General features: G+C 44.8%; 1 protein-coding gene across 5 annotated transcripts; it reads right to left on the bottom strand.

The window, feature by feature from the left end:
• Positions 1–45,691: 45,691 nt before the first annotated feature.
• FIBP (FGF1 intracellular binding protein) lies at positions 45,692–202,512 on the bottom strand. 5 transcript variants are annotated; one of them, XM_069208022.1, is made up of 12 exons: positions 202,412–202,512; positions 183,834–183,897; positions 182,664–182,800; positions 167,543–167,741; positions 161,457–161,583; positions 147,054–147,154; positions 140,984–141,117; positions 140,575–140,683; positions 137,774–137,837; positions 135,176–135,262; positions 106,814–106,911; positions 45,692–49,676 (listed from the first exon to the last, which is right to left on the bottom strand). In XM_069208022.1, the coding sequence occupies exons 3-12, from the start codon at positions 182,746–182,748 to the stop codon at positions 49,607–49,609; spliced, it is 1,074 nt and encodes a 357-aa protein (XP_069064123.1). In that variant the 5' UTR covers positions 182,749–182,800; positions 183,834–183,897; positions 202,412–202,512; the 3' UTR covers positions 45,692–49,606. The 5 variants fall into 5 exon arrangements, with proteins under 5 accessions (XP_069064123.1, XP_069064125.1, XP_069064126.1 ...); XM_069208024.1 differs by lacking the exon at positions 202,412–202,512 and adding an exon at positions 201,907–201,925; XM_069208025.1 differs by lacking the exon at positions 106,814–106,911.
• Between the last annotated feature and the right edge of the window lie 85,846 nt (positions 202,513–288,358).

Genomic DNA, 288,358 nt, shown 5'->3' with positions numbered 1-288,358 from the left:
TGTGAGTTATGTGCATGGTACAAACCTAGCCTGGAGGCAGAGAACCACTGAAGTACACTGTTGTGAAACTGTGGAGTATTGGATTGCCAGCATCCAGATGCAAGTTTACAAGGGTTTGAACAGCAGTTCTGAAGTTGCTTTCTGGGAGAAGTTTCACTTTCTACAAAAGAGACTGCTGGTACCTGTTCGACTTGATTTTTGTTTCCAGTGTGTTCATTGAGCTTGAATTAAAGGTCCATGGTAAATCTGATATGGCATTAGTTGAAAATTGGGGATGGAATCAGCCCTGGTTCATGTAATTGAGCTAGGTTTGAAACGGCCATAGATTGTTGTTCATGGCACATAGTAGGAATTCCCTCTTGTTAGAGTTCAGCCTTCAAGTATGTGGAGGAAATGCAGGTCTTGCTGAGGTGCAGGCAGAATTTGAGGAATTGGATATCTAGAGCAGAAGAAACTTTCACGTAGAGTTGTGGCGTGTCAGCATACTGGTAAATTTTGATGCGGTCACTGGTGAGTAGAATACCCAGCAGAAACCGAAGATGAGGTAAGGCAAGATACACCCCTAAAGGACTTAGCAAGTGATATGTGTGATGGCCATTTGAATCAAATTGTGCCAATTCAATAGGTAGAAGTAGGATCAGTGAAGGATGTTGCCAGTGAATTCTACTTGAAACTTGCAGATTAAGGTCAGATGATATTAGATGCTGAGAGATCCAGCAGTATAAGAAGGTATGAATCACCTTTACCTGTGGTCAGTAGGGCATTAGCTTTGATCTGTAACGTTGCTGTTTTCATACTGCAGCAGTATATGCTACGAAGTTTGACTGTGTCAGAAGTCTATTGTTTCTCTCTTTAAAAGATGTTCAGTTCTCCATAAATATATTCCTTCACTTTGCTAAGTTTATCCCATGTTTAGACTTACATGTGTAGTATATAGATACTGTTAGCAATATGCATGTTGTCCTTGGTAAAGACATATTGCTTGCCATGATGGTGGCACCCTGAAAAAAGTAAGGCCATTATGGCAACCCTTTTCTTGGAGGAGCCCGTAGTGGCTTCTCCCATTCTGGATGAATTATACATATGGCCCAGAACCTGTTCTGAACACAAAACCCTGATTTAAACAGGTCTTCCTGCAGAAAGTTGAGCCTCACTCACTGTGTCTGAGGCCCATTCCACATACTGTTGCAACTGTGTCCTACCCTCCAGTTCTTTCAGAAAAAGTCTGCAAATCTGTGAAACAGCTCTGATAGTTTGCAATTCCTCCACAGGAATCTTCATTTCCTTTACCAGTTGGCTTCTACAAAACATGCCCAGTGATTTTTGAATCTGGCACTCCAACTTGATTGGCCCTGGATTCCTAATGGCGCCCTCATTTTAGATAAATATTGCCCCCTTGAGACAGTAGGTGGTATTTGTCTTGACATCCGGAAAATCTCTGCTGCAACAGAACATAGGGATGCTCTGGAGGAAGCCTGATGCAGTTATCTGTCCTGGAAGAAGGAAAAGTTGTCCTGTCTGATTTTGGGCAAAAGAGCTGAACCATTAACAAGATCCTAGAATAAGTGCACCCAGACTTCCATTGAAGTTATCTTGCAGAAGTTAGGCAGTCAGCCATGAGCTAAGAGGACTTTGGGACCAACCTGACAAGCAACCAAACTGAAGATATCTACTTTGCAAGCTCTGTGGGTGACATTCTGGCATAGCTATGACCTGCCTCACAACACTCCAAGTATGTGGGTTCTGTACCACCTTGTTTCCAGAGACAAAGAGGAACAGTAGTCTTTCCTCTCAAACCAGAGTTAGGGTAATGTCCTATTAGCCTAGACTGATCCCACAGATTCCTTAACAAGACAGCGCTCTAATCCTAAATTGCTGTTTCAACTTAGCAACTAAGAACCAGTGGGAGCAGCAGCAGGTGTGTTAGACCCCATGGATGCCGCAACAACCTGCAAATTGTGACTATGAGTTCATAAAGTTTGGTAAGCCAGAATCAATTGTGGTACTAGTGCATTTATAACAGTAGGAGTATCCCAGTTTCACCTTTCACTTTGGAGACCAGTTAGAGCAATTTGTCCACATCCTTCCTGTCACCAGACAAAATAGTCTAGTGGGACCCTTACCTTCATACTGTGATGCTGACTTTGAATTATGTACCCTAACTCAAGCAATTTGCTCAGGACTGGAATCCCACTTTACAGTTCAGTGGGGTATTTTGGTTTGTTTAAACCTGTTTGTACTTGGTGACACTGTAGGGGAATCTCATTTGCTGGGGCTCAAACCAAGATAGCTGACCGCCCTTGCACCCAGAGCTACTTAAAAGGTATGGTACAGGATAGAAGTAATATAGCAGAATTCATGTTTGTCACAATCTGTTTGAGACCCATTTCTTCCATTAACAGGGGTCTGTAAAAAACCTTTCTGCATCTGTCAGAGAGTTTCCTTGTTATGTTGCAGTCCAGCTACAGCAAGTCAGATACAGCAAGCCAGAAAGACCTGTTGAAGGCAAAGCTTGGAAGACTGTCATGGGTAACAAAGGCTACAAATGAAGATGGGTGGAGCACTTTGAAGATCTGCTGACCCAGCCCAGGCCACAGTCTCCACCAGACATACAGCCAGATGACAATCACTTGCCAGTCAACTGCAACAGACCAACCAAGGAACAAATATGGCAAGACATCAAACATCTGAAAAATGGGAAGGCAGCAGGACCTGACAACATTCCTGCAGAAGCACTGGTGACAGATATTGAAACATCAGTAGACATGCTCTACCCCATGTCTGGGAAGAGGAAAAGGTGCCATTAGGCTGGAAGGAGGGATATCTCACCAGGATCCCCAAGAAAGGTGACCTGAGTAAACTGCACAAACTACAGAGGGAAACACTTCTATCAACCACAGGCATTGTGTTCAACAGAGTCATCCTGAACATAATGTAGGAACAAGCTGTTTCTGCAAAGATAGATCCTGCACAGACCAGATTGCAACACTGTGCGTCCTCATTGAGCAGTCAATGGAATGGAGCTTCCCCTCTATGTCTATTTCATTGACTATGAGAAGGCATTCAACAGCATGGACAGAGAAACCCTTTGGAAACTCCTCTGCTACTATGGTGCGCCAGATAAACTTGTAAGAATCATTAAGAGCGTTTATCGGGGAATAACCTTCAAGATAGGCCATGGAGCACAACTCACAGAAGCCTTCCAGTTGAGGACCGGAGTCTGCCAGGGTTGTTTGCTTTCGCCCTTTCTCTTCCTGCTGACCTTAGACTGGATTATGAAGACATCCCTAGCAAGAAGAAGAAACGAGATTCAGTAGACAACTTGGATGCAGCTTGACGGCCTGGACTTTGCAGACGACCTGGCCCTGCTCTTTCATATCCATCTGCAGATTCAAGAGAAGACAATGTGGCAGCACATTATCACAACCGGGCCGCAACATCCAAAGGGGAAGAACCAAGATCCTGAAAGCTAACCCAGCTAGCACAGCAGCAGTCACTCGCGAATCACTAGAAGAGATTGAGGCTTTCTCCTAACTGGGCAGTGTCATAGACAAGTAGGGCGGCACAGATACAGACAGCAAAGCAAAGAATCTACAAAGCATGTGCTGCCTTCATTCAGCTAAAGAAGAACTGGAGCATTAAGGACCTAACGCTGAACTCCAAATTCAGGCTTTTTACTTTTAACCCCAAAAGTAAACTCGGTCCTTCTGTATGGAGCAGAAACTTGGAGGACCACAGTGATCACCACAAACAAAGTCCAGAGCTTCATAAATACCTGCCTGAGGAAAATCCTCAAAATCCACTGGCCAAATTCCATCAGCAACAACAACCTATGGCAGCAGACTTTCCAACTCCCTACTCATGAAGAAATCAGGAAATAACACTGGGACCAGATAGGTCACACCCGCTCTAATTTGGAACCCTCAATAGAAAAGGGAAGGAGGAAGGCCAGGAAACACCTTGTGCCAAGGCTGACTGCAAGGAAATGCGTTACACCTGAGGACTAACTTAAAGAAAAGCCCAGGACAGAGATGGCTGGAGAGTCCTGGCTGATGGCCTATATCACAGGAGGGGTAGTAGGCATAAGTAAGTAAGTAGACAAGCTTTGGCAAAGCCAATAGGTCTCAGTTATGCAAGAGCTATTGGCTTTACCAATATGTTTTAACCATCTTGTACACCAGTGTGACTGCTATCCATCATGGCTAAAAGTTAGTGGGGTGAAGGAGAGCAGAGTGTCAGAAAGTGGAGTGTTATGGAGTCGTGTAGAGATGAATGAAGTGGAGTGTCATGGAGTGGAGTGGTGTAGAGTGTTGTGGAGCGTCGTTGAGGGAGTAGAGTGTTATACAGTCGAAGGGCATAGAGTTCAGTGGCATAGACTGTCAGAGTGGGGTAAAGAGTTGTAGAGAAAAGCAGCATAGTGTCATGAAGTGGTGTAGAGCATAGGGGAGTGGTGTGGATGGTGTTGCATGGAGTGGAGAAGAGTGTTGTAGTTACGAAGAGCAGAGTAGATTGTTGTAAAGTGCCATGACAGAGTGGAGTAGTGTAGCCAAGTGGAATGACACAGAGTTTAGTAAAGTGTTGTAGAGTTGAGTGGTGTGGAGTGGTATCAGAGCAGTCAGTGTCAGAGTATAGTGATATAGAGTGGTTTGTAGAGCAGTGGTGTAGAGTGCAGTGGTGCAGAATAGATTAGAGTGGAATGATGCAGAGTAGGGCATAGAGTGCAGTAGAGTAGCACAGAGTTTAGTGGTGCAGAGTATAGTGCAGTGGCACATATTGCTGTTGCATAGAGTAGAGTGCATTGAGTAGAGTGGCGTAGGGTGCAGTTTTTCAGAGTACAGTATCAGTGCAGTGACAGCGTGCAGTGGCATAGAGTGCAGTGGTGCATAGTAGAGTGGGGCAGAGTGCACAGGCATAGAGTAGAGAGGTGGAGAGTAAAGTGGAGTGAGGTGCTGTGTCAGTGCAGTAGTGCACAGAAGATTAAAGTGGCATGAAGTGGATTGGTGTACAACAGACTGGAGTACAGTGTTTTGGTTTATAGTGGAGTAGAGTACACCGGTGTAGAGCTGAGTCGTACAGAGTAGAGTACAGTGGCATAGAGCTAAGTGGCAGAGAGGGCAGTGTTGCAGAGTAGAGTGTTGTAGAGTGCATTGTATAGAGCGCAGTAGTGTAGAATGGTACCACGGGTCCCAGATTCACAAAAGGCCACCAGATGCCATGGAAATGCAAGAGTCACCAGGAGGTGAAGACAGTGTGGCTGGCCTACCAATTGTGGTTCTATTAGTGAGGGTGACTAGGCTAAAACTATTATAGGTTTCAGCTCCAGTATTAGACATCATTCCCTGATCCTTTATTTGCTGGATGCTGCTGGCTCCAGGATCTTCGGGGATAAAGCTATTGCATGTCATTTTTATACGGCCCTGTACACTCTGCAAGCTGATGTACCTCACACACAGATTATGCGATTTGTGTTGGACCTGCCCCTCATAACCCTATCATTGTCTGATAGAGAAACGCTAACGAGGACCTAACTCCTGAGGAGCTAACAGGCGCTCACAATTGCAGTCTGGCAAGATGCCTGGCCCCAATGGATTCCCAAGCTAATTCTTTAAATTGTTAATGGCCAAACTTGGGGAGCCCCCATAGCTGCCCTCAATGAGGCAGCTGACACTGGCATACTTCCTCCTGACCTCCGCAGGGCAGAAATTGCGGGGATTCCCAAACCGGGGATACAACACGACTAGTGCTCCTCATATCATCGGATTTCTTTACTTAATACAGAGGCGAAGATCCTGGCCAGAGTTCTAGCCAACTACTTACTTGGGGCTATTACTTCTTTGGGCCACCAGGAACAGGAAGGCTTCATATCCAGGCGTGCCACCAGACACAACATTTGTAGAGTCTATAACGCGCTTCTCCCTAGCTGACCGGTTGGATGGCCAGGCGGCAAAACATATGGTGGGCAGGCATTTGACTCAGTTGTCTAAAGGTACTTGTTTTCTCTTCCCGTCAGCTACGCTTTGGCCCCAAGTTTCAGAAACATATTAACTCCTCTATATGGACCTCACTACTAATGTATGAGTGGATAATGCTTTCTCTCTAGGCCCTTCCCCATTGGACGAGGCACGCGTCAGCGGTGTCCATTGTCCCTGCTGCTCTTTGCGCTCGCCATAGAACTCCTGGGTGAGTGGCTTCATATAAATGTACAGGTCAAAGAGTTCGAGAGGGGGGTCCGGTAGATAGGGTTGCGCTCTATGCTGATACCGCCTTGATCTTCTTGACTCAGCCAGAGACCGCTGGCCCCCATGCACTCCAGATCCTCTGGCTCTTTGGTGAGACCTCTAGTCTCTCTGTGAATAGGACCAAACCTACCATCTTCCCAGCCACCCCCCCTCCAACTCTCAAGACTTGGGATGGGCCTCCAGCTTCCATATTGCCACCCACAGCTTCAAATATTTGAGTACATGCCACCCCTGCTCCTTTCCGTGTGTTGAAGATGAGTATGTGTCCACTTCTAGATGCACTGGACGCAGATAAAACCTGGTTGGCCCTTCCTTTGTCCCTCCTGGGCCGCAGTGCTATATTCTGGATGGTGTCAATCCCCTGGTTCCTTTATCACCTCCAAAGCACTCATTCCCCCTCCCGTACACCTTTTTCCAGACAGTACAGTGAATGTTGCAAAGTATTCTGTGCAATTCTGGCACATCCCCCACATTGCCCTCACTAAATGTTTCAAAGCCACATACGATAGGGGGGGATCACCACGGCCGACAATGAGTCTTTGGCATCTCATCTAACAATTGTCAACGAATGGCTGTATGTTACTCAAGATGACCTCGCTTTTTGTTAGAAGGGTGGGTGCTCCAGGGCACTCCAATCCTCCATTTATTATATAGGGGACGGACACGGCTTCTGTTCCCCCTGGCAACACGTGTGGTGCTGCAGAGTTGGGGAGGGACGTTGGCCAAGATGAGCTGGAAGCGGACGCTTATGGTGCAGACCCCATTGTGGGGAAAGTGGAAGCACTGGAGGGCTTCTCCAAAAGGGATATTATACGAATTTCAACTTTGGGTGATGTTATGGAGGGTTTCATGCTAAACTCATATACCACCCTTCAACATTAATTCTGTTTACATGGCAGTCAGTTCTACCACAACTTTCAACTGATCCATGAAGGTACAGCCCTGCACAGTGTGTTGGAATGTGCAAACAAACATACTGACTCAAATTTTAGACTGGGTTTAGAATGGGACATCCCATTCCTCAGGATCCTAAGTTGATCTTCCTCCACATATTGGCAGAAATTGAGAACAATCGATACACGACCACATTCCTCTGGCTCAGCCTTACTGTACCTTAAAGGGATAAAACTTGTCACTGGAAAGATGTCGCATCCCCCCAATTGTGAAATGAAAGCAGGGCCTGGATTGTTGTCTTGACAGGGAAAAGCAAGTGTACGAAGCCCGGGGTTGTCCCCAAAAGTATACAGAAATTTGGCAGCAGTGGGCTGACTATACAAGGTTCTACCCTGACCAGCCCAGGGCTCATAGAACCAGCCTGGATGCCGATATGCGAACATATGGTGGCTTAAGCCACTGACGCAGCCTTTGGTGCTCCTCTGGGAATTACCTTCCTCTCTGTTCAGGGGACCTTTGCATTAGTGGTGGGTGGGGATTACTGATAAAAATCGTGCCTGGGTTTCATATGCTTACCATGATATGTGGTGTTGTAACATTTCTTGGCTGTCAAAATCATATTAGAAAATTAATATAAATAATAAAAATTTATAAAATGTGTTTAAAACAAATATATAACACATTCCTACTCTTTCTATTTGAGGCAGCGCAACAAGTTGTCTTGCTGCATTGCGCTCTGTCAAATAATGATAAATCTGACCCTCATTTTTAGGGTCGAGTCTGTGTTGCATGCGCTCGCGCATGCGCATCGCAGCGAGACGCTTTAGTGTTTAGAAAAGGGCTCGGAGCCCTGTCGACGTCACGTCAGCGTTTTTCATTGGTGCGCGGGCCTGCCTAATAAAATCTCCTTGTTTTCATTAGTCGAAGGCCTGCATACATCATGCCTTTTCCGGTGGCTAGTCCTCCTCGAGCGCATCAACCAAGTACAGAAAACATGCGAGGCTCACTGTTTTCTGTCCGGCTCGTGGACTACTTTTTCTCTAATTTACTAGCGCGATTTCGCTTGGCAGAAGTCGAGCGCTTTACATAGTTAATTGCACTTTTTCGGGTTACGTACACAATTGCACTTTTGCCGATAGGTGAAAAGTCGGGTTAGGAGTTTACAACGCTATCAGCTCTAACATGAGCAAACGCGAGACCCGTTTCATTGTAAATGCTTATTTAAACCTCTGGTGTGAACTGGAGGTTGGGGTTATTGATCGTGATTACTGTGTCAGATTGTAGTTCCAAACCTACTACCAAATTCTGGAGTAAGAAAGACTGCTTGATATTGATAACGCAGGTATTGTGAGTGTACTAAGGAAAAAACTTGGTAAACTGACTAAAGTGTAATGGTACGTCTGTTCCTGGGACACCAGAGGTAAAGACAACACCCAACAAAAATAATACCCACTAACTGCCCGGGACAAAAAGCTTCACAACAGATTTTCCTGTCTTCTTGACTTTCCAAGACCACATCCATACCTGCTTGTGAGCTGCTGAAGAGGCTGTGTCAGTCAAAAATGCAACTTTCGGCTTCATCACAAAGAATATTATGTGGAAACATCTCCATTACTCGTTGGAGTCCTTGTATGAATGATAATGTAAGTAAAGAATGCACCTTGTAAGCTTCAGCGACACCTGATTTCATTTTAAAGTTCAGACAGGAAAATAATCTCTTTTTCTACAGAATCGGGGGAGTTGTGGGCACGAGAAATTTGGATACCCCAACTTTAGATTTTGAATACTCAGAATAGAAGTAATAACATATAATAATGCCCGGGCAACAAAAAAGAGAACAGTGGCCAATCCACTTATTTCCATTTGTTTAGAGAAAGGGTGGCTCAGGAACATGAATATAAAAGAAGGATCAGGAAGATTTCTTTGTACTTTAACATTAATATTATGTAGTGCATTACACTCGTGACAAGGCCACATTTCATTACTTTTCTTTTTAAGGTGCTGTAATACTACCATCACCACTTAATCAGCCATTGCTGAGGAGCACTGCTGTATGTACCAACGATATAAGCGTCACACCTGGATTGTACTGTATTGCAGGGCGACCCTGTTTTGAACTTACAGCTGAATCTACTGTATCAATAATTGACCATGGTCTGGAGGGACGTTCATTCTGGTCTGTATAACGCTCTGCTGAAACCTAGACCCTACAGCCTGTAGACGTTCCTTGTCGTACACAGCAAGATCCCTCAAGCTCTTGGCTTCAAATCAGCACCAACACAAGAAGGTCTCTCCACAATCTACGTAATAATTATATAATGAATATTCCATGGAGAGGAAAAACAAAATTCAGAAGGAAGATAATCGCAAGAAAAAAAGATAACATTTCTAGACAACACTAACAGGCATGTGCACACACACATGCACAAATAAATGTCATACAGAACACAGGTCCCCGGAAAGACAATACAAAACATCTTTTACTTTACCAGCAAACAAAACACAAAAAATGATGCCATTACTCATGGTGGAGTCTTGGTAAGTTGCTGCAAATTTCACTATTTTCCGCACGTAGGGCCAGATGTAGCAAAAATCCAAATTGCGACTTGCAATTTGCGAGTCCCTGCGACTCGCAAATTGCAAGTCGCAATTTGGTATGCAGAAAGGTGTCTCAGACAGCTTCTGCAACTCGCAATGGGGTCGCAAAGACCCACCTCATTAATATTAATGAGGTGGATCGCAGTTTGCGACCCCATTGCGAGTATGGGCACTCACGGGGATGGTGGCCTGCTGGAGACAGCAGACCACCATGTCCGTGACTGCTTTTTAATAAAGCAGTTTTTTTTTTTCTAAGTGCAGCCCGTTTTCCTTAAAGGAAAAGGAGCTGCACTTTGAGAAAAAAACCCGAAACCTTTAGTTTCGGATTTTTTCAGGGCAGGTAGTGGTCCATTGGACCACTGCCTGCTCTGAAAAAATATTTTTTTGTCCAGTCACAAAGGGGAAGGGGTCCCATGGGGACCCCTTCCCGTTTGCGACTGGGTTACCATCCACTTCAAGTGGATGGTAACTGCGATTCCATTTGCGACCGCTTTCGCGGTCGCAAATGGAATTGGATTGCATTGCGAGTCGCAAATAGGAAGGGAACACCCCTTCCTATTTGCGAGTCGGAAATGCATTTTGCGAGTCGGATCCGACTCGCAAAATGCATTTCTGCATACCGGAGAGGCTTTTGCACCTCGCAAACGGCGTTTTTCGCTGTTTGCGAGGCGCAAAACCCTTTCTACATCTGGCCCTTATTCTGTAGTGCTGTAGTCCTAATGTATAGCAACCAGGCCAAGAGGCATTGACACTCTGTACTGCTGCAAAAAACTTCCACTGGACATTCCACACCAACACATAACCTTACCAGTAGATCAAGGAATCTCAAATCACCCTCTTCTAGAACAAGACTCACCCAAGTCTCCGGTGGAACATAATGCTTAGACTTGGCAGCCCACCTAGCACTTCAGAATCTACGCTTTTCTGTAACTACACGGCCCCAGATTACTTTGGCAACTTTAATGTGCTGAGTCTATTTTGAATGTCCATTTACATGATGAACAGGAGATACAATCACCACCAAATCATGCACAACAATGTCTTGAGGCTTCACCTTCTTATCATCATGATAAACCTTTGGACACAATTGCTGGTCACACATCCTCTCTTGTAATTAGTACTCGGAAACACTTCTCTTTGTTCTCTGGCATCATTCTCCTCAGCCACCAAGACACATCTGCAACTGTATTACTTCAACCTCAATAACTGCGAAGGACTCCGCCCCACTGACAAGACAACTGGTAATATTAAAGGTTAAAATCCTGTCCAATAGCATCTGACCACCGCACTTCAACCTTGTAAAGTCATTTGAACACCCTTGTTTAAATGACAACTAAAGTTTTCCATCTGAACATTACACAGGGGATCATAGAAAAGTGAGGTAACATATTTTGTTGTTGTAACCAATACAAAACTCTCAATTGCAACACTAGCTTGAACCCATCAACTGCAAGAATAGTTTCCGGCAAGCCTTTGCTATTTCCCTGTTCAATTAAAATGCTACCACCACAGTTGTTGAGCCCTCCTCACAAATGTGAACGCTGGCTACTCAGAATAATAATCTACAATTACAGGAGCAAAACGAGAATTAGAAGGAAAAGAATTGAGGATCCCACTACAATATTACACAACCTCCTGCTATGGTCCAGTCATCACTGCACAGTCACTCAATGTACAGGTTCCATTCTTAACATTCTGACACTATACTTAGGCCTATCCCAATTGGGCAACAATTTTTCTGCCTCCTAATCCAGACCTAGACCCCGGTATATGGGTCTCATGAGGACTTTCATTGAGAAGAGCTCCAGTGACCTTGGTAGGAATTTTCCAAAACCTTACAATCTATACCTCTGATGGCATGTATTTGTGCACCCTAACCAACAAGTTTTCCTTAATCCAAGTTTGTCTGCAACATAAGGAAAAACACAGACCGTTTACAGATGGCCATCCTTCACACCAAATTAGACAAAAAAGTGATGGATAGAATGCTTGAATTGATTTCAGCCACATGTAATTACTCAGGGACGGATCCAAGTCTATTGTTATTTTGCACACCATGCACCCTCAGTTTAGACCCAGCCATATGCGAATCAGTCTTGACCCTGCTCCAATGAGACCTCAGCTTTGACCCAGCCATTTGCAAATCAGTCTTGACCATGCTCCGATGGAAACTGCCAGGCCTGGTCTTCCCTGAACACATGCAAACCAGTACCAGTTTCACCCTTCACACCAAAGCATTCCGGGCTTGGGGAATCAGAAAAATGTTACTGGACCTGCAGGTCTAGTGCCTTGGATAATCTACTCGACCTAACTTATGCACTTGACCCATAAACATGTCTCAAATTATGTGATCCTAGGCAAATATTTTTATTCACCCATGCACCTTTTTTCCTCATTATCACCTATGAGAGTATACAATCCAAAAAGGGAGCACCCTGTCTTACATTGCAGCTCAGGGGCTATTCAAGCTGAAATGTAAGACAGGGTGCTCCCTTTTTGGATTGTGTATTTAACGGCTCCCGTGAGCCTTTGAGCTGACGAGCTCTGGTGAGGCACCTGTGCGCCTACAGAGTGATACAAAAACCTGAGAATACGTTTAGGCGGCATTTCAAGCAACCCCGTCTACCACACTTTGCTCTCCGCTGATGAAGGCCGAAAGCCGCGTCCGGAGATACGGCATTCGCCCCACCAACTTATGGAGAAAAACTTTCTACAACGTTACAGCACTTGCTAAACCCATTTATGGTGAAAGACTTTTTGAAATATTATTCAAATTCATTCTAATGACTGCATTTATCATGATGCTTTGGGGCTATTCGAGCTGAAATGTAAGACAGGGTGCTCCCTTTTTGGATTGTGTATTTAACGGTTCCCATGAGCCTTTGAGCTGACAAGCTCTGGGGAAGCACCTGTGCGCTTACTGAGTGGTACAAAAACCTGAGAATACGTTTAAGCGGCATTTCAAGCAACCCTGTCTGCCACACTTTGCTCTCCGCTGATGACGGCTGAAAGCCAGAAACACGTGTCCGGAGATACAGCATTCGCCGCACCAACTTATGGTGAAAAACTTTTTACAACGTCACAGCACTTGCTGCATCCATTTATGGTGAAAGACGTTTTGAAATATTATTCGAATTAATTCTAATGACTGCATTTATCATGATGCTTTGGGGCTATTCGAGCTGAAAACTAAGACAGGGTGCTCCCTTTTTGGATTGTGTATTTAAAGGCTCCCGTGAGCCTTTGAGCTGACGAACTCTGGTGAAGCACCTGTGCGCCTACTGAGTGGTACAAAAACCTGAGAATACGTTTAGGTGGCATTTCAAGCAAGCCCGTCTGCCACACTTTGCTCTCCCCTGATGACGGCCGAAAGCCAGAAACACGTGTCCGGAAAGACGGCATTCGCCGCACCAACTTATGGTGAAAAACTTTCTACAACATCACAGCACTTGCTGCACCCATTTATGGTGAAAGACTTTTTGAAATATTATTCGAATTCATTCTAATGACTGCATTTATCATGATGCTTTGGGGCTATTCGATCTGAAATGTAAGACAGGGTGCTCCCTTTTTGGATTGTGTATTTAATGGCTCCTGTGAGCCTTTGAGCTGACGAGCTCTGGTGAAGCACCTGTGCGCCTACTAAGTGGTACAAAAACCTGAGAATACGTTTAGGGGGCATTTCAAGCAACCCCGTCTGCCACACTTTGCTCTCTGCTGATGATGGGCGAAAGCCAGAAACACGTGTCCCTGAGATACGGCATTCGCCGCACCAACTTATGGTGAAAAACTTTCTACAATGTCACAGCACTTGCTGCACCCATTTACGGTGAAAGACTTTTTGAAATATTATTCGAATTCATTCTAATGACTGCATTTATCATAATGCTCTGGCGCTATTCAAGCTGAAATGTAAGACAGGGTGCTCCCTTTTTGGATTGTGTATTTAACTGCTCCCGTGAGCCTTAGAGCTGACGAGCTCTGATGAAGCACCTGTGTGCCTACTGAGTGGTACAAAAACCTGAGAATACGTTTAGGCGGCATTTCAAGCAACCCCGTCTGCCACACTTTGCTCTCCGCTGATGACGGCCGAAAGCCAGAAACACATGTCCGGAGATACGGCATTCGCCGCACCAACTTATGGTGAACAACGTGCTACAACGTTACAGCACTTGCTGCACCCATTTATGGTGAAAGACCTTTTAAAATATTATTCAAATTCATTCTAATGACTGCATTTATCATGATGCTTTGGGACTATTCGAGCTGAAATGTAAGACAGGGTGCTCCCTTTTTGGATTACCTATGGGAGTATGTTTAACTATGTGAGTTCAGCATGCTGTATGAAATAACACTTGTTTGATTTAATAGACTCAACTTTTGCTCTATGTATAGTAAAAATCAAGTTCACATCCACTTCAATAATAGCGCTGTCATCAAAGCAGGGATAGGAATGTTTCTTAGTTCATATTTAAGAGCTCTCACTTTTAATAAATATATCACTAAAGCATGATGTGACAGCGCACTGCATATACAGACATTTTCCATTGAAATGGCCCAAAACTTTCCCACTGACATAGTTTTACTGATAAAACTATATAGCGTACGAACAATAATGAAGCAAATCGGCTTTCAGCAAAGATTTATGTGTACATCACCAAGTAGAGTATTCTGATTTGTTTTGATGCTATTAAAATCATTTCTATCTCACTTTAGAATTATCAAAAAGTGCTTTGCCAACTACTGGACTATATTTGGAAATATCTCTACAGTTCATTTACAAGCTTTTTAAATTTTGTGTGCCTAGCACGATTGTCAGAGAGTTCAGTTTACAAAATCCTCTACATTTGCAGTCAGAGAAAGAAATCTAAACACCATGAAAATAAGCTGCAATTTGGAAGAAGACAGAAACTGACATTTTACCTGCCTTTGAAAATACATCGTGTGATACGATAAAAACAAGACTTAAAGGCATCTTTATTGCTCATTCACTTTCTGCATGAACATAAAATCCCTAGCTCGAGCGGTCTTGGGCCAGTGGGCTCTAAAAGTAGCTCGCCCTGATAAAATCTGACTCACCATAGTGAGTAGATTTTGAGAGGCCTGCAATTGCACACTAAAAGTTTGTCTAATGCTTCCTCTCATTATTAAGGGGGTAAACTCCACCCCCCTACACCCAACAATATCTGCCATCACAATATCAAGATTATTAATCACTGCCTCAACTACAATGTAAGTTTCAGAGGCCAATCGTGCTAGGCAGTCAGTGCAACATTCTTCCTTTCAGTTTATATCACACTTGCATGAAACACTATTATAACTCGGCTGATGAATATGTGCAGTGAACAGCAACGTCCTCCCCAGGACAAAATTCTTGAATGTGCTTGAAGCAAAACACAACATCCACTCACCACCAAGCATCCATGATAATGACACAAACGTTACCAGCACAAAATTGTGTTTTCATGGCAGTGCCTAGTTTGCTTTAAAATATATATATATATATATATATATGTATATATATATATATATGTATATATATATATATATATGTATATATATATATATATGTATATATATAGAAAATGTCACTTACCCAGTGTACATCCATGGCATGTTCCGCTGCAGATTCACATGCTGTGCATTAACCTGCCATCTAGTGTTGGGCTTGGAGTGTTGTTTTTCTTCGAAGAAGTGTTTTTGAGTCACGGGATCGAGTGACTTCTCCTCTTCGGTTCCATTGTGCATGGGCATCGACTCCATTGTTAGATTGTTTTCCCGCAGAGGGTAAAGGAAGGAGTGATAGAGTATATAGGTACGAAGTAAGGGATGTCCATGCTAATGTAAATGTATACACATATGTACCAATGTTTGTAACTTAAACGACTACCGGCTTCCGGGGAGGAGGGAGGGTGCATGTGAATCTGCAGCGGAACATGCCACGAACAGATGTACACTGAGTAAGTGACATTTTCCGTTCAATCGCATATGTAGCTGCAGATACACATGCTGTGCATAGACTACAAAGCAGTTTGTCCTCCCATAAATAAGCGGTGGTTAGCCTGTAGGAGTTGAAGTTGTTTGAAATAATGTTCTTAGTACAGCTTGGCCTACTGTGGTTTGTTGTCATGATAATAAGTCTGCACAGTAGGGTTTAGTGAATGTATGTGGTGTTGACCAAGTGGCAGCTTTACATATTTCAGCCAGTGGAATATTCCCTAAAAAAGCCATTGTTGCACCTTTTTTCCTTGTAGAATGTGCTTTAGGAGTAACTAAAAGCTGTCTTTTTGCTTTAATATAGCATGTTTGGATGCATCTTACAATCCATCGTGCTAAACCTTGTTTTGATATGGGATTGCCTGTATGAGGTTTTTGGAAAGTGACAAATGGTTGTTCAATCTTTCTAAACGGTATAGTTCTATCTATATAATACATTAAGGGCCATATGTACGAACACTTTTACCCATAGACACAGAATGGACAAAAACCTTTGCTACATTTGGCCCTAAATCTCTTTTGATGTATAATGTATGTAGAGCTCTTTCTGCCACAGAATCTGGATGTGGGAAGAAGACTGGCAGTTCCACTGTTTGATTTATATGAAATGGTGATACAACTTTTGGGAGACATTTTTGGTTTGTTCTTAGTACAACTTTATGCTTGTGTACTTGGAAGAAAGGTTCTTCAAGAGTAAAGGCTTGGATTTCACTTACTCTTCTTAAAGAAGTAATTGCTACTAGGATGGCAACCTTCCATGTTAGAAATTGAATTTGGCACGAGTGCATAGGCACAAATGGTGGTCCCAGAAGTCGTGTAAGCACTATATTTAGATTCCAAGAAGGAACTGGTGGTGTTCTGGGTGGAATGATGCGTTTGAAACCTTCCATGAAAGCGTTAATGACAGGAACTCTAAATAAAGAGCTATGTTGTATATTTTGTAAATATGCTGAAATTGCAGTAAGATGAATATTGAAGAGAATGCTAAATTTGATTTTTGTAAATTAAGTAAATAACATAAAATATCTTGTATTGATGCTGTAAGAGGGTCTATATTTTTGGATTGACAGTAATATACACATCTTTTCCATTTGTTTGTGTAGCACTGTCTAGTAGTGGGTTTTCTTGCTTGCTTAATAACTTCCATACATTCTGATGGGAGTTGTAAATATCCAAACTCTAAGACGTCAGGAGCCAATTTGCTAGACTGAGTGTCTTGGGATTTGGATGCCTGATTTGACCTCTGTTTTGTGTCAACAGATCTGGTCTGGTTGGGAGTTTGGAGTGTAGTACTACCGACAGATCTAATAATGTTGTGTACTACGGTTGACATGCCCATGTTGGTGCTATGAGTATCATGTTGAGTGAAGTTTGTGGGAGGGGGGAAAAGCGTATACAAATATCCCTGACCAATTGATCTATAGAGCATTGCTCTTGGATAGGGGATGTGGGTGTCTGGAGGCAAAGTTTTGGCATTTTGTGTTTTTGCTTGTTGCGAACAGGTCTATGTTTGGTGTTTCCCACTTTTGAAAGTATTTTTGAAGTACTTGAGGAGGAATCTCCCATTCGTGAGTTTGTTGGTGATTTCTGCTGAGGATATCTGCCAATTAATTGTCTATCCCTGGAATGTATTGTGCTAATAGATGAATTTGGTTTTGGATTGCCCATTTCCAAATTTTCTGGGCTAGAAGGGACAGTTGGGATAAATGTGTCCCTCCCTGTTTGTTGAGATAATACATGGTTGTCATGTTGTCTGTTTTGATAATAACATTCTTCGGTTTGAGAAGAGGTTGAAAGGCTTTGAGTGCTAGAAAAACAGCTAATAACTCCAAGTGGTTTATGTGTAGCTGTTTGTGTTTGATATCCCATTGCCCATGAATGTTGTGATTGTTTAGGTGAGCTCCCCCAACCAATCATTGATGCATGTGTTGTGATTATGGCACAGGGTCTTGAAATGGCCGCCCTTTTTTTAGATTTGTGGAATTCCACCACTGAAGGGACATGTACGTTTGGCAGTCTATTAACACTAGATCTTGAAGTTGACCGTGTGCCCGTGACCATTGTTGTGCTAAGCAATGTTGTAATGGCTGCATGTTTAATCTGGCGTGTGGCACAATTGCAGTGCATGATGCAATCACTCCTAAAATCTTCATGACAAATCTGGCAGTGTATTGTTGATTTGTTTGTATTTGTGTGATTATATTTTGGAAAGCTTGTATCCTTTGTGTATTTGGATATGCTAGAGCTTGCTGAGTGTTTAGTATTACGCCCAAATATTGTTGTATTTGTGCTGGTTGAAGGTGTGATTTTTGGTAGTTTATTGAGAACCCTGGTGTGTGCAAGGTTTGTTTTACATAATGCGTATGATTTTGGCATTGCGTATGACTGTTTGATTTTATCAGCCAATCGTCTAGATATGGAAAGACATGTATATGTTGTCTTCTTAGGTAGGCTGCCACTACTGCTAAGCACTTTGTGAATACCCTTGGAGCTGTTGTTATTCCAAAGGGCAGCACTTTGAACTGGTAGTGTTGAATGACAAACCTGAGTATTTTCTGTGTGCAGGATGGATGGGTATATGAAAATACGCATCTTTGAGGTCTAAGGCTGTCATAAAATCTTGTTTTTGTAGTAGTGGGATGACATCCTGTAAAGTTGCCACGTGAAAATGTTCTGACACAATCTAAAGATTGAGGGGCCTGAGGTCTAATATTGGCCTGAGGGTGCCATCTTTTTTGGGAATTAGAAAATATAGTGAGTAAACTCCTGTCCCTATTTGAGACTGTGGCACCAATTCTATTGCTTGTTTGAGTAGTAGAGATTGGATCTCTTCTTGTAACAGAATGGTGTGTTCTGTAGATAGTTTGTGTGACCTTGGTGGGATATATGGAGGAGTGTGCATTAATTCTAGGCAACAGCCATTGCGGATAAATGATAGCACCCAATTGTCTGTGGTAATATTTTGCCAATTTGTGTGGAACTGTTGTAGTCTTCCCCCCACAGGAGAGGTGTGGAGTGAAAGGAAATGAGAGAAGTCACTGTTTCGGGTGCTGTGGAGGCTGCTTAGAGGCCTGAAATTTCCCTCTATTTCTGGAGTACTGTCCTCTATATGTGCCCCTAAAACTACCCTGTTAGTATTGCGGTTGGTAGCTTGGCTTTGCTTGTGAGGTGGATGCCTCAGTGGGCTGTGGTCTGAAACCACCTTGAGATTGAGGTTTTCCAAAGGACCCCCTGTATGATGCAGAGTAGAGTGCACCCAATGCGTTTGCTGTGTCAGAGTCCTTTCTCACTTTTTCTATGGCTGTGTCTACTTCTGGCCCAAAAAGATGTGTTTAATCGAACGGCATATTTAACACATCCTGCTGTATTTCTGGCTTGATTCAAGAAGATCTGAGCCATGCATGCCTGCATATAGTGACTGCAGTATTGACACTTCTAGCAGCGGTATCTGCTGCATCTAGGGCAGATCGTATTTGATTGTTAGTAATGGATTGCCCTTCCTCCACTACTTGTTGTGCCCTTTTCTAGTGTTCTTTGGGGAGATGCTGGATTATGTCTTGCATCTCGTCCCAATGGGCTCTGTCTTAGCGAGCTAATAGTACTTGCGAGTTGGCTATTCTCCACTGATTTGCTGCCTGGGACGCAACTCTTTTCCCTACAGCATCAAATTTCCTGCTCTCTTTATCAGGAGGGGGTGCATCTCCTGATGACTGACTATTTGCTCTCTTTCTGGCAGCGCTAACTACCACAGAATCAGGAGGTACCTGATGGGTAATATAATCAGGGTCAGAGGGTGCAGGTTTATATTTTTTCTCTGTCCTAGGTGTTATGATGCGTGCTTTAACAGGTTCACTAAATATCTGATCCACATGTTTTACCATGCCTGGGAGCATTGGGAGGCATTGATATCTAGAATGTGTTGAGGATAGAGTTTTAAATAATAAATCCTCTTCTAGGGGCTCTGTATGCATGTTGCATGATACGCTGCAGCCCTAGCTATAACTTGGTTATAGACAGTACCTATCCTCAGGTGGTGATGGTTTAGAGGGATAGCTGTCTGGATCATTACTTGGAATGGGATCTGGGTCATAAAGATCCCATGGATCCACATTGTCTTGTTGTGAATCATAAGAGTGAGTGGGTGACTGCACTGGTGTAGGGCTAGTAGGAGGAGAGGTAGGTAGGTGGGGAGAATGAGGAGGAGAAGATTGAGGAGGTGTTGGTTTCTCCTTCTGCTTTGGCACTTTTGCTGGAGGCTGCATAGTGCCCAATTCCTCCTGAAAAGCTAGCTTCCTTTTTGTTTTTAAAGGAGGTGCTGTCAGGATTCTCCCTGTTTCCTTATGGATGTGGATCCTGGATTGCCTTTCATCCATAACTTCTAGTATTGGTTGTACCTCTAACTCCTCTTCAGAGGTTTTGTGGCTTTCTTTAAGTCTCTTTGAAAGTCCATGCTCCTCTGCATAAGTTGGCCTTTTCGGCTCCAAAGCATGCTTTTTCGGGATCGAAAAAGATGAGGACGACGAAGGTTTCGGCTCTGAAACTGTTTTTTTAATTTTCAACTCCAAAAAATGGTGTCTAGTGGAGTCGGAAACTTAGCTTTTTGTTGTCTCTGATGTTTTTAGAGGAGTGGCCTTTTTCGGTGAAGAACTGGTAAGTTGGTCACAGCCAGTCTTTATTCGGGCCGAGCCATGGCCTTCCGGCAGTGGCGTCCCCAAGGCCTTGTGCTTTTTCTTTTGTGAGGGTACAGGGACAGACGTACTCACATGTTGTCCTGCTGTGACCGGTCTGTCTTCTTCTGATTCCTGCTCGGACTCGGAATCTCGAACTGAGACTGCGATGTGCATCAGTTCTTCTTCTTCTACGTCGAGATGTTCACCGCTTCTCAACGCCATTTCGAGTCTTCCTGCCCTTCCGTCTTGAAGAGTCTTTTTCGATTGGAAAGATCGACAGGCCTCACAGTTTTCTTCCTGATGGTCTGGGGAAAGGCAGAGGTTGCAAACCAGATGCTGGTCTGTGTACGGGTACTTCGCGTGGCACCGAGGACAGAATCGGAATGGATTCCGATCCATGAGGCTTTCATGCAGTTGTCCCGAATAGACCCGAGTTGGGCGCACGCACCCCGAAGAGCGAACAAAGTTGTTTTCCCGACGGTACCGCTGTGTCGATGGAAAGATATCAACCCGATCGATACAATACCGGCGAAAAGAGAGTTTTACAGAGTTTTCCGAATCGAAATCTCGGAGAGAGAGGAAACATGTCTGAACCCGACGACAGAAAGAAAACAATCTAACAATGGAGTCGATGCCCATGCGCAATGGAACCGAAGAGGAGGAGTCACTCGATCCCGTGACTCGAAAACACTTCTTCGAAGAAAAACAACTTGTAACACTCCGAGCCCAACACTAGATGGCAGGATAATGCACGGCATTTGTATCTGCAGCTACATATGCCATCTAACATATCTATATATATGAGTCAGGTCCCAAGGTGTTGCTAACAGTCCCTCAGTCGGTGCTACCGAATGGCAGGGGTGCCTAATACTACTTCAAATCATTAGATGCCCATTTATCTCACACTTCCTGCTTCTTCCTTTTCACAATCTTTCTGTCTTTCGTGTTCCCTTGTGAGTGTTTTTCTATTTCTAGCAGTGTGCTAAAGTCGAATGATAAAAATAAGTGCTGGTTCCCCCACCTACATCAAGTGGCTCAAATCAAGTGCATCTTCATGGGAGCAAGAATGACACAATTTGTCACTTTTCCATATACCATTTGTTGATAATGACCTCAGGTAAACTCCCTTCTTTTATAAAGCAACATCTGCATTGGCTTCATATACTCCTCAAATTCTCCACAAACTTGCTCTAATAATCACCCAGCCCTGCAAAAGATAATGATTAATGATTTATCTTTAGAATTTTGCACGTCCACACAGCATAGCTTCTACCATTCTTTTTCACACAATTCCCTTAGCAGAAATCCTGTGTCCCAAACAGCCCAATGAGTTCTAGAAAAGAACACAATGATCTGCTCTTAATTTATTTTGTAGTCTGACGTCCCCTAAAACTGTTTGTGTGTTTTCACATCCTTAGTAAACATTAAAGTATCCTCATGGAAACATTTATCAATTTTTCCGATATTTTTTAAAAGGAAGGTACTTGCATAATCATTTGAAACACATTGGCAAGCCTCAAAAGCTCTCACTTAAGACAAGCAGCTCATGTGCTGCGACAAAAGATGCCAGGGATCAGGATTCAGGTAATTACTCCATTGGATGTTAAGCGGATTTCAAGTCAATAATGGAAAAGATGGACACTCCCTCTAACATACACAAAACCTCATTGCTACTGGGCAATAAAATCACTTTAATCAACACACACACACACACACAACTTCTACATCTTTCTTAGCTAGAAGAGTGAGAGAAACCCATGAAAAGATTTGTGCATCATACAACTGCTAATTAACAATAACATTATGTTCTAACATCGATTTTCCAATCCTCAGGCAAATCTTCCGGGCAATTCCTTTTAATTTTCAAAATTGCATGAATTGTGCGGATATGAGCATATCTTTTTGTCACCCACCCTCTCACCACTCACCAATTATTGATAAATCTTTCAGTCACAAGAGCTTGTGCATTTGTGTCTTTCCAAATCTCCACCATCTCACTAATTAATTTCTTAAATCTTTAGTACTACAGAGAAAGAGAGTCAGACATATCATCTCCTTCACAATAACCTAAAACATGAAACATAAAAAGGATGGGGATCATTTTCCTCCAGAAATCTAAAATCCATTTCCTTAAATATTATTTCTTGTTCATCTCACTCAAGAAATATAGCTTTAATTCCTTCCTCACTCACTTAAGCAATCCTTGCTCAAACAATTTTCCCCAGCCACACCTTGGCAAAGTGTTCTCTGCGTTCACATATTTTAAACTGCCAAATGCTGGATAACCTATAAAAGATGGCACCTAGAATGCAGAATTCTCTTCTTCTCCATAACATCAAGATGAACAGATTTGCTCATCACAACTATCTTCAGGTTGCTTCACATTTACAATCTTCATCAAAACACAGATTGCTAAATAACTTTTGCAGCAGTAACAACATTGTCTGAAGTTGGATACTCATTATTCTTAGCTTTTAACACAGAAAACATATGAAAATTTTGAAAGGCCATCTACCAGATGGCGATCCTGATCAAAGACAGTCAGTGCTGACCTGACCTCAGCAGGGTTCTTTTAAACTGCTTGCCTCAAATGTCACATTCTGATTTAAGTGGTGACACAGTCAGTAAAGCTTGTTCATGTTCTTTGCTGGCAACATGGTCGCAAATCATCTGACAACATAAGAACACATAGCACGTTATTCTAGATTCCTCGCGTTCATGGTTTTTAGGTGCTATACAATTGTCACTTTTGACTTAAAGGCCAAAGTATCATTACCGTTATAGTATAAAATCTGTTTGAACTGTTTGAAGTGATCACTTGTAAGATCTAGGACAGTCATTTCCCATGAGCCATCAGTATCTTCTCAACTACCTATAACAAGGTAGGCATTTTCAAAGAGTGCTTGGTCTGGCGAAACACAAATTCAAGATTCAAAACATAACATATTGGTTACCGTTGACTTTAATAATAAGAATGTATTTCTAAGCAAACACAACTTTTAGATTAATCAAAACTGCCACTAGACAAAATTTCCATCTCTCTCCAACAGGTGCATTAATTAACAGCGTTATCTTGACACTTTTATTTTTGCCCGAAAACTGCTGAATATACAAGGAACTTTCAAGTGCTTTTAAAACTGCTGTACAAAAGAAGTAACAAATATTAAAACACTCACGTGTTTCTGTCGAGAAGCCCCGGCTGGAGAAGTGCCTTCCTAACGTCCAGGCCTTGAGCTACCAGCGTACCCCCTGGGAATGTGTCACAAACCCCGGGCGGTCTGTGGACCATAAGTTGGGAACCGCTGGTCTAGCCTACTAAATTAGAAGCTTTTGCTTGGTTGACTAAATATATGTATATCAACATTGTGTAATAGTACCTATTTATTCCAGAAAAAGTCTTGCCACTGTCCCATATGATGGACAGCTCTGATAAAAAGGAAGTGTCTCCCCTACACCTCCCAGGATGCTACAAGTGCAGCAGAAGGAAAAGTTTAAAGGGCAGAAATCACACTGAACTACATCTAAAGTATTACCAAAATACATTACTTTAAAAATTGAAGAGACATGTATAGTGTTTGCTTGTATAACAAACTATTCTGTTTATTCACAAGTGTCCATAATGAAAAAAAGCACTATTTGACAACAGCCACATTTGGCATGCACCCAATGATGCTGTGCTCCAAGGATACTGAACAAAAAAAACTTAGTTGGTCTTAACAGTTGTATTATCACTGTTTCTTGCATTCTTTGCTGGCAGTGGCCCTATCTGTGTCTGATCCTGCTCCAACCTCTGCTGTATCTCCTCTTATGTGCCAAACCATATGGACCTTTCACACTCACGCTACTTATGCTAGATGCCCCCTCACTCTCCATTGCATGGGTTCCTAGATCCCCAGAATGCATTGCGAGGGTCTACAGCACTTCTAGGGCAGTTGTTATCCGATCCAGGGGCTTCACATAAGCCACTGCAATTTCTTCAGCATAGTGGGGCATCCACCCAGTCCTCCAGGGGGCCACCATTTAGGGAAAGGTCAATTAATAGCTTTGAGAGACAGGAGATTCAGAGGACCGTTATCACGTCCATCATTTTGTAACACCACTGATCTGACCCAAGCACTTAGAAACATCGCAGCCACAATTTGCCACCTCACCCTAAATTTGTATTTCGCAACAAGAAAGGACACTGGTAGCTGTGGTCAATCTCTATAGATCTTCCACTCCCATGTCTACTGGCAAGGATGTGCCACTGCTGATGTTTGTATGTCATGCTTTCATCAAAAGACCATCATAGAGCAATTTCATGGCCTTCATAAGGGAGTCCATGGTAGTTGACAAAGTAGTTACTGATAGCTTCTACCTTACTCCCAAGTAACCGCATGGCTGCCGATTCTTGGTGCTGCACTCCTAACACCAATTATTGGTGTGAAACTCCTAACCCCAGTTGTTGGTGCTGAACTCTCAGCACAGATTTCTCTAATGCAAGAATATATATTTTATTGGGATACCTCACGGCATCCTGAAGGACACTAACCATTCTTCTGAGTGGAGTTGTGCCCTGCATTCGGAGTCCATTGAGGGTAGGGTGCAGCCTTGTAGCAGCCTGTCCATGGGCCCTTGTCTCTGGGTCAGTTGGCTGTTGCAGCTCTGTTGAGACACAGTACTACCAGTTTTAGAGGTTTGTGTCAAAGGGGGAGAGATTGATGTTTTTCCACTGTGAGGTGCAGTGTGCATTTCCTGCACCTCCAATTTTCACTGTCTGCAGTGGTACATCATCTGCGTGAGAAGGAAGGTGTTACTTTTACAAAAAGTGTGATTGCAAATATTGTTTTTAGGGAGCATCATAGCAGGACATGGATGTTACAGGTGTACAGCTCATCTCTGGATACTGGGTACCATGGACACATAAATCTTGCAAACAAGCCCGCCAGGGTTCACACAAGAGTGACAGCTTAACAGAATTCAGGAAGCTGCGGACACTCTGCCTGGAACTGGATAAAATGGTGAGCCTGTAGTGCTCTTAACCCGCCAATACCATCTTTAACCCCAGGGGAGCACGATTAGATGACGCCACAGAAAGAGACAGGATTTCCGATCTTCATTGCAGGTCAGTACCTCGAATACAAATGTTTGTATGCTGCTGGCTGAACGGTTCACCCTAATTCCAGAACAGCTCCTACAATCTACCACAAACCATCCCAGATCTGCACACATTTAAAGTGAATACTTAACGCTGACCCTAAATGCCAGTTCAGAGTTTTAAATGGTGAAAACAAGGGCGCAGTGTTAACCTTCTGTGCCTCAGAATATATCTTTAACAGATAACCTTGACCACCCAGGACCATTTTCAGACAAGGGTTTTTGACATTTACCCCAAAACCTCCTTGCTTGTTCCCTAAATCTAGCAGTAAAAAAGCAGAACTCCCCAAGGGGAACAAACTAATTACCACACAATCTCAAGTATTCAATCACTCCAATGATCAATCTCAAATAAAGGATTCTAATAATAATAATTTAATAATGCAATCCCAGACAACTAAAAAAAAAAACAATATGACAACAGTCCCAATACAAACCAAAATTTTCTTAAAATAAAAAATCACACATAAAAGAAAAAATCCATCATGGGGAAGACAAAAGAAGACATCTACTACGGTCTACTGTAGGTACACTGTCCCAATTCTGGTAAATATAGGCCATTCGATTTCTGTCACCAATCCTTGTTCGAATCAGGCCTGCTCCTCTGGGTCCAGTAATGTCAATAAGCGTTGACGTGTTTCGGTGGTCTATCAGATCCTTTCACCACCTTCTTCAGGACTAAAGAATGTACTCCCCACAATTTGTAACCAAATCTAAATGAACAAGCAGACAAAAGAACAAACTTAAAACTTCACCAAAACCTTTACATATCCTTCCCTAAATATAGCACCAAGTGCCTTTTATACCTGTCTTTCCCCAGTTAGAACACTAGATGGTCTCCCATACCAGTCACTATAGGGAATGTACTGGGCCCCTTCAAGATTACTGGATCCCTAGTAGCCTCATTAGTCAGTGCCAACACTATTTTTATTTCATCTTTAGTATCATGAACTAACTGTTGTGTCTTAGTTGAGACCCTATTGCACTATAGTTGGTATTGGTGTTTTTTCTATTGTCAGCCCTTTTTGTGCAAAGCACAGTCACACCTACCTTGCACCCAGGGCAAACAAGAAGGTTGTGCAGACATTTAAGCTTCCAAACTTCCTACATTGTCTGTCATCTCTACCTCATTGACTGGGTGGGCAGAAACAGAGAAAAGTAAACCTGAAGCTTACTTTACTCACATAGGATCTTTAAGTCACATATAATAATGGACAACAGGCCCATGATACCCAAATCTAGCATGTATATTACAGAATCACTTGGGGGCTGTATCACAATAAACACACACACAAAAAGTAGTAACACTTTCTTTTTTGTGTACAGCCTAATATAAACTGCCTTATGTTAGTTTTAGAAAATCAACACCTCTCCTTCACAAAAGGCATTCTCCTTGTGCTTAATTAGCTGTGTTGTGCTGTATTTGATGGTCTTGATGAGCTAAAACCATCTAATTTAAAAGAAGCACTTAGAAATCTCCAGGTAGGCTCCTGTGCCTAATACATTTGTTAACTCAATCTTCTATTCTTGTGTCCTAGTCTCCTGCCGGAGGCATCCTTCTAATTGACAGAAAACACTTTGTAGTCTTCAAGAAGGCTCCAAGTTAACTCTTGAGAGACAGGCTATAAATACTGCTTTCAAACTAAGTGCCCTGCTTGGCTTCGTCGAGTCGTCCTGAGAGAGCTGCCTCCCTTCAGCTCCATCCTGTGTTCCGAACCCCACTGCCTGCAACAAGAATAATCTGGACATCCTCACATGAAAGCTGGGGGCCAGGAACCCCTTTTGTTAACCTCTGTACCTTTGAGACATTTTTCAACAATCTTGAACCATGGTCGATCCTTCAACACCGCTGTTTCCCCACCACCTTGACTATGACTATCTTTTTGCTGTTTAATGTTCCAGCCATTCCAGCCCATTAAACGGATGTCAGGTTAGTGGACTAAACATGTGTTTCTAGCTGTGGTACCCCTTTTTTCTTCAAGGACACCACAGCAATTTTAGTTTGAATTAGAAAGTAATAGCTAAAGGAAAAATAATAGTTTTGTGAAGTTCAAAAACAGAGAAGGAGGATGCCTTGCTGGGTCTACCCTCCTTATGAAGCAAGTAACATTAGAACCAACAGAAGGGGAGTCCCCACAGGTTGGACAGTGAAAAGGGGATTTTACTTTAGAAAAACTCTCATTACCAGGGTCATCCCTTGGTGGCATGCTTCAACATTGGGTTCCTCCCGTTCCGCTCCAGAACTGGGCGTGCTACGACCTACGGAATATGTGGGATCACTGAAGTTGTCACGTCAATGTGATTTAGGTAAGGGATAGCAGTGGTGGGGTCTCGGAGAAGTTAAAAACACCTGCCCCCTGGCGGTTCCAATAATTTAATTCTCTCTAGTGGTGGTATGATTAAAAAGGGGGTTTGCAATGTACCTGTCTTCCTGGTCTACATGTTTCAGAGCCTTACCACTAGGCTCCTCTTCAGGACTATGGATCACTCCCTGGTTCCAATCCTTATTTAAATATCAATTGTGTGAGCATGTATTTTGAATGCTAAAGGCTAAGGTTCATTACACCTATCTCATGTAGTGTCATCAAAGTGATACCTGTAGAGACATAAAGGAATATAATTATCATAGCCCTGTAAAATATTGGCCGCAATACATATTTTAATGTTTGTGGGTGTAGTGCCAAAACTGAGCAAATGTCAACCAAAACACTCGTGGTTCTCAATGGTTGAGTGATGGGTGCTGATAATTCTTCATAACTGGACATTACAAGTCAATCTATACATAGAACACGTAAAGCACACAGAGTAACACACATGGTTCATGCGTGACATAGTCAGTAAAATGCTGGTTATGGTATTGCAGATCTGCTGGGAGGGGTGTGTTTTTGTAGTCACACTCTAAAGGTGCAATAAGGTATTAAAATACACTCTACTTCTCTCCTGGCCAGCGTCAGTGATGTGAAGAAGAGAAATCAAGGTTGCACTTACTTTATCAAAGGGACAGTCCCGCTCGTTACCTATTACTCGACTCCCTGGGGTCTGAATGTTATCGGCATCTGAGGGAGCAGGGCTGATAAGCTCCTGGATGCTGGCTCACATGTGTGCATAGCACAGTGCTGAAACATAGGAATACGTTGCAGCACTAGACTTCTAAATTCCTCAAGATGGCGGATTGCCCTTGCCATCTGGGAGGTTCGCAAGGACCCCATCGAATGATGTGTCCCAGAGATTGCCTCAGGGGAGACAGCTCTGCCAGGTGAGGATACCAACAGGGCTCAAGGGATGGAACAGTCTTGACATTGCAGATGGGAGGGAGGTAGAGGTTTAAAGTATAGATATATGGAAAATGTCTCTAACCCAGAGTACATCTGTTCGTGGCATTTTCCGCTGAAGATTCACATGCTATGCACAGGTCCTGCCATCTAGTGTTGGGCTCGGAGTGTTACGAGTTGTTTTTCTTCGAAGAAGTCTTTTCGAGTCATGGGATCGAGTGACTCCTCCTTTTCGGCTCCATTGCGCATGGGCATCGACTTCATCTTAGATTGTTTTCCCGCAGAGGGTAAGGTAGGAGTGATAGAGTGTAAAGAAAGAGACGTCCATGCAATGGAATAGAGATGTATATACATATGTACAAATTTTAAATGTAACTTAAACGGCTACAGGCTCCCGGGGAGGAGGGAGCGCTTGTGAATCTGCAGCGGAACATGCCACGAACAGATGTACACAGGGTAAGTGACATTTTCCGTTCAATGGCATGTGTAGCTGCAGATACACATGCTATGCATAGACTACAAAGCAGTTCTCCTCCTTTAAACGGTGGTCAGCCTGTAGGAGTTGAAGTTGTTTGAAATAGTGTTCTTAGTACAGCCTGTCCTACTGTGGCCTGTTGTGTTGCTAACACATCTACACAGTAATGCTTGGTAAATGTATGAGGTGTCGACCAAGTGGCTGCTTTACAGATTTCTGTCATTGGTATATTTCCTAGAAATGCCATTGTTGCTCCTTTTTTCCTAGTGGAATGTGCTTTTGGCGTAATTAACAGCTGTCTTTTAGCCTTTAGGTAACAAGTTTGGAGACATTTCACTATCCATCTGGCTATGCCTTGTTTTGATATAGGATTACCAGTATGTGTTTTTTTGGAATGCGATGAACAACTGTTTAGTTTTCCTAAAGGATTTTGTTCTGTCGATGTAATACATTAAAGCGGTGAGATGACTTTAGGTAGAAATGTAGGGTTTGTGTGAAGTACAACCTTATGTTTGTGTACTTGTATAAAGGGTTGTTCAATAGTGAATGCTTGTATTTCACTAACTCTTCGTAATGAAGTGATTGTCCCACTAGAAATGCTACTTTCCAAGTTAGGAAATGAATCTGACAGGAGTACATGGGTTCAAAGGGTGGACCTATGAGTCGTGTGAGTACAATGTTAAGATTCCATGAGGGTACTGGTGGCGTTCTTGGAGGTATGATTCGTTTTAGACCCTCCATGAAAGCTTTGATGACGGGCACTCTAAATAGAGATTTGGTTTGTTTATTTTGCAAATCTCATTGCTGTGAGATATATCTTAATGGATGAAAAAGCTAAATTTGCTTTTTGTAGGTGGATTAAATAACCTACAATGTCTTGTATGGTTGCGTCTAAGGGTGTTATGTGTTTTGCTTGACAGTAGAAAACAAATCTTTTCCATTTGTTAGCATAACACTGCCTGATGGTAGGTTTTCTTGCCTGTTTAATCACTTCCAATCATTCTGGTGGGAGATTTAGATATCCAAACTCCAAGATTTCAGGGGCCAGATTGAGCATTTTTGGTGTGTCTGATCTGTTGTCTGTTTTGTGTCAACAGGTCCGGTCTGTTTGGGAGTTTGATGTGTGGTACTACTGACAGGTCTAGCAATGTGGTGTACCATGGTTGACGTGCCCACCGTGGTCCATAAGTATAAGTTTGAGTTTGTTTTGGCGCAGTTTGTTGACCAGAAATGGAATGAGCGGGAGAGGGGGAAAAGCATAAGGAAATATCCCTGACCAGTTGATCCATAAAGCATTGCCCTTGGATTGAGGGTGTGGGTACCTGGACGCAAAGTTTCAGCATTTTGCGTTGTGGTTGGTGGCGAACAGATCTATGTCCCCCACTGACGAAAGTATTTGTGAAGTACTTGGGGGTGAATTTCCCACTCGTGGGTTTATTGGTGATCTCGACTGAGGTCGTCTGCTAATTGATTGTGAATTCCTGGAATGTATTGAGCTACCAGGTGTATGTTGTTGTGAATGGCCCAATGCCAATTTTTTGTGCTAAAAGGCAAAGTTGTGATGAGTGGGTTCCTCCCTGTTTGTTTAGGTAGTACATTGTTGTCATATTGTCTGTTCTGATAAGAATGTGTTTGTGAGCAAGAAGAGGTTGAAAGGCTCTTAGTGCTAGGGACACTGCTAGGCAGTTCTAAGTGATTTATGTGAAATTGTTTTAGTTTTTTATCCCATTGTCCCTGAATATTGTGATTGTTGAGGTATGCCCCCCATCCAATCATTGATGCATCTGTTGTAAGAATGGCGTGAGGCACAGGGTCTTCAAATGGCCGCCCTTTGTTTAAATTTGTGGGATTCCACCACTGAAGCGAAATGTGTGTTTGGCGGCCTATCAACACTTGATCTTGAAGATGACCATGTGCCTGCGACCATTGTTTTGCGAGGCACTGTTGTAAGGGCCGCATGTGTAATCTTGCGTTTGGGACAATGGCGATGCATGATGGCATGATGCCTAGGAGTCTCATCACAAATCTGACTGTGTACTGTTGAATTGGTTGTATTTTTGGTACCATGGTGTGGAATGACTATACCCTTTGTGGGCTTGGACTTGCAATCGCTTTTTGAGTGTCGAGTGTAGCTTCGAAGTATTGCTGAGTTTGGGATGGTTGCAAGTTTCCTGCGGTTTCCTGAATGTCCCTCTGTATTGGGACGAGTAGAGCGCTCCCATTGCTTTGGCTGTTTCAGTGTCCTTTTTCATTTTTTCGATGGCTGTGTCCACTTGTGTGCCAAACAGCTGTTGCTGATTGAATGGCATGCTGAGGACAGCCTGTTGAATCTCTGGTTTGAAACCTGAGGATCTCAGCCAAGCCTGGCATCTAATTGTCACTGCAGTATTCACTGTTCTTGCGGCAGTGTCGGCGGAATCTAATGCAGATCGTATTTGATTGTTAGATATTGCTTGTCCCTCCTCTACCACTTGCTGAGCTCTTTTCTGGTACTCCTTGGGGAGATGCTGGATAATATCGGTCATCTCATCCCAATGAGCTTGGTCATATCGTGCGAGGAGGGCTTGAGAGTTTGCAATGCGCCACTGATTGGCAGCCTGTGACGCTACCCTCTTTCCTGCTGCGTCGAACTTCTTACTCTCCTTATCTGGAGGTGGTGTATCTCCCGATGACTGCGAGTTGGATCTCTTCCTCGCTGCGCTGACCACTACCGAGTTTGGGGGCAGCTGCTGGGTGATAAATACTGGGTCTGACGGTGGTGGCTTGTATTTCTTTTCCACCCTTGGCGTTATGGGTCTTCCCTTCACGGGCTCCTGAAAAATTTGTTGGCCATGTTTAAGCATGCCTGGGAGCATGGGCAGACTTTGATAAGAAGCATGCATCGAGGACAAAGTATTAAAAAGAAAATAGTCCTCTAATGGCCCTGTGTGCATGCTCACACTGTGGAATGCAGCCGCCCTCGCCAAGACCTGAGTGTAGGAGGTGCAATCTTCGGGTGGAGAGGCTTTCGAAGGATAGCACTCCGGGCTATTGTCCGACACAGGGTCATCATAAAGGTTCCATGGGTCTGTATCCTGTTGCGAGTGCACAGTGTGTGTGGGTGACTGTGCAGTGGGTGTTGCAAGGGGAGAAATAGTTCTATGAGGAGAATGTGATGGAGAAAACTGGCGTGGCGGAGATTGTTCTCTAGGCACTTTAGCCTTTGCCTGCTCAGTGTCTGCACGTCCTTGGAAAGCCAGTTTCCTTTTGAATTTGAGAGGAGGTGCTGTTTGGATCTTCCCAGTATCCTTATGGATCTGTATCCTTGCCTGTGTTTCATCAAACTCCTCCATTTGGTGAAGTTCCTCCTCAAATCTGTGTCTCTCTTTCATTTGTTTTGAGAGTCCATGTTCCTCGGTGTACGAGGGTTTTTCGGTTCCCAAGCCGTTTTTTCCGGCACCGAAATGCCCATGCTGACAGTAGGCCTCGGCTCCGAAAGACTATTTCGAGGCTTCGACTCGACGAGTCTATGGCGAGATTTCTCGGACACGGTTTCTTGGCTCGAGTCCGAAGACATCGGCATGGATTTGGCCTTTTTCGGTGCTGACGGTGTTGCTTGGTCACCACTTGATTTCTTGTGGGTCGAGCCATGGTCTTCCGGCAGTGGCGTCCCGAGGCCTTCATTTTTGTTTTGGACTGACTCTAGACTTGGGTCGTGGCAGGCGTACTCACGTGCTGGCCTGCTGTGGGTGGTCGGTCTGCATCGGAGTCGTCCGAATCGTAACCTTGGATGGAAATGGCCATCTCCTCTTCCTCGACGTCGAGGTGCTCGGAACTCTTTGACGCCATTTGCAGTCGCCTCGCCCTTCGATCCCTCAAGGTCTTCTTCGAACGGAAGGACCTGCAGGCCTCACAAGTATCCTCTCGGTAGTCTGGTGACAAACACAGATTACAGACCCGGTGTTGGTCTATGTAGGGATACTAGGCGTGGCACTGTGGGCAGAATCGGAACGGGGTCCGGTCCATTAGGCTTCAACGTTTTCTGTGGTCGGGCCGACCAGGCCCTGGCTGGGCGCAGGAGCCCCGAAGGGCAACCGAAGGTGTGTTTCGCCAGTGTCGATGCAAGATGTTTCACGATCAAAAACAATACCGACGAATTTCGGAGAATTTAGTATTTTTCCGACTCGAATACCTGGAGCGAAGAGGAACCCGATGGCAGAAAGAAAACAATCTAAGATGGAGTCGATGCCCAAGCGCAATAGAGCCGAAAGGGAGGAGTCACTCAGTCCCGTGACTCGAAAAGACTTCTTCAAAGAAAAACAACTTGTAACACTCCGAGCCCAACACTAGATGGCAGGAACAGTACACAGCATGTGTATCTGCAGCTACACATGCCACTGAACATATATATATATATATATATATATGGGAAATGTCACTTACCCAGTCTACATCTAATAATGGAGTCGATGCCCATGTGCAATGGAACCGAAGAGGAGGAGTCACTCGATCTTGTGACTCCAAAACACTTCTTCGAAGAAAAACAACTTGTAACACTCCGAGCCCATTACTAAATGGCAGAAGTAATGCATGGCATGTGTATCTACAGCTACACATGCCACCGAACATATATGTATATATGTGACAGAGACTGCCTCCTCGGGTTGACAAACAACTTACAACAAACCCAGACTGTTTTATTAAAAATGTGTAAACCTATGAAAAAGCAACATCCTGGGAAATGTACAAATGCATAAGGGGAGATGCCATACAATCAAGACAACTGCACTCATGGTGTTACTACTTTGTCAGCTGGCTCCATGGGATGTGCTCATTCAATCCTTTCTGGTGTGTGCGTAATCTATAATATCCCATGTTGTATTGTCATTGAAAGCAACTGTTTTAGTGACTTTGGTCTGGTGGCATACACTACAACTACCACATGGACAGTGTCCTGTAGGTGGGGGTAAGTGATTTGTTCTGTGTGGTTTCTTGCATGTATGTCGTGGACAGGTGTGCACAAGCATATCTCTAAGGCTTTTTGCCCATTTATGTGAGAACATAGGTTTAGGAATATTCAATGAACCACTATTGAGGATACGTCAGTGTTCGTTAACAATCTCGCTCACTTGGTTGGAAGCTATATTGAATGTCATAATGCGTATCAGTCTCTCCTCCCTTTCTTTTTGAGGAAGGGTATCTAATAGAGCTTCTCTATTGTTATTGAAAGCCTGTTTCTTGGCTTGATTGATTATCCTGATTATTCCTTGCCTCCATCTTAGATGCTATCCATTGAGCTTGTTCCTTATAGTCATCTACCTCTGAACAGTTCCTTCTCAATCTTAAAAACTGTTCAAAGGGGAAGTTCTCCTTAGGTGATGGGGGTGGGCACTATGTTACAAGAGTGAGAAGTTCTTGGTTTTTCGTGAGTAGATGTCTTTAAGGTACCTTGGGTAGCTATTATATTCAAATCCACAAAGACCAGTTGTTCCTTGCTCACTGTGTGGGTGAATCTCAGGAACCTGTCCTGTATATTCAGCCATTCTAGGAAGGTCTCCAGCACTGCTGCTTCCTCTTTCCATGTGACCAGTAAATCATCAATGTACCTTTTCCACATTTTTATGTTCTCTCTGTACGGATTGACAGGACTCAGGATTCTCTGTTTCTCAAGATGGTGGACATTGGGCCAGCAAAGCTGGGAGCGAAGGTACTTCCCATGCTGGTCCCATGTTTCTGAAGGTCCAGGGTTCCTTCAAACTCCAAGAAATATTGCGTTAGAGCCCAACAGAAACATTCCACAACCACATTTCGTGGTGTTTGATACTCTCAGTCTACGTCAAAAATTACCTCCTCAATTATACGTAGTGTATCAGTGTGAGGGTGACTAGTGTATAAGCTCTTCACATCCAATCCTATTAGTATCTGTCTCTGGGTCAAAGGGTTTGTCTTTTATGAGACGTAGTACGTCTTACGTATCTTTGAGATAAGTGTCAGTGTTTTGGACTATGGATCTGCAAAACGGGACAGGGGTCATCACCCAACAGTCTCAGACATTCCTTGCCGTAGTATTCAGTAGCTTGGAACACAATGGCACCACCCTTATCTGCTGGTTTAATAACCATGCTAGTGTTGTTACCCAATTCCTGTAAGGCCTTTTTCTCATCACTATTAATGTTGTGGAAAACCCTCAGCATGCTTGGGTTGATCTCACTAATATCATAAAAAACTGCTTTCTCAAATGCCTGGACTGATGTGTTGGGGGAGTGAAGGAAGATTTGTTACGTAGGCATGTGTCTCCTGGGTCAAAACATCCATAGGCTGCCCTTCAAAACAAAGATCTTAACTTGATTTTTCTTATGAAATCATTCATCTCTAAGCACAGTCTAAACTTGTCCAGATGGGCCATTGGAACGAAACCTAAACCCTTTTCAAGGATACTTTTCGGTTAGTCAGACAGTCGTATTCCACTTAGAATACTATTAGGCAGTTTGACTTCTTGGGGCCGCTAGGTTATCGTGGCACTGTGTGTGCTCCATTGTCATGCTCCTCGTTGTCATTCTCTCCTGGTCTCTGTTGGACACCCATTGGACTTGGGGTTGTCTTTTCTGTCTTGCCCCTAGGGTGTTTCTGGCATGATCCTAAAAATGGGGGGCGGTATGGTGGAAAATTATCTGCCTGAGGTTCCCAGTGTTCGAACTGAGGAGGGCTATAGGGGGCCAAGTGGTAGAAGATAATATAGATAAGAGGTTGGATACATGGGATAAGGTCTCAATGCTCTACTTGGCCTAAAACCTGCTCTCCTATTGTTCCAACTTCCTTGATATTGCCTTTTTCGCGTTAGGGTCTGTGTTGTCTGAACCTGTGTCTGACGAGTCTGAGTCCGTATTATACCCCGGATTCCTCCCTGTGGGAACATAGTCATCTCTAGTATAGGGGTATACACGTTCATGCATAAACTTGCTTGTGTCTTTCTTGAGTTCAAGATATTTAGTCTGCTTACAGTAGACCTCATAGTCATTCATGGTTTGGTTTGGTTTGGTTCCTCAAGGCATTTTTTTAGGGCCCATGTGGATTGGTATGACTTAAAGCGAACTCTATGGTGAAAATCTCGCCCTTTAGTTCCTCTGATAGTCGTGTCGCGGTTTTGATGGAAAGGATCAACCAGTCCTGGGTGCAGTGCCAGGAAATAAGCGACTAATGTTTTTTTTAAAGTTTTATCATGTTGAAAAATAAAGGGTTAATTTCTTACTATGAGACCCTGTGGGGATGCATTTGCTCTGAGGATGGATCATGGTCTTGATCTGATTACCTTTTAGGGTGTTCAGTTCATCCCAGTCTTTACTATCCCCACCGTTTCTGCTGTTGGTGTATCTCCAAGGGGGATACTGAGGCTAAAATGATCTCTACTTCCTTGACCGAGAAAGTGAGTCCTGTGATTTCTGCCATGTGTGCTATGGAGGTCCTTCACGTGTGTGTGTATAGATTTAATGTATGGAAAACTGCTGCTTCTGCTGCGTGCTGCCTAAATGATCAAAAACAAAGAAGGTGGATGTCTTGCTGGTTCTACCCTCCTTATGAACAAAGTAACATTACATAAAGACCCATCAGGAGGGGAGTCCCCACAGGATGGACAAGGAAAAAAAGATGTTCCTTTAGAAAAACCACAACCACAAGCATTAAAATGCTTGTGGGTGTGGTCCAGAATGCTTCTGTGGCCCAGAATTTCACAGGGCTATAATAATCATAGCCCTTTATGTCTCTACAGGTATCACTTTGATGACAACACATAAGATAGGTGTAATGTACTTTACCCTTTAGCATGCAAAAAACTTGCTCACACAATTGATGTTTATATAAGGAGTGGAACCAGGGAGTCATTCTTGGTGTCGAAGAGGAGCCTAGGGGTAAGGCTCTGAAACATGTAGACCAGGAAGACAGGTACACTGCATACCCTACTTCCATATTTCCCCCTTTTTAATCATACCAGCACTAGGAGATCTATGTAATTATTGGAAACAATAGGAGGCAGGTATTTTTTTAATTTTTACGTGACCCTACCACTCCTATCCCTTACCTGAATCACATTGACGTGACATCAGTGCTCCCATGTATTCCGTAGGTCGCAGCACGCCCCGTTCCGTAACAGAACAGGAAGAACACAATGATGAAGCAAACCACCAAGGGGTAACCCTGGTGGGTAAAGGTTTTTCTAAAGGAAAATCCTTTTTTTCTTGTCCATCCTGTGGGGACTCCCCTCCTTGTGGTTCTTTATGTAATGTTACTTAGTTTTGTGAAGTAACACAAAATTAAGGACCGATAAAGATTTCAGAATTATCTGAGCAGAGGCTAAAGGGAATGTTCTCAGGATTCAGCAGGAATTAGTACTCAAGGGTCCTTCACATGGACCCAAATTTCTTACAGTGATTATTGTTTGGGATCTTTTGTTAAGAACTTGCACCTCAGGCGGATTTTAAAGCATTCATGTATGGTTGTCTGAAATGCTTGTTTTCTCGTTGCAGAGTACCTCTCTTGCCAGGGGTGCACATTGTCACTAGAACTTGAGGGATCCTACTCAGAAGGATTAACATCAACCATTCTTTTCACAGAACTATATATATATATATATATATATATATATATATATATATATATACATATATGGAAAATGTCACTTACCCAGTGTACATCTGTTCGTGGCATGAGACGCTGCAGATTCACATGCTGTGCACATCCCGCCATCTAGTGTTGGGCTCGGAGTGTTACAGGTTGTTTTTCTTCGAAGAAGTCTTTTCGAGTCACGAGATCGAGGGACTCCTCCCCTTTCGGCTCCATTGCGCATGGGCGTCGACTCCATCTTAGATTGTTTTCCCCGCAGAGGGTGAGGTAGGAGTTGTGTATATAGTAATAGTGCCCATGCAATGGAGTAAGTATGTATGTACATAATGTGACTAAAAGTGATATATTTTCAAATTTACAAATGTACAAGTTTAATTTTTTGTCAACTTAAAACGGCTACAGGCTCCCGGGGAGGTGGGAGGGCGCATGTGAATCTGCAGCGTTTCATGCCACGAACAGATGTACACTGGGTAAGTGACATTTTCCGTTCGATGGCATGTGTAGCTGCAGATACACATGCTGTGCATAGACTAGTAAGCAATTATCTCCCCAAAAGCGGTGGTTTAGCCTGTAAGAGTTGAAGTTGTCTGAAATAATGTCCTTAATACTGCTTGTCCTACTGTGGCTTGCTGTGTTGTTAACACATCCACACCTTTCTTTCTAGTGGAGTGTGCCTTTGGTGTAATAGGCAGTTCTCTTTTTGCTTTTATATAACAGGTTTGAATACATTTAACTATCCATTTGGCAATGCCTTGTTTGGATATTGGATTCCCTGTATGAGGTTTTTGGAAAGCAACAAACAATTGTTTTGTTTTGCGAATTTGTTTGGTTCTATCAATGTAGTACATTAGTGCCCTTTTGATGTCTAATGTATGTAATGCTCTCTCAGCTACAGAATCTGGTTCTGGGAAGAACACTGGGAGTTCCACTGTTTGATTTAAGTGGAACGGTGATATGACTTTAGGTAAGAATTTAGGATTTGTGCATAGAACTACTTTATGTTTGTGTATCTGTATAAAGGGTTCTTGTATGGTAAAGGCTTGTATTTCACTTACTCTTCTGAGAGATGTGATAACTATTAGAAAGGCTACTTTCCATGTTAAGTACTGTATTTCACATGAGTGCATGGGTTCAAATGGTGGACCCATGAGTTTTTGCAGATGCGTGTAATGGTTGGATTTCATTATTATGGCAGTAATAAACAAACCTTTTCCACTTAGTTGCGTAGCAATGTCTTGTGGTTGGATTCCTAGCCTGTTTTATGACCTCCATGCATTCTTGTGTAAGGTCTAGATTTCCGAATTCTAAGATTTCAGGAGCCAAATCGCTAGATTTAGTGATGCTGGATTCGGATGCCTGATCTGTTGTTTGTGTTGAGTTAACAGATCTGGTCTGTTTGGCAGTTTGATATGAGGCACTACTGATAGGTCTAGTAGTGTTGTGTACCAAGGTTGTCTTGCCCAAGTTGGTGCTATCAGTATTAGTCTGAGTTTGTTTTGACTCAATTTGTTTACTAGATACGGAAGGAGTGGGAGAGGGGGAAAAGCGTATGCAAATATCCCTGACCAACTCATCCATAATGCATTGCCTTGACAGTGAGGCTGTGGGTACCTGGATGCGAAGTTTTGGCATTTTGCGTTTTCTTTTGTTGCGAATAGGTCTATTTGCGGTGTTCCCCATCTTTGGAAGTAAGTTTGTAGTATCTGGGGATGAATTTCCCATTCGTGGATCTGTTGGTGATCCCGAGAGAGATTGTCGGCTAATGGTTTTGAATTCCTGGTATGAATTGTGCTAATAGGCGAATGTGGTTGTGAATCGCCCAAGGCCATATCTTTTGAGCTAAGAGACACAATTGTGTCGAGTGTGTCCCTCCCTGTTTGTTTAGATAATACATTGTTGTCATGTTGTCTGTTTTGGCAAGAATGTGTTTGTGGGTTTTTAGTGGTTGAAATGCTTTCAATGCTAGAAATATTTCTAGTAGTTCTAAGTGATTTATATGAAGTTGTTTCTGTTGAGTGTCCCATTGTCCCTGGATGCTGTGTTGGTTGGTGTGCGCTCCCCACCCTACCATGGAAGCATCTGTTGTGATCACGTATTGAGGCACTGGGTTTTGGAAAGGCCGCCCTTGGTTTAAATTTATAGTATTCCACCATTGAAGCGAGGTGTATGTTTGGCGGTCTATCAACACTAGATCTTGAAGTTGACCCTGTGCTTGTGACCATTGTGATGCTAGGCACTGTTGTAAGGGCCGCATGTGTAATCTTGCGTTTGGGACAATGGCTATGCATGAGGACATCATGCCTAGTAGTTTCATCACTAATTTTACCTGGAACCTTTGGTTTGGGTGCATGGCCTGTATTACGTTTTGGAATGCCTGTACCCTTTGTGGACTTGGAGTGGCAATCCATTTTTTTGTGTTGATTGTTGCTCCTAAGTACTGTTGTATTTGACACGGCTATAGGTGTGATTTTTGGTAGTTGAGTGAGAACCCTAGCTTGTGAAGGGTTTCTATAACGTATTTTGTGTGTTGAGAACACCGTTCTTGCGTCTTGGTTTTGATTAACCAATCGTCCAGATACGGGAACACATGTATTTGCTGTCTTCTGATATGGGCTGCCACTACGGCAAGGCATTTTGTAAAAACTCTTGGCGCTGTTGTTATCCTGAATGGCAACACTTTGGACTGGTAATGTACCCCTTGGATTACAAACCTTAAGTATTTTCTGTGGGAAGGATGTATGGGTATATGGAAATACGCATCCTTGAGGTCTAAAGTTGTCATGTAGTCTTGTTGTTTGAGCAAGGGGATTACGTCTTGAAGTGTCACCATGTGAAAGTGATCTGATTTGATGTAAAGATTTAGTGTTCTGAGATCTAAGATGGGTCTTAGAGTTTTGTCTTTTTTGGGTATGAGAAAGTACAGGGAGTAAACACCCGTTCCTTTCTGATGATTGGGTACTAGTTCTATTGCATCTTTTTGTAACAACGATTGGACCTCCAGCTGTAATAGATCCATGTGTTGTTTGGACATGTTGTGTGTTTTGGGTGGCACGCATGGTGGAAATTGTAGGAATTCTATACAATAACCATGTTGGATAATGGCTAGAACCCACGTGTCTGTTGTTATTTCCTCCCAGTTTTGGTAAAACTCTGTTAGTCTCCCCCCACTGGTGTCATGTGTTGGGGATTTGTGACACTGAAGTCACTGTTTATTTTGAGTGGTCTTGAGACTTTGGAACTTTCCCATAGTTTTAGGGAACTGTCCACCTCTGTATTGTCCCCGAAAACTTCCTCTCTGATACTGGCTCTGGTATGTGGGTCTGGTTTGTGAGGTTGAGGGTTCTGTGCTTTGTCCCCGGAACCCCCCTCTAAATGGTGATTTCCAAAATGTGCCTCTGCCCTGTGGGGAGTAGAGCGGGCCCATGGCTTTGGCTGTATCTGTGTCCTTTTTAAGTGTCTCGATAGCAGTGTCCACCTCCGGCCCAAACAACTGCTGTCCGTTAAAAGGCATATTAAGCACTGCCTGTTGAATTTCGGGCTGGAATCCTGAGGCGCGTAGCCATGCGTGTCTCCGTATGGTGAACGCTGTATTTACAGTCCTTGCAGCTGTGTCTGCTGCATCCATTGCCGACCGTATCTGGTTATTAGAGATACTTTGGTCCTCTTCCACCACCTGTTGTGCACGCTTTTGGAACTCCTTGGGTAGATGTTCTATGAAGTGTTGCATTTCGTCCCAATGAGCTCTATCATATCTCGATAGCAAGGCCTGCGAATTGGCAATGCGCCATTGGTTGGCTGCTTGTGCCGCAACTCTTTTCCCTGCTGCGTCGAACTTGCGACTTTCCTTGTCGGGTGGTGGTGCATCTCCCGAGGTGTGTGAGTTCGCCCTTTTGCGTGCTGCACCTACTACCACTGAGTCCGGTGTCAATTGCTGCGTGATGCACACACGGTCTGTTGGGGGAGGTTTGTACTTTTTCTCCACCCTAGGAGTGATGGCCCTGCCTTTCACAGGCTCTTGAAATACTTGCTTTGCGTGTTTCAACATTCCTGGTAACATAGGAAGACTCTGGTACTGACAATGTGTGGACGACAGAGTATTAAACAAAAAGTCATCTTCAATTGGTTCTGCGTGCAGGGCGACATTATGAAATGCGGCTGCTCTGGACACCACCTGTGCGTAAGCACTACTGTCTTCAGGTGGTGATGTCTTGCTGGATAACTGTTGGGACTGTTGTCTGATACAGGCACATCATAAAGATCCCATACATCAGGATCATCTTGGCTCATCCCTGTGTGCGTTGGTGACTGCATCATCGGTGGGGTAGCCATTGGTGATGGTTGTGGTGAGCGATGTGGTGATGGTGGCGGAGTTACTTGTTTTGCCACCTTTGCTTGTGGTTGTTTGTCTTTTTCTTGCAAAGCAAGTTTCCTTTTCATTCGGATTGGAGGGAGAGTTCTGATTTTCCCTGTCTCCTTTTGAATGTGGAGCCTTCTCTGTGTGTAATCTGTCTCCCCTGCTTCTAGCTCCTGTCCGAATTTGTGTCCTTGCATTTGTGAGGACAGGCCTTGTTCCTCAGTGTAGGAACTTGGTTTCGGCTCCGAAGCCGGATGTTTCGGTATCGAAACCTTCAACCGTCTTTTTCGGCTCCGAAGACACTTTTTTGGCTTTCGGTGTTCCGATATCTCGGTGCCGACTTATTTCGGTGCCGGTATCTCGACGTCGAGATTGCTCTGACCCGGTGTCTCGGTGTTGAGTCTGTTCTGTGCCGGTATCTCGACCTGAGTCGGATGACTTCGACACATGTGTGCCCTTTTTCGGTGCTGATGGACGGTCACCTAATTTTCGGGTTAAGCCATGGCCTGTCGGCGGTGGCGTCCCCTGGGCTTTAATGTATTTTCCGTGAGTCTTGGCCAGGGGTGTTTTACTTATGGTTTTCGGCGTCTGTTCGGTTTCGGCCTCGTCTGAGTCCGAGTCAGCAATGGAGAAGGTTTCTTCTTCTTCCAAGTTTTGGTGTCCTGACGGCGCCGACGCCATTTGAAGACTTCTTGCTCTCCGGTCCCTTAGCGTTTTCCTCGACCGAAACGCTCGACAGGCCTTGCAGGTATCCTCTTTGTGTTCGGGAGACAAACACAAATTACAGACCAAATGCTGATCTGTGTAAGGATACTTGTTGTGGCATTCGGGGCAGAAGCGGAATGGGGTCTGTTCCATTAGCCTTGAAGACGCACGTGGTCGGGCTGACCAGGCACCGCCGGGGAATCGAAACCCCGAAGGGCCACCGGAGCTTTTCAAAATTCGGTGTCGATCTGCGTTAACTAACCCGATACCGAACGCAAACAATACCGTCAAATTTTCCAAGATTTAATTAACTTTCAGAACCGAAACACGGAGCGAAGATGAACACGTCCGAACCCAATGGCGGAAAGAAAACAATCGAAGATGGAGTCGACGCCCATGCGCAATGGAGCCGAAAGGGGAGGAGTCCCTCTATCTCGTGACTCGAAAAGACTTCTTTGAAGAAAAACAACTTGTAACACTCCGAGCCCAATACTAGATGGCGGGATGTGCACAGCATGTGTATCTGCAGCTACACATGCCATCGAACATATATATATATCCCTCCCCCCACCCTATTTTCCCCAGGGCTATCATCTGTACCAATCATCTCTTCTGATACTAAGGATTAATCTCTACAGAAAGTGGAAAATCTTTGCTTCCGCAGACGTCCTGGGTATTCAGAAGAGTAGCCCTTGGTGTGACAAAGGGAATTATTTTACTTGAAGATGTGCTCCTTGTGAAAAAGCAGAATGTCACCACGCATAGTGAAGTTATTCCGTGACTGAAGTGGGCTATCGTACCGCTTCAAACTGTATGCTTCCCGTACAGTTCCCGGGAGAAAAATGTCAATGACACAACAGACCAATGGATGAAGATGGCATCTAAATGGCATTCAAAGAGGGTTACAAAAGTAAGACATCTAGGGTGGGGTGGAGTCAACAAAGTATGTAGCCCAAGTACACACAGAGTAGGTATCAGGGAATGCATAGCGATGTGAACTAGATGCTAGACTTTCTCTTGCTATGCCCTATGGGTGTGGTTGCAGTACTGTTAAGACAGGCTCCATCCAAGTTTTGCTTTAGAAAATAGGTTAAGACTTCGCACTTTAGGCAACACCACATTAAGGTGCAATTTCAGGGGTGTCACACTATCTTATAAACTGTCCCCCTCCACCACATCTCGTAAAAGAGATACCCTATCTTCGTATCACTCCCCCCCTTTTCCCCTCATCTCAGCCGCACCTGGCCATTTCCTGTTTCTTACTATTACAAAGCACTTCCATGTTTAGCATCTAGGTTCACATCATACAAAGCGAGTACATACAGGCATATATACACACAGGAGACAGCACCATGTTATATTCCTATATAGGGTTACAGCACACCACTTCTAAGTAAGCGTGTTCAGCTCTACGGTGTTTGCCGGAAGAAAGGGACAAGTATTAAGAACACTTTTTCCATGGTAAGAACGTTACTCAAGTTATCAAGACTCGATTAGCCCTGCTGTTGTGCAGAAACTGGAACCCTATTTTATTTAGAAATGCACCTGTTTGTATGCCTATTTACTGAACAAATATGGATAATACAATATATAGAACTTGTGTAATAAACACTCATTCACACATATATTCCTAGAGTGCAAAGGAGTTTTCTTCAATCCAGTCATGCTGATGAAGTTTGTTAAGCGATGGTGGGGTGGGGACCAGAAAGCAACTGCAAAGGAGCTGGCTCAGATGAGAACGAGCCAGGCAAAGGTAGGCAGCCATTTGTCCAAGCTCGGCATCACAGCCTTCCTTTCAGGGAAACGCTTCCATGCATTAGTACTGGCTGCACATTGAGCTTTACCATATTCCACACATCACAACCATGTGTGTAGTGAACTCCAGGAAGTATTAAAATGTATAACCAGGGCTGCTAGAATTTTGCGTCTGAGTAGACCAAATTATGGAGCTGGGTTACTAAATTATGCGGCAAGAAAAACAAAACTAAATTTGTGGCGTAAAGCAGCACATTTTATGATAGTATTACTTAATTATTTTGTCATTTGTGCATGTTAACACTGTCTGGGGGTAGGTTTCACCTCACTAGTACCAAGCACCCAAGAACAGCAAAAAGCAAATGAAAGGTGTCTAGCCAGCCTTTGCGAGCAGCTTGACACAGCGCGCCAACAATGCTGCGACTTTATCCATTTGAGACGGGCACAATTGTTTTTGTTAAAATCTGTAATTATGCAGCAGATGATGGTATGTGGCAAATTCATAATTACACAGAAAATGCTGCAAACCAGAATTGTATAATTCTAGTGTCAGCAACAACTGTTTTATAATTAGAAAAAAAAACCTGTGAAGAGGCAGGAGAGGTCAGCAGTCATCTGCTACTGCAGGGAACCTCCTCCTCAAAAGAGCAATGACACTTCTACTTCAGTTCAATTGTGCGCTGCTCCGGTATTGGGACCAGGATGAAAATATCAGATACCGTATCGAATGTCAAAACATCACAATATTGTTACGCATTCCAAATCCATGCTTCCAGCAATTCCTCGACAGAAGTCACTCAATTCAACCTGGATGTTTTTGTGCAGAAATCAACACACACCTACTGAAACGGGCGATAGAACTCCCCCCCTCCCCCCCTCTCCCCCTCCCTCCCAAAAACTCCAATTTTCTTTTACCCATTCAGCAAACAACGGTAAATTCAGGATGTTGGGTTTACACCAAATAAACAAACAATTGTAAATAGGACACTGCATGTGTAAAATGGGCCCTCAGTATGCTTTATTCTCACACAGAACACTAAATAGCAAAAAAGCATAGAAAATACTAGAGCTCTGCAGTGCTGAAGGAGTTTTATACATTTATCCCCCCGGTACTTTGGATTCTGTCACAGACCAGTGTCTGCTTTCTGACTGTATGTTTGGTAGTATTCTTATTGTAATGGTTAGTCGTATTAAGTTTATTTGTAGGCGTAGGTCTTTCCCAACGTAGGTACATTGTATTGGTGATTGCACTTCCTGACTTGAAGTATATACCCGAGTTAGTACAAAGTACTGCATTCTTAGGATCCACAGTATCTCTCTGAACAAGTCTAATTGCAGAGTATTGGGTGGGTGTTTAGTTTTCTGTAATATGTGTTGCCATGGAATTGTTCATTTTTATGAAGAGTGTGGCTAGCTCAGTGAGGTTCAAGAACACAGTATCTTTGAGATGTCTTCGATGTGTGTCGAGAAAGATGGGGATTTTGATGGTTTATTTATTTTTATGTTGGTGCTGATGTCAGCTTGGTGGCACCCACGATGTAGAATATCTAATCTATGTTGTCTGTGTGCTTAGTGCTTTGATGACTCAAGCTGTCAAATTGACTACCATTTTTAGGGGTGAGCGCAAAGCGCTCTGTCCCCTGTAGTAATCTCTCTTTGGGCTTCCAACCATGCCCATGTCATGTCAGTCACTTTCATTGGTTCACGGGCTTGCCTTTAAAAATCCAATTGCTTTATTTTGTGAAAGACATGCATACGTCATGCCTTTTCCGGTGTTTAGCCCACTACACAGCACTGGTAAACTACAGAAAACACACGAGGCTCGATGTTTTCAGCATGGATTTCAGACTACTTTATCTGTTTGTTTTCCACGCGCTGGGGTTTACATAGCACGATCGCGCTCGGTTTTTCCTTTTTCAATTTCAGCATGATTGCGCTGCATTTATCCTAGTGCGATTGCACTGCGAGTTTTTTCTTTTAATTTGAAAAGCCCGGTTAGGAGTTTACAACGCTAATAGCTCTAACTCGAGCAAATGCGAGACCTGTTGCATTGAAAATGCTTGTTTTAGTTACAAGAAGAAACAAAAGGAGTACAAAATCAAGAACCCTTTTTCTGGGGTCTCAGTCTCTTTGCAAGTGGCTCACTACAAGAAGTCTGTAGATTATCAAGCTTCACGAACGTAGCCCATACTTTTCAAGTACTCACATGCTTAGAATTTACGCATGTAGAATTACAATCAGGTGGCACTTATTGAAATGTAAAACACATGCATAAGCACATTCAACTTTAGTTTTTATTCTACCCCCCATTAATTTGCAGATATTTCAACTATGTTGCCAAACTGCCAATTCCTACTCTTACCCATGACTCTTAAAAATCTGCAAGCATTACCACAGTGGGAAATTACTTGTTAAAACTTGGTAAAAACCCACAAAACTCGGAGTTTAAGGATGTTCACCTAATGTTTAGGTTGGAGCTCCTTGGAACTCCAACAGACCTACTCTAAACCTTAAATTTATGAGGATAGACAACAATCAAAATGTATTCTGTTGTGCTGAATTGGGCATATGCCAGCACAATTAGCCTATTTATGCATCTCTGTTGAAATTGAGCAGGCAAAAAGTTTATGAAATGGACCTTCAATCCAAACATCAGAAAATCATTTGGGCCTTCATAAATAAATAATTATACTTACAGTTGTATGAATAGCAAACTCAGCCCAAGGACACTCTAGCGCTTTACATGAGCCCCTGTTACATTATACAAGGTTAGAGAAGCTTTTATTTTTTTAGGCATGGGGAAATTAAGGGCCACATGTACAAAGCATTTTTCTAGTCCCAAACCGGCCGATTTGCAGAATCGGCGCGTTTGCGACTAGAAAAATGCTTTTAGGAATGTAAAAAGCCCAAATTGTGATTCGGTAACTTGTTACTGAATCACAATTTGGGTTTTGCAATTCAGTATTAGGAAGGAGCGTGTTCAGGGCACCTCTTCCTAATACCATATGCGAATGGTATGTATGATTGTTTTGTGCCAGTGAATGCGGAGGCAAAACAATTGCAGTTAGCACCAATTTCAAATTAGTGCTAACCCATTTACAAAGGGGAAAAGTTCCCCAAGGGACATTCCCCTTTGTGAATGCATGCAAAAACGTTTTCTATGGACCACTGCATACTCTTAAAAAATCAAACTAAAAAGTTTCATTTTATTTCCTTTTAAATGCATCCGTTTTCCTTTAAAGGAAACGGGCTGTGTTTAAAAAAAAAAAAAAGATTGCTTTATTTAAAAGCAATCACAGGCATTGAGGTCTTCCTACCCCTGCAGGCCACAATACCTGTGATTTCTGCAATTTCCATTGGCTTGCACATTGTGACCTACCTCATTAATATTAATGAGGTAGGTCTGTTTGCAAACCACTGGAAATCGCAAAAGAAACTCAATGGAGTTTCTTACATTCAGAATTGCGATTTCCTAATTAGGATTCGCATGAAATCGCAAGTAGGAAATCGCAATTCCAAATGTTCGTACATGTGGCCATTACTGATGTTGTCAGAATCACAGGATGTTAAGCTGATGCGGAGCTCAAATCTGGTTCCCCAGTTCCAAAGTTGCCAGATCTCGCCTAATGTCACATTCCCTCCTCTGAATAATAATTAAAAAAAATACATATATATATAAACCATCATAAACCATCATAAACATTTGGCTACTATTCGAGAAGCTTGTGGTGTTATCTGTTATTCCAAAGTATGCCCTTAGTGCCACAGTAACAAGGGTGGTAGCCATACCATTTATATAGCTAATAACATTGTAGTGTTTTCCTATATCTAAACAGAACAAACGTTTTATGGTTCTCTTGCCCCATATGCCACTAGATGATTCAAATTTAATCTTCCAACCACCACAGGCCATATAGAGTGCAGTATTTCCTCTTATCATGGTTACCTACTTGCTTTTTCGCACAATGAAAATAATTTTCTCAGAACTCTTAACGCATCCCATGGCATTTTGACATTCCCCTTCTTGACTCCAGAAGGAGTTCTCTGAGCACCACACAGCTTCCAGGAAGAGGAATCTAGGCATTTTTAGGCAAACGCAAAGAAAACTCATTCCTCCAGGGCTAAGCAGGGTCGTTAGAGAGGACGATAGTGTCCCTCACATTTCTTGCTGTCTCTTCAGTGGTTCAACTATATGTTCTGGACAAGAAAGGTTTATATGAGATTACTCCAAAACGTATTAAATGACACCAAAACGTTTTAACAAAACACAAAAATTGCTTCAGCTTCATGTTTCTTTTAGTTGTGGTAGGGTTTTAACAAGTGGAATAGCCTGAACCAAATGTAGCCCTTGCAAAGGGTTGGAGTGTTCTTCTAGCCTCTATCTATCCACTTGATTTCCAATCATTTAATTATGGGGAATACGGGTATGGACCGCTTAGTCAGAAAAGTTCAATTCCAGTCTTCTGGGCATGAGAGCTTTGTAGATTAAATACAACTCAACAATGAGTCTCCTAAAATGGAGGAGATGGACTTCTTACTTCCTGATTTGGAATATACATAATGTAAACTTCACAATCTGCTTTATTTTAAAGAGAAGTCATGTCAAAAAGGTATCCTCTTTCAACAGATGTACAAGTAGACAGGTTGATTTCCATCAGCGCTCTTTGAACTGGCCAGTAAAAAACCTACAGTGAAGTAAATGTTGAATTTATTTAGCGAGGCAAGTTTGTTGTCGATAAATAGTAAGTCTTGTGGCTGGGAAGGAAGGAAGGAGAAAGCAGCTAGATCCTATCAAGTAATAAGAGTGCAAGGATTGCCACAGCATTTTGTCCTGTAATATGGGAAACAACAGTGCGTAGCCGCGGATGATGTCCAATGCTTCGTCAGGATGGATACATAGTCTTCTGCCAGCAGAGTCATTCATGGTACATCTTTAACAGGCAACTCTTGATGGTGCCCATGTATCGCTCCCACAATGTCTGGTGCCTGCAGGGAGAGAGAAACAAAAACAAACTCTTCAGGTAACTGAGGGTCAGTGACTGAGTCCATGTAAAGTCATCATGGTTTCCACAGGGCATCTAGCTAGGTCAATGTACCATTGGCATAAAACTTATGCATATGTATGTGCTTGGAAGCAAACCCTCTGTAATGTTTAAAGGGGAGTCGTTCAAAATGAGAGGAAAAGCACTAAACTGACATGGAAAAGGGACTTATTTAAAATGGATCCCGGCAGAGATAGGCTAAACAACGTATAGGCACACTGGTGTATGAGGCACTACCTTCTTGAAGAGAAGAGGGACAGCATAGAGACCTTAGTACCAACTCAACCAAAATTCATATTGGTATTAGTATCACAACCCGCATGACCCTCAAAGCGAGACAAATATAAATCCTTCTGAAAAACAGTGAGAAAATGCAAAAAAGCGATACAAAATCGAAATAGCATTCTAAGGTTCTTTACGGCAACAAGAAGGCACTACTGGGAAAATCCTTTGCAGACTGAGATCTATTAGCACTGACATGATGTATCTGATGAAGCTTTGACAGCTGAGATCCAACAGTGCTAAGAAGGAATCACTGGACGAATGTCCCACTGCAGGGTTTCTAAAGTACTAGGAATGCATGCCTACGGCATGTAGGGCTTGGGTCATAAAACAGAGGGAAATCATGGATGAAGTAGCTTTCACTGCTGATGCCCTTTAGGTCTGAGAAGGCAATGCTAGAGGAGGCAGACTCGGTCAAGCATTCTAAATCCCAGACAGATTATTACGAGAAGATGATCACACAGCTGGTTTCCTATAGCACTAAGAAGAAATAGCTGGAAGGCTAGGACTTCACAGCGCCACAATCCTCTATCACTAAGACAACACTGCCTGCTGATGGTGACACTATTTGGAAAACTTGATGGCGGAAAAAAGAGTGGTGGTAGAATGCGGCACTGCTGGTGCCCTCTAACTCTGAGGAGATACTGCTGCAGAAAGCTGGCATCATCAGGGTGCCCAAAGTACCAGGCAATGCTGGATGAAGATCCTCTAGCGCAGCGATGGCTGTGCAGGAACTCGCTGCTGTCGAGAAGGCTGAGCACTCTATCACAGAAAGGACACTGCTGAGACAGACACTAGCTGATATCCCAGGCACGCAAATTGCCCAGATGGAAAGCGCACTACCGTGGGAAGGACACAGTGAACACTAGCACTGTGAAGGTGCTGCTGGGATAATCTCACAAAGCTGGGGCACTCCCTCCGAAGAGGAGGCACTGGCAGAGCCCTCTATCACACAGTGAGTCCTGCTGAGACAAACTCCCACCAGATGAAATCCTAACGCTTTGAGAAATGCTGTGGGAATGTCTCAGTTGGTTTTATATAGTGCTGCCAAAGCACTGCCAGAAGGAAAACAGGCAGCGCATAATATATGCCTGGAATTCTTGCCCCAATGGTGGTGCCATGAAACGAGGAGGATTAAGTATGATGAGTGCTTCAGTGCATGCCGCAGAATGAGTAGAGTCTATCACTAGACACCTCAAGGACACTACTAATGAACAGCATTTGGCGGGCAGGTCACCTGCCATCACAGGCTTTATGTACCCCTCATTTCCTGCTACCTTTCCCGATTCCCCTGCCAGACAGTACCATAGCACTCCATCCTGCCTTATAAACTCTCCAAAACTACTGCATTTGTTTCAGGCAGAGGATACTGGTGCAAAGCAAAGGTGGCTTCTCACCTTTAAACAGCCTGTACTCAGAACTCTGCAACACTCGACCTCTAATGCTCTTTTCATTTCTCAAGGGGTGCACTTTTTGGACAAAGACCCAAATTATATCTACATATTTAAGTGGTTCCTTATTCCCTCATGGCTCAAATAGTTAACCGACACTTGCCTCTGCATTGATCTAAAGGCCACAAGGTCCTATCCTGGCATGGAAGGTTCAGCCTTTCATTCTTCAGAAGTAGGTAAAGTGATTAGCATTAAACTAAGCATTAGTAAAATGTGTTACTTACAGCATTCAAAAGTGACAGAAATGTGGTATGAATCATAATATTTGTATGTATCACTTCATACCACACTTCTACTACTAAGCACTGTAAATAACAGATATTTCTATTACCCTCTCATGGTAATCAATTTACTGACCTATGGTAAGGTGGAAGGCTGAGTCATCCTTGTTGTGTTTCAAGCTTGCGACCCATTGTTCAGCGTTTTGTTCAAGAAATAAATGTTCTGCTGATTAAGCTATCCCTTTGGCTCTATGCAACATTAAAATACATGCACTATCTAAAAAATATATTATTAGTAAAACTCAAAGCAATTACAAAACAATGCATTTTCAACATTTCTCCAAAGCGGTCTGGATATTACAAGAAGAAGTTATAGTTACCTACCATTGGTAATAATAGTTCTGGTGAATACATAATCTTCTTGCATATTCCTCAATTTATGAATATCCTAGTAGGTGTTAGATGGTCCAGAAATCTTCCTTCCCACAATAACTCTTTAGTGCCACCAGATGGAACCAAGCGGTCTGAGGTACGACTCTGGTCACCAGACATGACAACACTTGCATATACCAGATGGCAACTTTTGCTCTGAAGTCTGTTTTGACACTTTTTCTGTGTGCCATCCAGGGATTCAGAGAGGAACCGACAGAGACAATTAAGGCGCACAACACATCTGCATCACTTGGAATCTTATTATATAAGGCAATGAATCACCAAAAAGAAGGGAGAGCAGTGATGAATCTGCAAAATAAGTATGTATCCACCAGAAAGAAAATGACATTTACACTAAAAGTACTGGTCAGTAGAGTGTTGTGCTGTAGATTCACATGCTCAGCACACTCCTGCCATCTAGTGAGACCTGGGTGTTTGCAAATTCTCTTTCTTTGAAGAAAAGCATTAAAGATCTGGGATTTACAGAGAGTCAATCCTTAGTAGACAATGTGCATGAACAATGATTCCAACGTATATTGTTTTCCGCACAGTGAGTGAGATTATGTATGGGGAGGCAAGTGAACAGAGTATTGTGCACCATGCATGTTGTGGAAGTAAGTTAAATAATAAAAGCAAAGATCTGCAAGCAGAGCTGCATGCTTCCCCAAAGGTGGGTGGGCGCATGTGAATGCAGCACTGCATGCTATGAAGAGGTGCTTTCAGGGTAACATTTTCTGTTTGCAGCATCTTCTGCTGTAAATATACATGCTCTGCATACAATGTAAAGCAGTATCCTCTACAAGCCCTTGCTGGCATGTAGATGATGCCAATATCTGGAATAAAGTATTTAAAACTGTCTAGCCAACAACAGCCTGCTGTGTTAAGATGTGCACACAATAGTGCCTAGTGAAAGTGTCTGGGGTTGACCAAGTGGCTGTCTTACAAATGTTGGCTATCTGGCTATTAACAAGGAAGGCCATGGTTGATGCTTTCTTGCACGTAGAGTGCGCCCTGGGTATATAGCAGGGAGGGTTCAAGATAGCTTTGTGGTACCAAGTCTGGATGCACTTGTCTATCAGTTTGGTAATACTGGCCTTGTAAATAGGCTTACCTTTGTGAGGTTTAGCAAAGGCTACAAATAGCTGATCGAACCTGTGGAATGGCCTGGTCCCGCTAAAGTTATACATGGCCGCACATTTAACATCTAAGGTGTAAAGGACTGTCTCCACAACCGAGTCTGGTTGGGGAAAAAAGACTGCCATCGCTTTCGCTTGGTTGAGGCGGAACGGGGAAAATACTTTGGGGAGGAATGTCGCGTTGGTTCTGAGAACAACTCTGTCTTTGTGGACTTGAGTGAAAGGTTATGAGACGGTGGGAGCCTGCAACTTACTGATGCATTATAGAGACGTTATGGCCACAATGAAAGCTACTTTCCAGGAGAGGAACTGCAAGGGGCAAGAACGCAAAGGCTCAAAGGGAGGACCCATGAGTCTAAAGACCATGCTGAAGTTCCATACTTGTGCAGGGTGGACTCTAGGAGGGATGACTTTCCTGAGGCCCTACATAAACGTGTTGGTGACTATGATGCAAAAGATAAAGGAATGTTCCCTGTTTTGCATGTATGCTGTCATAGCTGCTGTATGCATCCATACTGAATTTTAGGCAAGGGCTGAATTTTTCAGATAAAAAAATAGCAGATGGTGTCCTGGACCTTGGGTTTATGTGGGGTCAGGTGATTGGTGATGCAATAATGAATGACCTTTTTTCATTTTGTGGTGTAGCAGGCCTCCATGGTAGGTTAACGAGATTCCCACAGTAGGCATATGTAGCTGAATTATAAGACCTCAGGTGCCAGATCGCAAGATTGAGCCGCCTGGGGACTAGATGTCTTATCTGGCCTTGGTTGCTTAGGAGAAGGTCTGGCTTGTTTGAGAGCTTCTTGTGGGGGCTGATGGATGTCTCAAGACATGTTAAGTCCAAGGGCTGTCTGGTCCACTTCGGGATAACCATGATAAGTGCTAGAGATGTTTGCCGCATCTTCATAACCACATAGGAAGAAGTAAGAGAAGTGGAAAAGGATAGGCAATAATCCAGCTCAACCATAGTGCATTGCTTAGTGACTGTGGATGTGAATATGTAAAGGTGAAGTTTGGACATTTTATATTTTTGGGTATGCAAATAAGTCGATATGTCGGGTGCTCCAGTGCAGGAAGTACTGGAGTAGGGGTTGCGATTGGAGTTCTCACTTGTGAACTTGTTCTTGTGTCTTGTTGAGCAGGTCTGCCAAGTTCCTGTACACTCCTGGAAAGTAGTTTGCCACAAGAAGTACATAGTGGCAGAAAGCCCAGTGTCCGGGTCTCTTGAGCTAGGGCTGAGAATGGGGAAATGTGGATGCCACCCTGCTTCTGAAGGTAGCACATGGCTGTCATGTTGCATGTTTGTTCAGTATTGCTTTGCCACAAATTACTTCAAAGAAGATCTTGAGCACAAGGCATATGGACAGTAGCTTGAGCTACTTGATGCGCCACCCAAACCTCTGTACTGATTATATGGTCAAGCACAGAGAGCGCTTGCGAGCGCTCTTGATCACCCAATTTTCGAGGTGGGGTAAAATGTGCATGCCTCCCCCACCCTCCTTAGATGGATGGCTCTCACTGCTAGGCACTTAGTGAAGACCCTCGAAGCTGTGATAGCCCCAAAGGGAAGCACTTTCAATTGTATTGGTGGCCACTTTCCACAAAGCAGAGGTAGCAACCGTGTGCTGGATGGACTGGGATGTGGAAGCAGACATTCTTTAGGTCAAGCGCCAATAACTAGTTGCCTTGTTGGTTCAGAGGGAATTGCGCCCTGCAAGATTGACGAGAGGAAGTGTTCCACCAGGATGTTTTGTTTGAAAGGCCTAAGGTCTAAGACTGGCCTGAAGGAGCCATCCTTCTTGGGGATGAGGAAGTAAAGAAATTATCCAGCCTTGCCCCTGAGGTGAGGGGCCACTTTTTCTATTGTTCTTTTCTGAAGCAGCGCCTTGGCCTCTTCCTCTTGAAGGTTGAGATGTTCACTTCTGAGGGTAGGTCGCAATCATACTTGTCTCAAGGTTAAGTGTGGGGTGTGGATCGAAAGGTGTGCCATAGCTTTTGTGCGGGCCGATAGGAGCTGCCCGAGTCATAGAAGGAGGTGGAAATTCCTCTGGTGGCTTTGGTGGAGGCACTGAAGGTAGCTACATGGTAGTGGTGGTGAAGGAGCATAAATGGGATCCGACGCCCCTTGTCGCTATTCTTCTTGCTTATGGAAGCATAGTGGGACTCTGATACAGGTTCCTCCTAAAATGCCAGTCTTTTCTTTCAGGGAGGCAAGGAGGGGTGGCCTCACCAAATTCTTTCCAGTAAGGGTATGGATAAAGAGGTGTTTCTGCCTGATGTTGAGCTCCTTCTGTAGTCTTGGAGGACTGGCTGTTACGGATATTCAGAGCTGGTCATTGAGGGTGATAAACGTTGATGATGGCTTCCAAGCTGATGGTGGCCGAGGTACTGGCGTAGAAGGGGCCTTCACTCCGAGTGGAGTCATGACTTGGTGGTGTTTTTGGGGATTGGTGGCTGAGAGTGATCAAAAGCTTTAGTTCAGTACTTTCTCAGATCTAAGACTTTTGTTGAGGGCAGACCAGAGCCTGAAGGCAGCAGTGTTCATGGAGGCTGTGGTGCTTTGTGCATTGGACTTAATGGCTAAATATCTTGGGAGTGGTACATTCCTTGGCCTGAAGCCTCTTGGGAGGCTTGGAGTGAGTGTCAGAGGTGACCCTACTTGCGACCTTGTTGGAGGACTTAATTTGAGGGCTGCAGGTCTTGGAGGTTGAGGGAGCATTCTCATCTTTCTCAATGTCAGAACTGCTGAAAAAAAGCTTCTGGGCTGGGAGGTGGGTAATGAGATACCTGAAGGACTAGTGTCTTCACCTTCTTTGGCACCGAAATGGGTCCTGTTTAAATGAAAATGTTGGTTGTATTGTAAATTATTTAGTATGACCTCCGGTACTGTAGAAGTTTCTTCGACCAGAAGCCAAGGCACGAATCACAGGAGGCATTATCACGGTCAGGGGAGAGGCAGAGGTTACAAACCTTGTGGTGGACAGGCCCATGGTACTTTGCATGGCACCAGAGGCAGTACTAAAAAGCATCCCTTACGTTACCCTAACTGCATTCCCCAGTGTGGAAGCTGTTGATGCAAAGGCACACACACCCCTGGGGAGGGCAGGAAGGCCCTGGCATTTGGGGACTGGATCAGTGGCATCATTCTCCAGATAGTGTTGTCAAGAAAAGAACGCCGAACAAAGGTTTTCTGCAGCTCTGGAAGTTGAAATTCACAAGGTCGGCACAAGGAAAAATTAAGAACACAGAGTTTTGGAGGCCTATCCGTACACATCTAAACACTATGCCCATGCACACAGCCTAATAAGGGTGCACACATGGTGCATCCCGTGACCTCAAAAACCTTTCTTTGAAGAAAAACACAACACAAACATCCCTGCTCAGCACTATATGGCAGGAATATGCACTGCATGTGCATGTGTATGTACATCAACAACATATTGCCGCTGAAGTTAAGTAACTTACTTTTGAGGATACACCTTCCTGCAGATTTCTCTCCTTAAATATAAGTCTCAAAGCAATGCCCTTCAGGAGGTGGAAATAAATAGTGCCAATCAACAATAGAGGTCATGCAGTACAGTCTTGAAAAAGTATCCATCACTGCATGCCTGGGAAGTGAGGCAGTAATATCTAGCCAACGTATGCAGAGTAGACAAGGTGGCTACCCAACAATTCTCATCCACAAAACGCTCCTACAAAGCCGTTTAAGCAGCCATGGCCTTAGCGGAGTGGACATGAAGGCCCACTATAGGGTCCTTCTTGGCTTAGGCGTGACTATCTTCATATATAAAATTAGCAATCACAAAATGGTTGCTTTTGGTCTTTTGATCTGGAAAAGACCACAAAGAGCTGGTCATCCATCATGTCCTGTTGAGTACATTCGATGCAGCAAGAGACAACACACCTGGAACCTAGTCTGTGCAATTGCTCCTCTTCCTGGGAGCGTTGAGGGACGAAGGATATAGGGGATTTAGACTGGGTCATATGAAATGCTGCTACTATGTTAGGCAAGAAGGCTGGTCAGGTACAGATGAAGAACTTGGCTGTTCCCATTATCAGGACTACTGTTTGGAAGATAAAAGGTCAAGAATGACAACTGTGCTCGGCAGCCCAAAATTCAGAGGGCCAATGAATAGACTGGGAGGAAACAGGGAAAACAAACCTTTCAGAAAATACACAAATAAATATGACTTCAGCAACAATGGCGGATCAGGAAGACACGTGAAAGCCGATAGGGCAGCCATTTAACCATCAACTTTAACCACTTCCAGTCCCTGCTGAGTAAGAGAAAGTGCAAAAATGCAGGATGTCTTTTGATTTAAAGAGATCCTGGCTAACACCACTATACAAATTTGTTGCACCGATCTGCAAAAATGTTTTTTGCTGCTAGGTTTCTGGCACCAAAATGGTGTCCGCAATTTCGAAAGGAAGGTAAAACGCCTGTAGCGCGTAATGCTCAATCTCCATGCATGCAGCATTTAGGTATTGTTTTGGAGGACCTGAACATCCTCCATCAACAGTAGGTCTACCCTGCAAAGGAGAGAAAGTGGTGGTCGAATAATGAGTGGCAAGAGATCGTAAAACAAATTTTTGTTGCCCCATCTGTGACCATCAGGATCACCTGTGCCTGAACCTCCTGCACGTTTCAAAGGACTTTCCTTGGGATCCGCAGGGAACACATACAACATACTCTGAGAGAAGCTGAACCTAAAGGCATTACCAGTAAAGCTGATGGTTCCTGCCGTGGGTTGGTGGGTATTTACCATGTGATTGCTTTAGCTTTTTTAAGTTTACAACTAAAAGTACTGAGTTAGACCTAAGACTGATTTATCCATGGCAACAAATGACCCACACAAATTGGAATATTGAATCTCTCTATGTACGTATGTATATATGTATATATATATATATATATATATATATATGGAAAATGTCACTTACCCAGTGTACATCTCTTTGTGGCATGTAGTGCTGCAGATTCACATGTTGTGCATATATAACCATCTAGTGTTGGGCTCCGAGTGTTACAAGTTTGTTTTTCTTCAAAGAAGCTTTTTTCGAGTCACAGGATCGAGTGACTCCTCCTCTCGGTGATAGTGTGCATGGGCATCGACTCCTTTGTTAGATTGTTTTCCCCCAGGAGGGTGAAGTAAGGAGTTAAGAATTGTGTATGCACAAATATATAAAGAAGTAAAGAAGATGTCCAAGCAATGTATATACATATTTATATAATAAAGTACTACAGGCTACAGGTTTCCTGGGAGGAAGGAGGGTGCATGTGAATCTGCAGCACTACATGCCACGAACAGATGTACACTGGTAAAGTGACATTTTCCGTTCAATGGCATGTGTAGCTGCAGATACACATGCTGTGCAAAGGCAGTCTCTCTCCCAAGTAAGCGGTGGTTAGCCTGTAGGAGTTGAAGTAGTTTGAAATAGTGTTTTAAGCACTGCTTGACCAACATTTGCTTGTTGTCGAGATAACACATCCACACAGCAGTGTTTAGTAAATGTGTGTGGTGTGGACCATGTGGCTGCTTTGCATATATTTGCCATTGGTATATTTCCTAAAAATGCCATTGACGCTCCTTTCTTTCTAGTTGAATGTGCTTTAGGAGTTACGAATAGTTCCCTTTTAGATTTAAGATAGCAAGTTTGAATGCACTTTACTATCCATCTAGCAATCCTTGTTTGAAATGGGATTACCCTTATGAGGTTGCTGGAGAGCAACAAAAAGTTGTTGAGATTTTCTAAAGTCTTTTGTTCTGTCTGTATAGTACATGAGAGCTCTTTTAAGATCAAGATTGTGTGGAGAGCTCGTCAGCAACTGAATCTGGCTGTGGAAAGAAGACTGGCAGTTCCACTGACTAATTAAAGTGAAATGGTGAAACGACTTTGGGTAATAAAATTGGATTTGTCCTAAGTACTATTTTGTGTTTGTGTACTTGGAAGGATTCTTCTAAAGTGAATGCTTGAATTTCACTTACTCTTCTTAAGAAAGTAATTGCTACTAGGAAAGCAACCTGCCATAAGAGAAAGTGAAGGGTGCAAGAATGCATAGGCTCAAAAGGTGGATCCATAAGTCTTGTGTGCACAATGTTAAGATTCAATGCAGGAGCTGGTGGAACTGTAGGTGGAATAACTCTTTTAAGACCTTCCATAAAAACTTTTATGACAGGAATTCTAAACAGAGAGGTATGTTGTCTGTTTTGCAGGTAGGCTGATTTGGCTTTTAAATGAATTTTAAAAGATGAATTTGACATATTTGCTTTCTGCGAGTGAAGCAAATAACATACAATATCCTGTACTGATGTTTTAAGTGGATCAATGTTTTTTGGTGGGCGGTAATATACAAAACGTTTCCATTTATTTGCGCAACACTGCCTGGTTGTAGGTTTCCGTGCTTGTTTTAGAATGTCCATACATTCTGGTGGAAGCTGTAGATATCCAAATTCTATGACCTCAGGAGCCAAATCGCCAGGTTGAGCTACTGGGATTGGAATGCATGATTTGACCCTTTTTCTGAGTCAATAGGTCTGGCCTGTTTGGGAGCTTGTGATGTGGTACTACCAACAGATCCAATAATGTTGATGTGCCCACGTGGGAGCTATGACTATTATAGTCAGTGAAGTGTGATGGATCTTGTTGATTAGAAACACAATTAACAGGAGAGGGGGAAAAGCGTAAGCAAATATCCCTGACCAATTGATCCATAGAGCATTGCCCTTTGATTAAGGGTATGGGTATCTGGACGCAAACTTTTGGCATTTTGTGTTTTCGCTTGTTGCTAAAAGGTCTATGTTTGGTGTTCCCCACACCTGAAAGTAACGCTGAATAACTTGTGGGTGAATCTCCCATTCGTGTATTTGTTGCTGCGTACTGCTTAGGAGGTCTGCTAACTAATTGTGTATCCCTGGGATGTACTCTGCTAGCAGGTGAATGTGATTGTGAATTGGCCATTTCCAAATTGTTTGTGCTAGGAGTGACAATTGGGTTCAGTACGTCCACCCCTCTTTTTGCCGATAATACATTTTTGTCATGTTGTCTGTCCTTATTAAGATTGTTTTGTGTACAATCTGTGGTTGAAATGCTTTTATGGCTAGGAACGCTGCCAGCAATTCCAAGTGGTTTATGTGGTAAGTTTGCTGAATTGAGTACCATTCTCCCTGTATTGTAAGATTGTTGAGATGGGCTCCCCAACCTGTCATTGATGCATCTGTGGTATTTATGCTCTGTGGCACAGAGTCCTGAAATGGCCGCCCTTTTGATAAGTTGGTTTGATTCCACCATTGCAGAGATTTGTAAGTTTGGCTGTCTAACAACACTAGGTCCTGTAATTGACCCTGTGCCTGAGACCATTTTTGCGAGGCACACTGTTGTAGTGGTCTCATGTTTAGACTGCATTGAGTACTACTGCTATGCATGACACCATCATTCCTAATAGTTTCATGACAAATCTTACTGTGTAGGTTTGATTGACTTGTAATTGGGAAATGAGATTGTGAAACGGTTGGATTTGTTTGGATTCAAGTAGGCTAATGCTGACTGAGTGTTCAGAATTGCTCCTAGATATGGTTGAATTTGTGCTGGCTGAAGGTGAGATTTATGGTAATTGATTGTGAACCTTAACCTGTGTAGGGTATCTATTGTGTACCATGTATGCTGTTGACAGTTTTGAATGGTGCTGGCTTTTATTAGCCAGTCGTCCAGATATGGGGAAGACATGGATGTGTTGTCTTCTGAGGTATGCCACAACTACTGCTAGACATTTTGTGAATAATCTTGGTGCTGTTGTTACTCCAAAGGGTAGTATTTTGAATTGGTAATGCTTGCCTGCCATTACAAATCTTAAGTACATGCGGTGTGCTGGATGTATAGGAATGTGAAAGTAAGCGTCTTTTAAACCTAATGCAGTCATATAGTCTTGTTTTTTGTAACAAGGGAATGACATCCTGTAGAGTGACTATGTGGAAATGTTCTGACAGGATATATTGATTTAGAGATCTGAGATCGAGAATTGGTCTGAGAGTGCCATCCTTTTCTGGTATGAAGAGGTATACAGAATATACCCCTGTACCTTGTTGACTGATGGTAACCATCTCTATTGCACCCATGAGTAGCAGAGATTCTACCTCTTGTTTCAACAGAGCAATGTGTTTGGGAGAAAGCCGGTGTGATCGGGGTGGAATGTTTGGTGGAGTGGAGATGAGTTCTAGGCAATAACCATTGTGGATAATTGACAGTACCCATTGATCTGTTGTAATTTGTTGCCAGTGAGGATGGAATATTGCAATCTTCCTCTCACAGGAGATGTATGCTGTTTGGGAATGCAGGGGAAGTCACTGCTTCAATGAGGTAGAAGCACCTCTTTCAGCACAGGATTTACCTCTGGATCTAAAGTTGTGTGCTCTAGAAGGGCCCCTGAAAGATCCCCTGGGATAATATTGTTGTCCCTGTTTTTGCTGGGACATAGAGACCTCTGAAACTCGTGGTTTAAAACCTCCTCTAAATTGAGGTTTACGAAATGAGCCCCAAAAAGGTGTTGTATAAAGGGCTCCCATGGCTTTTGCTGTTTCAGAGTCATTTTTTAATTTTTCAATGATTGTGTTCACTTCCGGTCCAAATAGTTGCTGCTTATTAAAAGGCATGTTAAGGACCGCTTGTTGTATTTCAGGCTTAAAGCCTGAGGACCTCAACAAAGCATGTCTACTAATTGTAATGCTAGTGCTTATGACTCTAGCTGCTGTATCAGTTGCGTCTAATGCTGACCTGATCGTGTTATTGGCAATGGCTTGTCCCTCTTCCCCTACCTGCTGTGCCCTTTTCTGGTGTTCCTTTGGGAGGTATTGTAGGAACTCCTGCATCTCATCCCAATGTGCCCGGGCATATCTAGCTAAAAGGGCTTGTGAATTAGCAATACGCCAGTGATTTGCAGCCTGGGTTGCCACCCTTTTGCCTGCTGCATCAAATTTGCGGCTTACTTTATCGGGGGAGGAGCGACCCCTGTGGACTGGCTGTTAAGAGAGTTTTCTGGCTGCACTGACTATGACTGAGTCTGGCGGTAACGGTTGGGAAATAAAAACTGGATCTGTTAGTGCCGGTTTATATTTTTTGTCTATTCTAGGTGTTGATACCCTGGCTTTGACTGGCTCTTTAAAAATTTCATCTGCATGTTTGAGCATGCCAGGCAGCATTGGCAAACATGAGTACTGTTTGTGCGTTGAGGAGTGTTAAAAAGAAAATCCTCTTTCAATCGCTCAGAGTGCATCTGCACACAATAATATGCGGCTGTCCTGGAAATGACCTGGTTATATGCTGTGGTGTCCTCAGGTGGAGATAGCCTTGTTGGATACAACTCAGGATCATTAGGTGGGATTGGATCAGAGACATACATGCCCCATGGATCCAGGTTGTAAATACTACCAACCATAAAGTCCCATGTGAGGAAGCATGAGATTGTGTGGGTGAAGTTGGTGGTGGTGGAGTAGGAGGTAGGGGAGAAGTGGAAAGATAAGGTGAATGAGGAGGAGAACGCTGAATAGTCTTTGGCTTTTCCTTATGCTTAAATATTTTTGCCGGTGTAGTTCCAGCATCCAAACTCTCCTGGAATGCTAATTTCCTATTTGTCATTGGAGGAGGAGAGGCAATAATCTTTCCAGTCTCTTTCTGAATGTGACTCCTTTGTTTCTGGTCCATGCCCTCAAGAATGGGTCTAATGTCTGACTCATACTCCCTCTTGTTCTGAAGATGAAGCATGTTTTCTGCCTTTTAGAGAATGTTCCGATCGTTTGGTGGTAGTATGCTTTGCACTGGCCGAAAAAGCAGTTTGAGTAGTTGGAAAAAGTATTTTTGGCTTCAAAGGAGGGCTTCGATGACTCGGCTTGGAAGAGGAGCGTGGATGTTTCAGTTCCGATATACTTGGAACTCGACTCGGTTCAGAAGTGGAAGTGTCCATCTTTCGACTAGATGCCGAAACGGGCGTGGCAGTCTGTTGCTGGGGTGAATTTTGGCCTAGTTCGATGCTGAACCCGAGGGTCGGTGGACAAGTTCTTGTTTTCAGGTGGAATCATGGCTAACAAGCAGTGGTGTCCCCAAAGCCTTGTGTGGTCTTTTAGTTTGTTGGGTAGGGGCCGGTGTACTCACGAACTGTGCCGCAGGGAGTGCCTGGCTGTCCTCCTCTGATCTCATAATGTCTTCTTTGATCAAAAAGACCGACACACCTCGCAGCTTTCTTCTCAGTGGTCTGAAGAAAGGCAGAGGTTATACACCAAATGCTAGTCAGTGTGGGAGGACTTGGCGTGGCACCAAGGCCAGAATCGGAACGGAGTCTGATCCATGAGCCTGTGAAGAAGTAGGTCTGAAGAGGCCAGAGAAGGGGTCGGGTGCCTGAAAGGGCATTTAATCGATCCCTATGCTTCAATCGAATCAAGTGTAGTGGGAAACCGCGATCAAAACTATACCGATGGTAAGATAAAAGATAGAGAAGTTCAGATTGTACCGAACCGAAAGTACCGGAGCGAGAGAGAACACGTCCGAACCCGACGGAGGGTCGACAAAGGAGTCGATGCCCATGCGCACTATCACCGAGAGGAGGAGTCACTCGATCCCGTGACTCGAAAAAGGCTTCTTTGAAGAAAAACAACTTGTAACACTGCAAGCCGAACACTAAATGACGATATATGCACAGCATGTGTATCTGCAGCTACACATGCCAATCAAACATAGACACTGAACTCGGCGTAGCTCATCTGATCCAAAACGTTGGTGGTGCCGATGTCAGACACGCGCCACCACGTCAAAAATCTCCACTTTTCCTTCAGTATTAAAGATAGGAATATGGCATAGTCAGGTTAGAAGAATATTGACTAAACACTGGCATGTATTGAAAATTGATCCTGTGATAGGGATGGAAATACCCAACAAACCTCAGAGAAGTAGATCCATGAGGGAGGGATACATTGGTTAAAAATGATATTAGGAAATATGATAAAGAAAGTAGGTGGCTGCAACTACAGGATGGATTCTATAAATGCTTTAAGTGTAAAGCTTGTAAGAATGGTGAGAGTATAAAATCTTTGATGGTGGGACAGAAAACGATACATAAAATCAGGGGACGATACACATGCAAGAGTGATTTTGTGATATATATTTTAAAGTGTAGTTGTCTCAAAATATATGTAGGGAGTACCAAATTACAAGTTCACGAACTGATTTTACAGCATTTAAGAGCTATACAAAATAAGGATGATACTTATCCTGTTGCACACCATATTCATGATATACACAATGGAAGGTTGGATCAAATCAAATATAGTGTGATTGATGGAATAACTAAGGATATCAGAGGCGGTAATAGAGAGTTGAAATTGAGAACATTAGAATCAAGGTATATAATCATGTTAGATACTAAAGAACCGATTGGATTGAATAGTAGCAAGGAAATGTTTATACATTTGCTGCAAATTCTATTGTTGAAAAAGTATGTAGATGATTGCATAGTGATCTTATGTTATTCCTGCAACTAATTATAGCAGGACACAATTGTAGATATTTTATAGTATTAGTGCTTAGAATCAAGTATTTGTTAGTAGATATCATAGGTGCAGATATGGAAAGTGTAAAATTTAGGGTAGGGATCACTCATACTACATTTTAATCGTGGGAATGCTAATGTTGGAATGTGCATTAATCGCATTGAAGTGCAATACGATTATTGTATAATTATTTATCTCGCTATGGTGTTATCATTTGGAGGGATTTGGCACGAAATCAGCGATATGTTTAAGCTTAATTGTACGGTTATCCACATTGTTATGTTTATTTTGGGGCGATTTACGAGTAGTATTACAGAGAAGTAAAATTAATAAAAAAAATTACAATATTATCATGTGAGATATAAATTGATACTGGCTATCAGGTTAAACAACTAAAACTGAATGAATTTCATGAAATGATGAGATATGTTTGGATTGGATTGTAGAAAAAGAGAATTCAAGATGGCGACTGCAAGGTTGACAAATGTGGAAACGTCGAAACGCGTTCCTTAGCGTGTCAATACAAATTATCTTTCAGCAGCTGTGGAGTGCCATATTCCTATCTTTAATATTGAAGGAAAAGTGTGTGTGTGTGTATATATATATATATATATATATGGAAAATGTCACTTACCCAGTGTACATCTGTTCGTGGCATTAGTCGCTGCAAATTCACATGCTGTGCACATCCCGCCATCTGGTGTTGGGCTCGGAGTGTTACAAGTTTTTTTTCTTCTAAGAAGTCTTTTTGAGTCACGAGATCGAGGGACTCCTCCCATTTCGGCTCCATTGCGCATGGGCGTCGACTCCATCTTAGATTGTTTTTTTTCCGCCATCGGGTTCGGACGTGTTCCTTTTCGCTCCGTGTTTCGGGTCGGAAAGTTAGTTAGAATCTCGGAAAAATCGTCGGTATTGTTTGCGTTCGGTATCGGGTTAGTTACAACAGATCAACACCGACTTGTGAAGAGCTCCGGTGGCCCTTCGGGGTTTTTTCGATTCCCTGTCGGGGCCTGGTCGGCCCGGCCACGTGTCTCTTCAAGGCTGATGGAATGGACCCCATTCCGCTTCTGCCCAAAATGTCATAACAAGTATCCGTATACAGATCAGCATCTGGTCTGTAACTTGTGCCTGTCTCCAGAGCACAAGGAGGATACCTGTGAAGCCTGTCGAGCGTTTCGGTCGAGGAAGACATTAAGAGACCGAAGAGCGAGAAGACTGCAGATGGCGTCGGCATCGGCGCCGACAGGACAAGGGCTTTTCGAGGAGGAAGAAGAAACCTTCTCCATCCAGGAATCAGACTCGGACGAGCTCGATCCCGAAGAAACGCCGAAAACCGTGAGTAAGACGTCGAAACATAAAACTCACGAGAAGACAACAAAAGCCCAGGGGACGCCACCGCCAACAGGCCATGGCTTAACCCGAAAAATAGGTGACCGATCATCGGCACCGAAAAAGGGCATGCTTGTGGCGAAGTCATCTGACTCCGGTCGAGATACCGCCACACAGCAATCTCGGGCCCGAGACAGCGGCTCCGAGCACATTCGGCACCGAAACAGTGCACCGAAATGGGTCGGCACCGAGACACTACGACGCCGAAAATAAAGAAGGTTTCCTCGGAGCCCAAAAAGGCGACCGAAAAGGTTTCAATTCCGAAACATCCAGCCTCGGAACCGAAAACAGGTTCCTACACAGAGGAACAGGGATTGTCCTCCCAGATGCAAGGACATAAGTTCGGAGAGGAACTTGAATCAGTAGAGCCAGACTACACTCAAAGAAGGCTCCACATTCAAAAAGACACAGGGAAGATAAACACTCTTCCCCCAATTAAGATGAAAAGAAGTCTTGCCTTTCAAGAAAAGGACAAGCAGCCACAAGCAAAGGTGGCAAGACAAACAACTCCACCACCATCTCCACCACCATCAATGCACACATCACCGGTAGCCACTCCACCACTGATGCAATCCCCGACTCATACTGCAATGAGTCAAGATGATCCCGACGCATGGGACCTTTATGATGCTCCTGTATCAGATAACAGCCTAGACTGTTACCCTGCGAGGCCGTCGCCACCTGAAGACAGTACATCCTACACGCAGGTGGTCTCAAGGGCAGCTGCTTTTCATAACGTCACCTTGCATTCAGAACCAATTGAGGATGACTTTTTGTTTAATACACTATCCTCCACTCATAGCCAATACCAAAGCTTACCTATGCTCCCGGGAATGCTAAAACATTCCAAACAAAATTTCAGGATCCTGTAAAAGGCAGAGCCATAACTCCAAGGGTGGAGAAGAAGTACAAGCCACCGCCAACAGACCCTGTTTATATTACGCAGCAATTAACACCAGACTCTGTGGTTGTCGGGGCAGCTCGCAAGAGAGCAAACTCCCATACCTCGGGAGACGCACCACCTCCAGACAAGGAGAGTTGCAAATTCGATGCTGCGGGTAAAAGGGTTGCAGCACAAGCAGCAAACCAATGGCGCATTGCCAACTCACAAGCACTTTAGGCAAGATACGATAGAGCTCATTGGGACGAAATGCAGCATTTCATAGAACACTTACCCAAAGAGTTCCAAAAAAGGGCACAACAAGTGGTGGAAGAAGGACAAAGCATCTCCAATAATCAGATACGGTCAGCAATGGATGCAGCAGATACGGCTGCAAGGACAGTAAATACTGCAATAACGATAAGGAGACACGCATGGTTGCGTACGTCAGGATTCAAGCCGGAAATACAAGCCGTGCTGAATATGCCCTTTAATGAACAGCAGTTGTTTGGGCCGGAAGTCGACACTGCTATTGAGAAACTCAAAAAAGATACTGATACGGCAAAAGCCATGGGCGCACTCTACTCCCCACAGAGCAGATGCACATTTCGCAAAACACAATTTAGGGGAGGATTTCGAGGTCAACCTACAGAGGCCACAACCTCACAAGCAAGGCCCACTTATCAAAGCCAATATCAGCGGGGAAGTTTTTGGGGGCAATATAGAGGGGGGCAATTCCAAAAGAATAGAGGGAAGTTCCAATGCCCCAAAACTCCTCAAAGCAAGCAGTGACTTCCAAGTCACACATCCCCAACACATAACACCTGTGGGGGGGAGACTAAGCAAATTTTACAAACATTGGGAGGAGATAACAACAGACACTTGGGTACTGGCAATTATCCAGCATGGTTATTGCATAGAATTTCTCAAATTCCCTACAAACGTCCCACCGAAAACACACAATATGTAAAAACAACATATAGATCTTCTAGGACTAGAAGTTCAGGCATTGCTACAGAAAGAAGCAATATAATTAGTACCAAACCAACAGAAAGGAACAGGAGTTTACTCTCTGTACTTTCTCATACCCAAAAAAGACAAGAGTCTGAGACCTATATTAGATCTCAGAACATTAAATACCTACATCAAATCAGATCACTTTCACATGGTGACATTACAGGACGTAATCCCACTGCTCAAACAACAAGACTACATGACAACACTAGACCTAAAGGATTCATATTTCCATATACCGATACATCCTTCACACAGAAAGTACTTAAGGTTTGTATTCCAAGGGGTACATTACCAATTTAAGGTGTTCCCATTCGGAATAACAACTGCGCCAAGAGTTTTTACAAAATGCCTGGCAGTCGTAGCTGCACATATCATAAGGCAGCAAATACATGTGTTCCCGTACCTAGACGATTGGTTAATCAAAACCAACACGCTAGAACGGTGTTCACAACACACAAAGTATGTCATAGAAACCCTCCACAAACTAGGTTTCTCAATCAACTACACAAAGTCACACCTTCTGCCGTGTCAAACACAGCAATACTTAGGGGCGACAATCAACACAGCAAAAGGGATTACCACTCCAAGTCCACAAAGGGTTCAGGCATTTCACAATGTAATACAGGCCATGTATCCAAAACAAAAAATACAAGTCAAAATGGTTATGAAACTCCTAGGCATGATGTCCTCATGCATAGCCATTGTCCCAAACGCAAGGTTGCACATGCGGCCCTTACAACAGTGCCTAGCATCACAATGGTCACAGGCACAGGGTCAACTTCTAGATCTGGTGTTGGTAGACCGCCAAACATACACCTCGCTTCAATGGTGGAACAGTATAAATTTAAACCAAGGGCGGCCTTTCCAAGACCCAGTGCCACAATATGTAATAACGACAGATGCCTCCATGATAGGCTGGGGAGCGCACCCCAATCAATACAGCATCCAAGGACAATGGGACACTCAGCAAAAACAGTTTCACATAAATCACTTAGAACTATTGGCAGTATTTCTAGCGCTGAAAGCATTTCAACCCATAATAAGCCACAAACACATTCTTGTCAAAACAGACAACATGACAACGATGTATTACCTAAACAAACAGGGAGGGACACACTCAACACAGTTGTGTCTCCTGGCACAGAGAATATGGCATTGGGCGATTCACAACCACATTCGCCTAATAGCACAATTTATTCCAGGAATTCAGAATCAGTTAGCAGACAATCTCTCTCGGGATCACCAACAGATCCACGAATGGGAGATTCACTCCCAAATACTGAACACTTACTTCCAGAGTTTGGGAACACCATAAATAGATCTATTTGCAACAAAGGAAAACGCAAAATGCCGAAACTTCGCATCCAGGTACCCACAAGATAAGTCTCAGGGCAATGCGTTATGGATGAGTTGGTCAGGGATATTTGCTTACGCTTTTCCCCCTCTCCCACTCCTTCCATATATGGTAAACAAGTTGAGTCAAAACAAACTCAGACTCATACTAATAGCGCCAACATGGGCAAGACAACCTTGGAACACAACACTACTAGACCTCTCAGTAGTGCCTCATGTCAAACTACCAAACAGACCAGATCTGTTAACGCAACACAAACAACAGATCAGACACCCAAATCTAGCAATTTGGCTCCTGAAGTCCTAGAGTTCGGACACTTAGACCTTACACAGGAATGTATGGAGGTCATAAAACAAGCTAGGAAACCTACCACTAGACATTGCTATGCAAATAAGTGGAAAAGATTTGTTTATTACTGCCATAATAATCAAATTCAACCCTTACACGCATCTGCCAAAGACATCGTAAGATACTTACTACATTTGCAGAAGTCAAAGCTAGCTTTTTCTTCCATTAAGATACATCTTACCGCAATTTCAGCTTACCTGCAAATTACGCACTCAACTTCACTATTTAGGATACCGGTCATAAAAGCGTTTATGGAAGGCCTAAAGAGAATTATACCACCAAGAACACCACCAGTTCCTTCATGGAACCTCAACATTGTCTTAACACGACTCATGGGTCCACCTTTTGAGCCCATGCACTCTTGTGAAATGCAATACTTAACATGGAAAGTTGCATTTTTAATTGCCATCACATCTCTAAGAAGAGTAAGTGAGATTCAAGCATTTACCATACAAGAACCATTTATTCAAATACACAAGCATAAAGTAGTTCTACGGACAAATCCTAAATTTTTACCAAAAGTCATATCACCGTTCCACTTGAATCAAACAGTAGAATTACCAGTGTTCTTCCCACAGCCAGATTCTGTAGCTGAAAGAGCACTACATGCATTAGACATCAAAAGAGCGTTAATGTATACATTGACAGAACAAAACTAATTCGAAAAACAAAACAATTATTTATTGCTTTCCAAAAACTTCATACAGGAAATCCAATTTTTAAATAAGGCATTGCTAGATGGATAGTTAAGTGCATTCAAACCTGTTATCTTAAAGCAAAAAGAGAACTGCCTATTACACCAAAGGCACACTCAACTAGAAAGAAAGGTGCTACCATGGCCTTTCTAGGAAATATTCCAATGACCGAAATATGTAAGGCAGCTACATGGTCTACGCCTCATACATTTACCAAACACTACTGTGTAGATGTGTTAACAGCACAACAAGCCACAGTAGGTCAAGCAGTACTACGAACATTGTTTCAAACAACTTCAACTCCTACAGGCTGAACCACCGCTTTTGGGGAGATAACTGCTTACTAGTCTATGCACAGCATGTGTATCTGCAGCTACACATGCCATCGAACGGAAAATGTCACTTACCCAGTGTACATCTGTTTGTGGCATTAGTCGCTGCAGATTCACATGCGCCCACCCACCTCCCCGAGAGCCTGTAGCCATTTAGAAGTTGATCTTGAACATTTGTAAATTTGTAAATATATTACTTTAAACTACATTATCAGGGATGTGGAATTCCTATCGCCCGACGCCCGGGACATCTTGTTTGGGGTCAAGGGCAACAAGTTTTTATGTTTACTTTGTCCTTGGGACAAGTAGGCCCAACCCTCTGCAGCAGAAACCCTTTGGCTGCCTGTTTACAGAGAGTGGAACTCTCTGCAGTTGAGGTAATGTGTTTCCAAAAGATAATGCTGTTCGAACTTGTATTTATGGTTCATTATTTGAAAACCTTCATTATTAGGGTGAGTGCTGTAAATAAATGTTTTAAGGTCACACTTCACTAATGACGTTGGTTACAGTACAAAAAAAAAAACGTGTATACACATGTTTGAAAAGTTTAGGCTATGAGGCCAATTATAATGCTCCCAGAAAGCTCTCTGATTAGATGCAAATGAAGTTACATTTAGTAAAATGTTTTGATGCATGTTAGTATTTCCCAAAAATATTTCTAATGGAAAATCAGTGTAACCATTTTCAACATGATTATGGGAAGCATGAAAATAAACAAACACTGACAAAGCCAACTGATCTGACATATTTTTATAAGTCTTTTAGTTTCATCAATGCGTGTCTTGTTTTGACATAGCTTTTGTAACACTTTATTGTTGTGGGAGCTACCAGGCCCTCAACATTGTAACAAACGCTGGCAAAAAAAAAACCAAAACGTTTTTGAACTCTAAAAGCACACGTTGCCACCAGTGGCATAACAAAGGCCCCGCAGCTGCCCTCCAGGGGGCCCCTTCAGCACAGCACCTGCCCTGAGTGAGTCTGGAGAGGTGGCTCCTCCATGTTCTTTGCAAAGGGGCACCCTCCAGTTTCGTTACGTCACTGATTGCCACTGTAGTTCCTGACACTGAGCAAAACTACTTTGTGTGCCAATATGCTCCTTGTGGAAGAGAAGAATGCGATCACTCACAGTAAAGCCAGCCGAAAGAGAGAGAAATAGAAGTTTAATAAAAACAAAATGTATTTGTTAACACCAGACCTAATTAGGGACCAAGACCCACATGTAGGTAGCTTTTTGCATGTCGCAAACAGTGACTTTTGCTGTTTGCGACGTTCAAAAAGCACATTGCGATGCACAAACCCAGTTTTGCGATTCGGTGACCTGGTTACCGAATCGCAAAATGGGTTTGTGACTCGCAATTAGGAAGGGGTGTTCCCTTCCTAATTGCGACTCGCAGTGCAATGTAGGATTGTTTTGCAAACGCGGGCGCAAACCAATCGCAGTTTGCACCCATTTCAAATGGGTGCTAACACTTTCACAAAAGGGACCCCTTCCCCATTGTGAATGTCACTGTAAACATTTTTTTAGAGCAGGCAGTGGTCGTGTGGACCACTGCCTGCTCTGAAAAAATTAAACGAAAACGTTTCATTTTTCGTTTTTGTAATGCATCTCGTTTTCCTTTAAGGAAAACGGTCTGCATTACAAAAAAAAAAAAAAAAAAATGCTTTATTGAAAAGCAGTCACAGACATGGTGGTCTGCTGTCTCCAGCAGGCCACCATCCCTATGAGGCCGCCATTCGCAAGGGGGGTTGCAAATTGCGACCCACCTCATGATTATTCATGAGGTGTGCATTTGCGAAGCCCTTGCGAATCACAGATGGTGTCAGGGACACCATCCTACATTCGGATCTGCGACTCGCAATTTGCGGGTCGCAAATCTGAACCTACCTACATGTGGCCCCAAATTCTTAAAGAAAGTCACAAAAGTGCACCCATGGTATATGTCGTACCCCTATAAAATATTTGTGAACTGTATTTTAGCATGGGTAAATACTCATGTGTAGATTTGCTCATGTGAAAATCTATTGAGCATTTGCAAGTTCATTTCCCCTCCAGCCACTTTCTTCCCAACCCTGGAAGAAGTTCTAATTCTGCCATTGTCAGGAGTAAATGTCCAACCTTTCTTATTATGGGAAAATATTAGAGAGAAGCTGGTGAAAATCTTTAAAACATGCAGGTTAGTAGGTTTGCAGACTCAAAGGCATTCCAGCCCTGGAACTATTGCTCACTGCTTCCTCCAGCCCCAGTATGCAGATCTGCAGAAAGGTGGAAAAATAAGGAAATTGCTACAGTAGGGATTGAAACTGCAAGTATTCAAGCCCTACTATGGTAGTAGCCCTGGCATAATCAGAGAGGCTATTATCAGAGCTCTTACATAATGAGATTGCTGCCATAATTTGGCGCCACACTACATGGCACCGAAGGGACAAGTAGATCTTTTTACAGGACAAGTAGATTTGAGAAGCAACCTGTCCCGTGGACAAGTAGATATTTTAATAAATTCCACACCCCTGATTATGTACATACGTATTCACTCCATTGCCTGGCCACTATTACTAGCATACACAACTCCTACCTCACCCTCTGCGGGGAAAACAATCTAAGATGGAGTCGACGCCCATGCGCAATGGAGCCGAAATGGGAGGAGTCCCTCGGTCTCAGACTCTTGTCTTTATTGGGTATCAGAAAGTACAGGGAGTAAACTCCTGTGTTTATTTGTTGTTTTGGTACTAACTCTATTGCTTCTTTTTGTAGCAATGCCTGAACTTCTAGTCCTAGAAGATCTATATGTTGTTTTGACATATTGTGTGTTTTCGGTGGGATGTTTGGAGGGAATTTGAGAAATTGTATGCAATAGCCATGCTGGATAATTGCTAACACCCAAGTGTCTGTTGTTATTTCCTCCCAATGTTTGTAAAACTTGGTTAGTCTACCCCCCACAGGTGTTATGTGTTGGGGATTTGTGACCTTGAAGTCACTGGTTGTTTGGAGAAGTTTTGGGACTTTGGAACTTTCCTCTATTCCTTTGAAATTGTCCCCCTCTATATTGTCCCCGAAAACCTCCCCGCTGATACTGGCTCTGGTAAGTGGGCTTTGTTTGTGAGGTTGTGGCTTCTGTGGTTTGCCCTCGAAACCCCCCTCGAAATTGTGTCTTTCGAAATGTGCCTCTGCTCTGTGGGGAGTAGAGTGCGCCCATGGCTTTGGCCGTGTCAGTGTCTTTCTTAAGTTTTTCGATCGCAGTGTCCACCTCCGGCCCAAACAACTGCTGTCCGTTGAATGGCATATTCAGCACAGCTTGCTGTATCTCTGGTTTAAATCCTGATGTACGCAGCCATGCATGTCTCCTTATTGTTACTGCTGTGTTGACAGTTCTAGCAGCTGTGTCTGCAGCATCCATTGCTGACCGTATCTGATTATTGGAGATACCCTGTCCTTCTTCTACTACTTGCTGCGCTCTTTTTTGGAACTCCTTGGGTAAATGTTCAATAAGGTGTTGCATCTCATCCCAATGGGCCCTATCATATCTGGCTAGCAAAGCTTGCGAATTTGCAATATGCCACTGGTTTGCTGCCTGTGCCGCCACCCTTTTGCCTGCAGCATCGAATTTTCGACTTTCTTTATCTGGAGGAGGTGCATCTCCTGAAGTATGAGAGTTGGCTCTTTTGCGCGCTGCTCCCACTACAACAGAGTCTGGTGTTAGCTGTTGTGTAATGTACACTGGGTCTGTTGGTGGCGGTTTATATTTTTTATCTACTCTTGGAGTAATGGCTCTCCCTTTAGCAGGCTCCTCAAACACTTGTTTGGAGTGTTTTAGCATTCCGGGTAGCATAGGAAGACTCTGATATTGGCTGTGTGTGGACGACAGTGTATTAAAAAGAAAGTCGTCTTCAATGGGCTCAGAATGAAGGCTGACATTATGAAATGCCGCTGCTCTTGACACCACCTGTGCGTAGCCTGTACTATCCTCTGGTGGCGATGGTTTAGCTGGATAGCATTCTGGACTATTATCTGACACTGGTGCGTCATAAAGGTCCCATGCGTCAGGGTCATCTTGACTCATTCCTGTATGAGTTGGGGATTGCATCATTGGTGGAGTGGCTACCGGTGATGGTTGCGGAGAGTGATGTGGGGATGGTGGCGGTGTTACTTGTTTAGCCATCTTTGCGTGTGGCTGTTTGTCTTTGTCTTGGAAGGCAAGCTTGCGTTTCATTTTGACTGGAGGAAGAGTGCTGATCTTTCCTGTATCTTTTTTAATAAAGAGCCGTCTTTGTGTGTGATCTGGCTCTATTGCCTGTAATTCCTATCCAAATCTATGTGTCTTCATTTGTGTGGACAGTCCTTGTTCCTCAGTGTAGGAACTTGTTTTCGGTTCCGAGGCCGGATATTTCGGTACCGAAACCTTTTCGGCTGCTTTTTTCGGCTCCGACAAAACCTTTTTTATTTTCGGCGTCGTGCTCTCTCGGTGCCGACCCGTTTCGGTGCCGAATCTTCTCTGAGCCACTATCTCGGGCCCGAGATTGCTGTGTGCCGGTATCTCGACCGGAGTCGGATGACTTTGACACCAGCTCGCCCTTTTTCGGTGCCGATGAACGGTCACCTACTTTTCGGGTTAAGCCATGGCCTGTTGGCGGTGGCGTCCCCTGGGCTTTAGCGCTTTTCTCATGAGTTCTTTGTTTCGACGTCTTACTCACGGTTTTCGGCGTTTCCTCGGGATCGATCTCCTCAGAGTCCGACTCCTGGGTGGAGAATGTTTCTTCCTCCTCCTCGAAACGCTCTTGTCCTGTCGGCGCCGACGCCATTTGCAGTCTTCTTGCTCTTCGGTCCCGGAGTGTTTTCCTGGACCGAAACGCTCGACAGGCCTCACAAGTATCCTCCTTGTGTTCTGGTGACAAACACAAGTTACAGACCAGATGTTGATCTGTATATGGATACTTGTTATGGCATTTTGGACAGAAGCTGAATGGGGTCCGTTCCATCAGCCTTGAAGAGACACGTGGCCGGGCCGACCAGGCCCCGACGGGGATGGAAGAAAACCCCGAAGGGCCACCGGAGCTCTTCTTAATTCGGTGTCGATCTGTTGTAACTAACCCGATACCGAACACAAACAAAAGCGACGATTTTTCCGAGATTGTAACTGACTTTCCGACCCGAAACACGGAGCGAAAAGGAACACGTCCGAACCCGATGGCGGAAAAAAAACAATCTAAGATGGAGTCGACACCCTCGGTCTCGTGACTTGAAAAAAGACTTCTTCGAAGAAAAACAACTTGTAACACTCCGAGCCCAACACCAGATGGCGGGATGTGCACAGCATGTGTATCTGCAGCTACACATGCCATCCGTAGCAATATAAAAACAGGAAGGCTGATCACCAAATTCATCACACATTACCGGCAAATGAAACATACAGAAGACACTTTATAATGGACAGCAAGGGAGTAGCCAAAAAAAAAAAAATACCCACCACTTTGAACTAAAGCTCTTATGACACCAAGCAAAAGAAGCAAGTTATCACAACCCTACCCAGAAGAGCTTTATTGTCTCTTCCATTCAGACATCTATCCATTCTCTCTTTTATCCTTCCATCCACCTACTGATATTCACCATGTCAGCTTTTTGCATTCTGACATGCATTCATGCTGTCATCCATCATTCAGTCTTTCACTATTCCGTCTGTTCATCCATATCTAAACCTATCTACCCATCTCCAAATCTATCCATGAAACCTATCCATCCGTCCATGTTAATGTTAATTTTTGTAATGCTCACTAATGCCATGAGGCATCCTGGCGCTGAGGAGTCATGGAGCCTACAATGCTACAGGAGAGAAGAAAAGAATAAAAAATAGTGCTGAGGGGGCGTGGCTTCGGGCGTCAAGATGGCGGTCGCACTCTGAGAGTGCTCTGGACCCCTCCGTCATCCGCCCGTAGTTAGAGTGGCCTGACCGAGCTGAAGACGTCGTCTTAACGGTCCTTGCGATCCCTGGACCCCTGGGAATCTCCGGCGGTGAGCACCTTCATGAAAGCGGCCCCATTCCCGAGCCGCGCCCGACCCATCCCTGAAAACAAAATGGCGGCCGGGGCTGACTCCCGCGGCTGAGACGGGGCCGGACCGACGGATCCCTCCCGGTGCGGCCGAACTGGAACAGAGGTGTGACGGGGTAAGGAAAGAACCCTAGAGGGGGCTGAGGCTGCGCTCCAAACGCGGTCCTCGCGGCATGCAGGAGCAGCGCTACTACATCCAGGGGGAGAGAGCGCTGTGTGGGTGACGCTGCGGCCGTGCGCCGGCTCGAGGACATCGGCCGGGGGGAGCTGAGAGGCTGCGCTGCACCCGGTGGAGACCCCGCTGGCCGGGGCTGGAGCGGCGGAGAGGCGGTTGCGGAGAGGGACTCCCTGGTGTCATGAGTGACGACAAAGGTATGCTGGGGGTCCACGGAGTGCGGCGGAGACACCGGGACGGGACGAGGCCGTTCTGAAGATACCGACACGACCGAATAACCAGCAATTAAACGGCGAGACTTGGGGCCACCCTCTCCGAGTCCCCGATCTGAACAGGCCCACCGCGGACCGCTGCTGCACCGGGAAACACACCGCGATCCGGCCTAACGGAGGGTGATGGCCTTGAGTGACCTCGTGGCGTCACTGATGCAGCGTAATCAACACTAAGGCCGGTCGAGGCCCTACTGAAGGTAACGGCACGAAGTGACAACAGGGTGGGGGAGGGGAGAGGAGTTAGGGAAAGAAGATGCCCTACCCCCCCCTTAACACTTAATACCTAATGGCAGTTAGCAGCTGGGCCGGGACGGAGCTGGACCCATCGTGGAGTCACCGGATCCCAAAGGTGGAGAAGACCACAACTTGGGCCTGAACGCCTCTTCCCACGCCCTCTTTATAACTGTGGTAACTACAAACGTGCAGGGGACCTTGGCTTGACTTGAAAGACTGCAAGAAGTGAGCTACCTGACTCCTGTTTCCGATATTGTGATGGGGAGAGACAAGGCGAACAAACAACCCCCACCCTCCCAGCAAAAGATTGAACAGTTCACGACGCCGGCGGGCCAGCGAGGAGAGGGGGACACAGCTAGCGGAGGCCCCGCACCAGACGGAGTGAGTGCCATCCTTCAAGCCATTCAATCATCACAGTCTGCGGTAGAGACTAAGATCGGGGAAGTACGAGAAGACGTGGGTCTTGTTCGACAGGACCTCAGAAATGAAGTGAACCGGATCACCGAGGTTGAAACTAGAGTATCCCAGACTGAAAACGACCTAGCTGACCTCAGAAGTAAAGTGGCCCAGCTGCAGACCCGAACCGGCGAGCTGCACCGTCGTGCGGAAGATGCAGAAAACCGGTCAAGACGCAATAACCTGCGTTTCATCAGATTTCCGGAGGGCATAGAAGATGGCGGGGCCTCTGAGTTCCTAGAGAAGTGGGTTAAAACCTGGATGCCGGAGCAGTCCCTTTCACCCTGGTTTGCGATCGAAAGAGCCCACAGGGCACTGGCTCCTCGCCCCCCACCAGGCGGTCCAAAACGCCCAATGATTGCGCGCTTCTTTAACTTCAAAGATAGAGACAATATCCTTAAAGAGGCTAGGAGGTTGGAAGATCTTCAATGGGAGAACCATAAAATCCTAATTTTCCCAGACTACACCGGTGAGGTCCAGACCCGCCGCCGGTCGTACGAACACGTTAAGCAGAAACTTAGAGCAATGCAACTTTCATACATGCTCCTCTTCCCCGCGCGCCTCAAGGTCTTCTTGGCCGGGCGAGCACACTTTTTTGAAACACCTGAAGAGGCTTGGGACTGGCTGACGGAGGAGGGCATCGGAGCCCGAGGGAGGCCCTCGGGACACTCGGAGAGGGCCCCTCGGGTCGGCCCCCTCACCCCGGGAGGCCCCCGGAGGAGCCGGAGGCACACCAGATCCCGGAGAGGGAGACCGAAAGACACAAACACCTTGGCAAATAATGAGGAAATCCGAGACTCTGGCTCACAAACAGAGAGGAAACCTGCAGACCCCTCGGGGCCTCAGACCTCAAGCCAAACAATAGATGACAACAACTTTAGCCAATCCCCGGCCCTCGGTTAATATGACGCATTTGACACCCGCTGATGGGAGTCCAAAAGACTTGGGATGTCAGACTTACCTATGCAGACCTTACAAGGGTCACTACAGAAGGCGTCAAGCCTCTCTACTATATGACACCCGAGACTTGGCAGGTTACCACTAATTGTAATTGATCCGACTATATGGAGGGGTCCACCACTCCACCCCAAGGACAGTCCTGCTGGATGTCTGGTTTTGGTTGGGTATTTGGGCGACAGATGCTTCCGGGGTGGGAGTATGGGGAGGGGGGTGGTTGGGTGGTTGGGTTTTTGAAGTTAGTTTAGACAGGAATAGGAATAAGTTGGTTAGGTTTCTTATTATTTCATTGTTATGTTTGGAATGGTCGCCCCTGGGTCCACAGCCTGACACTCAGCCCTATGTAACACCTACGCAACTCATGCCTGGCACTCATTAACTCAGGTCCTTTCCTGGAACGTAAATGGCCTGTTGGACAAGATTAAGAGGTCAGCAGTATTTAACACTCTCCGCAGGTACTCCCCCTTAGTGGTCCTCTTGCAGGAAACCCACCTCCTTGGGACTAAGTGCCCCATGCTCATACGGGGACGATATGACAGAGTATACCACGCGGGCTTCTCCAGGGGCTCTAGAGGGGTAGCCATTTTACTTCACCGCTCTCTGCCTGTGGTGATCACAGCCACGCAGGTCGACCCACAGGGCAGATTTGTAGTGGCCACGGGGACTCTTCATGGAACACCGATAAGGAAAATGTCACTTATCCAGTGTACATCTGTTCGTGGCATTAGTCGCTGCAGATTCACATGCTGTGCATAGTCCGCTGTCTGGTGTTGGGCTCGGAGTGTTACAAGTTGTTTTTCTTCGAAGAAGTCTTTTCGAGTCACGAGACCGAGGGACTCCTCCCACTTCGGTTCCATTGCGCATGGGCGTCGACTCCATCTTAGATTGTTTTGACGCCTTCTTGCACTCGCTTCGCCGAGTGGTTGTGGGACTGCCCCAGGGGACCACCCTGCTGGGAGGGGACTTCAACGCGGTTCTCAATCCCGATTTGGATGTATCCGGCGAGATCACGGCCAGTAGATTTGCCAGGGCTTCGGCTCTGACTGGTTGGACGGAGAGCCTTGGCCTTTGCGAGGTATGGAGAACCTGGCACCCTAGGGATCGTCGGTACACCCACACGTCGGCCGCCCACCGGACGCAATCCAGAATAGATCTGGTATTCATGTCGCACTCTGGACCTCTCGAGCGTCACAGGGACAGAGATACTCCCCCGGGGAGTCTCGGACCACGCACCAGTGCGGGTCCGCCTGGGTGGAGCAGATCCTTCCAGACGCCCGGTATGGCGCCTAAACGCATGGTACTTACAAGACAAAGACTACACCCAGGAGATCAGAAATCAACTAACCCAATATTTTGATCTGAATCTGGGGTCGGTCCGGTCCCCGGGAACATTATGGGCCGCCTGTAAGGCTATCCTCAGAGGGCATGCCAAGCACCTTCTCCGCTCCCGCGAGCGAGACAGGAACTCCCAGATCTCTGACCTGGAGGCTAGGGCCCTGAGACTGGAACGCCAACAAACGACCTCTTCGTCTGCCACTGCCCTGAGGCAGCTGACTATGGTTAGAGAAGAAATTAAACACATAATGCTAGACTCGGCTAGGTGCATTTGGAGAGCTTCGGTAGCCCGTATATATGGCTTGGGGGACAAAAATGGGAAGCTCCTGCACTGGCTGGCCGCTCGCTCTCTGGCCGGCAGGGTTATACCTGAGATTTTAGAGCCCTCGGGCTCCCTCTCCAGGACACCTGCTGAAATTGCACAAAGCTTTGCCTCTTACTATGCCCGCCTCTATGCAATGCACCCCGCCCTGTCATTGAGAAAGAGACTCCCCTCTTGAATGATGTCACTCTCCCCAGGATCTCCCTGGAGGCAAGAGATAGACTGGATGAAACTATTAGCCTTGCAGAGATCACCAGTGCAATTTCCAACCTGGCATCGGGCAAGACCCCAGGCCCTGACGGACTCCCGGCAGAGCTATATAGCAAATGCAGTGATATATTGGGTCCCCACTTACTCAATATGTATGGAGAAGCCGAGAAACTAGGCTGATTTCCCACCGAGATTGACCAAGCTACGATAGTTGTGATCCCAAAAACCCAACCCCCATCGCGGCATTGTTCGGCATACCGACCCATCTCACTTCTGAATATTGAGATCAAAGTGCTTTCCTCGACCCTGGCCTCTAGATTGAAAGAGATAATGCCCACACTAGTGCACCCTGATCAATGTGGCTTTATGCCCACTCGTAGCACCAGGCACTGCATTAGGCGGTTGCATCTGGCTCTGGCACATCGCAAGACTGTCACACACACCCTTGGCATTACTCTTACTGGACTTTGAAAAAGCCTTTGACACAGTGGATTGGTCCTACCTTGAACTGGTCCTGCAGAAAAATGGGCTCGGCCTTAAATTCCGAGGCCTAGTGAGACTCCTGTATTCCAAACCGACAGCTCGAGTCCGGGTGAATGGAGTGGTCTCCGACCCGTTCCCTATTGGCCGCGGAACCCGGCAGGGTTGCCCGCTATCCCCATTGCTCTTCGCATTAATGATAGAGCCTCTTGCGATTCTGCTGCGAGGAGATCCCCTGATCGAAGGCTGGTCCTGGCCCGCTTGCGCAGAGGACCGTGTGGCGCTATACGCAGATGATGTCCTTCTATATATCTCCAACCCGGCTAAAAGTGGCCCCCGCGTGCTAGAGATCCTGGGCCTTTTTGCAGAAGCCTCGGGGCTGATCCTGAATCCCGCCAAGTCCCTGTTGGTGCCCCTACACCGCTCCGGAGATTGTGTGGACTGGCAGCGGAATATTCCAGTATGAAGAAACAGCTTTAAATACCTGAGAATATTTATTTCACTTCTCCCCGAGTTGACATGGGAACTTAATGTTACACCGTTAACCAGAAAAATTAGAAGTGATCTCCTACACTGGAGGACACTCCCTCTTAACCTGCTTGGTAGAATAGCGCTCTACAAGATGATGATCCTTCCTAGGCTCCTCTATTTCCTACAAAATTTTCCCCATCCCATTCCTAGGAAATGGTTTGGGAAAATGGACTCATTGGCACGCCAATTTATATGGAGCGGAGCCCGCTCACAGTTAGCACTCAAAACTTGCCAGAGGGATGTATATGATGGAGGTTTGGGCATGTCCAATATCCATTACTACCGCCCTCGCGTCACAAGTACTTGTAATTAATGACTGGATGGGGGGTGGGTGGACAGATCCGGCATACCGACTGGAGCTCCAAACGATGGGGTACCCACGGATTTGGGACACCCTCTATGGAGGTCCGATCTCTCGAGACATCCCGGACGTGACCAGGGTGGTTCTGCAGGGATGGCAGACGGCTCAAAAATCGACGGGGTGGTGGGGACGACTTACCCAACAGACCCCACTGTGGCAGGGGAGGCAATTGGTGGAGGTGGCGGGCCTGGAGGGGTTTCAGAATTGGGATAACATTGGCATCTCCACACTAGGCGATGTCTGGAACGGGTCACACATACAATCCTTCGAAGATCTCCAGAAAAACTTTTCATTAAATAAGACACAGTTCCACAGATACCTCCAGCTCCGACATGCCTTATCAGTACATATCTGAGTGGGAGAAACCATACCCGAATGCAGCCCCATGGAGGCCAAGGCATTGATGGGGGACCTGGGCAGGGGAGGTGTTTCCCAGATATATCGCACCCTGGTCTCCGGCACCTCGGGTTCCCTGGGGGTGCTTCGCCAGAGATGGGAGGGGTGGGTGGGCCCCATGGAAGAGATGGAATGGGGTGAGGCGCTAATGGCCCCGCGTGCCTTGGCGATCGCTACCCGCGTTAGACTGATACAAACTTATTTTTTGCACACAGCATACCTCACACCCGACAAACTACACGCCCCACTGCGGAGTGCCCCCGCTGCAGAAATCCTACAGCCGACTTCTTCCACATGGTATGGACCTGCCCGGCCATGGTAGCCTATTGGGGAGCTGTCTTGGGGGAGGTTTCTGAGGTGTTGCAGGAGAATATAGAGAGAGAGCCTCTGCCCCTCCTCCTTGGGATCATGGGTGACACCGAGCTAAGGAGACCAGATCGAATCTTCCTCAGGGTGGCGTGCTTAGTGGCTAAGAGAGATATAGTGGCAAACTGGAAGGCCAAGAGTGCCCCATCATTGGCTAAATGGAGACGGGAGTGGATTGGTGCGCGCAGAGTGAAAAACTTGTATATGAGGCTAGAGGATGTCTGAATAAATACAATAGGATATGGGGGAAATGGGAGGCCGCAATAGGCTCCTGAATAACATGTCATCTCCAATATAAGTGCTGTCTGGGATCACAGGTTCGACCAATGTTGGGTGCCCGTTGGCATCGTGTTTTGACGTTTGTATTATGGTTTTTCTTTCTTTTGCAAAAATCAATAAAAATTCTTTATCAAAAAAAAAAAATATATAGTGCTGAGATTAGGTTGTAAAAAGCCAGGTCTGTAGGCCTTTCCTCATCTTTAGCAGGGTGGTCTGAGATTTTAAATGATGTGGGAGGCTGTTCCAAAGCTTAGCGGTACCGTCAATGTAACTCCTGCTTCCCCAGTTGCCCAGTTTAAAACTGGGAAGCCCTAGTAGCATCCGAGCAGCTGCATTCTGCCAAACCTGAAGCTTTCTTAATAGTTGTTGCATGTAATCATTTTTTTGACAGTACCAGGGCAGCGATCACTGTTTTCTGGAGTTCATAAGGAATAAGAGGGAGAAATTGTTTAATTATCCTTAAGGTGCTGTAAGAGGATGAGGTGAGCGCATTCACCTGTGCTCCAAACATCAGTTTCTCATCAAATAAGACACCCAGGTTTCTAACTTTCTTAATAGGGATGGGAAGTGTCCCCAGATTCTGAGGCCACCAAGTGGGGGACCAGAAGGAGGGGTCATTACTAAAAAGGAGAAACTCAGTCTTGCCGAGTTTAATTTCATACAGAGGAGTTTTGCTTCATCCATCTCCCCACTTCTTCTATGCAGTTGCGGAATCTAACAGCAGTTTCATGAAAATGACTGGAAATTGAAGCGATTATTTGTGTGTCATCAGCATATGTATGACACCAGGAAGAAGCAGAAGGATCTGATCACACTTGCAAGGGGTGTGATGTATATGTTAAAGAGTATCAGGTTTAGTGATGATCTCTGCTGGAATCCATTGAAGGATACAGATTGTTCTCTGCCTGAGAGGAATGATTTGAGTGTAGCTAATGCAGTATCCTTTATTCCTATGCTGTTTAGGCAGTTAATTAGGACCTTATGGTTGACTGTATCAAAATATGCTAATAAGTCAAGAAGGATCAGGGCTGCTCTCCCTCCCTGATCAATACTAGCTCTAATTTCTTCTGTGGCAACAATTAGGGCTGTTTCTGAACTATGCCCGCTTCTAAAACCAAATTGGGTATGGTCTAGAAAAAGGTTATTCTCCAGAAAAGAGGTGAGTTCCATGTTTATTGCTTTTTCCACCACTTTGGCTGGAAATGGGAGGAAAGAAATTTGGTGATAGCTGTTGGCTTCAAGGGTGAGTGTAGATTTTTTTTTATTTTTAAAATAGCTACAATAGCCACTATTGTCCAGGTTTTTGGAAAATATTCCACCTTGAACATCTTATTAATGATCTTCATGAGGTGAAGCACTGCAGTCTTTGAAGCCATCTGTAGTGTTGCTGGGGGACATGGATCAGATGGTGATCCAGATTTAACCAAGTCCAGTAACTAACCTGTTCTGATGTGAGAGGGGAAACATTGGTTAGTGTATTCATTTCTTAAGGTGCCGAAAAAACTTCAGGAGAACTTCGACAAACCTTCTCATTTGACGCAAACTCACTGTAAATTTTGATAAAATTCTGACAATTTATTACAAAAAGACTGATTGTCAATCGACAAATTGGTATTATTGAGATTAGTTAAGTAGTTAATTGTTTGGAAGAGAGTTCTAGCTGAATTTCTGGCAGATGTAATGTTGTCAGAAAAATAGGAGGATTTTTCTTCCAGGATCATATTTTTCTAGTCAGGATACATTGTTTTTTATTTTTGTCTTTCGTTAGGATCATACTTTTCATGCTATATACATTCTTGTTTGCGACCGAGCTGTTTTTGCACCCCAACTTTTTCTGAAAATGAAGGGGCTGACAGTTTGTTTCTGTGGCAGTTAAATTATTTTTGGGGTGCCAATTGGTCCGCTGGGGAGAGCAATCAATTGGTGTAGTTAGTGGTGGCGTTGTCTAAGTCCTCCAAGACCTCAGGCAGTCAGTCAGAAGAGACTTGGTTGGGCTGTAACAATTCCAGCTTGTGCCAAGCTTCGCTGGTGGGGATAGCATTTTATAGAGCCGTAGATTAAACATAACGGCCTTATGGTCAGACCAAGTCGGAGGTATTGTGGCAGTAACCGAGAGAGCAGGACTATTGGAGAAAATCTCATCCATGGTATAGGCAGATTTGTGTGTAGGTTATTGGACTAGTTGAGTTAGACTAATGCTGTCCATTGTGTCTTTTAAATGTTCTGTATCTTTATCATCAGAAACTTCCAAGTATACTTTAAAATCTCCTAGCCATAACTTGGAGGCAAGGTTCTAATAGTGTCAAATTGTTTGCAGAAATGTAGGTTTCTGGCCTGGTAGGTGGTAAGTATTACAGTGAAAGATTTTTTTTTTTTAATTGCAATTTTAAATGAAAATGAAAGTGCTTCATAATCTGGGGCAAGTATTGGTAAACAGAGGAACCTACTCCACTGTTGCAATGTAAAACCGCTAGCCCCTCCCTTCTGGTTTGTCGATCATGTCTAAGCAGGGAGTGTCCTGATGGTACCGTGGTGACCAGGTCTGGTCCAGATGTAGAATCTGGCCAAGTTTTGGTGACAATTTGGTGGGTCTATTCTATAATTCTCCAGAAATCTGGCAAATTCAACTTCATTTTTAATGAATGATTTTAGGAATGTATCCTCTTTCTTGGCATGGTTACCCCAATTTTCTGCCTGTTGTCAGTGTGTTTCACTGTGTTCCTGCTAACCAGGACCCCAGTGATTATGCTCTGTCCCTTCTAACTTGGTAACTTAGTTACTTTCACCCCACATTTGGCATACTGGTGCCCCCATATAAGTGCCTAGTATATGGTACCCAGGGCATTGGGGTACCAGGGGATCTCCATGGGCTGCAGCATGTATTATGACACCCTTTCTCTCAGTCATCCATACTTTCACTCTCTCATGCACCCATACTTTCTAGAATCATTCATCCACTCTACAATCCATCCATTCACCCTTACACCCATTCATCCATTCTTCCACTTATCCATCCTTACATCCACCCTTTCACTCCTCCATCCAGCCATCTACCCATCCACCCACCCTTTAACTCACACTCTCATCCACCCATCTATTCGCTCACTCAAAAATTAACACCTACCCACCCTTTCATGTTATTTATGAAACGTGGTCTACAGTCAGAAGAGGCGCCTGAAGAGTTTCAGCAACGCTGTAGCTGCTAAAGCGGGGCGTCCACAAGGCCCCTCATGGACAGCCTTTGAAATGGTCACCAAATGCAATTAATATACATTTAATAGATATAATCAGTGTTGGGTTTGACACTGACACAGACAGGACAGGACGTAATGACAATATTGAATGGAGCTAAATTTAAGATATCCACTGCTGCTCTCTGTTTGAAGGTACACATTGTCCCTGTTGACATCAGAAATTTAGATTGGATATAAATAATAAATGATAAACATTGCACCCTTATGCGATATACGAATTATCTTTCAATAAAATTGATTTGATCCATAAAAATGACCTCCATCAAGGATATACCGGTAATCACGATTATAGCAGCCTTCTACTAAAACAACCAGAGAACTAGAAACGTGATGTGGCTGCCAAGTTCTCTAAAAAGAGCTGCAATAAGTGGACGTGCACTGACACCATGATGCAGCAGGATGCTAACATCTACTGTCACCATTGTGGTGGATGGGATGCCCTCTATGTACCTACCACTACAAAAAAGCAACAACATTATATGGCAGGTATCTCCTGCGGATCGTCTCTCACAGCAATTGTAGCACCAGTAATAGAGATAGGTAAGAGTTTGCACTGATGTAGGAGCGTGAACCATCTTCAACACTAAAATAACGTTTGGGATGTGTTCTACTCTCCCCCCCACCCCCCCCCCCCCCAAAGTAAGGTACCCAAACTGACACCTTACAGAGCCAGGGGAGATGATAATATGCTACTTTTGGTGAGCTAGCCCCACCAAACCTTTGTGGATGGCTTTGTCTTCACATTGAGTGGGACAGCAGAGAGAAAGGACAGCAGAGAGAGAATATGTGTGAATGATCACGTTTTGCGTCAACTACATTATACATCTAGGGGATCTCCGATGAGCAGGGGCTCGATGATAAAGCATGCCACCTAAGCAGGTGAGGGCCTTTTTTTGTGAAACCCTTTGACCAGCAATCCCCGTGCCCTTCAATGAGAATTAGGCACTTATTTGTGCTTTAGCCACTCACTGGGAAACTTTCAGACTGAAACGTATGTGTGGTAATGAACCAGATGAATCACGAAGAGAATTCTGGTGATGAATATGTTGTCTTCTTTTTATTTACAAGTACTGTGGTGGTAGAAACTCCAGCCACATCTCCTGGCCGCTCCTCCTGCACCAACTGTCTCCGGAACACACGAGCATTCCAGATCTCCCAAGAGTTAGCACAGGAGAGCAGAACATACCATGAGCTATGTACGATACAAACAAATTTAGTTGAATATCAAATGTACACACCAATAAAATATGAACGAACCTAACATAGGAATCCTACAGTATGGCACAAAACTGAAGATACTTCTTATTCTGGGCTGTGGCACAGTGCTCCATGGATGGGCAATCCAATTTAGAGAATATCACCTCAGTCATTTCAGGGTTATCTTTTGTGGTCCTCCAACAAGAAGTGACTGAGAGCATCTACTCTCATGTAGAGGGAACAAGCCAAAAGAGTGGCTGCTTGGAAAATACCTTGTTGCTGCACCCACTTTCATGTGCAAATTGTCTCCAGACATAGGGGCCAAGACCCCACACACCACCCTAACTGTTGATGTAATTGACACTAGCACTTCTTGAGATGGCATGGAGAAATGCTTTCATGGCAAGGCGGAATGCTCACAGCACCGGTACATTTAGGTGCAGACACTGCTCTAACATGAGCGAAAGGTCCCACAGTCATGTCCCCCAGAACGGTACCAACGCCCAAACAGAAGGCATTTGTGACCACACTAGTGTACATTTACAAAGGGTTGAACAGGTACCCCACCTCCAGATTTAGGAGGTACAACCACCAAAGCTTGTCCAAATGGCCACCTGAAATATCTGCACTTGAGCCAAGAAGCTCCACTGGTGTTGGACTTACTGCCTCTGCAGGCACCACACCACAAGAGTACCCTCATCACCACCTGGAGTGAGTTACCAACCGGTTGCATGAGGCGATTCAGATGTAAGATCTGAAGGATGGGGAGAGGCATATGAGTCATAAATCTCAGAATCATCTTTTAATTATCCATGATCCTCTAAGTGAGAGGGCAGGCTTTCAAACAGCTTATGTCCTACACTGTACCTATGAAGATTAACCTCTGTGTTGGCAGTTGGGGGACCCCTTGGGTGCTGATGATAAAGTCCAGGTCACTGATAAGTCACTGTTTCCCACAGATGTTCCTTGACCAGAGCCGAGGACTGCATGTAAACTTGTCCTGCTGAATGAAGATTTGGATCCAGACTGGGTCCTGTAACTCTTTTTTCAGAGGTACCAACTCTAAGACCTTTTTGTTTAGAAGTGCCTCCACAATTAAAGTGTGTGTCAGAGAGCAAGCTCTGGTAAAAAGAGGGTGAGGAAGGGCAGGGCATAGTGGTTCAGGATCAACTGCATAACTCATTGATCCACCATGATTGTTTCCCAATTAAAGGGACAGTAGCAGAAATGATGATGGCGGTGTACTGATAAGGAGAGAGAGTCAAAGGAGGTTTGAGGCTGCAGAGTCGACAGAGGAGAAAAAAATCTGCTGTTGGTGATTCTTAGATGCACCTCAGCCAGGATAACATTGGCACTTTTTCGAGGGCGTCTGGACCAGCAGAGATGGTTGCCTATGCTACTGACATCTGGAATAGTCCTACGGAATATAAGCTGCTCGTCAGGATCTTCTATGATGCATTCAAGCCATCACAGAGCTGAAAATGTCTTCTTCATATGTTTCAATAAACCTATAGCTGGCAGGTTATCTAGGCATGGACACAGCGGGCTGGGGAGGCATGTGGCATCTTTGTACGGAGATGGATGCTTCCTGACCCAAAAAACCTTTTGTCCCTTTTCACCCAATGGCTTAGACTGCCTATCCAGAGGGGATGTAAGGAAGACACTGGGGTTCAGTTCAAAGAGAAGCCTGAACCATCAAGCTTTTGGTGACGAAAAGAATTTTGGGTAACCCACAGCTCCCCTTTTGTGTCTGACAATTTGTCTGTAGACTGCTAGGCACAATAAGGGTTTTTCCCAAGAGCCAAAACAGGTTGTGGTAGTGCGTTGTTAAATGGAAGGAAGGGCAAATGAAAAACTAGGTTGCAAGATTTCGATAAAAACTTTAGTGTTTGGTTCCTTAGAACCTGTAGCTTTGCACACCACTGTGGTAATGAAGGATGCTTTCTCTGTAGGGAGCCTAGAAAAACAGAGGATGTCCCTGTCTGGAGACATAGCTAGACCAGTGTCATTTTGCTGGTCAAGATAATGGCCAGTCTTGGCATAAGGAGGAGGAGTTTGTCAGTGTCATAATCACCATCTTCCATGCAATCATAATCTTTATCAAGCATGGTTATGGCATAAGAGTCTGAGCAAAATGCCTCCTCCAACCTGGCAACTATCTGAGCCCTGACATGAGGCTCCTCAAGGAAAGTTCTGACCTTCTCTTTTGCCATATTATCTCTGACGTAAACAGGGGTGCTGATAACAACTCAGTGTTTGGAGTAGTGCACAGCTTCAAGGGCTGTGGCATGGTTGGTGCCGGGTGGAGAAGGGATGACACCATGGTCTTTGGCTTTTTCCAGGCCCGGAGGTCAAGGTCTGTGGAGGCGTGGAGTCGCGAGGCAACGGAGTTAGAGCCAATAAGCTCGCCAATCCTGAAGGACCAGATGTCAGGATCCAGACCATTGTATCACATTGGCAATGCTGACCCGGTACACAGAGATGTTCTCAATTTGGGTGAGATGCTATGTAGTTGCTGTACTGGTTGTCTACCTATCTTCTAGTTAAAAGGGGGCTCATTTGGGGGATTCTGTTCCTCTGTGCCCAGATAGATGCCTCAACAGTATTTGTTCTGGCACATTTGCACCAGGTTTATTTGAATGCTAATATTTTTTGCCTCTATTGTCCTTGGCTAAATACTAGATTTGTCTGAATGCAGTCGCAATCAGGTAAGCATTTTGTTTGTCCTGATATAAGCACATGGTATGCAACATCTTAAAGTCTTAGATCGCACAAGTTTCCTAAGTCTTGGTGGCCATCTTGGGGCGGTTCTGTATAAAACACCACATTTTGCCCCAAAGTATTGGAAAAGAGTGTGGGCAAGCAAGGGAGCTGCGAAGAAATCTAAACAGCTTTCTATCTGATCTGAACAAGAAAGACAGTGTCCAGGAGCAGCAAGACAAAGTGTTCCATTTTACAGTAAGTGACAGAGAAATCTTGTAAGAAACAAAAGTTGTGATTTAACTACTAGATTACCTGAAATAACTCTGATAGAAAAACTCTTCTGATCTATAACTAAACTGAACAATAAAACAAACTTGACAGTTATTTCAGGTAGTCAACAGTAGGTCGTAGGCAAAGTGTGTTAACTTTAAATTCTAAGGCAGCACAATAGCGAAGGACAAATCATTCTAGCTTTTACATGTAGTGAGAACAACTTCCATGAAAGAAGTCAAGTTTCCAAGCCCCTTCCAGATACAAGTGTTGAAAGTGTGTGAAAACCACAAAACTAAACTATGTTTGCTTTTTTAATGTAAATATTAATAATTTCAGGAAATGTGAAACCTTGGTAAAGAGAAACCAATATCCTGACAGAGATTCGAACCTAGGAATTTTGCCAATCAAACAAAGGTGATCTATAGGTGGTCATAACCAGAAAAGGGGCTGGAAATGGTTTAACAGGATCTACAGACACGCACAACTAATGTGCCCCCTCGTTCTTTATATTTTTTTGACTTGAGTAAAATCTACAGAAATTCTGCTACCTTTCCAGGACTTCGCCAACCATATCATGACACCAACCCCCATTTCCCTTCTTGCTTCAAGGGATCATCTGTTGTTCCCTATCTTCAGAATTCCAAGATGTGAGAGTAGGGTACTGGGGATTTACATCGCTCCTGTGAGACAACTTTTCAATGTTATTGCCAGGTTACTTGCTATGCTATCCTGTACCCTGACAGCAGGTTTGTAATTGGGGAGTGGCCCAGAGGGTGTCAGAGCGATTTAATCTAAATGATTTCTCCTTCTAATGGTGTTTTTGTTGTTTCTTGTAAGAAGACCACTAGGTAGATTGTTCTCTAGCAGGGTACTTATCAGTAAGAGATGGGCTACATTTGTTCTTGCAGACTGTGGCCAAAAATAACTACCACTCAACTCCCAGATGGCCTTGGGAGTACCAGTTCATATGAGTATCATGCAATGGAGAGTCATGAGTAGAGCCACGACTCGGATGCTGAGGAAATTTTGTCTGTGAAACACCAAGACAGGGAGAGCTGGACCGCATTGATGAGGCGAGGAAAACAGAACTGAAGTCAGTGTGTAGGTTGGCATCTCTTATACGGCGGTGACGTCAAGTCTATCAGTCAGTCATATCCTCGAAGCTGCATGGTGGCACCTAGTGATGTCAGTGAGTTACTGCTGAGAAGAATGCTTTTCAGACCAACCTGAGGCCTGGGAGGATATTCTCAAGGTAAGGAATCTGCAGGAAGATGTATCCATCAGAAATATTAACCACCGGCAAGTTATTTCTAGTTTTTCTCCAGGTATCCATCCTATTTTGTAACTGGATGAAAAAGTTACTTAGCTTCTGTAACACTTTTTTTGGGTAGAGACTCTAACTAGCTGCGGATCCCTCACTTTTTGAATACTCCCCAGGTGTTGGACTGGATCCAGATACTTCTTCAGCAGTACCACTGAGCACCAGAAGGTGGCCTTTTGCGGCACCGCAATGACACCGTTCCGCTCTGGAAATTACGTGTAGGGCCTATATAGGCACCACTCCCGCAAGCTGTCAGTTGCTTTTGAGACTGTCCATGCCCCTTGATGCAGAGTCCCAAAAGCAAGCTCAAAACATTGTGCAGATTCCTAGACTGAGGACTCGATCCTTTAATAAGATCCAATCACAGAACAGAGCAGATGGGAGGGTCAGTGCGGACTCTTCAGCTTGGTAAGAGTCTCTAGCAGAAAGAGTTTTACTGAAAGTAAGTAACTTCTATTAAAGACTTCTAGCCGTCTATGCCTAACTTTCTGAATAGAAACCAAAGCAGTACCTATCGGAAACAGATCTGTGAATGGACTCAAACCAGCAAGTCTTGCAGGAGCGAGCAGGCAAAATGCCCCTCTCAGCGAACCTGACAGACCAGAAAAAAGTGTCTTGTGATCGTAAGGAGTGATGCCCATGTAGCTGCTTGGTAGATGTCTATGACAAGGACTACTCGTACTAACACAGTACTAGCTGCATTGGCCCTGGTAGAATAAGCACTAAGGGCTACATGTAGCAAAGTTTAGTTTTGCGACTCGCAAATTGCAAAATCTTATGTTGCACAGTGTCAATGACACTATTTGCAATTCGCAAGGGGGTCGCAAATGCCCACCTCATGAATATTCATGAGGTAGGTCGTAATTTGCCACTCTCTTGGGAATGGCTGCCCTCATAAGGATGGTATAAATAAAGGATGATTTAAATAAAGCAGTTTTTTTTTTTTTTTAATGCAGCCCGTTTTCCTTAAAGAAAAACGAGATGCATTTCAAAAACAAAAAATGAAACGTTCGGACCACTGCCTGCTCTGAAAAAATGTTTTTACTGCCATTCACAAAGGGGAAGGGGTCCCCTGTGGACCCCTTACCCTTTGAAAATCGGTTAGCAAACTGCGATTGTTTTGCGACCACATTCGTGGTCACAAAACAATCATACATGGGACTGGCAATTAGGAAGGAAACACCCCTTCCTAATTGCAACTCGCAATCCCTTTTTGCGATTTGGTAAATAGTTTACGGAATCGCAAAAATGGGTTTGTACATGCCAAAGTGCATTTCGCACATCGTAAACGGCCCGATTCGCAGTTTGCGAAGTGCAAAATGCTACGTACATGTAGCCCAAAGTCCTTCTGGAGGCTGCTTTTTAGCCAGTTCGTAGCAGATGTTTATGCAGAGCACATTCCAGCAGGTGACGGTTCTATTCTGCACTGCCTTGCCTTTGTTTGCTCCAAAAACCCCATAAATGGTGATTGTCCACCCAGTGGTATTTGGTAGGATCTATGTCGAAGCTCATCTCTTTCTTGGGGACCAAGCAATAGAGTCTCACCTCCTTAACGGGGTGAAGCAGAGCATAGAACACTGGCAGGGTGATGGTATGACCAACGTGGATATGCGTCACAACTTCCAGCCGGAAGGATGCCAGAGTCCACAGAACCAGTTGCCTGGAAGAAGGTAATTTATGGTGTACTGACACAAAGAGCTTGAGGCTCAATCACTCGCCGCGCTGAGGTCATGACGATGAGGAATCCAGTCTTAATGGTAAGGTGCCTTAAGGGACATCTGTGAAGTGACTTAAATGGAGAGCATTAGTAAAGTCAGGACCAGATTAAGATCCCATTAAGGCATAACAAAGGGTTAAGGGGAAAGCCACAAATTTGGCCCAATGACAAGCATATACATTGTTCATTGAGGTAAACCTAGCTGCCAAGATGACATCAACCACCTCCAGACGTTCAAAGGTGTTCAGCTGTCACTGCTCAATCGTCAAGCATGAAGGTGGAGAATGCAAAGACCTAGGTGCAGAAACCTGGCCTGTCGTTGCAAATGCAGATCCTCCCTGAGGAGCAGCCTGATCAGAAGACACGCGTTCAAGTCCAAGGGTTCTGGATAACATCTGCTCCATGCCCAATCCGGAGTCACTAGGATGACTTGGGCCCAGTCTGCCCTGATCCTATTAAGAACTCGGGACAGTTGTAGTGCGGAAAGTTATACAGGAGCCTTAAGTTCCACTCGAGGGAGAACGAGTCTCAGAGCGAAACTCTTTTAAAACGCCAACGAGCAGAATTTATGACATTTCTTGTTCTTGGTGATGGCAAACAGATTGAGCCAAGGTTCTCCCCATTCGCAAAAGCGACAAAGCGACAACTCCAGGTATAACTGCCATTTGTGATCTGCTAGGCAATGACGGATGAACGTGGTTGGAAAGGTCCCCTTGATGCTGGGCCCACTGGGACTTCAGATCCCACTGCGGAGCCTGCATATGACACCTGGCTTGCTTGACGAACAGTATGCAGGAGGCCTAAGGCACAGGACCCATAGAGTCTCACTCACTGAAATCCAGAACTGGGGCTGAAAGATCAGAATCATAGCCTGAATGTCCTGGACTCTCTTTCCTGTGAAAAAGACACAAAACCAAACTGTGTCCTGAATGGCTACAATGAAGGGGAGCATCTGAGAAAGAGTCAGATGTGACTTCAGCATGGTGATAGTGAACCCCAAAGATGACAGGAAGTTCTTTGTCTGGAGGTGCCTGGGACGAACCTGCCTCCAACAGCCAGTCTTTGTGGTAACGGAAGACTGGCACCCCAGACCCCTGAGGATGAGCTACAACACCACCATCTCTTTTGCCAACACTAGAGGGGTACTGGTGAGACCAAATGAGAGCATAGCAAACTGGAAAATATCCTTTCACACCACAAACTGCAGTTAGCATCGATGAGCCAGCAGGACAAGGATAAGGAAATAGGCATCCTGCATGGCCAACATCACCATCCAGTCTCCAGCGTCAAAGGCAGACCAAACCTAGGCTACGGTGAGCATCATGAATTTCTCCTTCCAGAGGAAGGCATTGAAGGGGCACAGGTCTAATATAGGCCAGCGGCCTCCATCCTTCCTGGGGACCAGAAAGTACCAGGAATAACAATCATCCCCTATTTCTGGCATTGACACCCTCTCAACAGCCTCTTTCGCCAAAAGGACTTGCACTTCCTGGAGCAAAATTGAGAGATGGTTCTCCATCAGTCACTGTGGGAGGGGGTTGCTGGAAGGCGCAGCAAGGAAGGGCCAGCAAACTATCTGCAGTAGCCTCCAGTCTAAAATGATCACCTTCCAACCCAAATGGAACTGCCAATTTTGCCTCCTAACTGGCTGCCATGCTGTCAAGAGCACGCTAAAGAGCTTTGGCAGGTGGGGCTTTCAGAGTAGGGGACTGGGTAGCATGCTGACCTTGGCCGTGTGGAAGGTGGGCACCTTGGCCGTAAACGTGAAATGGCTGGGTCCCAAACTGTGAAAGAAGTGTTAAACGGGTGCAGTTGGTGAGGAGCGGCAGAGAGGTCCAGAGAACAAACCGTAGTCCTACTCTCATTAAATCGCTTGAGAGTGGAATCAGCCTTGTTTGTAAAAGTGCACGGCCCGTCAAAGCACATGTGCATCAGGGAGGGCTGGACTTCACTGGACATCCTAGTGGACTGCAGTCTTGCATGACGGCAAATGGAAACATTGGTGCTAATAGCTCGTCAAATTAAACTGGTGGTGTCCAAGCCACAACGAATCGTGAACTTGCCGGCATCACAACCACCATGAATTGCTTGGGCCCGGACAGGGTGAAAGTTGTCGGGGACACCTGGGAGGACTTGGAAAAGACACTCTTTCCAAGTGTTTCTACAAGATTAGATTTCCTGTCAGGGGGAGTGAAAGGAACATGTTAGGATTACGACGACTCTTGGAGGCCTGAACCACCAGACTGTTGGGTGAAAGATACTGAGAGTGTAGAGCAGGGTATTCCAAAACAGTACGATGGTGCCTGGCAACTATTCAGCTGACAGGGGGCCAAAAGCAAGGTTTGGCCCACGCCCCAATTGAAGTGTCTGTCAAAGCGTCATTGAATGGGAAGAGAGGCTCAGCAGAAGTCTGTCTATGTTGCAGGACCTCAAGAAGCACCTTCGTTTTTACCTCCATGGTGGGGAGCTGGAAGTCAGGCTGCCCAGTGCATACCCATAGCGTTAGAAGCTGATTCCTCTGTGGCAGGACCAGGACAAGAAAAAAAGAGCTGTTTCTGGAGAAGTATTGAGGCCAGTAGTCTCCTTCCGGTCCTTATACGAATTGCCATCAGTTTAGGGCTGAGCAAACTCATCACCCTAGTCATGGTCATCAGAATTGGCACCAAAAAGAGAGTGCAAGGTGAGCTGACCACCTTGAGGGGCTGGTACATCCAACTGAGGAAGAGGGACCTCAGGCAATTTGGGCGCGACTTCGGTTAAGATCAGCTCGGCGCCAACTTGACTTCTGAGCGAACAATACGGTCTTCCTCCTCTGGTGTCGGGGAACTTGAAAGCAGGGTCAACAGTGGAGCCAAAGGCAAACACACCTCAGAGAGTCCAAGTGGTGAAGAGGACGAACTGGCTGTACTCCAGGTCAGGCTTGGACTGACCTTGCGGAGTTTCACTCCACAGAATTCTGCAAAGTTACATAAAACCTCTTCGAGATTCCACTGACTTCTTCAAGCGGGCGGGATTCAAGCTCCTTGCGCTACATGTGCTGATTTTTACACCAGGAGCTTATTCCGCACTGTAAAATCTGCACAAACAGCACCACCTGGTGGGCCAGAGGGTGCTACTCCTTTCTGCTGCTCAAGTAGATTTCTACTCGAGCAGCAGGATCTTTCTCAACGTGAAAAGTCGTGACCTGCCGCAAATACCCGCTTTGAGAAATCTCACGGGGAAGCATTCCAGTAGCTGAAAATTGCATTAGGGGATGCAAACCTCACTTGCCAATCTAACATTGGCGAGCCGCATGTGAGAAAAAACTGCCATGCTGCAGTTGGAAGGGTTTTGCAAGAACTCCGGGCTCAAAGTGGAACACGGATGGGCAACACTCAGTCAGCACAGCATAATATTTCACCCACCCCTACTCCAGATGAAGAGCCTTGCAGTTCCTTGAGGCACGAAGGCGCACCAGAGGGAGTCAGTAGGGATCTAAAGAGCTGGATCATGGCTGCACGGACCTCTTCAATCTGAAGCAGCATGGCATATGGTCCCAGAAACCTGGGTTGTGCCGGTAGGAGTTGTGGGATCAGCTCCAAAGTCAACTTGACTTCGGGACCGAGATCAAGAAAATTGGCACCGGTTCCTCCCATCTGCTCAGGCAAATGCAAGTGGCATGAGGGAATGGAATCCTGCTATGATTTCTTGTGTTTCTTTTTATAATTACTTGAAGTCTTTGATCGTGACACAGACCAGCTTCTCAGGCAGCTCCACCAACTCTGAGAACAAGATCGGGAAAAAACTTTGGACGAAGATTGCAACTTGGAGCAGTCCCAACGCAGAGTCTGCATATGCTTGGCAACTGTTCATCGTCCAGTTGCTTCAGGCCTCAGAGTCATGGCTCAACCCCAGGTGTCACAAGCAGAACCTTAAAGGCTTGAAACATATAGTTTTTGGGGTGGCATCCCTTGCACCCTGGAAAAAATGTGAGGTAGAATGTCTCTAGAGAGATGGTAGGGAGCGCTGGATCCACATTTGATGTTGTGGAAAGAAAACACCTTAAGTCGGTGCACGGGAGAGGCACCCAGATAAGCACGATACATCAATTCTGGAGCCGACTGGCATCAGTGCGGAGCAGCAAGGCGCCATCTTCAGGCACGCAAAAGTACTGCTGAAATAGTTTCTGGATCCAGTCTGTTGTCTAGGGCATATTCAAGGATGAGAAGTCTGAGGATAGAAGGCTGTATTAGAAAGTAAGCACTTCATTGTTACGTGTTAGATAAAAGAGAAATGTGAAAGTGCACAGGATTTTTAAACTGCAGTTTCTTTTTGCACTTGGGCCTCAGGGTGCGCCTCACAAAACTATCACAATATTTAGTGCACAAAGTCTATATACAATTTCTTTAATTTTGAAAAGTTGCTCGATTCAGATTAGTAGAACTGAGAGAAGAAAGGCAGAAATATAACAACTATGTAGTGTGTGATTCAATCAAGTGAAACTGACATTTCTGTTTATCATACAGTGAAAAACATGGTCATGCAATATCTATAAGATGATTACTTCACAACAACTGTGGGAGCTCTGGGAACTCTGACTGGTTAGCCATTCTTGCTGTCTGAAGCAGCCTATGCAGCTGTCACATACTGCTGTGGTTAAGTTATGTTATGTAATGCGCATTTGTACAGCACACTGCTCATTTGAGAGAGTATCCTGGCACTGAAGCACAAGTGGTATTGGATGAGCCAGGTCTTCAGTTGCTTGATATTTCCAAGTTTTATATGTTCTGAGGTCTTCTAGTCAGGTGAGCGTTGATTCAAGCATAGTGTGTGTTGCCATAGTTCAGCCTGCTAGTGGTGAAGGGAAGGGTGACAGTTCTGCAAGTGCTGGAATGGAGCCATTTGAAGATCTTCTTGAGCATCTTAAGTGTGCGGAAGCAGGAAGTGGAGACACATTCACTTGGCCGGTCATGGTGAGTTGGTTGTCGATTACTATTACGAGGTTCTTTGCTTGGATAGCAGGGAGGGGTGTGGATCAGAGTACAGCAGGCCACCAGGTTGAGTCTCAGAACAAGGTGTCTGCTGAAGATTACTATTTCCGTATTGTCTGGGATCAGCTTGAAGTAGCTGGTTTTCATCCATCTGGCATCTTTGTCATGCAGACGGAGAAATCCATCCAGGTGTTTGGCGTCTTATCAGAAAGTACGAGTTGTGTGTTGTCAGGAAATAATATGATGTTGATTATGTGGGCACAGATGATCCTGGCAAGAGCAGTTATGCAGGTGTTCAACATGGCGGGGATGAGTGTGAATCATTGTGGAACTCTGCAATTGAGGTTGACAGGGTCCAAAATGAATGGAGCCAGGCTGACGAACTGGGGGCGGCCTGTCAGGAGGGGGCAAATACAGCGAAGTACAGGTTTTTGAACCTGGCTTCATGCAGCTGTTGGATAAGGACTAGGTGGGAGATGGTGCTGAAAACTGCAGAAAGGTCCAGTAGGATGAGGCTGCAGTGTCACCTCAGTGCATGATCATCCAGATGTTGCAAGTGGGGGCGACGAGGGGAGTATCTCTACTGTGGTTGGGCCTGAATCCGGATTGAATGCTGTTGAGGAGGTGGATGTCATTGAGATGGGTGGTTGGGAGTTTATAATCTTTTCCATGATTTTGCTGGGTAGGGGACAAGGGAGATAGGCCACTGGTTGGCAGAGGTGATCACTGGCCATGAGATCATCTGAGAAAGTGCAGGCTGTCACACCCTCGGTGAATTGGCCCGGGCACAGATATTGTTTACACTGCCATGCAGTCAGAAAACTTAAAGGGAAAAAAACTGACTGGATGCTCGGTCCCTGCCCACTTTATCGCACCCATTCAAATGTGTGTGAGGGTATAAATTTTTTTTTTCCTATGGCTGGTTTTATGTATAATACTACTGCAAAGATGTTCTCATGATAAGAGGTGATACCTCATCTCAGACGAGAGGGCAAAGTTTAGGAACATGCATAAACTCTGTGCTGTACTTCTCTGTTACCCAGGCGTAATTTAGGAGCAATACTCTGTACAAACAAATTTTGTTGCTCCATTGGGCTTGTGAGTTAGCAAGCTGGTAGCTGCAAAATCACTCAAGAGAGATACTAGTAATCTGGGGTGGACAAATCCATTCAAAAAACTCCTTCTTCATTCCACTATCCAGTCTGGATGCCAACTCTCCCAGCCCCTCCTTTGAATCCCCATGGCCCTCCCTCCCATGCACCCCAACTACACTCCCTCTCCAAATGCCTTGTGATATCAGGGTGGTGTAAATCGCTGTACAATTTATAACATAACACGCAAAACATAGTTTGATTACTCTGGTACATTAGGTGTTCAAAAATCTTTCCATTTCCTTTCAGGCATTCGTCGAGCCACCTTTGCTTGCAGAAGGCCAATAATGACTATTTATTTTCCCTTCACCAACAGGCCTGCTTACAAGGAGTTGTGTCATTTCTGTAGATGGGGTTCTTGGATATCTGAATGACTTTTCAAGAATGCCTTTAAACGCGGGGTGTTCCTCTGTGTGCTACCATCAGTTTATGTACTAGATGGCCCCCTACCTCTTTGTCTCCTACTGCTGATTCTGAACATTTAAGAAAGATCATCCTCTAACATACTACACTTCAAAAACAGTGGTGATGCCACGCCCTTTTAGACTACTGTAAGGAGTGCTTGAGACCTTAAGTGCATAGCATTGTCCTTTTACGTGTATTAGGGTGTGTATAAACTGTGCTGGGCACGGTCAACGCACATCCGTTAGGAGAAGGTGGAAAAAGTGCGCAAAAATATCATGGCAAAAAGAATGTCACAGTTAGAATTTGGGTTTCTAGTTGACATAGGTATACACCCTTGTCGAAGTAGGGACCACAATCTGAGTGAGGTAAGTGATAACACAACCCAAATCATCCTGTGCTCACCCTCTGGTAGCTTGGCACAGGGCAGGGAGGCTTAACTTAGAAGGCAATGTGTAAAGTATTTGTGCAATAACTCATACAGTAACCCAGTGAGAACACCACAAAAATACACCACAAAGGCTTAGAAAAATAGATATTTATCTGAATAAAATAAGGTCAAAACAATGAAAATCCAATGTTCACAAGCAAAGTTATGAATATTTAAAGATTAAATCACACTAAAGCGCTTAGAAACGCAATAGCTCTAACTGGGGCTAACAGTCGTTCCCAATAATCTGACGCCACAGGCTCCAGTCAGGGAGTCGCACAGGCACCCAGGCAGAGTACCTTTGAAAAAGAAGAAATAAAGATGTTGCACATAGTCGTGGAGATGAAGCGTCGCTAAAGCCGGTGCGCGTCAGTCACTTACGCATCTGGGGAGATAAAGCGTTGGTTCCATACTGCGGGGGAGCTGGTGCGGCAAAGGTGGCGAGGCGTTCCTGGTGACCCAGCAGGGACAATGAATCCAGTCGGTCAAGACGTGATGAGTTGACTTCGTAGTGTGGCGATCATACTGAGTGACGTCAGACTTGCATTGCAGGTCATGGTTGTTGCGTGCAGCAATGACAATGCATCCGGAGCAGGCAGCGGTATGTCGTCGGGCAGCGGCATCTGTGCTGGGCTCACTGAAGTCGGTCCTGGCATTACCGAAGTCGGAAAACTAGCTAGGAGCTAGTAGGTGAAGTCTTTGTTGGCCTGAGACTTCAGAACAGGAAGCAGGCTATTCCAAGCCCTTGGAGAGCACTTTTGGGGAAGGCAGAGTCCTTCCAGCAAAGTCACAGGCCAACAGGCTAACAAGCAGGGCAGCAGTCCTTCTCAGCAAGGCAGTTAGAAGAGTCCTTTGGGCAGCCATGCAGTTCCTCTGACAGAGTGCAGGTGTAGATCCAGAATTGTCTGATTTGGTGGAGTCAGTGGTTTTGAGGTGCACAAGTTCCCCTATCAGCCCAGTCCTGTCTGCCAGGATCCCTGCGGGGGGGTTATCAGTCCTTTGTGTGAGGGCAGGCCCCTGGCCATTGAAGTGTAAGAGGAAGCTCTCCACCCTTGCTGCACAGGGAGACCCATTCAGTATGCAGATATGACTGAGTGTTTTGTGTTTATGGTTGTCTGAGTGGAATGCACAAGGGGAGCTGTCATCAAGGACAGACCAGATGTGGATTGGGGACAGGGCTGTTAAAACGCAGATGGCAGTAACTGCAGAGAAATGCCAACTTTTTAAAAGTGGAATTTCTAAAATAGTAATATTAAATCCAACTTCACCAGTAAGCAGGATTTTCTATTACCATTCTGGCCATAATAAACATAGTAGGCCTACTCTTTCCAGATCAGAATCTAATCTACCACTTAAAAGTACATGAGGGCAGTTCTAATGCTAGTCTTTAAGAGAAGCAGGCCTCACGGTAGTGGAAAACGAATTTGTGAGTTTTCCACTTCTAGGGCATGAAAAACACATAAATACATATCGTGCCTGTTACCTACATAGCACCTTGCCCTATGAGTTACCTAGGGCCTACATTAGGAGTCTTACATGTAGAGGATCACGGTCAGGAAAAAGAACTAGGGCACGGGTCTCGAGGGTAGGTTAATCAGCCGACTGTCAAGGAATGAAAAAATATTAGTTCCTTTTCCTGACCGTGATCCTTTTAAGCACTATCCTGAAATTGGGGATGGGCGACCTTTTGTGTACGAGTAGAACTAAGTAAGTCACTACTTATTCTTAGACATTGTTGAATATTAGTTATGACATTTTGGAGTAGATTTCCTTTTGGTCCCGAAGAAGCGTCATAGGATCCGGCTGGACCACTTCGACGCGAAACATGTAGACCTGTCATAGAGTGATACCGTATAGTGTTTATCCTCGTTTTTTGAGAGTGGGTGACCATTATTCATCACCCTGACTCTCTACCTTGTTTTTAATCTTGGTCTTCATCACATAAAACTGATTAAATTATGAGTGACAATTGTTGACGATGAACCAATTTTAATTCATTCTATTCACTCCACTTATTTTTAGGTTCTCCGAATTGGGCACCTTATCTAAACAAACTATTTTTGAATGTGCGATTTTTTGAGCACCCCGGGTAAGAGCTCCCCCATGGGGGGAGCCCGTTAGGCATTGCAGCACCAGCCTAACGAGGAGCTGTCCCAATGATGAAGCCAGTCATCCATTGTGATGCATGAGGGCTCTTGCTCCTGTATATGTATATATATGTAATTTTTCACCCTAATAAACTTTCTAGATAGGAACAGTGTACTCTTAATTTCATAATGTCAGGTCTAACAGTCACAAAGAAAAATAATCATTCCATGGAATCAGCATGGGAAAACAACCCAGAAAAGAGTCATCATGTATCACCTTAGGTATCACATGTAATTCACTTAACAAGGATCTGCAGGATATCTTATGCCAGTGAAGGATTTTGCATTCTTCTGTAGGGCACAACAAAGCTAGGCATTCTCACTATTGTGCCAGCAGCTAACGAGTCATTCTAGGTCATTCAATTTGTCTCTCTGTCAGACATGCTTGCCAGTCACCTAGGGTCATCTATCCACAATGCATAGGGAGATACTCATAAACTGGAGCAGATCACTCCATCCACAGGAAAAAATCTTCATTACACCCATCCAGACTAGACTATTTTCTCTACTGGTTCCTCTTTGTCATCTCTTCTGTTTCCTCTGAGGCTATCAGGTGATATAAGACGAATTATCAACACAACATTCACATTGATGTCACCGACAGTAGTGACTGATGGTCATGAAATTGAAAAAACTAAGCTCAAGAGTTATATCCATGCTTGGTGATAAAAAAAAAAAGTTTAATCTTTTTAGTTGTTGATCTGTATCGTAGCATTTTTTCTTTAAGTTATTAAAGCTTGAATAATTCCATATTGCCTGCGTGGACCCTGGAGCACTTTTCCATATGCCTATATTGTCCATGGTAATAAAAACATAGGGTGTCAATCTCGTATGTCCATCAGATGACATCACCCTTAAGGACCCATTAACAGGTTAATTTTTTTCCTGCATGTAGTCTTTTACTTTGAAAAAATATTAATTTCAAGACCGCACTGCAGCATCTTTGTGACAAACGGAATTGAAAGTGTCCAACCCAAAGGAAACAAAACAAATGTAGCCGGGCGGCGGTGAGCTTCAGATTTTTCTACAAGCAGACTGGCATGTAATGTTTAAGCACACAGTACGACTAGAAGGGCGCATTTCCTAAGGGGCAGTGGAAAGCTAGAGGAATGTGGATTGGTAGTGGTACTAAGTGCGGGACAACACAATATTTTGTAAAATTACAAATGTTTTTGACACATTTAACAACTCAGAGGGAGAGAGTATGCGCGCGTTTTTGTCTGAATGTATGTCAAAATTCCTTTGAAATCCGACAGACATCTCACCATACCCGACTGAAACAATCTGTATTCAAATATTTATCAGGAAATTAATTTATTACGGGGGTGTCGCATCCCACACACACCCTTCTAATGCTACGCCCCTGCGGGCATGTCACTTTCTTATTAGCGCAGCTATGCAGCTGAATGTGAGATTGAAGAAAAACAAAACTGCGCTTCCACTGCCACCTGTTGGTGATGGCTGGGAGTGCAGTGGAAGGTGCAGTGGTGAACAGAGGTGGGGGAGCCCATGAAGGTTCGAGCCAGACTCAAGCCGAATGACTGTCCCTGGCTCTGCTCGAGGTCCTCTTGGAACGTCATGCTCAAGACGAGTGAGCCTTCTAATGGCTTCTGCTTGCCCTGCCGCCCCCTCTCTTAGTTCAAACCTGCCTTCCCAGCTCACTTCCCCTTCCGTCTTGCTGCAGCGGGTCTTCCAGGGCAATTACAAATGCATAAAGCTTTCACAGCACAAGCACCGCCATTAAGGTCTAATGGCTGGATTGTGCACTGTGAATCCAGGAAACTTGCGCACAATCCCGGGTTCCTCAACTCAGGTGAACAAACTGTCATCCTGGGGTATTATTTTATTTTACTGTGCCTCCTTTCCCTTCATCAGCAGATTTGACAGTGCGCGGAATGAAATAAGTTCATGATTTGCGGTGTATAATATCTTCTTTTGTATGGGAGCAACATACAGCAGGCAGATGATACCTGACTTGCCACTTTGACCGCTACTGACATCGTGATCACGACGGTGCAGGTGTTGGCATGAATATTTCAAAGTTCATCTTAAGATCTATCACTTCTACCAAATGACTCGTGGTTCAGCGGTACAGTGTAATGTACTAACGAGAAACACTCCAGCGTCACAAGGAAAGCTTTTTTGAACAGTGAAACGTGTTTGTTCTGTGTTTACAAGACGTGTGTTGTATGATTTACTTGGCAAATATTTTGCAGGCTGGGCTTTGGCTCCTAGAACCCAAATTGACCCCAGACTCAGCTCTCCCTGTTAATATGCGGGTTCTCCCACCTCTAAGAGTGACATCAATTTAAGTGAATCAAGAAGGAGCCCCACCTCTAACAACAGTTTCCCCAAGGTGCTGTGCCCTACTTCCCACCAAAACAGTCCTGAGTCTCTAGATCGCAAGGGTGACATGTTGCCAGCTAAGGCCAGCAAGACTTCCTGGTGTAAAGGTCATTCCCAGATCTATGTTCTTGGAAGGGGCATTGCTATGGTACTGATTCAGAAATTGAGCAATCTGCAGTTAGAAGTACCTACGGGCAAAACAAATAAGTTACCTTCATTGACTCTTTTTCTAGTGGATACTCTAACCACAGATTATTTTCAGTGTGTGGTTCTCCCTGTTCTGTGGAGTGGACTTTCGGGATTTATTAAGTTTCCACACTAAATACGCACACGGTCAAGGTTTTTAATCTGTTAGTCATGCTCCACACATGAGGGGGTTGGAGAAGACCAATGAATAAACAAATCAGCGGGCAAGGGTGATGCCTTTATGGGGTCCTTCTTGACATGTCCACATGCAGGCCAGGAGAGTAAAGGCTGATGACGCAACCTGCCAGCAAGCAAAAGCTATTCCAAGTATTTCTGGATCCAGTCTGGTGCCTTTTCATATTCACATGGTGAGAAATCTGTTGTTAGAAGTATCCATTATAAACAGGTTAACAATGAAATTGTATGTGCTGCACTTCGGGCTGTTGGCCTGGCTGGACATCTGTTCACTCATGTTTCATCGCACCCCTAAAAGCTGCCAACGAGTCCTAAGCCTACCAGGACTTTATTTTCTTTACCTCTGGCAAGGTTATTCCTGTCTGCAGTGGTTTCTTGCAGTGGCAGGTGCCAATCAACAGGGTTGGCAGGGTGGGTTGGGTGGGGGAGAAAAAAAAACGGTTACCTGTGTGGGAGACGCGTTCGTCTCCCCTCCGTCCTCGTCATTGGTGCACACAGGCAATCACAATGCTGCTTTCACCAGCATGACAGCAGCATCATGATAGGTCTGAGTGGCGTGCTCCGCACTCAGACAGGTAGTGGGAGCCTGGGCATGTTCTCAACTCGCCTGTGCAATACAGCTGGGTAGAGGACATGCAAAGTGCGCAGGTCTGTCTGGCCCGCCCAACACGGCCGGCCAAACAGACATGTGCACTTTACAAGTGCACATAAAACACCTCAGGCCCCCTTCCTCCAGCCCAGCCACGCCCCTTCTCCCAGGAAAAATAAGATTATATTAACGTAACGTTATCATTTTATTTTTCCTTTCCCACAATCCAGTGGGGCCACGCTCCTCGGCCTTAGCAGAGGAGCCACCCCTGGTGTTTTGCAAAGGCTGCTGGTGGTATCCTGAGCAACCTTTACAGGTTTCTATTGCTTTCTCACACGGTATAATAAGGCTCCAGATTTCTGCTGAATGTGCGACCTGTTGCTGCCCTGCATCTCATGCTAAGTCCACCAACAGAGTATTTCTGATAAAGTAGCTCTTGTAGTCCTGGCTTTTACCTTTCACTCTGATACATGTAGAGCCTACCTCTCCCCAGTTTCAATTATAATTGTAGTTTCAATTAAAGAACTAAAAGTATGAGAATGCAAAGTAAAGGAATAGATGGATTAGCTAATCACACATAATGGGGGCAAATTGAGTGCTCTGTTAAGGGTCTTGCTGCAAATCCCAACTGTTCATCTTCTGCTCACTCCACAAGCCCCAGATATCCTACTTTTACCCATATGTCCACCCTCGTGGATGTGGCATTTACTTACTTGAAAGAGTCGATGGCACGGACAGAGGCAGTATACTGTGTCAGAAAGAGCTGCACGTCGTTCAGTGTCCAATTATACGATTTGCACGGCTCAATGAACTGTAGAAAGTAAGGGAACAATACAAAAAAAATCAAAGGTCAAACACCAGAACAGTGTTGAGTAGAGGAAGCTGAGGGTAGAGGCTGGAACCACTGAGGACAGAAGGGGTAAGAGTGTGCAGACAGGAGCGAGATGGACTGGAGAAAACAGGGACTTGAGAACTGGGGACCTTTCAGGGCAAGGGTGGATCAGGGCTGCCAAGTTTTTAGTGTGTTTATTTCCCGATCTTCTATGTGATACAAGGAGAGACACTTTATCAGAACTTAGGGCCCGATGTAGCAAGTTCCGATTCGCAAAATCCGATGCAGAACGGTGTCTCAGACACCGTCTGCGATTCGCTATGGGGTCGCGAAGACCCACCTCATTAATATTAATGAGGTGGGTCGCATTTTGCGACCCCATAGCGAGTCCCTGCACTCACAGGGATGGTGGCCTTCTGAAGACAGCAGACCTCCATGTCTGTGACTGCTTTTTAAATAAAGCAGTTTTTTATTTTATTTTGCAGCCCGTTTTCCTTAAAGGAAAACGAGTTGCAAAATAAGAAAAATAACGAAACCATTTGGTTTCATTTTTTCAGAGTAGGCAGTGGTCCATTGGACCACTGCCTGCTCTGAAAAAACCTTTTTGGCAACATTCACAAAGGGAAAGGGGTCCCATGGGGACCCCTTCTCTTTTGCAAATGGGTTACCACCAGTGTGACACTGGTGGTAACTGCGAATTGGTTTGCGACCGCGTTCGCCGTCACAAAGAAATTTGGCATCGCGATGCCAGTCGCAAATAGGAAGGGGACAACCCTTTCTATTTGAGAGTCGCATTCACATTTTGCGAGTCGGTACCGACTCGCAAACTGTGAATGTGCATCGCGATGAGCATTTTTCATGGCGCAAACTGCGATTTTCACAGTTTGCACCATGCAAAATGCTTGCTACATCTGGCCCTAAATTGTTATTCGCAACCAATAAGTGGTGAACTTTCATGTGGCATAAATGACCACCAATGCCATACTTACTGATCCACAAGCACAGGGAATTGATCAGAGTAGTAACTATTAGAGCCTTGTAAAAAGAATTGCTCCAAAAGGAAATAGAATAACTGCCACCAGTCCTCATACCCCAGCATGTTAAGCTTCACCCAAAGCTATGGCTACCCTGACATCACTAATAACCAGGTCTTCTGCTAATATAGATTTCCTCTAACTTACGTGGCTCCAGCACTAACTACCTCAGGTCCACTGGAAGTACCGTCTCCTTCCAGGGCCCCTGTAAACCATGACTCCCTCCAGGGCCAAACGGTCACATGCAGCTAACTTCACCCACCAGGTGCCCTGCAAGCAGACTCTCTAGAGAAGTACTCCTAACAATGGCTCTCCTGTGAAGCTCTCCTAACATCGGCTCAATCGAGGTCCTTCGTGATGTTCTCCTAACATCACCTCCATTGAGGTCTCTCTTGCAAGCAAAGACTCCCACTAGGTTTCCTACAAGCACAGTTTTCTTCCAGGTACCATGCAAGCACCGACCTACTCCTGGCCCCTTACAAGCCGTATCTACCTACTAAAAACATGAACATGACCTCCAATCTAAGGAGCTACATGAACAGAAAGCCCATTGCTTTGGGCCCACTGGCTGTCTCTTTCATTATTTTGTAGAAACCAATTCAAGCAATAGTGTAAAGACAGCTTTAAGAACTGCCCATAATAAAAAAACTATTTACTTAACAGATGGCACTGAGGAGCACACATACACCAAGTTGCCCTAGATCATGTGTGGGTACCTTATGGAGGCCAGAGCCTCGTGTTGCGTGCTTGTAGCTGTAGGCCTAAACATACATACATATCACTATGCACTGAAAAAACGCAGGACTGTAGAAATTATACAAGGTTGACATGGGGAAATCCTGTGGACGTTGACTTACAGTACTTAGTAGTGTGGGTACAAAAACACTACATTTGCTGGTGCTTTAAGTATAAAACAGGAACACTTTGATGAGTCAAGACTATCTATCTGTACACACTGAAAGAAAACAAAGGTTACAAGGACGGTATAGTTAGAAATAGATTTAAAAAAACAGAAATCCACTTAAAAAACTAAAGGTTACTGGGACGTTATAATTAGGTTGACATTTTGAATGTACAAATCCATAGAAATTCACCTCTTATAGTTAGAGTTATCTCAAGTAACTACAGATTGTGCTCTAAAATAACTATAACTCACGCACCCCTCAACATGCACAGTTTATTTGTCAAAAAATGTACTGCAAATATTACATTGATATTATCAGTGATGTTATCAAAGGTGTCATGAGTGCCATAATTTGTGGGGTAATTAGCAGTGCATGGCGAGAGAGCGAGTTATAGTTACCTTAGAGCATGATTTATAGTTACTTGAGATAACTCTAACATGTGAATTTCTATGGTTTCGTAGGTTTAAAATGTGAGCCTAACTATAATGTCCCTGTAACCTTTGTTTTTTTAAGTACATTTGTGTTATTCAAATTCTATTTCCTAACAATAACGTCCCTGTAACCTTTGTTTTTTTCCAGTGAATTTCTAAGGTTTTTCTAATGTAAGGATTATGCTACTTACCCTGTAAGCAACTGTTCGTGGCATATAGTGATGAAGATTCACATGTTGTGCATACTTCTGCCATCGAGTGTTGGGTCTGGATGTATACAAGTTGTTTTTCTTCGAAGTCGTCAGAGTCACGAAGTAAAGTGACCCCTTCTTTCGGTGATACTGCACATAGTCATAGACTCCATTGTAAGATTGTTTTCCGGAACTCCAGTGAGAATGGAGTGTAAATATAGTGTGAGTAAGAGATGTCCATGCATGTGAAGTGTAATAAAAAATACTGCAAAAGCAACAGGCGTCAGGGGAGGTGGGTGGGCGCATGTGAATCTATACCACTACATGCCACAAACGGATGCTTACAGGGTAAGTTACATAATCTATTCAATGGCATATGTAGCTGTAGATACACATGCTGTGCATTGACTGTAAAGCAGTGCCGTCCCCAAAAGCAGTGGCTAACCCGTGGGTGTTGCAGTTGTTTGAAAAAGAGTACAGAGCACACTTGTCCAACATTTGCTTGTTGCTGTGCAGACATCCACACAATAAGTTTGGTAAATGTGTGTGGATTTGAACATGTGGCTGCTTTGCAGATCTCACTAACTGGTATGTTTCACAAGAAAGCGATAGATGCACCTATTTTACGAGTTGAGTGTGCTCTAGGAGGTATGGGTAAATTTAATTTAGCTTTAATATAGCATGTTTTGATACATTTGATTATCCATTTTGCTACACCTGCTTTATATATAGCGTTACCTTTATGTGGAGGTAAAAAAGCCACAAAAAATGTTTAGTATTATGAAAATCTTTAGTTCTATTGATATAGTATAATAATGCTCTTTTGACATCTAAAGTATGTAGAGCTCTTTCAGCAACTGAATCAGGTTGGGGAAAAAATACTGGTAACTCAACCGAATGGTTTAAGTGGAAATCACTTTTGGAAGAAATGTGGGGTTACTACGAAGTACTATCCAATCTTTATGTATCTAGAAGAAAGGTTCTTCTAAGGTTAGTGCCTGGATTTCACTCACATTTCTTGGTGAAGTGACTGCCACCAAAAAAGCTACTTTCCAAGAAAGAAACTGAATTGGACATTTATGTAAACGTCCCATAAGTCTGGTAAGAACAACATTAAGACTTGATGTTGGTGGCACTGTGGGTGGAATCACTCTTTTAAGACCTTCCATAAATGATTTAATGACTGGAATTTTAAATAGCGTTAAATACTGCCTATTTTGTAAGTAAGCTGCTATTGCTGTCAAATGCAGCCGTATTGAAGAATATGCTAGACCACAAGTTTGTAAGTATAACAAACAGCAAACAATATCTTGATTAGGTACATTAAATCGGTAAATTTTTTGTTTTGACAATAAATGAAAACCTTTTCCATTTAGCGGCGTAGCATGCTGTGGTTGTGGGCTTGCATGCTTCCTTAAGAATGGTCATGCATTCAGGAGGTAAATGCAAATATCCAAACTCTATGACCTCAGTAGCTAAATTGCAAGGTTGAGTTCCTTGGGATTTGGGTGTCTGATGTCTCTATGGTTCTAAGTGAGAAGGTCTGGGCGTAGGGGAAGCTTCTTATGTGGAACTACTGAGAGTTCGAGTAGTGTTGTGAACCATGGTTATGTGCCCACGTGCGAACCACAAGAATGCGGTTGAGAGAGGATTGTATGAGATTTCTCACAACAAAGGGAAGAAGAGGGAGAGGTGGAAAAGCGTAAGCAAATATCCCGGACCAAATGATCTATACAGCATTGCCCTTGGATAGTGGGTTTGGAAGTTTGGAGGCGAAGCTTTGACAGTTTGTGTTGCTTGCTCCTGTGAACAGATCTATGTGTGGAAATCCCCACTCATGGAAGAACTTTTGTAGTATTTGAGGGTGGAGTTCCCATTCGTGGGCCTGTTGCCTCTTCCTGCTAAGCAGGTTGGCAAGATTGTTGTCCATCCCTGGGAGGTGTTCTGCTAACAGATGAATCCAGTGTCGGATTGAAAAATGCCAGATTGTCTGAACTAGTCGAGACAACTGCAGAGAGTGTCCCCCCTCCACCCCATTTTAGTAAATAGAATATGGCTGTTGTATTGTCCGTTGGGACTAGAACAGTCTTGTCTTAGAGGTGAATCAGGAATGCTTTGAGTGCTAGGTGAATTGCCTGAAGCTCTAAGTAATGTATGTGTAGAGATTGATGTTTATTGTTCCATGTGCCTTGTGTTGAGAGGTTGAGGAGAGGGACTCTCCAACCTGTAAGGGAGGCACCCTCTGCGAGAGCAAGATGGGGAACAGGTCCAGAAAAGGCCACCCTTTTGTTAGATTTTGTGTGTACCACCATTGCAGAGAAGAGTAGATGCGCTGTCTATCAACGCTAGATTTTGTAATTGACCCTGTGACCCCTTGAGACCATTGACTCGCCAGACACTGCTGCTGTGGGCGCATGTGTAATCATGCATGTGGCACGATTTCAATACAAGATGCCATCATTCCCAGAATTATCTATACTGTTCGTACTATAATACGTTGATTGGGGAGTATTTGATTCAACAGAGTTCTTATATTCTGAATCCTGATTACATTGGGGTAGGCTAATCTTAAATGAGTGTTTAGAACAGCTCCTAGATAGAGCTGTACTTGAGATGGTTGCAGGTATGGTTTTTGTATGTTGATGGTGAACCCTAACTGGTGTAGGAGATAGACAGTTGTCTGTGTGTGCTGCACACATTGTTGAAGGGATCTGGATTTGATTAGCCAATCATCCAGATATGGGAAGACATGAATGCTTTGTCTGCGAAGATGTGCTGTGATGACTGCAAGGCATTTTGTGAAAACACAAGGTGTACTTGGTACTCAGAATGGGAGAACTTTGAACTGGTAAAGTCTGCCCTGTATGACAAATCTGAGATATTTTCTGTGTGCTAAGTGTATTGGGGAGTGGAAATAAGCATCCTTTAGATCTGAGTCACACATGAAGTCCGCTTGCTGTAATAGTGGTGTTACATGTTATAGAGTGACCATATGAAAATGCTCTGATAGAATGTACTTTTTGAGTGGTCTGAGATCTAAGATTGGACGAAGGGATCTATATTTTTTGGGAATGCGGAAATATAGAGAATAAACTCCTTTCCCCTTCTGATGATTAGGAACCAACTCTATTGCTCCTTTTTGAAGGAAAGCCTGTACCTCTTGATTTAACAATTGTAAATGTTCCAGAGAAACATTTGTGCTTTCTTGGTGGTATATTTGGAGGTGTGGCTATGAGCTCCAGGCAATAACCATGTTAGATAATGTCCAACACCCACTGGTCTGTTATATTTTGCCAGCTGGGGAAAAATTGTTGCAGACGTCTCCCGACAGATGTCGTGGGATTGGGGGGGAGAGGGGAATGATAAGGGAGTCACTGTTTTGAGGTAGAAGGGGTGGCACGAGTGGAGACACCTCTCCCTCTAGCGTTGTTTCCTCTAGCTGATACCCTATAAAAACCTTTTGAAGAGGATGGTGAGTGTTGCTGTCTCAAAGAGGTAGAAGACTCTGATGCTGCTTGTCTGTTACTTTGCTTCAAAGTTGATTTACGAAAGGAACCTCTATTTCCAGGAGTTTGTAGAGCTCCTAAGACTTTGCAGCATCAGCATCTTTTTTCATCTTCTCGAGAGTTTGGTATACTTGTGGACCAAAAAGATGTTTTTGATCGAAGAGGAATTTAAAAGTATCTGTTGTACTTCTGTTTTAACTCCTGAGAAACACAGTCATGCACAAAGTCTTACCAGTACACTTGTGTTTATTACCCTGACAGCTATCTGCTGCATCAAGCGCAGATTTGATAGAGTTGTTAGTGTAGGAAGATGGCCTGGTGTGTGGTGAGTACCTATGGTATTATCACCCTATACCAGGTCCAGGTAACCCTATCATTGAAGTGTAGTCAGTCTAGGAAGCCAGGCTCTCTAGAGATAGCTGTGGATGAGCAGTCAATGCTTACCTATGAGACATGCAAAGCTCATGCAATACCACTTATAGTCACACAGCACTTACACACATGAAAGAACCACACAGTTACTTTATTTTAGTGACACAAATACTAAAATACTATGTAAGCAATACTCTACTAGCAGGTGAGTAAACACACTATTATGTACCCCTTAGCTGTCAGGAATGAGCTAGAAAGTAATAGAAAACAGTGCAATAACAATATACAATAGTGACCCTAGGGCGAGCCCACACCATATACTAAAAAAATGGAATGCAAATGAGGGACCCCCACCCAGGTAAGTGGGATCTGTAGAGGGGAGCTGGAGGAAGTAGGAACCCAAAAGGTAAGTACCAGAGTGCTCCCCAGCGACCAGGAGAGAAGAGGCAAGTACCTTGTTTTTCCCAAACCCACAGAGAAACTTTGTGGAAGGACTGTGCAAGACCCAAGCAGGACTTCAAGAAACAGAAGATGGATCCAGACAGAAGAGGACCTGCAAATGAAGGGGACCAAGTTAATTTCCAGTTGCAGTGTCCAGTTAGGGTAGGGGCCTCTACCCACCCTTCTGGAGTTGCAGGACCAGGTCGACGGTGAAGACTAGGAGTCGACTATGCAGCACAGGAGCAGAGAAAGAGTTCAAGGAGTGATGCAGTCGATGTCCCACATCCGAAGAAAAGTTGCAGTCCGGCAGTGGAGTGGAAAAACCACCAACAAGTCTTTGCCAAGGCAAGAGTTGCAAAAGAGAAGTTGCAGAGCTGCTGGGGACCAGGAAGGTCCGAGGGGACTCAACCCAAGGAGAGGAATCCCGGGCGACCCCAGCAGTCAGGAGAGCAAGAAGTCGTGGATGCAGCCCCCACAAGCAACGCACAGGCAGCAGGCACAGGAGTCGCAGGGAGGCCCGCTCACCACACCTGCAAAGGAGTCCCACATCGCTGAAGCAGCAGACAGGAGACCACACGTTGTGGGGAAGAGTGCTGGAGGCCGGGGCTACACAAAGCCTAAAGATCCCTCGGAAGAAGAGCCAACAAGCCTTGGTAGCTGCAAGAGTTGCAGTGCACAGGGGTATTGTCCTGCAAGGACAGGCAAAGACTCACTACCTCCAAAGCTGGACACCTGGTACAGAGGTCGAAGGGGATCGCTCAGGACCACCACCTGTGTTGCGGGATCCACGCAGAGTCGCAGGAGAGAGGACCCACGCAGCCAGTCATTGTTGCAGTTGGTGCCTGCGGATGCAGGGGAGTGACTCCTTCACTCCAAGGGAGATTCCTTCTAGCTTCTTGGTGCAGACTGAAGAACTGATGCCCTCAGAAGATGGGCATCTGGGGAAATGTTGCAGTTGCTGGAAGGAGCCGGAGAAACAATGTTGCACAGCGAAGTTGTCGCTGGAGCTGCAGATTGTAGGTTCCTGTGAAGTCCAGTTGCGGTTCCAATGGCCAGAAGTCAAATTAAATGTTGCAGAGGAGTCCTGCTGGAATCTTGCTAGTCGAATCTGAGGACCCACCCAGGAGGGACACCCTATATAGCCCTAAAAGGTGACTGGTCACCTAGCAGGGCGACCACCCATCAGGAGGGGGCTGTTATGTCACCTGCCTGACCTAGCCACTCAGATGCTCCCAGAAACCTCTGCCCACTTTGAATTCAAGATGGCAGAATCAAGTGGCCACCTGGAGGAGCTTTGGGCACCGCCCATGGGGTGGTGATGGACAGGGAAGTGGTAACTCCCCTTTCCATTGTCTAGTTTTGTGCCAGGGAAGGGATTGGAGGTCACTGAACCGATTCAGACTGGTTTATGCAAGGAGGATACCAAATATGCCCTTCAAAGCATACCAGTGGCTTGGGGAGGGTACCCGTCCCAAGGCATGTAACTCCTATTTCCAAAGGGAGAGGGTGTTCCCTCCCTTCGCCAAAGGAAATCCTTTGTTCTGCCTTCCTGGGCTTCAGTTGCTCAAGCAGTAGGAGGGCAGAACCCCATCTGTAGGGTGGCAGCAGCGTGGGCTGCCTGGGAAAACCCTGCAAACTGGTAGGAGCAAAGTTGGAGGTCCTCTAAAGAGCCCCCAGAGTGCATCGAATCATACAACCAATACCGACAATAGTATTGCAGTATGATTCAGACATGTTTGATACCAAACATGCCTAGGTTCGGAGTTACCATTATGTAGCTGGTCATAGGTAGTGACCTATGTCCTGTACACGGCTAAAATGGCTTTCCCGGACTCAAAAGTCCAGGAAAATGGAGCTGGAGTTCGTGGAGGCACCTCTGCTCATGTAAGGGTGTCCTCACACACAGGTACTTGCACCCTGCCCTATGGGCTAGGAAGACCTTCCATAGGGGTGACTTACCTGGGTTGACCTGGTCTAGTGACCTGTAGTGAAAAGGGTGCATGCATCCTTTCATGCAGGCTGCAATGGCAGGCCTGCAGACACTTTGCATGGGCTCCCAGGGGTGGCATAATACATGCTGCAGCCCATGATGAACCCCTGGTGCCCCAATGCCCTGGGTACCTAGGTACCATATACTAGGGGCTTACATGGGGGCACCAGAATGCCAACTGTGGGTAAAAAAGTTAGGGACAACCAAATCCAGAGTGAGAGAGCATAGTTACTGGGGTCCAGGTAAGCAGGATCCCAGTAAACACAGCCAAAACACACTGACATCAAGCAAAAAGTGGGGGTAACCATGCCAAAAAGAGAGCACTTTCCTACTTAGAGATTAACTTGCCCTCCTGTACAGGTTGTTGTCCCTTCTTTTTAAATTCTTCTGGAAGATGTTGGATAAGATCTTCCATCTCGTCCCAGTGTGGCCTGTCATATCTTGCTAAGAGAGCTTGTGTGTTGGCAATTCTCCTGTGGTTTGCTTCTTGAACCCCCACCCTTTTTTCCTGAAGCATCAACTAGCTTTGACTCTTTATCTGGAGGAGGTGCGTCCTCAGCAGATTGAGAGTTACTTCTTTTGCGAGCATAGGATGACCACTAAGGAATCTGGTGAAATCTGTCTTTTATTATAAGCAGGTTCTGATGGGGCTGGTTTATATTTTTTATCAACCCTAGGCGTAATGATTCGGGTGAAAAGGAGGGAGTCGCCAAGATGGCGAACGTAGCGGACACTCATTGAATAGCTCCGCTCCCGGCCCAGAAATAATCCTGATTGACAACTTCTCCGGGCCTCTCCAAACGCCGGAATCGTGAGCCCCTTGACCCTGGGCGAGGGGGGTCAACTCGTTTGTGTCCGCCAGTGAGAACTGGTGCGCCAGAGAGCTGGGAGGCCAGTATGGCCTACCCGGGGCGAGAGTTGGGAGCCCTGCCGCGTCCTGCTTAGCTGCCGTATGGACAGAGGAGGTGCGGTGTGCTGCGGCCCCGAATGTCGGCGCGCCTATTGTAACGTCCGACTCCCTGCGACGGAGAGATTGGTGAGCGGACTGTGTGGCAGAGGTGGAGTACGGCATTGCCTCTGGGGCACGAGAGGCACGGAGACGTCGTGCAGTGAAGACGAGCCTGTGGGGAGGCGAGCAGGACGCACAGGGGCCCAGGACTCAGTTGAGAGCGTGCCATAAGCAACAGCCCTGTCTGGCATCCTTTGTGGCCCCCTGGCAGAAATATTATCACCCATAGTGAGAACCTCCCATTGGGGGACAGGGTGAGGTGAGGTCCAACATCGGAATACTTTGACACAGCTGGTACGGGAACCACATGGGAAGCTCCAGTCCCTTTTGGAGGCACTAGTGGCAGTAATCACATCGACATAACTGTTTGAGAAACAAAGACTCATGAATGGGACCAGCTGCCTGGAGACCTAATTGATAGCCTGTGTAGAACAAATACGACCCAGAGGATCAGGACTTTTTGATCAGCTCTGGAACACCAGGAGTGTTTATTCTAGAGTGACCCCATTTGATCACGCTGTGAGGTGTGTGAAACGCCATAACAAGGAGGGGGCAGCAGCCCTCAGTACGTGGAATACCACTAGTCTTTGGCTTGGTTCATTGGTAGCTGGAAACACTAAGTAGGGGAGTAGCACACAAGTAAGTGAGCTTCCCCACCTGGTAGCACTCATGGTTAAACCAAAAGCAGCACGATTACTGCCACTTGCAGAGGAAGCAATATCACTGCTGTCCACCATTGCTAAAGACAATGCAACAACCCTTCACCAGATGAACAAGACTCTACAGGCTCATTCCGCGCAATTCAATAAGCTTTTACAAGCAGTGCTGGGCACAACGACTTTAGAAGTAAAAATAGACTCTGTGGCGCAGGAGGTCAATTTGCTTAGAGTTGACCTCTGTAAACTAACCAGAAGGGTGTCTGGGAACGAGGCCTCATTAGCAGTGGTACAACCGGAGATTGAAGACCTTCAGAGCCAGGTAACACAGCTGACAGCGGAAGTCTCTTCTCTACAACGCAGGGCAGAAGATGCGGAAGGATGCTCACGTAGAAATAATATTTTTTTGGGGGGATTTCCAGAGCGTGTGGAGGCGTCTAATGCTGAATCATTCCTTGAAACACGGTTGAAGATCACAGTGCTTGCAGTGTATCCCCTTTCTTCTCCATTGAAAGAGCGCACCGGATTCCTGGTAGGCTGCCAAGACCTGGAGCACCACCAAGACCGCTAATGGCCCGTCTACTCCATTTCCGGGGCTGTGTTTGGATTCTTCAATGCTTCCGCGCGCAGGATCCCTGGAGATTTGACAACGCTGGTATTACGGCCTACCCAGACAATACCATGGAGGTGCAATGCAAGCGAACTTCATACATAAAGGTCAAACAATTACTTCGTGAGTGCAACATCACTTACTCCCTGCTCGGCTCCGGATGGTGGATGAAGGAAAGACTCACATTTTTCCATCACCTAAGGATGCATTGATGTGGGTGTTTGCCAAAGGATTGGTCAAATCCCACCGTGAGGAATCCCTGGAGGGATCCTGGCTGACACCCCAACCCCGACGCAAAAAGAGATCTGGCATCGAGATGCGCCACTCAAGGGCGCAGGCGGCTGAGGGCCAAGCACAGACACTACTAGAAGCCACCCAAATCGCATCCAATCCATATACTGCCCACCGCGATGATAAAGCAACGGACTCTGACTCATCGTTGGGCCGCTCCAGTGGAGCTACAGTTCTCTTGTTGTTGGGCCCGGATGTGACTCCACGCATGGCTGACCTTTAATATTCTGCTTTAATTTTGGATGATAATATACAGTTCACTCATTATGGCTTTTGGTAGCATGGAACGCCGGGCATCAGGTCCAAGATAAACTGTGCATTCAGAGTGGCTCCACGGCTCGGCCCGCACTTATACCTGCCCGGTTGAATAATGTCAACTTGTATGGGCTGATGACCTGGGGGTGCATGCTTTCAGTCGGTGAAAGGAGGGGTCCAGGTGGGTGAAGTGATCAAGGCACTTAAAAAGGGCTGGCGGAGACATAAAGAAAACTTCTTACGCTAACGCCCCCTCCACTTTGATCGGATTCCCGAATGGACACTGTTCAAGCCATGACTACTAACTGCACTGGTTGTGCTAACATGTTATTGGGCGATCTAGGCCCTGTTGGCCGGGACCCAGGAGAATTGAACACTGTTTATCGTTTTACTGATAATATGTGGGTTTTCGACACTGATGTTGAGTGCTGGAGGGGTGGAGTGCAGTGGGTGGGAGATGGTGGCCCACTGGTTTCAGAGTCCTTTGATGCAGACATACACAGTGATTACAGGACAGAGGTCCACGTCCAATACCACGCACTTACACAAACATGAAGATTGACAGCTGCACAGTGGTAACATGAAACGTGCATGGAATGGCCAATCCAGTTAAACGTCATAGGATTCATGCGTACTTAAAACAGATCAGGGTCCACATAGCAATTCTGCAAAAAACACATCTTACAGAAATAGACTTGCATAGCATCAAAACTAAATGGCGTGGGCAGGGACATGGTACAGTGCCGGGCATTTGCTAGAGGTGTGTTAATATGGATAGCTCTGGAGGTTCCCTACGTAGTTGAGCGCTCTGTGGTGGTCAAGGAAGACAGATATGTGCTGTTGGAGGGCTCCCTAGATGGCAATTCCCTATCTATAGCTGGATGACATGCCCCTAACTCAAAGCAAGGGGATTTCCCGAAGTCGATCACACCCACACTTTTCCAGGACCCTACGGCCAATTGCATATGGAGTGGTGATTTCAACTGCATACCCAATGTAGATTTAGATAGATCTCATCCACCCTTGATGGGAGCTCCCAGTAGGAAGATGGCGGATGAACTGAGTCAATGGATGTCCGAAAGAGAGCTCCATGACATATGGCGCCTTTTACACCCTCAGGACCGTGAATATTTTGCTTCTATTCCCCAGTGCATGGGCTACACACCTATATAGACTTGCTGTTGAGCCCGGCTGGTCTGGCCCATGACACTACAGAGGCGGACTACTTAGCTAAGACATTGTCAGATCATTGCCCCCACGGGTCAACCTGCTTTGGGGCAGACAACACACCTCTGTACCCACATGGCGTCTACAGCCTGACATGTTGGCAGATCTGCCTTTCCGGCAGGAGGTGGGGGCTTGCATTTCCCAATAATTTTGAATTAAACAGAAATACAGCCTCAACACGAACAGCGGAGTGGGACGCTCATAAAGTGGTCATAAGAGGCCATCCAGATCTATTACACTAACGCAGATTTGCTGGAGGGCAACTTAGGATGTGCGATGCGCGCGATTAAGGGATCCCTACATTTCTGGGGGTCTCTACCACTATCGCCCTTGGGATGAGTGGCTACTGCAAAGATGATCATACCTCCCAGGCTGCTATATTTCTTTACTGCATTACCATTAGTAGTACCCTGATCCTTTTTCAGAACCCTGAACGGTCTGATGTTAGAACTAATATGGGGTACCGGTCGGAGGCGTGTTGCACTTGCTGCAACACGCCACCTGTTCATGGAAGGTGGCCTAGGCATGCCAAATTATGAGCTGTACTATGCAGCAGCGCAGCTGCAGTGTGGCCACTCCAATGGCTACAGAACTCTCCCAATGAGGAGTCAACGTTAATGCGTGAAAGTCTGGGAGGAGTGTGTGCTAGCATGGTTACAGGACCACACAATCCTTCCTCTGCGAGGAAATTACCTGATGGAAGAGGCCCGCGTGTGTTGGGGCCATTACATAAGTGGAAAGACCACAACTCTGCCTTACTCACTTAAGATTCCACTGCTAGATTTTCCGGGCGCAAAGAAGCTACACATACAGCACTCCCTAGATCCATGATTAGAGCTGGGAATACACACTATCAGTGACTTATTTAAGGAAGGCTTTCTTATGACATACACAGAACTAGATGACACCTACGGCATAGGGCTTCTACGTAATGTATGGCGAGGCGGAGACTCTGAACATCAGGTTTCGGCTTCATTACATGTGATACTGTCCGGCATAGGGCCTACTCACATTACATCTCAGTTGTATAGCTCTCTCCTGGGACTTCCTGATACAGATCAGGCAGGAGCACGTGCGAGATGAACTACTGGCACAGTCTACATGGGCCTCAGCGATTCGAATGGTAAAGGAAGTGTCACGTAACCCCAGATTCCGCTACACCCAATTTAATTACTTTCACCAAACCTACCTATCCCCTCACCGGCTTCATCGCATGTTCCCTCAGACTAATCATGGTTACCTGCGCTGTGGAGAGCCAGGTGCTACGTTCTGTCACATGACGTGGGCCTGCCCACCTGCACAGCGGGCTTGGCGCGACATCACTTCCTTAACATGAGAACTAGTCTGTCACACATTGCTCCCTACACCGGAATCATGCCTGTCAGGCATTCGCACCAGGTCTTGACGAGATTGAAGAGATGGCCAAACCCACAGATGTATTGATCTGGCATTTGTGTTATTCAAACACCTTATAGCAATGGAATGGAAAGCGCCAGGGGTGCCAAACACGCGCCAACGGCTGGGAGATTTGCTAAAGTGGGCGAAGGTGGAAGCACACACACTTCATTCTCTTAATGACAGGGGAGTATTAATAATTGGACTGGATACCTGGGACACCTTCATAGTCAAGACTGAGGTTAAAAATGACACTTGTCCCCCCTGAGCCAATGGTTCTGGTTTGGCATGCATTAGGAAATATAATTGAGTACTATCACCATAGTCACACCCACAGTCAGAAGAGGGCGCATGGCATTCATGCTATGAGTAAGTACACCGGGCACTATAGGCCCCCACGAACATTGGACACCACATGCCTGACAGGGTTTATACATCATCCATATGTATCATTAATCAATACAGCTCTAGGACAGTGATGTCCGCACAGCGCAAGACACTGACACCGCGACGGCTACCACACAATTGGGGCACACCACAGAGGCATTACAAGGATATCAGCATTTCCCATTGTGGACCTACGTGGGAAACAAGAAGGTGTAGTTGCTAACCGTCCTCTTGTATCACTTTGATGAATGGGTGTTACACACAAAATAAAGTTAACTATAGTTGGGGCAGCTGGTCCTGCCGCTGATGGTCCCTCTTCCCTCCTCCTTGTGTTGTACTACAGTTAAATGATGAAGGTTATGATTATGATGACTCAAGTCAGATGTCGTCTATGAGTATTATATAACAACAAATAAAGAGATTAAAAAAAAATATATATTCGGGTGCAAACAGGATCTTAAAAAAATTCCTCTACATGCCTAGTCATCCCTTTTAACATAGGGAGATAGTGAGATGCCCTATTTGTGGAAGAAAGAGTGTTAAATAAAAAAATCATCTTCTATGGGGTCTTTATGTAATGGAACCTGATGGTATGCAGCTGCTCTAACTAATAGCTCATTTAAAGATGTAGTAACATCAGGTGGAGATGGTTTTGCTGGATACAAATCAGGATCTGTGTCCCCTGGTGGGTCAGATCATATGTGTCCCAGAGTTCTAATGGTGGCTGTTGTGTATCATCAAATCCCTTGATCTTCTATATAGGAGTGTGGTGACCCTACTGAAGTGTGATGTATTAAATCCTCCGCCTCGAAGTGTGAGGACTGTGGTGAAGGGGGTGGAGGTGGAAGAGATGGTGGTAAAGGTGGAGGTATTAGACTGGTAGCAATGTCCTTCTTCCTTTTCTTCTATGGAGGTGGTTGTACATTAGTAGCCTCCTCAACTGAAGTCTGTGTCTTAGGATGGGCAAATTTAGCAACAATCCGACCAGTATATGGCTGAATGTGAATAGTATTTTGTTTCGGATCAAGCTTTTCAGCCATAGTCTGTAAAATATGCTCTGGCACCGAAACAGATGATTTTGATCCAAATGTGAACGCTTTTGGTACCGAAGAATGATTTTGCTTTGATGTTGAATAAAACTCAGTTTCGATGCTGTCGGAACTGAAGACAGCCTAGTTTGGGTCTAAGCCGAAACCTTGGAGGCTGTTTTGTGTGAGGAGTCTTTAAGCTTGGCCTTCGGTGATGAGCCGGAAGGCCAGGCATCCTTGGCAACTGTTCGGAGCAGACCATGGCCTGCTGGCAGTGGTGGCCCAATAGCATTAATCTCTGTTTAAGCAGCATGCTTCTTTAGAATATGGGGCTTTGTACTCACTGCGTGCTGCGCTGATGGTACCTGTTGTGACTGCATGCCATCTTCATCTTCCTATTTGGATCCCAATTCTGCAATTGATAAGGCCTCCTCTTCCACTGCAGTAGCCTCTTGGAACTCTTCCTACGGCTCGATGTCTTGGATACAGAAGATATACGGTGTGTCTTCTATGCCCTTTCGCTGCATTTCTTTTTGACGTGCCTGATGATCTCGTAGTGTCTTCTTCTACCAAAACAATCGGCAGGCCTCACAGTCCTCTTCATTTTGGTCCAGTGATAAAGACTGCACACCGAGTGGAGGTCTGTGTGGGGGTACTTGGCGTGACACCTGGGGCAAAAACGAAAAGCTCTCCGTTCCAACAGCAGTGCATTTCAAATTGATACCGAAGTGTTGAAAATATAGATACCCAATCAGGCATGGCCTGAAGGCCATAGGCCAGTGGTATTCAAACTTTTTAATGCAGCCCCTCCAAGTTGAAAAGTAAAAATCACTGGCCTCCCCTTTGAATTTTTCGCATTTTTTTAATAATGATGGTAATGTTTAAAATGTCTAGACTTATTTAAACATTGCAGTTAAGTACTGTTACCTTTTTTAAAAGGCAATAACGTGTTTCTGCTTAATACAAAGCACTGGTATCTGTACAATGTTTGTTTTGGCCAGAGCCTGCCCCCCCAACCTCCATGGGATTACTTGAGGCCACCCTAGGGGGGCCGCCCCCCAGTTTGAAGACCCCTGCCGTAGACGAACTAAGTCGATCCGACGAGCTGTGTTTTTCTTCCAGAGTTGTCAGTATGTGAGTATAACGAGATCGAAAACAATACACACAAATATAACTTTTATAACTATTCCAAAGGGGGCCTGAGGCGATCTCGATCTGGAACACCGACGAACATGTCCGAACTCAATGGCGGAAACAAAACAATCTAACAATGGAGTTGATGACCATGCGCAGCATCACTAAAAAGAGGGGTCACTTTACCTTGTGACACTGATGACTTCTTTGAAGAAAAACAACTTGTATACATCCAGACCTAACACTAGATGGCAGAAGTATGCACAGCATGTGTATCTACAGCCACACATGCCATTGAACAGTCATTTTCTTTACTTTACGTTAATAAAGCCACCATTGCACACGGCCAGCAGTTGGAAGCAGGGCCTGGCCTGCGGCTAGACCCTGCAAGCAACCCTCTTAACCGCCCAACCCCAAGCTGCATACAGCTCTCTGGCCGTGCACGGCAGTAGTTGGCCTCGGCCTGGCTCTCTGGATGTGAGAATACATGTTAAAGGATGTATCTGGGGGTGAGAGTGTCTGCCCGAGTGTGAGAGTAGGTGCATCAGTGTCTTAGTGGATGTATCAGTGTCTGTGTGGGTCTATGACTGGGTGTGTGAGGGTTTCAGTGGGTCTGTGAGTAGGTGCATGAGTGTGAGTGGGTCTATGAGTTGGTATGTGAGGGTCTAAGTGGGGCTATGAGTGGGTATGTGAGTGAGTGGGTCTGTGAGTGGGTGCATAAGGGTCTGAGTGGGTGTGTGAGTGAGAGAAAGAGGTTAAAAAAGAAATTGAGAGAGAGAGTTTTTTGCCCTTTGATAAATTATATACTTAGGATGAAATATTCCTGGACAAATTTAAAGGAAAAATGTATTTGTCAATTAAAAAGAGTGAGCTAACCTTTCATTATGACCCTTAAACCTTTAAAGCTTAAAAGAAATTAAAGTAGGGGAAATGACCATAGACAAACCAAGACTAGAACCCTCAACTTTCAGTGTAAGAATCTGAGACCCTAACCATTATGCCACATGTGACTGCTTAGAGAGACCACTGCAATAACTCTCTCTCTCTCTTCCATCCCACCATGAGATGGAATAGAAAGAGATAGTGACAGGACCCTGCATGAGCCTCAAGGTCCCAACAGTCCTAGCCCGCTCCCCACGTCCTGTGGGAGCCGGCATTGCTCCCACAAGCAGGGAGCATGCACAGTTTCCTTGTCAATTGTCTTGCAAATGTTGCAGTATGATATCAAATATACCATACAGGATCTCAATGAAATAATATGTGGAGTAGTTAGCTCTGCATGGCGATGGCGCGCTCTATAGTTACCTTAGGGCGTGAGTAATAGTTACTTAAAAAGAACCCTAACTATAACTGCTGAATTTCTACGGTTTTGTACGAGTAAATTCAGAACCTGACTATAACGTCCCTGTAACCTTTGTTTTTTTCAGTGAATTTGAATAGTTTTTTTTTTTTTAACATAAAGCAATTTTTATTACCAACATTATTCCAACCCCCCCATGCATGGCCCAAAGGTTGGTCGCAAGACCTGGCCTACAGCAAGGTCTTTCAGCAAAGCCCTTATAACCACCCAACTCCATGCCACGCAAGTCCTTTGGCTGCAGGCAGCTCAGGCTGGCCACATGGCCTGTCTCTGTCAGTGGATCTTTGAGTGGGTGTGTGAGTCTGAGTCGTGTGAGGAGGTGCATGAGTGTCTGAGTGGGTGTGTCTGGATGCATTATTCTCCAAGTGCATGTATGAGTGAATGAATTAGTGTATGAATGAGTAGGTGTTTTTTCTTTCACATATTTCCATATTCACAAATTTTCACAAATATCGAGCATGGTGATGCAAAATTAATTTAAACCCATTATTTGCAGTTAAAACACACCTATAACCCACCCCTGGGGTCAGGGTATCTTCACCCTGACCCCTTATGCCACTTTCAATTCCAGTGAAGTAAACTGGTGGCCACAACTTTGTAGTCAGGATCCAGTCAGCCAATTGGAACGCTTCTTTTTGGAGGCGTATTCGTGAAAAATTTGCAAATTTCACTCATTATTCGTGAAATATTTGCGACCAGCAGTATGGAAAATGTCACCTACCCAGTGTACATCTGTTCGTGGCATTAGTCGCTGCAGATTCACAACTAACTTTCCGACCCGAAACACGGAGCGAAAAGGAACACGTCCGAACCCGATGGCGGAAAAAAAACAATCTAAGATGGAGTCGACGCCCATGCGCAATGGAGTCGAAATGGGAGGAGTCCCTCGGTCTCGTGACTCGAAAAGACTTCTTCGAAGAAAAACAACTTGTATCACTCCGAGCCCAACACCAGATGGCGGGATGTGCACAGCATGTGTATCTGCAGCTACACATGCCATCGAACACAAATTTATCCCTTTAACATCTCAAAAACTACTGAACAGATTCACACCAAATAAGTGAAAGCGTAATCTGTGCACCAACAGCAAGCTTTCTTCCAAATTTGGTGTAAATCTGTCCAGTGGTTCTGCCTATAGTCGTTTCTAAAGAATCTTATGGGAATTAACATGGAAATGCAACGTTTTTTAACTCCCTTTTTCTCATCCCCCGCTTGACAGATCACCCCGAAACTTACCATTTGCAACAAGAATCACCGCAACACTTTTTTTTTTTTTGTTGAAAAATTCGTCAAACAGTGCCAAAGATACAGGCAAGTCAAAAAACGCTTTTTCAATGGAAACATGGTCCTAACTATAACTACCTAGTGGCCACTAGGTACGATTAATGTATGTGTGTGTGTACATATATATATACAGAGACTTTATAGTTAGGCTCACATTTTAAACATACAAAACCATAGAAATTCATCAGGTATAGTTAGAGTTACCTCAACTAACTAAACTATAACTTGTGCTCTAAGTTAACTATAATTTGCGCTTTTTCCATCAAAATTTTTACTGCAAATATTACATTGATATTATCAATGATGTTAACAAACATGCCATGAGTGCCATATTTTGTGGGTTAATTAGCAGTGCATTGCGAGGGCGCTAGTTATAGATACCTTAGGGCACGAGTTATACTGCAAAAGTCAAAATACCTTTTTCTATCCCCCCAGATCCCACTCTACTCGTAAAAAAGTGGCTTTCCTAAGAACATTCCCATGGCTGACATCTGTAAAGCAACCACCTGGTGTACACCACACACCTTCACAAAACACTATTGTGTGGATATATTGGCATGGCATGCCAAAAAAACTAATGTTGGCCAGGCTACTCAAAGCACACTTTTTAAGACCTCTGCAACATCATCAGGCAAACCACAACTTAGGGAAGGACTGCTTTACAGTCTATGGACAACTTGTGTATCTACAGCCACACATGCCTCAAACAGAAATATTACTTACCCTGTATGCATCTGTTCGTGCCATGTAGTACTCTTGTTTCATTCACATGCCACCACCCTGCTCCAAGGAAGCCATTTGTTGTTGCAAATGTCCTTTATTCTTTACTTTTTATGCATGGTCATCTCTCTTTTCTATATCACTGCCCTACATTTTCATCCTCACTTGCTGTGCGGAAAGCAATCTAACAATGGAGCTGATGTCCATGGGCATGACCGTAATATGGGGAGTCACTGCACCTAGAGAAGAGAAGACTTTTCCGAAGAAAAAACTTACACACATCTGGGCCAAACACTAAATTACATGAGTATGCACAGCATCTGCATTTATGGCCACACGTGCCTCAAACATATATATGGAAAATGTCACTTACCCAGTGTACATCTGTTCGTGGCATGAGACGCTGCAGATTCACATGCTGTGCATTATCCTGCCATCTAGTGTTGGGCTCGGAGTGTTACAAGTTGTTTTTCTTCGAAGAAGTCTTTTCGAGTCACGAGACCGAGGGACTCCTCCCATTTCGGCTCCATTGCGCATGGGCGTCGACTCCATCTTAGATTGTTTTTCCCGCAGAGGGTGAGGTAGGAGTTGTGTATATAGTAATAGTGCCCATGCAATGCAGTAAGTATGTATGTACATAATGTGTCTAAAAGTGATATATATTTACAAATTTACAAATGTACAAGTTTTATTAACATTTAATATATAATTTTGATCAACTTTTAACGGCTACAGGCTCCCGGGGAGGCGGGAGGGCGCATGTGAATCTGCAGCGTCTCATGCCACGAACAGATGTACACTGGGTAAGTGACATTTTCAGTTCGATGGCATGTGTAGCTGCAGATACACATGCTGTGCATAGACTAGTAAGCAGTTATCTCCCCAAAAGCGGTGGTTTAGCCTATAGGAGTTGAAGTTGTTTGAAATAATGTTCGTAATACTGACTGTCCTACTGTGGCTTGTTGTGTTGTTAACACATCCACACAGTAATGTTTTGTGAATGTATGAGGCGTAGACCATGTGGCTGCCTTACAAATTTCTGTCATAGGTATATTTCCTAGAAAGGCCATTGTGGCGTCTTTCTTCCTAGTGGAGTGTGCCTTTGGAGTAATAGGCAGTTCTCTCTTTGCTTTAACATAGCAAGTTTGAATACCTTAACTATCCATTTGGCAATGCCTTGTTTGGATTTCCTGCATGAGGTTTTTGAAAGGCTACAAACAATTGTTTTGTTTTGCGAAACTGTTTTGTTCTATCAATGTAATACATTAGTGCCCTTTTGATGTCTAATGTATGTAATGCCCTTTTGGCTACTGAGTCTGGTTGTGGAAAAAAGACTTGGAGTTCCACAGTTTGATTTAGGTGGAACGGTGATATAACTTTTGGTAAAAATGTTGGATTTGTGCGTAGAACCACTTTATGTTTGTGTATTTGTATAAAGGGTTCTTGTATGGTAAATGCTTGTATTTCACTTACTCTTCTAAGAGATGTGATAGCTATTAGGAAGGCTACTTTCCAGGTTAAGTATTGCATCTCACAAGAGTGCATGGGTTCAAATGGTGGACCCATGAGTCGTGTTAATACAATATTGAGGTTCCATGAGGGAACTGGTGGTGTTCTTGGGGGTATGATTCTCTTTAGACCCTCCATAAATGCTTTTATGACTGGGATTCTAAAAAGTGATGTTGAATGTGTAATCTGCAGATAGGCAGATATTGCTGTGAGATGTATTTTAATAGACGAAAAAGCTAGCTTTGATTTTTGTAAGTGTAATAAGTAGCTTACAATGTTTTTTGTGGACGCATGTAGTGGTTGAATTTGATTATTATGGCAGTAATAAACAAATCTTTTCCATTTATTTGCGTAACAATGTCTTGTAGTAGGTTTCCTAGCTTGTTTAATGACCGCCATACATTCTTGTGTAAGGTCTAAATGTCCAAATTCTAAGATTTCAGGAGCCAGATTGCTAGATTGAGCGATGCTGGGTTCGGGTGTCTGATCTGCTGTTTGTGTTGAGTTAACAGATCTGGTCTGTTTGGTAGTTTTATATGAGGTACTACTGACAGATCTAGTAGTGTCGTGTACCATGGCTGGCGTGCCCAAGTTGGTGCTATTAGTATTAGTTTGAGTTTGTTTTGACTCAATTTGTTTACTAGATACGGAAGGAGTGGGAGAGGGGGAAAAGCGTAAGCAAATATCCCTGACCAACTCATCCATAACGCATTGCCCTTGGAGCGAGGGTGTTGGTACCTGGACGCGAAGTTTCGGCATTTTGCGTTTTCTTTTGTTGCGAATAGGTCTATTAGTGGTGTTCCCCAGTTTTGAAAGTAAGTTTGTAGTATCTGGGGATGAATTTCCCATTCGTGGATTTGTTGGTGATCTCAACTGAGTTTGTCGGCTAACTGGTTTTGAATTCCTGGGATGTACTGTGCTATTAGGCGAATGTGATTGTAATCGCCCAATGCCAAATCTTTTGTGCTAAGAGACACAGCTGTGATGAGTGTGTCCCTCCCTGTTTGTTTAGGTAATACATTGTTGTCATGTTGTCTGTTTTGACAAGAATGTGTTTGTTTGCTATTAACGGTTGAAATGCTTTCAATGCTAGAAACACTGCTAGTAGTTCTAGATGATTTATATGAAGCTGGCTTTGTTGAGCGTCCCATTGTCCATGCATGCTGTGCTGGTTGAGGTGTGCTCCCCACCCTATCATGGAAGCATCTGTTGTGATCACGTATTGAGGCGCAGGGTCTTGGAATGGCCACACTTGGTTTAAATTTATAGGATTCCACCATTGAAGCGAGGAGTATGTTTGGCGGTCTATCAACACTAGATCTTGAAGATGACCCTGTGCTTGTGTCCATTGTGTTGCTAGGCACTGCTGTAAGGGCCGCATGTGTAGTCTTACGTTTGGGACACTGGCTTTGCATGAAGACATCATGCCCAGAAGTTTCATCACAAACCTTACTTGATAGTGTTGGTTTGGGTGCATGTTTAGTATTACGTTTTGGAATGCTTGTACCCTTTGTGGACTTGGAGTGGCAATCCTTTTTTGTGTGTTGATTGTTGCTCCTAAGTATTGTTGTATTTGACACGGTTGTAAATGTGATTTTTGGTAGTTTATTGAGAACCCTAACTTGTGAAGGGTTTCTATGACGTAGTTTGTGTGTTGAAGACACTGTTGCTGAGTGCTGGTTTTTATTAACCAATCGTCTAGGTAAGGGAATACGTGTATGTGCTGTCTCCTGATATGTGCAGCTACTACCGCAAGGCATTTCGTGATTACTCTTGGTGCTGTTGTTATTCCGAACTGTAACACTTTGAATTGGTAATGTACTCCTTGGATTACAAATCTTAAGTATTTCCTGTGGGAAGGATGTATGGGTATGTGGAAGTAAGCATCCTTGAGATCTAATGTTGACATGTAGTCCTGTTGTTTGAGCAAGGGAATCACGTCTTGAAGTGTCACCATGTGAAAGTGATCTGATTTGATGTAAAGATTTAGTGTTCTGAGATCTAAGATGGGTCTCAGTGTTTTGTCCTTTTTTGGTATTAGGAAATACATGGAGTAAACACCTATTCCTTTCTGATGGTTGGGTACTAGTTCTATTGCATCTTTTTGTAACAACGCTTGGACTTCTAGTTGTAATAGATCCAAGTGCTGTTTGGACATGTTGTGCGCTTTTGGAGGCACATTTGGTGGTGATTGTAGGAATTCTATACAATAACCATGTTGGATAATGGCTAGGACCCACAAGTCCGTAGTTATGTGTTTCCAATTTAGGTAATAATCTGTGAGTCTCCCCCCCACTGGTGTTATGTGTTGGGGATTTGTGACATTGGAGTCACTGTTTAGTTTGTGGGGTTTTTGGGCTTTGGAATTTCCCTCTTGTTTTAGGGAACTGTCCACCCATATATTGTCCCCGAAAGCCTCCTCTTTGGTATTGGCCCTGGTATGTGGGTCTAGCCTGTGAGGTAGAAGGCTCTGTGCTTTGGGCCCGAAACCCCTCTCTAAAGTGTGGCTTCCTAAAGGTGCCTCTGCTTTGTGGAGAGTAGAGCGCGCCCATGGCTTTGGCTGTATCAGTGTCTTTCTTTAGCTTTTCTATAGCTGTGTCCACCTCCGGCCCAAACAATTGTGGTCCATTAAAAGGCATATTTAGAACAGCCTGCTGGATCTCTGGCTTAAATCCGAAGGTGCATAGCCATGCGTGTCTCCGAATGGTGACTGCTGTGTTTACTGTTCTGGTGGCTGTGTCTGCTGAGTCCATAGCAGATCTTATTTGGTTGTTGGAGATACTTTGGCCTTCCTCCACAACCTGTTGGGCACGCTTCTGAAACTCTTTGGGAAGGTGTTCAATGAAATGTTGCATTTCGTCCCAATGTGCCCTGTCATATCTTGCCAATAAAGCTTGCGAATTGGCAATTCGCCATTGATTGGCTGCCTGTGCTCCCACCCTTTTCCCTGCTGCATCGAACTTCCGACTTTCCTTGTCGGGTGGTGGTGCATCCCCCGAAATCTGTGAGTTTGCCCTTTTCCGGGCTGCTCCTACTACCATTGAGTCAGGAGTTAGCTGTTGCGTTATGTACACAGGGTCCGTAGGGAGAGGTTTGTACTTCTTCTCCACCCTAGGTGTGATGGCTCTGCCTTTGACTGGGTCTTGAAACACCTGTTTAGCGTGTTTTAACATGCCTGGTAACATAGGCAAACTTTGGTATTGGCTATGTGTTGATGACAGGGTATTGAATAAAAAGTCATCCTCTATAGGTTCGGAATGCAGTGCTACGTTATGAAAAGTAGCTGCCCTGGAGGCCACCTGCATGTAAACAGTACTGTCTTCTGGTGGTGATGGTCTTGCCGGGTATCAATCCGGACTATTATCAGATACTGGTGCATCGTACAGATCCCATGCATCTGGGTCATCTTGGCTCATCCCTGTGTGCGTTGGTGATTGCATCATTGGGGGTGTTGCAATTGGGGACAGTTGTGGTGAGTGCGGTGGCGATGGCTGTGGTGAAAAACGTGGTGGTGTTTTTTATTTAGCCACCTTTGCTTTTGGCTGCTTTTCTGTTTCATGGAAAGCTAGTTTCCGCTTCATTTTAATTGGGAGAAGAGTTCTTATTTTCCCTGTGTCCTTCTGTATATGGAGCCTCCTCTGTGTATAGTCTGGCTCTCCCATCTCTAGTTCTTATCCAAATTTATGGCCTTGTAATTGTGAGGAAAGGACTTGTTCGTCGGTATAGGAGCTTTGTTTTGTCTCCGAGGCTGGATGTTTCGGCATCGAAACCTTTTCAGCAGTCTTTTTCGGCTCCGAAGCAACTTTTTTAGGTTTCGGGGTGCCGATCTCTCGGTGCCGAGTTTGGTCGGAGACGGTATCTCGGTGTCGAGTATACTCTGTGCCGGTATCTCGACCGGAGTCGGATGTCTTCGGCTGGTGTGTGCCCTTTTTCAGTGCCGATGCTTGGTCACCATGCTTACGGGTAAAGCCATGGCCTGATGGCGGTGGCGTCCCCTGGGCTTTCATAATTTCTGAGTGAGTTTTGGCCGGGGCTGTTTTACTCACGGTTTGTTGCCTCGCCGGCTGCTCATTCTTGGGCTCGTCCGAGTCCGAATCAGGAATGGAGAATGTCTCCTCTTCTTCGACGTCGGGCTGTCCAGCCGGCGTCGACGCCATTTGAAGCCTTCAAGCTCTCCGGTCCTGTAGCGTCTTTTTCGACCGAAATGCCCGACAGGCCTCGCAGGTATCCTCGTTGTGTTCGGGGGACAAACACAAATTACAGACCAAATGCTGGTCTGTATAAGGATACTTAGCGTGGCATTCGGGGCAGAAGCGGAATGGGGTCCGTTCCATGAGCCTTGAAGACGCACGCGGTCGGGCCGACGAGGCACCGCCGGGGAGTGGAAGCCCCGAAGGGCTGCCGGAGCTCTTCTTTTCTTCGGTGTCGATGTGCTATTGCTAACCCGATACCGAGCGCAAACAATACCGTCGAATTTTCCGATTGTTAACTAACTTTTCCGAACCGAAACACGGAGCGAAGAGGAACACGTCCGAACACGATGGCGGAAAGAAAACAATCTAAGATGGAGTCGACGACTATGCGCAATGGAGCCGAAATGGGAGGAGTCCCTCGGTCTCGTGACTCGAAAAGACTTCTTCGAAGAAAAACAACTTGTAACACTCAGAGCCCAACACTAGATGGCATGATAATGCACAGCATGTGTATCTGCAGCTACACATGCCATCGAACATATATATATATTTATTTTCTTGGACATTTTACCTTGATCTGCTGCCTCTAATTGTCCCAACTCTCATCTTGCAACAATCAGAACAAACCAACCTGAACAATTCCACAAAATTTGCATCACCATATGATATTGAAAACCATCCTCCAGTCCTGTGCTTTCTTTTAACAACAGAATGCATGTTGTCAATAGCAGTCATGGTATTTTCAATTAAACGATCTGGACCAGATATTAGAGTTCATCAAAAAACTTAAAGCCCAAGGGTTGTATTTGTTATTGCTCGTAACATGAGGTCGCTGCTAACAGTAACCCTAAATGTCTACCCTTATGATGTTTTATATAGAAGTCCAGGGCCATCAGACAAAGAGCGAGGAGCGCTCCAGTCATTTTTGATTTAAGACCCATTCAAGAGAGTGTAGATATATTTCTACACATTCTACAAATTATGGCAAGTCTCAACTGCACACTGCATGGAATTTTCAAATGTTTTGCAACCTGCTACACAACGACTCTGAAGACAGCATAACAGACCCATGGTTAGAGTTTCATGACCTGATCCAAGGGAGAGAATTAAGGCTTTCATGTTCCACACTATACCTACATCAAACAGGATTTCAGAATGTTGGGTGAGGAGCTGAGGACATAAAGCTCTACTCAGCATACCTTTGCGGTGTTGTCCCTGGTGATTTGGTCTGTGAAACACCATCCCTGGCATTATAATTATCATCTCCTGCCCTCTAAAAAATAACTTGCTGGAGGACTCTGTATTACGCTGCCTCTGGAAATTTCAGCGAAGACTGCAGGGAATCGATAGCAGAGGTATAACGGTAGTAGAGGCAGTTAAGAGCCAGAGGTATAATGATGCATGCAGCTCTGAGCTGCTATCTAAGGCAAAGAGGCTCCTCTGGATCCAGAGAAGTGCTCAACTGTGCATGGAGTGGTCTCAGGTGACCTAGAGAACTCACTATGCTAGCACTAGATCTGTGTCCAGATTCTGTGTGAACTTTGAGAGAGTAAGCACCCCGAGACTAGACTTGCTTATGCTCTACAGACAGGTCAGTCTCACATTACCTGGCCAGGGAGCACAGCATGACTTCTCTGGGAGCTGTGTTCACCTTTCGGCACCAGGGACAGAAGAAGGTAGGTAGCACCATCTGTGTTACCCATCCCAGCAAGCTTAGACTGGCGACTTTATGATCATGGATGGCTCCTGATTTGCATGCAATTTTAAGACACAGACTCAAAGTCTAGAGACTGAACAGAAATAGGAAATGCTGTCAGTGGATAACGTGTTAATATCACACAAGATGTGTGACACTTGGCAGGCATGGGCAATAGAGTAGTAGTCATAAGGTTTGATGAGACAGGGACAGCTGAGAAGAGGTGGTGGACAGTGTGGACAAAGCAAATGCTGAGAAGAGCGAGAGGGTGAACTGGGTGGGAAGGGGCTGGGGTGGCAAGAACTACTGAGGAGGGGTGATGCATTACTGAGGAGACAAGACAGACTAGGGAGCCAGACTGAGTGAAGAGAGGTAGTAGACAGAGACTGCCTAATAGAGGAGGTGGGTGTACTGGAAAGCAGCCGAATGAGGAAAGAATTGATGAGGAGAAATGAAGTAGACAAAAGAAAGAGTAATGCTGAGGGCAGAGTAGGTACACAGGTACAATGAAACTGCTAAGGGAAATGAGAAGAAATCTGGAAGACAGAAAATGCTGATGAGAGATATTGCAAAGAAGAACGTCTATAGGGAATATGAGGCATTACAAATATAAACATACCTTTTCCACAAGATCTATGAAGAAGTCCCTCACATCTTTGGTGTGTGTCAGGTTTGCTGCAATATTGATTAACCCTCTGGAGAGCGTCTGCAGAATATGAATGATAATATGAACATTCCGAATTCTTTCAAATTATTTATTATAAACTGTCAGAGGTTGTCATCCAATAAGCCCAACTTTCTCTATAACAAGTCACTCAATTACACCAATTCAACCCAATGTTACGCTGAGCACTCTTAGGTAATCTTTTATCACACTATAGAGAAATGTTATCGTTTGGACCTAATACAGAGAAACAAAAGCCCCCCAAAAAGCAAAACAGACACACAGACATGCACTTGTGTAAGTTCACTTTCCTTAAATGGGATAGTGAAAACTTGAACCGGCATAATTTGTCACTGGAACTAGCAGGCCAAGGAGGTCCTACTCTGAACTAGGTTAGAGTTACCCACATATGGCTTTTACAGCATTGCCTGCTTGCCTGACAGGTGCTGGCACTGAAATTGTAGTAAGTGACACAGTAATAGTCGTGGCAATAACCCTAGCGGAATGAGAAGGAATTAAATACTACTTTTACAATTCTACCTGCTGGGTTGTGCAGGGAGTAATGCTGAAGTATTGGACCCTGGGAGGGAGAGGCAAGTACTCCAGATAAACATACGGAACTCAGGTCTGCCAACTTTAGCAATTTAATCAAATGCTATGGGATGTGTTTTGTTTCTTAAGCTACACGTGATAAGTCAATCTCCATGTTTGAAGTTTTGTAAGGAAAGGCACACCAGGGACAATATAAAGGGACAGGGATTAACATGAGCAGGCTTAAGGCACTCCTTATTTGCTTTCCTTTTGTTCACAGGAAGCAGATGGAAACACTGAGGTTATAAGAATTATTTTGACTGTCACAGTGTTTGAATGTCCACTTAGGAAATAATCAGATTTTTGGGGGATTTGTTTTCCTGTTCAAGGGCAGGAAGGCAAAACAGCATACCTACTTCCCTCCTTTAGTAGGGCACGGCCCACCCAACATTTTCAAAAGCCAATTTCCCTCTCCGTCATACACTCTAATCAGGTATTCTTCATACAGTGCACAATGAGCAGCAGAATATGTCTTGCGAAGCATAGTCTTAAGCAATATGACAGGAAGACATAGAATAGTGATTTCCAGTCAATGTTCACCAGCAACCTATTTAATGCTCCGCATTTTAAAATTGTGAAAAGTGTGGTTCAAGATCAGAGAAAGGAAATGGGAATTGTAAATATTTAGATGGCTCTTTCCATTAAAGTTTTCTTTGGGTACTATTACTGGTACCATGTGATATACAAAGTAGGTAAAATGTTCTACTGGCATGTCTGTAACAAACAAACCACGTAACAATGTATTTTTCTATTGTTGTTGCCAAGTATTGACTGAAATCAATGGCAAAAAGAAGGGAGATAAATGAGATGGACTTTTAATTTTCCTTAAAACTGAAACAAATATATATATACACATAAAAGTTTACAGGGATGTTGTAGTTAGGTTTACACTTTACCCATACGAAGCTATAGAAATTCAGCAGCTATAGTTATACTTATGTTAAGAAACTATAACTTGTTGCTTAAGTTACTTTCTGGCACAAGTTGTAGCTTCTTCAGAAAAAATATAACTATAAGTATAACTATAACTGTTAAACGTCCATGTTTTGTATGGGTAAAACGTCAACCTAACAATAATGTCCCTGTAACCTTTTGTTTTTTTTCTGTGAATTTCGATGTTTTTTTAATGTAAAGAAATATCTAATTACCGCACGTTAATGCAATCAATGATATGCATGGCCTTTGGCTGTGGGTTTTGGTGTGTTAGTGGGTGCTTTTATTCTTTTTCTTTTCTTTTTTTTTTTTTTTAGGTCTGCATATCTGGCCCCAAAAAAACATTTTTTGTCCATCTCTCCTATGGGGGCCAGGGTACCTGTAAGTGGACCCCTTATGTTTTCCTACCCCCAGGCCTGACATGAGAAAGAAAATGGTGGCCACAACTCCCCCTCCACTTGTCTCAACCCCCACTTAACGAATCACCCTCAAACGTTTCTGACAGCAGCTGAAGTGATTTGCTTACTAGTTTTGAAAGGTTTGTGAAGATTCATCAAGCTGCACAAAAGTTATTGGGGGAAACAAAAAAACGCTTTTTTTCTATGGGAATTACATCCTAACTATAACTATCTACTTGCTATAGGTAGGTTATATCTCTATACAGATAGATAGATAGATAATTTCAAATTGTCACCCAATAAAACATTTCGATGTGAAAATGCTTTCTGCTACTTTTCTACTTTAAAAATTTGTAAAAGAGAAAAGCTGACTATCCAAAGGAACCCAATGACATTGCCATTTATCCTTTGAACATCCTAGTGCTTCACTTATGATTTTTTGAACTCTCCATATGGTTATACCGGACACTTTTAATGTTCATAGATGTCTTCTAAATTCTTAGAATGAAATATCTATATGAGGTTAATAATAAAGCGACAAATGCTCTACACAGAAATATGATGCAAATAGCCAGCTTGCTCTTGTATGAGAAATCTAATTTTAAGTCATCCTACCGCACATCACACCTACCTTGAAGTTAGTCTCCATTTCATGGAAGATGCTGATCTTCCCACGTAGGGACGTGCAAACAAGGCTGGTAAAAGAAATGTGTAATAATAGAAAGAGACATAAGTGGCAGGATAATGGTGGAAATGTCTAAGAAATTCACTTCAATGTCATTTACTTTTTCCACCAAACTTCAAGTGAGTGGAACCATACAGCACTGTGTCCACATTACATCGACAGCACACAGACAACAAAAATGTATATATCCTCTGCCACCCTATCAAGATGACAGACTTTATAGTCCACTGAGTCATTACTGAAACCAGGGAGCACAGCCTATACATGGTTGACGCTATAAACTGCAACATAATACACAAAAAATACAGATACAAGCATTCCATCAAACAAATAAACAAATGATAACACATTTTATTTATTTTCAAACAAATGTAAATAAAAAAAATGTTTGCTTTATCTCTCTAGCTGCTGGGCCTACCCCCCTCCACGACCCACAACCCCACCCCTGTGCTGCTTTTTTTTTTGGCTATTTGGGGTAGTTTGTGCTTAGGCCTTCATAACTTTTTGTCCACATAAGCTATCCACGACAAATTGGCGTCCTTTCTTTCCAACATCCTAGGGATTCTGAAGGTACCCAGAGTTTTTGGGTTCTCCTGGAGGAGACCAAGAAATTAGCCAAAATACAGATACAATTTTGTTTTTTTCAGAAAAATGGGAAAAAAGGGCTGCAGAAGAAAGCATGTGTTTTTTTTCCCTGTAAATGGCATCAACAAAGGGTTTGCGGTGCTAAAATCACCATCTTCCCAGCTTTCAGGAACAGGCAGACTTGAATCAGGAAACCACATTTTCAACACAATTTTGGCATTTTACTGGGACATACCCTATTTTTACTATTTTTTGTGCTTTCAGCTTCCTTCACGTTAGTGACAGTAATGGGTGCGAAAACAATGCTGGATCTCGGACAGCTAAACATTTATGAAAAGTAGAAAACATTCTGAATTCAACAAGGGGTCATTTGTGTAGATCTTTCAAGGTTTTCCTACAGAAAGTCACAGCTAAAATAAAAAATATTGAAATTGAGGTGAAAAAAAGAGCCATTTTTGTCCACGTTTTCTTCTATAACTCTTTCCATCTATGGCAGATTTTTGAAAGCAATATATCCTTAAGTATTCTGGACTCTTCTGGTTGCAGGGATATATAGGGCTTGTAGGTTCATCAAAAACCCTAGGTACCGACAGCCAATAAATGAGCTGCACCTTGCAATGGGTTTTTATTGTATACCGGGTATACAGCAATTCTTTTGGTGAAATATAAAGAGTGAAAAACAGGTATCAAGGAAACCTTTGTATTTCCAAAATGGGCACAAGATAAGGTGTTGAGAAGTAGTGGTTATTTGCACATCTCTAAATTCCGGGGTCCCCATACCAGCATGTGAATTACAGGGCATTTCTCAAATAGACCTCTTTTTTACACACTGCCTTACATTTGGAAGGAAAAAATTTAGAGAAAGACAAGGGTCAATAACACTTGTTTTGCTATTCTGTGTTCCCCCAAGTCTCCCAATAAAAAAGGTACCTCACTGACCTTGGTAGGCCTACTGCCCGTCACAGGAAAGGCAACATGGACACATCACATTTTTACATTGAAATCTGACTTGTTTTTTGGAAAGTGCCTAGCTGTGGATTTTGGCCTTTAGCTCAGTCAGCAGCTAGGAAAACCTACCAAACCTGTGCATTTTTCAAAACTTTCATCTAGGGGAATCCAGGATGGGATGACTTGTGTGGCGCTCACCAGGTTCTGTTACCCAGAATCCTTTACAAACCTCAAAAATTGGCAAAAAACACTTTTCCCTCAGATTTTGGTGCTGCAAAGTTCTGGAATCTGAGAGAAACCACAAACTTCCTTCCACCCAGCATTCCCCCATGTCTCCCGATAAAAATGGTACCTCACTTGTGTTGGTAGGCCTACTGCCCGCAACAGGCAACGCCCCAAAAAGCAACATGGGCACATCACATTTTTACATTGAAAACCAACATGTTTTTGGGAAAGTGCCTAGCTGTGGATTTTGGTCTCTAGCTCAGCCGGTAGCTAGGAAAACCTACCAAACCTGTGCTTTTTTTAAACTAGACATATAGGGGAACCCAGGATGGGGTAACTTGTGGCGTTCTCACCAGGTTCTGTTACCCAGAATCCTTGGCAAACCTCGAACATTTGGCAATAATGAAAAAACACTTTTTCCTCACATTTCGGTGATAGAAAGTTCTGGAATCTGAAAGGAGCCACAAATTTCCTTCCACCCAGCATTTCAATTACTGCAAGATTCACATGTTTTTGTTTAATAATTTAATACAAATTTAATTTGGAAACCACACAAAGGTGTTGTCGTCCTTGGGATTGCAGCTGAAAAAATCATCAGAAAGCTGTAGTTTTTCTATGGTGCCAATGACTAGAGGAGTTTAGAATCAACTAATAACACACTACAATACAAATACTACGGCTGAAAATAAATACACTTAATGAGCCTACGCACCTGAATATAAATACCTGTAGCTGTAAGGTACAAAAGCTCTTACCAGAGCTGAATGCCTATACAATCTGTTAAAGAGCCACTAGCAACAATCTCTTCTGTGCATGTTACAAGAAGGGAGTGCCCATGGCTTAGATGAATACCTGCAATGCACGACTACTGACTGGAAGTTAATGTTGAGGGGACAAAGTGGACTGCACTCATTACACTAGTGAGCACAGCGCTCTTGCTACCTTCATGGTTTTAGTGATTGTCTCCTTCTTAAACAGGCTCTTCGTACCTTTTGTGTTGATCAAGCAGGTCCTTGTCTGTAATGAGTATTTTCAGGTCCTTTAAATCCTGCAGAAATTCTTTGTCCAAATCCACATCCATGTCATTCACAAGGTTATCTAACGGAGAAGACCGAGAAGAATAATTGGAAACCTGTGCTCAGATTAAGTTAGAGGACAACACGATAAAATGTGGGTGTCACCAATACAGATCCATCCACCACATGGTTGTTTCTACACAATATCACAGGACACGTTCTGCAGAAATTGGAACAGAAAAAAAGGGAGCCAGCGAACAAACAAACAGATAAGCAGGTTTCATGAAAACGGAAGGAGAAAGTAATACAAGAAACAGGGAAGAGATAAGCACTGAAACAGTGAAGGAAGAAATAGTCACAGAAGGCTGGAGCTCTCACTCACCCACAGCCCCAAGTGTCCAGTTCTTGATCAGTTGCTCAGCACAGTAGGCAAAGTCTTCAAATGTCAGGGACTGGAGCTTCTTCTTGCCAGTTTCAAAGCGACAGTTTGCGAAAAATACGATGGCTGCATAGTCCCTGGAAATGGCATTAGGCACAGATGACAAAGTCAGAGCTGGAGCCTTACTGTCTATAACGAAGTTAAAGCTGAAACTAAACTTGGGAGATTGTTTCCAACCCATAGTTCTTTTGACCACCCATGCCATGTCAGATTACACCCAGCCATATACAAATCAGACTTGACCCTGCATCAACAGGAACAGCTAAGTCTAACTGCCAAGCCAGGTCCTCTCTGAACCGGAATACAAGCAACTCAAGACTAGTTTAGCCTTTCTTTGAGCACTTCCCTTTTGTGTTGCTTGGTTCTAGTGGACCCATGTATGGGCATACACTTGACCACAAACATCAAACACACAAAATGTGATGGAAGGATGCTTGAAGGAAGTGCTTCAAATGATAGGACCTAGTGAAGAGGGAAGAGTATGGAGCCCTAAGGTACAAAGACACAGATGAAAAGTCTAGACTTCTGAATTTCTGAACAAGAAGCCATACAGTGGAGGAGGTGAGCCCAACTGCAGTAGTGTGCACGAGGCCACTGCTGATGAGGATGAGTCTGGGACCTGAGGCTGGGTTGGATTTGGTCTTTAGTGGTGGGCTTGTACGAAGGCATTGGGTCAATTTTTCCCTCCATGTCCTTAGAGTTGCTTGGGCCCACACTGAATGGGTGAGACCACAGAGCAGAGATTAGGATGACATTTTGTTTCTCCTGCACCACTTTATAACGGAAATACCAGGTGATGCCCTTACCCTTCTCATGACAACAAGACTGTAAACCCTCAGTAACGAAAAGGTTTCTTACTTGTACGTGAAGGTTTTGCAGTTTGAATAATTTTCTGGATTCACATGCTGTGCATTATTCTGCCATTTAGTGGTTAGGACCGGAATTCTCTAAAGTAGTAGTAATCCTTTATAATTTTCTCTCTCTCAACCTCCATCATTTGGTGCCTGGATCCTCCTCTTGTAAAATCACGTGCGCTCCACTGAAGCCTTTCCGTTGGTTGCCATCTTCAGATTCTTTTTTTTTTTTTCCTTTTTTTGCCTTCTTCTGAGGAAGTGGATGGGTCGCTTGTGAATCCAGAAAATTCTTCAAGCTGCAAAACTACACCTAGAGGTAAGAATTTTTTTAGTTTGCAGCAGGGATCTTTTTTGGATTCACATACTGTGCATTGATTTTGTAGCAGTATTTTGCTTATGAGATGACTGGGATGAAGATTAACTTAAATTGGTAAATAAATGTTTCAATACTCTTTGTCCAACTTTAGCTTCCTTGTGTTTTTGAATGTCTCAGCAATAATGCTTTGTGAAAGTATGAACCTGTGACTAGGTCGCTGCCATACTAATATCCTGCAGCAGTATGTTTGCTAGAAAGGCTGTTGTGCTTCTTTTCGTATGCTGAATGCGCTCTTGGATTATAACTTAATGGTGCTCCTGCACTTGTGTGACACAATTTAATAGTTTCTTTGCAATAGTTTCTTTGGTGACTAGATTTCCTTTATTAGTTTCTACAAAGGATACAAAAAAGTGTTTTTTTCCCTGATTATTTTTGTTCTTTTTAAATAGTACATGATTGTTCTCTTAGCATCCAACGTGTGTTACACTCTTTCTGTGTGGTTTTTAGGTTCTTGGAAAAAACTTGGGATTTGTACTGAATGATTAATGTGAAAATCTGAGACTATTTATGTTAGAAAATATGGGTCTGTCCTCATGACCACCCTGTCTTTGTGAATTTGCAAATAAGGTGCTTGAATAGTGAGGGCTTGTAACTCACTCTACGCAGGGATGTCATTGCTACAAGAAAGGCTGCTTTTAGCCTTAGTATTTTTAAAGATGCCTTGAGAAAAGGTTCAAAGGGTTTCCCCATCAGTTGCGTTAAAACCAAATTTAAGTTCCATGATGGAGGAGGTACCTTTCTGGGTGGTGCTATTCTTTTTGCTCCCTCTAAAATAAATTTTATTACAGGAGAGGTAGAGACTTCTTCCTATGTGTTCTCTTGTTTAAACCATGATGGCTGCTAGATGTACTTTTTAAAAAAGCATATGTTAACTTGCAGTGTAGTAGATGCATGAGATACATTAGTATTGTAACATCTTTTGTGTTCTGTTCTAGAAGACCCCACTTTTTTTTTTTTTACACCAGTGACTATACCTTTCCCATTTTGCGATGAACATTTTCTTGTAGTTGGCCTTCTAGCTTCTATGCCATTGTTTTTTCTGGTAGATGCAGGTGAGCAAATTCTAAATCTTTAGAAGCCATGTTGCTTGACTTAATGTTTCTTGCTCTATATAAAAAACTTGGCTCTTGTTTACTGACAGTAAGTCATGTCAATTTGGCAATTTCTGAATGTTTCCTTTTGCTATTTCTAACAGTTTTGAGTACCAAGTCTGTCTTGCCCACTGTGGGCCAGTAAGGATTCGGGTAATTTTGTCCTGTTTGCACTTGTTGATTACCCTGTGTATCACAGGTATCGGAGGAAACAAATATGCAAAAATCCCTGACCAATTTATCGACAGTGCGTTCCCTAATAATTGGTGGTGTGGATGTCTGGATGAAAAGTTTTCCCTATTTGTGTTTTCTGGTGGTGCGAGTATATCTATTTTTGGTGTGCCCCAATACTTGAATATTTGTTTTAGCACTTACTGATTGATTTCCCACTCGTGAGCAGTTGATGATTGCCTACTTAGTTTGCCTGCTTGTACATTGTCCTTTCCTGGAAGAAGAATTGGTGACAGATACATCTGTCTCTGAAGAGCCCATTTCCAAATTTCTTGGTCTAGCTTTGATAGGACAAATGATTAGTTCCCCCTTCTTTGTTGATATAAAACGATGTTATAGTATTGTCTTTCTGTTTTAATATTGATTTCCCCCATAGCACTTTCTGAAAAGCTTCTAAGGCTAGGAACACTGTTTTTTTTATTCCAGTACACTGGTGTGTTGGACTGATTCCTAATACATCCATACACGCTCTTTCATTGAGTGATCCTATATGAGCTCCCCAACCCATATGTGAGGGATCGGTAGTAATGGTCACTGTAAGAGTTGGTTGTGTAAAAGGTCTTCTCACAGTTAAATGAGTTCTTGTTCATCATGCCATCTCTTCCTGTATTTTTGTGTGACAACCACTAGATCTTCCCAACTCTGAGTCACTTGTGGCCATTCTTAAATTGGTCTCATATAAAGCCTTGCATATGGAATGAGCAGCATGCATGAGACCATCTTCCCTAAGATTTTTTCCACAGTCCTCACTGCCAGAGGCTGTCCTAACTGCTAAATGATAGTTTTTTTTGAAGTACTGACGCTACCCTCTTTTCAACGGGATACGTTTTCTTCTATTGTGTTTAATTTTGCTCCTAGAAAAATGTTTTTTTTTTTTGCTCTGTCTTTGTTGATGATTTTTCTGAATTTATTGAAAATCCTAAATTAAATAGTCTTGCTATGACTGTTTGAATATCTTTTTTGCATTTGTTTAAAGAACTTGCTCTTACCAACCAATCTTCTGGGTAAGGGTAGACATGAATTCCTTGCCTTCTTAAGTGCGCTGCTAAGCATATTGTAAATATTCTTGGTGCTCACTTTATTACGAAAGCTTGCACCTTGAATTGGTTATGTTGTTTGTTGAAGACAAACCTCAAATACTTGTTGTGTCTGTGATTCATTTGGGATGTGTAAGTAAGCATCCTTGAGGTCTATGGTTGCCCTATAATCTTCTTTTTGTATCACTGGAATAATGTCCTGCAGAGTAGTCATTTTGAATGATTGTGTGTTTATGAACTTGTTCATAAATCTTAAGTCTAGAATTGGACACCAGGTTCCATCTAGTTTTGGTATTAATACTTATGTTGAGTAGTTTCCCTGTTTTATTTCCTTCTTGGGCACTATTTCTGTTGCTTTTCCCCCAGCAACTCTTACACTTCCTTGATAAGTTGTGATGTTTCTTCCTTTGGGAGGACCTTTTTCCTTTGGTCTTTTTGCTGGTGGTGTTTTGATTAGTTCTATGCAATATCCATATTTTATGATGTTTATGATTTAATTATCTGAAGTTATCTTCCTCCACTCCTGAAGGAAGTTTTTTTATTGTTCCTCCCACAGGTGTTGTATGTGAGAGTTGTTTTTGTTGCCCCTCAGAGTCACTTCGTGGTTGTGTTTGTACTTCCTCTTTAAGGTTGTGCTCATCCCCTTGCATGTCCCTGAAAGGACTGTCGCCCTTGCAACTGAAATTGCCAACTTTGTGGTGTTGTTTGTGTCTGACTTGATCCTTGAAACCTTGATGTGAGGATGCGCTGGAGAAACTTCCTCTTCCTGTTCTTAAGTTCGCAGTTTGGAGAGCCTTTGGCGATGCTTCCAATCCCAATGGTGGAAATAAAGTATCTGAAAATGGCGACCAATAGGAAGGCTTTACAGGAGGGTACATGACATCACAACAGGAGGATCCAGGTACCAAAAGGTGGAGGTTGTCGACGCACAACAACAAAGAGAAAAAGAAAAAGTACTACTACTACTTTGGAGAAATCCAGTCCCAAACACTAGATGGCAGAATATTGCACAACATGAGAATCCAGAAAAGATTCACGCTGTAGCACCATCTCTACCTACTTGTGTACTCTTTTGGCAGCCATGCTGGAAAAAAATGAATGCTACCTTTTTACCTTTTGAGTCTTTAACTTGCTTTGCCACCCCTTAAATTATGAAATCGAATGTAATGTTCTATGGTAATAAGATCTTGTGTAAGACATGTTATCTAATATAACTGTAACTTTGTTTTTGTGATTTAACCTATGTAACTGTTCTCGTGTATCTGCAGTATGCAATAGTAACTGTTCTCATATAAAGGGTTCAGACAAACCTTTTGGGTCATAGCCTACGGCCTGTCACTAGTCTCCTGGCTCTACTCGAGTTGAAGGAAGTGGATGCAAAACTCACGTAGCTCTCTTAACAAAGAGCTACAATAACGAAGACCAGAGCTGAGATGCTCAGATAAAGTTTTGAAATGATACGTGCGGGAGGAAGAAGGAGATTTTATTTGCTCAACGCCTTAGGGTGGCTAAATAGAAGACAGGCACAGGAAGATGTTGGGTTCTGAGATATTTCTAATCAGGAAAGTCCCAAACTGGACTTACTTCCATGGGACATTGCTTGGGCTGTAGCATAATGTTTTAGAAGGGACATGTTGTAAAAGTGATTACTTTAACACAGGGCAAACTGGAGTCAAGAAGGTATGTAGTGTCAAAGGAAGGTTCTCAAGTAAATTACATCTAGAACAGACAGCCTTGCAAAGAAATACAACAAAATCCTAGCAGGGTAAGGTTCATATAACGAATTATTTCTAAAACTTGCAGGGCCAAAGCAATTATCTTTGCAGCTTCAAGCAAAGTGTAATTTCCCTGCCCCTCGCACTTTAAAAAGTAGAAGCATGTAGGGGTAATCTAACAAAGACTGGTGTTGATGCATCATCCAATCACCTATTATAGCCCTGACATTGAATTGTCTCCTCAAGCCTAGAATGTGCTGTTGATAAGACTGAAAGATAATCGAGTGTAATACTTCCTACTGATATCAGCTGTAATCCTTAGGTAAAGGGTTTGAATCTCGGGGAAGCTGCCTCAGCCTGCCACCATTCTGAGGTCAGTAAAGGCACAATATAACACTGGGTAACTGTGACACCTATTATTGAGAACACCAGGAAATGGCAGCAGGGTGATATGAAGCACCTTACAAAAAAGTTTTAATTATATGGTTACTACGGAGCTTTTTTGCAAAGTCAAGTTCTACGATGTTGTGCTCACTTAAGATAAAACACGCAAGCATTTATACGGAGCTTACGACCAACCAAATGGCTGGTAATGTGTGATTATATATATATATATATATATCTATATATATGTAGACATATATATAGATATATATATATAGATAGATAGATATATTATTATTATTATTATTTTTTTTTATTTTTTTACCTGGATAGACGGTCGGAGAGCAGGAAGTTATGTTGGATGTTCTCCACAAGAGACCCTTTCATCTCTTCCACCACCTTAAACACACGCTTAAAGTTATCAAACTGGAAGTAAAAGAAAGGGGAAGAGAGAAACAAACCTTCAACAAAAGCGTTACGTAGGGCCTGCATTTAAAAAAAGGCTTTATGGAAATACTAACCCTATGCTGGAATGAAACTTAAAAAAGTGAACTAACTTGCAAAGCGCATACCATCACATAATTCACTGCTTCAATGGGCTACAGTAACAGTGTGTTATATTAACAAATAGGTGACGGTGCCAGCGACAGCCAGTTTTTGGTCACCTGAGATAGAGAATTTTCATGGCACACATTATTAATTGGCAACTTCATTACACTATATTAAAAGGAGGAAAATAATAAAACATCACATTCCAAAGAAGGAGCAAAACAGTGGTGTAATGCAAGATGAGGACGTCCACAGTAGAAGGTTGGAAGGTGTCTCTAAAGCGTGCCCCTGCCCCCCTCTTCCCCACGCACCGCAGGGACCCTGTGTTGCACCCCTTGAGCCAAACTATTTTTTGTTCTAGCATTATTAATGGGATAGGAATTGTAGTCAGAACTCTCTGACAGAAGACATCTGTTGAGCAGCAGCATGCAGGCCTACCACATAGGGAATGGTGTGTTGATATATAGCAGGCACACACCACAGGCTGTCAACAATTAGTCCGGAAGAGTGATGCGCAATTAAGTGAGCGAGAGACTGCACGGGTACCAGATGACAAGCATCCTCACTGGACACCCACTGCATGAGCAACTTTTAATGAATCATCCCCCAAACCCATCTTAGCATAAAAAAGAAGAGGGTTTCTCTAGACCCTGAATCTGACTTTGACCCCTGGGAAGTCAACTACTCCTCTCAATACTCAGCTTCTCTCAATGCCCCTAGAGACGTTCTCCAGAGAAAAGCCTAGTTGCTGCCCTGGTTACCCAAAGACTATGGCTCAGTGTTGTGTTCACATTCGAACGCGTTCCACTGCGGCTCGCGCCCCGTGGAACGCGTCGGGGAGAAAGTAAACGGGAGAGCGGTTGGAGAACAGGCTTGTCCCGTAGGCTCCGGGCAATAAAGTGTTTTTCACTTAAATTGTTGTGACGTGTTCACTACAGTTTGGCGACGAGCGTCTGGAGCCAAGGACTTCGCGTGCTGTGCGGACTGGTCTGGTGCTGCGAAACACTCCTCCTGTGCCGATACTTACTGGCATGGTTAAAGCAGCTGGGAGGATCGATCGATTCGGACGGTGTGCTCAGCAGCTGTGCTGTTTAGTAACAGGATTCACAGAGGACGTCAATTTGGGCTCTGGTCAACAGTAATTTGACGCATCGTGTGTGCGCCAAGTTGCCATAACAACGAGAATTCCGGTTGGTTGTGTATGCCGGCGGCCATTTTGATGGATTCAGTGGCTTCATGTTGTTGCTGGGCAACGATGATTAATTGCCTGTGAGCTCAAACTTGTGGAAGATACTGAAGCTTCGTGTTGTTGCTGGGCGTATCGTGGAGATACTGAAGATCGTGCTGACTTTATTGTACTGCAATACGCGCTAGTTTTCAACAATTGTTTTTCATTTGGAAACAACATTTCTGGCTACTGGACTAAATCGAATTCTTTGGAATTAACCAATGTGTTTAGCGGACATCTTTATTCTTTAGGATATTCCACATGGAAAACATAGTTAACTAGTTGCATTGTTTTTTTTCCTTATCCCTGTGTTACATATAAGTTAGGAGTAGTTATTTTAGAATGGCAACACAGAATTTCAGCATTTCACCACCACATGCATTTTGGGCAACAGGTTCTGAACCATCGATTAAATGGTTAGAGTGGAAGGAGTACTTTATAAATTACATTGATGCAGTAGGTGATTCAAGTAACATGTCAGCAGAAAAAAAAAACATATCTTGCTACATTCCTTAGGTCCTTATGGGTTAAGAGTGTATAACCAAATGTTAAAGGCTCCGGTTGCAGGAGATCAGAATGTTTTTGAGGCGGCATTGAAAGATCTTGACACTTATTTTGCACCAAAGGTTTGCATAGGTATTACTAGGTATACATTTTTTCAACGTAAGCAATATGAGAACGAATCTGTGCATGATTACGTTGTTGAACTTAAAAAATTAGCAATTGATTGCAAGTTTGGAGCATTACAAACTGAGTTAATTAGGGATCAATTGGTTATGCATATTCATAATCAAGGCATTCAAGAACGTTTATGGGTGAATGGGGATTCATCACTTGAGGAGGTTATGAACATTGTGCGTAAAGCTGAGATGTCTGGTAGATGTGCCAAGGAGTTACTGTCAAAAGTTAAAGAGTCTGAGGTAGTTTGTAAAATAAACGTCAAACCTGCAAGTAAATCTTACAATACCCTCCAGCCTGCCAGTAAGTCTTTCAATGCCCAATCAAAATCGTTTTCTAAAGAAAAAAATAGGTGCTACAGGTGTGGTAGTAAGGATCACTTGGCGTATAGCAAGACTTGTCCAGCTATCCAAAGAAAGTGTGGAAATTGTGGTTTGATTGGTCATTTTGTGAAGGTTTGCAGGAAGAAAGATAGTAACGTGAAGTGTGTGTTCGAAAATTGAGAACGGGAAGATGAAGAGGATGGAGGGAGTCATGTGTTTAGAAGTGATAGTGTTGTATGCTCTACAACAAATTTGATTTTGAATGTTAATGGGGAGCCAGGGAAAAACAAGCCAGAGTGTCAAATAAGTATTGGAGGAGTTATCATGAACATTTTTGCCTATTCTGGTTCACCATATACCATTGTGAATGAAGAGGTGTGGAGAGATAAACTCATAGGGAAGATTGGTATGGAGTTATGTGAACCTGACATACAACCGCAAGGTTATAGTGGTAATAAAATCGATATGTTAGGTTATAGTTGGTTAACCTTTAGATTTAAAAACAGATCCACTCGAGCTAAGTTGTACATAACTAAGAAAGGACCACCAGTTCTTGGCTGGATTGATCAGGGCAAATTGCATATTGTCCTGGATCCAAACAGTGAAGAACAGGTGAAGGTGGTGGATGAAGAGTTGGACGTCGCAAAGGATCTGTTACGTAAATTTCCTTCAGTTTTTGACACAAGCTTGGGAAATTTAAAGGGTTTTGAACATCGGATAATTTTGAAGGCCAATGCAGTTCCGAAGGTACACAAGGTTAGAAATGTTCCTATTTTGATTAGAGACGAAGTTTCAAAGGAGCTGGAGAGATTGGTGGCATTAGGAGTAATTCAACCCATTGGAGCGTCAGAATGGATTTCTCCATTGGTGGTTGCCAGACGCAGCAATGGGAAAATTCGTCTATGTGTGGACCTACGTCATTTGAATGATAATATCGTTATTGATCGTTTTCCTTTACCTAGGATTAATGAAATGGTTCTCTCCTTAAAGGATTAAAAAATATTCTCCAACATAGATTTATCTGCTGCGTATCATCAGATTTCCCTGACTACTGACTCCAAAATGTACACAGCGTTTATTACACCTTTCGGGTGTTTCCAATTTAACAGGATGCCTTTTGGATTAGCATCTGCTGCTGCGGTGTTCCAAAGACTTATGTCACAGTTATTTGGGAATATTTCTGGTGTAAAAAATTTCCAGGATGACATTCTTATCTATGGGAAGAACAATGTCGAACATGATTCAAGACTGAAAGAGGTGATGAACATATTGGAGAAAAGTGGTTTAACTGTAGAACTGTCAAAATGCAAATTTGCAAGGAACAGCATCACATATCTGGGTCATGACATTGGAGCCCAAGGTGTCAGACCTAAAGAGTCTCTGGTGAATGCTATAAAAGATGCTGCGCTTCCAAGTTCTAAAGATGATGTCAGATCTTTTTTATGATTAGTGGAATACTGTACAAAATTAATTCCACGATTTGCTGACAAAAGTTTCCATCTGAGACAGCTATTGAAAAACAAAATCAAATTTGAATGTTCTAAGGAGTGCCAGGAAGAATTCAATCGCATCACTTCAGAAATTAATAAAGTTCAAAGCTTGCACTGTTTTGATCCTAACCTGGATAACTGTATTAGGTGCGGTATTAAGCCAGAATGATAAGGATGGGAAGGAATTTGTAATTTCCTTTGCTTCTAGTGCTTTATCGCCAACTGAGGAAAGGTATCCCACAATTGAGAGGGAAGCATTGGCATGTGTGTGGGCTCTGGATCACTTTAGAGTTTTTGTGTGGGGAAAACCAGTAACGATTTTATGTGATCACAAGCCTTTGGTGAAATTATTGACAACGGAGGGAACTGTTAAAGCTTCTGTGAGGATTGCAAGATTGACAATAAGAATGCAGGATTATGTGTATAAACTGATATATTTACCTGGCAAGGACAATCTTGTAGCGGATTTCCTATCTAGAATGCCTACTAAATTTGAAGAGTGTATGGATGAGAGTTGGAATAATTTTCAAGTAGCCTTTGTACATGCAGATGGTAGTCATGCTGTGTGCAGGGAAGAATGGATATCGGAATATGATAAAGGTACAGTACTGATTGATGTTAAGAAATGTTTGCAAGGAAATTGGCCTGATAAAGGCAAGTTGGTGGAAGAGGTTAAACCTTTTTGGGAAGTGAGATCACAGTTGTCTGTGGAGAATGGTACGATAATGAGAGGTGAGCGAATTATTCCTCCCAAGAACTTGAGGGAAGTAATTGTGGATCTATGTCATGAAGGACATTTTGGAATTGTAAAAACAAAGGGAGTGATAAGAAGGTCATTTTGGTGGCCTAATGTGGATATTGAGGTCGAAAGGTTTGTAAGGAATTGTTCCAAGTGTTCGAATGCTGACAAGACGTTGCAAACATTCAGACTGCCAATGAATGAACATTTCTTGCCCAAACAACCATGGGAATATGTGGCAATTGACTTTGCAGGACCGTTAGGTGATGAACAAAAATACGTAATAGTGTTGATGGATCTGTTTTCAAAGTGGCCTGTTGTAGAAATTGTGGAGAGAGTAGACACGAAATGCGTTTTGTAATTTCTAGATAAGGTTTTTGTGTCTGAAGGTTTACCTAAAATGGTACTAAGTGACAATGGTGTTCAGTTCTTGTCCAAGGCATTGAAAGGTTACTTCAAAAGAATTGGTGTTCAACATAAAACTACTTCCCTTTATAATCCTAGTTGCAATGGCATGGTGGAAAGGTTCAACAGGGTGATTAAGGGAGTTATTCAATCAGCTGGTGTTAGTGGTGAGGATTGGGAAGTACAGTTACACAAGGCTGTGTGGGCATACAGAGTAATGAAGAATGAGGTAACAGAATTGTCTCCTTTTGTAATAATGAGAGGGGGGGGGGCCTTGGACCAAGTACAGTTTAAACTGGTTGCATCCCCGTAACGTGGTGCAATGGTCTTTAGAATCAGTTCAGAATAAGATGAGGGAAAAACATGATGTTATGAAAAAACATTATGATGAGCAGCATGGTGCTAAACCAGTTGACATTGTGGTTGGTGATTGGGTTCGAGTCAAGAAACCGGGTACGGTTATAAAAGGACATAGTCAATTTCATGAACCAGAAGATGCTGTAGAGGTTTTGAACAATGCAGTCAGGTTGAGCAATGGAAAAGTATGGAATCTTAAACGGGTGGCCAAGGAGTGTAGGGAAGTTAGGAAACATAATCCCCTCTACGTCTGAGTTTGGATGGTTGGAAGGGGAAGAAGGTGATACTGTAAGTAGTGAAGGACTTTTTATGGAGAGTGGCGGAAGTGAGAACGAGGAGATTGGTGGAAATGAGAATAACGCTGAAGTGAACAAGGAGGGTGAAAGTGATGTAAGTGAGGTTTTGAATGAAGGGAGAGTGGGGAAACCACCTGGTTGGCTTAAGGATTTTGTGTGTGGGGAGAAGGTTTTCTTGAGTTAGGTATTAATGTACATAATATATGTAAAGTACAGCTATTAGTACTACTGTGAAATTTCAATGTTTTGTTATTTCCTGAGTTAATTATTATGGTTATAGACGTATGTACATACTAGGTTTTTAAGTACAACTGTTAGTACTACTGTTAAATTCAATGTATTGTTATCTTATTTTATTTATATTTTCTTTTTATTATCTGTGTATTTGAAAGGAAGGGGATGTGTTGTGTTTGCATTCTAACGCGTTCCACAGCGGCTCGCGCCGGGGAGAAAGGAAACAGGAGAGCGGTTGGAGAAGAGGCTTGTCCCGTAGGCTCCAGGCAATAAAGGGGGTCATTTTGACCTTGGCGGAGGCCGTCCGCCAAGGTACCGCCGCTGAATGACCGCACCGCGGTCAAAAGACCGCGGCGGCCATTCAGACATTTCCTCTGGGCCGGCGGGCGTTCTCCAAAAGAGCGCCCGCCGGCCCAGAGGAAATGCCCCTGCAACGAGGACGCCGGCTCAGTTGCAGGGGTGCGACGGGTGCAGTTGCACCCGTCGCGTATTTCAGTGTCTGCTTAGCAGACACTGAAATACTTTGCGGGGCCCTCTTACGGGGGCCCCTGCAGACCCGCCAGGAACAGGATGGCGGTAGGGGGTGTCAGAATCCCCATGGCTGCGGAGCACGCTCCGCAGCCATGGAGGATTCACAAGGGCAGTGGTAAACCGGCGGGAGACCGCCGGTTTACCCTTTCTGGCCGCGGCTGAACCGCCGCGGTCAGAATGCCCTCGGGAGCACCGCCAGCCTGTTGGCGGTGCTCCCGTGGTCGGTGACCCTGGCGGTCACCGGCCGCCAGGGTCAGAATGACCCCCAAAGTGTTTTTCACTTTTATTGTTGTGAAGTCTTCACTACACTCAGATTCACAAAGCCTTTCCCTAAAGGCATAGCTGGGTTCTGTGGATCTGAAGCAAAGAAAGTAGTCCCTCTACACCCACTGTTGAGTTGTAAAGTCCACCATTTTTGCATTAAGCTTCCCAGGTCACCATCATAACCATGGGCCCCAGTGAAACTGCACCTGTGACCTGACCTTTGCCATAGTTTATGAACAAAAAGCAGAAATGTCTTTATTTTAAAGGTGTTAACAAAGAGACCATTGATTGTACATAGTAATCTATGCAGGTAATAGATTTACATACACACTCCTGTTTCTTTCTGCACAATCCTGCGGATTTGAAGCATAGTGTACAATCCGTAGGAGTAGAACTGGCAGAAACATGTATCTGCATGCTCTGTGTCCCCTTTTCTCCACGGAAGCACCTCTCAATACACAGCCTCCATGGAAGAGGGGGGAGTTCACTTCCCTTTTCTTCCATGGAAAGCCATTTACTCCGGTGTCATTTCATGTGCAGTTTCATGGTGGGCAGGTAACTAAAAACGTAAGTGTTTGTGGGTGTTCAATGCATTTACCATGACGGTCCTGCAAGCTGTCATTCCAAAACTGTCTTCCCAGAATGGCCCAACTCTTCCCCTGTCATAAAATTAGTGAATAAAAATCCACCAAAACTGATGATTTTCCACAGTCTTAAGTGCACCTTGTGACACGCAAAATCGTATGATCCTGATATATAGTATCGGAATATATGGACACACCATTTAAAATGACAAATAGCATATGAACTTGAATTATGCGCCCAATAACCTTGGTGAATTAGATCCATTGTTGTTACTGATGTGTACAATGAACTGCTTCGTCCTTCGTTAGTGTACACCTGGGCCTGCCTCAAGCTATTTCGGAGGCTTGCTATATTCACCTTCCATTTCTTTGCGTTTGATGTGGCAATGCTTTGCTATGAAAATATTTATTTTATGTTTGGTTTGAGTGTCCACTCCTTTTGTGCTTGGTGAAGCTCTGCTCAGCTGTAAGCCAGCACACTCCTAGAGTCTGCTCAATTCTATAGGGTAATGTTGTGCATTCAGTTATGCTGTTGAGTTGCCTCAGATATTAAAGTGACTTTGGGCCTCATTTAGAGTTTGGCGGACGTGTTACTCCCTCACAACCGAGAAGGATATGCCGCCCGTCGTATTACTATCTCCATAGGCTATAATAGGATCGTAATACGTCAGATGGGAAATCCGTGATGTTTGTGATGGAATAAATCCCTCCGCCAAACTCTAAATCAGGCCCTTTGTTTAATTCTGGGCTTTTCTGGGTTACTGTTTTGGATAATCTCAATTTTACATAAATTAGGGTAGCTACAGCACTATGAATCTAATAGAGTTAGTCAGCACTCCAGAGCTCCTGTCCCCAAGGTTCTGTGTGCTTTGTGTTTTATTGGTGATTCATAATATTTTCTGAGCCAGGTTTCTGGTTGTCTTGTTGATAACCTTTTGAGGCATTTAAAGTTGTCAGCAACAGAACCAAGCCACAACCACGTTAAATATTTTAATAGTTTCCAGTTGTCTTGTTCCAGTGCTAGCAACCTACAGAGATATCTGCCTTGCCTTTTTGTTTCATGAATGAATGTTGGTTGATTATTGTGAATCTGGTAGATGTGGAACCACTACCAAAAAGCAGTGGATGTTCCACCCCGCCCGATTAAGAGTGCATGGCAGTCCTAGCCACAACCACCAAACTCTAAATAAGGCCTTCCATCTTCTAACAATCGACCTCCGTGATGAACAAATCACTTAACTTAGGTAACACTCTTTCTGATAGAGAACTGATCTAATCTAACTGCAGATTATTCCTCAGGCAGCAGACTAGATTTGGAAACGTTTGAGTTGTAGTCCTGTGCAGCTCTGCAATTATGCCTTTGTGCTGCAGAAATGATGTGCGGGCCTATGTAGGTGCTAGCCCCCTGCACTGACATCATTGGTTTTTGATGCTGTCCGCATCCCCACACACACACACACACACACAGCCCCACAGCAAATTGGCTATGACCTGTGTACAGATTCCTAGACTTAGGATCTCATTAGTGGATAGAGCCCAATTCATAGAACAAGGAGGATTGAAAGCTTGATGAGGAATCTGCGGTTACACAGAGTCTCAACCAGAAAAAGCATTACCAAAGGTAAGTGACTTATTCTTTTGATAGAGACTTTTAACTGCAGTTTCCTGACTTTTTGGGTAGACACCAGAGCAGTATCTTTTGGGAGGTGTGTCTATGAACTGGCCCAAACTAAGAAGTCCTGTGTTGGTGAAGCAGGCTGTCCAGATAGTAGTGCTCAATCAATGTAGGAAGTGGCTCCCAAGTAGGACTCCCCATGCTAACGCAGTGATAGAAGCTCGGGCCCAGGTGGAATACACTCATAGAGCTTCTGGAGGTTACTTTTTGAGCAATGTGTAGCAGCTTTTGATGCAGAGTACAACGGGTGAAGGCCCTTTTCTGAATGGCCTTGCCTTTTTTCGAAGTGGCAAGGGACACTGTCTTGAGGGTAAGAAGATGCCAAGGGTAGCTGTGAAGCAGCTCAAAGGGAGTGCACATCAAATATGTGAGGACCAAGCTGAGTTCTCAAAGAAGCATAATGAAAGGAGAGAGGGAAACAAGTACTAGAGACATTTCAAAAAATGTATCACAATCAATAACTTAGTAAGGACTGGTCCGTCAACCATAATAAAAAAGCTGAAAGGTACTGCTAACTGCTGTGCCCAAAGCAAGGCCTTGCCGGGCAAGAGACAAACAACAGAACATCAAATAATTTGTCCGGGAGGTTTTCAATCTGGCAACTGCCGCACCAAACGACAAACTTATCTCAACAACAGGTAAAAAAGTTTTTGTCAAGGGGTGCCTGGCTGCCAGGATGACATCAATCAGCTGCGGAGCCTTCATCTCTCAGCTGTTGCCGCACTAACTCCATGCATGAAGGTGGAGATTATAAAGGTTCGGGTGCAGTACACTGCTGAATTTTTGCAAGAGCCAGAATGGAAGGCACATTAACAAGCCCAGGCATTCTGGATACAATACACTGTGCCCAATTCGGGGCCACTTGGATGTCTTGGGCCCAGTCGTCCCTGATCTTCAGAACTCAGTGTATGAGAAGGCATACAGAAGTCCAGAGGTCCAGCATAGGAGGAATGTGTCCCCTAGGGAGAGGTGCCCTGGAAACTTCAACAAACGCAACTAATGACATTGCAAATTCTCTGCTGTACGAACAGGTGCAGCCCATTCGCAGCCAAGACCTTGCACCACCTCTGTGTGTAACTGTCACTTGTGCTCCGCTAGGTGTCGACGGATTAGCTTGTGTTGGCATTCAAAGATCCTGGTAGGTGGTTCACCACGAAGAAGATCTCTTGATGGTCTAGCAATTTCCAGTAGCCTAGTGCCTCCTGTCACAGGGTCTAGAACCCCACTCCTCTGCTAGTTGCAATACCAAATGGTAATGGTATTATCCATAATCAACTGCACTAGCCTCCCTTTGATGGACGGAAGGAAGGCTTTCAGCGTCAAGCGGATGGCGCTTAGCTCCAGGAATTTGATATGGAGCCAAGCCTCCGCCAGACACCAGAGGCCTCTGCTCGCCACATCTCCCAGATAGCTGCCCCAGCCCAGAAGGGAGGCATCCGTCACCATCATCAACTCTGCGCGGTGTAAGGAGGGGGGTCTGCCACTGAACCAATTGCAGTCCAGCAACCATCATTTTTCGCAATCTCCTCTGAACGCTTCATGTGTTCAGAGAGATTCCCTTGATGTTTTGCCCAGTGAGACTTCAGATCTAACTGCATTGCCTACATATGCTGCCTGACATGCTTGACCAGCAGGCAGCAGGAGACCATCAGCCCTAGAGTAGCCTCAGATTTGACCCTACTGAAATCCAGGACAGAGGCTAAAAGATCGGGATCATAGCCTGAATGTCCTAAACTCTTGAAAGGCACGAAATTGAAGTGGGTCCAGAATCGCTCTGATGTAGGGGAGCGTCTGAGAGAGACTCAGGTGTGACTTCCACATGTTGTAAGCCCGAAAGATGAGGTCTGCATTTGACTTGAGATGGTTGATGACTGTGTGGGGCTAATCCAACTTCAACAGCCAGTCATTGAGGTAGGGAGAGATTGGAACCCATGGCCTCTGAAGGTGTGCTTGTGTCACCAACATTACTTTCGTGAACACCCGTGCTGGTGAAACCAAAGAAGAGCACAATGGAATGAAAATGCTCCTGCCCCACCACAAACCACAGGTAGCGCTGGTGGGCCTGCTTGACAAGTATATAGAAATAAGCATCCTGCAGCTCTAAGGTAACAATGCAATCTCCAGGATCAAGAGCAGCCAAGACCGCGGCAAGTTTGCGCTTTAATTTTTCATTCCAAAGGAACAAGTGGACAGTGTGCCAATCTAAAATAGGACAAATGTCTCTGTTCTTCTTCAGAATCAGAAAGTAGTGGGAACAACAACCACAGCCTACTTCTGGCACTAGCACACTCTCAATCGCCCCTTTGGCCAAAAGGGCCTGCACTTCCTGCCATAAGACGTACAGACGGTCCTCAGTCAGTAGCTCTGGGAGGAAGAAAGATGTGATGGAGTGTCAGTGAAAGTTAAAGTGTACCCTTTCCAGATGATCTGCAGGATCCACCTTTCTGACTTGATGGTCTCCCAACCTGGCAAGAACAGTCAGATCTTTCCTCCAATCGGGTGGCTGTGTGCCACTAATGGCATGTTAAAAAAAGGGTTTGCCATGTGGGGCTGTGGGGTGGTGGAGTGGACTGAGCGGCTCGCTGACCCTAACCATGCAGGGGTGGTGTGCACTGCGATCACAAATCTGCTTTGCTTCCCACTGAGGCTAAACTGGCTCACGGTATGGGGTGCGTCTGTTGAAGCCGTGAAAGGAATGGTAGGACTGATGCAGCTGGCCCTGCTCTCTTTGGACCACTCTAGAGGAGAATCAGCTTTGTCCCCAAACAAGCAAGGCCTAGAAGGGATGGCTGGATGTTGCCTTAGAAACTGTTTGAACGGTGCCAGATGTGGCGCCAATTGTTTGCCCGAAGGAAGCTGTGGTGTCCAAAAACAACCAGTTGTGAACTTGGTTGCATCGGTACCATCCTGTATGGCCTGGGTGAGGAAAGGCCATTAGTCTTCTGGGAAACCATGAGCCACCGAATCCCAAAGAGTGTGGGACTAAGGTCCCAGGAGGCAGCTGGCATTCACAGATCTGAGGGCCAAGCTAGTGGATGAAAATACCCTCACACCCTCTTCCAAACGTCTCTATTTGTTTAGACTTCCTATCAGAGATAGTAATCAAAAAGGTATTCATGTTCATCAGCTTGTGGATGCCTGCACAACCAAGCTTTTAAAGGAGGATGCAGAGATAAAAATACAGGGCTGCCCAGGGCAAGGTAGGAGAGTCTCACGATATTGCAATTGACTGAGGGGCCAGAGCAAGGTTTGGCCCAAGCCCCTAAAAGGATATATGTAAGGGCCTCGTTGAAGGACAAGAGGGTCTGTGTAGATGTTTGCCCCGGCTAGAGCACTTTCATTAAGACATTGGTTTTGACCTCCAAGATGAGGAGCTGGGAGTCTAGAACTTCAGCTGTCCTACCAATGACCATGGCAGAACCAGGGAGTGAGAAGAGGCCTAACTCAGGGCCACTGGCTTCTTGAAGGTTATCATACCAATTTTCCTTGTTGTATGGTTGCCCCACCTCATCACCAAAGTAATGCTATACATCTGGCCAAAACAAGCAATGCAACATATGTGTCTTTCCTTTTGTGAATAGTAAGCTGAGTGGTGCAAGAGGCATATCAATGAAAGCCGTATGCAGCCTTTGTCGAGCCATAATGGTGCTGACTCCTAGTCAGAGAGCACAATGGATAACTGGTCCAATGGTGTTAATAGAGCCGGTGTCTGCACTGATCCTCCAGGAACTAGCATGGAGGCAGAATGGGAGACAGAGGAAGCCTAGTAGTGGATAAGAAGGGTCCACCTGTCTCTGAGGGCGAACTCACAGGCAGTACCACAGATGGAGGGCCTCTAGGCTCCTTGGGGTCCAAAGCAATGCCAGAGGGAGTCAGTAAGGATCCAAACAGAGGGAGATGACCTGGCAAAACTCGTCAATTTGCCATGGAGTTGCAGACGACCCCAGAAACTCAGGCTGTGCTGGGACAGGTTTCAGAATAGGCTCTGACACTGATCTACTTTGGTAGTGTGATTGAGGGGCTTGGTAACAACCTTGCACCTTTTCACCAGTGGGCGAGTGGCCGGAAGGGTGGTAAGTCCCACTTATTTTTTTTGTGTGTTTTATCTCTAACTCACCCAAAGACTTGGAGTGCGATTGTAACTACCTTGAGAACGACTTCTGGACTGGGACTGGGACCGGACCGACCCTTCAGCTCGGACCGGCCTTGTCCCAGAGTCTTCTGGTGCTTGCTGGCAAAGTTTTGCCTTGGGGTCTTGTATAGCCTTCAGCTCCATAGACACAGTCAGCGCAGGTGTTAAAGGCATTGTTTGACCCCACGCATCTCAGGCAAAACCAAGAAGGATTTGTCACAGACAACTGTATGGAACATTCCTTACAGGGTTTAAAACCTGTTGTTTTGGGTGGTGACATTTCCTTTGCACACTGGATTTTCAAGTTTTTATGAGGTAAATAGGTATCTGAGAAACGAGCGGTAGCTCAGGATCCGCCTCAAGTGGCACAGAAAGGAAACAACTGATGTCAGTGTGTTGTGGCTATATAGGCCCTGCATGTCATTTTTGGAGTGGAATGACGCTTGTACAGAGCCGCACAGTGCTACCAACAGTGTGCAGAGGTACTGCTCAAAAAGTTTCCGGTAACAGTCTGATGTCTGGAGAATATTTTAAAGGTGAGAAATCTGTGGTTAGAAGTCTCTATCAGAACCCCATGTGTGTGATTAAAGTCCAGAGCGCAAACCATACTAACCGGTCATTCCACTTTCTCAGGTGTGATGCTATTCTGTTCAGTGATTTCTGGTTTGTTTCTGTCTTGCCTGTGACAACGCTTACTTTTTTCAAAAGTCTTCCCTACTATGAACACCACCTCGTGCTATCTGGGGAACTAAAATCCTTTCAGGCTATACAATCACTGTTCAAGACCAAGTCCTTTCAAACATGACACAATATGTATTCCCGCATAAACTGGTGTGCAGTGAATGCATCAACAAATAGTATCTCCAATAACTATGCAATCACATAATTACTTCACCTCATCAGGTACCAGTTAGTGAAATGCAGATTAGGAAAGGATTATTTACATCACAGCAGACCGTACGAGTTGATGATCTCGGGGGTGAATGTCTCTCTGTATGGGACAGTATTTATGCTATTAATGGGGTACTTGCTTCGACAGGTTGGGTGTTTGTATAGGTATATGTAGCAGTATTTATTCTATGTATCTGCACATAAGTATTTTTTCTTTGTGTGTTGTGTGTGGGTGGAAGGAAATGCATATTGTTCGATATAAGTGCAGGTGGGGGAGTTTGTTCTGCACATGCATAGACACTGGCATGTTTAAATTCGTGTGCTAGGCCTTATACTGTTCGAGGTGCCTCACCTGCCTCCGGCAGCTCTTCAAAGTGATGTTGGTTTTGGCGCTCACATCGTCAAGGTCCTTCTTCGTGCCTTTGGAGAGTTTCTTCCCCAGGACCTCCCGCACGAATGCTTCATCAAAGGTGTAATACCTGATCAGCCCAGAAGAAACGGATGAGAAAACAAAGGCACCAGATGAGCCGCGAGGAACAAACCCAAATTATTTTTTGTTGAGAAAGCTACAGGATTATAACATGAAAAACTCGAAATGTGGCTGGTCAGTTTCTTGCGTTAAATGTTCACTATAGTGTACATCTAACATAAACAGCCAGGCAAGATGCTCACAGTAGATCAGTTTGAGCAGCAATACCTTTCGACTAAACATACTCTGTTCCAACCAGTCTCCTGCGAGCAAATAATGGAACAGAGCTGCATAATGAGATACTATCAATTTTGCGAATTTCACAAATGTAATTAGAATGTCTTGTAGGCCTAACTGCAGACAGCAATGTAGTATTCTAATGCATGCTGTGTGTTAGTTTGTACACTGGTGAGACTCCGTTCCTCTCGATAGCTACTCGAAATGACCTTCTAATGATCCAACCCCTGATAATGGACCATCAGGTCTTCCTTCAAATTGTTGTCATTCCAAAACATTTAATTTCGGCTTCCTTGACAATTCATTTTTAATCCACACACATCCACAAAAGTTAACTACGCTCAATGCATTTCCTACTTTTGCACTTCAGCGGAAGGACACTGTTATTTCTGAAAAGGGAAGAAAATCATTTGTGTACACAACATCCCCATCGAATTAGAGAGCCTTTTGCAGAAATAACTTAGTACATTCCTGACACAGGGCCTACACACAAAATTAATTTATCAAATTAAAATCTGATAGTGGATGGTTAAAAAAATATAAATGGATTTACGGAAACTGAAATTAGATATTTCGAGATAAAAATTAATTGAAAGAAGAGCTCGAGCTGCATTACGGATAGGGTGCACTGTCCTACTTTCCACAGTGGTGCATCCTTAACTGAATGTGCGGGAGCAGACTCCAACAGGGCAGTTTATCACAATGAATGCTTTCAGAGTGCACTTGCAACCTTGCACCTGCTCAGGGGATAGTGCATTAGTGAAAGGCAGATCAGCTGTGTCAAGCACCTGGTCTGCATTTCACCGGAGGCAGCATCTAGCAGGCATTTCAAAGGTGGCGGGGATCATCTCTCCTCCCCCTTTAATGTAGTTACAATTAGCGGCTGCATCATCCAGCAAGGAGGTGCCTTGGGAGGTCCCCGAGTCCATTATTTACACCTCTCGTGGTGCACTCTGATGGCTGTAGAGACTGTGCGTCATCTCAATGTGGCCCACTATCAGTGTGCTCCTCGAAGGCCTCTTTACTTTTGTATTAAGGTTTGTAGTAAGGTGCCAATGCAACGGCAAAGTATTGCCTAATTGCTTGGGACTACGCCACCTGCAAATGATTGCACGCAAATTTAGGATCACTACGTGGAAATATAGCGCTGGTGCGATCCTTTTACAGAAGGAGCCCCGCAAGCATTTGTGGCCCCTTCTACAATATCAAATGTCCTGGGTGCACACATCTGCTGCCCCCCTGAGGCACCTTGTATAGCTGTGCCCCTGAAGTCCAGTCTGCGATGGGGGGTCGTTAGCGGGTTGACATTGACAGCTGTCGCAGACATGAACGGGGACACGGGTCCCACACACAAGATAAAGCAACACTGTGAAGTGGGACTGGGTGGGCCACGAGATCCGCTTCCTCGGGTAAGACTCAGTCCTGGATATGTAGTCCCAACAGCTCAGACACAGGCTGGTTCCACTGTACCCCCGTCCAAGTCACGCGCATGCTCCACTATGTGAGCTGCACGTGGGGCACCGAGTGCGGGCCGCGATTTAATGAAAGTATTGGTGCACGGTGAAGAAATGCCACACGCAGTGCTGCTGGATTGCAATGCAACTGTGGAACCCGGGCCTGTTTCAGTCCTTGAGACGTGTGAGTTCAGTTGTTTTCTTTATGGGGCGCCCCCCCTCCCCCGTGCTGCACGTGGTGTGCTGTTCTGTTACTGCGGCCTCTGCCATCGATCTTCCCACTCTGTGCTGATCCCGTCCCCGCGCCCCTTGTCGTGGGCCTGCCGTACTGACGCCGTTACTTGTCCGAGGCTCTGCTGTCCTCCCCTTTTCTTCAGAACTAACCCATTCTGTTAAAACAAACCCTGTGGTCCCGCTCACTTCCTCTGCCAGAGCCGCTCCACGCCATTAGCTAACAGTGACATCTCCCTGTCCAAACAAAAATGCGTTATTCTCCGTTTTCACTTTCAGCATAACAACTGGGCAATTTCACAAGAGCTGGTGCAAAATGGGGCAGAGGCAGCACTAAAGCGGTCAGTATAAGGAGCTTCTAAAAGCGATATCCTACTCACTCGAAATGTGAGGTGTTGAAGCCCGCAAGTGCAAAGAAAACCGAGCTGAGCCATCAAAGCATTCGGCATGTAAATAATACAGTAAATACGATTTAAAAATAGGCGAGTCCGACTGGCATTCAAGTGCTTCTCATGTTTATTACTACTGGCTCGCCTGACCGGACTTCACATAAATGACAATTAAATAATTGACAAAAGAAAGAGGTCTTGGAGCCGGCGCAGACTGTTCTTCCAGTTAAAGTGAGAGGCGAGCACAGCGCAGATTGGCTTCAGACAGGCATCGTATCTCACTGGATGATCGTCAGTTTCTGGGACAATATTCAAAACAGGAAACGCGCAGGTGAATTTTACGACTACGCTTAGCTTGCGGAACTGCATCCGGGGGAGTGAGAGAGGCAGTGCCTAGGATTCTTGACTCAGCTCTTCTTCGGGCTCGCCAATCTCCATGGAGCAAGGGCAGAGCAAGACCTCTGGCTGAAGCCAGGCTCCGACTTTGCTGGACTCTCCCACCTCTATTCGAAATATTATACGAATATTATAGGAATAAGGAAGTACTAGAAGTATGCGATTCTGCTGCCAAGGCATTTTCCACGATTTTGTGGATTTGTCACACTAGCAACATAACCCATCATCCTCCACATAATTTTAAGTTTTAACAAAACAAATTGTTCCTAGCTCAAACGGATCAAAAGTTACAAAACATCTGCTACACACGTTGCCACACAGTATCAAACCCTTTGTCGTGCAGTGGCAGGTCACCTTTCTGTTGATGACTGCTATTTGTAAATGTTAAACTGATACTTCTGTTTTGACACATATTCCCATACAAGGTTACCATGAGTAAAACTGTCAAAATAGTTAAATAATACTGCCATATATTGTGCCGCATTACGCCACATAATTTGGCTTTTTTTTAGCACAATTTGGTCCTCCCCTGCCACATAATTCCAGTGGCTCAGGTTAAGGTGGGGTTTGCGCCACGATGCATAGGAGAGGTTTGCATGACAGCTTGCACATGGTGCGATCTTTTCCACCATCTCTGTCCAAGCTTACGGTGGGACACTGTAGTAGACTGGCAATCTTTTACTTCGCGATCTAACTCAAAGAAAGCTTCATAATGTTGCTTAAAATGGATGTTAACGAGACTCAGTCCTGCAATTTGCTTGTCACCCCCAGAAAATGGATAATTAATGGCAGGATATTAGTGCAAGTGAACTGATATCAATCATTTAGTATTTTGTTTGATAACAAAAGGACCTGGGCACCATTATTTGAAGCCAAAAACAGCCCTTTGGCTAGTTTAACTAAAGTCATACAATACTTCAATTACAGACTTACAGGATGCTCTATACAACCGCCGGTCAGCAATCATGAGAAGGCTTCGCTCATCCTCACATAAACTGTACAACCAAGAGAGCCGTCCAAAATCCCTCCAGGGCTTTAGGTACTGATGTATTTAACCAAAGGTGCTGCTAGAGGGGACTCACTTAATCATCTGTTAGGACTAGTACAATATTTAGACAGGCCCTTACGTGTCAAACTCAGGTAGTTGTGAGTAGGTATACAGTCAATGAAAAAGAAAGTCGGAATTGGTGGTAATATAATTAAATATGATATTGTTGGCGTTGGGCTGGAGATCGGCCTCCTGTCTAGCTCTAGAGCGCAAGCAAAACCCTGCCTAGAATCCATGATAACAAGCTCGTAGTTTGACCCCTGCCTCACACATACTGACGCATGTGCGTCAGAGGTAGTTTTTGTGACAGAGACTGAGACCACAACCCACTGGAGCTCCACTCCCCTCCACATCTAAGACTCTGCTCGTAGGACCAAGGACCGACGCACATTACTGCCAAGACCGTCCCACAGATTACTGTGGATACTGTTTCCCATTAGTACCCCTTATGAATGATCCTGAATGAGTATGTAGAGTGATTACTTTTGCGTTAGTGATAAAGTACTTTATTTTTTTTTATTAGCTAAAGTACTGGCTGGGGAGTGATTTATCACCTGCTGTTGGATATTCTATTAAGGTCGGAGCCTGCAACCACTAACCACCTCCCTAAGTAAAGCTTGGACGTACCGACTTCGCGGGACACTACTCTACCCCGATGCTCAAGTGCTAAAAGGGTATACTTTGTACTTCGTTTTGGGTCCAACGTAGAGGGTAAGCCCGAGGACACAAGTGCTAAACACCTCTGAATGATCCAATAAAACATCAGTGTCAAGTGCTCTGTGTAAATGAAAAGAGTCGATTAATGCATCACTATAAATACTAAGTAGGATAGAAATGTTTAACACGTACTGCGAAATATTGAGTATGACATTTCTGGTAGAAATATTCAGCTGCCCATGTAAACAATAAATACAAATAAACAATGCAAGTGTTTTGAGGTTCGCATCGATTTGTTGGTGCACGTGCTTCTTAAACTGTGGAGTCGTCAACTCTTTCCTTAAGTGATGGACGATAATGGCAGGGACGATAGTAATGGGTTGTTGTACAACAGCTTTGTGGTGATGCAATGGAACGTGCATTGTGCTCCGAGGAGTCGCGCTGCAGCGCAACTGGTCAGTACGATGAGGGATACTGAAGATGGGTGCTGCCATTATGCGGATTTGACAAGGTCAGGGCAGGATCAGTAGCTCAAATGTTCATGTCAGAGACGTGTGCACCTTGAAGGACAGTTGGCAATCAACATTTAAGAGGGAGCACTTGGCACAGTGTCAACTGTGGAGTGGAAGCTTAGAGGTCTATCGGTGAGAGACATGATCGCATGTATGAGGTGGAGGACGGACGGGGAATTATTAGAGAGGAACAACAATTGTTTCCACAAGTTTCAGGTAGGAGCTAGACATCCAGGAATGGACGAGAGTGACGCATCCATAGGAGGCAGTGGATGTTGTCGATCACCAGCATGCTTCTGAATATGGATTCTGTGTAAGCAAGAAGATCCCCCAAGAATTCCATGAACCCCAAGAACTCCATGGAAGACTACAACTCAGAATCATAGGTATCACCAAAAGGGATTGGCAGCAGTGGGGTCACAGAGAGATCTATTACTAAAAGGAGATATGGAGCAACACAACAAGGGATGCCTCGGGAATCACCTGTACTTATGAGTGACTGTCTCAGACAGGTATAAAGTCCGACTGGAAGAACTGAAGGACGTCTTGTTTGTCTTTATGAGCCAACAGAGCACGGTTACTGCCTTTGGGAGTCTTCCCAAGGACGGGGATGACATCTCATGAGGCTGTAATTTAGATACTGTTCAATGATGCAGGAAAAGAGGCGTTGCCAGAGGGTTATGGCTGCCTCTGTTCGACTCCTTTTCTTTTGTCAAGGGAGCTTTTGGTAAATCCCTATTTTTCGACATCTGGAGATTCTGCAGGTTTTGAAAAATCACAAACAGGAACACAAGCCAGGAGCAGAAAATTACTCCACCAAGGTGTGAGTTTAAACCATTTAACTCCGCGGCAACTAGAATGCCAAGAGGGGTATACTATCTTCATGGAAAATATGATTATCTGAAAACTCAAGGATTAACAGGTGACTAAGCCTACATACACTGGTGTTCTCTTAGTAGGCTTATTGACTATTTCTGCTACAGACTCCTTCTGCTGAGAAAATATTAGGTTCTAGTGCATGCTTTGTAGGACCATCCCCACTCACCTCTCAATGAGCATGGCCTGTCGGTATGGGGGGATCTGGTAGAGCAGCTGATTGATGAGCTTAGGGGGAGAGTGAAGGAGCCGCTCCAGCATCTGGAAGGTGCGGTAGTGATCCATGGTGTCGCTCTGCAGCACGTCCACCGTAGCCCCGGTCTGCTCCAGAATTCCACTCTTGGTCCTGATGGTGACAGCATCACTGACTGCAAAAAGGAAATGAAGGAGAAGACGATAAAGAAAATTGATTACACGATGAACTTCTTTGAAAATAACAAATTTCCAATAACTCCAAATCTAAATGTGTGCCAACTGTTTCCCAATGGTAACCTACTTAAAATGAATTCCCACTGAGGCCATTGAGAAGAAGCACACACATTCCTTAATGAGGGGGTTAAAGGGGCGGCAGTCCTCTCTTTGGAGACCTTGTAGACGTAACAGCACATAACTTTGTTGTATCTAAAATCTGTTTGTCAGAGTATTCCACAATACTTCAGATAAGAAAACAACTTCATCCTACCTTGAGAAGCGCAATACTTTGGGGAAAGAAATCATGGATTTTGGGAAGAGGAAAAGCAAAATGATAAGCAGATGGATATGATGCAATGGTAGCATGAGCCTTGGACCACATAAACAAACTGTTTCATTAGAAAAGCTAAATTACTTTTAAAAAGGGTGAACATGAAAGGACAATAATTGTCCTTATAAAGGAGAGAATGGCAGGCAGGCAGAGAGCTATGAATTAAACTGCCCTGCGATTTATCTTTGAAGGTGCACCAACGGGGTTTAACAACTTTCCAATCTTGGGGCAACTGCCCGCTAACATTTTTGCAACTGGCTGCCATCCTTCCAATTCTCAGTGCTCATGGATAAGGTGGATAAGGGATCTGACCACCCTAAAATATTTTCCAGATGGTTCCCACTGCTATAGACATGGAGAACCTATGTACCCTGCAGTTACAAAGGGAAACACAAGCTGTAGAATAGACATGTAGCAGTGTTGAAGGCTTCTTGAACATGAAATCGAGAACTGTAGGAAAATGAAATGTTGTTGCTGTTGCCCCACCTACTTTTTGCCCCCATTTAGAACTACTAGATGCTGGTTTTCGACTCTGACAGTGCAAGGAGGCTTGTTAATCAGAGCTCGGTGCGTGTGCTTTCCCCTAAAACAAGTAAAGTTTAATTGTATCCCAACTGGCATGGAATTTTGCACCCCTGTAAGTCCCTAGTAAATGGTACCTCTGCGACCTAGGGCATGGGTACTAAAAGAGGGTCCCTAAGGGCTGCAGCATATCCTCTGCAACCCTAGGGGGCCCCACACAAATTACGCACAGACTGCCATTGCAGGATGTGTGACATGGTGAAAACCATGTTTGAAAACGTGACATGGCACACTTCTGTGTGCCATGCCAAAGACACTGCATGAGCTATATGCAAGTCACCCCTACATCAGGTCTTGAAGCCCTAAGGCAGGGTGCACTGAAGCACATGTGAGGACATATCCGCATGAGGAGAAATGTTCCTGTAATGTCTAGCACCATTGCTAGCTATTACAAGTGAGCAGTTAAGTCATCTTAAGGTATGTACTGGGCACTAGTCAAAATGAGATACCTACGGACATAATGGCTTCACTGAAGCCTATGGTGTTTGGTATCAAACACCCCGTCTTAATAAATCCATACTAATGCCATTATTGGCTTTATTATGACATGCACCTAGGTGACACCTTAGAGGTGCTCGCTGAAACCTTACTAGTCCCTTGTGTGGTGGCTGGCTTGTTTCATCCAGCCTGCCACCACAGACACATTTCTGACCACCTTCAGGTGAAAGCCCACGCTTTCAGGAGCTGTGGTGCAACAAAACTTGAAGGGGGTGGGAGGCTGCACAGTACAGGGAGCCCACCATCTGGACTAATGCAGGAGCTCTCAGACAAGAGTACTGTGCTGAGGGGTCCCCTGGACCTTGGACCTTTGTTACGCCACTGCTCAGGAGGTTAGGAACAATGCCTACTCTAGCAGAAGGTGTTATCACCCCCTCCAGCAGGAAGGCTTGTAAATCAGCATATCAAGGCTAGGGAGTACAAAAAATGTGCTGCCTTTGGTATACAACCCCAGCTTCCCCAGACCTGGAGAAAGGCACCCTCTGCCCTGAGGCCCATCTGACACCAGCCAGGACAGGTGGAAAATTAGGTATGATGGGAAGTGTCCTGCAATACCAGCCCAGTCACACCCCTAAGGTGAGCTGTCTGATATGACCCACGAAAGAAGGATTTGATCATCTTGATTTTGGTGGAATTAGGAATTCTAGGACAGGTTTATGCCCACTCTTCAAATGAAGTGGTCATATAGGGGGTGTAGTGACCCCAAGGGTAAGTAGCCCACTGGCTACTACCCTTCACTTCCCACAACACCCCTAAATTTATTATCTAGGTGGTCCCCTGAAACCAGGAAAACAGACCAAGTCAAGACTTCAACGACTGGGAACCTAGGAAGTAAGAAGAAGGACCAAGAGAGCGAGAATGAAAATGTCACTTACCCAGTGTACATCTGTTCGTGGCATTAGTCGCTGCAGATTCACATGTTGTGCATAGCCCGCCATCTGGTGTTGGGTCGGAGTGTTACAAGTTGTTTTTCTTCGAAGAAGTCTTTCGAGTCACGAGACCGAGGGACTCCTCCTCCTTTGCTTCCATTGCGCATGGGCGTCGACTCCATCTTCGATTGTTTTCCCCGCAGAGGGTGAGGTAGGAGTTGTGTGTGTTAGTAATAGTGCCCATGCAATGGAGTGAATAAGTATGTACCAGTTAAGGTTTAAGTAATATATTTACAAAATGTACAAAGTTGAAGATAACTTCCAAACGGCTACAGGCTCCCGGGGAGGCGGGTGGGCACATGTGAATCTGCAGCGACTAATGCCACAAACAGATGTACACTGGGTAAGTGACATTTTCAGTTCGATGGCATGTGTAGCTGCAGATACACATGTTGTGCATAGACTAGTAAGCAGTTATCTCCCCAAAAGCGGTGGCTCAGCCTGTAGGAGTGGAAGTAGTCTGAAATAGAGTTCTTAGTACGGCTTGACCTACTGTGGCTTGTTGTGCAGATAGCACGTCTACACAGTAGTGCTTAGTAAATGTGTGAGGCGTAGACCATGTGGCTGCCTTACATATCTCGTGCATTGGAATATTCCCTAGGAAGGCCATGCTAGCGCCTTTCTTTCGGGTTGAGTGTGCCCTTGGTGTAATGGGCAGCTCCCTTTTGGCTTTAAGGTAGCAGATTTGGATGCATTTAACTATCCATCTGGCTATACCCTGTTTTGATATTGGGTTCCCTGTATGAGGTTTTTGGAATGCAATAAACAGTTGTTTTGTTTTTCTGATTTGTTTTGTTCTGTCAATGTAGTACATTAGTGCTCTTCTGATGTCTAATGTATGTAGTGCCCTTTCAGCTACCGAGTCTGGCTGTGGGAAGAACACTGGTAGTTCTACCGTTTGATTTAAGTGGAACAGTGAAATAACCTTTGGTAGAAATTTTGGATTGGTTCTTAGGACTACCTTATTTTTGTGTATTTGGATATAAGGTTCTTGTATTGTAAACACCTGAATTTCACTTACTCTTCTTAGAGATGTGATGGCGATGAGAAATGCAACTTTCCAGGTTAGGAATTGTATTTCGCAAGAATGCATGGGTTCAAAAGGTGGACCCATGAGTCTCGTTAAGACGATGTTGAGGTTCCATGAAGGAACGGGTGGTGTCCTTGGTGGTATAATTCTTTTGAGGCCTTCCATAAACGCTTTAATGACAGGTATCCTAAATAGTGAAGTTGAATGGGTAATCTGCAGGTATGCAGATATTGCTGCGAGGTGTATTTTAATGGACGAGAAGGCCAGGTTTGATTTTTGTAAGTGTAGTAAGTAACCCACTACATCCTTTGGAGATGCGTGTAATGGTTGAATTTGATTATTATGGCAGTAGCAAACAAACCTTTTCCATTTGCTTGCATAGCAGTGTCTAGTGGATGGTCTTCTAGCTTGCTTTATGACTTCCATACATTCTTGGGTGAGGTTTAAGTGTCCGAATTCTAGGATTTCAGGAGCCAGATTGCTAGATTCAGCGATGCTGGGTTTGGATGCCTGATCTGTTGTTTGTGTTGTGTTAGCAGATCTGGCCTGTTGGGTAACTTGACGTGGGGTACTACTGATAGGTCTAGCAGTGTTGTGTACCATGGTTGCCTCGCCCATGTTGGTGCTATCAGTATGAGTTTGAGTTTGTTTTGACTCAATTTGTTTACTAGATATGGAAGGAGAGGGAGAGGGGGAAAAGCGTACGCAAATATCCCTGACCAGTTCATCCATAGGGCATTGCCTTGGGACTGCCTGTGTGGGTATCTGGATGCAAAGTTTTGGCATTTTGCGTTCTCCTTTGTTGCAAATAAGTCTATTTGAGGTGTTCCCCAAATTTTGAAGTAAGTGTTTAGAATTTGGGGGTGAATTTCCCATTCGTGGACCTGTTGGTGATCTCGAGAGAGATTGTCTGCAAGTTGATTCTGGATCCCTGGAATAAACTGTGCTATTAGGCGAATGTGGTTGTGAATTGCCCATTGCCATATTTTTTGTGCCAGGAGGCACAGCTGTGTCGAGTGTGTCCCCCCCTGTTTGTTTAGATAATACATTGTTGTCATGTTGTCTGTTTTGACAAGAATGTACTTGTGGGTTATGATGGGTTGGAATGCTTTTAACGCTAGGAAAACTGCTAGCAGTTCGAGGTGATTTATATGCAGCTTTGTTTGATGTACGTCCCATTGTCCTTGGATGCTGTGTTGATTGAGGTGTGCTCCCCACCCTGTCATGGAAGCATCTGTTGTTATCACGTATTGTGGCACTGGGTCTTGGAAAGGCCGCCCTTTGTTTAAATTTATACTGTTCCACCATAGAAGCAAGATGTATGTTTGGCGGTCTATCAACACCAGATCTAGAAGGTGACCCTGTGCTTGTGACCATTGTGATGCTAGGCACTGTTGTAAGGGCCTCATGTGCAGTCTTGCATTCGGGACAATGGCTATGCATGAGGACATCATGCCTAGGAGTTGTAATACCGTCTTTGCCTGTATTTTTTGTGTTGGATACATGGTTTGTATAACTTTTTGGAAATTTTGAACCCTTTGTGGACTTGGAGTGGCTATTCCCCTTGTTGTGTCTATTGTTGCTCCTAGGTATTGCTGTACTTTGCACGGCAGAATGCGTGATTTCGCATAGTTGACGTAGAAACCGAGTTTGTAGAGGGTTTGTATGACCTGATCTGTGTGGTGTGAACACTTTGTCAGTGAGTTGGTCTTGATTAGCCAATCGTCTAGATACGGGAATACGTGTATTTGCTGCCTTCTGATGTGTGCAGCTACTACTGCTAGGCATTTTGTAAAGACTCTTGGTGCGGTTGTTATACCGAACGGCAATACTTTGAATTGGTAATGTATTCCTTTGAATACGAACCTTAGGTATTTCCTGTGCGAGGGATGTACCGGTATGTGGAAATATGCGTCTTTGAGATCTAAGGTTGTCATGTAGTCTTGTTGCTTTAGCAATGGTAACACTTCTTGTAGCGTGACCATGTGAAAGTGTTCTGATTTGATGTAGGTGTTTAGTGTTCTGAGATCTAGGATTGGTCTCAGTGTTTTGTCCTTTTTTGGTATTAGAAAGTACAGTGAGTAAACTCCTGTGTTTATTTGTGTACCTGGTACCAGTTCTATTGCGTTCTTTTGCAGTAATGCTTGAACTTCTATTTCCAGAAGGTCTGAATGCTGTTTTGATATATTCTGTGTTTTTGGTGGTATATTTGGAGGGATTTGGAGAAATTCTATGCAATAACCATGTTGGATAATTGCTAAGACCCAAGTGTCTATTGTTATTTCCTCCCAAGATTGGTAATACTGACTTATTCTTCCCCCCACTGGTGTTGTGTGGAGGGGATGAGTGACCTGTGAGTCACTGTTTGGTTGCAGGTGTTTTTGGGCTTTGAAATTTTCCCCTGTTTCTAGGGAATTGTCCTCCTCTGTACTGGCCCCGAAAGCCTCCCCTTTGGTACTGTCCCTGGTAGGTAGACGGTGTTGAATGTGAGGTACTGGCTTGTGTGGCCTGACCCCGAAACCCCCCTCTGAAGGTTGTTTTGCGGAAGGTGCCGAAAGTGCCTCTGCCCTGCGGGGAATAGAGTGCGCCCATGGCCTTGGCAGTGTCAGGGTCCTTTTTTAGCTTCTCAATTGCCGTGTCCACTTCAGGTCCGAACAATTGTTGCTCATTGAATGGCATATTGAGCACCGCTTGCTGTATCTCCGGTTTAAAGCCAGATGTTTGTAACCACGCGTGCCTTCTTATGGTTACTGCTGTGTTAATTGTTCTTGCAGCTGTGTCAGCTGCATCCATAGAGGAGCGTATTTGGTTATTGGAGAGGTTTTGTCCCTCCTCAACCACCTGTTTCGCCCTTTTTTGTAAATCCTTGGGTAGATGCTCGATGAGGTCCTGCATCTCGTCCCAATGGGCTCTATCATATCGCGCTAGGAGCGCTTGAGAGTTAGCGATGCGCCACTGGTTTGCAGCTTGTACTGCGACCCTTTTTCCGGCTGCGTCGAACTTGCGGCTTTCTTTATCCGGAGGTGGTGCATCGTCTGACGTGTGAGAGTTGGCTCTCTTGCGAGCTGCCCCTACTACAACCGAATCTGGTGGGAGTTGTGAGGTGATGAAAGCAGGGTCTGTGGGCGGTGCTTTGTATTTCTTTTCCACCCTTGGTGTTATTGCTCTACTCTTGACAGGCTCTTTGAAGATTTGCTTTGCGTGCCTTAGCATTCCTGGGAGCATAGGCAGGCTCTGGTAGGTGCTATGGGTGGAGGAGAGTGTGTTGAAAAGGAAGTCATCCTCGACAGGTTCCGAGTGTAGCGACACGTTATGGAACTCTGCTGCCCTAGCTACCACCTGTGAATATGCTGTGCTGTCCTCTGGTGGTGAGGGCTTGGTAGGATACGCCTCCGGACTGTTGTCTGACACTGGGGCGTCGTATAGGTCCCAAGCGTCCTGGTCATCTTGGCTCTTGGTGGTGTGAGCCGGTGAGTGTGACGGAGTCTGTGCCGGTGATATGTAAGTTACAGGTGGAGGAGAGGGTGGCGGAGTTACCTTCTTCACCACTTTTGTTTGTGGTGCTTGTTCCTGTATTTGGAACTCAAGTCTCCTTTTTCTCCTAATAGGGGGAAGGGTGCTGATCTTCCCTGTTCCACTCTGTATAAAGATCCGCTTTTGAGTGTGGTCTACTTCAGTGGACTGTAACTCTTCCTCGAATCTATGTTTGCGCAATTGAGAGGACAGTGATTGCTCCTCTGAATATGAGCTGGTTGTTGGCTCGGTTGCCGGTCGTTTCGGCACCGAAACCATGTCCTTACACGTTTTCGGCTCCGAGGCGACTTTTCTCTTTTTTGGAGTCGAAACTTCTCGGCGTCGATCCTCCTCGGTGCCGCTGTCTCTGCGTCGAGCAGCTTCGGCTCCGATGTCTCGGCATCGATCTTTGTCGGCAGCACTTTCTCGGTCCCGAGATTGCTGCGTGCCTGTGTCTCGACCCGAGTCGGACGATCTCTGCACTAGTTCGGCCTTTTTCGGTGCCGATGGGCGGTCACCGACTTTATGGGTTGAGCCATGGCCTGTTGGCAGTGGCGTCCCCTGGGCCTTGTCTGTTTTCTTGTGTGCTGGCTTCGACGTCTTACTCACTGTTTCGTGGACGTCGAATTCCTCCGAGTCCGATTCATGGATAGAGAAGGCTTCCTCTTCTTCTCCTTGTTCCTCGAACTCTCGGTGTCCTGTCGGCGTGGACGCCATCTGTAATCTTCTGGCTCGCCGGTCACGGAGCGTTTTTCGGGATCGAAACGCACGACAGGCCTCACAAGTTTCTTCCTTGTGCTCGGGCGGCAGGCACAGGTTACAGACCAAATGTTGGTCTGTATATGGGTATTTGTTGTGTCATTTAGGGCAGAATCGGAACGGGGTCCGTTCCATCAGCCTCGATTTTACACGCGGTCGGGCCGACCAGGCCCCGACGGGGGATCGAAATTACCCCGAAGGGCTACCGGAGCTCTTCACGATTCGATTCGGTGTCGATCCTATCTAATCCGATCCCGAACGCAACAATACCGACGTAATTTTCCGAATTTCTAACTATCTTTCCGTTCCGAACCCGGACCGAAAAGGAACACGTCCGAACCCGATGGCGGAAAGAAAACAATCGAAGATGGAGTCGACGCCCATGCGCAATGGAAGCAAAGGAGGAGGAGTCCCTCGGTCTCGTGACTCGAAAGACTTCTTCGAAGAAAAACAACTTGTAACACTCCGACCCAACACCAGATGGCGGGCTATGCACAACATGTGTATCTGCAGCTACACATGCCATCGAACCTAAAGATATGCACTAAAGATTGACGCTAAACCCTGCCGGGCTGCTTGCACTTCGACAATCGCTGGGACCAACTTCACAAAGAGCTGGACAACCTCCCCAGACCCTTGGAGGGCAGCCCAGCACCTCAACAACCGGGAAAGGTCTCCCTTGGTGCAGAGGGTCTGCTTTCCTAAATCTGCAGGCATTGCTCACAAAGTCTGGTACTCTGTCCTGTTGGCCATCAGGCCCACCAAGGGAACAACGAGTCAAGAGAAGATTGCTTGATGTTCAGGAGGACATCCCCGCCACTTCACCAAAGTCCTGAGACACTGACCCTTCCTGCAGCCTCTTTGCACCTATACCCAGGGTATCGGACCCCTTGCAGCAACCAAGGCTTGCTGGCAGTCAAATCGGGACTCCAATAGCACTAAGACAGATCTACTGATCAGGGACGTCAGGATCCAGAAGACCAGCATCAAGAATGGACTACCAAGACATCGTTGATGGAGTTGTTGCAAACAGTCTGACGCCACTTGCAAGGGAGTTTGGCGCCGGTCACGGAGTAACACGGACCCCAGGTACAGTACCTTGGAAAATGAAAACAAAAATGTGGCACGAAGTAGGGGAGGCGAGACGTCGCTGGAGCCGGTGCAGCGTCAGTTCCTTCCTGCTACTGGGAAGGTGAGACGTGTGTTCCTTATTGCGAGGCGTCAGTTCCTCACGGTTGCACGGGAGGTGATGTGGCATCATGGCGAGGTGTTAGTTCCTTATGACCCGGCTGTGTCGATGAATCTGGCGGGTCAATACACAATGGTTTGACCACTTGGGGTCGGGTTATACCACGGTGCCACAGGCGCCACGGCAGAGTCAAGTGTCACGGATGTCACTGGCACGGCAATCAGAACTCACGATGTCACAGGTCTTCAGATGCAGGTAGCGATGCGGAGTCGAGCAGAAGTGCCAGTTCTGGAGTCGTCTGTACCTGGTTCTTCTTGTTTTTCCCCAGAACTCACTTCCAAGTGCCCAGGAACTGGGTTTGGCACCACTTGGAAAATCAGGACTCTCTGCAAGAAAACCCAGGTGTTGGCAGAAGTCCCTGAGACTTTTAACAGGAGGCACGCTCAGTTCAAGCCATTGGAGAGCCATGGAAGGCAGGATGTAGAAAGCAAAGTCCAGTCCTTTCACTCCTAGGGCAGAAGTAGGAGCAGCAGGCCAGCACAGCAAAGCAACAGGCAGAGTGTCAGGTCCTCCTCAAGCATCCAGCTCATCTGCCTGGCAGAATGTAATCAGTCCAGAAGTGTTCTAAAGTTGTGGGGTTAACACTCTAATACTTATACTCATTTCTGCCTTTGAAGTAGGCAAACGTCAATGGAAAGTCTTTGTAGTGCACAAGGCCGTCTTTCCCTGTCCTGGCCCCAGACACACTCTATGGGGTTGGAGACTGTAGTGTGTGAGGACAAGCACAGCCCTATTCAGGTGCAGGTGTCAGCTCCTCCCACCACTCTAGCCCAGGAAGACCCATCAGGATATGCAGACCACACCTCAGTTCCCTTTGTGTGACTGTCTAGAGTGAATTCACAAACAGACTAACTGTCAGTCTGACCCAGACGTGTATTACAAGCACAGAATGGTTAAGCAAGTAAATGCCCACTTTATAAATGTGGCATTTTCAAACTTACAATTAAAAAACACAACTTCACCAAAAGATGTACTTTTAAATTGTGAGTTCAGAGACCCCAGACTTCAAATCTCTATCTGCTCCCAATGGCAAATTACACGTAAAGGAAATTTTTAGGCACGCCCCATGTTATCCTATAGGAGAGGTAGGCCTTGCAATAGTGCAAAATGAATTTAGCAGTATTTCACTATCAGGATATGTAAAACACACTAGAACATTTCCTACCTTTCAGTGGCAGGTCTGAGACGCGTTTACAGGGCTACTTATGTGGGTGGCACAATTAGTGCTGCAGGCCCTCTAGTAACATTTGATTTACAGGCCCTAGGCACCACTAGTGCACCTTACTAGCAGTGTGGACTTCTCCGCTGTGGGGGAGGAGCGTCGCCCCGTCAGCAGCAACTGCAAACCTTTAAAAATAAAACAATAATAAAAAATAATTGTTTCATTTTTAATGGTGCGGGCCATGGCGGTATGACAGCCATGGAGTGTACTTGTATGTTTGGCCGGCCAAACACACATGCGCACAGGGCTCTCTCCAACCTGACATTGTGTTGTCAGGTGGAGAGAGCAGGCAGAGCCTCCCAGTCTACCTTGGAGCTCCCAACCAGGGTTCTGCAGCCAATCGTAACGCTGCTCTAGGCAGTGTAAGGATTGGCAGCAGGGCAGGCTGGGAGCCTGTGCTTGCAGTGCAGTGGCGGTCACGGTAAGTATTTTTTTAAACAGATTTTTTTTACTTTTGTTTTGTTCCCCCCACCCCACTACTGCGCCCCGTTGCTAGCCGCAACTGCTTACTTGGGATATTCTAGCAAATCAAATATGCCAATCATGAAGAAATCAACCACCATTACAATTTAGACAGAGCACTTGCACTTGAGCCCTAGTAAGCAGTGGTTAAAGTGCCCAGAGTCCTAAGACCAACAGAAACAGGTCCGAAAAATTAGGAGGAAGGAGGCACAAAGTTTGGGAGTGGCCCTACAAAAAGCTCCAGGTCCAACAATTGTTGAAAAAGGAGTTAAAAAGCGCAACTGGTCAGTAGGAGTAATAGGGAAAAATGAGAAGAGTGAATGCAGAGATGGGGACAACAAAGGAAACAAGTTGTTCTGGCAAAGTGGTAACACCAAAGTTGGACTAAAAGGGGTGTATTTTAGATGTGGCAATTATAGACACATGACAAATTACAAAGAATTTCCAGTGTGTACGTAAGTGACACTTAGCTAAGTGGCACATGAATTTGATAAAGTGTGTGATGGCTTAGGAAGGGAATAAAGAGAAGATTGTGAATGTAATTGTAATAGTATTTATATAGCGCTTACTACCCCTGATGAGGCGTCGAAACGCTTTTTGGCGAGTAGCACGCTACTCCGGAACCCAACAAGAATTAGTGATGGATTAGTATCGGAAAATATGAGTACAGTTTTAGTATTATTATGAGCTAATCTGAGCCGTGGATATGGGAGTTTGTTAGTTAGACTGACAGGAGTAATGAAGGGGTGTAGGAGGAAAGAAATCCAGAAGTGTTAATTGGGAGTATATCCTTGATTTACTCATCCCAGGGGCTTGGGATGAGTAAAGGGGGGTGGAGGAGGGAAGAGTCTGTGGAAGGGTTAGGGAGATCATGGTAGCAGGGTGAGATAAATGAGGGCGAATTTAGTAGGGTTCTTTCACTGTATCGTTAGAAGGAGATTACAATGGGATGAGTATCAAAGACATGGCTGATTCTAGTTCTCCTTATACTATTTTGGATCTGAAAGTATATACTAACATAGAGAACTGAAATTCGTCAGAGTTGAAACCTTCTGAAATACACACTGAGGGATGCAGATTTGTACTCATTCACATTTGGGGAATATAAAGAAGGAAGGGTCAAATTAAAATACTGTGAGATAACTGGAAACATTAGGTTGGGAATAAAGGGAGTACACTGTTAGAGTAGAGCCACCAAGCAAAATTAGTAATAGTTTTAAAACCAGGTGGTGTGGAGCCAGTGATTTTAGAGGATATATCAGCAAAATTAATGGTTGAATTGTATGCTGTGGTTGCAATGAGAACTAGGGGAAATTATGGCAAAATCCTTTGATAACTATGGAACAGTAATAAAGAAAAAGGAGAAAACAAATGTGATCGATTGTTGGATGGGGTGTAACAGAGTGGTTACATAGTATTGTCACTGCACATATCGTGGAAAAGTCTGAAAAAGTGTGAAGCTTAAGGGATGTAAACCCCACCACATGGGTAAACACGACATCCAGGCGTCGATACAGGAGAGAAGTTGAGGCTTTGGGAGAAGTTACACTGGTTTAGCTCCACTTGAGTGGTCATCAGCATATCACCAGATTGAGTAAGAAGATTCTGACATCCTGGTCTCTCAATGCATCTGTCGGTAGGTGGAATCTTAGGTATATAAGTTTAAAATGCGTTCAATGTTCAACTTCTGAGCAGTTGCTAAAGAGGCTGCTTGAAGTCCAATGTATGGTGCTTGCCTCAGCAAATATTCAGGCATTCCAATCTTGTTTACACATGGCGACTGTGTGGTCAGGAGACTGGGGTCCAAAAATAAAAGCTTTCATGTGTACTTCACTCACTCAAACTGAACTTCAGAAAGCTCTTTCTAAACTGTGCAGTAAGGCACAGGATGTGAGCCAAAAGAACACCCTCCTAAAGGCTTGCACTCAAAAGCTGAGCAGAACTCATCACGCATATGCAACTTTTCTGGCATCTGCTTACAACAAGGACTTGACCCGACCATCAAGCGCTTCAAAGCGCAGAATGAATCTTTACATCAAAAAACAACAAGGAGTGAAGACGTGGCAGTTACTTCACAATTAGGCATTCCAGTGGTTTCCCAAATTCTGAAAATCAGTACCTGTTAGTGTTTTCACATTTTCATGCCTCAAAAATGTCCCTGAGACTGTTTTTCCAGTTTTTACAAAATACATCTACAGTTCACATTTGTATTGCTGCAAGACCATTTATGACGTGTGGTGTTGTAGTTTTCAAATGCCTATTTGTCTGATAAGTAAAATCTCTGCAGTTGTATTTTGTGTAGAATAACTTAGTCGGCCAATGCTTTCTTCTGCTGCCTCTGCTGTGTGTCACACGCAGCTCAGACAGAAACTGGGTGAGCTCCATTCCCGTCACAGGAAAAAGACAACAAATGTGAACAAGTTCAGGGCTGCTTGACTGAAGGTGTTCATGTTCCTCCTTGGTGTCGTTCTAGCATTTGTAATTGCACAAGTGTGTGCAGAGCTTCATTTAGAAGCACATTATTTGTCTTAGCGAGGAAAGAACGGCACGCCCCTCACTAAAATGGGCATCATCCAATCTTTCAACTTCCTATGTCATATTCCTGTTCTTGGGATTTACAAACGTCGGCGTGCATGCAAACAGTGTATTTAAATTCATCAAGGCAACGGAGTAATGGAGAGATGAGGCTGCTTTTCAATATCCCACGAGTTAACAGAGCGCCATTCCCAGCTAGCCGGCGCGTGAAGTCACGCACGCATTCAAACCGGTGACGATTGCACGTCCCTACTTGGTAACTTCCCCCTCTTCTCTGGGCATGGCGTGAAGACCCCGATGTGCCGCCCTACTCTCCCACCTCCCAAAGGACTGCCATTTAATACTGTTTACCTGAACTACCTGAGCTGACACGGCAAACGTTTCAAGAATTCTAGGGGAATGCTGTCATGTAACAGGGAAATTGCGAATAAGATACGGTTGTGAATATAATAAGATATAACAATTGTGAATATACTAAGGTAAGATCACATGATAAGATTTCAGTCTGGTGGCTTATTGCCATTTCAAATTGCTGGAAACCGAAATCCAGAATTCTTATTCCTACTCCCTTGGAAAAAAAAATAACTACACATTCAGTCGTGGAAAAATCATTTTGAAAAAAAGGTTGCTACGAGTTTGTAACCAAGCAGTGCATTTTTACCTTCATCGAACTAAAATCTTCACTCATTTCCACACTCAGCAGGGAGCCCAACCTCCACCTGGGGACAAGGCACACTCTACAGGGCGAAGACAGCATCTTTGTTACTCTCCACCAATGGGCTTCTCAGAGACATATATGCTAGGAGACTAGGCACACAAACCCATACACATTTTGCCAATACTGTGCCTTCTAAGCTTCCTTCCAGAGCGTAGCAAAGGTCTGCCAGTAGATTCAACACATCCTTCTGGCCTATGGTGTTTGATGTTACCTTCCTTTTGTTCCTCTCTCTTTATTTCAGCTGCTGAAATATGTAATACAATCAAGTTGATAGGAGGAGAGAGCTAGAAAATGTGTAAGCCTATCTGATGCTGTTGTGTGACAATGGACAACATGAAAGCATGGCAGTTACCTGTCGGGATCATCTACGAAAGAAGGACGGACTTAGAGCACATGTCAAGGTCACTTTCGAAAGGCCAGCCAAGATAGAATCCGCCATATATCAGTCTTGCATCTGAAAGGGTGATAGTCATATCCGAAGCACCTACATATACATCTGGCAAACTTTGCCCCAGCTCTACTGCATCACATGATGAAAAATAAGTTTGCTATTATTTTCACAAATGAAAAAGAGAGTACCTGAAATGTATATTTACTTATAATTCTAAACGAGGTTGAGCAAGTTAGTACCTTCATCTGTTACTTGGCCTGTAGGTCTAGTGGCAACTTGTTTATTATTCATGCCATGTAAAATTGCACTTTTTGGTTGCCTTATTAAAAAATACGTGGAGTACTCAGAAAACAGTTACCCCCAGATCTGAGTTCTATATAAACTAGGACAATTAACATTTATACTCATTGTAATTTGAAAAGGACTACAACAGATGTGAACTAGAATCCAAATCTCTCTGTGAACTGGCCTTTTATGACCAGGGTACCGTTCAATGGAGAATTAAAGCAAAGACTCAATGAAAACGTGCCATCTTTGCTTTGAAAAGTAACCGTAGCCTTTGAGACTTTAGCCTCAGAATTGTTCATCATTGGTCATGGACATTTGTTTTCGGACCTGCATGCCGTTCTGTCCCTCCAACCCTGTAAGCCATGTAAGTACCTGAATACCCATCCAGCCACAGCTTATAGACCTCCTCGTCGATTAGTGTGGTGTTCCCCACAAACACATCCAGCTCGCTGCTCATGATTCCGGCACATCAGGAGACTCTGCAGATGGTATCGCGGTCACGGGTCTTCCTAAAGGGAGAAAACAGAACACTGTGAAAGTATGTTACAATGGCTTGAGAGGAAAACAGTTGCCGATTGTTAAATTTAGCACAATGTGACGTAAATCTGTTAGTATAACTGGCAAGCCTTTAGCACACATGCTTCAGTTTCACTGCCCAAAATGCTGGTAATCCAGCATCTTTTGAATATTGCATGCTGCACAATGTATTTTTAGAATGGACAACAGAATGAGTATGCTCTGAATAAAAGCAGCATGTTTGGAATCGGCTCCATGACAGGCGTTTGCTGTATAACTACCTATAACCAAGAATTGTGGTGAGCCACTGTCTCCATTTCAGAAGTGTCCTCTAATTCCGCACGTCCAAGGCAGGTGTACAATGTCTTGCAAGGGCAGGAGATTGCTGTACAAATGGCATCCTCTGTGACTAATACTAAAAAACTAATCATGTACTACCTCCACAGCCACTGATGTACTTGGACACCTACTCCAACGAATAACGGACTATGTATGTACTAGTGAAGTACTGCTACATCATCAGTAACGGACCAGCCTGCCTTGTCAACAATATAAGAGACTCCTATGAGGAATAGACCACTCACTGACCAGGAATGGATCAGCCAGAAAGCACCATTAAGGACCAGTCACTTTACTGATACTAGACCTATCATCCCTACCAATAACGAACCAGGGTTCAATACAAAAATTATCAGCATCCTCTACCAATCCAGCCACCAAAATAGTGGGCCTCCGAGCTCAGTCATTAAATGAAGGGGTGTGAGTATGCTTCTCTCCATCAATCACTTATGCACCCAACTAAAAATATGGTGCATCCAGAGTGCAGATTCATTAACAGTAAAGAAGTCTCAGACGTAGATTAAATGGATGTGTTAGTGCACAGGGAGGGCGGAAAATGTTTGTATATGTAAATATTACTTAAGCCCTTGATATCTATCCAACCAATTAAGTCTTTTTTAATTGTATACAAAGACCTTATGAGAAGGCTCTTAGGGGGTTAAGCAAATGCTACAGAAACTATGTTACCTGCAGGTTATAAACTCCAATCACGGTTGTTCCAGCCGATGAAATTCCTACACATCACAGGTTCCTTGCCAAAGCATGGAAGTGGTGAGAGAGAAGAGAGAGAGAGAGACTGTGTATGAGTGTGGGCTATTTATACGACCACAGATCTAACTCAGAGAACACCAGGTTCGTTTACCAAGAAAACTAAAATACCATAAAGAGTGTCTCAAACTTGAGATGCTGTACGTAGAAGAAAACTATGTTCTTGATGTTTAGATGACATCACATTTTCAAAACTAGAATGTGGTGAGGTGATGGGTAACAGCATGATCATGTAACATTATCAGACACCAACTTGTGAGAGATGGCAACATGGTCTTGCGCCATTACCAATGTCCAAATCGTTTTTACTTTACATACATTTAGAGTTCGAGTACAGTGAGCCCACAATGACAGGATTTTGGGCATATGATGAAACGAATGAGAACTCGGATGTGCAGGTTCTAATGTCTGAAACGAAAGGTAGGGCAAAATAATCTGCACATTATCTGCTCCACAGACCCACTTTCCTGCAATTGAAAAAGATGCCATCCAGCATAATGAACTTATATTTAAAAAAGGTAACACAGGTACACTATTACCAAATATAGGTGACAACGACAGGACTGGTATGTGAAAGAGAGAGAGACGGCCCGAAATAAAAACCCAATATACGGGTGTCTCAAAGCAGATTCCCTAGTTTCCCTTATAAACACATACAAAGGGGCTCTATTTAAGTCCATCTGTCATTCCCACCCACTCAAAACAAGACTAGTAGGCCTCAATACGAGTGCCTTGGATTTCGGTTTGGAAAATCCGTACCCATCAATTGCGACATTCCCTCTGAAATTTGTAGTTTTTGATTATCGAGGTTTACGGAATTTCCTCCTACTCATAACTTCCACTGAGTTGCTACCGATTGGGAATTAAAACGGACTCAAAATGATGTCGTGTATTTGTGAGCCTCCCTCCGACGATCAAAGAATACTTATGTGAACTCAATTCTCGGTAGTTAATTTAATAGATGCACACCTTTAAGACGTGAAATGTTACTGAGCATAATTATCAAAGCATCATTTCTCAACCCCATTCCCTTTGGTTGAGAGGAGGAGGGTTGGGTCCAAATGAGCATTTAAAAGTACAGAGGTACAATCGTCTTTGGAGCTGAGTGATGCTAATCCGGAGGGAAACCCAATGCAGGCACTGTCTCGGCCGAGTGAGACGCAACCCTCCTACCGCTGGAATTATACAGAAGGGAAGGATCAAAAAATGCGGCAGGCTTAACTAAATTATGTAAAGCAAAATACAAATGATGGACGGAATGCGGAACCAATCAAACATTCACCCCCAGTCACAGATCTGGGTTTAATACATTGTTCTTTTGCTCACCATGCCACCCCAGTTTAGACCCAGTCATATGCAAATCAGTCTTGACCCTGTTCCTCATGGGAACAGTCCAGCCCGAACTGCCAGGCCAGGTACTTCCTGGACCGGAAACAAGCATCCTGGGACCGGTTTCAGGGTTTCACCCTCCATCAGCCAGGCTAGCTTGAATCCAGTGGCATAGTCTGTCCACATGCAGAAGTGACCCTTTTCACCCCACCAATGTAGTGACATCCCTAAAAGGGCTGGAACACGGATGAGCAGATCATAATTCTTGGAATTTAGATCCCAGCAAGCCAGGACATCCTGAACCAGAGAATTCAGATGGCACATGGCCAAAGCCACGTCAAAGACAACTGCTGTCATGTCTGCTTGGAAACGCAGCCAGAGAAGATCAAGAAGAGGCTTTCCACTTTCCAGCAGGAGAAAGAACTTAAAAACGCCCAGAAATGTTGACCAGCACCCAATTCGCTCTCTCTGTTGACAAGGGACAAGATTGGACTTCTTTTGTTTCAGAATACAGCCAAAGCCTTGCAGCATGGAACAAACAAATGAAGTGTGAGCCTGGACCCTGAGAAAAGTCAAACCATGTATGAATTGTTAATGTACTGAGTTACTGTATTCCCACTCCAATGTAGGTGTCCCACCAGTGGGGCAGCCATGTTCATCAACACTCTCAAGGCAGACCTGAAGTCCAATGGCAGGACACAGAAGTGAAAATGTCAGAAAGGAACGACAAAAAATATGCAACGGTGAGGGTACACAAGAAAATCTAAGTACACATCCTCTAGATCAACGGAAAACATGTTCTCCGGGCCCAATACATACATTATCTCCAGCAATGGTGTCATTCAGAAACAAATTATTCTTGCTGAACAGATTTACTCTCCTCAGACTGACAGTGGGGCGAGAGGCACCTCCTAGATTTTAAATCAAGAAGAGGCAGGAGTACACCCCTAATTCACACTCCTCCATCATGAGCTGTAATAATAACTCCCTTGGTCAAGAGCTTGTTGGCGCCCTGCTTAAGAGCACATGTCTTGAGCAGATCAGCAGACCAGGATGTGGGGCACTCCCAACCCTCACCCAAACCAGGAGGTACTTCAGAGATGTCCGCATACCCTCTCAAACCAGTCCAACCACTAAAGCATCGAAAACATGAGCTGTCCAATCTTTGAAGACTGAAAGAAGAATGATCACCCCTCCCCGCCAACAGTCCCCTGTAGAAGAGACCAAGAGTCAGGCTGAGGGAAAACCATACAGTCATGATTGCCAGTTACCAAGAGCTGAAGCGTCAGAGGTATAAACCAGCTCCACAACTGCTTGTATACGTTTAAAACATCAGCCAATATCTCCCTTAGATGTATTTTCCAGATGAATTAACAGAAGCATCCTCTTTCCTGTCATCCTCCTGAGCTACTGTGAGAGGTTCCACTCAAGCTTCCAGACTTTAGGTGTAAGAAGAGGAGACAGACATTTATCAAGAATAGAGTGGGCAGTAGCCTCAATTAAATTTCAACTACTCTGCCGTCATTGGTGCTAGAGGTTATCCAGCACAAAGGCAGGTGTCAAAGGGAGAGAACCATCATCAGCAGGTTCCATTTGCAGCACTAACAGATAATTGGAAGGAGGTGAACAAGAGTGCTTCTTACACTTCATAGCATAGTTTTTCCTAGAAGAATGGCTCCCCACTTTCCCAAGAGATCTGGAAAAAACTCACCCCCATCCAGGCCCTAGTGGGAGGAGAGAGATAATGGAAAGAGACAAGTGGATCAAGAGCAGTAGCTCTCTACGCAGATGTTCACCAGTTAAAATGTAATTCTGGCCACTACTTCTGCAGGTGACCTGCCTAATATTCCCAGCACTAAGAGAGCAGGCAGCCATCGGCTCCTGGAGTGGGGAGTTGTGAAGTGTCCACTGGTCAGTATCATCGGCATCAGTGCTGGAAGAGACTGGTGGCTCACCAGTGCTGATGTGTGGAGCAGTTACAGCCCTTAAGCTCCAAATGAGCCCCAGACAGGTTGCATCATTACCACCAATCTATTACGCCATCCACCTTCGGCCGGCTCCTGATGCAGTCAATCTCCACTTCTTTGCATGCTCCATTAGGTGAAGCCTTCTAGACATTTAGGATAAGGCTACACAAAGTTCACCTTTCATGTATTATTACCTCTAAGCTCCCGCTTACAGAGGGGCCCCTTATGAGTTTGACGAAATCAGATGCAGGAGGGCTGCAGAGTGCTAGGTTACCCGCTTGTGCCCTGCCTGGCCTGAGCTCCTCCTGCTCTCCCAGCCTGGTCCATGATCGCCAGTACACAGGGACTGTGTACAACACACCAAAGACAGAGGTCTGCTGATTTACTGTAATCTAGTGTTGTGCCGCAGTCAGTGCCTGTGCTTCTGCTGCTCTTCTTGCCTGCGCTGCAATCAGAGGCATATAGTGCAGGCCGGATCATCATGCTCATTAGCTTTCTCTGTGGCACTGTACTTATTAAATTAAAATATTGAATAAATAAGACTTTGCAGAGTAAAATGTGCTGTTGAGGGTTCTTAACAGAATCCTCTGACATTTGGCAGACTCCTTATTTCAGGCAACGTTTTCAGAACTGCAAAGTTTTATGGAGAGCGTATTCCATAAGTTATTAACACTGGTGTTTCACATATATTTACAAACAATTAAGCCCTCATGAAGGAGGAACTCTTGATTACTGAATACACTTTACACCGTTTTAATTGCTTGGGCGTCTCAATGTCCAAACAGGGCAGGAGTCTCCACATGGCAGCTTCATCCAACTTCAGATAGTTTAGACATGCTAGAATTCAAAATCAATGTGTCTTTCCATTCCAATTTCATCTTCCCCCTTTGAAGATTTTGTAAACCTTTTTTCAGGCCTTGCCTTCTAGACAGCTATTAGTTTAATCTGAAGGCGAAAGTCTCTTATGCAGGCTTGGAGCTTGACCGCTGCTTACCAAGGATTGGCTTTAATTTCACTCTCATTTGCTTGTGTCTTATTTGATGCATTGCCTTCCTTTCTGTGTTTATTCTTTCCATGAAGCATAGCCTCTTTACAATTCTTATGATTGGATGACGTGTATTCTGCCACTGCTCAACATCAGGGAACTATTTTTTTAATTTTCTTTCAGCCTCCAGGAAAGTGCAGGTCGTCTAGCTCTCGCCCTTGTTTGTGCTGCTTCTTCTTCCGAACAGTCACTCTGAGCACACTCCGTGTTCCTTCCGCATCCCCCATACACCTCGGTTCATCTATTGCTTTGCTAATCTCCTAAATGGCTTTTTTTCAATAATTTTTGTTATTTTCCTACACCTAGCCTCAAGTGCCTCTGTTAATACCTCGCACACTGACTGTTGCTCCTTCTTCCCTGCTCCTTTAATACCCGCTTACACCAGTTGTACTTCAATTTTAAAAACAATTCTGAGAGCAAGACTGCTACCCTTTGATTAGAAAAAGTGTAATGTCTAAGTCACATTTCATTTTTAGGTCGAGTCTGCAGGCAGCGTGCATGGGCTGCTAATTTGAGTAAATCTCTTATATCTTTAAAAAAAACTCTAAAAATTGGCTTTTAGCAACCACCCCCCCCCCATTACTCACCACTGGTTGGCATCATGTTCACTCTCGGTCCTTGCTTTTCATTCGTCAAAGCCTAGTGTGTTCTCTTCCTGCTCAAGTACTGATTAATTAGTTTGCTGAAGTCCGTCCACTGCTCGTGCTAGGACTGAGGTACTTATTTTCTTGCCCCGTTATAACTTGCCTCATTTTAATTGCCCTCCCATGCCTATCAATGCTGCAGATTGCTTCGTTGTTATAGTTTTCCCCCTTTCACCATTGTTATAGCTAGTATTTTTTGGGTGCTTTTGCCATCTTGTTTACATACCCTTCTCTCTCTTGTGTCGTTCCTTGCCCATTGCTGCTTCCTCTTGCCCAGCCCTCTCACCTCTTGTTGCTTATCCTGTTCTCATAGCCCCCCTTTTTGCTTGCTTCCTCTAGGATTGCAGTCGACCTCGTAGCAATTAATGAAAGGAGCAATGTATTTTGAACTACGCTGCTTGCTTCCCATTTGATAGCTTGATGCTGCTGTGTCATGCATATCCAAACCATGCTAAATAAATCCCACATTTACATCAACTACAAACGCTTTCCGCTCATCAGTTTTTCACGAAACACTTCTTTCCACAGTGAAAAATAGAAAGACGCAAACTCAATCAGCAGATGGACCAATCAGCAAATGGGCACAGTGCATTAATTGGTAATTAGCAGTGTTTTCCTGGTTCGACCTTGCTGCAAAAACAGTTTCTCAGGAAAAAAACAGTGCCTATTCGACTTACTGTATGTGACACACTTTCTGTAATTTGGGAACTGGAAAGGTTTTACCTCCGGCTTCCAAAAGCTTTGCCAATGCTTATAAGCGTGGGGTACGGTTCCCGTAGTCGCAATTTGGAAAAAAATATTTTCCTTATTTCATATACACCGATTTAACCTATTGTACAAGATAACACTTGTTTAGCCCACACCTCACACAACCATGTCTTCAGGCAAATGAACTTTTAATGTATGTATGTCTTTATTGTTTAGTTAATTAAAAAACATTACAAAAGGAATAAATGAAATCTGAAATTAAAATGCAATCACATTAAAATAACATTTTATCAATAAAGAGCTAGAGGAAGTAACATTCAACTGCAAATTAGTCAATTACTCAGAATTCATTTAATGTTGCTTAGACTTCTGTTGAGCCTTTATGCACTGTGCTGGCCGCCCCCACTAACTGGGATAGCAACCGCCCGAGTCTTGTAACATATTTTGCACATCTAGCCAAGGCCCAGGCCGCCGAGAGTGAGAAACAGATGTTAGATGTATCGATGTAAGTGCGCTCCCCCAAGGCCAAAGCAACTGGTTTAATTAATTGTCTTCTATAAACGGCTAAAGAGGGGCACCAACAAAGGAGGTGTAGCCAACTTTTGTGTTGAAAGGGGCAGAGTCTACAGGCTCCTTTATCCCTGTGTGCAGGCCAAGAGGAGTTAAAGTCCTTGATTGGTAAGGCTAGCATTCGCATATAAAGGATCTGACGTCGAGTTCCCGCATTTATTGATTCCAAAAGGTATGGCTTGAGGAGCACCAATCAAGTAGGAGTCATTTAAGACTGGCACTGATAATGGCGAGTTAAATGACAGTAAATCTTGCTCCCTTGAGATTTTCTTAGATCTTCTGTTGATTATTTGTTTCCAAGAGCTAAATGTCATGTTGTCTGCCAGCTGGATGGAGTCGCCCATTTCGAAGGTCTTCAGAGCTTTGCTTAGCTGCGTGTGCCAGGGATTACCAGGAGTTTCAAAGATGATTCTCAAGTAATGTTTTACTGAATACAAGTTTGCCTTCCTAAGCCTAACACAGTATTTAATGATGGCTCCTTGGCAGTCTAGCTACTGCGACACCAGGCCCAGTTCCAATCTGAGCCTTGAGTGCCGGATATATTTTGGTTGTTGAACATTTTTTAGATACGCCCTGCAGGGGACTTGTTCTAGGGTGGCTTCTAGGAAACCAAGATATGCCAGGATACCATACTACAGGGCGGGGAGTAAAGTCACCTTGGTAACCCTCAGTATTGGGGCGGCCGACGCACTTCTTAGTCGATTGTTCCGTAGGGAGATCCCATGTCATTACAGCAGCTTTGTTCCTGATAGCACCTTTTTGTCTCGCAGCCAAACTATTTTCGGTGAACCACACGCCAAGGTAATTGTATTGCCTGGCTGTGCGGATGGTCCGACTTCCAAGCTGCCAGGTAGTGATCTTTTTGTTTTTATATTTTCCAAATATAAGGACTTTTGTTTTATCCTGGTTTACTTGAAGGTGGTTGGCTATGTTGAATGTAATCCGTGCATTTAAAGCCCGCTGTAAACCGGATTTTGTGCAATCCATTATCACAATACTATCAACATATTGAATGGTTTGAAGTTTTGTGGAGCTGATCTTTGGTGGAACCAAACTGCTGGTCTGCAGGTGTGACCCTAAGTCTGCGGTGTACAAGTTAAACATCAGTGGGGACAGGACGCAACCCTGCTTTAGGCTTCTGTTAGTTGCTATTTTCCGAGACATTGTGACTGGGCCAGTTGTAACTCAAGAGCACCACAAAGTTGTCCACTGTTGAGGCCCCAGGTCTGAAGCCAGATTGAAAAAAAACGGCAAGATTTGACACTTCTGGACCCAGTCTTCCAGTTGGTCCAGTATTATTTGGGCATAGACTTTCGCCTCCACGTCCAGGAGAGCTATTAGACGATGATTTGATGAAACTGTGCAATCTTCCTTTTTATAGATTGGGCAGAGTATTGACCCTCTCCAGGAGACTGGAACTGTAGCCTGTGGAAATGCACTTTTGAAGAGCTGGGACAGCCTCTCTGCCCAGCCCAACGGAGAGCATTTGAACAGGAAAGCTGGTGAACCATTTGGCCCTGGGGCACCGTCCTTCCTTGTGCTCTTTATAGCATTTTCTATTGTGCTGACGGAAAAATAAACCAGTATTGCACCTGTTGCCCTGTCAGGGGCAACTGACTGATCAGCATTGATATCTGGGCTTTCTTCTGCTGTCAAGAAGAGCGCTTTGCAATGGGGGAAGGGTATGATCTGGGACTTCCTATTGCTAGCCAGACAAGACTCCAGTCGAGTGACCGTGTATAAGTTTGTGACATGAGTAACCCATGCGGCCTTTGCAACACCATTCTCCCTCTTTAACTTATGTATTGCTCCCAGAAGCCGGCGTGATTTGAGAGCTTTAGTAACTGAAATAGGGTTTCCCATTTTTTTGGCCTTTTACCATCTTAAATTCCCATATTTGTTTTTTGAGAATTCTTCTGCTATGAGCTATCTGAGCCGCTGTGTCATTTGTGGGCTTTTGTTCGTGTTTGCGCAGAGCTCTGCGGAGCACCCATCTTAGCTTGAGCACTGCTTTATCTAGTTGTAGTGCCGCCCTTCTCAAGGCAGGACTAGATGGGTGAGTGCTTCGAGGTTTACACTGCAGCAAGGAGATGAGATCAACCACTGGCTTCTCCTACCATTCAAAGATCAACTGGGGCTCCAGAGGCTACGTTTTTAACCATGAGGCTATGCTGATTGAATGCGCTGGTCTCGATTTGATTTTTCTTACCAAGTGCCCCTCCTCTATGTCCATTCATGCCCCTACCACAGTGCACGTTTCTACTGCCTGGACTTCCAGGTCTATGACACAACACACTTTAGCGGATTATGATGGCTCTCTGCCCTATCAGTGACTTCTAAATGGGTGAGGCTCTGAGTGAGTTTTCTGAGAGAAACACAGTCAATCGTTGAGCCACCTTTAAAAGTGGGAGGAAGGGCATAGACCTTCAGTTTTGTCACGCTCTCCTGACGTTTAGATGATAATTTAAAGCTTGCCAGGAAGTTTTGAATTAATTGGCGGTCTCTAGCTGGTCACCTAACCCAGTTACGTTGCAGTCTCCCAACATGACTATTTCATGACCAGGGTGGCTGAAGATGGCGGATTCCAGAATCCCCAGATTTCAAGGATTAAAGCGGACTTCAGATTTTTTTAGGCATTTATATAGCAGTTGATCAATATCAAGCCACATTTATCCCAGTCGATGTTCATGCCACTAATGGAAATTACTTGAGCCATTTTGCTGTTGATTGGAAGTTCAGTGGCCGCCAGCAGATCGTATGCTTGATGAAGGTGGATAAGCCTCCGGAGGGGCATCCAAAGACACTTGGTTGAGTAGCTGGCAGGAAGATCTCATAGTAGCCAGGATGAAGCACATTCCCAGGTTTCTTGCATGCAGATAATGTTGTTGGAATTTAAATATGACCATGCTTCCCTGGATCTCCAGATGCTCCTGAGACCTGCCACGTTCTATGACAAAACTGACAGCAAATTAAGGGATCACAGAGGGAAATGCTCTACACCCCCCTTAGTACTAGGGCCAATGCCTCAGACCATCTACTTCCCTCCACATGCTCTGTGAAAGTGAATGCGAGGCCTAGAGCACCTCAGTTCTGTTTTCCAAGACGACTATTGTAAGAGCCTGCGAGGCCTCAATAGTGGGGGCCAACGATTCACCCCCCCCCCTCTTGAGCATCTTAAACAATTTTCGACATTTCCCTAGGGCGGGTGTTTAATAAAACAAAAGATTATTTGACAGGAGGGGCAATGTATAGGTGAATGCCCCATTCTTTAAAGGCTTCTCTTACCGCGCATTATGCAGATCTCTGAGATGCACTTTTCCAAGTTGTTATTGTGACTTCACTGGTTGCATTTGGAAAGGATGGTTCAAACCTGACCCAATCGAGGTCCTCCAAGGTGATGTGCTTGAGTGCTGGCACTTGGGTAAAGAACAGTATTAGGTAACTCCTATTTAGGATGTCTATGGGACCTTTTGAAGTATGTAAAGGTTAGTTCGAGAGAGGACTGTTCTGCTCATTCGGATGTAACGTGTCTGACAGGCAGCGGGGCCTGTCGAGCGCCCAGCAAAGTGCTGGGAACACTATGCTGTGAGGAGGCAATTGCACCGGAAAGGATGGGACGTGATGAGTTGAGTATCCCACTAGACTGTGGGTTGACTCACAGCCGTTCATGTTGGTGGATGATCCTATAGCTCGCTTCTTGGGGCTGCTTGCAGGGTGCTATGTGGGCACGAGTACTCCCCTAAGTCCACCTTGCTAAGAGGAGCTTTTGTCATCCTTACTGGTTTTGCTTTGGGGCATGCCCCTTTGCCTCGGGTGTCCCAATCCAGAAACGTTTTCTGGTCACCCAGGCTCCCTAGTGTGTCTGCTGCTCCTCTGAAGGCAATTTCAGGAGTGAGAGTAAACCCAGTTGGTTCCGCTGCCTCTGGCCTCCTGATGGGGGCACACAGTGTCGCAGCTGAATGTTTTTGAGATTAACCCAAATGAGTTGACCTGACTATGTCTGATGGTGGTGTTTGCTTGATGAGTGTGGATTCCCCCTCTCTCCTCTGGGAAACTGGCAGCGCATCTGCCGCTTGTTCTTTGAGATGACCTCTTAATGTTGTTTGTGGCAGAAAGAATGAGAATAGCTTTGCTGACCCGCCGCCTTTATGAGCTTCGAACGCTGTATTTATTTTAGGTCTTTTCGGCCATTCTGCTTTGGGTTCTTTGTTTCGGGCTTGCTTTTTTAGCCTTTTCTTTGCTCTCCTTGAAAGGCCAATAGTCGAAACTTGAGGGGGCTTAGTGGGGAAGTTACAGGTTTTTGTTGTCTCTCTTTGATAATCGAGAAATGGTTCAATGCCTGATTCCAACTTATCACTCTTAAGAGCATCTGTTTCCTTGCTTTGTATATTTACCGGGGAAGCTCTAACACATTCCCCAACTCGTGATTGCCCGTGTCCAGCCTCGGTTTTTTGTGGCAAATAGACCATGATAGAGAGAATTTCTGAAGTAAGGCACTTGGCCATAGGACACTTCTGAGGAGGGTTTCCTGGTGCTGGTGCTGCGGTGTCTAAGCCTTGATTTGCATGGCTCATTTGGAAGCAGGGAGTCATTACTGAGGTCTTGTTGCATCTTGCCTTAACTTTGCTGATTAGATCACACAGAAGCTTATGTAGTGAGCCTATCTTGTCTATAATTGGGGAGCAAGGGCATTGGGAGCCCTTTTTATCACAGTGAAGTGTTTCTCCAGAAGTGTTACCTTTGCTCCAGTATCGAGTAGGTGTGTTGCCAGGGGCTGAACCAGGTTACGTTGCAACTCCATCTTGTTTGACTGCCAGAGAAGGGCCCTTGTCATTGTATCCCATGAGGCTCTGATTGCCACCACCTCTTGAGTTTCTGTGGAACACCTAGATGTTAATCCACCCCGTCCCCTCCCGGGGGCCTCATCGCTGTTGAGGTGAGGCCAAATGTTTTCTCTATCTGCTCCTTAATGTTGTTGGAGAAGTGTTCAGACAGCACCTCAATTTCCTGGTCAGTGAAACTAGCCCTTCCCAGGTAGATAGGCACGGATTTTGATTCTTCCTCAAGGATTTGAGATAACTAAGTAATTAGTTGCTGTTACTGGATGCAGATATTCATGAGTCTGCTCAAACTCACGAACGACTTGGGTGATAGTTGTCGTCTAGTGCATTCGATTTCCAGCCCTGAGAATGGGGGAGCTGTTCACTAGTGGGTTTCATAACTGGTCAGCTTTGTCTCCCATGATGCTAGTCACACTATTCTGAAGTAGTGATGTTGTGGACCATGCTTGGAATGTGGATTTGCTGGTGATGTAGCGGGTCAATATGGGCTGTTGTAAATGCGGGCATCAGTGATTTTTTTGCTTTAGCACACCTCTGCCAGAACAATGCCTCTAGCAGAATTAAACAGCGGGTTTTTGGTTTGATTGTCTCAATTAGCTTAAATCCCTGGTGCATGTAGCCCTTCATGGGCACGTTCTGATCCCTCCACTAGTTGTTTGCAGAGGAATCGGATTATAGAGCCCTTTCCATCAGGGCAATCCTGCAAGGCTGGACGGCCTAGGTGATCTCCCCTGTTGCCTTTAAGCGCCCCAGCTGAAGAGGGCAATGGGGCGCTTGCCCCCTTCTGCGTGGATTGTGGGGCTGAGCAGTCTCCATTCCTTGCCGGCACGTATTATAGTTCCTTTTTGGCATTGTTGGCGAAGATACTACAAAGGGGCTAGAATCCTCACTAGACTCTGGCCATAGCGTCTTGGTTACGTCACTCCCAGCTGCTCCCGTCAAATCTGTAGTGATGTGCCCTATGGTCATAGAGCCCAGACCTGGTGGTCAGCTGCACCGCCATGCCTCCAAGGCTGCAAGCCTACATCACATACAACAGGGAAGAATGGAGGGGCACGAGCATGCAGCCAGGAGTGTGATTGTAACTGAAGGTCTAGAAAACTGGAAGATCAGATCACATCCTTGGGCTCCTCTGGCATAGTATAAGCATAGTTTAAGTGTGGTTTTGAGCGTGATGTGCAGTCTGGAACTGCACTGCCTCACCTCCCTCATTGTCCCCATTGCCAATGGTCGGGAAGTGGAGGGGCAGGGGCAGATGTGTAGGGCTCAGGGCTTGGAGGCTGCGGGTCACAACCCAAGTAGACCAGGAAGGCCAGGAAGACCAACAGAGTCGGAGTCTAAGACAGAGGGTCCAGGTGGGCACGGTAGGTGGATAGATGGGTGAGTAAATGAGCAGGGTACACCACAGACCGCCTCAGAACCACTGAAGCTCACTATGACCACTTCAGTCCCCCTGTGCCCCTCAGTTCCTCTGTGACTCTTTGAATGGACTTTTTATTATCTAACTTAATGGTGGTAATTGTATCGACCTTAGAAAGTTTAATTGCTGAGTTGGGTTTTTTGGGAATTCAAACTAATGACGGTTGGCCTCTGTGCATGCAGTTGTTAAAGATACTTTTCATTTACTTGAATACACACAAAATATTTTGTAGCCTCCAAGCTCACTTTTTCATGTCACAGGACACTCTTGCACGCTGCATTCCTATAATGTGAAAATTGAAACTCAACTCAGAAAGTAAAGCGCCAGTGGCTAAAAAGCCAATACTTCTTTAATGTTTCACATGGGACAAGAGTCCACAGACAGCAGTCTTACTCCATTTTCCAGGGCTGTATGAAATCACGTTTGCTTCCAATCATTTTGCACCCTCCCTAAAACACGTCATGTGTAAAAGTGACATAGGGCAGAAATAAAGCACTAGACAGCGCTAGATGGCATATCGTGATGGCGGTTTTGAGATGCTGTAATGATATTGGGCAGAAAGAATAGTGTTTCCTGGTGTGGCTACAAAGGAGTGAGAGATGATAAACTGGGGATGTGGAAAACAAGATTGCAAAATTATCACTCCAGTCGCCTGCAGCACACAGTCAATAACTTAATTATTTTGTTTATCCATTTAAATTCAAACCTTGGAAAACGCTTAGCAAAAATGGGGTTATTGTGGGTGGCTAATTACTTGTCCTCCTTCGTTTAATTACAGTCGAATGTACCTCGGGGGAACTGTAATGCACTGAGGTTTGAGTGCAACTTGAGGCAAGAATGAATAATAACAACACTGAAGAACTGGCAGTGGTACAAATTAAATGAGGGAGTCCCTCACACCATGAGTTTGCATGGGACAGGTTCCTGACCACCTAATCTAGCTGCAACTCGAGAAGAGCCTCAGTAAAAAAAATGTATCCTACGTCTGTAGTAGTAACATCACTGTTGCCCAGGTTCAGACGGGGCTATAGAGCAATCAGGCAGTGTCCAGCGAGCTGGTCTAATAGGACAGCCTATGGCCTGGTTTATTTAGCTGTTTATGGGCCTGTTTTATGGTCTGCTGGGCTAGTTTTTACTGCCGATTTCCCGGATATTAAAAGTAACACTGCCTGCAGTAAGCTCACATCCATACAGCCTTCTGTATCTTGCAAAACACTTGTATAGTGTGTCAAGTTTAAAACTGCCCCAATTTGCAAACATAAGACTCTTTCTAGGTCTCACCTAAGAAAGCATAAGCAGAAAGAAGCAAAGGGGGGGTGGGGGGGTCCCACAATTCATAATACACGCAGCGGATGGACACTAATAAGGACTAATCAATCAGTCTGTGCTTGATCCATGCTCCATGGAAGAAACAGGAAGTGAGGTCTGGAAGGCACCAGTGAATTAGTGGGGCAGCAAAGAAGAGCACCAATAACGCCAACGAATGGTAAGTGATGGGCTGGCTCCAAGCCCTTTTTTGTAAACAATCGTATCTCGCTAGCAAATGGGTCATACAGGCTCAATCCTAAAAATGGGCTCCGCATCATTTCATAGGCACACACATGCATTGTGGTTCATGTACACACCTATGAAATTGTGCCTGTTTTATTATTATTATTTTTTATTTGGTAATATTGGCAAATCCAATAAGTCCAAAAGGCGAGACCTATTGGCTTTGCCAATGCTGCTTTTAATTTTTCTTACTGCTCAACAATAATATAATATCTTTCACCATCCATCTTTTGTTTATTATTGTACCACCTAGCCATCATTATGTTTTGAATACATCGGTCTTGACCAACCATTGGGTACTTAATGAATATTGCTCTTTTGTATATATCAGTCTCCTACATCTTCTTTCTCCACAGCTGAAAACTCAAAACTGGTCTGATAAAGGATACACCACAAAAAACAAGTTATATATTCTAAGAGAGATCAATACCTAATTCTCAATGTTCGGTGGTCTGGATTATGATAACTTTACACTCAGATTAACGCTTTGTATAATACAGTTCAACTATACCTAATAGCTATTGAAATCATTACACAACTTTCTAGACTCGATGGGATTATATTCCCTTGGCCGGTCGTGTTGGAACAATGTATAATAATGTGGCCTGGAGGTTCTCTATACATGTTAATTTTGTTGTTATTTCTGTTATTCAACAGTATTAGCATTCCTAATGGCTGAAATAAATAAAGTAGGATGGCAAAGGTCACCGGATTGTGCTCAAACCGCCAGCAGCAGCAATACCTCAGTGAAGACGCCTCAGATCATAACTGCCTCTGCGCCAATCAAAAAAACAAATTGATCAAGCCATGTTTTTGTAATCTTTCATGCAAAGAACTACAGGAGACAATCTACTCCTAAATTACAGGTTTATTCGTGAATCTAAGGATACAAATGGTGAGCACGGCTGCTTTCACCAGTGAGAAATTAGGGCTAAAGCCCAGCATCTGTTCTGCATTTCTTCACATCACACACTCCATATTCTTCCCATCATGCATTCTAACACAACATGCATGTGTATATACCTACCTCACTCAAAACGCTTGCAACAGTCCAACCTCTATAGAAATCCAATCCACTGTATAATCTCTGTAGCTAACAGGAGAGACACTCAGTTGAACCTCTATGGCGTCCCATGCCATCTCCTCCACCACATACTGCCTAACTACTACTTTCTCTTGTTTCACATCTTCTACAAACACCTACCACGGTTAGCACGTGCTCCTACATCACACGTTATCATCCCTTAAGTAACACTACCTCCCTTGTTCTGACACAAGAAAAAAAGTTTGATTGGCATTTCAGAGCGTTAGTTTACACTCTCATTCTTTGTGAATTTCTTTGTGACCTGACCAATGTGCCGCACGCTTGCAACTATCAACTTTTTTGTTTTTTATCCTGGTCCACTCTCCTACTTTAATGCCCGCCTGTCTATATTTCCTTTTCATTTTCCTTCTATCAACGCAACTCTCGATTTTTTACGGCTATTTCCTCATTTTCATAGCCACTTAAAAGGTAATTTCCCTGTCACAGGACTGTGAATATTAGAGAACAACTAGCCTGGAGAGATTTCTTCCAACATATCCTCAACTTCCATTGAATGGACAGTTGTATAGAACATTTCAACGCAATTAAACGTCTCAGCTTAACCACTTACTTCTGGGTGGTCTAACGCAATTCATGTATCCTTATTTCTATTTTTACTTAAAAGTTCTTGTTTTTTCAGATGTAATTTTCACCACATTGTGAAAGCTCTCTTTTCCGACATACTCTCTCTACCAAAACCTTCTTCTAAAAATCCTATGGCAACATTCATTATCAGAAAGCCTACCATCCTAACCTCAGCTACCTTCTGGGAAATTACCAACTCTATGCGTGCTGCACAATTCCTTCTGAGGCACCACTAAAAATGGCCCATAAAAACAACAGCGACGTCCTCCTCGGGCTCAAAAGCTAACTCTACCGATCTTGCTAAATTATTTCTGATGTATCCCTTCTGTTACATACAGAACACTTACAGAAATCTGTCACTAACAGTGTCAATTCCTGCCATCAGATATACTCTTGCCTTCCCTTTTGTACTACAACTGCCCCGATGCAGTTCGTAATAAAGTGGTGTTATCCATTTCCTTAACCCACATGTGAAGGGGGAGTGGGCAAATTATCCCCTTCAACAACCACATCTTAATCATCCATCAATTCTTCTCGAATGTTGCCTATAGATTGGAAATCACCATTAAGATACATTCTCTCCTTTGATCTGCACAGCAGCACTCAAGTTTGCTAACTGCTGTTCTCAAAATCTCTTCCAACATCTCACTGACAGACTTCCGTTAAACAACCTCCAGCACTTCTTCAAAATGAAAAGCCACCTAACATTCTTTCTGTTTTCCTCCAGAAACCCCTTATTAAGCTTTAAAGGTAATATTGATAGCAGTCTGCATGACCTGTTCCCTTAGCTAGCAGAAACTCTCTGGACTAACAACATGACTAATTTGGCTTCCAATGTTGCTAACCATGGAATCATTGCTATTCACCCGAATCCAACAGCGCATTAAGGGCTTGTGATTCACATGATCACAAACCTGGTTCTACATGAAAAACATACAATAACGTTCTGTTTAAATTCTATAATAGAATGAATCTTCCCAAGGCAGTCCAAAGGCCGGGGAAGCACAAGAAAAAAGCATTCGGCTTAAATAACAAATTGAACAGGTGGACACTGAGCCTGGGATCGAACGTCACCCATTGAATGTTTAAACGTTTTTCAAAGAAGCTGGCACATGTATGTGTGAGCCTGACTTCATGCTTAGTTACTTAGGAGGTGGCTGTTTTTTTGTCTTAAAATATTGATCTACTTATGTTACAGATACTTCTCAGTAGGCGGATAATCAAACACAACACACCAGTTTGAAAGCCCCCCAAATTTCTATTTTTATTCTTTTTCACAACTAAACATCCATATTTCAGTTGGAAATCGTCATTGCTTTTAAAGTTTAATTAAAGATACATTTAGCATTTGCACTAGAGACTGAGAGCATCAGAAGAAAAAAACATTCTGGCTGTGCCTGTGTACGTGAAAGCAAAAATACTTCACGCTAGAGAGAAGCAACTGAATGAAAGAGAGCTACTTGAATAAGAGTGTGCAAACTGTAAGGGGATTAAAGTGTGCAAGAAAGGAGAGAGCATAGGGAAGGGCAAGTAAGGGTTTGCGAGTGAAAAGAGATTTTGAGAGAAGAGAGTTTGAGGTCTAGAGACTATGTGAGACTGGGATGGTAAGAGGAGTGTGTGGGTCAGTGAGAAAAATTTCAGAAGGCAAGGCCAGAAAAGTTATAAAATAAATTAGTGATAAAGATATGAAAACTATAGTGATATGACGGCAACAGTGCGTGCCTGTGCGTGTGACAGAGAGAGAGAGAGAGAGGTGACCTAGAGGAGAGCAGCATAGAAGTGATTTTTATGGTTGTGATATTTTGTCTTTACAGACCTACAGGTTCCCAAGGTTATCAACGTCTAAATGCCAAATCTTACTGCCCCAAAACATAAAATATGATGCCCCAAAAAAGCATAATTTGATTATTTTTAGCTAAAATAATGAGTTGGTTTGTTCGCTGTTTCTACTTACTCATCTAGAGCTGGACACATCTTGATAAACAACTCGGAGGAAGTGAGTCTTGAATCACGTATAAATAAGTATAAATAAGTAAATAAATAGACGCAGTTTTGTTTGCCTCCTCAGCTATGAATCAATGTTTTCTGGCTGGGAGAGAAACATTTCCACAAACGTACACAAACCATAAGTCAGAGTGCCGGAGCTTCAGCCGGCAGGCGCACATATGTGTCAACATTGTGGAGTGGGCCGGAACGGGGGGATTACCTTTAATCTCTCAAAATAATTTCTCTAGCCTGACCAACTGACCAGCAGCTGTTCTGTTGGAACTCTCTGCACTTTCCTCCGGTTACCGATCCATGCCTTTTCCCACCTTTTTACTGAATACACTTGGCTTGATGAATGATGTACTCTAAGAAAGGGGTACACAAGACACTTGTTTGGAAAGTGGATGCTAGAGACAACAGTTTCAGCTTTGGGTAAAGGATGAGAAAAGGCTGGCCTCAATGGTAAAGTCAAAGACGCCATTAGTGCAGCATGTTTAGTGGCACATTAATCAGGGGGTCTAAAATGATCACTGCTCTATACTAAGGATCGTTTTTAATACCAAGCCGGAGCAGGAGGGCGGAATTTTCCTCCCATGCATTATGAGAACGAGACCATTGCTTAGCCGCTGCTCCAACCATAATGCAGGTGACCCCAAACTGACCAACCCGTGCCCCGTCAAAACAGAGGGACTACTTCCCGGACATCCGGGAACAATTACGTTGGATACTTAGAAGAAAAAAACAGGAAACATTAATTTGCTCATTACCTATCGCATCACCTGCGTTGACTTTATCTTCGGGTGACCTGTCGACCAGGAAGTGTATTCGGCAATCCGTTGACTTCCGTTCCCTGAACACAGTTCCAAAAAACAACTAGAGCGCTAACGAGTAGCGACCTCCATGCCGCAGGACTAAAGCGCTTTCCAATTCATCCTTTTCCGGGCAGTGGAGGAGGCTGTTTTTTCGTTAAAAATCGTTCATGTCACTGCTCCTGTCAGAAGTAGAAGCTTGCGCAGACCATAAACAGTTTTGTGTATTATCCTCCATGCGTCTTACATTTTTAAATGGGAAAAAGGGCTACAGAAGAAGGCTTGCGTTTTTTTCCCCTGAAAATAGCATCAACAAAGGGTTTGCGGTGCTAGAATCACCATCTTCCCAGCTTTCAGTAACAGGCAGATTTGAATCAGAAAATCCAATTTTTCAACACAATTGTGGCATTTTACTGGGACATACTCCATTTTTACTATTATTTGCGCTTTCAGCCTCCTTCCAGTTAATGACAGAAATACAAGGGGCAATAACACTTGTTGTGCTATTCTGTGTTCCCCCAAGTCTCCCGATAATGTTCGCGACAGGAAATGCAACATGCACACATCACATTTTTACATTGAAATCTGACGTGTTTTTTGCAAAGTCCCTAGCTGTAGATTTTGGCCTCTAGCTCAGCCGGCACCTAGGGATACCTACCAAACCTGTGCATTTTTGAAAACTAGACACCTAGGGGAATCCAAGATGGGGTGACTTGTGTGGCTCTCAACAGGTTCTGTTACCCAGAATCCTTTGTAAACCTCAAAATGTGTCAAAAATCACTTTTTCCTCACATTTTGGTGACAGAACGTCCTGGAATATGAGAGGAGCCACAAATTTCCTTCCATCCAATGTTCCCCAAATCTCCTGATAAAAATGGTACCTCACTTGTGTGGGTAGGCCTAGCGCCTGCAACAAGAAATGCCCCAAAACACAATGTGGACACATCACAGTTTCCCAAAGAAAACAGAGCTGTTTTTTGGAAAGTGCCTAGCTGTGGATTTTGGCCTCCAGGTCAGCTGGCACCTAGGGAAACCTACCAAACCTGCGCATTTTTTAAAAACTAGACACCTAGGGGAATCCAAGATGGGGTGACTTGTGTGGCTCTCACCAGGGTCTGTTACCCAGAATCCTTTGCAAACCTCAAAATTTGGCCGAAAAAACACTTTTTCCTCACATTTCAGTGACCGAAAGTTCTGGAATGTGAGAGAAGCCGCAAATTTCCTTCCACCCAGTGTTACCCCAAGTCTCCTGATAAAAATGGTACCTCACTTGTGTGGGTAGACCTAGTGCCCGCAAAAGGAAATGCCCCAAAACACTATGTGGACACATCAAAATTATCAAATACAAAAGTACCTGTTTTTGCAGGGGGGGGGGGCACCTGCGTTTTTGGTCCTGGGCTCAGCCGCCATCTAGGGAAACCTACCAAACCCAGACATTTCTGAAAACTAGACACACGAGGGAGTCCAGGGAGGTGTGACTTGCGTGGAATCCCCAATGTTTTCTTACCCAGAATACTCAGCAAACCTCAAATTTAGTTTTAAAAAAATCAAATTTTTCCCACATTTCTGTGTGGGATCACCGCACCGGGAAACATTTCCTACTACCCAACATTCCCCTCAGCCTCCCGGTAAAAATGATACCTCACTTGTATAGGTGGGCCAAGTGCCTGTGACAGGGAAGAGCCAAAAACATGTCAAAAATGAGGGGGAACCAAAGCGGGCCCAAAAGGGCAGTTTGAAGAAAAACATTTTTAGGTTGACAAGTGTAGCAGAATTTTTATCGGTATAGATGAGACAATGCTGGGTGGTAGGAATTTTGTGGGAAATTTTGAAGACAAGCCCTGCTCTCCTCCCATAAGGACTTTGCACCAGATAGATGAAAGCAATGCTATAACCAGGCGCAGCAAGCAAGACGGGACACCCAGCTCGTGCAGTTTCCTCAACAGGATCTTCATATTCACCCTATCAAACGCAGTAGAGTAATCTATGAACGCAGCCTAGACTGCTCCACCATGATCTGAACATATTTTTCAATTATTGTTTGCAATATTAAGATGTTATCTAGAGTGTTATGAGACTTTCTAAAGCCTGCCTGTTTCACTGAGTATAGCATTTATAGCATCCTATATTCCTAACACACATCCACTCAGCCCTAGACACTGTATTGTCCTCCTGGACTCACAGGTGACCTTCCGCTTGTGCTCATTTACCAGCCACTCCCCGGAACTGGCCTTTAGACCCACCGCACACTCATCCAACACAGGGGTCACCGGTCAGGTGACCCTGCCAATAAAAAAGCCCAAGTGCACATGCTCATGGCCAGTTCAGTAACATACAAAGCAGTCTCTGTGTCATCACTCATCCTGTATGTGGGACTAGGACCCAGGACATTGCAATGGTGATGAGGGGTTTGACCCCACATGCTGTGCCACCTCACACCTCAACTGCCATGAAGGAGGAGGATACATCTCCATAGGCACTGCACACTACTGCCTGAAGGTGGTGACATCACCCCTAGAAGAGGGTGACCCTGTCTCCGTGTGAGAACGAGGAAACAGAGATAATCCAACACCTCACTGCACATGCTGCCAACCGTCTGCTGTGAGACTCTGTGAGTCGGGCAGCCCAGTGAAGTGCAAGCAGCGATACACCCTGGCCCCTCAAGGTAAGAGAGCCACCAGGAAAGCCGTGGTAAGCGAGTGCAGTGCGCAATCAATGTAAGAGAGGCCTGGACTGCACCCACCGTGCCGCTGCAGCTTCTGCAAGTCGGAGGTTGTGTTGTGCCTTGCCGCTGCCTGCTGCGGTGGCTGTTTGCTGCCTAGGTCTGCCATCCCTTTGTCCCAGCAAAAAGAAGAGGGAGGAGCCCACTCCTAATGAGTCAAACTGTGACCTGCTGCAGTAAGCCGGGAGGAAAAGAGACTTCCTGTCTAGAGAGCCCAGCAGCACTAGCCAGCAAGCAACGAGCGTACCCAAGCATAGCGCAGAGGGGCCACACCTGCCCTGATTCACCATTGTCCCTATGACGGCACAAACACAAGAAAACATAAGGCGCCCTGCCACACCAACACTGAATGACCCTCCGCACCTGCAGCGCACACATGGGCAAAAAGACTGCACCTAGCTTCATAACAGCCCAGGTACCCTGCTGCGACACAGTGTAACCACGCGCAGACCCAGTGGTGTTGACTGCAACCACCTACCAGGCTGTGCACCACTGCTTGGTTGACAAGGCCATCGCCAAGACAGTATCAACCGCAACATGCGGGGCTGGCATAAGGGGCTATGGGCACAACAAAAGTTTGCAGACTCAAGAGAATAAATTCCTGCAAAGGGTGATAGAGGTCTGATGAAGCAGAAAATGAAGGTTTTGATTTATTAACGCGTAAACGTAGTGTGAAATAATCATGTGTGACTTTAACCGAACTAATAAAGATTGTACGGGGACAAAATGTACCCTTAGAGTAGTTTGCCAACATTTATAAGCGCGCTTTATATAACGTGGTGTATTAGAATTGCACTAATCCGACATAATCATAAACGTGTGCTACGATTTGCTTGTTTGAAATGCTTTAGCTTAGCATTACTTTAATGGAGGCTTTGGCCTAGTTGCCTGGTCTCACGGTTTAGATGCTCGTATTTTTCCAATGTGCTATTAAACGTGTATTTTTCCTTGAAGCTGTACTTTTCCACTGAGACCGTTCACATGCTTATCTTAAAGTTTCGTGCCAGCCTGGCATATTTTCTCTTTACTCCAAGGTCGATTTGCAGGTGCGGACAATGGAGGCTCTGAAAGTGAACTAATTGGTATACAATGTTGCAACGTGCGTACCCATCTCCAAGGATAATGTATGCTTAAGTAAAAGCTTGAGAACTGTCGTTTTTGATTGGACAATTTGAAGCTAACCTATGAACCCTCCAATGGAAGACCCTACTGGATTCGAACTGTTGTCTATAAAAAACCAGGTGCACGAGAGGAAAGTAGCCATTACAGCCATTACCAGCTATTGCCCGACATTGCGTCATTTCGTAGCTATTATGGCCCATCTTGCTGCGACGCCATTTTGAGAGATACTTTGATGCTTTCTCTAATCGAGAGAAAGAGACTTTAAAATGATTCTTGCCCTAGAGACTTTAACTTTGAAATGCCCTTTGCATGAAGTAGTAGTTTTATTGCCGCCGTGAGGCAATTGCCCCGTCCACCCCTGCCCCTTTGCCCCGTCCCATGCTGGTCGAGAAACGGTACCTGTGAGACGAAGACTTCCTTGTATGCTGATCGTAATTGGTAAATATGAAAGGAAAATTGTAAAATTGCATTGTGTTTCTTTTAGGTAACCAACTGCTGATTTTGATAAGAGCCCTAGCTAGGAGTTTTCTAAATTTATGTTGCTAAATTGTTTTTGCATGAAGTCCCACATGCCGATGCTAATTTGAGGTTAGACGAGGATTCCATATGTCGCACGATGCAATTTGAGATCTTGTTATGCTGAGTAAATGTACGCAATTAGCTCATTACAGATTATCGTATTAGTGATTTGCATTGCCATTATCGAATGCCTTGTGATTCAAATGCTACATAGATTACACTTGTTTCGCCGTTATGGACAGCTATTAATGTTCATTTATGTTTATCATTTGGTGTTGAGACACATATATATTGTGCTAGCTTTGTTAATATAGGGAAATAAATTAACTAACTTTGCAATAAACTGGTGTGGTTATTCCTGACTGAAAGGTCAGGGTTCGCCGAAATGTATTCTGGATTAATTGTTAAGTGTTATGTAGATCAAGGTATTGCTTATGTTCGTTATTGATTATTGATTTGATGCGACTGATCGATATAAGAGTACGGAGAGTTCCCACTTAGTCAAAAGATTCATCGGCCTAAAGAGCGTCCGAACACAGGTAAATTATTACTACGGTTCGCTCTATCAGTAGATGGTAGCAGAGGACGGTTACGTCTTTTGGGACCCTGTACTCTTAAAGTACATGGTGTTGAATTAACGGTTACGCATTTTGAGACCCCATTCGAGAAGTTGAATTAGATTTTTCTTGGATAAAACTGATTGACAGAATGATGATGGGCTAGGTCCACCGCGACTTTCCCGGGATCTCGGAGCCTGCGAATGGAGAGAACGGAGGTGTGGAAACAGCGTTGGCGGTACTAGTGATGGTATGAGTGAAGTTAGGGTTTTGCGCTTGCACAGCTTATTGCCGCAGGGTGTATGAAAAGGTTGCGAGGAATCTTTTTTTTTTTTTTTTAGAGGATAGCGGAGGTGCGACTCCGAGTGTAGAAGTAGTGAAGTCGTCGAACTTCATAGAAATAGCGGAGGTGCGGCTCAGAGTGTGAGAGTAGGGAAGTCGTCGAACTTCATGTGCGTGTGGCGCTTTGTGCATAAAAAGGTCCACGTGGTTGTTGTTGTTGAGACGGGCCCTGCGAGGTCAAGAGACTCCGGAGTATGTTGATCCATGTTGTGGTCTGGGCGGTTTAGTAGGTTGATCGGGCGTGGTCAACGAGTCGGTACGGGTGTTAGGGAGTGAAAGGAACTTCGACTTCGGGCTTTGACAAGATTCTAAGTGCACTAGAATAGATCATTGACAAGTTGAGAGCAGTCTGCGGGTCAGATTTGCTTGCGAACGTGGGGACCGAGAAAGACGGAATAGCGGCCGAGGCTAGTGAAAGGTCCCTAAGGTCCTGAAGCGACTGTGTTACCCTTCCTGTAGTAAACCGACAGATCTGTTTTATTTTTTGGTAGCTCGCAATATATGCAAGAAGTTGTTACGAAAAGAGGTGAGTGAAGGAAGACTAGCTGCGAGGCTTTGTCAGCCGCAGTGTGTGAGTGTGACGTCACTAGGAGCCGCGCTGGGATAGGGTGGTTGGAGAGAAGGGTCGCGCACGGATTGGACGCTGTCCGTGGGGCTCGATTGGAAGGGGAAAGGCAAGCGAAGAGTATTCCGGGAATCAAAGTCACCTATTGATTACAAACTTTGTGAAATAAAAGACGAGAAAATGAAATTCCTTAAAGCATTTAGGAGTGCGATGAAGGGGGAGTCTTACATTAAAGCGAGCGTAGGAGAGGAGACGCCGCCCGAAGGTACACCAGCTTACATTGTAATGGAAGAGAAGGGGGTAGCTCCGTGTCTTTGGCTAAAGCAATGGCACAAACTGACAGAGAAACATGGGAGCGTAGCGTTCCCGATACATGGGACATTCAATATAAGGATCCTAGAGAATTTGAGATTCACGATGTACGACATGAAGGTACCTCCAAGGCCAGCACAGTTTGAGGCTCTAGCGATTTGGGAACTAATGGCCAGACAGCAACAGCAGAAGAAGTTTGAGACCAGGATGAGAAAGGTAGAAAAGACACTAGCGGATGCTAGGTGGGATAATGCACAGAAGGTGTGGAGGTCAGATGTACTGCAGGGAATAAAACTGTTTCCCGCAATTACTAAGGAAGAAGAAGAGACAGGCAAGAAAGCTACCTGTAAGACAGACAGGAAGTGTTCCAAGGATAGAGAGGACGAGGAAAAGTTGAGAAGAGAAGAGGAGTTAGAGGATGAGGAGTTAATAATGCAATTGCTGAACGACCGTCCACCACCTTATGCGGAGAATGGACAAGGTCCAAGTACCAGTTCTGCCCCTCCGGCACCGGTACGGAACAGTGAAACCCAGAGTTCAGGAGCATCATCGGGATCTAAAGACCCGAGTTTACTGTTCACCCCGCAGATACCGCAGGTTAGGAGAATATACCCAGATGTGCCCATACTGAAACCAGCAGAAAATTATCAGCCGCAAATGCCAGGGTACTACAGCAGTGACAACGGTGCAGGAATGATTCTAGATCCAACCGTAAGGGGAGTACAGAATGGTCACAATCCAACAATGACACAAGCTGAATCAACTCAGTTTTTGATGCCTCAGAAGCAGATGCAGGGGGGAAACGCACATGCTCAAATGACGGGGAGTCAGATGGGCATGCCGGCAATGATGACCCATGGTGTGGGAATGAGCATGCCTCAGAACATGGGAAATGGACAGAACCCAGATGCGATATCCCTACCCATTACTGTAGGTCCACCGGTACCTTTGTATAGTCAGCCTAACTTAGGTATGAGCAGTCAGGGATCAATGCTGCAGAATGGGACAGAGAGGAGGTGCATAGAAAACACTCCAGGGATAACTCCTATAGCGGCTCAGCCAAATGGATCTGGGTCCTTGATGGAGTTTAGTCCCATATGTGCTCAGTCAACACTGGTGAGGTCGAGCCCCCCACTGATAATACCTCTAACATCGAATACTGAAAAGTTGCCGCAACCATCAATGGCAGTCGATGTGAATGCTACACTGATGCGGGTAAATGCGCAACAGCTGACACAGTGGTTCAACAGTTTGAATTCCACACAAAGTTCAGACAGTGGGAAAGGAGAAGATTACCTGAATAGGATGAGGCTGAACATGGAAGCACAAGAATTGGTGGAAGGGACTATGGGTGTGAATAGGTTAGAGTCCTACACGGAAGTAGAGTTGAGATACCTATGTCCAAAGATTACGAAAGAAGTGAACAAGGTACATAAAAGTTTGCAGGAAGTAGCGGACAGAAACGGGATTGACATAGACAAGATGAAACACTTGAGCAGAAGCTATAGGTTGGATTTTGGGGCCACAGATTTTGAACACATGAGGTCAGCAGGCATGAAGGCGCACCTTAGAGAATTGCTGCAGAGTGCACAAGTGTGGAGGTGCTTAGACAAGTGGGAAAGCAGATGGGTAAAGAGGAAGGAAAAGAGGAGGGACAGTGCTACAGAGCATAATGAGAAAAGACCACAAAGCAGCGAGACAGTAACCATGTTACCAATGAGGGAGACAGCAGGGGGAAAATTAATACATGTACCATGGCACAGAAGCGATATTCAGTCTTTTACGGATGATTTTCCCAAACTGAGAGAGAAACCGATTGAATGGTATCAACAGACCGATAGGTTTGTGAAGCTTGCAAAATGTCTCTGGGAAGACCTGAACACTCTCTTCGAGATTGTAGTTCCAGCAGATTTGTGGGAGGATTGCAAAAGAGCTGTAGGTTGGCCGACAAGTGAACCAGAAAGAGACAGGGAGACGGGTGCACCATCACCTATGGTGATGAGCTTGTACTACAAGGTGGTTGAGCATTTGAAGACGAAGGTTGCCGCGAAAAATGTGGATTGGCAGAAGATCGATCGAACGGCCCAAGAGGCTAAAGAGTCGATTCATAGTTACTAGGGGAGATTGTTGAAGGCGTTCAAGAACTACAGTGGCACGGAAACAATAGAGGCGAAGGACATGCTTCATTTTGTGTTTAGATTTGTGGAAGGGCTGAGACCAGAGATAAGTCAGATGATAAAGTCGCATTTGATTTGCTGGCAGTCGAAACCGATTAATGAGGTGTTGAATTATGCGAAATACTGTAGCGATGAAATTGAAGTGAAACAGAAAAAGTTGAAAGAGAAGGTGATGATGATGCAGCTTAAGGCAGCTCAGACAGGTTTGCAAGGTCTGCAAGGGTTGCAACGGTTCCAACAGCAGGTACCGCAACCGCAGCCGCAGTTGCAGGGAAATATGGCGTTTCAGCCACAGGCCAGAGGCAGAGGCAGAGGAGGTTTTGTGAATAATGGTCCGGATTTGAACACTGTTGTGACTGGTGTGCAGGCAATGAAGAAGGTGATGCCGTGTCACGTGTGCGGAATTGTCGGTCATTGGAAACGCGAGTGCCCGATGGTGGTGCAGGAAGGTGCAGGTGCAGGTGTAGGTGTTGGTCAGCAAAACAATGATGTCAATGCATTTCAGACAATGAGGGGACCGAAAATGAGAGGTCCAAACCCAAATTTTCAGACCATAAATCAGTTGCAGGGATTACAACCTATGCAGCCGCAGCAGATGCAGATGCCCCGTATGCAGATGACGCAAATGCAGCCAATGCAACAGCAGTTACCTATGGTACCTAATCAGCAAATGCAAATACCTTTGGCACCAATGAGTCAGCAGCAAGTGATGGTTCCTCCACAGGTCTCGGGTCAGGTAATGAGTACAAATGGCACCGTACAACAGTTCCCATTACACAGTGAGAGTGGAATAAACAATGTATGGGAGAGTGAAAGCTCAGAAGAAGAAGGAGATTGTGTGCTTGCAGCATCCTTGGAAGTTTATCAAAAGGGTCCGTACGTAGAGGGAAGAGTAATGGGTCATCGTGTCTCGTTCTTGGTTGACACAGGAGCCACGCGTTCAACTGTTAAGAGCAGTGAAGTACCAAATTTGCCACTCTCAGGGAGGACAGTCCAAGTGGTGGGAGTAGAAAACAGGCACCTGACGAACCCAATAACAGATCCGGTACCAGTCAGCATCGGTAACTATCAAGGGGTACATCAGTTTGTGATATGTGACTCAAGCCCAATAGCACTGTTAGGGAGAGACCTATTGTGCAAATTGGGATGTTCGATCATGTGTTCGAACGAAGGAATAACAATCCAGACGAGCAGTGATGGGGAAGAAGAGGACAGTGTAGAGGGGGATGAGATGGAAACGGTAGATGAAGAGTATCCTCTGATTTGTCTTTTCCCGATGATAACTGAAGAAGATATTCCAGCTGAATTACGGGAAACAGTCGGAAAGGAAGTGTGGGACATGACAGGGAAAGAGGTGGGATTGATGAAAGGAGTGGAACCAGTGAAAGTGACTGTAAAGCCCAATGCAATCTTTCCCCAGACCCCACAATACCACATGGCACAAGACACCCTCATGAAAGTTGCCCAACTTATTGACGAATTTGTAAAGCAGGGGGTACTGAAAGAAGTGTTAAGCAGTCCATGTAATTCACCAATAATGGGACTAATAAAGCCGAGTGGAAAGGTCCGACTTGTGCAGGACTTGAGGAAAATAAATGACATCATAGTCAAATGTTGCCCAGTAGTACCGAATCCAGCTGTGATAATGTTTCAAGTCCCTTGCGATGCTGAATGGTTCTCAGTCATCGATTTGTCACAAGCATTCTTTTCTGTGCCTCTTCATGAGGACAGCCAATTCCTCTTTTGTTTCAAGTTCCTAGACAGAGTGTACAGTTGGTGTCGAATTCCTCAAGGGTTTTCTGAGTCACCATCAATCTTCAATCAGATTCTAAAGAAAGACTTGGAAGAGTTAGAATTGCCATTCGAGTCAACCCTAGTACAATACATTGACGACTTACTGGTTGCATCAAAGACAGAAAGTGGCTGCACAGCCGATACCATTGCTCTGTTGAACCATTTGGGAAGGAATGGACACAAGGTGTCTCCTGCCAAATTGCAGTTCTGTCAGGAGAAAGTGAAATACTTGGGTCACCAGATAGAGAAGGGGTCACGGAGAATAATGAAGGAAAGAATAACAAGTGTACTTCAAATGAGTCCGCCCAAGACGAGAAAGGAGGTGAGGAAGTTTTTGGGAATGGTGGGCTACTGTCGCCAGTGGATTCCCAACTTCTCGACCCTAGCAAAGCCTTTACTGAAACTGACCCAGAAGGATGCCTTGGATCAAATTGAGCTGAAAGGAGATGAGATGGATGCTTTTGTTGAACTGAAAGAATGCATGTGCAGGGCTCCAGCTTTAGGTATGCCTGATTACACAAAGCCTTTCACATTGTTTTGCCATGAACGTGATGCATGTTCTTTGTCTGTCTTGACTCAAGCCCATGGTGGCGTAAACAGACCAGTAGCGTATTTTTCAGCTACTTTGGATCCGGTCGCAGCAGCACTTCCAGGGTGTTTGCGCGCCGTAGCAGCAGTTGGTATCAGCCTCACTCAGAGTGAAGGAATAGTGATGGGACACCCAGTAACAGTCATGGTCCCTCACTCAGTTGAGATACTTTTGACCCGCTCCCGAACGCAACACATGACTGGAGCAAGACTCACAAGGTATGAAACGATTATTCTGGGCTCACCGAATGTGCAGCTGAAAAGGTGCACTACGTTGAATCCAGCAACCTTGCTTCCTGGAGAAAATGCTGAAATTGAGAACGCTGAAGACGTCGAGCATGACTGCCTTCAGGTGACTGAATTTTGCACAAAACCCCGACCAGACATTAAGGATACTAAGCTTGATGAAAATGACCAAATTTTATTTGTTGATGGTTCATGTCTAAGAGACGGGATGGGGATTTTGAAAGCAGGATACGCTGTATGTACTGTAACAGGTGTCTTGGAAGCGGGATGGCTCCAAGGAGTCTATTCTGCACAAGTAGCAGAACTTGTAGCCCTTACCAGAGCATGTCAACTGTCTGCATTGATGAAAGTCACCATTTACACTGATAGTCAATACGGGTTTGGGATTGTGCATGACTTTGGACAACTATGGTCACAGAGAGGTTTCCTGACTTCTTCAGGATCCCCAGTGAAGAATGGGGAAAGGATAAGGGAATTGTTACACGCCATTCAAGTGCCAGCTGAAGTTGCAGTGGTAAAGTGCAGTGCTCACACGAAAGGACAGGACTATGTTTCTCTGGGAAATGCATATGCGGATCAAGTCGCAAGATTTTGTGCCTTGAACTGTATATTACTCAGAGATGAATGGAATTCAATAAGTGAGCCAGAACTAGAACCAGCTGAAGCATTTGCCTTGAAGGTCGTAGATACGATAGATGAATTAAAAGCATTGCAGAATAACGTCAGGGAGGATGAAAGAGATTCCTGGATTAAATCACAGTGTATAAAGAGACCAGACGAGTTATGGGTTTCAAATGAGGGAAAATTTGTTTTGCCAAACAGTCTCTTATCACAGCTTGCGCGGTTCTGTCATGGGCAAGCTCACCTAGGGAGAGATGCCATGATAAGATTGTTCAAAACTGATTGGTTTAACCCCAGATTTCGTCAAGCTGCAGAAGCAGTTTGCCATCGATGTGTCACTTGCCAGCAGATGAACCCAGGAAAGGGAACAGTTGTGAACGCGAGCCACATTGGTAGGGCAAGCGGGCCTTTTAGTCGTATGCAGATGGACTTCATTGAGATGCCTGTGCATGGAGGTCTAAAGTATGTGTTGGTGATTGTGTGCATTTTTAGTCACTGGATTGAGGCATACCCCACACGTAGAAATGACAGCCTTACAGTTGCAAAGTTATTGTTGAGAGAGTTAATACCACGTTTCGGATTCCCGATCTCTTTAGAATCAAATAGGGGAAGTCACTTCAATAACGAGGTGATAAAGTTACTCTGCGAAGCGCTGAACATTGAGCAGAAACTGCATTGTAGCTATCGCCCTGAAGCATCAGGATTGGTGGAGCAGATGAATGGTACACTGAAATCAAGAATGGCGAAAATATGTGCATAGACAAATTTGAAATGGCCTGACGCATTGCCCTTAGTGCTAATGTCAATGAGAAACACCCCTGATAGAAAAACTGGATTGTCTCCGCATGAAATTCTCATGGGCAGGGCTATGAGACTTCCTGCAGTTCCCGCAAACGCGCTTTTGAATATTACAGATGATATGGTGTTAGACTACTGCAAAGGACTGGCTGACGTGGTTCTCTCTTTCTCTCACCAGGTGGAAGCGACCACCTTGCCACCGATCCAAGGCCCAGGACACGCACTGAAAGCAGGTGACTGGGTCGTGATAAAGAAGCACGTGAGAAAGTCGTGTCTGGAACCCCGTTGGAAAGGCCCTTTCCAAGTGATCCTGACGACAACTACCGCTGTGAAGTGTGCGGGGGTTCCCAACTGGATTCACGCCAGTCACACAAAGAAGGTGTTGTGTCCCACAGATGAGGAAGTTGAAGCGCTGAAACTGCCAGTGCCTGATAAAACAGTGCCGAGTGCTGAGACAGAACAAAACCGAACTGAAAGCGAACAGGCAGGAACGGAGGACAGAGAGATCTTCTCTGAGGACGAAGAGACCGACTCACTTGGGGAAGACCAAGGAGAAAGTTCAGACAGCGACGAAGAAGCTGAAGGTTACAAAGAACCTGAAGCAGCTGAGGGTAGCAAAAAGCCTGAAGCAGCTGAAGGTGACAAAGAACCTGAAGCAGCTGAAAGTGATACAGAGCCTGACGAAAGTAACGGTGAAGAAGGGCTCGAAAAAGGTGAAAAAGCAGGAGAGCCTGATCAGAGGAGGGCTTTCCCAGAAACAGACGATACAGAAAAAGAAAAAGAGAACGTGATCGATTCCCCAGAGGGAGGGGACAAGGCAGAACAGAGCGAAAAGGTTCAAACTTCTACAGAAGAGGTCGCAGGTCCATCGAATGGACACGGTGCAAAGAGGAGACTAAGTATATCACCAGTAAAACAAAGGACTGGAGAAGGTTTGAACGACGGAGAAAGGCCAAAAGTGAAAGAGAAAAGAAAGGAAGTGTCTGTCGTGGTACCAACCTCGAGTGAAGAAAAAGACTTGACAAAAGAGGAAAGTACCAGCGAGGCAGAATCGAAAAGAGAAGCAAAATTGAAAAGGAAAAGGATACCGAACAGAAGGTATTCCGGTCCTGAATGGGCATATGCAGTCAATGACGATTGGACTGACGAGTTTGTATCTCTAAGCATCGAGAACGAAGAAGAGGAAGAGATACCAATAGAAAAGAAAAGTTTTATGGACAGTGTTGATTGAAAGGGTGATAAATGATACTGCTTGCTACAATCTAAAGTGAAACAAACAACCAGCTGAGACTTTGCTAAACAGATAAAGACTGAGTTATTGCCGAATTGAGACAAATGCTGCTAACCGATAAGTGACTGGCCTCCTGAAGAAAACTGTGTGAACATTGCGCTCGTTCAGCTTTGTAACTGAATTGCTAAATAGTTTCATTTATAGGTGCTTCTAGCTCTCTGATTCTATACAGATCATGACGCAAAACAATAGAAAGAAATATTGTAAATATGTGTGTATAGGCTTGGTAATTGCATGTGTACTAATAATAATGGCAATTGTGCTTGGAATGCATGGAAAGGGTGAGAATGAGAAAATTGATGCTTCTACTTTTGCTCCTGTTACTGTCACTGAACTAACCGCATTGAAGAGGCTAGCATTGGATGAGAGACTCTTGCACGATAAGAAAGAGCTTTCGTATAATGTTTTCTATCGCTTGCTAACAGAATATGTTGAGACAATGGATGCGAAAGATTGTTATGTGTGTACACAGATACCGACATCAGTGAAGGAAGGGGTGACATATCACCACATGCCTCTTACATACGGGATTACATGTAGTATAGTAATGTCTAGGTTTTATGGTCAAACTAACATACAGTATTTTTACTCAAATTATTATGTTACCTTTGCTTATGTTCCTATAATAGCGCAGCTAAGCCAGATTGCTAAAGATTGGGATGCTAAGATAATGAGGGAATTTTTCGAGCCAATGCTACCTTTTGAAACGGCTCACGCTCATAGGGAAAATCTTACCTGCTCGCTCTCTGCAGTAGAGATAATCTTTTTAGATCGCACAGATGATAGAAGGGCACAAATGAAGGCGAAATTAGAAAAGGAGTTACATAAGAGGACTTCAGTAGATAATTATGATTTTGCTGCAATAAAGACACAAGGGAAAATTGCTTTAGATGCTTGGCATGTAGGGAAGTTTTGTATATATCGAGGTGAATCTTATTATGACAACATTTTTGTAGGAGCGAGTGAGTGTAAACACACGTTTATCTTTAAGGCCAAATGGACATTCATGATGGATGGACTTGACCCTGTCATTCCAGGTGTATATTACATTTGTGGGTATAATGCCTATTATCGTCTTCCAAAGGGATGGTGGGGGAGATGTTATTTGGGTATAGTGTTCCCAAAGGTTTATCAACTGGATGACCTATCGATGATTCAAAAGACATCTGGATCCCATCGTATCCAGAAAAGAGAGACCGCAGCTGCTGTGGTAGGAGATATATTTGGAGCCATGATTCCTTCATTGGGAGTTGTGCTGAATTCCATCAAGATAAGAAAGTTGTCTACTATAGTGGATAACATGTTGACAAAGTTTTCAGGTGCTATAATCCTGATAGATGCTGAACTTGCAGCGGAAAGAGCTATGACTCTTCAAAACAGGCTTGCTTTAGACATTCTTTTAGCAAAGGATGGTGGCGTTTGCAAAATGCTTGGTGCACGACACTGTTGTACATATATCCCTGACAATAGTGTGAAAATTAAAACTATGCTTGCTAATCTAACAAAAGAAAGTGCAGATTTGAAGGAACTGAAAGAACCAGGAGTGTGGGAGAAGGTTGGAAAAGGACTTGCTTCAGTGGGACATTGGATTGGGGGAATTTGGAATGGAATATTGTTAAAAATAATAGAGGGAATTTTAATAGTGATAATTTGTGTATTTGGAATTTGGGGAATAAAAAGGGGAATAATAATGATTATGGAAAGAATTAAAAGAAGAAAGGAGGAGAAAATTATGAAAAGAATGGCAGAAGAATACAAAGCGAAAACTAGGGGAACTAAAAGGAAAAGAGAACTGACAGAATTTTAATGGAATAAAATTTGTGGGCTTAATTTGTGTGATGACCAGTAGTCATCAGAGGAGGGATTGATGAAGCAGAAAATGAAGGTTTTGATTTATTAACGCGTAAACGTAGTGTGAAATAATCATGTGTGACTTTAACCGAACTAATAAAGATTGTACGGGGACAAAATGTACCCTTAGAGTAGTTTGCCAACATTTATAAGCGCGCTTTATATAACGTGGTGTATTAGAATTGCACTAATCCGACATAATCATAAACGTGTGCTACGATTTGCTTGTTTGAAATGCTTTAGCTTAGCATTACTTTAATGGAGGCTTTGGCCTAGTTGCCTGGTCTCACGGTTTAGATGCTCGTATTTTTCCAATGTGCTATTAAACGTGTATTTTTGCTTGAAGCTGTACTTTTCCACTGAGACCGTTCACATGCTTATCTTAAAGTTTTGTGCCAGCCTGGCATATTTTCTCTTTACTCCAAGGTCGATTTGCAGGTGCGGACAATGGAGGCTCTGAAAGTGAACTAATTGGTATACAATGTTGCAACGTGCGTACCCATCTCCAAGGATAATGTATGCTTAAGTAAAAGCTTGAGAACTGTCGTTTTTGATTGGACAATTTGAAGCTAACCTATGAACCCTCCAATGGAAGACCCTACTGGATTCGAACTGTTGTCTATAAAAAACCAGGTGCACGAGAGGAAAGTAGCCATTACAGCCATTACCAGCTATTGCCCGACATTGCGTCATTTCGTAGCTATTATGGCCCATCTTGCTGCGACGCCATTTTGAGAGATACTTTGATGCTTTCTCTAATCGAGAGAAAGAGACTTTAAAATGATTCTTGCCCTAGAGACTTTAACTTTGAAATGCCCTTTGCATGAAGTAGTAGTTTTATTGCCGCCGTGAGGCAATTGCCCCGTCCACCCCTGCCCCTTTGCCCCGTCCCATGCTGGTCGAGAAACGGTACCTGTGAGACGAAGACTTCCTTGTATGCTGATCGTAATTGGTAAATATGAAAGGAAAATTGTAAAATTGCATTGTGTTTCTTTTAGGTAACCAACTGCTGATTTTGATAAGAGCCCTAGCTAGGAGTTTTCTAAATTTATGTTGCTAAATTGTTTTTGCATGAAGTCCCACATGCCAATGCTAATTTGAGGTTAGACGAGGATTCCATATGTCGCACGATGCAATTTGAGATCTTGTTATGCTGACTAAATGTACGCAATTAGCTCATTACAGATTATCGTATTAGTGATTTGCATTGCCATTATCGAATGCCTTGTGATTCAAATGCTACATAGATTACACTTGTTTCGCCGTTATGGACAGCTATTAATGTTCATTTATGTTTATCATTTGGTGTTGAGACACATATACAGTATATTGTGCTAGCTTTGTTAATATAGGGAAATAAATTCACTAACTTTGCAATAAACTGGTGTGGTTATTCCTGACTGAAAGGTCAGGGTTCGCCGAAATGTATTCTGGATTAATTGTTAAGTGTTATGTAGATCAAGGTATTGCTTATGTTCGTTATTGATTATTGATTTGATGCGACTGATCGATATAAGAGTACGGAGAGTTCCCACTTAGTCAAAAGATTCATCGGCCTAAAGAGCGTCCGAACACAGGTAAATTATTACTACGGTTCGCTCTATCAGGTCCCAAAATCCACTGCAAGCACCATTATATATCTTGGATTAGGTTTATGGCCCTTAGTTAAGATCTTAGAAGCAAGACCTTTATTAGTCTGGCACTCTATGTGGTCAGAAATTAAGCTAAATTAACCCAGGAGATAATCAGGGATTGCATGTCGCTGGACCTCGTGTTTAATATTTTATGGCTATCTAAAATCAGGAAGTCACTGCCAATTCTCGGAGATAACGACATGCACCTTTGGGAGTCCACGGAGGACATAGCACCATTTCCCCAAAAAGTATTGAAGCAATTGGTCGAGGAACAATATGGGCAAGAAGTAAATAAGCAAGGTACTGCTGTGGGTGATCAGGACCAGTCTAAATAAATAGCAACCCAAAATGGTCTAAAACAGGGGTGTCTTTTAGCCCCATTACTCTTACCTTTGAACATTTCGGATCTCCTGCCCTATTAATTCAGAGTAAGGCTACATAGCTCCCACAATTAGTGGAGGAGCAATAGCCTGTTTACTAAATGCGGACAACATAATAATTTTGGGCCCTACACCAAAGGTCTAAACAGTCGCCTGGAGGCATTGCAACAATCCACCAACACTCATCACTTAATGATAAACACCTCTAAAAGTAAAATAATGTGTTTTCATAGCAAGATGAAACCTCAATACACTAGCTTCTCTTGGTCCCTGGTTTCCCAAAGGTTAGAAATAGTAAAATCCTAAACCTTTTTGGAGAAGATAATGTGTAGGTAGTAACCTTATTGATAAGGCCTGTATTGAGAATAACAGGAGTAAAGCAGAGTCCCTGGCCAAATGACTGGGTGCCCTCTATAGGGCAACTGATAGGTGAGATTTCTCCCTCCTCCTGTACGTTTACAGAGCAAAAATCCACCCCTCGCTACTTCACGCATTGGAGCCGATTGGCATGCTAAGTGGGGATTCCTAAATGTAATGGAAGGGCGAATTTTAAGAAACATCACCTCTGTTACTTCCACTATTTCGGTGGCAGCTCTAAGGCTAGTGATGGGATTAAGAAGTGCCTTCGTCCAGGGCCTGGCAGGCCTGGTCCGCTAGGTTGCCTGACCAGAGAGGAGTGAAGAAGACACACTAGGGTCTCTCATGAGGAAATAAATTCAGGTAGATAAAAAATGAAAAGTAATTCGTCTACAGAAACTTCTCTGACGCTTTCAAGCAACTTCAATTAGACCCTGAACTGGTTCTGACATTACCAGTGTCTCAATTAAAGGCCAGTCTAAAACAGGCTCGTAGGCGCTAAGATTTCGACTGGATAGGGAAACATGCCTAAAAAAAAGGGTGTTTCAAAATATTATAGATTCCATTTAAGCAAATAGAGCCCAGCGTTATATAAGCTGGAATCTGCCCCACGGGGTGAGGCATTACTGGATCTTACTGAGGTTGGGTATGCCCCTTTTAAACTGTCTTACGGCTGAATGGTATGGACGCTCAGTTGAATGTAATCTATTCGAAAATGGATTTCAAGATCTGAACCACGTCCTTTTTGTCTCCCCAGCGCCGATAAGAAACTGTAAAGATGGTTGAGGCCCATTTGTTTGCAGTAATCTATACAATATGCCTCAGAAGAACTGCAGTCACTTTGTGATCCCCCCAATGAAATGTTCTGCTATAGAATTTGTAGTGTTTTTACGTTTTTAAAACTATATTGATTTCACTGTGTTTGTAAAGATTGCTGTATTAATGCTGCATTGTTTTATAATGAAGTTTTGAGGAACTTAATTGTAGAGTTTTTGTATTTCGTCTGGCTACTTGCAAAATTATGTTTGTTAAGTGGATCTCTTTTGAGTTCCGTAACATAAATAAAATAAACTTGAAGAAGTAAATAATGGGGAGGAGATACGACTAACAGTTGCACTTTATTAATCCTATTCTTCCCACCAGGGCTTCCAAGGCCATCTCGGATGTGTCCATAATCCTTATCATAAATTACTTTTAACCAGATTCTGCTTTTCCATTTTCCATCACCTGGCTGCTTTTCTAACAGGTTCTAAGTGGGCACATAAAGATATTAAATGCCCTAGTGACAATGGAAATCCTCAAGCTACATTACATGTCACCATGTTATGTAAGTTTTATTTAGAATGTAGAAAAAATCACCTAAGACCTCTCTTTCTAAGCGAAGGCCTGTCTACAAATAAAGCAGCTTACAACTTCTTGATGGAAATGTCAGACATACAAACCTGTTACATTTTGGCATCCCTTTTAGCCTATGTAATTAAAACAAATAAAGCACTTAGGATAACCTGTTAATTAAGGGACAGTATTGACCAGGACATGTAGTATTGCCCTCGCTTGCCCTTTTTTAAATTTGAGGCATTTCCCTTCAGATTATTGTACTCATTTGTAATTTATTTTATTTGTTTTTTCCTCTTTTTTATATGTTCAGATTTTTTAAAATGTATTCGACATAAATGATTTATAATGTGCTTTTATGGTCACACTGAAGTGTACTGAATATAGATGAATTGAATTGAACCGTGAATGTGTGCAAAGATGCCCAGGTGCTCCTGGCTGCACTTGTCCACTTGTCTAGTGGTGTCCAGGGGACTACCTCTTGAGGCTGAGAGACTCAGTTGGTGTCTAGTGTGTTTTTGTTTTATTCTTACAGGTTGGACTTGTTTTTTGTTTTTAAATAAAGTTTGGGATGAATGTAGTGTCCTGCTGGACACACACATGCCCTTCAGCACGTACTAGTTTACCACCCAGTCCAAGAGTTGGTTTTTACTCCCACCACACACCCATCCACCACAGGTGTCACCAGTCAGGTGACCCTGCCAATAAAAGAGCCCGAGTGCACTTGCTCGTGGCCAGTTCAGGAACATACAAAGCAGTGTCTGTGTCATCATTTATCTGGTATGTGGGCCAAGGGCCCAGGTCATTACAGACACAACATTACACACTTCACCCTTTCACACCATTAAGCAACAAGAAGACTAAGCAAAACACTAACCCAATACACCTACACAACATTAGACACAGTATACACACCCACTATGCACAGTGGGCCAAAATATGAGTAATCCTGACAATTATCCTAACATAATTATTTCTTATGTTGGAGCGTGGCATTTCCTCAAACTGCGCTGAACACCACCACCTCCAATGGAACTCGAATTACTAACAATAGAAGATGCACTTGACTTCTGAATTATAATTCCTCGATAAAAACTGTCTCGAACTGACATACCCAAATGTAATAGTTCCTCTCAATGAAACATCTCTATCTCCACTAATGTCCCACACCACATAAAACAAAAATAGACTCCCCTCTTCACAATTCCCGTGTTTATACTTAAACATTCCACATCAACTCCCTGACACACAGATAATCTAAGTTCCATATTTTCCAGTTTTCAAATCTCACCTTCCCTGCAACAACTTTCCCATCCTCTTTTTATTCCTCATAGCACCGCCAATTCCTCAGAATGCTGTTCCCTCTCAAGAGGAAACTTACACCATGAGATAGCTGTCACTGGCTTAGTAGCTCCACCAACTTAGCAAAAAAGGCTTTTTAAGGTAATCTTTGAACTAATTTTCTTTCAACATAATGTTTCCAAACTCTCCATAACTGTGTGGATCACATGCAATGTCTATTCGAGAAGAACAATTAACATATTTAAATAACTCCTCGATAGATGGAGGATCTGAAGAGTTCTATTTCCCGTAATTCTCTCACCTTGCGAGTAAAGCTAAATAAAAGATAAGCCTTGCCTTGAAATCATTCTCAGAAATATCGTTTTGGGATCCATACCAAAGAACACCAGCTGAGGGCTTGACTTGATGGCCAACTATTTTGCTCATAGTTTTACTCACAGGATTCCAGTATGATGACAATACAGGACATTCCATAAACATGTGCATGTCATTTGCCTGCGGTGATCCACATTTCAGGCAGGAGGGAGTCTTGCCTTCCACTGTTACCAATTTGCTTGGAGTCCAATATGCCCTATTAATGGTGAAAAAATGATTCTTCTTTAATGGAGCAGATTTTCTTACAGAGTATAAAATACTAAGAGATACTTGCCACAACCAGTCTAAATCTGCCTCTGGAATGTCCTCCTTCCAGATTGAATATGGTGTGGGTTGTCATATGTCTTCATCCTCAAAGAGGTCCCAGTACCAACTCACCACTTCATTTTTAAGATACCAGTGCTCTCCAACCTGCTTTCCAGGGTTCCCTACTCCTCCTCCATCCACACCTGTGATCCACACCATGAGTACAACTGATAATATTTCAACCTCAAAATCATACCCCTAGTGAGTCATGTCATTTTGGCCCATTCAATTAATCTTACCCCATCCTGCAGATCTCCCCAACAATTTTTGTTTGAACCTATTTTTACTGAGTTTTATATAGTCATACTGATACATATCAGTTCCAAACATATACAATGATGGAAATCATATCAGCAGTTCCCAAAGAGGGTCTGGACATATTGCGTCAACAAATATTGCACAACAGGAGACACTGGTTCTAAACAACGTAATGTGGACAAAAATTAGAACAGCATAAACTACCAGGTCAAAACAGTCACAGCAGGATGCAACTATTGAAAAAGTGAAGCTGTGCACCGGTCCTTATTGGCAGACTCCGAATGTTTAAATATATCCAACAATATGGGGAGGGAATGGCTTCCATATGTTAGTTTCAGGCATACTACGTAGAGCAAACAGTCTAGGGAAGAGGCAAGCTAAGGTTGCATACATGATATCAAGTGAACGTAATAGATGTCTAGCCATTTAAGGGCTCCCTCAAGTCCAGGGCTCTACCAAGAGCACTTATTTTTTAGTTGATTAGAGTGTCCCAAACTATTGCAATGGGGACTCTGTGGAGTCTTGGCTCTCTTCTCGCCGGAGGGCCACTGATTCAGTCTTTCCCCATTTAAGAGTGGCTGCCACAAATAGTGCAGCCCCAGGAGACTGCTGGCCTATCTCTCCAATAATTTAAACCTGCTTGTTTCAGAGGATGGCTCAATGAATAATTCAAAATTACTAGTGTCCCAGGGGAATCCCAAATTGATGCAAAAGTCCCATAATATGGAATATGAAGGGATTTCCTCACACTCATCCAGGTCTTTAGGGCTGCAACCAGCACTTTCAGTTTGACACTCTTAAAATTTTAGGATCCCCATATTTATACATGTGACGGCATCCCATACCTTCTACCATGGTGGCATATAGTCTGCCCTTCGGTAAATTATCTAGCTCATTTACTAACAAGCAGATATTTTTTTCGGTGAAAAGCATTACAATAAATCTGAAAATCAGGCAAGGCCAACCCTCTCCTAACAACTTTCTCCTACGCTTTTTCCAGGAAAGTCTGATACCCTTGGATGCCCAAATAAAGCTGTTAATTTTGCCCTGGATCTTGATTATATACTTTTTGAAAAGGTGAGGGGTATAGTATCAAATAAAAATACAATTTTAGATAAGATAATTATTTTCACCAGGCTCACTCTCCCATGAAGTGTTAGAGGAAGGTTGTTCCATTTATGCACAAACTTGTTTACCTCTTCACTCACCTTCCTCAGATTTACTAGAGAGATCTATTAGGCTACGAATGATTTGGATCCCAAGATATGTTTTTTTTAAAAATTTATTTTTATTAACATTTTGTTATTTTACATTTGTATGTCAATTCAAAGTAATCACTTACACTCGTTATAGATGATCATTAAACAAGCCACACTTGTGGTATACATTACTTGTGTTTCATTGTATATTCCCGTGGTGCACTCCTTAGCATTTATGCGTTTGGCGGATCCTAACTCTAATACTCCAATCTTATTAACCATCTGTGCAATGCTCTCCGTTGATCTACAGCATTGATTTGTGTCATGCATATGAATAACAAATTTAGGAAGAGGAAACCCGTTTCAATCTATAACTTGGAGGATAAACCATACGGAAAAGAAGAACGAGAATAAGGAAAAGAAAGGGAAGAAAAAGGAAGAAGAGGGAAACTTGGGGGGGTAGGAAGGGTATATAAACTAAACAGAAGGTCAACTTTACCGCATTGTGTGGGTGAGACTTGTGGCTGATAATCTACAAGGAACTAAGGCATAGCAACACAAGTGAAAAGGCCGTTCCCGGGGGCGCACCAGTGTATAATGGGGGCAGTAGTCCACTCACTCCACCCCCGATTCTTGTGGCATTGTTGCTGCTGGCGACTCGTTCATCTCTTTTTTTTTGTTGAATTTCTCCATGCGGACCATGTATCAGTACGGGGATCTCAAGGTACCACTTGGGAAACTTCCTCCTCGGGACCACCCCCTAGGGTGTGCCGACCCTCTCCCACTCCTACTTCAGCGTTTGTTGTGCTCTTGGATAGCCCATCCCAAGTTGTCACCAGGTCTTCCCAGGTCAGGGCAATAGGAACCTGTTGGATGCCCTTGGCCTCCTCAGCCTTCAGGACCTGCAGTTCGGCACTGGACCATTTCGTAACATCCCTTTTCCAGTCAGCCAGCGATGGGTGGACCGAGGCCTTCCAACCCTTTGAGATCAGCCTTTTATAAAGGGCCAGAGTTAGGTCCAGGAAACGCCCACTTACACAGTCGGCCTGAGACCTAATAAGCACAGGGCCTAGGTGGGCCGTAGCTCCGCTCTGAGTAACTGAGAAAGGACAGCCAGTGCCTCACTCCAACCAACTTGAAGTACTGGGCACCCCCACACCATATGGTCAAAGTCCGCTTCACCCCCCCAGCATCTTGGGCATGTCCTGGGGGCCCCCCGTATATTCGGAATAGTCGGTGTGGTGTGAGGTACGTTCTGTGTAGGTAGTTATATTGGATATATCTTAATCACGCGTTACGAGAAATCACCCGGGGGTATGCCAGTGCTTTGTTCCATTCTAAGTCAGACAATTCCTGCCCAATCGTGCCTCCCCATCGCTCCTTCAGGGATTGCAAGGGGTCTAATACAGCCTGGGCTCGGTAAATTTTGGCTATCAGATGAGGTTCCTCCCCCGATGTCAGCACGAGGTGCAGCAAACCCATGGACTGCGGGCTCTGCACTTATCGTGCACCAGTGGTCCCACTCCCGATAGGGCAGAGAATTCCCTCAGCACTCCCCCCTCAAAAAGCCCGCTCACCGTCTCAATCCCTTCTCTTGTCCATGGGCCAAGCCCCAGGTCTCCCGGACCCTTCCCCCCAGACTCCAGAGCCAGCGCCGAAAGCGGCAAAGCCAGAGAATATGGTGGGCCCACTCCTACTCTTTTCGTACACCTCTTCCAGCACGCCAATGCGACACTCATCATTATGTTGTTACCAGGTAGGGCTATTTTCCTGCCTGTCATACATGCCACAATCCATGCTGCTTCCATTATCCCCTGGGGTGTACATAGGTCCAGGAGTCCTCTGCCCATCAGCCAGCCGGACACCCACTGCAGTTGGGATGCCAAGTAATAAGCCTCAAAGTCGGGGGCGCCCAGTCCTCTCATATGAGTCGGCCTGCAGAGGGTCGTAAGTGCAGTGCGTTTACGACCATCGTCCCAAATTAGTTCCCTTAGCAGCGTGTTCAGGTCATGGAACCATGATGGGGGGTCAGCAGCGGTAAGTTAACAAAGTAGTAGAGGCGTCGGGGAAGCATAATCATTTTGGACAGCGCCACTCTGGCCATTACTGATAACTTCAGGGAGCGCCAGAACCCAACCGAGGACCTCAGGGACCGAAGCGCCCTGCCCAGATTACCCTCCCTGAGATCTCCCAGCTCGTGGAATATCTGAATACCCAGGTACTTGAAGGTCCGTGGGGCCCAGTTCACGTCTACCGGGCATGTTGCTGGACGTGCGCAGCCAGGAGTCAGGGGAAACGCATACGTTTTGCTGCCGTTTAGGTGCAGTCCGGAAACTTCACCAAAGTCCTCTAAGACCCTAAGGGCCCAGGGGAGACCACTAGCACCATCCCTAAGGTATATTAGTATGTCGTCAGCGTACAGGGAGACAATATGTTCAGTTGGCCCCCATACTACCCCCCTTCCCGCGAGGGGCTCAATCGCCAGGGCAAACAGTAGTGGGGAAAGGGGGCACCCCTGTCTGGTTCCGCGAAACACCAGGTATGTTCTGGATATTGTTCTGCCCGTCTTCACTCTTGCCAGTGGGGACGAGTACAGTAGGTCCACCCATCTCACCCAGTTCTCCCCCAGGCCCATTCCTACCATCACCGACCTCGGATAGTCCCACCTAATCGAATCAAAAGCCTTCTCGAAATCCACCGCCAACAGGAGTCCCGTCGGCGGAATCAATTCTTTGGGCATATGCAAGATAGTGAAGACACGTCTAAGATTCAAGGAGGTGCTGCGACCAGGAATGAAGCCGTTTTGGTCAGCATGTATCAGCATGGGCATAAGGGGAAGCAGTCGGTCGGCCAAGATCCTGCTGAGGATCTTAAAGTCGCTGTTCAGCATTGATAACGGGCGGAAGTCGGTCACCGAAGCTTCCTTGTTGGTGGTCTTAGGGAGTGGCACTACCAGTGCCTCGCGCAGCGTGCCTGGCAACTCTCCGCTCTGTACTGCTTCCGCGTACATCTCCACCAAACTGGGAACTAGCAAGGATTTATATTTTTTGTAAAAATCCATAGGAAGACCGTCTGTACCAGGGGTCCTCCCAGGGGCCAGTTGTGCTATGGCATCGTTAATCTCTTCTATGGTCACCGCCCCCCCCCCAGGCTGTCCCTGTCCTCTGGTCTCAGCACCTGAAGTGGGGTCTGACGCAGATAATTGTCAAATGTCGCTGGCTCCAGGTTGCTAGGTCTCCTATACAGGTGCGTGTAGTAATCTCTGAATGCGTCATTGATGAGGCCTGGGCTAAGTCTGCGGTTTCCCTCTTTGTCTGATACACTTGTGATGGGTTCGCTGTCCCCACCCGGGCGTACCAGCCATGCCAGAAGCTTACCTGACCTCCCCTCTTCTGATTGTAGGGATGCCAGATATTTCTGCCTGTCATGGCATCTAAGCTTTTCTTCGGTCTGGGAGTGTTCCCTGCGGGCACGGTTATATTCTTCATCCCCTTGTGCTGCAAGGCCCTGTCTTAGTTCCCCCTCGTGTATGACCTTCTCTAGGGCAGTAAGCTCCTTTTCTAGTGTTTTCCTCACACCTGCCGACTGCCCAAGGCAGAAACCCCTCGTCACCACCTTGAGTGTCTCCCACTCCACTGCCCTGGAGGGGGTGAATCCCTTATTAATTTCGATGTGCTCTGACAGATGGCTACGCAGCGCCTCTCTGTACGCTTGATTCTCAAGTGTTGCGGGGACCAGCCTCCATGATGGGATGGGGGGTCTGTCCTGTGCTACCCTCAATGTCAGCAATAATGGGTTATGATCCGAAATTGTGGGGCGAGGTATTCAGTATGTGTCACCCCTCGAGCTAGACACGGGGTGCAGGTCACCCTGTCAATTCTGGTGTGCACCCGGTGGAGGCCCGAGTAATACGAGTAATCCCTGACGGTCGGGTGGTGCACCCGCCAGACATCCACTAATCCCCATGCGTTCAGCCACTCGGCCAGGCTTTGTGCTATCTTGATTGATGTTGCTCCTTGTAGGGGCAGGGTGGACCTATCCATGTTTATATCTAGTACTGTGATGAAGTCCCCTCCTATTAGTACCTCCCCCACGTGTTGGCGGTTGAGGTGTCGTGATAGGCCCGTCATGAATGAAACCTGGTCTTGATTAGGGGCGTAGATGCAGCCCATGACTAATGGAGTCCCATGTAGCTTCCCTTCTAGTATAACAAACCTGCCCTCCTTGTCTATGTTCGAGGTTTCAATTGTCAGGGGGACTCCCGCTCTAATCCATATCATTGCACCCCTTGCATAGGCTGAATACTCCGTAGCAAACACCCGCCCCCTCCATCTCCGCCTAAGTTTCTCTCCCTCTCCCGGGGCCAGGTGGGTCTCCTGTAACATTGCTATCTGCACCCCCCTTCTCTTTAGGAATGATAGTATTCTATGTCTTTTGGCCGGAGTGCCCATCCCCCTGACATTCCAGGTTATGATCTTGTAATCTGCCATCTTGTTCTTGGAGCCTGACAATTGGGGAAGTGGTGCGCCCGGTATTCTAGCTGACCCACTCCTGTGCTTGTTCCTGTATTGTGGTCAGATTCTGTAGAAGCCTAATTATTCAGCACCCATTCAGGATACAAACGACCGTTAGCCAGCTCTTTCTAGCGAAGTAATACACGATCTTTTATAGTATTAAACCACAAACATAATTCAAAGTCTTATTGGTTCTTTGGCATTGACGTATGATTGACGTATGACTACTTCTCCATTATGGCTGAAGGTAGCTTTTCCTATCATACCATATATAGTAACAAAAAGCATAGAAAAGGATTTTACACAAGGTGGCCTACGTGCCTAATATCACATGGTCCATCTTGTGACAGAACTTGAGAACATCACGTACTCAGACTGGTACTTTCCAGAAGGGAGATTGCTTCAGCTAGCATGCAATGACGATGATATTTCATGATGGCTGTTCAGAGAGCAAGCCTTGCAACATAATGTGTTCCTAGCAGTAGCGAATTACATTTGTAGGCCTCTTTACTTAATGATAGGCCTGTGCAGAGATTGTCATTGTGTATCACAGGGGCCACTAGGCATAGCATACCTAAGAACTGTAAAATGCATTCCACATTCCGCCCTCTGATACTCAATGACAAATCTAAGGGTCATGGTGTATTGCTCTCATTTTATACCTCTTGCTCGTCCCTGTTGTCATCCTTATATCTTTTTCTTAGATAATGTGTGTGTTTCTGGTGACAGTTTTTTTTTCAAGAGTAGGGCCAGGAAGGATGGACAAACTGGTATGAGCACACATATCGTTATCAGTGCCACGATCCCTAACACTAGTACCTCTACCAACCAGGTACCCCAACCCCTGAACCATGCTGCTATTCGATCCAGCATTCCTCCGACGTCTGTCCCATCTGCCACTTTCCCAGCTCCTTCTTCTACCTTTTTTATATCCTCTATTTCCTTTCTTATATTCCCATTGTTATCCGGTGTATACACGCAGCATTCCTGATGGATCACGGCACGACCCCTCCCTCTTTTGCCAGGATGGTGTCTAGCGCAAGCCTATTCTGGATTACAAGTGCCCTCATGTCTCTGAGTTCCTCAGTGATGTTCCCTAAGGCTGCTGCGGTGTTGCTTGCTAGCCCTTCCACTAATTCGGCCAATCGAACTCCTAGACAATATTTGTAAACACCATTTTAGCAGGAGGAAAATATGCATGTGTTTTTACAGGACAAGTAGACTGATGACACAAACTGTCCCATGGACAATTAGACATTTTATAAAATTCCACATTGCTGACAACATATTGTTAACCGCTGCAAATGAATCCTCTGTTCCCTCAAGACTAAATTTGTTCACTGTAAAAATGTTGGCAACCTTTGCACGGGTCAAATATTTTTAAATGTAATCCCTACATAAGAAAGTTCTTATTTGTTGTACACCTGTGGTTCCTAACCTTTTTACTCCTGGGGACCACCAGTAAAACATTACTGGAAGCCAGGTACCCCCAAGCAATTTGCACAATTTAAATTTCAAACATTAAATAATTGTTTTATATTGATAAAATATGCAAAAATCTAAACATTTTATTGGAAATGTTGGTGCTGCATCTCGGCGACTAACTTTTCAATTTTTAGTTTTATTTAGGAAAGGTGAATCCTTTCCTAAAACAGAGAAAACAGTACCCCATGACACAGAAGGGATAACAATGGGTACATTCACACACGCAGCCTCTCTCTGCCAGCCGCAATCAGTTAATAGTAAAAGCAGGAAGCAAGCCGGTCTGCATTCATGCCACAATTTCAGCCAGCCATGTCCACCTTAGCTCACACAAAGTTTGAAATCAGATAGTACCCAAGGTGCTGGTGACGGCGTCCACACTGGCGTCCTTTGGGGCGAATCAAGAGATGACAGAATAGTCAAGAGGGAAAGATAAAAAATATCACTCCCTTGCATTCCTGCCCTGGGGCAGGGTGCAGCTGTATGATATTGGAAACTGGACCAGATCCTTGGCCAGTGACACACAGATAATGCAATAGCGGTGAACCAGTCAGGCAACCACATGTGACGGCAGAACCATAGACAAGGGTCACAGTACAACTAGCCCTGTGGGGTGATCCTACTCCCACCCCTACTCCCTCCCCTTGTATCACATATGTAGTGAGTGCAGGGCGGTGTTTGTACTGTGTGATGTTTGCAGATTAAATCAGTCAATTGTCATAAAAATCTGTATTATGTCGCCCAGTGTCATGACCACACAAACTTGCCAAGTCAAATCAAAGAAGTGCATGAGAAAAGCAAAGAGGTATCCTCAGTGGAGACAGCAAAGCCCAAACTGGAAGAAGGTTTGCAGAGTAATCTTGCGCTTATTTCAAAGGAAGAATCAAGAAGAGAAGATCCAAGATGGCCGCTGTGAGTCCTGAAGGTTAGTTACAGTTCTAGTCTTGCAATCGGTTGGTTGCTAGGTTACGAGCTCTCCAGCTGGAAGCCTTGCACTTCAACTGAGGTCTGACAGGAATCAGCTGTGTGGAGAGAGAGCGCGCTTCAGAACAGAAACTCCTGTGAGGTAAAATTACATATGAAGATTATATTACAGAAAACTGATAAATATTGTCAAGGTTTATTCGAAGAGTTTGATAGTAGACCGTTCCCGTGGAAGTCGGCAAGGCTACAGAGTTAATGTATGAATTAACCTTATGTTTACAAGGTTCTTGTTTAAGATATTAAAGTCAAAGAAAAAACAAACTTTAAAAGAGCAAGTATCTACAAATGTCAAGGTTATAAACAAAGGCCAAGTTTAAAGGAGAAACGAACTGTTAACAAATAAGCATTTACAAATTCAATGGTAATAAACCAAAATAGAGTTTAAAAGAGAAACTAACTTAAATAAACAAGCATTTACAACTACAAGTTATCGACAGATGTCGAAGTAAGGAAGGAGAAACTAACTGTAATAAACAAGCATTTACAAATACAAGTTATCAACAAATTTCGAAGTAAGAAAGGAGAAACGAACTTTAATAAACAAGCATTTACAAATACAAGTATTGACAGAAGTCACAATAAGACAGGAGAAATGAAATAACATCAGCTGATTTGAAGAACGCATTATCACCAACTATATATATATATATATATATAGCAACATAAAACCAATCTCTAACAAAGGTTGTGAAGTTCTTCCAGAATCAGTAATAAGCATTTTTTTAAGAAGAGCTATCATTTATAGAGAGAAGCAAGGCTACAGAGAACTCAGGGTGAGTGAAGAAATAATAGAATTAAAGAGAATTAAGTGTTGAGAGTAGAAAGTGAAAAACTGATGTTGTATGTCCCTAGTAACTGCGACTGTGACTCTTGCAGGTGCTGTATCCAATCTTAGATGTGAAGAGGCAGACTGAGTACTGGCGTTCATCATCTCTGTGGCAGCCTCTCTACCATCCCATTCTCCTTTCCCCCTCCGGGGTACTCAGCACGAAGGATTAATATTCGTTGTGAGTAGCTCGGGTCGGGACTGAGGGGTTATCTTCTGCTTCTGAGGAAATCGAATTGAAGTATCCTGACACCCAGGAGTCCACCCACCTAGTCTTAAATTTTCTAAAAATTCTTATCCTAAAGCGCAAATGCATGCAGTCCAAATAAATCACAGTACACCACCGTGTGGTGAACCCTTCCTTCATGAATCAAAAACCACTTTCGCACACACACATATTTATAGCTCAAAAACCACTTTCACACACACACATAATAAAACCAGCATCTATAGTTTACACCATTTCACATGAGTAGCCGATAGTTCAATATGTCATAAGCATTGTTCAAAGAGCTGCAATATCATAGGAAACAGATATCATAACAATTGTTTAACACGACAAACAGAGCCTGCCTGCTCCACTGGAATGAACCACTATCATCCAGATACTGGAATGAACCACTATCACTCCTATACACACAAGGGCGATGAATGGACCACTACCATTCCACATCTGGGCAACGCCCTTTTAACCTGGGGTTGGCTTGGCGCCTACAACACCCTCTCTGGCCAGAGTTATCCGCCCCAGCCCCTCCGGCTGGGGACTGCAAACAGCGACTCGCGCTGTGTTCTGAAGCAACACCGCTAGTTGCCTCTATTCCTCAGACTTCTTTTTTAACAGTAACAAGCTACATGAAATACAGGAAGCTATTCTAAGTATACAGCTGCAGCGCAGGGAGGAAGGAAATGGTGTAATACACAGAATGCCAGCAGCCCATGAATGGTTATAGGTAACCATCTGAATGTTTTCACGAGGTGCATTAGCGGAGCCCGCAACAGAGGACAACAAAAGAAGAAATGCCATTGGCATGCCACCGGAGACAGAGAAAAAAATGTCATTATAAAAAAAAAAGCAGGCTAAGGGGTACGGCAAATAGAAATATTAACCATAAATTCATAACCACTCTATGCAGGAAACATATTAACAAAACACCCCAGTTACCTCCCTGTTTCGCAATATTTACACCGAAAATAGAGTAGAGCACACAGCGAGAGCAGGACCACGAAGCAGCAATAGATACTCACGACAGCTCCAGCCTCCGTCGCAGGAGGGGCCCTATCCAATGGGTCAGTTGTCGCCCCAACCGAAACAGGAGCCGGGCTGAAGGGAGCTATCCGCTGAACGAGACCGCAATTCTTCCACCAAATGTAGAAGCCTAAATATTCAGCACCCATTCAGGATACAAACGACCGTTAGCCAGCTCTTTCTAGATAAACATAAAGAATTTATTAGGGATAGAATAGAAAGACATGTACATGGAGGATGCTCTGTACTAGTGTACACGAACAGCCTAATACAAGGAAGTAATACACGATCTTTTATAGTATTAAACCACAAACATAATTCAACGTCTTATTGGTTCTTTGGCATTGACGTATGATTGACGTATGACTACTTCTCCATTATGGCTGAAGGTAGTTTTTCCTATCATTCCATATATAGTAACAAAAAGCATAGAAAAGGATTTTACACAAGGTGGCCTACGTGCCTAATATCACATGGTCCATCTTGTGACAGAACTTGAGAACATCACGTACTCAGACTGGTACTTTCCAGAAGGGAGATTGCTTCAGCTAGCATGCAATGACAATTATATTTCATGATGGCTGTTCAGAGAGCAAGCCTTGCAACATAATGCATTCCTAGCAGTAGCGAATTACATTTGTAGGCCTCTTTACTTAATGATAGGCCTGTGCAGAGATTGTCATTGTGTATCACAGGGGCCACTAGGCATAGCATACCTGAGAACTGTAAAATGCGATTCCACAATTCCATTACCCATGCTGTTGATTTAACTCAAAACTGCAAACCCCAACTCCCCAGCCCCAGGGCACCTCCGGAACTATAGGTAGCCCAAAAAACTGTGCATAAATGCAACTTTTCCAAACACATAACTGCAGTACTCGCCAGCCAAGCCAGACAGGCGAGAGGTAAGGTCAGGGGGGAGCAGCCAGGTCCGGAGGGGCCACTCGTTCATGCAGCGCGCCATGTCTCCGGGCACAATCATGCAGCCGGGCTATCCAAGTTCGTCGGCTGTTTGCGGGGTCACCTTCGGTGCTCGAGACGGGCTCCCTGAGTCTCCGGCGGAGGACACCATTGTGTCGTCAGACTCTACTTCTGAGCCCTCATGGGGGCACACCTCACCACCCACTCGGGCTGCTGCCTCCAGGGCCGCCCTTCTGCCTGTTTCTCTCTGTATTTGCGTCAGCACCAACCGTGGATGATCTCTGGACCTTTTCCCCCTCTGGGCACGGCGGGCCCCGCTCGAACCAGCGCCCACCCGCGCCGGCTGCACTGCTTGGGATCGGTGCCTTTCAAGCCAGTCCCATGCCTCCTCCGGGGATTGGAAGAATGTGTTTTTCCCCTCTACGATCACTCTCAGCCTTGCTGGGTATAGGAGCGAGTACTGAATCCCCTCGGTTCGTAATGCTCTTTTTACCGCTAGAAATGAGGCTCGCCTGTTCTGGACCTCCAGAGTAAAGTCCGGGAATAGCGTCACCTCCCCATTTGCTACTTTAAACGGGCCCATCTCTCTGGCTTTCTGTAGGAGAATATCCCTGTCCTTGTAGTGCAAGAGTTTAGCGATTACAGCACGGGGTCTGCCAGGAGCAAGGGGTCTCAACGGTAAGCGGTGGGCGCGCTCCAGCGTGTAGTAGGGAGTCAGGCATCCCGGTGCAACCACCGTGCTCATCCATTTCTCCCTTCCGGGTCTTCAGCACGCTGTTCAAGTCTTGCGACCCTGTCAGCCAATGAGGTTACTTCCGCCGCCATGTCTTTCTGTCTCGGGGCGATGTCCGCCAGCGTGGTTTCCATTCCTTTGACTCTGTCAGCCAGTTTATGATGTTCAGCTCTCAGGAGTCCCACCTCAATCGCAACTTGGTTGATGTCTCGTTGCAATGTTGACTTTGTGTCCTCTATGGCTCCCAGTATCTTGTCTAGGGTGTCTTGAACTTTGGCGTGTGACTGGTTCAATGGGTCCGCTTCGCCGTCCCTGGGCGGTGTCAGGGAGTCCATGGCTCTACTCTTGTGTCGGCCCTTGGGGGGCATCGATCCAATCAGGGGGTGCACCCCGGGGGGGCCCGGCAAACGACCCGTTTGTTACCGTAGGAGTCGCCACTGAGATTGACCCCTCGTTTCGGTCTCTGTAGCTCTGACTTTCGTTCGCGGGCGTCGCAGGCCGGGCTCCAGACACTCCACCGGCCGCGCCCGGCGCCCAGCCCCAGGGGCCGGGGGCTCTACTGTAGTCAGTCGCAGCCGATCACCGCCTGTGTCTGTACTGGCCCCTCCGCCAGCTCCCGTTGACCGGGCCCGCCCTACCAGCCGGAATCAGGCGCACGCCGCAGCCGGGGCCCAGCTGACCCCCCGCACAGGGTACCCACCTCTTCTCCAGTGGTTCCACTGCTCCCGTGGCTGCTCTTCCGCACTTGCACGATGCCCGCACTCAGTGGCTGGCGGTGCCCCAGGATGCCCAGGAAATCCATGGTTCCCCCATGTTGATCCCCAAACAGGGGCTCCAAGCTGCCTGCGCCTCTCCTGAGGGGTGAAATACAGGGTGTTGCACCCCCTCCCGGCGACCCCACAGGTGATCACTGCTGGGGGGCCTGCCGGCCGCTCACTGCCAAAGCTCTACGGTGTTCCCCCCGGGCACAAAACAACGCTCCCGGGGCAGCCCCAATGAGAGCAGGGCCGCGCCCGCTCCTCCGATTTCAATTGAGGTGCCTTGACAGGAAAGGTCTCATCGGGACCCCAAGTGCTCAACAGACTCACCGGGTCCCGCGGTCTGGTCACTGGATCTGACCGCCGCCTCAAGCTGGCCGCTCCTTCTGCTCGCGCCGCGGCCTTCCTTCCATGCAAGGTCGCGGCTTTAAAGGGGAGGAGGGTCTGAGGGGCCGCGGGGCCGCAAGCCTCCTCCCGATCCGAGCGGCTCCACGCAGCTCACAGTGCGTCCCGAGTCCGCTGCGGGGCCCAGCTGCGCCGCCTGCCGGTCAGCCGCACAGCACTCGGGCTCCGTGGGCAGGCAGCCCGGGCTGGCGCGCTAATTCGGAGTCTTTCAGCCGGCCCTTCCGGAGCTGAATCATTAGGCGTCCGCCATGTTCCGGATCCCAGCCACGCCCCCTTGGATCCCAAGATTTGTCATCTGATTCTTGGTATAGAGGATTGCACTCTTCTCCCCACATGTTATTATCTCAGTTTTGTCTTCATTTAACTTATATCTCACCTGTGTGCTTCAGAACCTTAGATATTGAAGAGACACTGTTGCTGGTATATAATAGAATGTCGCCTGCATATAAGGCAAATTTAACTTCTAGCCCAGACATGCTAAATGGAATAATAGAGTGATTGGACCTAATCTGCTGCACAAAGGGCTCTATATAAAGGTTGAAAAAAAGCAATGAGAGAGGGCATCCTTGCCTAGTATCTCTTGTTACACTTAAGCTATCTGGCAATACCTCATTTACAAGAACCTTTGCAGCGGGTGATTGATATAAACGCTGAATAGTTCTGACCATCTTGTGGCTAAATCCTAATTTTGCAAGAACTTCCCAGAAGTAGTCCCAATTGACCCTATCAAATGCTTTTGTGGCATCTATAGCAGTCACAGTCAGTAGAGCCTAGTGGGAAACAGCCATATCTATAGTGCCAAACAAAAGATTAGTCAATTAATTTAAATGCCACCCAGGAGTAAACCCTCTCGGATCTGGATGTATGATTTCCCTAATTACTCCTGCTATTCTGCTGGCCAATATACCTGCAAAAATATTATAATCCGAATTCAACAGAGATATTGGCCTGTAGGGTTAGGCATTAAAGGTTCCTTAACCCTCACATACTCTTCTGCCTGTATTTTAGATGCTGCAGTGCAGCTGTTCTTACCCGTATGTAACTCATCTTCCTTAGGTACTCCTTCACCCTCCCTCTCATCTCAACATCATCAGCAAATTTATTCATATTCTTTTGTCCCCTGATCTACCAGTAAGGCACCAACTTTGTAGCATGCTTGTGTCCTCCTAACTTAAAAGGCAGCTTAATGATCACTGAGTTTGAAATTATCCTATACAATAGCAAAGTAGTTTGCAATGATTTCCTCACAGATTACCAGTTTTAAGTGCCATCTCAATAGACTCTTTTACAACTCTGTTAAAATGTTCTACTTGGCCATTTGTCTCCAGATGGTTCGAAAGCTACTCTCACACGTTTGACACCCCCACTTTCCAAAAATTCCTGCATTACACTCGAGATGAACTGAACCCCTTTGTCAGTAACAATAACTTCCTTCTCTGCAAAATATGTGCTCCATTAACTTTAGTACTACTTCAGTTGTAATGCTTCTCGAAATTTTTACCTCTGGTCATTTAAAGTGGTACTCTACAAGGGCAATGACAAAAGATTCCTTCAGATGGAAGCATCGAAGACAGGTTCATAACGTCAATGGCTAACTTACAACACAGTCCTTCTGGCCACTCCACCGATTCTAATAGCTTACTACATGGTTTAACTGACTTGTCACATCAACTACATACTTTGCAAATGAACACACATCTATGAATCATACTATCAACACCTGGCCACCATCAATTCTCATGAGCCTTCCTCTGGCACTTGAAGTACCACAGTGTTCTTCATGGCCCAGTTTGATTAATTCCTTGCACAACTCAATCGGGGGTGCTACTGTGTCACCACTCAAAATGGCTTTGTTACACACCAGCACCTCGTCTTTGAGTTTCCAGTACGCAACACATTCCTCCTAATTTATTTCTAATTATGCCAACCTCATTGTGGTGCATTTCTTAACTCTGTCCGAAATAAAACCTTCCTTCATTTCATGAATCCACCTCTTATGTACCGTAATACCCTCATAAGGCTGTCCCATAACACCCTACCACATCTTCATCAGTGACAGCTACTTCACATTCCTGATCACTGTTGCTCTATGAATCACCATTTGTCATAAAAGGGAAATGTGACAGTCCATCAGTCACACCATTAGCCCCCTGTCACATCTTCAACCTTATAATCATGGTAAGCTTGCAACTTGAGAGCAAACCTTGCAGAGTGTGCACTTAAGTCCTTCGTGCCACATTCGCCCAACATATTTAACAAAGATTTATTTTTAGTTCTAATCCTGACCTTTGTCTCTCATATACACAATTTAAATGCTGTAGTACCCATACACAAGTTCAATCACACGCAAACCTGGAGTAATTCCTTTTGGCAGGCTGTAACATGAGAAGAATATGATGCCACCTACTCATTGTTGCCGTTCCTGTTAAACAACATTGGAAGTCTGTACCCACTGCTATCAACTGCAATCACACAGTTAGCACTCAGGTCAAAATGTTTCAAAAATGGTACCATTGCATAGCTCCCTTTAAACGCTGTTTTTAACAGTTTCTCCTGGGTAGAATATCTGTTCACGAAATGTGAATACAATTCTATCAGATCTAAAAACAACATGAAGTAATCCTCGGGTTCTAATGCAATAAGAATTGCATCCGCATGTCCATTCTTCGGTTTTACACATTGCCTTGAAATGTTGCGTCCCAAGTACACCACTGCTTGCTGACCAAACTTGCACTTTGCACCATTCACCATGAGACCTACATTCTCCATTGTCAACAACACATCCCACGGTTTCTTATTGTGTTCCTTCATGTCTTAACCAAATAGAAGAATAGTCTTTTGGAGCACCATTGCACCACGGAGCCCTTCCAATATTTTGGTCAATACCGTTTGAAAGACTACTGATGGACTCACTACCCCAAATGGCATTCTCTTATATTGGAGGTCTCCATTGGATGCTTTGAATGCTTTACATCGCCCTGATTCCACTCCAGTCTATTGGTATGCACTGGTGAGGTCAATCATCAAGACTAAAACTGCTTCATATATCGAAACTAGAATCTCTTGTAAACTTGGAAGATGGAAATCTATCAGCACATGTAGCTTTATTTAAACATTTCAGATTGACACATATCCTCAAACTGTCATTTTCTAAAAAATACCGAGATTACTATTAGCATCACCAAGTCAAAACACTGGACTAGTTATATTATTTCTTTCATGCATAGATCTTTTAAAATGTCTTTCAATTCTCCTCTGTAATTAACAGGAATATAGGTAACCTTTGCCTCACATGCACTGTATTTACTTTTAATTTAATTCTATGAAATCCCTTTAACAACCAATCACACTGTCTGCATTCACCTTCACCTATGATGTCTGCAACATCACTGTTGAACCTGGAAACTGATGAAACAGTCCTAGGGTCTAAATGTATTTCTAATTCCCTTTTGGTGCAGCCACCACAAAATAGTATCTGACTTAACCGGTATAAGCTTCTTTACTCATAGTCTCATACTAATAAATTCAAGATCCTCCCACATGTATCTATTTGAATTTTATGACCTGTGTACCTACCCGGCTGTACGTCAGTAAGTAATATTTTCCTTTTAGGCCACAATTTCTAGAATAAGCCCTTACTAATGATTCTATCATTCTCACAACACTTTTGCTGCGCATCAACAATTCACATTTAGGTAACTTAATACCTTTCCTGTCACTAAGGCTAGTATCAATCACATACAAGACTACTCCCTCACAACTCAACTCACAAAGTTCATGCCAAATAATGCAATTTGCACACATACCAACATTTTTACATATACAACTGAAATTAATTTTTTGGGAATTTTTTTGTAGACTTTGTCCAGAATTTGGTAATTTTTTGAAAAAGCCCAATGTTTGTTGAAACCACAACTATAACAATTGTTTCTTTTTCTATACCATGAGTTCCCATTGGTCTTAATACCACCTCTTCTTGACTTAGCTTTGTCTTCCCTAGCACATCTAGTAACTGCATTCACTACGTTAAGAGCCATCATACCCCTCAGTAATTGCTAGACATATTTCTATGATAACTCAATGCTTGTTGCCACATCTAACACACCTATGAGTGTCAGTTTATTCTAAAACCACAACCTTTTTTTGATGTTTTTAATATTTTGTTTTGAATATCTGGTCACATAGAACCTCATCATAGGTGCAGTGCTCTACGTCGAACGTCACAGCTAGTGCTCCAGAATCACTCTTGAACTCATTTATATATAGACTTGCCCTCTCTTAAGTAAAATGTATAATTTCCTAGCACGATATTTATCTTTTGCCTATATCCTCTGTTCATTTGCTTAACAGCTATCCAATACACATCAATGTTTACTGCTTTTTTCAAGGTGGTTTGTTTTTGAACTCCACATAAACTTTAAGTAAATCCAGCCATATTTCCAACTCTATAGGTGGTTCACCACGTTCCCTAACCAAAGGTGTAGGTGATTGGATGCAAGACATGGTGAAATATAACAAGCAAAATCAGCCCCATGTTAAATCCAGCTCTCAATTTATGTCAATGTTAATATCGTCAGGTAATCCAACTACAAGGCTGCCCAGCAACTTTGTGCTTTCCCTGAGGTATTCTGCTGATGCACAAACAAATGATTGCACGTTGCATCTGATGTCATACGCAATGTATAAGGATGCACATATTGTCAGGCAAAGCAGCACACAGGCCAGGCATGATATGTAGGGCATTACTTAAGCTGTGGCCTATCTCCTCCTGATGCCACTTCCAGTAGTTGCTAAGGGTCTTCAATGACGCTGCACTCCAATGACATAATGGCTAATGGACCACAACAAAGATAAGAGTATGCTTCCTTTGGCCACATGCCTCCAATCTTGTTTCGAACACAGAGTCTCACACTTACCACTGGGCAGAAGGACAAGGACCACATGGACCACCAGTCAACAGGCAGCTCAACTCCACAATCACCTGTGAGTTCACCCATCAGAGCCACATGGACCACTGCACTCACTGCTACTCACAAACACTGAGGATACCAATATTGCTGTCTCTGCTTGTTCCACTCGTCGCCATTGCTAAGTTGGTGTCAATCACGAAGACATCATGTTGAACTAACAGAACAATTTTATTGCACAAGAAAATCAAAGGTAACAGAAAGCAACTGACATACTTCTTCATGACCCTGCAACCACCAACTCCCAAAGAATCCTTCAAGTCGCAGCCACCACACTGCACAATCTCTCTTCCATGCTCTAAATTCCACACTCATTCTTCCAAGTTCCAATGACAATTGTGGTATCCGTGCTGTGGCATAGGGTGCGAATGGACAGTGTGGGCTCCATGCACCTTCCAATAACTTTGAGGAACTGTATTATAGTGGTGATAACCGGTGGCACAACCGTAAACTCAATGGTTTTATTTCTGTCCCTATTTCTTAATACATACCTCGTGCAATGTGAGGCAAACAAGTGATTCTTTTCGTTACTATGTAAAGTGCACACAACACATTTCTTACTGCAGTCACAAACTACCAGAAAATAATTATAAATTACGTTACTAATAACACCGAAATGAATTAAAAGAAACACTGCCATAAGGTTGAATTTTGTTTTTTGAAAATCAGATCATTACTCATCTCTTTGCTCATTTTTATTGATTATATAATTCTTGTACAATACAGCTCTGCTTTGTATTGAACGTTTTTTACGTGGTTGCACATTGCAGGGTCTGCCAGACACAATGCGGCAAGAAGTTAAGAACCGGTAGAGGCTGGTGCTATATGGGATGCAACTCCAGGAGGAACACCAGGAGAAAAATGAGACAACTGCTTTACATAGGACTTCAGAGTAGACAGTCGACGATCCTGTTGAATGGTAATGGCCAACTCCCTGGATTACTTAAAGTGCTGTGGCCCAATCCATTTAACCTCCAGGCCCACGGGTGAAGATGCCACAGTGCAGGAGAAGGAGTGGAGAAGAGGAGTGTGTGGACGTACCCAAGGAAGATCCAGAACCACACCAGATCCGCTAGCAGCAGTTTTACCACTTCCTGTTCAGACTTTGCAGTCATTCACAGCAGGAGCTGATGTGGATGGAGTGCATAGAAACGACACAGAGGCCACTGTACTGAAAGAAGACCAACCACAAGGACTGGGGACACACAGCCTTCAGACAAAACAGAGAAAGAAAAGAATCTTCCCAACCCAGGTTTAAAAGCAGCATGTCTCTTGAGGGAGGCAGACACAGCAGCTCATCAAACCTGCAACTAACCAAGGCCCTTATTAAAACTTCGGGTCATAAAACCACCTCTCTGGTTTTTCGCCGGCTGGCCCTATTATGAGTTTTCCACGGGCCTAGCGGAAAATACACCAAAACATTGACTCGATTACGAGTCGGTGGCAATGTTGCAGTGCGCTGGGTGCGAAATTCGGGCAGTGAAAAGCACAACGGGGCTGTCCAAGGGGGCTCCTGCACTGCCCCTGGCAAGTGCATGGGCAGTGCAGGGGCCCCCATGGGGCCCCCAACACCTCGTCTCCGCCAGCCTTTGCATGGCGATGGGACCGCCATGCGAAAGCCGGCAGAGAGGGGACTCGTAATCCCCAGAGCAGCGCTACTTGCAGCACTGCCCTGGTGTATTAAGACCGCCGGCACTGCCAGGCTGTCGACTGGCAGCAACCTTGCAGTGCAGGCGGTCAGACCATGGCGGCTCCACCAGGGTCGTATTGTGGAGGCCGGACTGCTGCTTTGGTGGCGGTCTGACCTCCACCGCGAGTCTGGCAGCCCCAGGACCACCAGACTCGTAATGAGGGGCCAAGTGTTGATTAGATGTATTGAGCAGACTGGACATCAGAGACTGAAGCAAGCGGTTCAGCAGTACTGCTCCATTTTGAGAAGTGTTTTCCTCCTCTGATTCCAACCTATGAGAGAGTACCCAGACACACTGAGGACTTGAGACTGAGACTGCACTCTCAGAAAAAAATTGTCCTTACAGTTCTGCCATCTTTGCTCAGACAGAGCAGCGGCCAATGAGCATGTTCCATCTTTTGAAGTAGCCAACCTGGAGGAGGAAGGTGAGCCTGGCAGTACTACACACCACCCATCAGCTGCAAAAATCCCATGTAGCTCAGAGGGTCTGAGACTTTTATCACTAAAGGAACAACTAGGACAGTGATCAACTTAGCATAGTGTTGCATTACTTAGTATCAGCAATGCCCAATTCTGACTGAAGTACAGTAACTGGTGGTAGCAAACAAAGGTGACTGAGAACAGAAGAAGTGCAGACACCACCAAAATAACAAAGAAAGTGGCATAAGAATAGGAAAAAGAAATAAAGCTGAAATGCTCACATGACAGTGGGAGCACTGAAGCGCTGTCTTGAAATGAGGCAGACAAAACAGGAAGGAAATCTGTAATCTGAGGGAGCTGCCTTCAGAAAGTCCTTTATGTGGTCAGGTAGTTGCTGAAATTAAATAAATCCATGAAGGGTAGCCAGGGAATAGAAGAAGGTACCAAGGCGGTTCATCTTAATGCTAATATGGCTTAGCCACAATCCAGTCACGGCTCGCTGACCTGTAAAGGGGTGGGTGCAGCACACGCGGGTGTAACATTTAATTAAAAAAATAAAATAAAATAAAAATCTCCCTCTTCTATTGCCGTGCCACTCTTCTCTCTTCCTCATCGTCGCTGCAGGAAGGCAGGCACAGGCTCCCAGCCAGACCTGCGGCCAATCCTGACGCTACTCAGAGCAGCGTCAGGACTGGCTGGGAGTGCCCTGGCTGGGCGCTCTCAGGCAGACTGGGAAGTTGTGCAGGCTCTACTCAGCCCGGCAACACAGTGCCGGGCCCGAGACGGCAGGTCAAACGCACATGCGCATGCGCTCTGAGGGGAGTCACCTCCAAAGCCCTAAAACTAGTTTATTATCCCTTCGTGGTGAAAGGTTTACAGCTTCTGCTGCTGGTGGGGGGCAACGCTCCTCTGCCCTAATGGAGGAGCCGCCCCTGGCACAGTCAAGTTTTGAAACTTCTGTTTCTGAATATCGCTGGAGCTAAAACTTTGGAGCAATGTTCCGTGGTCTTGTTCAGGCGTGAGCTCGAAGCTCCATGGTCTTGTTCAGGCATGAGCTCGAAGCTCCGTGGCCTTGTACAGGCGTGAGCTCGATGTTCTGTGGTCTTGTTCAGGCGAGAGCTTTAGCATCTATTACGATCTCAAGTGGGGACGCACATTCTTTTTATGTCTGTGAAAGGGCCGTCTTTAGGGCGGTGCGACCGGTGCGGCCACACTGGGTGCCGACCTAGATGGGAAGCGCAGACCTCAGTGGGGCGCTGTGTTTAATAATAAGTTGCTTGTGCGTCCAGCAATGAAAATGTCAAGATAACTCTTGTGATTAATGTTCTTCTAGAGAGAGAGAGATCGGTGTTTTGTCCAGTGGCAGTTTTGACTCGCCATAAAGTAGAGCAGAGGGTTAATATACCTGATGTAAAGAACAGAACTATGTTTTATGTAGACAGCTGAGTGGATTAGTAAAGTCAGTCCTTACCAGGGCTTTAAAACAAATGAAATGTATGTGAGAGAGGGCCTACGGAGAGATGAGTGGCACTTTTGCTGGGTGGTAGTAAGGGAATCCGAGGAGTTGGTCATGCTGGGGGGGGGGGAGGCGCCAAAAAAGATTGCTGCACCGGGAGCCACCAGCGCTAAAAACGGCCCTGATGTATTCCATATTGTTCCTTCACAACATGCATATTGCACTACACTCATTACCACTTTTTATCCTCCACGTGTTCAGTGCACTGTTGCTGCGTTAATAGTTCACATGTATCTTCATATTTTCATTATGATTATCAACATTAATTTATTTGTATGTGAATACCTTTTGCATTATTGAAAAACACCCATGTGTACCAGCGTGGGGGACGGGGGAGGTGCTGACCCGCTTCTAAATGTTATTAATGGTTGAGTTGCTTAATATATCCAATGCAAAGGAGATTATTAATTATGCAATAAAAAATCAAGAAGCGGATTTTGTTAATTTTTTAAAGGAACATTCTATCTGATGAACATTAAATTACGTTATTTGAAATGGATAATTTGGTCAAACACTGTCCACATTTCAAATAGGAGTACGGTACTTTGGGTCCCCTATTTTCGCTAACGTTTATAAAGTAACTGTATTAAGGACAACCTAGTTCGGACTCAGTAGCCTCATTCATTTGGGCGTTTTCTAGGAAAGATTACTTTACCATAAAATCCTTTAGAAAAAAAATTTAAAAAATCAGGACGGCTATTGGAGAGGGGAAGTTATGCCTGGGATTTGAAAAATGTTTTTGGAATATTGGGGACAAATGAATTGCCTGTGTCTGGAGTGAGGACTCACCTCGTGTTGTAGGGCTGTGATGAGGATCAATCTGGCTCAGGTACTACAAATTTTCCATTGCTATACTAAGCTGGTCAGAAGACGGAAATAGACTGACCCTGCGGTTATAGAATACTGGAAAAACTCCCAGGGTCCAGAACATCTCCCAGAGACTTCGCACTGGTTAGCCTTGAGATTTTCATGTTTACCATGGGAATCAAATGACTGAGATTTCTGGTGTTTTCAATTCGTATGATATCACACAGAGAAAAGAACTCAGTTGTTACATTATCACCTGGATGTGACTGTAGATGACATGGAACTTGTTAATGTCAGATGAAATCAGTTGTGACTTTCATCACCACCTAGGTGCCATCACTGTAGAACTCAAACTCCAGACTGTAGACTTTGACATAACAGCAGCTGATGTTTGAGCTGCACATAAAAGTATCCATCGTAGATGACAAGCATGACAGTCGGCAAAATTCAGATTCATACTCTTTCAAAGTTTAGCCCAGAAGATAAGCTAAAAAGGACACAACCTAGTCCTTTGCCAGTCTGGGCATCCATGACACAGATTCTAAACAGTTCAACAGAGCCAAATGATTGAGGGTACCAAGGCCGTGGATAAGTCAATGTGTCTGGTATAGGGCTGGGGTGAGCAGAAGAGGAACAGAGAAAAATTAGAAAATTATGTTACTTGAAGAAGGGGAGGTCAAAGTAACCAATATGAGAATATGAGTATACATACAGCTGAAGATCAGAGCTCACGTTACAAAATGGTGGTGCTGTATTTACTGAGTGTTGTAAATACCTCCAATTCCAAGTTTTCATTGTGAAAACGAGGAAGACCATTCATAATTTGATGCTTTCCACACCAAATTTCACATGTATCAGAATTTAACTGCTATTTCCATACAGTAAATTTCAGCAGGTTCGACCTGATGAAATTCACTAGTTAAAATGAACAGGGTTGCAGTGTTTACCTCAAATCTCGGCATTCTGATTACTTCGCAACCATGTGTTCAAGTAGGGTTTGGAATTTATCTGCCTGCTTGGAATCATGGCTAATATCTGTCACCCACCAACAAGGACATGGGCAGCCCGGATGTCCTTGATCTAACTCCCAATAAATGGAGCATTGCTTCTTCTGGTCCTGTCTTCTTGCAGGTTTGTTGGGTAAATTCGAAATAGCAATCAATTGATTAATCACTTTTGTCTGGCTTAAATAGGCGTACATTAGAGGTCACCTTGGAAATCCCTTTGATGGCATTGTTAGTTTTAAGGGTCATGACTGCAGTTGCAGGAACACACCTCAATCGCAAACAGGAGTCTGTGGGTTAGGAGCAGGTAACCCAAGTGATGGGGTATGGGCATTTTGATGAATCAATTTCTAAACTGTGTTCTTGATGAAAAGCATTAGTTGCTGGATTGGGATTTTCTAATATCAGTGAACAAAAGTGAACAAAAAAGTAAGAAAGTACCTATCTGGTCATCAGCCATCTAACACAAGTGGTCATCATGACATTAGCGGTCAGGTTACCGCCACGCCGGCGATGGCAGCTGTTCCGTCGCCAGGCTAGTGGTAATGACCGCCAAATAATGACCATGGCAGTGATTCCTTCCATAGACAGCCAATGTACCACACCAACCACCAGCGCGGGACGAACACTGAACACGGTGGTAGCCACCTACAGGCAGGTGGAAGACATGGATCTGCCCACCATATAATGACATAGCACACCGCCAGGATTTCCAAGGCAGTAGCAACAACACCAAAAGCCTTGCGGGAACGCCGACGAAGACGACAACAGTGAGTACAGCCACCTAGCACACAAAGGGGGGAGAGTGACACACACATGCACAACACACACACCACATACCCAGAAACAACTGCAGAGTAAATTAACAGTAACAGGACCAACTTGCAAAGAAGGCCAGGACACATACCTCTGTTCCTACCACTGTAATCATGTTGAATGACAATTCAAATTCAAAGAACATATAACTGCATATGTACATGCAGGCCCAAGGGCTAGTTCAAAGTCACGAATGCCCACAGGGCAAAGTCTAGGCCCCAACTTGACTCCTGACAACATCGGGACTCCACTGTTCAGGGGCATCATGTTGGAAATGGGCAGGCACCTCAGGGGGTGAGGGGGTGTGGTGGGGTGTGTGGAGGATGCATTTCATTGTGAGGGGGCTCCTAGCCCACTGGTTCTGGAGGGGACCCTTGCCCACTGGATACTGAGGGGGGCCCCTTGCCCACTGGATACTGAGGGGGTTCCTTGCCCACTGGATACTGAGGGGGCTCCTAGCCCACTGGATACTGAGGGGGCTCCTTGCCCACTGGTTCTGGAGGGCTGTCCTTGCCCACTGGTTCTGGAGGGATGTCTTTGGGCTTTGTTTTTGTTGGGGCCTCCTTGGGCTTTGTTTTTGTTGGGGCCTCCTTGGGCTTTGTATTTGTTGGAGCCTCCTTAGGCTTTGATTTTGTTGGGGCCTCCTTGGACTTTGATTTTGTTGGGGCCTCCTTTGGCTTTGTTTTTGTTGAGGCCTCATTGGCAGTCGGTTCCCTGGGCCTGTCCTCCCCCTGGTGCACAGCTGTCCTCTGACCGTCCCTGGCCCCCTGTGCCTGTGTCCCCTGAACGGTGTGCCCACTGCCACTGACCCCAGGACCCTCGTTGTCTTGCCTGTGAGGTGCTGATTGGGGTCTCTGTACAGGTGGACACACTACTGATTGACATGTCCTGAGGGCAGAGGTCTGGGGACGGTGGGTGGCTGCTGTGGTGTTTGATTCTGATGGGGGAGGCTGTGTAGTGGACAGGATGTGGGATGGGGTGGGCAACTGACCAGAGGTCCCTGATGGGCCAGGGAGCTCATCCAGATCCAGAGCTCCAGAGTTGCTGTCATCACTGGGGGCATCTTCTGGTGGGGGACTGGGTAGGCGTGGCACCTCCTCGCCGCTGGGATTGGCTGGGGCACCTGTGGGGGTGTAAGTGGTGTATTATGCTACATGTCTGTGACATATTCTGCATCACTAGCTTCTCCTATGCTATTGCTGTTGCCCTGCCACTTTTGTTTGTGTATGGTGATGGATTGTGGGATTGTTAGTTCTCCATGCTGTGCATGCATTTGTATTGGGTGTACATGCAGGGCTCGAGAGGATGTGCATGCAGTGGGTATGGCATGCAGGACTTGGCATTTAGGTGTGTTAATTGTGTTGGTGCGCTGTGTGGTATGGAGTGGGGTGATTGGTGTCAGGGTGGGGGGTGGTGGTGGCATGCAGCTATCGGGGGTGATAGGTAGTAAATGTTGACTCACCAGTGTCCAGTCCTCCAGCTACTCCAGTGAGTCCCTCAGGATGCAGGATTGCCAAGACTTGCTCCTCTCATGCTGTGGGGGAGGAGGTGGGTGTCCACCGCCAGTCCTCTGGATGGCGAGCTGGTACCTTGCTGCAATAGAACACGCCTTCCCCCGTAGGTCGCTCCACCTCTTCCTGATGTTGTCCCTTGTGCGTGGATGTAGTCCCATGGCGTTCACCCTGTCCATGATCCTCCGCCATAGCTTCATCTTCCTGGCAATGGATATCTGCTGGACCTGTGCTCCAAACAGTTGTGGCTCTACCCTATTTCCTCAACCATGACCCGCAACTCCTCATCGGTGAAACAGGGATGCCTTTGTGGGGACATGGGTGTTGTGTGGTGTGTGTAGGTTGTGCCGAGGGTGATGTGTGATGTGGTGGGGTGTGTGGTGCCTGTGGGATGAACAGTAGTTGTGATATTGTGTGTGCAGTTCTCTGTTGTGTTTGTGCCGCTAAATGTATCCACCTTGTTGTGTTAGCAAGGGGTTGTGGGTGATGTGGATGTGTGTTTTATAGTGCTGTGGGTGGGTGTTTGGCGTGTGTGTATTTGTGTCAGGTGTGGGTTTTTTGTTCTGGCCAATGTTGTCTTGTTTTGTATTTGAGTGGCCTTATCTGCCGTTGCGGTGTTTACCGCCAATGGTTTACTGCTGTTGACTGTCCACTGTGGTGATTCGTGGGTCATTATTTGGGGGTGTAACGGTATGGGTGGTAGTTCCGACAGATTATCACATTCAGTGGGTCTGGCGGATTTGTGCTTGTGGCAGTTTTCTGTTGTTTTGTGTGTATGTGTCATAATGTGGCAAACGGATGTTCACCTCTGCGGCGGTATGCTGGCGGCAGTCACCCTGGCGGTATTCGGAATTTACCGCCGATGTCATAATGAGGGCCATAATCTCTGCAATTCGGGCAGTGAATAAGGAAATAGCAGAGAAACCTCACTAGTTGGCCAGTGGCCAGAACAATTGTTTCTACCTTGTTACAAAGGAAGCCCCCAATGGTAAGATTTGGACTCATTCCTAATTCTGTACTATGTGAAGCAGTTTTTGGAGTTAAAAAGACATTGGATTCCGTCAGCACTTCTTAAAACACAGGATTTGGTTCCCCATTGTCCAACTTCCTCTACTTCCCCTGCTGGACTGGAAGGAGCCCCAGCGGGCCATCACTCACCAGCAGCTGCTGCCTTCAAAATCTATTCCAAGCACGAAAGCAAAACACATGGGACACTGAATCTATTGTTGCAGGATAACTCCACGTTACCAGAGATGATGTTAAAGTCCTGAGCTTTTATTTAATAACCCGGTGTATTCTGGGAGCTGTAGCAATTTCATTTGAATAAGTAAAGACACGTTCTATATTACAGAGGATTATGAAAAGAATAACCTGTCTGGAACATGGTGCCTCTGACGGCATTAAGCCTACTCCTAATACAATGTAGGGGTAGACTGAATGTAAAAGCAGCCCTAAGGCAGTGAATTGAGGCCACTTGTAGTGTTTGGGGGCCCCAGAAGGGGTGCTCCTCCACCATACGCAGCAGGGGCTCTTGTTACATCCCTGCCCTCAACCCAGAAAAATGTTTAGCAAAATATTCTGAAAACAAACACAGAAAACACGACCGATCCTCTTTAAAAGCGATTCTGAGCGATATATCTTTTCCAACAGATCAAAAGTTGAGTTATAGAGCACTCTTAATACCTTGCAAAGTGTTCCAATGCCACACATTCCTGACTTTCAGACAAAAGTATGTCCTGTTGTCAGCTTTTAACCTTGTAATTTTGTAAGTATAGACAGTGGTGGCCGGCAGCTTTAGGAGGGAGTGGGGCGGGCGGGAAGCACACACACACACTCATTCTTTCACACACAGACAAGCACGCACCCACATCCATTAACAACACTCATAACATTCAAACATGCACGCACGCATCAAACATTCATTTTAAAAGTTCGCACACACTCATTTTTTCACACACACACGCATGCACGCACGTCCATTAACAACACTCATAACATTCAAACATGCATGCACGCACAAAACATTAATTTTAAAACATCAAACACACCCATACACACTCATTCTTTCACACACGCACGCACATCCATTAACAACACTCATAACATTCAAACATGCATGCACGCACCAAACATTCATTTTAAAACATCACACACACTTACCTTCAGCCTTGAGGTCCCAGGAGGGTTGGGACTGCTGCCTTCCCTCATTGGCTTAGGTCAGCCAATGAGGGAAGGAAGCAGTCCCAACCTTGTCACAGAGAGGGATGGGGTCAGTGAGACTGCTGACCCCACCCCACTCTGTGACGAAGTATCACTGATTGACACTCGTCCTGGGCGCTTCAGGGCTTAAACCTGAAGCGCCCAGGTTGAAGTCAATGGGTGACGCTTTCCTCCTCACCCAGGGGAGGGCCTCGCGGCACTTTTGCTGAGCCAAGGAGGTCACGTCCATAGGAGCTGTGACCTCCTCAACCCAGCAAAGTTCAGCTCAGGCAGCCAGGAGTCTGCGCAAATTGCGCATGTCTCACTCCTGGCTGTCTGAGCTGAAAATGAAGAGTGTCTGTCAGGCTTACCTTTGTTCAGCTTGACAGACAATCTTCATGAGGGGCAAAAAGTGTGGGGGGGTGTGGCCCCTCCACCCTCAAGGACGGGCCACACCTGCTCCTCTGCCCAGAAAAGTTCAGCTCAGTCAGCCAGGAGTCTGTGCAAATCGTGCATGTCTCACTCCTGGCTGTCTGAGCTGAAAATGAAGAGTGTCTGTCAGGCTCGCTGACCCTCTTCGTGGGGGGCAAAAAGTGGGGGGGGGGGCGTGGCTCCTCCAACCTAAAGGATGGCCGCGCCTGAGTATAGACTCAAAGACGAAGCTTTGATGGTGCTGTTGGTTACAAAAGTTAGGAATGGGACGGTTTCACATGTGAAAACAAGGTCATTTGGCATCCTAAAATCTTGCATGTATAGACAGTTCTGATCAGAAACACATGAACTATTTCATCTTGTCATGGTTTGACAGAGTGCTCAGGGGCATACTCTGCCTGCAGCAATAGGCTCTTTCACATCATAGAGAACTCAGGTTTCCAGGTTTGTCTGTGAGTGCCCAGTGCATTCTGGTACTTGAGGTTCTGCATTTATACCAGGATTACAAATATCAAAAAGAAAAGAATAAACCTGGTCCATAAAACCTACTCAAGCATGAAATGGAAACATGAGAGCTCTGCAATCAATGGGTGAACAGTGCCATGCAGGTGGTGCAAGTCTGAGTCTGTCTCAGTGGCAAACCTGCCAAGTGGTACCAGCAGCCATCCCTAGCTTCTAAGCTCACATGCACGTGGGACTTGCAAACTCACATTGTAAATATTGGCCCAAAGTCCTCCAGGCTGCGAACTTCGATAACTAAACACCTGGCGAATAGCAGGGCTGGCGAAGGGCTGAATGACATAGAGGCCATTAGTAGCTATACACTGGGGGAGTCTCTCCTATTGGCCCAAGTCTCACATCACAAAACATACTCACTCACTGGGTGTAAGTCTCACCCCTTAAATCACAGTCTCACACCTTCGACCAGAAGAAATCATTGACCTTTGATCCAAAATCATCAAATCCTGCAGACTATTGAATTTTGGGATTTCCACCATCCCCTTCTTCACATTGTATTTCCCATCCCCTCCAAAGTACTTAACTTTCAAATGACCACCATTTATAGGATTTCTAGTTATTTTATTCTATTTTAAGTGAAGGAACTGCTTAGCTTCCAACAGAGACTTCCAAAGTATTAATTAGCCCGAACAAACTCTACTCGGAATTTACGTTAGTCCATAATCCTCGTCAAAGCATTAGCAGTTTGAGTGCTAATCCTGTGCCCATCAGCCTAGGGGAATAACACAAGCGACGCAGGGGCGGGCGACATCTCATTCAGGGCGTTGCCCAAGCCTCCAAGGGGGCCCATTCAGGTCAAGAGCAATAAATATATGTCATAGGGGAGACTCAGAGCCCCTCGTCACATTCCGCAGAAGGGCCACATCATTTTTGCGTTATGGCATCGATGCCCATCCGTGCTAAACGCAACATCAACACTACACAACTCCTCAGATTGGCACTTTCAGTCATGGATAAAGATCAGGGGAAGGAAATGCCCTGTCAGCGTCCTTTCAAAAGCTTCTGGCCAAACTGGAAGTGATGGGGCGAGACTTTCCTGTTCCCGACTCCCGAACCTCAGGAGTGGGGGCGCTGAGAAATGCGAATGGGATAAAACAGTGTTATCGACTCTCCAGCACGGTAGAAGGACAAGCCTCCCTCAGAGTACAGTTACAGTTTAGGTAGCAACAGTGCATTCTTCATCAACATACATGGCAAATGCCTAGACTGCAGTGCACGATTCCATTTGGTTGGCATTCATGCTGTAATTTATGAATGAATCCATATCTACAATTTAGAAGCAAAACTACTGATCTTAGGATACAACATTAAGTTAACTGAAAATACAGGACTGGCTAAACCTGTCATGAAATTTCCCCAAAAAATTTGACGACCACTTCACCTGCTGACTGGAAAGTTTCGGAGTCCAAGCGAGGGCCAAGGAAAAGGCATGGTCCCAAAATATGTTTTCCCCATGTTAATTCCCATAGGGTTTTTGAACATGACTACAGCCCAAACTGCTGGATGGAATTACACAAAATTTTGCATAAAGGTAGCTGTTGGTCCAGAAAGCGCCCTTTTTGCTATTTGGTGTAAATCAGTTCAGTTGTTTTGGAGATATTAAAGAGAAAGTCAAATTTGTAGATATAGGGACATGAAGGCTCAGCAGATCTTATTGGTTGAGAACACCGCTACCAGGGAGTGTTGGTAGCCATGGAGGTCATGTGGCCTCCCCTGCAGCCCAAGGGACCCCCCTTCATTCTAGTAACTATACCTCGCGTCCTAGGGTAACTGTAAATCGCACCTTCGCCATGCACAGCTAATAACGCCACATATTATGTCATTGATGAGATCTTGTATGTCATCTTTGATATCACCGCAATGTTAGCAATGACATTATTGATAAGAAACTGTGCATGGGAAGGGACCGAGGTATAGTTACCTTGGGGCTCGAGTTATAGTTACTTGAAACTCTAACTATAACTGCTGAATTTCTATGGTTTTGTACAAGTAAATTCAGAACCTAACTATAACGTCCCTGTAACCTTTGTTTTTTTCAGTGAATATTTGTATATTCACTGAAAAAAACAAAGATTACAGGGACGTTGTAGTTAGGAAATAGAATAGCGTGGTCCCCTCGAGGATTCTCTGATGGCCCTGGGGACCGCCACTTCCCAGGGCCATCAGAGGCTCCCCGGTGCGCGGGGGTCCCTTTATTTTTTTAAACATTTGCCCCAGGGGCTGGTGGCACCTGGGGTAGCGGGGGCTACAGAGCCCCACGCTTTCATTGCAAGATTGCCCCAGAGAGGTGGTGGTCCCCAGGGCAGTGGGAGCCACAGGGCCTCCCACTTTATTTAGAACATTGCCCCAGGGAGGTGGTGGTCCCTTAGACAGTGGGGGGCCCCCTGCATTTATTACAAGATAGCTCAGGGAAGGTGGTGGTCCCCGGGGCAGCGGGAGGGGGCCAGGAGGCCCCCCTTATATTACAATAATGCCCTGGGGAGGTGGTGGTCCCCAGAGCAGCGGCGGGCCACAGCTACCCCCCCCCGCTTTAAAAAAAAGGGCCCCAGGGAGGTGGTGGTGGTCCCTGGGCAGCAGGAGGGGGCCAGGAGCTCCCCCTCCCTTTTTTAAAAAAAAAGCCCCGAGACTTGGCCCACCCAGGGGCATTACACCAAAGAAGCACGGGAGCCCGCTCTTTGTTTTTTTTGTGACTTTACGAGCGGATTTGCAGATCCACCACATCTCTGTACATAAAATCAACAAAATCCCTATGGAAAATGAATGGGGAAAACGTGTTTTGGGACCCCCCTTTTGTCCCGGCCCCCTCTGGACAGATCACCCTGAAACTTTCCAGGCAGCAGCCGATGGAACTGGCAAATTTGTTGGGAAAGTTTCGTGAAGATTTGTCAAGCGGTGCCAAAGATATAGGCAAGTTAAAAAACGCTTTTTGTATAGAAATATAATCCTACCTATAACTACCTAGTGGCGCCTGCCACTAGGTAATATATATATATTTTCACTTATTTTGTAAAGTGCCCTTTTTGGATGGACACCCACCACTTATTCCTGCTTGATGCTGTTGCTTTTGTCCTGTAAGTGTGCTGAGGCCTGCTAACCAGACCTCACACCGGTGCTCTTTCCCCTAAATTGTACTTCAAATTGCATAGGCCAATTGGCAAGGACTTTACCACCCCTGTAAGTCTCTAGTAAATAATGGTACCAGTGGTACCCAGGGCAAGGGTGGTAAAGGGGCCACCAAGGCTGCAGTACTGATTGTGCCACCCTGTGGTTGACCTGAGTAAAAGTGAGTCTGCCATGTCAGCCTGCACGTGGGAGCCTGATTCTCAAGTGCGACTCTGCCCATACAGCAAGGCAGAGTTCCTTTACTGCCCATAGACAGGTCAGTCACCCCTAAGGCAGGCCTCCTATAGCCCAGGAGGCAGGGTGCACTGTACTATGATTGTGGACTGAACCCGTGATAGCACTTAAAACGGAATGCTTCCATGAGTAACCAGCGGTCCATAGGATTATATGGACTGGCACTTGGGCAGTTCCCAGATGTCCAGCTCCGTGATAGCCCAGACAATCCTCTAGTTTGGTATCAAACACAATGCTTTTTAAGCTTGAGCACAATGCATGTTCCCAGGATTAACTAGCATGTGCCCTGGTGGCACCCTTAGAGGGTGCCCACCAAATTACCAAGATCTCTCCTGTTTTGGGGGGGGTCTCCCAAGACACTGACAGGAGTCTGCCCTCCTGCTGGTTGTTCTAGCACTTCCCAGGATGGGGACAAAGGAACTGGGCAGGCAGGAAGTCACACCTACTCCCTCCCAGGATAGATAGTGTGAAAGGTAATCAAGGTGGTGAGCCTGAAAGGACTCCCTTGTTCGTGATATGTAAATACTTGACCCCCAGTCAAGGACAAAGTGCTTCCCGGCCTGTCCAATTCGACAGGCAGGAAAATTAGTTATGCAGGAAGCGTTCACCTCTAAAGGCTAGCTACACCTTTAGGGTGGGCTAAGAGGTATGCACAGCCAAGGAAGGGTTCTGCCATTTTGGCAACCCTTAGTAGTGGGTTCTGGGTAGAAAGTGACATCCTCCCATACAAAGTTGTCACTGCAGGGGCGAACTAGCCGTGGGACCAGAAGCCCATTGGCCACTGTCACCCACAGCCTTAACATCCCCTAAACTAGGATTTAAGGGACTCTCCTGACACCAGACCCTCAGTTCTGACTTTCAAAGAAGAAGAGGCACAAAAAAGACGCTGTCACCGACCACAGGATGTGGATTCCAGCCACAGCTCAAAGAGAGAACACTTAAGTGACCTAAGGAGACCACTACTGGAATTGTATTATCGACGTGTGCCAGTGGTGAAAGCTCATTGGTGCCAGCAAAAGGGGCTTCTTTGGACATCCAGACTCCCCTGATTGATGGTACCAGTCACCTGCAACCTGCAGAAGCATCGCTGTGCTGCAGTCGAAGGAGTGCAACCCGACGGGCCCCTTATCAGTGAGCTGAAAGAAACAGGGTGTCCTGTATCCTAAGAATGGGAGTGAGGTTCCCTCTACTCCCTTCCAGATGACCTCCAGCCGTCGACGTGCAAGCGGACCATCTTTGCTGCTACCAAGGCTTGTCTGTCCCCAACCTGGAAACCAACAGCTGCTCGGATATCACCACCTCCAGGGCAGATCCCAGCATAGAGACCGACGTCAGCAACAACCCTCTCCTGAGACCCTGTATCCAGAAGATAGTGACCTCGAAAGGAGCAGCAAAGCATCTTTGGTGCGACCAGCCCCATGATTGACAGATAGAAGCCACCTCTGCTCCCGGAGCCACTGGATGTGGTGGTGAAGTTCCAACTGTTTATTCCTGGTCCTTGCCCCCAAAGACCTCTACATCTAAAGGGTAGAGTGTGTGTCCACCCACAAGTACCTGTTTGCAAAGTCCTGCAACTTTGACAGCGCTGCAGATCCCGTAAGCACCAAGGACAGCCAAAGCACCTCTGCACCCGGTGTCCCTGGGCAAGGTAATAAGAAACTGACTGTTGACTCCTTGTCTGGGTCCTGCAGAATCTTAAGTCCAGGTCAGTTCCACAGAACTCACCTTGCAAGTGATCGAGTACACACTTTGATTTTCCCAATGGTAACTGTTTGAGAGTAAGAACTCCAGAGATTTTCCAAAGCTTCTAAAATTTACACCTCCAGTTGTATGTATGATACAAAGTTTGTTTTGGTGTCTAAATTAATGTAAAAATCTGCTTTATTTTTCTAAATTGGTGTTGGATTTCTTTCAAGTCGTGTCATTTACTTATCATCCATGTTGGAATTGTGAAATGCTTTACACATGTTCCTCTTAGTAGCCTTACTGCTCTTTGCCACACTACGAGGACTAAGCTAAGGTAAGGTTTACTGGTGTGAATCCGAGATTTACTACTGTGTAACGTGCTAGTATTACATGGTAAGACTCCCCAGTCATACCACCTAATACTGCCACCTTGCTACAACTTAAAAATCCAAAGCTTACAGGGACATTATAGTTAGGTTCTGAATTTACTCGCACACACCCATAGAAATTCACCAGTTATAGTTAAGAATTATTTCAAGTAACTATAACTTGTGCCGTAAGGTAACTATAACTGTGGGTGGGTGCGTGAGAGTTTGACCGGGTCTGTGAGTGGGTGCGTGATTGTCTGAATGGGTCTGTGAGTGGGTGCAGGAGTGTCTAAGGGGGTCTGTGAGTGAGTGTGTCTGTGAGTGGGTGCGTGAATGTCTGAGTGGGTCTGTGAGTGGGTGTGTGAGTCTCTGAGTGAGTCTGTGAGTGAGTGCTTAGGTCTCTGAGTGGGTCTGTGAATGGATGTATGAGTCTCAGAGTGGGTGGGTGTGTGAGTCTCTAAATGGGTGTGTGAGTGTCTAAGTGGGTCTGTGAATGAGTGCGTGAGTGTCAAAGTAGGTCTGTGAGAGGGATGCATGAGTTTGTGTGCATCTGTGAGTGAGTGCATGAGTGTCTAAGTGGGTCTGTGAGTGGGTACGTGAGTGTCTGAGTGGGTCTCTGAGTGAGTATATGAGTCTCTGAGTGAGTCTGTGTGTGAGTGCATGAGTGAGTGAGTGTCTGAGTGCGTCTGTGAGTGAGTGTGTGAGTGTCTGTGTGGGTGTGTCAGTAGCTGTGTGAGTGACTCGGCCACAAAGGGATCTCACCTGCCCTTTTATCCCACAAGAGAACACAGCTTTGCACAAAATATCTACTAAAGTGCAGTTCTTTCTGCCACCTTGGGTAAATGTCCAGTGTGTATTCTACACTACAATTGTGTAATGGACCAAGAGGAAATGTCACCAATGTGATTTTTCCTTGTGCATCTTTCTCTGGAATTCTGTGATAACATGCATCCTCCTATAGAGAGGCCAACAAGACTACAAACCAGGGTCTTTCCTGTTATCTATATGACATAAGTGTTTCTTTGTTTTTGTGGAGATGTCATCATGTTCCTCGGCATCAAGAACGCACCACCAAAATCAGTGGGAAATGCACTGGGGAGCCCTTTGGTAAGCTGCCCATCATCCTGGCAAAATGCGTGAAGACCTTTGCATACTACTAAGGTGGACGCAGTGGGGCTAAGTGGGCGCAGTTTTCAGGTGAGTTTCACATTTGCATACTCATAGCAATTTTAAGGGAGAACCATGGACCCTGCACTCACCAGGAGAGTACAAAAAAGAACCCACTCGCCACAGTCACATACAGATTGTGCTCCAACAGATTCACCTCCACAAAGGGATTTCACATTTTAATAGGGGAGGGGTTCAACAAAAGTGATATTATCAGTGATGACATAAAAGATGTCATGAGTGCTGGGGTAATTCACAGTGAATGGTGAAGGCACAAGTTATAGTAACCTAAGGATGGGTGTTATAGCTATGTGAGATAACCATAACTATAACTGCTGAATATATATGGTTTTGTGAAGTAAATTCAGAACCTATAACACTCCAGCCTTTTTCTAGATTGAGAGCTACTTCTCCCCAAGGAAATTCCTGCTGAGCTACTAGCATATTTTATTACTGAAGAATGGTGGCAACATGTTTAAACATTACACTATGACTACTTTAAGCTGGATCATCAGTAGTGACCACCCAAGCATTCCAGACACAGCACAAAATGGCCGAGGCATTCCACAGGGACAAACCAAGATTCTGAAAGCTAACACAGCCAGCATAACTGCAGTCACTCTGGCAGGAGATGCACTGGAAGAATTTGAGGCATTCACCTAACAGGGCAGAGTCATAGACAATCAGAGTGGCCCAAATGCCAACATCAAGGCAAGAATCGGCAAAGCAAGGGTTGGCTTCATTAAGCTAAAGAAGATCCGGAGCTCCAAGGACCAAACGCTGCAAACCAAGATCAGGCTCTTTAACACCAACATAAAATCAGTCTTTTTGTATGAAGCAGAAACTTGGACGACAACAGTGACCACAACCAAAAAAGTCCAGACTTTAATTTATATCTATCTGAGAAAAATCCTCCAAATCCTCTGACCAAACACCATTAGCAACAACGACCTAGGGCAGCAGACTTTTCAACTCACTGCTCATTAAGAAATCCTGAAAAAATGCTGGCGCTGGATAGGTCACAACCTCTGCAAGCCCTCTTCAAACACCACCAGGCAAGCCCTCTCCTGGAACACTCAAAGGAAAAGAGGAAGGCCAAGAAACACTCTACGCTGAGGGCTCGAGGCTGATTGGAAGGAGATGAGTTACATCTGGAGTCATACTGAAAAAAAAGGCCAGTACAGAGATGGCTGGAGAGTCCTGATTGAAGTATCATTTGGCTATCAACTTTAAATGTGTTTTAGAACTACAATATTTTGTCTTCCTCGGCATATTCATTTTTAAAAATACACATATTTTTTCTATCAAATACCACTTTCCATTTTGGGCAAACAAACTCAATTCTCCAGAAAAAAACTCTTTATCAAAAAAACATAGGCCTTCATTACAACCCTGGCGGTCGGAGATAAAGCGGCGGTAAGACCACAAACAGGCTGGCGGACAAAAAAATGGGATCACAACCACAGCGGAAACCGTCATCATAGACAGCCACTTTAACACTCCGACCGCCAGGGCGGTAGCAACAAACACCGTGGAGGTCACCGCCAACAGACAGGCGGAAGACAATGTACCGCCCACTGTATTATGAGAGGCCAATCCGTTTTTCCGGAGCAGTACCAATGACATCAAAAGCACAGCGGAAACAGTACACTGAAGGGGAACGACTCACCTTTCGACACTCAATGAAGAACCAGGACGCCATGGAGACTGAACTGCAGGTCCTCCCCATGCTGGTGTATCTGCTAATACACCAGGAATTTGAAAGAAGGCGGCGGCGACGATGACGGTGAGTACTGCACCTAGCACACAGGGGAGGAGGGAGGAAAAAGAGAGTGACACACACACGCAACACCCCCACCCCCACCCACAAAACCATACGCACAAGCACATGCAACAACAGTACATTTATCCCCCTTAACTCCCTGGAAGAACACAAGGACAAAAGGAATGGAGTCAAATCTTTCATATATTAGAAATAGCCAGATAACGTAAATGATTTGAAAACCAGTATATACATATTTACAATATGTACAGAAGGGTGTACACTGTCCTTTCCAAATGTCCATGGCCCAGTGGACAAGAAATTCATGGGCGAAGCCCACACTTGCCTCAAAACTGAGAGGACACTGCAGGGGCATTAGGACGAAAACACACAGGCATCTCAGGGGGAAGGGGAAGGGGGGGCAGTAGATGGTACTATGCCACTGCTCCTCGAGGGGGCAGCATGCCCACAGCGATGTCCTGGGGAGTGCAAAGCCAAAGTATCTCAAGTGGGTCGTTTGCCCACTGCTTGGTCCTGGGGAGTGCAAGGCCACAGTCTCTCAAATGGGTGGTTTGCCCACTGCTTGGTCCTGGGAAGTGCAAAGCCACAGTCTCTCTAGTGGGTGACATGTTCAACTGGTTCTGGAGTGGGCCTTGTTCCCAGTCATCTTCATCCTGCCAAGGATTGGTGAGTGGATGCATTTTTCCACTGGTTCTGGAGGGGGCCTTGTGCCCAGTCTGCTTCATCATGCCAAGGATTGGGTGAGTGAATGCATTTCTCCACTGGTTCTGAAGGGGGCCTTGTGCCCAGTCTGCTTCATCCTGCCAAGGATTGGGTGAGAGGATGCATTTCTCCACTGGTTCTAGAGGGGGCCTTGTGCCCAGTCTGCTTCAACCTGCCAGGGATTGGGTGAGTGGATGCATTTATCTACTGGTTCTGGAGGAGGCCTTGTGCCCCGTGATGCTGCACCTGGGGTGTGGCAGTTCACATTCCCTCACTTGGATGTCTGAGGCACGAGATGTGCAGGGAACAGGTAGCATGATACTCCATGGAGGCAGAGCCACACTCCATCCTGTGGCGACTTAGACTGCAAACTGCTGGTAGTGCCGGTGCTGGTGCCTTAAGTGGTGGGTGCAGGGTCCAGGATGTCTCCTGCAGCCTCGGACAGCTGCCCACTGGAGATGCTGCTGATGTCCGATATAGTGGCACCGGCTGGGCATGTGGCGGTGCAGGTGGCGGTGCAGGTGGCGGTGACTGCGGCGGAGATGCTGCCAGTGTTGCCCGTGGTGCAGGTGCTTGCAGTAGTGGAGGGAGACACCAGGCCTTCTCCAGCAGCCTCGGACGGCTGCCCACTAGGAATGATGCTGGTGACTGTTGTTGTGGCAGCAGCGGTGCAGGGGGCGGTGCAGATGGCGGGGCAGGTGGTGGTGCAGGTGGAAGTCATTGCGGCGGTGCTCACCTTGGGACAGGTTGCTGGCCTGTCAGGACAAATGGTGGTCACCAGTCCCTCACCTGGAGGCTCAGAGCCCTGAAGTGACTTGCCCTTGCCTTTGTGTCCCTTCCCCACCTTGGTAGACGTTGCTGAGACCTTGGCACTGTCCTCTTTTGTTTTGAATGAGGCCTTGCTGTGTGGGTGTTGCGTCTTGTCAGTGCTGCACGACGGCCCCTTCTTAACCTTGGCAGGTGGTGGAATCGGGTGGTCTTTAGCATCTGTATGTGGCACACTGCCAGCCCTGATGGGTGCCCCTGTCGATCCTCTCGGACTTGCAGGGACCACAGCGGATGCCAAGTTGGTGGCTGAGGTGCTGGCCTGGGATCTAGACATCCTGGCCCTAGGGGAAGGACGGGGGGAGGCATAGGGAAGAGGTCAACGTTAGACAGGAAAAGTTTTTTGACACACTGGGACAGGAAGATGGAGGTGGGGTGGGAGTGGAGGAAGAGGTAGTGGTTGTAGGAGGTGTACGTCTGCTGAGTTTGAGTGAAGGTGCATGGGCTGGAGGCTGTAGTGAGGTGGATGGCTGTTGAGTGGGTGTGTGCCTGCGTTAGTGTACTTTGAGAGGAGGGCTCACAGATACACTGGAGGAGGACACAGGGGACATGTGAATGGTGTGGGCGTGGTGATTGCTTGTGAGGGGTATGTTGTGATGGGCGTGCTGGTGATGGAGGCAGTGGCTGAGGATGTAGTGCATGCAGGTGTGAGTGGAGACGCTACTGGGAAGGAGGTGGACGAAGAGGAGGAGGGGGTCACAGTGGAGGAAGTGGATGTTGGTATGTGTGCTTGGGTATGGTGCTTGTGTGAGTGCCTGTGTGATGATGTGTGGTGCTTATGTTTTCCTGAGCCACTTTTGTGTGTTGATGTGTGTGCATGCTGGTCTGAAGGTATGCTTGGGATAGGGTGAGGTAGAGGGGATTGGGGCTGGGTAGTGGAAGTTGGAGGGGGAAGGCTGGACACAGGGACAATGGCTGCCATCAGTGCTGAGGCCAGAGCCTGAAATGCTGTCTGTTGGGCCGCCACACCAGAATGAATGCCCTCCAGGTATGCATTTGTCTGTTGCAAATGCCTCTCGACACCCTGGATGGCATTCAGAATGGTTGACTGCACATAAGGACAGGGTGACAAAACAAGAAGGGGGGATAGACAGAGGATACACATGGTCAATGCCAGCAACACCACTACCATTGGTGTACACAACACACACTGAGCTGCCCTATGCACTAGGCCATGCCCAACCACTCACTAAGGTAGTCACCAGCCCATGGGGTACAATGCCTAACGCCAGCATCTGCACACATGACACCCACAGGATCCTGCCCAGTAGTAGTTGGCCACTTGTACTATAGGGGTAGGGGTGCTTCAGAGCCTGCAAATAAGGGACCTACCCTGCCATGATCGCCCTGGCCTAGGGGTACCCACAGCCAACATCCCCCACCCAGCTAGTTCCTAAAGTGCGCAAATTCAGCTTTTTGAAACTGTACTCACCCCCTTGTGGCTGCTGAGATGCCCTCAAGTGCCCATCCAACTCCGGATAGGCCACTGCCAGGATGCGGAACATCAGGGGTGTCATGGTGCGACGGGCACCCCTTCCACTTTGGGAGGTCAGCCCCAGCTGGGCCTCCACCGTCTTCTAGGTCCAGCGGCGCAGGTCCTCCCATCTCTTGCGGCAGTGGGAGCTCTTCCTGTGATAGACCCCCAGGGTCTGCACCTCCTTGGCGATGGCACACCAAATCCCCTTCTTCTGGTGGGCGTTGACCTAGAGGGAAAAGACAGTGGAAATTGTAATTACTCACCCGTCCGGATCGTCATACTCATTGCCCACCAGTTCCCACCCATGCCCTGACGAACATACAGTGACCACCACTCATGCACCATTCAGGCCAGGACGCCTTAGCACCCCCCAATATGTGGCTTACATCCACACCACTCCAAACAGGCATTGCCCACACATCATGCTCAGTGTACTCACCTGTTTGTCTGGAGGACCGTAGAGTAACGTGTACTGGGGGAGGATCCCATCCACCAGTTTCTCCAACACCTCCGCAGTGAAGGCAGGGGCCCTTTCCCCAGACACTCTAGCCATTGTCACTTCCAGACTCAGATCACAGCAGCGCTTGCAGTGTAGGTCCTCTCCTGTTGATGGTCAGGTAGCAAATGAGTGAATAGGTAGAAAATGGCAGTGACGTCCGCGGCGGTGCGTACCGTCACCCCCAGCGTACATCGCCATTGGCTCCTGGGACCCATAGGGCCCAATGATAACCAATGTGGAGTTGCGCGGCGGTCATCGACAGCCTACCGCAACGCAGCACAACGCCAGCGCAGTTACCTCATTTTCCCTTGTCCCTCCTCACAGGTCAGGCAGCCGCCATTTCAGGGGGGCACATGGCATGGCACCTAACTGCGTCACAGCACACATTGGCACATATAGTGACTCTCGAATTCAAATACACGTTCTGTGACATTAATTCAAACACAGTTGTGCCATCTATGTGGAAATATGACCTTCTGCTCACCGTTCTCCTCCATAGGCTACAAGAGCTGAGGCAGATGATGAGATGGCGGCATCCTCCGGTGTACAGACCCCTGTTGGACCTGTCGACAATGGAGGACAGACACATTATCATCACATACAGACTTGATCGTGCCACAAACCAAGAACTGTGTGCCCAATTGGAGCCTGACCTGATGTCAGCTATCTGCTAACCCACAGGAATACCGCCCTCTAGTGCGGGTCCTGTCAGTGCTCCATTTCCTGGCAAGTGGCTCCTTTCAAACAACAGTGGCCATGGCATCAGGGATGTCTCAGACAATGTTCTCCAACGTGTTGACCAGAGTGTTGTCTGCCCTGCTGAAACACATGCGCAGCTACATCGTCTTCCCCCAGGTGGAGGATTTGGCCACAGTGAAAGCTGACTTCTATGACCTGGGACATATCCCCAACATCACTGGTGCCATTGATGGTACACCTGTGGCATTTGTCCCTCCACCAGTACATCTCCCATGTGAATGCCAAATATCCTGGCTCAGTGCATGATGCCTATATCCTGAGGAATAGCAGTATCCCTTATGTGATGGGCCAACTCCAGAGGCACCGGATGTGGCTAATAGGTCAGCCCAAGGTCCCCACACAGTATAAGTAGGTGTCTGGGCATGGGATTGTCCCTAATGGTTAGTGTGTGTCTAACAGTTGTCCCTCGATATTTGCAGGTGACTCTGGTTACCCCAACCTCTCATGGCTACTGACCCCAGTGAGGAATCCCAGGACAAGGGCAGAGGAATGTTACAATGAGGCACATGGGCGAACAAGGAGGATTATTGAGAGGACATTCGGCCCTGTATTACTCACCCAAGAAGGTGTGCCAGATCATCTTGGCATGCTGTATTTTGCACAACCTGGCCTGGGAGACACCAGGTGCCTTTTCTGCTGGAGGATGAGCCTGGTGATGGTCTTGTGGCAGCGGTGGAGCCTATGGATAGTGAGGAAGCGGAGGCAGATGAAGAAGATGTGGACAACAGAAGAAACATTATCCAGCAGTACTTCCAGTGACACACAGGTAAGAGACTGTAACTCCTCTTCACATTTCAGTATACTTTTGGACATTGTACATGGCAGCCTCTTACCCTCTGTCTATGGCCACTGACTGTTCCCTTTGGATTCCCTTTTTTTTCAGATCTGTGTACCCCATTCTGGCTCCTGCTATGTGTACTGCTGCCCACCAACTGTCATACAATGGTATAATTCAATGAACATAGATGTTGCAATGCTTTGAGAATGTTGTAATAATACATATTTCCAATCTTTACACGGACTCCAGTATGGTTTATATTTAAATGGTGTTTATTTTTTGTGATAAATAGTATGGGGGTACGGGCACGGGCTGTGGGGATGGCGGAGGAAGGTCCATTGTAGAGTCCAGTCTCTTGGTATCACAGGTGCATTGTCCAATGGGGCATAGGAAGGGGAGTAATGGCAGTTCAAGGTGGACAGGATGACCTAGTGAGACAGAATGGTGACAATTAGGAGAGTCTTATTTCCTGGCGGGGGTCTTGGCAATGTTCTCTGGTTTCTGCCTGGATCACAGGGACTGTTTGCGGGGTGGTTCTCCTTCTGCAGGGGGTGAGGTGCTGGTGGCCCATTGGTCCTGTGGTGGGGCCTCCTGTCCACTAGCGCCGGCGGAGGTGGAAGGCTGTTCCTTGGTTTGGCTAGTGTCAGGGGCCCTTTGTTGTGCCCCTGCCTCCCTCATGGTCTTGCCCATGTCAGCCAGGACCCCTGCTATGGTAACCAGGATGGTATAGATTTTTGTGAGGTCCTCCCTGATCCCCAGGTACTTTCTCTGATGCAGCCACTGGGTCTCCTGTAACTTGGCCAGTACCATGCCCATGGACTCCTGGGAATGGTGGTATGCTCCCATGATGTTGGAGAGTTCCTCGTGGAGGGTCGGTTCCCTGGGCTTGTCCTCCCCCTGTCGCACAGCAGTCCTCCCAGCTTCCCTGTTGCCCGTGGCCTCTGTCCCCTGAACCGGGTGCCCACTGCCACTGACCCCAGGTCCCTGATTTTCTTGGGTTTGTGGGGTTGCCTGGGGTCCCTGTAGTGGTGGACACACTGTTGATTGACGTGTCCTGGGGACAGTGGCATGGGCCCGCTGGGTGGGTGCTGTGCTGGTGTTTCCTGAGGGGGGAGGCTCTGTGGTGGGTTGGGACTGTGGCAGGGAAACCAACTGTCCAGAGGTCCCTGATGGGCCAGGTTGGTCATCGTGATCCAGGCGTGCAGAGCTGCTGTCATCACTGTGGGCCTCTTCTGGGGGGGACTGGATGTTGGTTGCACCTCCTTTCCAGTGACGTTGGGTAGGGGTCCTGTTGGGATGCCAATGCATTGGTATTGTATCTGTGTATGCCATCTTGTGCAATGGGTGTGCTTCCCTGTATAATTGTGCTTTCCTTGGCGCCTTGGCCTTGTGTGATTGCTGATTGTGTGGGCTGGGTGATTCTCTCTACTGGGCATGCTGTGGTGATGGGTGTCCATGCAGGGCTGTGATGGGTGTCCATGCATTGTTGTTGCATGCAGGGCTTGGTATTGGAATGGGTGGGTTGTGATAGTGGGGTATATATGAGGTGGTGGAGTGATGGGGGTGAGGGTAGGAATAGGAGTTTGTGATGGCATGCAGGTAGGGTGGGTGGATATAGTAGTGAAGATTTGACTTACCAGAGTCCAGTCCTCCTGCTACTCCTGCGAGGCCTTTAGAATGCATGATCGCCAAGACTTGCTCCTCCCATGTTGTTAGTTGTGGGGAAGGAGGTGGGAGTCCACCGCCAATCCTCTGTACAGCAATCTGATGTCTTGAATCCACGGAACGCACCTTCCCCCGTAGGTCATTCCCCCTGTTCCTGGTGTCATCCCTGGTTCTTGGATGCTGTCCCACGGCATTGACCCTGTCCACGATTCTCCGCCATAGCTCCATCTTCCTTGCAATGGACGTCTGTTGCACCTGTGATCCAAATAGCTGGGGCTCCACCCGGATGATTTCCTTCACCATGACCCTTAGCTCCTTTTCAGAAAAGATGGGGTGTCTTTGGGGTGCCATGGATGTGGTGTGAGTGATATGTGTGAGGTGATGTGTGGGGTGATGTGTGGGGTGATGTGTTGGGGTGTATACTGTGATGTGCGTGGATGGTGTATGTGTGATCGTGTTCTGTGCCTCTGATTGAGTGTATGCTCTTTGCTTGTCTCTCTGAGCTTGCTCTTTTTTTTGTCGTAAGGGGTTGTGGGTAATGTGGGTGTGTGTTTTATAGTGGTGTGAGTGTGTGGGTGTGGAGTGTGTATGTGTGTCAAGAGTGTGTATTTTGAATTGTCCAATGTGGTGGTGTTTTGTAAGTGTGTGTGCACTTTGAACGCTGTGTACCGCCAATGGTTTACCACGGTTGAAAGACCACCGCATTGATTTGTGGGTCGTGATACTGTGGGCGTATTCCTGTTGGCGAGACGGTGTGGGTTTTGCGTTCGCCAGTTTACCACTGACCTTTGGTCTGGCGGACTTGTGTGGGTGTCTGTATTGTGGCGTTTTCCTCTGTGTGGGTCATAATATCCGTGGGGGATTACTGCCGCAGTCACGGTATGTTGGCGGCCCTCGGCATGGCGGTAAGTGGCATTTACATCCAGGGTTGTAATGAGGGCCATCATTTTTGTCTTTGAAGTTTTCATTTTTAGAAATTACAGTCACCAAATATCAGTTCTACCACATACAAATGCCTCTTATGGACAAATTCTGGTTAAAGTGTCTAGGTATTACAATCATAGGTTGTAGGCTATGGATGCTCACAGTAACAGCAAGGATGCCTATGTTATGCCAATAATGCCCACCATTAAACTATTGTTTGCCCACTGGTTATCAGTCACAGCCATTATACATGAGAAACATTCACCATTCTATCAGAGGTGGCTAAAAGTAGGTCAGTCATGCTCTTAATATGTCAGTGATAGCAGCTTGTATAGCACATCAAAACTAAAAAAAGCCCATAGTAATCAAGGATGACCATTTTTACACCTTGAGCACTATTATGCTTGAATGGACACAATTGCACCAGAGATAAAACCCTCATGATGTGGACCAGCATGCACATTTGACGGTCCTTGACACTAGGTGTAGCTTCCAGGAAACAACACTGTTTATTTGGGAGGGACACAATGTCAGACAGATAAACACAAAAGGAATGCAGATGAGGCTATTATCTTTTCTTTGCTCTGGATCCATGCCCTGCTTCCCTCAGTTTGTGGGCCGATCATGCCCCCCACAAAAGTTTTTTTACTGTGGCTCCTGCAGTCCCATACTTTTGTGGGTCAGTGCTGATTACTACTGCCACTCTTCTTGGATAGTGCATAGTTTACATATGTGCTTCTACTGATAGAGCAGGACGTATAACATGTTCAATCTCCTTGTGACTTAAATTTGGAGTGGATACAGATGATCACGTGGAGAACCCCTTAACCCAACACAGTTTGTGTTTGAGTGTTATTATAAGGCTCGCTGTTGGTTTAGCTGGCTTTCACTCTAAGACTTTTATGAGCGGAGCTACCTTGTTTAATATATATAGTCTCTCTGAGATTGGGTTGGCATGTCTTCACCTCTGAGAGCTATTTTCAGGGTGCTGGCGAGCTGCCAGTAGCTCCTGAGCTACTAGTTGGAGATCCCTGACCTATAATTTTCCTGTTACCTTTGACTATTTTTAAGAGAATTTCTATGTTTTTTTTATTTATTTCCTAGCTATAACATCCCAGTAACTTTTTGGGGTTTTTTTCAGTGAATTTCTATTTTTGTTAACATAAAGTCATTTTAATAACTTTGGCCCTCATTCCAACCCTGGCGTTCGGTGTTCAAGCAGGTGTAATACCGCCAACAGGCCGGCGGAAAAAAATTTGAATCACGACCATGGCGGAAACCGCCAACATAGACAGCCACTTTAACACTCCGACCGCCATGGTGGTAGAAACAAACACCCCAGCAGTAACTGCCAACAGACAGGCGGAACACAAGGTTCCGCCCGCTGTATTACAACATGCCTATCTGCCACCTTTTCTGGGGCGGTACCAACGCCATCAAAAGCACGGCGGAAACAGGACTTGGAACGGAAACCACTCACCTTTCGACACTCAAGGAACAACCAGGATGCCATGGAGCCCGAACTACAGGTCCTGCCCATGCTGGTCTACCTCATCTTGTATCAGGAGCAGGAAGGACGCCAGCGACAACCTTGGTGAGTACTGCACCTAGCACACAGGGGAGGGGGACGGAAAAGAGAGTGACACACACACACACGCAACACCCCCACCCTCACCCACAACCCCATACACACAAATACATGCAGCAACATTACATATACACCCCGTCACACCCTGGAAGGACAAAAGGAAATGATTGTAACAAGTGTAATCAATTAAATATCAGATAGGCCAAATTCAAAAAGCAGTATATACAAATAGGTACACCAACTAGACAAGTCCGGATATTAATTTAATCATTGTCCGTGTATCAGTGTCCCAAAATGCATGGGCGAAGCCCACACAAGATACCTGACGCAAAACGGAGAAAACACTGCAGGGGCATCAGATGGAAAATTAACAGGCACCTCAGGGGGAGGGGGCACCTCAGCCGGATGAACGGACGACACCGCTGCTCCACGAGGCGGCTCCATGCCCACTGATTGGTCCTGGGGAGTGCAAAGCCACAGTCTCTCAAGTCTCTCCAGTGGGTAGTTTGCCCACTGCTTTATCCTGGGGAGTGCAAAGCCGGAGTCTCACAAGTGGATGCTGTTCACCACTGGTTCTGGGGGGGGCTTGGTGCCCAAAATGCTTCATCCTGCCAAGGACCGAGGTAGTGGATGTGAATCTCCACTGGTTCTGGAGGGGGCATTGTGCCCAAAGTGCTTCATCCTGCCAAGGACTGAGGTAGTGGATGTGAATCTCCACTGGTTCTGGAGGGGTCATTGTGCCCAGAGTGCTTCACATGCAGTGTGGCCGTGAAGTAAATCCAGAAGAAAAATACCTATTCAAAGAGTAAAAATACTTGCTTATTTATTCAAGTCTGGAAGAATAAAACCTCCAGACACTCCTGCTCTGCTCCTTCTTCAACTGCCTCCAATCAACATTCCAGGCAGTACCGTTCTAAGAGCAGGGAGAGGAGGAAGATACCATTTCACATAACAAACATAAACAAAGGGTAAAGAGACAAGGTATAATAACCTAAACCTTGAAATACATTTTGCATACATAAATGTTTCCCCAACAAACAGAATACCACACCATCTTTCCCCTTCAAACAAATAACTATATACATATATACATAAAATTGTTTTGACAAATCTATTGAGATTCCCAAATAACTACAGACATATATACATCATTTTATTTTGACAATTCTATTGAGATTCCATACACGTCCATCATCCAATTTAACCGCTCCTTTGTAGACTTTAATAATTGTAAAGACTCTACTAAAGTGAGACTGCCCTCCACCAGTTCTCCCTGGTAATTTGACTTTAACTAACTCCCCTACACCAAAATGCATCTCCTTTACAGATTTTCTTGCATCATACACACGTTTTCTTTTCTCCTGACAAGACAAATGCTTACTCATTGCTGAAACTCTCCTGCCCTCATAATTGAGATGTTCATTGGTATAATTTTTAACCCACGGTGGATTTATCACAGTGTGAGGTATACGTTTCTTGAACATGATGAACGGAGATTGACCAGTGCTAGTGTGCGGAGTGAATCTATATTCCTCAACCTTCTTCTTGACCATATACTCCCAATCACAATTTAAATGATTAGCTAACTGGATAGTCTCTTTTAATGTTCTGTTGAAGCGTTCTACCATGCCGTTGCTTTCTGGATGATATAATGCACTCTCTTTGTGTAAAATCCCTCTTTTCCTCAAAAACTCACACATAAGTTTGGATGTGAATTGAACTCCATTATCGGTCAATATAGACTTAGGATTACCCTCTCTACTAAATACATCAGTGAGGAACTCTAAAACTGGCAAAGAAGACACCTCAGAGACAATCTTGACTTCCGGCCATCTAGATAACTCATACATGAGGACTACCACATACTTCGAATGAGATTTGTAATTCAAAGGCCCCAAAATGTCAATGGATACTGAATCCCACACCTCACTGGGAATTATTTTGAGTATCACGGGTTGAGTTCTGACTTTCAACGATTTATCTGCAACATTACACTCCACACAATCTCGCACCCTTCTCTCGATAGATAAACCCATCCCTGGCCACCAATACACTCCCCTAAGTCTTTCTTTAGTTTTGTAGATCCCATGGTGACCACTGTGAGCAAGATCCATAATACGCTCACGCAAATTGCACTGCGGGATCAACCTTTCCCCTCTTAATACGATTCCATTCTGAATGGACAATTCATGCCAAATCTTACCATAACCATCACCTATACTCTCACTTTTATCTAAAACCTTACCAACAGAAAGTAAATCTCTCACACGGGAAAGTTCAACATCATCATCCACTCCTTGTCTCCATTCCTCCTCAGTAACACATCCATCCGTTACAGCACATACTTTCACCTCCTCATCTACCCACCAGGAACTTTCAGAGTCATCTTCTCCCAATCCTTTATTTCTGAGTCTGGATAAACAGTCTGCAGCATTATTCTCACAACCTGGCACATATTTACATCGAAATAGTAATCCTGTAGGCCAACAATCCATTTACAAATACGACCTGAAACATTATCCAACCCCTTCTTCTCAAAAATCTCACATAGGGGTTTGTGATCAGTGCACACTTCAAATTTAGTTGCCCACAGAAATTGTTTGAACTTCTTTATTTTCAATGGTAGAATATTTATACTCCGCCCCACGTAAACTCTGTGACGCAAAAGCAATGGTATTGATCTCATCACCATTAAGTTGTTTCAAAACACAACCTAACCCTTTCTCAGATGCATCAGTAGTAATAGAGCACGGAAGACCAGGTTGGAAACTATTTAAGGATTGCGCCGATGACAAACCCTCTTTCAAGTCATCAAATTCCCTTTGACATTCTGAGTCCCACATGAATACAGATCGACTTTTAAGTAAGTTTCTGATAGCACAAGTTCTTTTAGCTAGATCAGGAATGAATCTAGAATAATATTCACCATTCCCAAGAACGTCTGCACATCAGACTTACTTTCAGGTACAGTAAGCTTGATAATAGATTTCACTAGATCATCTTTCGGCTTTACACCTTCTCCAGTAATCATGTGTCCAAGGTAAGAGATTTCATTTTTTTTAAACGTACACTTATCCCCTTTAAGAGTTATATCTGTGTTCCGGAAAATGTTGAGCACACTCCTCACAGATGTTCTGTGTTGTTCAAGAGTACTGGAGAAAATGAGAACATCATCTTGAAAAAATTTCACGAACGGCAACTCACCAAGAAGCTCATTCATGAGTCTTTGGAAGATCGAAGCCGCAGAACATAGACCAAATGGCATCCGGTTGAATTTATAAACACCAAAGGGAGTGATAAAGGAAGTCAACACTTTAGATTCTTCACAAAGCTGAACCTGGTGATAAGCCGAGCTGAGATCTAAGGTGGTGAAAAATCTAGCATTTCCTAACGAACTTAGCATTTCAGTTATGTTGGGTAAGGGAAACCGGTCTTCAACTACTAAATTGCGCAAGTCCACACACAATCTTATGTCTCCATTGGCCTTAGAAGCAACCACAATGGGTGCAATCCATTCCGTAGCCTCAACTTTTTCAATGATACTTTCTGATTCTAATCTCTGACGTTCCTTTCTAACTTTGTCCCTCACACTAAAGGGTATACTTCTAACTTTGCACTTTACAGGTATTGCTCCTTTATTAAGTACAATGCGATGCTTGTAGACCTTAACACACCCAATTTTGTTGGAAAATACTTCAGGAAATTCATTCTTGAGATCTTCACCCTCCGTACATACCTTCTGAACTTGAACTTGAGGGTTAGCATTAGCATTCAATACAATATTAAGTAATTTTTGATGAGGCCATCCCAAAATCGTGTCACCCACAACAGGAATATATATTTTTCCTTCAATTATGTTTCCCCTGAATGTGATCTTAGCCTCAAAGTACCCTCTTAACTCAATAGGTTTCCCACCATAACTAAATGGCATAACATCCGGAGGGCGAAGACTCACATTGTTGACAAAATATTTCAAATAATCTGACTCCGAAATCAGGGTTAACTTAGCGCCTGAATCCATCATCATGTAAACCTTGATCCCATTTACATCAACTTCATCAATGGGATAAAGGTTTCCATGATGATGGATTCAGGCGCTAAATTAACCCTGATTTAGGAGTCAGATTATTTGAAATATTTTGCCAAATCTTACCATAACCATCACCTATACTCTCACTTTTATCTAAAACCTTACCAACAGAAAGTAAATCTCTCACACTGGAAAGTTCAACATCATCATCCCATCCTCGTCGCCAAAAATGAAGTAAATCCAGAAGAAAAATACCAATTCAAAGAGTAAAAATACTTGCTTATTTATTCAAGTCTGGAAGAATAAAACCTCCAGCCACTCCTGCTCTGCTCCTTCTTCAACTGCCTCCAATCAACATTCCAGGCAGTACCGTTCTAAGAGCAGGGAGAGGAAGAAGATACCATTTCACATAACAAACATAAACAAAGGGTAAAGAGACAAGGTATAATAACCTAAACCTTGAAATACATTTTGCATACATAAATGTTTCCCCAACAAACAGAATACCACACCATCTTTCCCCTTCAAACAAATAACTATATACATATATACATAAAATTGTTTTGACAAATCTATTGAGATTCCCAAATAACTACAGACATATATACATCATTTTATTTTGACAATTCTATTGAGATTCCATACACGTCCATCATCCAATTTAACCGCTCCTTTGTAGACTTTAATAATTGTAAAGACTCTACTAAAGTGAGACTGCCCTCCACCAGTTCTCCCTGGTAATTTGACTTTAACTAACTCCCCTAAACCAAAATGCATCTCCTTTACAGATTTTCTCGCTTCATACACACGTTTTCTTTTCTCCTGACAAGACAAATGCTTACTCATTGCTGAAACTCTCCTGCCCTCATAATTGAGATGTTCATTGGTATAATTTTTAACCCACGGTGGATTTATCACAGTGTGAGGTATACGTTTCTTGAACATGATGAACGGAGATTGACCAGTGCTAGTGTGCGGAGTGAATCTATATTCCTCAACCTTCTTCTTGACCATATACTCCCAATCACAATTTAAATGATTAGCTAACTGGATAGTCTCTTTTAATGTTCTGTTGAAGCGTTCTACCATGCCGTTGGTTTCTGGATGATATAATGCACTCTCTTTGTGTAAAATCCCTCTTTTCCTCAAAAACTCACACATAAGTTTGGATGTGAATTGAACTCCATTATCGGTCAATATAGACTTAGGATTACCCTCTCTACTAAATACATCAGTGAGGAACTCTAAAACTGGCAAAGAAGACACCTCAGAGACAATCTTGACTTCCGGCCATCTAGATAACTCATACATGAGGACTACCACATACTTCGAATGAGATTTGTAATTCAAAGGCCCCAAAATGTCAATGGATACTGAATCCCACACCTCACTGGGAATTATTTTGAGTATCACGGGTTGAGTTCTGACTTTCAACGATTTATCTGCAACATTACACTCCACACAATCTCGCACCCTTCTCTCGATAGATAAACCCATCCCTGGCCACCAATACACTCCCCTAAGTCTTTCTTTAGTTTTGTAGATCCCATGGTGACCACTGTGAGCAAGATCCATAATACGCTCACGCAAATTGCACTGCGGGATCAACCTTTCCCCTCTAAATACGATTCCATTCTGAATGGACAATTCATGCCAAATCTTACCATAACCATCACCTATACTCTCACTTTTATCTAAAACCTTACCAACAGAAAGTAAATCTCTCACACGGGAAAGTTCAACATCATCATCCACTCCTTGCCTCCATTCCTCCTCAGTAACACATCCATCCGTTACAGCACATACTTTCACCTCCTCATCTACCCACCAGGAACTTTCAGAGTCATCTTCTCCCAATCCTTTATTTCTGAGTCTGGATAAACAGTCTGCAGCCTTATTCTCACAACCTGGCACATATTTACATCGAAATAGTAATCCTGTAGGCCAACAATCCATTTACAAAAACGACCTGAAACATTATCCAACCCCTTCTTCTCAAAAATCTCACATAGGGGTTTGTGATCAGTGCACACTTCAAATTTAGTTGCCCACAGAAATTGTTTGAACTTCTTTATTTTCAATGGTAGAATATTTATACTCCGCCCCACGTAAACTCTGTGACGCAAAAGCAATGGTATTGTTCTCATCACCATTAAGTTGTTTCAAAACACAACCTAACCCTTTCTCAGATGCATCAGTAGTAATAGAGCACGGAAGACCAGGTTGGAAACTATTTAAGGATTGCGCCGATGACAAACCCTCTTTCAAGTCATCAAATTCCCTTTGACATTCTGAGTCCCACATGAATACAGATCGACTTTTAAGTAAGTTTCTGATAGCACAAGTTCTTTTAGCTAGATCAGGAATGAATCTAGAATAATATTCACCATTCCCAAGAACGTCTGCACATCAGACTTACTTTCAGGTACAGTAAGCTTGATAATAGATTTCACTAGATCATCTTTCGGCTTTACACCTTCTCCAGTAATCATGTGTCCAAGGTAAGAGATTTCATTTTTTTTAAACGTACACTTATCCCCTTTAAGAGTTATATCTGTGTTCCGGAAAATGTTGAGCACACTCCTCACAGATGTTCTGTGTTGTTCAAGAGTACTGGAGAAAATGAGAACATCATCTTGAAAAAATTTCACGAACGGCAACTCACCAAGAAGCTCATTCATGAGTCTTTGGAAGATCGAAGCCGCAGAACATAGACCAAATGGCATCCGGTTGAATTTATAAACACCAAAGGGAGTGATAAAGGAAGTCAACACTTTAGATTCTTCACAAAGCTGAACCTGGTGATAAGCCGAGCTGAGATCTAAGGTGGTGAAAAATCTAGCATTTCCTAACGAACTTATCATTTCAGTTATGTTGGGTAAGGGAAACCGGTCTTCAACTACTAAATTGCGCAAGTCCACACACAATCTTATGTCTCCATTGGCCTTAGAAGCAACCACAATGGGTGCAATCCATTCCGTAGCCTCAACTTTTTCAATGATACTTTCTGATTCTAATCTCTGAAGTTCCTTTCTAACTTTGTCCCTCACACTAAAGGGTATACTTCTAACTTTGCACTTTACAGGTATTGCTCCTTTATTAAGTACAATGCGATGCTTGTAGACCTTAACACACCCAATTTTGTTGGAAAATACTTCAGGAAATTCATTCTTGAGATCTTCACCCTCCGTACATACCTTCTGAACTTGAACTTGAGGGTTAGCATTAGGATTCAATACAATATTAAGTAATTTTTGATGAGGCCATCCCAAAATCATGTCACCCACAACAGGAATATATATTTTTCCTTCAATTATGTTTCCCCTGAATGTGATCTTAGCCTCAAAGTACCCTCTTAACTCAATAGGTTTCCCACCATAACTAAATGGCATAACATCCGGAGGGCGAAGACTCACATTGTTGACAAAATATTTCAAATAATCTGACTCCGAAATCAGGGTTAACTTAGCGCCTGAATCCATCATCATGTAAACCTTGATCCCATTTACATCAACTTCATCAATGGGATAAAGGTTTCCATGATGATGGATTCAGGCGCTAAATTAACCCTGATTTAGGAGTCAGATTATTTGAAATATTTTGCCAAATCTTACCATAACCATCACCTATACTCTCACTTTTATCTAAAACCTTACCAACAGAAAGTAAATCTCTCACACTGGAAAGTTCAACATCATCATCCCATCCTCGTCGCCAAAAATGAAGTAAATCCAGAAGAAAAATACCAATTCAAAGAGTAAAAATACTTGCTTATTTATTCAAGTCTGGAAGAATAAAACCTCCAGCCACTCCTGCTCTGCTCCTTCTTCAACTGCCTCCAATCAACATTCCAGGCAGTACCGTTCTAAGAGCAGGGAGAGGAGGAAGATACCATTTCACATAACAAACATAAACAAAGGGTAAAGAGACAAGGTATAATAACCTAAACCTTGAAATACATTTTGCATACATAAATGTTTCCCCAACAAACAGAATACCACACCATCTTTCCCCTTCAAACAAATAACTATATACATATATACATAAAATTGTTTTGACAAATCTATTGAGATTCCCAAATAACTACAGACATATATACATCATTTTATTTTGACAATTCTATTGAGATTCCATACACGTCCATCATCCAATTTAACCGCTCCTTTGTAGACTTTAATAATTGTAAAGACTCTACTAAAGTGAGACTGCCCTCCACCAGTTCTCCCTGGTAATTTGACTTTAACTAACTCCCCTACACCAAAATGCATCTCCTTTACAGATTTTCTCGCATCATACACACGTTTTCTTTTCTCCTGACAAGACAAATGCTTACTCATTGCTGAAACTCTCCTGCCCTCATAATTGAGATGTTCATTGGTATAATTTTTAACCCACGGTGGATTTATCACAGTGTGAGGTATACGTTTCTTGAACATGATGAACGGAGATTGACCAGTGCTAGTGTGCGGAGTGAATCTATATTCCTCAACCTTCTTCTTGACCATATACTCCCAATCACAATTTAAATGATTAGCTAACTGGATAGTCTCTTTTAATGTTCTGTTGAAGCGTTCTACCATGCCGTTGGTTTCTGGATGCTATAATGCACTCTCTTTGTGTAAAATCCCTCTTTTCCTCAAAAACTCACACATAAGTTTGGATGTGAATTGAACTCCATTATCGGTCAATATAGACTTAGGATTACCCTCTCTACTAAATACATCAGTGAGGAACTCTAAAACTGGCAAAGAAGACACCTCAGAGACAATCTTGACTTCCGGCCATCTAGATAACTCATACATGAGGACTACCACATACTTCGAATGAGATTTGTAATTCAAAGGCCCCAAAATGTCAATGGATACTGAATCCCACACCTCACTGGGAATTATTTTGAGTATCACGGGTTGAGTTCTGACTTTCAACGATTTATCTGCAACATTACACTCCACACAATCTCGCACCCTTCTCTCGATAGATAAACCCATCCCTGGCCACCAATACACTCCCCTAAGTCTTTCTTTACTTTTGGAGATCCCTTGGTGACCACTGTGAGCAAGATCCATAATACGCTCACGCAAATTGCACTGCGGGATCAACCTTTCCCCTCTTAATACGATTCCATTCTGAATGGACAATTCATGCCAAATCTTACCATAACCATCACCTATACTCTCACTTTTATCTAAAACCTTACCAACAGAAAGTAAATCTCTCACACCGGAAAGTTCAACATCATCATCCACTCCTTGTCTCCATTCCTCCTCAGTAACACATCCATCCGTTACAGCACATACTTTCACCTCCTCATCTACCCACCAGGAACTTTCAGAGTCATCTTCTCCCAATCCTTTATTTCTGAGTCTGGATAAACAGTCTGCAGCCTTATTCTCACAACCTGGCACATATTTACATCGAAATAGTAATCCTGTAGGCCAACAATCCATTTACAAATACGACCTGAAACATTATCCAACCCCTTCTTCTCAAAAATCTCACATAGGGGTTTGTGATCAGTGCACACTTCAAATTTAGTTGCCCACAGAAATTGTTTGAACTTCTTTATTTTCAATGGTAGAATATTTATACTACGCCCCACGTAAACTCTGTGACGCAAAAGCAATGGTATTGTTCTCATCACCATTAAGTTGTTTCAAAACACAACCTAACCCTTTCTCAGATGCATCAGTAGTAATAGAGCACGGAAGACCAGGTTGGAAACTATTTAAGGATTGCGCCGATGACAAACCCTCTTTCAAGTCATCAAATTCCCTTTGACATTCTGAGTCCCACATGAATACAGATCGACTTTTAAGTAAGTTTCTGATAGCACAAGTTCTTTTAGCTAGATCAGGAATGAATCTAGAATAATATTCACCATTCCCAAGAACGTCTGCACATCAGACTTACTTTCAGGTACAGTAAGCTTGATAATAGATTTCACTAGATCATCTTTCGGCTTTACACCTTCTCCAGTAATCATGTGTCCAAGGTAAGAGATTTCATTTTTTTTAAACGTACACTTATCCCCTTTAAGAGTTATATCTGTGTTCCGGAAAATGTTGAGCACACTCCTCACAGATGTTCTGTGTTGTTCAAGAGTACTGGAGAAAATGAGAACATCATCTTGAAAAAATTTCACGAACGGCAACTCACCAAGAAGCTCATTCATGAGTCTTTGGAAGATCGAAGCCGCAGAACATAGACCAAATGGCATCCGGTTGAATTTATAAACACCAAAGGGAGTGATAAAGGAAGTCAACACTTTAGATTCTTCACAAAGCTGAACCTGGTGATAAGCCGAGCTGAGATCTAAGGTGGTGAAAAATCTAGCATTTCCTAACGAACTTATCATTTCAGTTATGTTGGGTAAGGGAAACCGGTCTTCAACTACTAAATTGCGCAAGTCCACACACAATCTTATGTCTCCATTGGCCTTAGAAGCAACCACAATGGGTGCAATCCATTCCGTAGCCTCAACTTTTTCAATGATACTTTCTGATTCTAATCTCTGAAGTTCCTTTCTAACTTTGTCCCTCACACTAAAGGGTATACTTCTAACTTTGCACTTTACAGGTATTGCTCCTTTATTAAGTACAATGCGATGCTTGTAGACCTTAACACACCCAATTTTGTTGGAAAATACTTCAGGAAATTCATTCTTGAGATCTTCACCCTCCGTACATACCTTCTGAACTTGAACTTGAGGGTTAGCATTAGGATTCAATACAATATTAAGTAATTTTTGATGAGGCCATCCCAAAATCGTGTCACCCACAACAGGAATATATATTTTTCCTTCAATTATGTTTCCCCTGAATGTGATCTTAGCCTCAAAGTACCCTCTTAACTCAATAGGTTTCCCACCATAACTAAATGGCATAACATCCGGAGGGCGAAGACTCACATTGTTGACAAAATATTTCAAATAATCTGACTCCGAAATCAGGGTTAACTTAGCGCCTGAATCCATCATCATGTAAACCTTGATCCCATTTACATCAACTTCATCAATGGGATAAAGGTTTCCATGATGATGGATTCAGGCGCTAAATTAACCCTGATTTAGGAGTCAGATTATTTGAAATATTTTGCCAAATCTTACCATAACCATCACCTATACTCTCACTTTTATCTAAAACCTTACCAACAGAAAGTAAATCTCTCACACTGGAAAGTTCAACATCATCATCCCATCCTCGTCGCCAAAAATGAAGTAAATCCAGAAGAAAAATACCAATTCAAAGAGTAAAAATACTTGCTTATTTATTCAAGTCTGGAAGAATAAAACCTCCAGCCACTCCTGCTCTGCTCCTTCTTCAACTGCCTCCAATCAACATTCCAGGCAGTACCGTTCTAAGAGCAGGGAGAGGAGGAAGATACCATTTCACATAACAAACATAAACAAAGGGTAAAGAGACAAGGTATAATAACCTAAACCTTGAAATACATTTTGCATACATAAATGTTTCCCCAACAAACAGAATACCACACCATCTTTCCCCTTCAAACAAATAACTATATACATATATACATAAAATTGTTTTGACAAATCTATTGAGATTCCCAAATAACTACAGACATATATACAGCATTTTATTTTGACAATTCTATTGAGATTCCATACACGTCCATCATCCAATTTAACCGCTCCTTTGTAGACTTTAATAATTGTAAAGACTCTACTAAAGTGAGACTGCCCTCCACCAGTTCTCCCTGGTAATTTGACTTTAACTAACTCCCCTACACCAAAATGCATCTCCTTTACAGATTTTCTGGCATCATACACACGTTTTCTTTTCTCCTGACAAGACAAATGCTTACTCATTGCTGAAACTCTCCTGCCCTCATAATTGAGATGTTCATTGGTATAATTTTTAACCCACGGTGGATTTATCACAGTGTGAGGTATACGTTTCTTGAACATGATGAACGGAGATTGACCAGTGCTAGTGTGCGGAGTGAATCTATATTCCTCAACCTTCTTCTTGACCATATACTCCCAATCACAATTTAAATGATTAGCTAACTGGATAGTCTCTTTTAATGTTCTGTTGAAGCGTTCTACCATGCCGTTGCTTTCTGGATGATATAATGCACTCTCTTTGTGTAAAATCCCTCTTTTCCTCAAAAACTCACACATAAGTTTGGATGTGAATTGAACTCCATTATCGGTCAATATAGACTTAGGATTACCCTCTCTACTAAATACATCAGTGAGGAACTCTAAAACTGGCAAAGAAGACACCTCAGAGACAATCTTGACTTCCGGCCATCTAGATAACTCATACATGAGGACTACCACATACTTCGAATGAGATTTGTAATTCAAAGGCCCCAAAATGTCAATGGATACTGAATCCCACACCTCACTGGGAATTATTTTGAGTATCACGGGTTGAGTTCTGACTTTCAACGATTTATCTGCAACATTACACTCCACACAATCTCGCACCCTTCTCTCGATAGATAAACCCATCCCTGGCCACCAATACACTCCCCTAAGTCTTTCTTTAGTTTTGAAGATCCCATGGTGACCACTGTGAGCAAGATCCATAATACGCTCACGCAAATTGCACTGCGGGATCAACCTTTCCCCTCTTAATACGATTCCATTCTGAATGGACAATTCATGCCAAATCTTACCATAACCATCACCTATACTCTCACTTTTACCTAAAACCTTACCAACAGAAAGTAAATCTCTCACACGGGAAAGTTCAACATCATCATCCACTCCTTGTCTCCATTCCTCCTCAGTAACACATCCATCCGTTACAGCACATACTTTCACCTCCTCATCTACCCACCAGGAACTTTCAGAGTCATCTTCTCCCAATCCTTTATTTCTGAGTCTGGATAAACAGTCTGCAGCCTTATTCTCACAACCTGGCACATATTTTCATCGAAATAGTAATCCTGTAGGCCAACAATCCATTTACAAATACGACCTGAAACATTATCCAACCCCTTCTTCTCAAAAATCTCACATAGGGGTTTGTGATCAGTGCACACTTCAAATTTAGTTGCCCACAGAAATTGTTTGAACTTCTTTATTTTCAATGGTAGAATATTTATACTCCGCCCCACGTAAACTCTGTGACGCAAAAGCAATGGTATTGTTCTCATCACCATTAAGTTGTTTCAAAACACAACCTAACCCTTTCTCAGATGCATCAGTAGTAATAGAGCACGGAAGACCAGGTTGGAAACTATTTAAGGATTGCGCCGATGACAAACCCTCTTTCGAGTCATCAAATTCCCTTTGACATTCTGAGTCCCACATGAATACAGATCGACTTTTAAGTAAGTTTCTGATAGCACAAGTTCTTTTAGCTAGATCAGGAATGAATCTAGAATAAAATTCACCATTCCCAAGAACGTCTGCACATCAGACTTACTTTCAGGTACAGTAAGCTTGATAATAGATTTCACTAGATCATCTTTCGGCTTTACACCTTCTCCAGTAATCATGTGTCCAAGGTAAGAGATTTCATTTTTTTTAAACGTACACTTATCCCCTTTAAGAGTTATATCTGTGTTCCGGAAAATGTTGAGCACACTCCTCACAGATGTTCTGTGTTGTTCAAGAGTACTGGAGAAAATGAGAACATTATCTTGAAAAAATTTCATGAACGGCAACTCACCAAGAAGCTCATTCATGAGTCTTTGGAAGATCGAAGCCGCAGAACATAGACCAAATGGCATCCGGTTGAATTTATAAACACCAAAGGGAGTGATAAAGGAAGTCAACACTTTAGATTCTTCACAAAGCTGAACCTGGTGATAAGCCGAGCTGAGATCTAAGGTGGTGAAAAATCTAGCATTTCCTAACGAACTTATCATTTCAGTTATGTTGGGTAAGGGAAACCGGTCTTCAACTACTAAATTGCGCAAGTCCACACACAATCTTATGTCTCCATTGGCCTTAGAAGCAACCACAATGGGTGCAATCCATTCCGTAGCCTCAACTTTTTCAATGATACTTTCTGATTCTAATCTCTGAAGTTCCTTTCTAACTTTGTCCCTCACACTAAAGGGTATACTTCTAACTTTGCACTTTACAGGTATTGCTCCTTTATTAAGTACAATGCGATGCTTGTAGACCTTAACACACCCAATTTTGTTGGAAAATACTTCAGGAAATTCATTCTTGAGATCTTCACCCTCCGTAAATACCTTCTGAACTTGAACTTGAGGGTTAGCATTAGGATTCAATACAATATTAAGTAATTTTTGATGAGGCCATCCCAAAATCGTGTCACCCACAACAGGAATATATATTTTTCCTTCAATTATGTTTCCCCTGAATGTGATCTTAGCCTCAAAGTACCCTCTTAACTCAATAGGTTTCCCACCATAACTAAATGGCATAACATCCGGAGGGCGAAGACTCACATTGTTGACAAAATATTTCAAATAATCTGACTCCGAAATCAGGGTTAACTTAGCGCCTGAATCCATCATCATGTAAACCTTGATCCCATTTACACCAACTTCATCAATGGGATAAAGGTTTCCATGATGATGGATTCAGGCGCTAAATTAACCCTGATTTAGGAGTCTGATTATTTGAAATATTTTGCCAAATCTTACCATAACCATCACCTATACTCTCACTTTTATCTAAAACCTTACCAACAGAAAGTAAATCTCTCACACTGGAAAGTTCAACATCATCATCCCATCCTCGTCGCCAAAAATGAAGTAAATCCAGAAGAAAAATACCAATTCAAAGAGTGAAAATACTTGCTTATTTATTCTAGTCTGGAAGAATAAAAACTCCAGCCACTCCTGCTCTGCTCCTTCTTCAACTGCCTCCAATCAACATTCCAGGCAGTACCATTCTAAGAGCAGGGAGAGCAGGAAGATACCATTTCACATAACAAACATAAACAAAGGGTAAAGAGACAAGGTATAGTAACCTAAACCTTGAAATACATTTTGCATACATAAATGTTTCCCCAACAAACAGAATACCACAGGCAGGTCCCATTCCCTCACCTGCGTGTGTGTGACACAGGATTGCCTGGGAACAGGTAGCATGATACTCCATGGAGGCAGAGACACACTCCACCCTGCTGCGACTTCGCCTGCCACCTGCAGGTACAAACAGTGCTGTGAGTCATGCCTCATGTATGCTGGGCAGGGTCCAGGACGTCTCCTGCAGCCTCGGACGGCTGCCCACTGGCGATGATTGCCATGTCAGCTGTGGTGGCACTGTCTGAGCATGTCACGGGGCTGGTGGCGGTGGTTGTGGCGGTGTCTGTGGGGGAGGTGCTGGTGGTGGTGCATGTGTCTGCACCTGTTGAGGGACACAGCAGGACGTCTCCTGCAGCCTCAGGTGGCTGCCCACTGGGGATGATGCTGGGGACTGTTAGTGAGGCAGCAGACGTGCAGGTGGTGGTGCTGGTGGTGGTGTAGGTGGCAGTACAGGTGGCGGTGTCCACCGCCGTACAGGTTGATGTTGTGGTTGACAGAAGTGGTGACTCTGGTCTCTCATCCGGAGCCACCGTGCCCTGTCCTGACCTGCTCTTCGGCTTGCGTCCCTTCCCCACCTTTGATGTCACTGCTGGTGCCATGCCACTGTCCCCTTTTGGCCTGGAGGAGCCCTTGCTTGCTGGTAGGTGCGGCTTCTCCCTCCGGCATGTGGGCACCTTCTTCACTTTGGCAGGTGGCAGAATGGCCTGCTCCTTGGCCTCGCTAGGTGGTACACTGGCAGCCCTGATGGGTGGCGCCCGCGATGAGACCGGACTTGCTGAGGGCACTGTTTTGGAGGATTTGGTGGCTGAGGTGCTGGGCTGGAAACTGGACAGCCTGGCCCTAGGAGAAGGACGGGGGGGAGGTGTAGGGAAGAGGTCAATGTTAGCCAGGAAAAGTTTCTCAGACACACTGGGACGGGAAGATGGAGTGGGTTTGGGAGTGGAGGAAGAGGTAGTGGTTGTAGGAGGTGTACGTTTGCTGAATTTGGGTGAAGGTGCATGGGCCGGAGGCTGTTGTGAGGTGGATGGCTATTGGGTGGGTGTGTGCCTGCGTTTGTGTAGTTTGGGAGGAGGGCTCAAGACACATTGGGAGAGGACACGGGATGTGTGAATGGTTGTGGGGGTGGTGAGTGCATGTGAACGGTGTGTGTGATGGGCGTACTGGTGATGGAGGTAGTGGATGAAGATGTAGTGCATGCAGTTGTGAGTGGAGACGAGACAGGGAGGGAGGAGGAGGACGTGGAAGAGGGGGACACAGTGGAGGCAGTGGATGTTGGTGTGTCTCTATGGGGATGGTGCTAGTGTGAGTGCCGGTGGGATGTGTGGTGCTTATGTTTGCCATGTCCACTCTTGTGTGTTGATGAGTGTGCATGCTGGTCTGATGGTGTGCTTGGGATAGGATGAGGTACAGGGGATTGGGTCTGGGTGGAGGAAGTTGGAGGGGGGGAGGCTGGACATAGGGACAATAGTGCTGAGGCCAGAGGCTGAAATGCTCTCTGTTGGGCCGCCTGGCCAGAATGAATGCCCTCCAGGTATGCATTTGTTTGCTGCAAATGCCTCTCAACACCCTGGATGGCATTCAAAATAGTAGATTGCCCAACAGTGAGGGATCTCAGCAGGTCAATAGCCTCCTCACTGAGGGCAGCAGGTCTGACTGGGGCAGGGGCTGAGATGTCTGGGGGTGAAGGAGATGCCCACCCTCCTGGGTGAGCGGGCACGGGAAACTCGATCAGGGGCTGCTGGGAGGGCGGTGCTGGTAGGGGGGGTGGCGGCTGTACCTGTTGATGCGGTGGGCACAGAGGTGCCCGCCACCGCAAGGGAGCTCCCATCAGAGGAGGAGTCGCTGTCGCTAGTGTCTGCTCCTGTCCCCGTTTTGGCACTCCCTCTCGCCCTCCGTCCCACTGGTGCCTTCGGACTCCGTTACTGCACCCTCCAGGGCCATGTGGGATGCAGCTCCCTCCTGCTCCGGTGCCACTGCTCCTCCGCCAGATGATGCTAATGCACGCAAGGACATGGTGACAAAACAAAAGGGGGAGAGAGAGAGGGGACACATGGTCAATGTATGCAACACCACTACCGTTGGGGGACACAACACACAGGGAGCAGCCCTACGTACTGAGCCACGCACTGACAGGGTAGCGGAAAAGCACATGCCCATAGGCGACTCTGTCGAGAACTATTTTATGCACAGCTGGAAGTCATAGGAGCCTGACTAGGTGTAGAGGGTAAATACCACCTTTGGGGTTGTACAGGGAATGAGGCTGCAAATCAATGGATCTACCTTTGCGCGTCTGCCCTAGCCTAGGGGAACCCACTGCCCACCTCCCCCACTCAGGCACCTTGTAATGTGCGCAAAATCAGCTGAATGAGAGTGTACTCACCCCCTTGTGGCTGCTGTGATGCCATCAAGCGCCCATCCAACTCCAGATATGCCACCCCCAGGATCCGGTACATCAGGGGGGTTATGGTGTGAAGGGCACCCCTTTTACGTTGGGAGGCCATCCCCAGCTGGGCCTCCGCCGTCTTCTTGCCCCAGTGACGCAGGTTCTCACATCTTTTCCGGCAGTAGGTGCTCCGTCTATGGTAGACCCCCAGGGTCCGCACTCCCTTGGCGATGGTACGCCAAATCCCCTTCTTCTGGTGGGCTCTGACCTAGAGGAAAAGTGAAGTTATGATGGTTGTTACTCTCCCATACAGTTCTTCTCACACATTGGCCACAAACCTCCCACCAAGGCCCAGACATACATACACACACCATCCTCACATGCTGGCCTGTCCCCCCCTTCTCTTCCATCCACGACACTCCATACAATCATGTGCCATCCACCATGCACACAGTTGACTCACCTGTTTGTCTGGAGGACCGTACAGTTGCGTGTACTGGGGGAGGACCCTATCCACCAGTTTCTCCAAC

The sequence above is a fragment of the Pleurodeles waltl genome, chromosome 9 (assembly GCF_031143425.1).
Source record: "Pleurodeles waltl isolate 20211129_DDA chromosome 9, aPleWal1.hap1.20221129, whole genome shotgun sequence".
In the NCBI taxonomy this organism is placed as follows: domain Eukaryota; kingdom Metazoa; phylum Chordata; class Amphibia; order Caudata; family Salamandridae; genus Pleurodeles; species Pleurodeles waltl.
Note: the sequence above shows the minus strand (reverse complement) of the source record. Positions and strands in the feature narration are given on the sequence as shown.

Excerpts from the sequence above, each read along its gene's own strand:
- FIBP (XM_069208022.1), bottom strand. The coding sequence starts at position 182,748 with ATGAGCAGCGAGCTGGATGTGTTTGTGGGGAACACCACACTAATCGAC. Across the intron at positions 140,684-140,983 it reads CTGGACACTTGGGGCTGTGG|ATAACCTTGTGAATGACATG; the intron begins GTGAGTGAGAGC and ends CTTCTCCGTTAG. Across the intron at positions 49,677-106,813 it reads CGTGCCATCGACTCTTTCAA|GCACCAGACATTGTGGGAGC; the intron begins GTAAGTAAATGC and ends CTCTCCCTGCAG.